This window comes from Phyllopteryx taeniolatus, chromosome 14 (assembly GCF_024500385.1).
Source record: "Phyllopteryx taeniolatus isolate TA_2022b chromosome 14, UOR_Ptae_1.2, whole genome shotgun sequence".
In the NCBI taxonomy this organism is placed as follows: domain Eukaryota; kingdom Metazoa; phylum Chordata; class Actinopteri; order Syngnathiformes; family Syngnathidae; genus Phyllopteryx; species Phyllopteryx taeniolatus.
In genome coordinates this window covers 17,702,457-17,946,249 of record NC_084515.1, presented here as the reverse complement: position 1 = coordinate 17,946,249, position 243,793 = coordinate 17,702,457, and the positions used below count along the sequence as shown (strand labels likewise).

At 44.9% G+C, this 243,793-nt stretch overlaps 14 protein-coding genes and 1 long non-coding RNA gene across 36 annotated transcripts; 6 read left to right on the top strand and 9 right to left on the bottom strand.

Annotated features, from left to right (window-relative positions):
* The first annotated feature begins 692 nt into the window (after nt 1-692).
* On the top strand, nt 693-8,872 carry tada1 (transcriptional adaptor 1). The gene is made up of 8 exons (XM_061796602.1): nt 693-2,783; nt 3,379-3,470; nt 3,558-3,623; nt 3,967-4,061; nt 4,180-4,392; nt 4,785-4,936; nt 5,018-5,174; nt 6,220-8,872. The coding sequence occupies exons 1-8, from the start codon at nt 2,701-2,703 to the stop codon at nt 6,370-6,372; spliced, it is 1,011 nt and encodes a 336-aa protein (XP_061652586.1). The 5' UTR covers nt 693-2,700; the 3' UTR covers nt 6,373-8,872.
* A 253-nt stretch (nt 8,873-9,125) lies between these two features.
* On the bottom strand, nt 9,126-10,798 carry LOC133488582 (transcription factor Jun-like). Its single transcript, XM_061796604.1, has one exon. The coding sequence runs from the start codon at nt 10,461-10,463 to the stop codon at nt 9,570-9,572; it is 894 nt and encodes a 297-aa protein (XP_061652588.1). The 5' UTR covers nt 10,464-10,798; the 3' UTR covers nt 9,126-9,569.
* Nucleotides 10,799-16,076: 5,278 nt separating this feature from the next.
* On the top strand, nt 16,077-21,556 carry blvra (biliverdin reductase A). Its single transcript, XM_061796605.1, has 7 exons — nt 16,077-16,391; nt 16,914-17,034; nt 17,201-17,320; nt 18,654-18,751; nt 19,500-19,607; nt 19,781-19,949; nt 20,859-21,556. The coding sequence occupies exons 2-7, from the start codon at nt 16,916-16,918 to the stop codon at nt 21,112-21,114; spliced, it is 870 nt and encodes a 289-aa protein (XP_061652589.1). The 5' UTR covers nt 16,077-16,391; nt 16,914-16,915; the 3' UTR covers nt 21,115-21,556.
* A 2-nt stretch (nt 21,557-21,558) lies between these two features.
* tgs1 (trimethylguanosine synthase 1) lies at nt 21,559-34,457 on the bottom strand. Of its 4 annotated transcripts, none has more exons than XM_061796588.1 (15): nt 34,136-34,457; nt 33,976-34,043; nt 33,795-33,910; nt 33,592-33,667; nt 32,356-32,463; nt 31,547-32,065; nt 30,734-30,857; nt 29,952-30,038; nt 29,667-29,814; nt 28,907-29,213; nt 26,844-26,990; nt 26,596-26,742; nt 25,224-25,440; nt 24,029-24,107; nt 21,559-23,286 (listed from the first exon to the last, which is right to left on the bottom strand). In XM_061796588.1, the coding sequence occupies exons 1-15, from the start codon at nt 34,309-34,311 to the stop codon at nt 23,152-23,154; spliced, it is 2,454 nt and encodes an 817-aa protein (XP_061652572.1). In that variant the 5' UTR covers nt 34,312-34,457; the 3' UTR covers nt 21,559-23,151. The 4 variants fall into 4 exon arrangements, with proteins under 4 accessions (XP_061652572.1, XP_061652574.1, XP_061652575.1 ...); XM_061796590.1 differs by having other exon boundaries at nt 34,132-34,320; XM_061796591.1 differs by lacking the exon at nt 31,547-32,065.
* Nucleotides 34,458-34,589: 132 nt separating this feature from the next.
* tmem68 (transmembrane protein 68) lies at nt 34,590-50,999 on the top strand. 8 transcript variants are annotated; one of them, XR_009791692.1, is made up of 11 exons: nt 34,590-34,735; nt 35,077-35,215; nt 36,235-36,276; nt 36,363-36,536; nt 38,038-38,137; nt 41,315-41,482; nt 41,848-42,041; nt 42,613-42,682; nt 46,092-46,152; nt 48,913-49,052; nt 49,124-50,999. XR_009791692.1 is itself a non-coding variant. In XM_061796595.1 (10 exons), exons 2-10 carry the CDS (start codon nt 35,156-35,158, stop codon nt 49,226-49,228), a joined length of 1,044 nt encoding a protein of 347 aa, XP_061652579.1. In that variant the 5' UTR covers nt 34,595-34,735; nt 35,077-35,155; the 3' UTR covers nt 49,229-50,999. The 8 variants fall into 8 exon arrangements, 7 of the variants coding, with proteins under 7 accessions (XP_061652579.1, XP_061652582.1, XP_061652584.1 ...); XM_061796595.1 differs by lacking the exon at nt 42,613-42,682 and having other exon boundaries at nt 34,595-34,735; XM_061796596.1 differs by lacking the exon at nt 42,613-42,682 and having other exon boundaries at nt 34,605-34,735; nt 35,030-35,215.
* Nucleotides 51,000-53,009: 2,010 nt separating this feature from the next.
* xkr4 (XK related 4) lies at nt 53,010-70,726 on the bottom strand. Its single transcript, XM_061796592.1, has 4 exons — nt 69,326-70,726; nt 60,827-61,026; nt 59,565-59,919; nt 53,010-58,353 (listed from the first exon to the last, which is right to left on the bottom strand). Exons 1-4 carry the CDS (start codon nt 69,970-69,972, stop codon nt 57,753-57,755), a joined length of 1,803 nt encoding a protein of 600 aa, XP_061652576.1. The 5' UTR covers nt 69,973-70,726; the 3' UTR covers nt 53,010-57,752.
* A 242-nt stretch (nt 70,727-70,968) lies between these two features.
* Nucleotides 70,969-92,815, bottom strand: rnf31 (ring finger protein 31). Of its 4 annotated transcripts, XM_061796583.1 has the most exons (24): nt 92,608-92,801; nt 91,537-91,735; nt 90,053-90,199; nt 89,020-89,175; nt 88,296-88,352; nt 86,487-86,691; nt 85,935-86,115; nt 85,429-85,562; nt 83,442-83,614; nt 82,797-83,030; nt 82,562-82,717; nt 81,627-81,776; nt 81,366-81,551; nt 80,522-80,728; nt 80,222-80,395; nt 79,325-79,423; nt 79,154-79,243; nt 77,428-77,542; nt 76,274-76,386; nt 75,487-75,597; nt 74,976-75,024; nt 74,017-74,113; nt 72,489-72,654; nt 70,969-72,415 (listed from the first exon to the last, which is right to left on the bottom strand). In XM_061796583.1, exons 2-24 carry the CDS (start codon nt 91,732-91,734, stop codon nt 72,365-72,367), a joined length of 3,249 nt encoding a protein of 1,082 aa, XP_061652567.1. In that variant the 5' UTR covers nt 91,735; nt 92,608-92,801; the 3' UTR covers nt 70,969-72,364. The 4 variants fall into 4 exon arrangements, 3 of the variants coding, with proteins under 3 accessions (XP_061652567.1, XP_061652570.1, XP_061652568.1); XM_061796586.1 differs by lacking the exon at nt 91,537-91,735 and having other exon boundaries at nt 89,020-89,244; nt 92,608-92,800; XM_061796584.1 differs by lacking the exon at nt 91,537-91,735 and having other exon boundaries at nt 92,608-92,800.
* A 347-nt stretch (nt 92,816-93,162) lies between these two features.
* LOC133488576 (potassium voltage-gated channel subfamily B member 2-like) lies at nt 93,163-107,288 on the bottom strand. The gene is made up of 3 exons (XM_061796587.1): nt 107,004-107,288; nt 104,707-105,441; nt 93,163-98,545 (listed from the first exon to the last, which is right to left on the bottom strand). The coding sequence occupies exons 2-3, from the start codon at nt 105,295-105,297 to the stop codon at nt 96,617-96,619; spliced, it is 2,520 nt and encodes an 839-aa protein (XP_061652571.1). The 5' UTR covers nt 105,298-105,441; nt 107,004-107,288; the 3' UTR covers nt 93,163-96,616.
* A 1,131-nt stretch (nt 107,289-108,419) lies between these two features.
* dnajb6a (DnaJ heat shock protein family (Hsp40) member B6a) lies at nt 108,420-116,520 on the bottom strand. The gene is made up of 8 exons (XM_061797419.1): nt 116,350-116,520; nt 114,202-114,305; nt 113,276-113,385; nt 113,073-113,138; nt 111,701-111,811; nt 111,473-111,619; nt 111,198-111,402; nt 108,420-109,228 (listed from the first exon to the last, which is right to left on the bottom strand). The coding sequence occupies exons 2-8, from the start codon at nt 114,264-114,266 to the stop codon at nt 109,123-109,125; spliced, it is 810 nt and encodes a 269-aa protein (XP_061653403.1). The 5' UTR covers nt 114,267-114,305; nt 116,350-116,520; the 3' UTR covers nt 108,420-109,122.
* Nucleotides 116,521-117,869: 1,349 nt separating this feature from the next.
* On the bottom strand, nt 117,870-130,499 carry exoc3 (exocyst complex component 3). The gene is made up of 14 exons (XM_061797418.1): nt 130,211-130,499; nt 129,864-130,036; nt 128,902-129,114; nt 126,953-127,131; nt 126,617-126,733; nt 124,881-124,998; nt 124,489-124,614; nt 122,819-122,919; nt 122,547-122,657; nt 122,178-122,319; nt 121,950-122,072; nt 119,310-119,471; nt 119,066-119,187; nt 117,870-118,088 (listed from the first exon to the last, which is right to left on the bottom strand). Exons 1-14 carry the CDS (start codon nt 130,482-130,484, stop codon nt 117,884-117,886), a joined length of 2,166 nt encoding a protein of 721 aa, XP_061653402.1. The 5' UTR covers nt 130,485-130,499; the 3' UTR covers nt 117,870-117,883.
* A 4,326-nt stretch (nt 130,500-134,825) lies between these two features.
* Nucleotides 134,826-143,778, top strand: gad3 (glutamate decarboxylase 3). The gene is made up of 16 exons (XM_061796594.1): nt 134,826-134,988; nt 135,588-135,689; nt 135,771-135,877; nt 135,968-136,103; nt 136,202-136,292; nt 136,571-136,683; nt 136,795-136,910; nt 138,291-138,370; nt 139,545-139,599; nt 139,712-139,828; nt 139,916-139,980; nt 140,282-140,360; nt 140,554-140,703; nt 141,425-141,532; nt 141,619-141,708; nt 141,773-143,778. Exons 1-16 carry the CDS (start codon nt 134,940-134,942, stop codon nt 141,944-141,946), a joined length of 1,632 nt encoding a protein of 543 aa, XP_061652578.1. The 5' UTR covers nt 134,826-134,939; the 3' UTR covers nt 141,947-143,778.
* A 4,391-nt stretch (nt 143,779-148,169) lies between these two features.
* On the bottom strand, nt 148,170-151,125 carry cahz (carbonic anhydrase). Of its 3 annotated transcripts, XM_061798079.1 has the most exons (7): nt 150,974-151,125; nt 150,556-150,753; nt 149,892-150,010; nt 149,524-149,616; nt 149,362-149,424; nt 149,114-149,269; nt 148,170-148,856 (listed from the first exon to the last, which is right to left on the bottom strand). In XM_061798079.1, the coding sequence occupies exons 1-7, from the start codon at nt 151,005-151,007 to the stop codon at nt 148,737-148,739; spliced, it is 783 nt and encodes a 260-aa protein (XP_061654063.1). In that variant the 5' UTR covers nt 151,008-151,125; the 3' UTR covers nt 148,170-148,736. The 3 variants fall into 3 exon arrangements, with proteins under 3 accessions (XP_061654063.1, XP_061654064.1, XP_061654065.1); XM_061798080.1 differs by lacking the exon at nt 149,362-149,424; XM_061798081.1 differs by lacking the exons at nt 149,362-149,424; nt 149,524-149,616.
* A 5,043-nt stretch (nt 151,126-156,168) lies between these two features.
* On the top strand, nt 156,169-209,909 carry dlgap1a (discs, large (Drosophila) homolog-associated protein 1a). Of its 7 annotated transcripts, none has more exons than XM_061797875.1 (16): nt 156,169-156,309; nt 173,179-174,525; nt 183,483-183,697; nt 183,839-184,034; nt 187,018-187,309; nt 190,802-190,926; nt 193,279-193,404; nt 195,030-195,188; nt 195,320-195,402; nt 196,487-196,532; nt 197,242-197,523; nt 198,278-198,410; nt 200,080-200,171; nt 200,502-200,654; nt 202,501-202,515; nt 204,147-209,909. In XM_061797875.1, the coding sequence occupies exons 2-16, from the start codon at nt 173,299-173,301 to the stop codon at nt 204,372-204,374; spliced, it is 3,372 nt and encodes a 1,123-aa protein (XP_061653859.1). In that variant the 5' UTR covers nt 156,169-156,309; nt 173,179-173,298; the 3' UTR covers nt 204,375-209,909. The 7 variants fall into 7 exon arrangements, 6 of the variants coding, with proteins under 6 accessions (XP_061653859.1, XP_061653858.1, XP_061653856.1 ...); XM_061797874.1 differs by having other exon boundaries at nt 173,179-174,672; nt 183,839-183,896; XM_061797872.1 differs by having other exon boundaries at nt 173,179-174,672; nt 202,504-202,515.
* Nucleotides 193,426-195,192, bottom strand: LOC133489116 (uncharacterized). Its single transcript, XR_009791820.1, has 3 exons — nt 195,083-195,192; nt 194,029-194,140; nt 193,426-193,927 (listed from the first exon to the last, which is right to left on the bottom strand). It is a non-coding gene; the product is annotated as an uncharacterized LOC133489116 (long non-coding RNA).
* A 6,530-nt stretch (nt 209,910-216,439) lies between the features above and the next one.
* Nucleotides 216,440-218,037, top strand: ptf1a (pancreas associated transcription factor 1a). The gene is made up of 2 exons (XM_061797765.1): nt 216,440-217,303; nt 217,376-218,037. Exons 1-2 carry the CDS (start codon nt 216,742-216,744, stop codon nt 217,576-217,578), a joined length of 765 nt encoding a protein of 254 aa, XP_061653749.1. The 5' UTR covers nt 216,440-216,741; the 3' UTR covers nt 217,579-218,037.
* The last annotated feature ends 25,756 nt before the right edge of the window (nt 218,038-243,793 follow it).

Sequence of the window (243,793 nt, the reverse complement as noted above, 5' to 3'; positions counted from 1 at the left end):
GGACATGCCGGTTTGTAAACACTCACAACACTATAAAGTCAGCATTATCGCGCAACCGGAGGGCCCAATGGGCCACGATACAACAAATAGGTTTGTGGGAGCTGGAAATTCAATTTCGATGCTTTGCATCAGAGTCACAAAGCTTACTGAAGGCTTCGCCCTGACTTTTCAACTCTTTATTCACCGTAGATCCGGGAGCCGCTTGGGAGAGCGGCAAAAATAACAAAATTGCTCCTTTGTTTGGATTCATAATGTTTCTGAATTCAGTCAATGTAAACATTGACCAAAAACATTTCTGTGTGGGACAATTTTGTAACAAAGCTTCATGCAAATATATTTTATAAAAAAAAAAAAAAAAAATGGAAGCTAGTCATCTTTTTAAAAAAAGCTGCTACAACTGAGTATGTGTACAATTTGGCAAACATTCCCCATCGTGGTAGCACACTGCTGCGGGCATTCCGGGCCTCGAGCGGGACTGAACGACAAGGCGTCCAACGCGCTGTGGGCCAAAGTGGCTAGCGCACTTTGGGTTACGTCGGCCAGCGCTACTGACCCTGAAGATTGACGTGGCAACCCACGGAGGCTGAAATAGGATTGGACACAAAAATCGAACATTCACATACAGACCTGGAAGCAGTGCCGACAATTTCAGAATTTCAGTCATGAATGATGATGGGGGGCAGCGTTGTCATCTTGGAGGGTGGCGAGATTGGCACCAATGATGACGGGACTCATTTTTCAAGTGGCGCAAGGTACCGGAAGAAAAAAATAGTCATATTATGTGTTTGCCTTGGGCAGTGAAGAGCTGGCAGAGGGGTATTCAGTTGTCTGCTCGTCCCATAAATATATTTTCCTTTTCAATAGGACATACGGTATTTCAAAGCGGGGGGAAAAAACAGGTACAATTTCATGACAAGACGCAGTGTTAGCGCACAACACACACATTTTCTGGTGCCATATTGTTGCGATGCAACTACGCATGTTGAACACTTTGTTCCGCAGACACGATTTCATATTTGACAAACCATTTTTATTCCCCCCATTAAAACCAGGCATCAGACGTGTTATGCGGGGGGAGCATCAGGAAGTCATAAATCCTGTTCTGTGGAACACTTTTCACAGTAAAATACAAAAACTATTTGAGCGATAATATAAATAATACATTCCAACAGCTGGACAGAATGGCAGCCAGGAAACCTTCAGGTCTGGAGATTATTAAATGTTTTCTTTGTATTGGAATAAGGTAACTGAGAGCATCACCACCGATATTTATGTTGTGCATCAAGAAGAATTAAATCCAATGTATGTCACTTTTTCGCAGTAAAATATTTACATAAATAACACATTCCAAAAGCAGGAAAGGAGATCGATTCATACATTACATTTAAAACATGCAATCAAATCTATATATGCTCGCCTGAGCTTATGTAGCATATACACATACTAAATTCTTAAAGGCATAGTTTTGTATATCATTTTCAAGCCTCGCTGATGATGAAATAGTGACTGTGGTATTTAAAAGTGCTGTCAGGATAAATAAGATTTACATTGTAGGTAGATAGATAGATAGATAGATAGATAGATAGATAGATAGATAGATAGATAGATAGATAGATAGATAGATAGATAGATAGATAGATAGATAGATAGATAGATAGATAGATAGATAGAGAGAGAGAGAGATAGATAGATAGATAGACAGACAGACAGACAGATAGACAACCGCTTAATTGACATTATGCTCCCATCTAGTGGTTAGTTGTTTTTATACCTTATACGGCTTTTATGTTTTATTTATTTTTATTTTTTTGCTCGTGTATTGTTTTCGACATACAAAAAAAAATAGCGAAACAAACAACAAACGATGTTTCGTTAGTCACGTTCGGTGCTTTTTTTTTTTTTTAAGTCTAGCTTTGCTGCATAATAATTTAATAACAAAAAATGGTGATCCGTATCATTAATGTATTCATTTTAATGGGGGGAAATCTTGTGCCGCCAAGTCGTAAACGTCGTTGTTTGTGAGATTTCATTGTAAAGTTTTGTACAACAGATGTTGCTGTCCCCTTTGGATGTTACCAGAAACATAAATAGATATAAATACAAGGAATTTCGGGGTGGGGGTGAATAAAGTGGAATTAAAAACCAAGTTAGTACATAAGAAACGTATTATAGCTACTTTTTAAAATATACACAGAAGGTGCTCAGAAATGATGGGGGAACGTGGGCGTAGGGGCGTTATTTGGATTCCCACCTAGTTTCTAGGCAGGACACGCCCCACTGCAGCAGGATTGCCTCCTGCGTCGCAGGCTACGCAGTCGTAACGAGATGGCCACCCAAACGTGTATCACAATTGTACGCAATTCCAATCAAAAAAACGGTTGTTGTGGTGAGGTTTAGGACTAGGGTTGGGTCTTAAGGCTGTTTAGGTTGGGTTAAGGGGAGGATTATGGTGGGTGAGGGTTAGTGGGAAGCATATTAACGCCGCCAAATCTCTTCCCGTCTAGAAGTAGTAGGGCGTGTTCTACGGGGATACAGCAGCCAATCAAAGTGCAGCGGCGCGTGTCCTGGAGCCAGTAATATTGCCTACCTGGAAACCATGTGGGAATCCCAAGAAGGCGTTTTAGCGTTGTTGCTTGCAATCCGCCAATAAATAAAAGAAGAAAAAGATGTCGCTGGATATTGACGTCATCGTATGAGGCCATGACCGCCATGGCATCTCATGCTAGCGAGCTTGAAATTGCAAAGAAGAATTTAACTGATGCAATTGGCGATAATGTGAAACAGTAAGTATATACTTGCCGTCTGATGATGTGGGCGTTTACTTGGGTCGATTGAGAAATTCTAAGTCATAATGGCTTTCCTTAGCAGTTTTCAAATTAGCAGGTGGCTAACTTTCACACTGACGTCGGCGGCGGCGTTTCTCGTTTAGCAGTTCAATGGACCACCAGTAGCTTCTTATTTTACTGTGTGTCTATTTTTGCTCGTAAAATGGGTGCAAAGTTTTATTCGATATATCACGCTGTTTGGCTTCATCGTAAGGCTACTTAATTAATTGCTGTTGTACATGCATATCCTGTTCTGGACTGGTAGAAGCAAAAGTGTTCAGTCTGCACTTAATAATCAATCATTTTGTTTTGTTTTTTTCCATTATTAAAGTGATAACACATGACAGCACTTTAGTAAGTCGTTAGACACGCACCTTTCCATGGTGCAGTGGAGTTATACATCCGTGTAAACTGTAACCTCAATAACAAGCCAATGTTTACATTAATATCGGATTGTGTCTTTTAAAAACTAATGTCGTGGCAGGTTGGTATTGTGTGTTGATTGGTTTGGTTTGATTTGATTTACATTATTTTTTTTTTGTCGTCCATGCAGCTACTGGGCAAACCTGAAACTATGGTTCAAGCAGAAGATCAGCAAGGAAGAGTTTGACATTGAGGCACGACGTCTGTTGGCACAGGAAAACGGTTTGTCCATACTGAATCAATATGGCGCTTTCTTGATTTCAAAGCATAGCGGTTCTTTCCATTTATACACTCTTTCTCTTTGAACAGTCCATGTTCACAATGACTTCCTCCTGGCAATTCTGACACGCTGCCAGATCATTGTCTCCACTCCTGGTTGGTTGAATGAATCGTTTCTTTGTCTGTGGCATGTTATGTTGGTGCTATATAATCTCTGCATATATATATATATATATATATATATATATACACATAACTTGCGGTGTAAATTCTCTTAACACCCTTTGTTGAGGCCGGTCCTTCTTTTAGAACAAGTGTAGCAAAAACCAAGATGGCCGTGTGAACACCGCAGTTTGTGTGGATTCATTTGTTGAGAAAACTTGAGTAGAATTCCGAATTGTACATACAGCTTTAATGGCATTTGAACTTCCACTGTGTGGCGTTGGTGCACATGTCTTGTGCCCACATAATGTACACACATTGTGTTTGTGTCCTCCAGAGGGCGCCGGGCCATTACAATGGCAAGGTGGCTCTGCGTCAAAGCCCGGCAAACCGAAAGGAAAGAAGAAATGTTCCTCTCGACAGAAGTTTGACGTATGTGTGCTTAGGCCCTACTTCCCAAAGGCGTGATTTAAGTCCAAATGTGATGAATGTTTGAGTTTCAAAATAACAGCCGATATTGCATCTGTTTTCTTCCGATTTGGTCTCTCAGCATCGTTTCCAGCCTCAGAACCCTCTGAGCGGCGCGCAGCCCTTCAGCCCGCGGGAGGCGGTGGGTGAGGATGACGAGCTGCGACTCAGCGCCCACACTTTGCTGCTGCCCACGCGGGGCCAACTGGAGGCCCGCATGATGGTGACGGCCTTCGAGCTGGGCCTGGATAACGTCACGGAGGAGGCCGTCAGCGCGATGACCTGTGCGGTGGAGGTGAGTCGGAAAGGGACACGAGGAGGATGTATTGCAGCGTCGAGTTTAGCGTGCGTGTTTGTACCGATTGAAATAATTGTTGATAAATTCTAACCTGGGGGCGTTCGTTTGACTGCATTTCTTCGATCAACTCCAAGGAAAATCACAACCGTTACTGGATTCATTTTCGCTTTTTGTATATTAATTCCAGATGAACAATGAGTTTCAATGGTTTGTGTTGGTATTTGAAAATGGTAAGAAATGAAATTGTTGCAATTGAGCAACTTTTCCAGATGTAAATGTTATCGTCACGTTGCATTGTAGCGCCCGTATCGGGTTTGACGAGAGTGCTGACGGGTGTGTTTACGCGGAGGACAGAGCAATGCCTGATCCGGATGTTTGCTTTATTGCAGCACCATTTGAAAGACGTTTTGACTGCTGTGATTTCCCGAAGGAAAGCGTATCGCCTGCGGGACGGCCATTTTCCTTACGCCTTCGGCAGCGATGTCACGCCGCAACCTTATCTGAAGAACAGCCTCGCTGCCTATCGCAGCGTCACCGAATGGTAGGAGCAATGACCGGTGCGCTTAACCGCTCTTTTCTTTAACGTTGTGATTTGATGCATTTGATTATTCCCCCCCTTCAGCCCTCTTCCAAGCGCTTCTCTCCCTGCTGGCCCACCACCGCAGATCTCCCCAGATGAGGCGGAGCAGCAAGCGGTTCACTTGTTGGCTTGTTCTGCCCACAGCCTCCACACGGCCCTCCCACCTGTCACCATGTTTGACCTCCTGGAGGCCTTACAGGTCGGGCTCACGCACCCGTCATAAATTTATCAACCCAAGTTAGTACACTGAGATTATACTTGATTGTACGAGGCAGGGAGGCAGGCTGGCATTCAAAATCCAGATTGATTGAAACGCAAAATGCGGATTTGAGTTGACAAGATCAAGCCCAATGATCGTCAAAAAACAGGATGCGGAATACAAGAATTTTGGCTGATACCGATCAGCCTGATCAAATCGGTGTAGTCTACTGTATTTGCACCTATGCGTTTTCTATACAGTAGCGCTTGTTATCGATAGTTTGGCAGGTGAGCTGGAGCATAGATGCCCAAATGACTTTGGGCGAGAAGTCGAGCGTTGAGCACGTAGAGACAAGCAATTGTTCACATTCACACCGGTGGGTAATTTAGAGAGTTTTCAATTAAGTTGAGAAACACGTTTTTGGAATGCTGGAGTACAGACAGAAAACATGGAAACTGCGCAAAGGAAGGCCCGAGCTGAGATGGGAACCAAGAACCTCTCGACTATTAGGCCAACATGCTAACAACATGTTACACCGTGCCAAAAAGGCCACTTCGTGAAATGATGTTTTTTGCACATGTATGTAAAATGTTCACAATCAAAGAGCCAAAGGAAAGCATCGTTATAGCGTTTTACCAAAGGCAAACTCAGAAGCTGGTTTACAGTAACGCGAGAATGATAATCAAAAAAGGTTAAATGGGCAGTATCCACAGCTCTGGCGTGTACACTTTGCAGTAACAAACAAACGATGCTCTTTGTCTATTGTCAATTCAAATGCACACAATTTTGAATTGGACTCAAACTTTCTCCATAAGGCCACAAATCTGGCATCACCTGTGAAGTCAACGTACATCACCAGACATGACACAAAAGTTACTTAAAAATCGACCTCATCGAGGTTTTTTGATGGTGGAATAGATTCCTTCCTGTTACAAAATAGTTTTGAGTTGCCAACGAATTGGAGGGGGGACCAGCGGAGCTCAGAATTTCTGCTGCGTTCACCTTGCATCGGTCCGAGTTTCGTAGTAATATTTGTCTGCTTCAGGTTCACCACGGAGTGATGCCCTCCCACACCATGTACGCGCTCAACATGGAGCGCATCCTGTCGCGGCTCTGGCACCCCAGCCACGAAGAACTGGAGCAGGACCACGTGCACAGGCAGCGACTTGCTGCCAAAGACGGAGTGCCGATCAGCTGAGATGGACACAATACACGGACACGGTGCGCGTAATGAATAGTTCTCCGGTGCACACGGACGCCACGTAGTGTGTCCAGACGCTGGCCCGCATGTGGGAGCACCGCACTTGTGTTGCACACGCACACACACACACACACACACAGGATCGATGGACCAAGATGAAACAAAGCCATTGGATGGCGGACACGTGACTCTGTGTCAGCCTGGCCTCTCGTTTATCGAGCGTGCAGAAAGGAAGCGAGGGTCTCCCACACATATTGGTGCCAGAGATTGCACCTACATTAACAGTTCGAGGACCATCGCGCACCCAATTCAGCTGTCATCAGAAAAGGATTTCATTCCATCAATTTCCTAATAATCTGCGATCCACATTGCATGGAGGAATGCACAGAATATCTCCGTGGATGTGCGCAATGCGAGCTGCGGCTGAAGACTGCCTGTTCCCAATAATGCTTGCAATACGGCCATCCATAATTGCTTCTCCACTTCCAGTTAAAGATAATTGTCGTCAGTGGGCTGTGGCACGTTTTTTTTTTTTTGGCATTCAGTTTGATGTCAAACCATTTTTTTTTTTATTTAGGAGACTACATCTTTCTCTCATTGATAGAATTAACAACATCAGTTAAATTTTTCCACTGTCCCACGTCATTTTTTCCCCACTGTTGGTAACACCCGCATTAATTGTTCCAAACAGTATTTTTGTATTTTTTTTTTCTGTAACCCATCCATCCATTTTCTGTCGCGCTTCTCCTCACGCGGGTCGCGGGCGTGCCGGAGCCTATCCCAGCTATCAACGGGCAGCAGGCGGGGTACACCCTCAACTGGTTGCCGGCCAATCGCGGGGCACATACAAACAAACAACCAGTCACACCTACGGGCAAATAAGAGTTGCCAATTAACCTAACATGCATGTTTTTGGGATGTGGGAAGAAACCGGAGTGCCCGGAGAAAACCCACGCAGGCACGGGGAGAACATGCAAACGCCACACAGGCGAGGCCGGGGATCGAACCCCGGTCCTCAGAACTGTGAGGCAGACGCTCTGACCAGTCGCCCGCCGTGCCGTCAAATTACAGCTGGGTTGCATTTCCCCTTCTCAGACAAGTTCCTCAATCAATTTGGCTTTTCGCAGAATGAATCTCTTTTTCAGAGCGGAAAGTCAAGACTTGCATTCTTAAAGGGATCGTTGCTACCACATGTGGTCGATTGGAGGCGTTTCTCAATGCAAATGAGGCTAAATGTGCACGTTTGTGGAAGTTAAGACCAGCTGGGATGTTTCAACACACGTCACTTACTGGTGTGTGCGTGCGACAGGTGCCCACACGTTTGACAAATGCAGATTTTGATTTCTACACATGAAATTTCAGTCGGAAAAAATGAACTCCGAAGCTCTTTCTAGGCCCTGTTTTACGACCAGCTTTTTTGCCAGCCAGTTGTCACCTGCAGCTGCAGCTCCGTAGCCAGAATTTAAAGTGTTTGCTTCGAGAATTTAGCGGCAACTCTGAAACTATTTCCGAGGTGGGGCAGTGTTCCTTTGCAGGGTCACGAAGCCGACGACGTGGGCCATTGACGACCCACGAGAGCATTTGAAAGCGGCCAGGCGTACAAATACGACCTCGGGGGAACTGTTTTTAAAAGCCTCAAAATTAACCTACAAATGCTCACACTACATGTTAATAAGCATTTTAATCATGTGCAACCGATTTACATGTTCAAATGAAGTCAATTCAAAGAACTTGGTAGAAAAATAAGTTCTGTGTTTGATCATTTATATTGGTTGCACGATTAAAATATGGTAAACTGACATACTTTTCCCTCTTCTTGCAAACAAAATATACGGCGTTTTACCACATTTTAATCGTGTGCAAGTTACCGATGTAAATGTTCGAATTAAGTAAATTCAAAGGACTTTTTTTCCCCATGTCACGCTGTGAGGAAATCGAAAGATATCAAGTGCTTGAAAACATTGCAAAGCATACTTGGGGGGGAATATTTGGCCAAAGTTTGAGGACTTGTACATAAATTGCAAGTGTCGCGTAAGACTGGTTCAACAAATCCCAACGCCGCCATGTTAACTGAAACACAGGTGCGCCGATGCTTCGAAGTCCTGGCACTCAAACGCAGTCTTAAGAGTGATCGCATGTGGGTGACAAAAGGGACTCTGCTCTGTCCTCAGTGTGTGTTTGACGTTTTCAGAAATATATATATATATATATAAAATACACTTTGATATAAGCGGCCCAGTGTGTGCATTCATCGGCAGTATTTTTTTTATGTTCAGTGCCAGTGCATGTTTTATATATATATAAATGTCTTTTATAAAGCTTTTTTTAATGTACAGTTAAGTTTATATATATATATATATATAAATATGAATTTCTTTTGTAAAGCTTTTCTTTTTAACATACAGAGCCAGTGCCTATTTTTTTTGTTTTTTTTTTACTAAAGCTTTTTTCTTTTGTTTTTTAAATTCCATGTGCAAGGAATAAACAGGTATCGATTTTCGTGTTTAAATGCTTGTTTTCTCTCAAAACAAAGTGAGTTGGTTTCGCTTCAGTTGCTTGCAAATAGCGACAGAAGACACATCCCACTGTGCCGGGGGAGGGGGTGGGGCTACCCAAATATGGCATATCGCCGCCCACTTCCGCCACGCAGACGTCCCACGCTGTATGGGAAGTGACTGGTTTCATCTCAAGCCTCCTCGGGAACGTATTCTTATTAATATTATTATTATTAAGAAGGCACAAAAGCATCGTCGAGTTCAACATTTTATTTTGTCATATGTACAATTGTGAAGTGCTCAAAAACGGCGTAGAAATATTACTCCATGTCTAACATGAGTTACACTTGACCTGTATCCCAAAAATTGCATCAACGTGAGGATTAAGCGAGTAAGTAAGGCAGGTGAAGTCAGTAAACGCGGCACACCTGAGTGCGTGTAAGGTTCGACGTTGTTAGTGTTTTGCTGTACAAGTGCGTGTCATGTGTTATTTATTGCAGTTTGCTTGACATCGTATGGGCGGGCGCTCCCACGTCAGTATAAAAAGAGTAGGGAATGCGTGACGTCACGCGGCGTCATCATCGCTCCTATTCCCAAATCGGCAATGCCGAGTGCGCAAAGTTTCGAGTCGAAAGTGCCTGAGCCGACCGACGACGACGACGACGACGATGTGGTCCCGCGTCCCCGCCGACGGGGACTCTAGAAGGCCTGCAGCTGCTGCGTCAGGATGAGCTGGCAGCCGCTGTTGACGTGCTCCATGACCTTCTGCTTGAGCAGCGCCAGCTCGTCGCGCAGCACGTTGGCAGACGACACCAGCTCGGCGTGCTGGCTCTTCAGGCCCTTCACGCGATCCTCCAGGCGAGAGATGCGCTCCAGCTTCCGTTTCCGGCACTTGGACGCGGCCACCCGGTTCCGCAGGCGCTTCCTCTCGGCCTTGATGCGCTCCTGGTTCTCCATGTCGATGGGGGAGAGCGGCGGCGTCTCGCCGGGCATCTCGGGCACCGTCTGCGGCTCCTCTTTCAGGGAGCGCAGCCTGGAGCGCTCGGCGCGCGCGGCCGGCGGGGGCGCCGGGTAACAGGCGTCGGCGGGCGCGGCCCGGTGGAAGCCGGCCAGGTCGGTGTATTCCGGAGGCTCGGGGCGCACCGTGCAGCTGTACGGGTTGTGGCCGCCGGAGCCGGCGGTCTGCGGCGCGTCGGGGGGGGCGCCGGCGCTCATCTGGTGGTAGTGAAGCTCGGCCAGAGCCTTGGCGAAGCCTTCGGCGAAGCCCTCCTGCTCGTCGCTGATGATCTTGGGGCAGGCGAACTGGGTCGGGGTGGGGGTGGTCAGGCCCGTGCACGACTGGATGATCAAGCGCTCCAGCTCCGGGGAGGCCAGCTTGAGCAGGCCCACGTCGGGCGACGTGAGGACGTCCAGAGCCTTGGAGCCCAGATGAGGCTTGAAGTTGCGCGGCTCGTTCAGGTTCAGGTTGAGGGTGAGGGACTGCTTGAGGGCTTTGGTGCTCAAGCCGTACAGCCTCGCCGCGTCGTGCTGCGGGTTGGACGCGTTCACGGAAACCGCGTCGTCGTAAAACGTCGCCTCCATTTTCCCGGACATGAAGTTCGCGTCGCTTTCGGAAAGCCTTCAAACCAGTGCGGCTCTTTACATATGACTCGCCTTTTTGCTCGAGTTCGAACGGCCCGACGAAACTTTGCTCTCGATCATCGGTTCAAAAAAAAAAAAAAAAAAAAAAAAAGGCGTCGTTTCCCCGCCGCCAGCAACAAAATGTCCGTACAAATATCCTTTCTTGGCGGATCCTCGTCTTCAAACCGGGGGAGAAGGGGGGGAAAAAAACCAACAATCCAGTGCGTGATTTGGGATACTACTTTCTTTCGATCGCTTCCAACGTGGAGACGAACTTTATCCACCTCCGAGCTGTAGCTCCCCTGAAAATAACAATGATGTCATTTGGAAGGGTTGCCATTGGCTGGGGAGGATCGGTCGGGCGGGGCCTATCTATGACATGGCGGTTGCTCTGACAACGGTCCATGCCCCGCCCCCTCCCGCGCGGTGCTTGACGGGATTAGGTCATACGGACGGTGGCGCGACGTACTCTGGGATTACGTACGTGGTTTTGAAGATTTCGGTATTTCGTTCCCCGCTCGATCGTTCTTGACGAACGCAAACGGGCGAATGAATTCGTCCTTCGAGGGTTGGAGCACATTTCCCACCGGAAACGTCTTTATCACCATAGTTGCAAACTGCATTTTTATTTTGGCATAGCAATTCTCAACTGGTGGGTCGGGACCGAAAAGTGGCTCGCCGATTCTTTACGGGTGGGTCGCAGACAGGTAGTCAACAATTACAGGATCTTGGACTCCTATTCCACTCAATGTTTTATATTCACAACATAGACTGTTGAAAGAAAGAATGTACCGTAATATACTTTGACGCGTTCCAATATTTTGTTTCAACTTGTAGGAGCGGAGGTGTGTTGTAAAATGAAAATTCATGTAAAATTCCCGTTCAGCGAACAATTTAACATGCAACCCAGGATTCGAAAATATCATTTCAACAGCCGTGTACGTGAGGTGTAACGCTCCAAGTATTTGTACACGAGACATACTCGCTTTGCTAAAAAGATGTCGTCAATGTGAAGATGCAAATGAAATTTTGTGGCCATGTTATGAACAATTATGGTTCCGCATTTAATATGACTCTATTCCTTTGTGTACACGCAGTTGTAATGCTCATAAATTGCTGTGAAAGATACTTTAGACATGTAAGCACAGTTTAGTGATGGCGATATATGTTTTCAAAGGCTTTTATTGAACAATACATTTTCTTTTTGTGCATCGTGTATATATAAAAGTGTGTCGTGACTCAACCGCAATGGGAACAGGCGGGTGCCGGAACCACGGCCTATAACAGGTACCCCATATACATATGGGAGTATTAACTAGTCTTAAACTGTACAATGAAGACACGGTCATTATTATTTCCCCCACAAATGTATGTATTTTTTTCCTTTATGCCAATACTGGTGAAATAGAAATAGTCCTCAAAAACACATGCAACTTCAAGAACTTGTCGCTTTGCCTGTTATTCAAAAGCCGTATTAGCTCATTTTGAACGGATTCCCTTGGAATTTGTCATTGTTCATCGTCGTGCTATTTTGATTACATTATTTGTCATGGTTTTATGTTCCTTTCACGTTTTTAGCTGAAATTTCATGCTGCTGTCTTGCAAAAGAGACCTCGTTGAAACCACCTGGCTAAATCAAAGTTTCAAGACAAAATAGAACAGTGCTCAGAGGCCAAAAGTGAGCTGTGGAGCATTGTATTTGTCTGCGAGTTACTTTGTGCTTCATGGAGGATGACCAACAGGTGGGGAGCGGCGGGTTCCACTGATGTTATTAGCCGCCCAAAATAATTTCCAGTATCCACACCTGTGACCCTCACCGAAATCCCAAGGGTTGTCTTTGGCCCATGCGCCACTTTTCAACAAAATATTTGGCAATTTTGTTTACTTCTGCTGGCAGTATTTTGTCCTACAGAATAACAAGTTCATTAACAACAAAGGCGGTGGTGGCCTGAAGACGGATTTGCACGGGACAATACGTTGTTCGGTCTCATTCGTTCAAACAGAATGTCATGATTGCTGGAGCTTCCGTGCAGAAGTTGTTCAGTGTTCCACTCAAACCGACAATGAATTAGTTCCCAACAGACTGAACGACATGCTGTAGCTTTCTGGCACGCTGTACTCACGCACATCCAATATTCCCAGTGGGAGTGCAACCACTCCAAAGCAGGGGCGTTAAACTTGTTTTCGTCACGAGGCAGATCTTAGTCATGGTTGCCCGCAGGGGCCTGGTTCCGCCGGTGAAACCGCATAAATGAATAAGTGCTCGGGGTGGAACGGTACGCCAACAATCTGGGTTTGGGGCTTGCGGCGGGAGAAAAAAAGTATGTGAACTTTTTTGGAATTGATTACATTTCTGCATAAGTCATTCATCAAATGTAGTCCGATCTTCATCGGAATCAGAAGGGGGGAAAAAAACACTTCTTAAAACACATACCACACAATTACAGTATGATTTCATTCTTTTAAAAAAAAAAAGCAAAGCTCAGTGAACCCCTGGATTTAATAACAGGTTGACCCTTGACCCTTTGGCATAAGAAATCTCACGCAAACATTTGCTTTTGTTGCAGATCAGATGTACACAACCGTCAGTGATGAATTTTGGACCATTCCGGTTTGCAAAGCTGTCGCAGTTCAGCAAGAGATGAGATGTCTGCTGTGAATCGCGCTCTTGAGGTCATGCCACAACATCTCAATGGGGTTGAGGTCAGGACTTTGACCGGGGGGCCACTCCAGAAGATGGATTTTCTTCTTCTGAAGCCATTCTCTTCTTGATTTGCTTGTGTGTTTTGGATTCTTGTGCTGTTGCAACAAATATCCTCTTTGGAGCTTCAACTGTGGGACAAATGGCCTCAAGTTCTTCTGCACAATATCTTGATGAACTTGTGCGTTCATTTTTCAATTGATGATAGCAAGGTGTCCAGGTCCGGAGGGAGAAAAGCACACCCGTACCCTGATGCTCGCTCCACCGTGCTTCACAGTTGGGATCAGGTTTTGATGTTGGTGTGCTGTGCCATTTTTGCTCTACACATGGCATTGTGTGTTCCTCACAAACAATTCAGCTTTGGTTTCATCTGTTCACAGAATATTTTGCCAGTCGTGCTGTGAACATCCAAGTCCTCTTTCGCAAAATTCAAACGTGCAGCAATGTTGTTGTTTTTTTTCGACAGCAATGGCTTCCACCTCGGTGTTCTCCTATGAACCCTATCCTCGTTTCATGTCCTTCGTATGGTAGTTCTGTCATTGATTGGTTCACCCCTGACTCTGATTAGCCCTTGGAGAATCCATAGCCTAGAGGTTCACTCACTTTTCCCTCCGTGTCATGTTAATATGCATGTTATTTTCCCAAAAATGAAAACATGCTATATAATTGTTTGTGTGGTATGAGGTTAAGCAGACGTTCTTGTGATTTAGGTGAAGGCCAGACTATATTTTATGACCATTTTATGCAGAATTGTACCTTCTTTGTTTTATAGTAAAGGATCAAAATACAAAACAAACTGCTTGTAGTTTGTAAAAACAGAAACAGATTGAATGACATTTGAAGTAAAACTACATCTTACAGCTTTTCGTTTTAGGAAATGAAGAATGCAGACAAGTGCAACTGTTTGAGCAGTCTGAATGTGTCTGCTATAAAAACAAATAATGGCAAATGTTCTTGCTTTGGCTCCACCTGAAGAGCGCCAGAAAGAAAGGCTGATTCAATTCCACTGGAAGTTGCCTCTGTACCACGCTTTGCGATGTGATGGCGTCCGCTTTTTTGTTGACATGTTTGTGTGTGGAAAGCCTATGAGTCACCCCATCATATTACATAAATGCCCCTGCATTTTATTCTTCTCATTTTTACGATGGATAACTAGTTTTGAACAGAAGTCCAGGAAAAAATTGTGGCAAGCTTTCACGGGCCACATAAAATGACGTGACGGGCCAGATCTAGCCCACGGGCCTTGATTTTAACACCTTGGTAATCGCTAGGTAAAATCTGTTTCCTATTTGCTTGTTCTCTCACCTCGTGCATTTGGTGAGCGTTGTACTGTGGCTCGCTCCCAACTCGTCTCCGTTTGTGTCGTTCCGGCACTCCGACGAGTAGCAGCAGTGTTTTGTGTTCTCGCTCAGTTTTTCCCCTCCCGCTGCAGCAGTCTTCAGAAAATAGCATTTTTGAAACTGTTTCCCCCCCCCCCCCGTCCCCTCACCGCCCACGCCAGCTGCTCCCAACGGCACGGAGTTCTCCAATCGCAAGCAAAGACCGAGAGAGAGGCCTTCAAATCAGGCGGTGGGACAGTCCAGGCTCCGCTGGAACAAAAACAGACAAGCCACTATGCACTATGCACGTGGTGTATTTGTTGATGTATCAGCTGAGCAGAGTTTGGATGACTTTTAAGCACTGAGCAAAGGGGTGCACACACGTGCACACACAAACCAAGTAGCGAGACAGACAGATGACATTTCAAACAGTGTCTGTGCTGTTTGTTGAGGACCATCTGTTTCTTCCTGTCTGGCTGCTTGATTTCGCCGTTCACTCGCTCACTTGTTCACCGCTGGTCCGCCGCTTCCTTTGAACGCTAAGAAAAGAACACAATGGAGTTGAGACAGGATGTCGTGAAGAACTCCTCAAATGAAGGAACAGCGACAGTGTCAGGTTAATATTTAGTGTACGCTTTTATTTGGTCTTGGCGGCAGATGATGGTCATTTTCTTTGTCACTTTCCATTGAAGTACTTCATTGAGGACTGACCGTAAGATGTTACCATACCATGCAGACACATGAATGGACAAAGTTTGAAATATGGGCTTCCAAAGCTTTGCAGTAACTTTAATCCTTAAAGATATTGGGGGGGAGTTGACGGATTGAATATTAGTTTAATGCTTCATTAAATATATTTAATACATTACAATCGACTGCGAATGAACAACTCAGTGACGACGTTAAAGTTCAACTCAAATCACAGTCGTTCCTTCGAGACCTCGATTTGAAATTTCGTTTACGTCGCCATCGTCCATCATTCGTACCCGAGCGGCAGGACAAGTAACAACTTCCGGAAACGCGATGATAGGGTGCGCTCCATTCCATCTCCGCGGTGTCCTTTTCGAGTTCAGGAAGGCGGGTACTACTATTGTTCTGTTTACAACAACACTGTACTGTATTATCTTCCTGGCCTCACTTATAGTTCTACGGCGGCAAACGTCTCATATCAACTCAGGGATATTTTACAAGCACTTTCACTTTATCCGGAAATAGATGTGAGGTCTTAAAGTGTACCGACCACCTGTCAGCGATCACGCACAAAACAACCAAGGACGCACGCTACATAGTCGACGAGCAGTACCCACAGCTAGCAAAACTCCGGTTCCCTTGACTTCCGTCGCCAGCAGAATTCAGTCTCGAAAAACTTGACTTGGACGCTCAACGAACAACCTTCGCATACATAATAAGAACACTGGTGACATAATGGTCGAAAGGGCGTTTTTCAACAGAACTCTTATCAATACATTGCAGCCCAAAGTGGGTGCGGGTATGCCAAAGTTGAACTCCACACCAAGACCAAAACACGTTTTTAGAACGTGTGGGGGCTACGGGTAACCTGTTGCCAACCAACATCAAACATTTACAAAAAAAAAAAAACAGGATGCACAGTTGCGAATTGGGATCGTTGCCCACGTTTTCTCTTGTGAATGACGTTAACTAGAGAAGCTCAATGTTTGTACCTACACGGCTTCCATAGCACGTTGCACTTGAGGGGTGGGGCTTCATGACGCGCTAAACCAAACAGCCAGTCAGCTATCGAGCTAGATAGCCGCTGTTGAGTCCAGCAACACACACAGGCGAGCTAGGCGTCTTACCTTGGAGCTGGCATAGCACTACGCGGCAACTTCCACGCGAGGGCCGACGAAGAGTCTCGAGCAGGTCAGGAGCACCACAGCACACCACACCACATGACAACTTGGCATTGTTAAGCGTGGACTGAAAGGGATGACAACAACTAGTGCAAGTGGACTCAGTGGGTCGGATCGTGGATCTTGAGCGGCGTGCTCAACCAACCCCTTAAATAACACGTTCGATAACACATTATGCAAGCTGTTTTTTTGTGTGTGTGTTTTTTTTAAGGAGTTGTAATAATAAAAAATTGAAAACACCACTAATGCCAAGAACATTTAAATCCAATACACAAATAATATCTTTTGTCACCTTTTTGTCTTTGAATACCTTTGAATACATTGTGTAATGCTTCGCCAATTGGCCCGACTTGAATCAATCAACGTCAATTATGTGTATATATATACGTGTATGTATATATATATATAATATACATATATATGTATTTATATATAAAACCAACACAGGCACGCAGAGAACATGCAAACTATAACACAGCGGAGGCGGGATTTGAACCCGGATCCTATATAAATAGTTTATTTTTTTTAACAGGTATGTTTGGAGCTGTGGTGTTGGGCATTGGTACAGCAGGTTGGGTGAGGATCAGAGACATATTAGCTCCTCTGGAGGGCAGTTCTGCTGAGAAACTCGATGTCAAAGGTTTCGTTTCCAGGTGACAGCCAACTGGTGTCTTCTACACATTACACACGTACACCAAAAAGTCTTCCAATGAGACCAGGAACTCAATGTATTGCACAATGTGATCTGGTGTTGCATTATGTCATGGGTCCATGACACTGTCATCATCAATATCCTTCCGCTAATGTTTTTGTCAACAGGAGAAGTCTAGAGAGTCAACAAGGAGTGAGTCAGATTTCAGTCGAAGAGGCCCTGAGCAGAGAAGACATTAATGTGGCGTTCATCTGCACTGAGAATGCATCGCATGAGGACGGTGTAAGGTACGCAAATGAATCTCCACTGCTAAATGTGTGCGTATTTGATCTTTGTACAACATGACATCGATCATTTTTACACTTGAGACAATGTGAGTCCCAGGATGCACATGTCTGGAAACAACGAGTCCCATCCCTGGAACAACGAGTCCCACTTATCATCACGGAGTACAGACACAGTAATCCTCCGCTATACTGTATGACCGTTGTTGCTTCACTGTCCCGCTATGTTGCAGATTTTTAGCTGTACAATATTTTTGTGTTATCCATTGGTCTTGCTCTCTCTCACTGTGTTATGTTTCAGCCTGCCACGAGAGCAAATGTTTTGAAGATATATTTTCCCAAAAACTATCACGATAAATGATAGTATTGATGTTTTTTTTAATGCCACTAATATAGAGCATAATCATTCAAGTATATCCTTTTTATGAACAATTAACTTTCAACTCTAAAGGACATTGAACATTGGCATTGTAATGTAGAACAATAAATAAAATATCTTAAATAAAAAATGTAAATGAATCAAACTCAGTCTGCAAAAATTGCACTTAAGCAAATACCATTTGGCACATACGTATAGAGTCATTAACCCACGAAAGAGGCCCAGAAAACATCTTAAACACACAGTCAATTGACACACAACACTTTGGACATTGACAAAAAACAGTCACTGAGCAATAAAGGGTTGCTAGTTATCTGGTAATACCGGTACTTTAAATTATTTTTTTTTTTGACAATTGTGCAAAAAGATGCAGAGTCCTCTAGCACTTAGAAAGACGAATATATTGCAATAGTCCGGTGCAATGACCATTGTGCAAAGGGCGCCGAGACTTCAAGCGAGTAGTACGATAGTCTGGGACAATGTCGATTGTGCAAATGGAGCAGATGCTACTCTGGCATGAGTGGCCAGTATCGGTCAACAACAGATATGCAAATAGTGCAGCGTGGCGAGAAAAATTGCCAGCATGTTGCAATGGAATTGTAGGTTAGGTGTTTTAAGAAGTTGATTGCAAGACGGAAGAAGCTGTTGGAATGTCTGCTAGTTCTAGTTTGCCTCGATCGGTAGCGCCTACCTGAGGGAAGGAACCGGAAGAGCCGGTGACCGGGATGCGGAGGGTCCGAGAGGATTTTGCACGCTCTTGTCTTAGTTCTGGCAGCGTGCAAATTCTCAAGGGTGGGTAGGGGGGCACCGACAATCTTTGCAGCAGTTTTGATTGTCCGTTGTCAGCACGAAAAAAACCAAGTACAACTGATTTGAAAACTGTTCATCTTTGTACAAGCTTAACTTAACTAACTTTTGCACACTTGACCAGTTCCTGTTCCTTTCCTGTACCATCAGAAACTTTTTGCAGGCAGGTAAACATGTCTGTGTGGAGTATCCCATGGCGCTAAACTACAAAACTGCTGTGGAGCTCTGGAATTTGGCGCAGGAGAAAGGTGATATTTATTCATGTGTGACTGAGTGTACAGGGACAAAAGTCTTGCGGTCCACCTCCCAAAGCACTTATCAATAAATTAGGTGCAGGGTTGGTTACACGTGTACCGACAGTTGGGCCAAATGTGACAATTGTTCCTCACCTACGAGCAAAGTCAGCAAAAGCCAGATCCTCACATGTTTATAAAAGTCAAATATTATCCTGCGATGTGTTAAGAGGGATTTTTCCGCAAGCCAGTCTTTTCCAACCGTTATTGAGTTGCGGTACATATTTTATATTTGGCCACACCACTCATGAAAAATCACAAAAAGTGGATATACAGTTTAATATCTACCTTCTGGAAGCACATTTGATTGTTCTCCCTGTAACTGTACGTCACTGGCATAGATAATTGAACAAAGAAACAGCATTTGGAGAAAATACTTTTCAGACCAACTAAGTCCGCGACCCCAGTGAGCAAAAGCGGTGTGGAAAATGGATGGCTGGTAAGTGAAATTGGATCATTTCCCCCGGCACGCCTGATGATGTCGCACAGCAAAAACTGTGCGACAGAATCAGTGCCTAAGCAATCCTACTGTCATGTCATTTTTCCACTGAGACTATATAATACGACTCTGAATCCAGTCCTCAACGGGTATATTATTTGGCTTTGTGTGACTGTTTTTAGATTATTTATTTCGAAACAAATGTGTCCTCAACTTGGTAGTGAGTCAACTACTTTTCTTGGTGTGTGTTTATGTTCACGTTAGGAGTGATTCTTCATGAGGAGCACATCGAACTTTTTTCAGAAGATTACAAACAGCTGAAGAGAGAGGTCGAAGGGAAAAGCTTGCAGGAAGGAATGCTTCATTTTACAGGTTAAGGTTACTTTTGTACTATTTGTCTGTGTCCTTTTCTGTCTATCGACCATAACGTATTGCAAACCTTTTTTTTTTTTTTAAACTAATGCTCAATATTGTGATGCCAGATGAAATATATTAGCATTCCAGACCGGGCAATGTCTTTTTTTTTTTTTAAATAAATTTTCTAGGTGGCGTTCTGAAGCCTGGGTTCGGCTTCTTGGCATTTAGTGGCATCGCTCGCCTCACCTGGTTGGTTGAGTTGTTTGGGGAGCTCTCCGTCACCACGGCAAAAATGGAACAGGATTTGGGCAGCAACTACAGCAAGATGACTGCAAAGATGCTAACTGCTGACAAAAAGTGAGAGCGAATAATATTTACCTTGGAGCAGTATGCAAATGTCAAAAGTTGATGGAGTATGTTTCTATGGGAAGTTATTGCAGATACACACTGATGATGCAGTATCAGTGCCAACAGTATTTCCACATATTACAGCACAGTATGACCAGACATGAAATACTCTGCCCTAACAAGTTAATACGTCACTGTCATGTAACTAATTGAGGTAACCAAAATGTTAGCACAGGTCTCATTATGTTGCAGTTGTACAATATTGCAAACTACAAACACGATGATGAACGTTGGATTAATGACTTGCTGTGTCAGTCAGAACCGAGCATTGTTGCCTTGCTAGTATAGAATAGAGCTTTATTGTCACTGTTACAGCAACAATTCAAATCAGTTAGGCATTTCCCAACTCGCAGCGTTGAGGGAAACAGAAGTAGACGGGGCACAATGTTGGATTTGACGCAGCTATTGCATTGGAGATATTGAGCGAGTGCTTGGTTGGTACAGTACCGTGTAAAAGTCACAAGTAGCTTTGTGATAATTCACCTTTTTCACTGTACTCAATAGGACTTGGAAAACATCGACTAAGATGACACAACAGGTTTCTAGAAATGATTACAGGAATGGTGCATGAAGGAGCAACCTATGACATTTCAACAACCAATAATTGAATACATCCTTTTTGGTTCATGATCTGCTTCAGGGTGTCTTATCATCATTTTTACTTTTGAATAAACCATGTGAGTCAATGATAACATTGGAAGTGTCCAACCCCTAGAAATCATATTGGCACCCTCCCATCTGTTCCTCCATCCACCATGTTGGTGACCCCTGTCAATTTCATGTATCCTCACTGTATGAGGCGATTTGAGTCATCACGCATGGAAAAACGCAACATTTATTTCATCTCTGCCCCACTAGATCTTTGACATGGATTGAGGAACGAGGACCAGGCCTCCCGAGAGCCAAGAAAATCAACTTTCAATTTGAGTCCGGACCACTAACTCAAATCCCTCCATCACCCAGAGGGCCAGTGGGTCTCTTCATGCAAGATCTGATACAATTCTCCTCCAAGCTGATGGGCCGAGTGAGCCCAGAGGAGCTCCACAAGGAGAAAAACAGGATCCTCCACTGCTCCGAACTGGCAGAGAGAATACAGCAATTTTGCCAGAGTTAAACGGGTTTCTCCAGTTTACAGTAGTCAACTTTCCAAACTAATATTGTGTATTGAGGTAACAGAAAGGAAGGATGCCAGCTGATTGGGCTATTTATACAGTATATCATTTGTAACGGATAAGTGCATACAAAACATGACTACAATGATGATGTTGAAATGTAAAACAAATAAAAACAAGATACTTGTTAAAAAAAAGATTTCTTTGCAAATATTCACTCAATTTGAACTTGATGCCTGCAAACTTGGACATGGGCATGTTTGCCTCCAAGTTCCGGCACCTTTCCATTTAAGGACACGACTACCGCACGCAAGCGTGAGCGTATCCCAGCTGTCGTCGGTTGACAGGTCGGGTACACCCTGGACTGGTCGCCAAGTTTGCATCGTTTCCCAACTTAATGCTAAAGATCGAACAAGTGTAAATATTAAAGATGAGTAAACATCATATTCAGTTTTGAAATGATTTTATTTATTAAGGAAAAAATATATTCAAAGCTGCCTGCCCCCGTGTGGAAAAAGTAAACCTAATAACCGGTTGGGCCATCGTTAGTAGCAACAAGTGGTTTCTATCAGTGGCAATGAGTGTGGAGATATTTAGGTCCACTATTCGTTGCAGAATTGGACAATGGACAATGAGAGGAGCCTACAAGGCCCTTCCCCTTCCCCACCAAGCAGCCTCGGACCACCTCGCTGTCATGCTAATGCTAGCATACAGACCACCGGTTAAAGTCACCCAACCAGTTCGGAAACAGGTACGAGGGTGGCCAGAAGGGTCCCTCGAGGCACTTCAAGTCTGTTTGGCCACCACAGACTGGACCATGCTCAAACAGGCTGCCACCTGACCTTCAGGAATACACAGAGAATGTTACCGCCTACATTAGCAAGTGCATGGATGATGTCACAACCACTAAGTCCATCACTGTTCGTGCTAATCAGAAGCCACGGCTGACGGCAGAGGTCTACAGACTCCTGAAGGTCCGCAACGCTGCTTTTAGATCTGGGAATGAGGAGGGCCTGAGGACAGCTGGGGCAATCTGTCCTGTGGCATCAGGGAGGCCGAGAGGTAGTACTCCTAGAGGATCGCCACCACTTCAGTAACAGCAATGACACCACGAGTCTGTGGCGAGGCATTCAGACCACTGTGGACTACAAATCCTCACCACAGACCTGTGACAGCTCCACCCCCCTGCTGAAAGAGTTAAACAACGTATTTGCTCGCTTTGAGGCACACAAGAGCACACCTGCACACAAGTCTCCAACCCCTCCTGGTGACCAGGTGCTGTCACTGACCCGGGAGTGATAGGATCCCTTGGAAGGATCACCACACGTAAAACCCCGGGCCCGGATAACATACCTGGTCGTGTTCTGAGGTACCGTGCAGCTGAACTCACAGATGTCTTCAACACGTCCTTGAGTCAGGCTGTCAGGCTGTTGTCCCTACGTGCTTCAAAGCCACTACCATCGTCCCGGTCCCAAAGAAGTCGTCTCTCTCTCCTGCCTCAATGACTCACTCCCATCCTGATGAAGTGCTTCGAGCAGCTCGTCGTGCACCAAATCAAGTCCTCCCTCCCCCCCCTTCTTGGATGCCTTCCAGTTTGCACATGGTCCAACGGCTCAACCGATGATGCCATCTCCACCGCCCTCACACACCTGGACTCTAAGGACTCATATGTCAGAACGCTGTTCCTCGACTTCAACTCAGCATTCAATACCACCATCACCTTTAGCAGTAAATTAAAGTCCAGCAGCTCATATGGGGACAAAAATATACAAATGTTTTTTTTTTTTTTTTATAAAAACATTTAATGGCTCTTAAGACAAAGTAGAAAAAAACCTTAAAATAATGCATTGCAAAATGGAAGGTTTTATAAAACAAACAATTAAATGCAGTTAACTACTGTATGTTTACTTGCACTAAACTGACTTCAGATTAAAAATTGACAGCAACAAAAAAACAAAGTTACTGTGGCAGTTTTCTGTATCACTTGATGAATCTGGTTCCAATGGAGAACCACAAATGCTAATCATTTAGTGGGTTGTTTAAAAAATTGACTGCAGCTGTGAGGTGTCTGCCTTGATCAAACTGCCAAAGTAAGCAGTTACGGTCTTCAGTTTGTTGTTGAGAAAATTCTGCTCCACCTCCACTTTTCCTCCTGGGCCTGCCAAGGAGGCAATCTGTGGACAAATTGACACACGCACACACATCATTATATGCCAGCAACTTCCATGCGCACGTTGGTCTGCGCGGCTCGGCATGGTATTTCGACGCACCAACTGCAGCTTATAGGTTAGCAGGGGCGGTGCAAATGCGTGGCATTCAACAAGCATTCCACATTAGTGGCCAAACAGCGGGAAGCAGCAAGGTCGGGCAACAATGGGGACGCTGCCGTTTGGCTTAGCCGCAAGCATAACAACGGTTCCCGCAATTCATCGCAATTATTGCTGTTATTAAGACATTCATTTTTGTTGTTGTCTTTAGCCTTATTTAACGGTCACGTTTATGGTTTATGGCGCACAACTATCTCATTACCATGTGTAAAATGCAGACGTCCCAGTCAATTCAACCACGTAGTCAGCAAAGCCCATGGGCATTGCTTGTTAATAGCAAATACTTCCTAACTAGCGCGTGCGCCGGCTGCGGCAAAGCTATGAGTCGGTAGCAATAAACAACGTTATTTCGGCCATTTTATTTCAGTGACATAAGACTTTTGGTCACAAACCGAAAATGAACTGATGGGCTATTTTCGGTGCATCACTATTATGTAGCCAACGCTGTGGGCGCTCAATATTTTGATTTGCTGGCCAAAGCCTCTGCATGCCTGGATGGCTTTTTCAGGAACCAAAAAGGCACAAAGACAGTTTTCTACTTTTCTCCACCTTATACTTTCACATGTGTTATGACAATGAAGTTTCTGACCTGATCCATGTCCGTGTTGCGAGGCAGGAAGTACACAATGTTATCTGATATTTGTTTGGCCAGATGGAAAATCTGAACTGTGGCTACGGTTAAGGTTAGAAACTTGTACAATATTTCGTAAATGCAACCGTCCTGCCTACTTACGGTCTACACGTGGGAAAAAATACTTTTCGGCTTAGCTCCTTCTTCACCACAACGGACCGATACAAAGTCCGCATCACTGCAGACGCTCGTTCTATTCTTCCCTCACTCGTAAACAAGACCCCGATTTGGAGGTGGCGATTCTCATCCCAGCCGCTTCACACTCGGCTGCGAGTCGCTCCGGTGAGAGTTGGAGCTCACGGCTTGATGAAGCCAACAAAACCACATCATCTGCAAAAAGCAGAGATGCAATACTGAGGCCACCAAACCGGACCCCCTCTCCATAAAGATTATGAACCGAATCGATGACGGCATCCCACACCGCTAGTGTCCACCGACGGGTTCTGGGATTGCCGCCACGACAGGCACCGACTACCTTACGGCCACAGCTCCGGTCGGCCGCGGAGGCGCGGAACATGGTCCACTCGGACTCGATGTCCCCCCGCCTCCCCGGAGACGTGGGTGAAGTTCTGCTGGGGGTGGGAGTTGAAACTCCTTCTGACAGGATTCTGCCATCCGTCATGGACAATCCGTGATGAACACAGAAGTCCAATAACAGGACACCGCTCGAGTTCTGATCGGGGGGGGGGGGGGGGGGGGGGGGCGTTCCTCCCAATCACGCCCTTCCAGGTCTCACTGTCATTGCCCACGTGAGTATTGAAGTCCCCCAGCAGAACCATTGTCAAGGCCTGTTTCATGATTTTGTGTTTAAAACTGTTGAACCACAATTCAGAAGCAATGTCTGCTTTTCATCAGTTAATTTTCATTATTACTTTTGTGAGATTCAAGTTATTTCTGTGACCACTGCGGGTTTTTCTTTCATTAATAACAACAACTATTTTATCCACGCGTATGTTAAGAGTTCAGGGGGAGAATGAAATATTGATTGTACTCATGATTCAAAATAGAATAAGGGGTCTCTTTTGCAATAACAAATTGAAATAGTGATCATGCCGATTGTGGTGGTTGGCAGCACAAATGGACTCTTTCGGGTGCTGGGATGTTATCCGCTCCACTGATAAACGGGTCGAAGTGAGATGACATGAAAGGATATCCATCTGGGTCCATCATGGTTTGAATGTCAAACACCTCAGCAGTCACGTAATCTGGTCCTCCCCAAGGGGGTGACAAGAAGACAACGTCACCGCAGAGCCGAGGCGCCAGCTGAAGGAAGTCCCCGAGCAGGAACTCCATTTGATGTGCAACGCCGTAAACGGCAGCATTGTGGCGCGCCAAGTCCAAACGTACCGGGTCTATATCCACAGCTAGGACTGAGAGGAAAACACAGGGCATGCCAACACGTGTATGCGAGAACATTCTAATTCCTGGACAATCTCTCACAGAAGCAGAAGACAAAAAACACAGAGACAATCAAACCAAAACAGTTTGGCTATATTTTCCAAAGGCTTTTGTGGAGCAGAATTAACTCGAACGCTGGAACAATTCCGGATGTTCTCAATGTTTGATTATTGACTCGATCCCCAAATCAGAATTTAGAACGACATACAATAACAATGCAGTATATTAATTACATTGACGACTTGTATTGTAGACACTGATGGGAACTAACGAAGCGCAAAGATTCGTAAGGCTCGTTACTTTGTTCAAGCGCATGACAACATGATGTAAATAATATCTCATAAGATCTTTGTAGAGATCAATAAAGAGAGGTAAAGTCAACCGCGGTTGAGGTCTTGATTGGCTTATTGAGATCTTGAGGGCTTCTCAGGTAGGAAAAAAAAACAAGGAGAGCAGCGACATGGAGGAATGTGAACCGGGGAGCGTTAACGGCGTTGATGCAAAAGCATCGGAGAGGCAAGATATTCCCCATTAATGCCTTGTTTGATGCGTTGCAGCCTAAAAGTGGCAAGCTTCTGGTGTTTAAAAATCTTATCTGGACAAACCACAGAGAGGAAAGGTGTATTTTTTCAGTTGTTGTCAAATGCAACTGCCTAAATACTGCACACGGGTTTTGTCAGCTCATCGTTTTTTTTTTTTTATTGAATCACTCATGGATTCTGCCCAGCAGTGACAATATATCAAATATGAGTAAATACGGCCACTTTATAGAATAGCACTTTCCTTTGTCCGCACCGGTTATGTGACAAAATGGCCTCCGGTTCAGTTGATGACATCACACCAAGACATGGGAGATGAAAAGGGCAATTCGTTATTTACCGATTGCTCCAAAACAGATTGATGGTTATGGGAAATGAGCGCCAGTTTCATTTTGTTGAACTTGTTCGTGAAATATAGGCCATTGGGTCGCTAGGGTCTTCCAAGTACAGAATGGGAGTACTGCACAGCTAAGACATCTTGGATTCACACATGGCGTCGTTTCGAATCCGTGAGGGTTAAGACAAACCTATTGTGTCACTGTATTGTAATATTCTACGCAGGAATGATAATGGAAGTGATTTTTCTACCTCTTTTCCCAGTGAGTGCAAACTGGATTGCGTTTCCTCCAACTCCACAAAAGGCATCGATAATCAGCTGAGTGTTGGGAAAGCTGGACTCAACTCTGAGGGCGATGTGCTCGGCAATCTTTTCTGGCGTCACAGAAAACCAGCCCTCTGAAACACGCAGCGACGTACATTTTGGGAAGATTCAAGGGTGAAAAAGACCACATGGCAACGAGCGCTGACTCTTTATAGATAGACGCGTCCACACCAACCTCTGTCCAGTTTGATTCCTTCGTCAAAGCGAGAGAAGAGTCTGTAGCGCTGAGCCCAGTATTTGGCCAGGCCCGGTTCTGCTGCCATGTTTGCCGGAACCCGCCGCTTCCTCCGGTGCTTACTCTTCTTCTTTGGCTTCTTTGCCTCTTTCACATTCAAAACAAAGCACACAATCGGATTTGAGTTTCTATAATTACGAATACAGGAAGTCCTCGATTTCCGAACGAGTTCCGTTCCTACGCTGGCGACGTAACACGAATTTCCGCGTAAGTCGAAATTGCGATGGTGACAGCAAGCTCAATGTGTGTGAGTGAGGCGGGACTGCGGAGGAGGAGGAGGAGGGAGTGCGCGAGTGCGCACAGCGGCAAGTGTAGTGACGGCGACCGGGGAAGAGAAGCGAGTAGCGGAGGACCCGTTGACGTCGGATGCGCAGAGGAGCTCGTGAAGCCATTCAAGCAGCAAATCGGTCCTTCGTGCCTTGATTGTTGCCGCCACCCAGCTCACTTGTGCAACGGGAGAAGGGAGTTAACCCCGAGGGGGACCACCTCGGCCGTGGAGAAGCCGTCTCCCCCCCGTCTCCTGACCACGGTCCTGGTTGACACGTCTCTGCAACATCGCACGGACATCGGAGAGAGTGGCTCTGGATCGGCAGACCGGGGTGGTGGTCTTCCTTTTCAAGAAGGCCACCACTCCTCAGCCTCCCTGGTAAGGTCTATTCAGGGGTTCTGGAGCGGAGGCTCCATCAGGAAGTCGAATCTCAGATTCAGGAGACGCAGTGTGGTTTTTGTCCCATCTCTACACCCTCGCCCAACCAGTCTACATGTGTTTTGCAAACTTGGAGAAGGCGTTCCAGCGTGTGCTTCAGGCAGTCCTGTGGAGGGTGCTCCTGGAGTATGGGGTACCGGACCCTCTGACGCAGGCTGGTCGGTCCTTATATGACCGCTGTCAGAATTTGGTCTGCATTACTGGTAGTAAGTCAAATACGTTTCCAGTGAGGGTCGGGCACTGCCAAAGCTGCCCTTTGTCACCGATTCTGTTCATTACCTTCATGGACAGAATTTCTAGGCGTAGCCGAGGAGTTGAAGGGGTCCGGTTTGGCGACATCAGCATTACGTCTCTGATTTTTGCAGATGATTTGGTTCCGATGGCCGCATCACGTCGCAATCGTCAGCTCTCGCAGCGGAGTGTGAAGCAGCCGGGATGAAAATCAGCACCTCCAAATCTGAGACCGTGAGCCTCAGTCAGAAAAGGGTGGCGTGCCATCTCCGGGTTGAGGAAGAGATCCTGCCCCAAGTGGAGGAGTTGAAGTCGCTCATGAGTGAGGGGAGAATGGAGCGGGAGCTCGACAGGCGGATCGGTGCAGCTTCTACTACGGCGACGCCGACTCCGCATCGGTCTGTCGTGGTCAAGAAGGAGCTGAGCCGAAAGGTAAAGCTCTCAATTTAGCGGTCGATCGACGTTCCTCCCCTCACCTATGGTCACGAGCTGCGGGTCGTGACCGAAAGAACAAGATTGCAGATACGAGCGGCCGAAATGAGTTTCCTCCGCAGAGTGTCCGGGCTCTCCCTTAGAGATAGGCTGAGAAGCTCGGTCATCCGGGAGGGGTTCAGAATCTAGCCGCTTCTCCTCCGCATAGAGCGGAGCCAGATAAGGTGGCTCGGGCATCTGGTTAATATGCCCTCTAAATGCCTCCCTGGAGAGGTGTTCTGGGCACGTCCCACCGGGAGAAGACCCTAGGGGACGACCCGGGACACGCTGGAGAGATTATGTCTCTCGGCTGGCGCGGGAACGCCTCGGGATTCCCCTGGAAAAGCTGTACGAAGTGGCTGGGGAGAGGGAAGTCTGGGCTTCCCTCCTTTAGCTGCTGCCCCCGCGACCTGACCTTGGATTAGCGGCAGTAAATGCATGGATGGAAAACAACAACAACAACAACAACAATAATAATAATAATAATAGCCAGGTGTCCAAAGAATTCATTGTCCATACACTGCAGTAAACTTTAGATTTGGGTCTAAAGTTACAATGCAAAATCCAATTTGAAAGTGACACGTTCTGCACTCACCACCATGGCCTGCAAGGCTGTCAGGCAGGAGAAAGTCTGGGATTTCCATACATTCAAGAAGCCTATTGGGCTCCTCCCTCGGACTGGTCTGAGAGAGTTTCTTCTCGGTGTCCATCATAGCGGGACTCTCCTCATCCATGGAGCTACTACTTCCATATGCAAACTTCTCCCGACATGCATGGTTTTTCTCTGTTGAACCTAAAGTGGGAAGCTTCTCCTCAGAGTGCGTGCGTCCTCGTTCGTGCTCTTCTCTCTCATTTAGAGGCATTTGCGCCTCACTCTTAATCTTCTCAAGGAAGTTTTGGACCTGTAAAACAAATCCAGTACTGTATTATTTAGTTATCCTTTTAATCCAAATCCTTAATTTTCAAAATGTTATAGTCGGTGACTTATTTGCACTATATTTCAAACGGTATTCACATATATTTTTTTGTCTTTCAGAATGTTCTAAAAGTAAACTAAACCAACTGGGCGCGGGCACGATCGATTCAACGTGCTGTAGGCTTTGTTCAAAGTCAAATTATGCGTACTTCATTTGACTAATTTGCTCCTTCAACACACGCCATCCGACGTTTGGCTGCGTTCACCCCTTCCAAGGTTTGCATGACGGCGTTCTCACTTGACCAAACGAACCACAGTGGTCACATTATTCCAAAAAAATGTGCTCGTTTTTTTGGGTTTTGCTTTTTTCTAAACACATAATATTCTGTATTTCGACAGGTATATGTTGACTTTCTCTCTGTACTACAGATGCAAATACTTTTCGGAGGGCGGTGCTGCACTGCGGCTGTGTTCCGTCTTCATCCGCCTCAATGAATCTGATGTGTTTGTTCAGGCTGCCGGCGGTCCCCTTAGAGCACCACCGCTTCTGACCCCAAACGTCTTTAAAGTTAAAAACACTGTTGAATCTGAGACACAGGTAAAATGTCATTAGTTTTGCGTGCATATGAGTCATGGATGATATTTAATGCGATGGACTAAAACAAAAGTAGATTAGGAGATATATGGAAAAAAAAAAAAAGAAGCAGGAAGTAAGCGGACGCACAGAGACTCCGGATTGTGCTTGAGTCCAAGTTTGCTCCAGGCTTCATCACACGTTAGATGCGGGTTCTCCTCCGCATCCAATTCATGACTGCGGACAAAATGAAAAGAAGTCAATCAGTCAAGTTATTTCGACACTATACGTTTGTAAAGGATCCAGAAACGTCAAAGAGTTTGGCTCCTGTGAATCGGCGGCTTCGTTGACTTTCAGCCGTGACATTTTTGGGTGGAGACTCTCGGCACATCTGTGAATCCGCAGCAGCTCCATTGTCTCCTTTATTTGTACTTTTCACCCTCTTATTCTTTTCGTGTCGTGACAAATTGCAATACTCCGAGCGCGACAACTGCAACATGGAAGCAACTGGCGCCCCTTTAGCAAAAAGCTCCAATCATCACAGAACATGTAGGATGTGAAACTCCGGACCTCCCGTATGCGCAATGCCAATGTGGCGGGAGCTCTTCTTGTATACTTACAGTGTATGAGAAGAAAAGATGTATTTGTTTCCATTCTTCATATGATTACATGCATTGTGTTTTACGTTCTAGCTTCTGTACAGCACTTTGTTGCTGCTGTGGTTGTTTATTTAAAAGTACTCTATAAATAAAGTTGAGTTGAGAGAAAATTCATATCGATTGCTTTATAATGAGACGCGTGAGATCCATTTTGACTTGAGATACCACATATGGTACCTTGCCCTGTAAAAATGTCTACTGCACTATATTTTTGAGTTTGTTTTGCTTAATGAAGCTGTTTGAGGGAGAAAAGAAAGATCTGTTGAAACTCACCTGCGTTTTACTTTACTGGGTCCTCCTCTGGAGGGATTTTCATCACCATCATCATCTTCCCCATTTGATACCCAATTTGTAGAACCCAAACGTGTGCCAAGGCTGCCACCAGCCCGTTGGGAATCTAAATCAATCAATAAATAACATTGATACACATTGAATTGATATATTTCATTGCGACTGGTGCGAGACATTTGATTAAATTGAACTAAATGATATCAAATCGATCATTGTCAATATTTCGATAAGGCATTTACCTACACAGTGTGGTAAAAATTGTATTGCGAACTCACGGAAATTTCCTTGAGTATGTTCTACCACGTAAAACACCCACAAGTGAAATGTAGCAACGATTGACCCAAATTCTGATCACTGATCATGGAAACGTGAAATGCAGATTGTTTTACAATATATATTCATTTTCTACGTCGCTGGTTCTCATTGGGGCGGGCCGGAACCAATCCTAGCCGACTTTGGGCGAGAGGTCCTCACGCACCGTGGACTGTTGGCCAATCAATCACGGGACCGCCAACCATTCCCACTCACATTCACCTATGGACAATTAAGACTCTTCAAACTTTTCAACTGGCATAAAAGCCAGGGCTGAGATTCAAGCGCCGAACCTGAAGCAGACGCACTAAGCACTATTTCGCCATGCTGCCAACTGGCAAAACCAATTTTTGAAACCATATAGTATGCACTTGGGCTACAAGTCAACCCACATTTTTGTTTGAACCCACTGCAGGATTACGAAAGGATGTGTCTGATGTCACGGTCCAACTTGCATCCCATTTACATCTGCTCAGCTCTTACCTGCGTGTTGCGTTCTGTCCTGCCGTGAGGAAACATCTGGTTTCTTGCCATGATTTCCCCCATCAGAGGGCTCAGAATTACACAAGTCTCCCGCTTGCCGCTCTGCAATATTGACCGCGTCGGAACACCGCGTGGTTGTTTCAGAGTCAGGTGAGATGGCACCTGCCTCTAAAGTGCACTTCTGTTGAAGGAGGTCATTTAAAACTTCAACAGCACCAGTCTTTTCATCCAACCATTCCTCTGAGTGCTTCCCAATGCCTCCATCCATCCCTTCAGCTGCTGTTTCGTCTTCCTGAGTGTTCTTCTCACAAGATGAGTCGGTGGTCCAGCCCTGTGCTGCCCAGTACGAGTAATGCTCCCAATAGTAATAGTACGTGTCTGCAGTGTGTTGATCCCAGGCAGCCTTTGTGTTGGGGTCGTCCCATGGCGCAGTCACACCTTGGGAATCTTCTGAAGACGGCAACTCATCACGACGCTTCTCCACCCAGCTGTTCCACAGAAGCGCTTCAGCTTGTTCAGCTTCAGCAGATGGCGATAAATAAAACAACTTAAAACTAGAATTGAAAGACAATTGTTTTTGCAGGCATAACATAGTGTAAGCCACATTCCATGGCGTGCAATGTCAGACCACTGTAAATGGTGCTAGCTTACTGGGATTTTATTACACGGTTGTGCGAGTAATGTGTACAATTGTCCTTTGGAATGGATCAATCAAATTTGATCCAAAAAGTTGAAACATGCTTTCTTCTTCAATACAACAGAGAGAAAGCCACCATTTGCTGGCTCGTATTTGAGTGTCGTAGTCCTACCCCAGTATGTCTCCCAGCCAGCGTCGTGGGCAGGTGGGGTCTCTAACTCGTCAGCCAGGGTCTCGGTCTTCACTCCTTCCCCCAGAGGATCGCTGATGTCTGTGCAAACTTGGTCAACAATCACAGTGAAATAATAAGGATACATTTTGTGGGATGGATGACGGTTTCGTGGTCTGGGAGGAAGTTCTTAATAATTGGCCCTTGAGACTTGCCCTGTCTGGAATGCTTTTGTTAGACTTGATTTGACGTAATTAATGATTGCGCAACAACCATGCCCAAATGCTAGCATTGTTGTTTACTGTTAGAAAACACAGGTCAAGATACTTACTGCACCTCATGGAGCAGGAAGGCCCTCAACAAAGACTGCAGTGGCGTTTTTAAGCTGCCGCTGTGTGTCTTTGCATTCTGATGGATTTGTATTAAAAATTTCAGTGGTGAGATAAAACAAAGTTTTAAAGTGACAAAAAAAAAAAGGGAGAGACAGTGAAACGATAACTAAATAATACAGGAAGAGAAGACAACAAAAGACAGGACATTAGCCGTAAGAAAAAGGAGGAAAGTAAATTCTTTCTGCCGAGTACAATGACATGTTTTTTTCCTGGCGCACTGGTCTTTTAGCCTGTCAGCCCATGTCGGTACAGTACTTGTTTCAATGTGGATAGTGACACACGGTTATCAGCTTCAGGCAGCAACTTTACAAGGTCTTTTGCTTTTGCTTTTGGATTGATATGCACATTTCGGACCAAAGCACGTTCATCTCTGAGACACAGATCCCGTCTACTTCCTGAGCGCTATGATGGCTGGACATTCTCATGGTGTTAAACTTGCAGACAATTATTTGAAGCGACGCACGTGGCACAGCGAGTCATCTGGAAATTGCACCCAAGGATGAACCAGACTTGTGCGAGACCATAATTGTCTGCCTAATATCTTGGCTGATTTCTTTTGACTTTCCCGTGATGTTACACAAAGAAATTTCGGGTGTGCTCGGTTCAAATATGCCCACAGCTGTCTCTCTAATTAACTCAAATGTTGTCAATGAACCTATCAGAAGCATTCAAAGAAATGACACACATGGGCTTTCCCGAATTCTTTAAAGGCAAAAATCTTACTGTATGCAACAAGAAGTCTTGCCTATGGCTAAGGGAGAGAACAGGGCAGCTCATCAGTGTGCCTCGACTTGCTGGTTTGGGGGGAAAAAAGAATCGAAAAACAAATGATTATCGATGGTACTACCTTTGTTGGTCAGCTGCAAATGTTCCTCAAGCGATTCCGTCTGCTGTGTAACAGGTCGTTTGGTAGCTGTCTTCTCCTGCCACATATCAAAAAATCTCATGAACATTTGGCGTTTGATGCCATTAATATGGTATCAGGAATATCAGGGAGGGACACGATAATTCCCCCTTTACTGTCAATCGGCAAAGAAAAAAAAAAAGTACCTTTTTACGGCGGCCGGAAGAGCTGGCAAACGCAAGAGGCAGACCCATGCTCGCCATCAGCTTAGCCTCTTCATCCAGAAAGTCTTCTTCCTCTTCCTCTTCTTCATGTTCCCCTCCTACAGACAAGGGATGATGTCATCTGAAAGAAAACGCTCAGTGAAGCCGTGTTCTAATCAGTAACCTTGGGTGGCGGCGTCCGCCTGGTCCAACGAAAGAAGTCTATTATCTGAGCGATATAGCTCTCGGTCACTAGGAGGAAGCAGACAAAAAGTCGGTGAACGCCGTGTATACGAGTGTATGCGAGTGTGCTTGTTTGCAAGCTAGTAGAACAGCTCACTGACTGCACGAAGGCTCTGGAGCAGCAGCAATGGATGATTTCTTCGGACGTATGTCTTCTGCTGAAGAATATGTCTGCGACAACTGTCACCGTGCTCCTTTCCAGCATGACGACAGAAATTGGACGACGGCTTGACTTCATTAATCGGTTCAACGACACACTTGAGCGCTGCACAAGCATGCGAAAACACGAGTTCCGTATTTCGAGAGCGTCCCCGACGCTTCCGGCAACAGAATTTCAGAGTAAAAGTTAAGGTTGACGATTGCGATGCTTGTCGTTGGGACTTGATAACCCGGTTGGGAATCTACCAGCTCAATGTTCCTAATGTTTTTAGCATTTAACCGAATACCAAATCATGAGAAGTAAAAAAAACCAAACAAACAAAAACCCCCACTCACATTCGTTTATGTTGAGGTTTGGCTTCCATACAACGGAATAATAAGTTGTTGCTCGGAAACGTTACTTCACCGGAACAATTTCTGTGTTACACTCAAAGACCCGACCCGAGTCACCAAGAGGGCATTTGTCAGTTTAATGGCGTTGATATTGTGCTAAACTGATAGGATTTTATGAAATGTCTCTACAAGCAGAGTATCGAGCTATGGTAATTTTATATTCATTTATTTATGTATTTATGTTTCGCCTTGGTTACGTGAACTTCGTTTCAGAACGTTATGAGTGAGTTAACACGACCGCACGACTGGCCCACCATTTTTTGTTATCGCCAGCAATTTTTTGTCATTCCACATTTTGTCACCCTCGCCCATTACATTTATGAACATTCTGACGAGCTAGCCCCCATGTGAATCATTCAAAACACGTCAAACTGCTATTATCAAATTGTGACATCATAGTAATGACATGATAGTGAAAAGTGATATTTGTTTCTTCCCAACAGATGAACTTCTACTGAGTCGATTGTAATCATTTCCTTCTCTTATGTAGTTTGCTTGGCTATAGCAGTCAATGCTGTCCGAGCGAGTATTTCAAGAGCTCCATCTGCCGCGAATGACAGCAAGGAAGGATGTCAGATGCTGGGAACCAGTCATGTCGGATGCTGGCAGAGGACACCGTCAGCTTCTTGGTAAGACATTTTCATTTTGCTGTTGTGTTATCTATTGGACTACTGTGGACGTTCACAATGGGGCAAGCAGTGTTTCGTCATGTGCTCGTTGGAAGGGAACGAAACCCAACATTTTGGAAAGCGAGAATACATTGCATGAGCCAGCACCCATCAAAACACAGGTATTGGGCTCACCATAAAAGGGGGATTCACGGTTATCGGCTGCACGGCCAAGTGACGTCAGAGCGCCAGTGGAGCGTGACCTGCGACCAGGGCGCCCAAGGATGCATATTTTGTTTTGGGTTTTTTTTGTCTGTGAAAAATGTCACATTTGAACGTGATCAGTTTCATGTCTCAATGGGATACGTTTCATGTTTTAACATAAGTTTCACGTAGAAATGTCGTGGTATGTAAAATCAATTCGACTTTCGGCAAAACAGAACAAAGCAGAGCAATGACTTCTGCTTCAGGTAATTGGCGGAACCCAATGAAGGGAGAGAATGTACGTGTCTTCTTTTGTAGTCCTATAAATGAAATGTTGCTACTTAAGTACTATGCTGATATTATAAAATACTCATAGGGCCAGGTGTTTTAAAAGAAGACTGCTAACCGTAAATCGAATTGATCAGGTTTTAACCTGAGAACTTATCTGGTTAAAACGTGAAATGTATCATGTTCAAATTTGAAACGTAACACGTTTCAAGTTGATATTGAACTTTTTTTTTTTTTCTGGTGAGGCAGCAATACGGTGCATTGTTTAAAGTATTTTTATTTTTCATGTTTTAGAATAAATACTCACATTTAAGTAAGCAGCAGCTGATCAAGAAGATATGCACATTTAAAATACGTTTTCACATCTTGGGTTTAGCTCACCCTTTAAGTTAAGGGGTACCATCCAGGTTTTGTCCAGCTAATGGTCATTATTATAATTTTTTTAAAGATAATTTTGTGAGACCGTGGCAATAAAACAATGCCTCAATTGAAATGGTAAATGTTCAGTAATTGTTTGGACTTCATTGAATTGTGAGTTGTTTTTTCAGATAATTGCATCCTCATGTGTCCGTGCCGATACAGCTATCATTGTAAGAAACTGACGAGCTGCTAAGGTATTTTATTTTGGTGTCGCTAGTAGAAGCTGTACATACTATACCTGCATCTTTGTTCACAGGTGTGCGTCTTTCATGCCTGGGAGGAATGGGTGGGCCTCGGTCAGGTGGAGGACTACCTGAGTTTTTTGGAATACTTATTGTGGGTCTTCACCCCTCTAGCAATTGTCTTTATCCTGCCTTTTCTCATCGTCATCCTCCTTTACCTCTCGATACTTTTTCTTCATGTCTACAAGGTACGCAAAAACAATGTGCTGTCCCGTAGTATTCATTTGTATAGACGTATTTATAAGCAAATCAAAACAAACTTTCAGCAAGCCAAACGTCGCCAGCACAGACAACATTTCAAACGTTCTAAGAAAAAGCACAATTCCAGAAACCAGTTTTATTGTCTGCAAGACTCAAGCTTGCACAAGCAGCTGTTCCAACATTTGAAGTTTCTTCTGTTTCTACCGAAATTATATATAGTTTTCGTGCTTTATTTTTAGACATCTTTTTGAACAAAGCAATTGACCCAGACATTTTCAATTCAGTTCCATCATTATTACAATTATATTTGTCTTGTTTTTTTTGAAACACCTATTCAAATCTTAATAATTCTCTCTGATTTCAAACAGCTTCTGAAAATGATTGTGTACGCCGTCCATTATGGATGCAGTTTTAAATTCTACTAAATGATAAGATTTGAGAGTATTTACACTGATAAATATTGTATTGGTTGGCTCTATGTAGTTTGATTTGATAATAATTCTAGCTCTTTTTTGTAACTTAAAAGTAGGGTGAGTGTTAGTTTTATAGGTGTGACCCCATATCTCCACATAATATGTCATGTCAAAGATGACAAAGTTCATTTGAAATTCAGCAATCATTTATTCATGTCAAACAAGTATTTCCTTATTTTTGTACTGTTTCAGGTTTTTATTAGAGCAGTGGAGAGTTGTCTCATCAGCAAATAAAAGGTTTGAATATTTGAGGGACATTGCAGATATCATTGATGATAATATGAATAGATTAGTTTGTAATACAGACCGTTGGGGAACCGAATTCGTTCGACCTTACAACGTTAAACTGCACTGATTGATATCTGTCATCCAGGTAAGCTTTCATCCGCTTGTATACCAAATTTCTTATACCATATCTCTCTAATTTATTCAATAATAAACTATGCTCAGTAGTAGTAGTAGCTTTTTTACACCAACGCTATATTTTTTATTAGCTGTACTATCCTTACACAAGTTGCGTCAAGTCTTCCCTTTCAACCCTAAAGCCATATTGGTTTCATAAATGTAATTATAATAATAATGATTATTCTAATTATCAATCCATTTTCTGAACTGCTTAAGCGCACAAGCGTCGCGGGTGTGCTGGCGCCCATTTGAACATTCTTTTGGTCTGTAAGGGTGTAAATTGACGTCTGTCGCCATTTCTATAGATTGGAATTACTTTAGCCGTTTGAATTTGGAAAGAGAACATAGCATAGCAGTTTTAAAAGACAGGTTAGAGATGTATGTGAATGGTTGCTTTATGTATCCTTGAATACTTTGGACTTCTACCACATCAATATCAAAGTCATCAGTGGACTTTCCAATTTTATTTGTGAAATCAACCTGGAGTAATCATGGGATTTGGCTTTCGCATGCTGCCTTTTTTTTGGTTGGAGTTTTGTCCCATTACAACTGTTGAAGTTCTTAAAGCGCAGCGCTGTTAACCCATTTTGTATCTTTTATCCCGTAACAGAGGAAGAACCAGTTGAGGGAGGCATATTGCAACAACCTTTGGGACGGAGCCAGAAAGACTCTGGCAACTCTATGGGATGGACATGGATCGATATGGCACGGTAGGATTGAATTGGTGCCCTGCGATTGGCTGGCGACCGGTTCGGGGTGTGCTCCGCCTCTCGGACCCTAGTGAGGATGAAGCGGTACAGAAAATGGATGGATGGATGGATTCAATTGGGTCGTATCCTCCTCAAGTAGACTGTGTCAAAGTTGAATATTTGTTACGCCCATCCTGACATCCTGAGAAGGTATTTGAAAATATCTTCGGAATATCTTGCAATGACCTCCACCAGGTTAGAAAGCGTGAAAGAGAGAATTAGCAGAATTATGGAAAAACTACACTGCTTTCAATAAACCTTTGTGGAGAAATGGCACAGGTACAGATCCATAAATGTTGGTGAGGTTCAGAATAAATGTGCCGCTGCAGGAAATTCTGTTCACTTATGAGCTGCTAGTGTCTACTTCCATTGGGGCCGAGTGGGGCAGTGCCACACCAGACCCCGCAGATGGAACTGTATGTATTGAGTTGCGCTTGACTTCAACAGTGTGGTTTTGTACATCAGGAATTCTGATGCGTTGAGCATTGTTCGACCGCGGTGGAGTTCTGCACTCTCCTGAGTGCTATTCTCCAGCCTGGACTCAAGCATGGTACACATCCCTGGGCCAAACATGGCTCGAAAAGGTTGACTTGAACGGGGGACCCCGCCATTGTGTAGACAGCGAAGCCCCGTATATTTGCAGTGCCGCATTTTCAAATTTGCGTCGTCATAAATATTTGTTTCCTTTCTTTTTTGATTCCTTTATTTGCTGAAAATCTTTTGACTGTTTTTGCGCTCAGGCCAAAGCGATTACTTTAATATTTTGCCGCCAGCTGATGAAATCCTGGTGTTGTTGTTGTTAATGTTAATTCATCGATAGTGCTTTTTTGTTTTTTGTTCGGTATATTGCACATTGTGCATAGTCAAAAGTGAAACTGAAAGTATGTTTACCGATGTAGCGACTAATAACTTCCATAGTCTGCATTGTTGTTACAATTTGTTTGCATTCCCCCAACATTTATGATTGTGTTCATGGCAAATGTTGAGTTCAATGACTTAATACTGTTTGTGTCAAAATTGAATGTGCACATTTGTTTTACATGTGTAATGTCATGTAAGTTTGTGCTAGCATCTTATTTTGGCTAGTATAGTAGCTAATATTGATAGCCCAATGTGAAGGTGGTTTATTTTTGTTGACTAATTTAACTAATGATTGCGTATTTGTGCCCTGCGATTGGCCAGCGACCAGTTCAGGGTGTACCCCGCCTCTTGCCTGAAGTCAGCTGAGAGCCTAGTGAGGATAAGCGGTTCAGAAAATGGATGGATGGATGGATGGATTATGTACATGTTGAGCCTTTATTCTTCTCCATTTTAGGTGCGTTACTGCCATCTTATGGTATCTATACAGAACTACAAACACTTTGGGTGGGACGTCAATTTTCCTCTTTTTATTTTTTGATTTTTCCTCTTTTTTTCGCAGCAGGGCTGATTTGCTGTCCCCCATGAATAGCGGGGGTTTGCTGTAATCATACGAAGGAGTATTAGGGCCAGACGGAAAGCAAATTCAGGAATAAGGTCCTGGACTTATAAGCCGATGAACATATTGGCAGGTCAGAGAGACAGCGGTTGATGGTCTGAGGCTATTGTGTTTACATTTGTGTGGAAAGTTCAACATTAACACTTAATATTCTTGTCACGTTGCAATTTTCTGATTGTCCTTTTTTTTACCCTTTTCTGCATGGCTGTCATATGCCATAATACAATGAACAATAATAATACAAATGATAAAGGGCCTGATTTACGATAGGTGTGCAGGCAAAAACGGGTGCACACTTAATTGCTTGCGCAGGTTTTTTTGGAAGCTGATCTACGAAGCAGTCGCACCCACCCAGGATTGCGTTTGCCAAACGGGTAATAGTTTTGTGTAGTTCATTTCTGTTCTGGGAGGAGTAGATGCAAAAACAGGAAATTAGCACATGCAATGTGAGTCATCAAACCTGAGAGGCGTTGCAGTGGCTCATTTTGCATTTTTAAATATCGTGTCTGAAAGCCTGGTGCAAATCAGCATAGACGGTGGCGCTGGCAAAATGAGAGTCGGCACAACTGTTCTGCAATCATCTAATCATTTATGAAATGCCAGAAACAGTAATGATCACTATATCAATATACAGTGGGTACGGAAAGTATTCAGAATAACAAAGAGTGAAAAATTGAAGGGGGTCTGAATACTTTCCGTACCCACTGTATCTTCTGTTGAGTCACACAATTTGGAGCTTCTGAATGATCTAAGGCTGATTTGGAGACCGCCACAAGGGGTCATGCTATATCCATCCATCCATCCATCCATTTTCTGAGCCGCTTCTCCTCACTAGGGTCGCGGGCGTGCTGGAGCCTATCCCAGCTGTCATCGGGCAGGAGGCGGGGTACACCCGAACTGGTTGCCAGCCAATCGCAGGGCACATCGAAACAAACAACCATTCGCACTCACAGTCATGCCTACGGGCAATTTAGAGTCTCCAATTAACGCATGTTTTTGGGATGTGGGAGGAAACCGGAGTGCCCGGAGAAAACCCACGCAGGCACGGGGAGAACATGCAAACTCCACACAGGCGGGGACGGGGATTGAACCCCGCACCTCAGAACTGTGAGGCTGACGCTCTAACCAGTCGGCCACCGTGCCGCTCATGCTATATCACTGTGACAAAACTTGTTTGACAGTTGGCACTGGCCTCTCGTTGGCACTGAGCAATTTTTCAGGTGTGCCCTCCCTACTAGCAATCTTCCCCAGGATGGGCAGATGTATCCACTTGCCACGCGCTGGCGACGAGTGAAACTAAACATGGATTTTATGCGGTTGCGGCCTTGCTCGAAATTGATTGCTTGATTGTTTGCTAGATAGCTAACTAGCTAGAGAGAGAGAGAGAGAGAGAGTGGCCCAACATACTCTTAAGTGCACTCTAAATCTTTGTCTGGGTGTGTTGAGCGTTCTACTGCAGGCACCAATGCTCGGAGGTAAATAAAGAACCACCAGCTTGATTGTGGTTGATTTTGAATTAAGCCGTCTTTGGAATGCCAATGGAGAGCGGCAAATGATGCTTCTACTTATGGCGTTATAACGAAAGGTGGCGACTGTGGATACGCTCTTTGTTTTCCTCTTCTTCAATAACTTGTGCATTGCTGAATCTTTCCGAACGCCAGGCTACGAGATCCATGGGATGGACAAGATCCCTGACAAAGGAGCAGCGCTGATAGTGTACTATCACGGAGCCATTCCCATAGATTACTACTACTTCTTAGCCAATGTCATTATCCAGAAAGGACGAACCTGCCACTCTGTTGCTGACCACTTCCTTTTCAAAATACCAGGTATGTGCTCTTCCTGACAGATGCAAAGTCAACAAGAGTGCTCCTGACTATATTCAGGTTTTCATTTCAATGCCTTTAACAGAGTTGACAAATGATTTGTCCAATCTCATATGTTTATCATAAGCAACAATTGGGTTAGATTTTGATTATTTGTACTTTTTTTCATTTGACACCCCAATCATTTTAGTTTCAGTGTTTGTGCGGTTTTTTTCTACCTCTGTACAAAAAAATACATACGGGCATAACATAGTGGTTATTAATGTATCCATTAGCTTTGTGTGCTTTTGCTGTAATCCCTTCCATTATTTCATCTCTTCTGGTTTTCCTTACGCTTTGAATTATTCCGTCGTCTTTGGTTCCTTCAGGTTTCAAGTTACTGTTGGAGGTGTTCAGTGTGATGCATGGTCCCCAGGAAGAGTGTGTACAGGCACTGAAGAATGGCCACCTGTTGGGGATCTCTCCCGGAGGCGTGAGGGAGGCTTTGTTCAGTGATGAGACATATCCTCTTCTTTGGGGCAAACGTAAAGGCTTTGCCCAGGTTGCCATCGACTCTAAGGTGGTATGTAATTGTCCCTGAAATCCTCAAAAAGTTTTTCACATATGACGCATTTTGCTTACTTTCGCATTACATCATCTTTGTGCTTGTTGCATTTTGTATACCTTTCACAAGGGTATTAGTAATGAAATGCCCAAGTTGAAAATGTTGATGACAACAGTATTGGGGAAAAAAAAAAAAAAAGACGCTTATTGCTAAAGCAGTACTCATCAAATATGAGGTTTCCTTCATGATTTTGCTTTCAAGTTTTACCATGAACATCTGTTGTAAAGAAACATCTTTACTTACGTGACAAATAATTTGTCACCGTCGTCTGACGCTAGACTAGCAATGTGTGAGCTCATTGTAACAAGCCATTTACCAACCATTCAAAACACTAATACTGGTGACGGAAAAAAATAGGCGTACAGAAAGGGAAGTAGGACATTGTGTGCTGCTAGGCGAAAAATGTGAATGTGAGCGTTTAATGCGTTGAGTCAGAGCGAGAGAGAGCAAAGTTGGGATTTTGTGTGACGCTAGTCATTTCTCCCAAATTATTAGGCACTAATCTTGTACATTTTGGCAACGATTGCAGTGTCTACTCACGACCGTAGATCAGCTGGTCGGTGGGATGGTCTGTCTCAGTCGTCTCAGGAGGCGAGGAGGTAGGTTTGGTTGACGAAAAAGATGCACACAAAAAACAGGCGGAAAAAGGGAAAGAAGAAGTTGTTCTTCACCCGTTCTGTGGGAGATTGCGACGATTCTCTTCCTGCCTTTTCAGGCCCTCGCTAGCAATTTCAGAGCGACCACGCTTGGCTGGGAGCATATCTGGTGTTTTTAGCAGCAACTGCCCTGATCGCCTCGCAGTGCCCCACGTAGGCTAGGAAGCCAAGTCTCCATCCCATGTTCACCTTGACCGAACCGCGCTCGAACAGGGGAAAAGGGGAGGGGCGAGGGGTGGGCGAAGGCCGCCCCGTAGCTGGGGAGCCGATAGCCCAGAGCAGTAGCGAAGCAGGACACAAGAGAGGGCAAGAGGAGGAGGCGGGAGTCAGTGTTCAAACACCCAGGGGGCGTGAATAAGAGGACGGAGGACCGGACAAGACCACGCCCATCGACTCGAATTTAGTTTACGAACTTTGCCATGAAGCTGGTGTCAAAATCATCTTAATATAAAATATTCCCAACTTTGTACTCTTTACTCATAGATCAAGCATATCGAATGATTCTTCATATTTTAGTCTTGGCAAATCAACTGTTTAGGGTTCAATGACATTTCATGCTGTTTGGGGCTTCAAATCAGGACCAAACAGTTCTCAAAGTCTTGCAGCTGCACCGGTAAAGTTGACACACTGACACAGACATCAAGGCATACATTGGGAATATTTCTGCAGAATTCGTGAAATATCAAAACGGGGATTTCATCTTCAGTTCGAAACAACTTTGAATGGAAGTTCACGGGTTGCAGTTCTGTCAGACACCAGTGGGTGGCGCCTTGCATGCACATTTGAATATTAAGTAGGTCGTTCATTGGCGAATTTGTCGATCTGTCCCTTTTGGCTGCTGTCGGTTCAAACGAAGAAAATGACAATTTGATGACCGTAAAGCGAGATTTCGAGGGGACCTGCTAATGACTTGAGGGTCCAGTATGCGTCTTCTCGTGGTTGTCTCGAACAGCAGGGCCGCTTGGAAGAATTTAGCTTATCAAGTTGTGGGGGAAGGTTCTGGCAACTGGGCCAGAGTCACTACACTGTCATTCGTATGAATCTAAAAAATGATGCTTCCATACATTTGATGTACTTCTCTTTGTCAGTCAGCGTGGCCGTGTCCCATACCGCTCGCTTTCAAGTGAGCCTCCGGACCACACTTGGTTGGAAGGGGTATATTAGTTAGCGGACACGATGAGTTTCCAATATTGAACTTTTTCACTGTATTCAAATTTTCTGAGACACTGAATTTTGGATTTTCGTGATCTGTAAGCCATAATCATCCAAATTCCAAAGAAGTTGGGACGTCGTGTATGTAAAATGTAAATTAAAACCGAATACAATGATTTGCAAATCCTTTTGCACCTATATTCTATTCAATACACGACAAAGACATTTCCTGTTCAAAGTGATGAGTATTGTTTTTGTTTTTTGCAAATATTCTCAGGCAATATTCTCTCATTTTGAATTTGATGCCTGCAGCGTGTTCCCCAAAAAGCTGGGACAGGGACCACAAAAGACTGGGAAAGTGGAGGAATGCTAAAAAAAAACCTCTGTTTGGAATATTCTCCCGGTGAACAGAGTAATTGGAAGTAGGTGAGTGCCCTTGGGTAAAAAGGGAGCATCCCCAAAAGACTCAGTTGTTGCATATTGAGTGATGTAACACAGTGGTAAACATGCCCTTGTCCCTGATTTTTTTGGGGAATATGTTCCAGGCTTCAAATTCAAAATGAGTGAATATTTGGTTTGAACAATAAACATCATGTATTTGTAGTGTATTCAATTGAATATAGGTTGAAAGGATTTGCAAACCATTGTATTCTTTTTTTTTTTTTTTGGGAATTGGGGTTTGTAAGAAACAAAGGCTTGAAATATTTGTCTCTGTGTAATGATTCTGTATAATATAGTGTATGAGTTCCACTGTCTGAAATAACTGACACAAATATTGAACAGCTGCTGCCACAGGTACATTTTGTAGTGACAGATGACAGTAGGTAGGTAGCAGTTGGGTCTTTGCTGCGAGTTGCCACTCTCTCGTCTTTACAACGTGGCATCATCTTAATAATAACCGCAGGCTCTATTAAAGCTGTGTTTTTTTTTTTGTAGCGCCCCCTGAATCCACGGCGCCCTTAGCATCTGTTGCATGAACTCCATAACCATACGTACAACACTGCCGCTATACAATGTACAGTACTGTGAATAAGTATTGGCTCCCTTTTCAAATTCTTATATTTTTGCATAATTTCTCCACTTTGGTGTTTAAGATCATCAAACAAAAGTCATGGGAATAATTCCGATATTTTTTTGCAAAAGTAAGACCAGCCTTTATGTTCCTTTTGGTCAGCAGTAGTTTTTGCCTTGGAACTCTGCCACGGATGCCATTTTTTGCCCAGCCTCTTCTTTATTGTTGTGTGATGAACGCTGACCTTAACTGAGGCAAGGGAGGCCTGCAGTTCTTTCGAAGTTGTCCTGAGTTCCTTTGTGGCCTCCTGGATGAGTCACTGCTGTTCTCTTGGCGAAGGCCGGCCACTCCTGGGAAGGTTCTTTTCTGGACGTGAGGACAATGGCTCTCCCTACGGCTCGCTGGAATTCTAAAGCTTTAGAAATGGCTTTTGTAACACTTTCCAGAATGATGTCAATTACTTTTATTTCTTAACTGTTCTGGAATTTCTTTGGATCGTGTTCTTTTGTTGCAGTTTTTTTTAAAAATCAGATTCCGTTTAAGTGATTTCTTGATTGAACATGTCTGGAGGTAATCAGGCTTGGTTGTGATCAGTAAAATTAGCCCCAAAATTGTGATTAACCACAATTAATTCATGATTTAACAATGCGGATCATTTGTTTTTCACACAGGGCCAGGTAACTTTGAATATCATTATTTGAAAACAGCACTTTAAGTTCACTTGTCGGATATTTACATTTGTTTGATGATGTTAAACATTCAAGTGGGGAAACTACAAAAATCTAAGAATTTGAGAAGGGGGCAATACTTTTTCACAGCACCGTATCAGTTAGCAACAGGTGTGTAAAGGAGTGATTTACTAATTGTTATATAAAACACTGCTTTGTGTTGGCAAACATTTGCAAAAATTCCTTCACCCAAATGACGCATTATCTCAGGCGACTACAAATCTCAATGTCATCACGAACTTCAACTTAAAAAGAATATTTTGGCAACATGTAACTACAAACTACTGACTTTACAAACTACTGACTTTCTACGTACATGGTATTCCAAAAGATCTCAACACAATCAAATACAAGTAGGGAGCATGGATGGTGCCTATTAACAAGCTCAAAATTGCACAATAACTATACATATGATCATATTTCAACTTCCACCCATACTGTATTATACATTTTCTTTCAGGCCATTATTCCAATGTTTACTCAAAATGTCCGAGAAGGCTTCAGATCTTTGGGAACACTGAGTAAGTGCTGATTAAACTGTCTGGCTAGAGTTGTTTCTCAATCTTTTTGATCCTTCATCAAATATTTCTTTCACGTCTGTTCACTAGCAGCCATTTGCCTAACAACAGTAGAATGCAAACTTCCATTGGACAATAATGCTAGACTGGGTTTTATGGTGTAATTAATTTTATGTGGATCATAATACTATAGTTTATGTAAAATACTGTAAATAATAAAGTTTAGCACGTATCCACATCGGGCAGCATGGTGGGCGAGTTAGCAAGGTTGCTTAATTAAGTTTGGTGGATATATAACAGTCCCCACCAAAGGTTTTGGAACCGCAAGGTCAATTCCTTTGTTTTTGTTATCTACAGAAGACATTTGGATTTCCGATCAAAAGATGAATATGAGACAAAAGTTCAGAATTCCAGCTTTTATTTCATGGTATTTACCGTACTTTCTCGTGTATAATACGCACCCCCAAAGTTGACCTCAAAATTCTGGAAAACCCTTCTACCTATGTATAATACATTTTTACACTGCATGATTTTGCTTCTACCCATTGATCAAAGCATGAAGTATTATCTATCTATATTTTGTTAGTTTTTTCAAAGAATGATTCTTATGTTAAGCACTTTATTTGAACACGTGCACTTGCTCTTATTTTAAAATCCACAGCCCTAATTTTATTTAGTAAATGAGTAAACACACAGTCGTGCTCATATGTGTCAGAGCTGCTGTTTAAACACAAGTGAACACTGGACCAAAAAGGCGCGACAAGACCCTAGATTGCCGTTGTAAGCGGCTGGTGCGGGTACGTAGGGTTCACGCATTACGTGGGTGAGGGGGGCAGTGGGAGCGGTGGATGCTGCAGCAGGCGGCTGTGCGCAAGGTTGGAGTGAGGCAAATTGATTTTGGAAGGATGTGAGAGCTTGTGAGAAGTCGGGTACCTTTTGAATCAGCAGGGGTGAGGCCTAGGGGAAATGGGCATTATACACAGGAAATTACGGTACATCTTGATGTGTTCAACAACTCAGGATAGAGCACCTTTTGTTTGAAGCCACCCACTTTTCAAGTGAGTATTGGAACATGTGACTGAGAGGTGTTTCTAGTTGCTCAGGTGTTGCCTTTTATAGTGATTGCTTAAAAATTAGATGGTACTTGTTTTTGGCTTTGGGTTTCACCTGTGAAAACTGCATTTGCTGGTAAGCAAACATGAAGACCAGAGAGCTGTGTATGGGAGAAAAGCAAACCATTTTGAAGCTGAGAGGAGAGGGAAAATCAATCAGAGCTTTTGCACAAACATTGGGCATAGCCAATACAACAATTTGGAATGTCCTGAAAAAGAAAGAAACTGAGCAACAGACATCGAACAGGTCGGCCAAGGGTATCAACAGCAGTTGATGACTTTTTTTTGACAGATTTTGCAATGAAGTCCAGAGATGAGCCACAAACGTTTTGGAACAAAGTTTTATGGACTGATGAGACCAAGATTAACCTCTACCAAAGTGATGGAAAGGCCAAAGTGTCATGTCTTTGTGTTAAGACATCCATATTTCATAAGGTTAAAATTAGTAAGTTCATATTTGCTAATAAATATCTTCATTTTGTACTATATATTTCATTGTGTAAACTGTTTGGAGTGAGATTGTCAGAGTGAGACATCTTATCATTGAGGATCGTTTGTGTAGGAGCCTCTTTCTGCTCGTAGAGGATCTTTTGAGGTATTCTTTTATCAGTAGAAGTGAAGCTACTAGTTGTCACAGTCAAAGTGTATTTTTTGTATCAGCACAACAGACCTCCATAAAAACAAGAAAAGAACGCCTTGTGTCCGGAGTTTTCTGTACGAGTTCGCCGGCTGTCTAGCTTCCCACTGGCAACGTGTCGTGAGGACAGCACACAAAGTACGGAGAAAGAAAAGATCTGCTTACGATCCAAAACACACAAGCTCATGTATGAAGCATGATGGAGGTAATGTCACGGCTTGGGCTTGCATGGCTGCTTCTGGAACGGGCTCACTAGTCTTTACTGGCGTAACTCATAATGGTAGCAGCAGAAGGAATTCTGAAGTCTACAAAACCATTTTGTCTGGCAAGTTACAGAAAAATGCATCCAAACTAATCAGGAGAAACTTCATCATGGAACAAGACAATGACCCAAAACACACAGCCAACACAACAAAGGTGGAAAAAGTGGAAGGTCTTAGACTGGCCGAGTCAATCACCGGACCTTAACCCAACAGAGCATGCATTTTACCTCCTGAAGAGGAGACTGAAGGGAGAAACCCCCAGAAACAAACAAGAACTGAAAGAGGCTGCAGTAAAGGCCTGGAAAAGCATTTCAAATGAAGAATGCGACAGTCTGGTGAAGTCAGTGGCTCGCAGGCTTGATGCAGTTTTTGCAAGTCGGGGTTATGCCACCAAATATTCAATGTTATTCACTTTAGGTTTATTTAATAATGTCTGTTCAAATCCTTTTGCTCACTTGAAAAGCGGGCGGCTTCAAACAACAAGTGCTCTGTCTTGAGTTGTTCAACACTCAATCTAGATGCGAATACCATAAAATGAAAGCTGCAAAGCTGGAGCATTTGTCTCATAGTCATCTATTGAGCTGAAACCCAAATGTCTTGAGTATACAACAAAAACGAAGGAATTGACTTTGCTGTTCCAATACCTTTGGAGGGGACTGTGTGTGTGTGTGTGTGTATTATACATTCATTTAATTAGCTGTTTTACATCACAACAGACATCAATGTTTTGATTCTCTGTCTTTCCGGCCAGGATTTTTCCGTTGGCTATATGAGACATTTCGTCTTCCTGTAGCTCCTGTTTATGGTGGATTCCCAGTGAAGTTCCGGACATTCCTCGGCGATCCGATTCCCTATGACCCGAACGTAACAGCTTCAGAGCTGGCAGAAAAAGTATGCTGACGACACATTCTTTTCAGTCCGTCGCTGACTGAGACTACATTTCGATTCCCTTTTCTCTGCAGGTGAACCGGGCCGTCCAGTCCCTCATAGACAAGCACCAGCGGATCCCAGGGAACGTTCTGAGAGCTCTTTTGGAGAGATTCCACACTAAATATAAAGCCGAATAGCAACAGCACATCAACATACACAAACTATCCATCAGATGAGGAGAACAAAAATGGGATATACAAGGTGTGTCCAAAAGACAGACAAGGCCGGGAAAGCGCACTTGACTCCAGGCGGGAAACTCATGTATCGCTTTTGACGTTCCGCAACTTTGCTGATGACCGGTGCCCTCTTCAGACACGTTCTTTGGGTGACAAAGATAATATGGAGTCATTTTGTGCTTGGACTTGCTTTCTACGGGTTCCCAAGGAGAGACAAAAGCTCAAATGGATTTTTTGAAGATGAAACAGTTGAGCAAGAGTTCGATGATCTCGGTCAAGTCAGTAACCGTGCGAACACTTCATATCACAGCTGTTGATTTGAGCGCTCTTAATAGGACTTTGTAAATGTTTACAGCATTAGACAAAAGGCCTAATACATTTAGTTATGACCCATTGACACCTATTGAGGTTGGCCGCACATTTGTTTTTGTTTTTTTTGTGATTGCTATTTTGTTGTGTATTGGGAACAAAGACCTTTAAGTTAACATATTATCATTGAAATATGTTTTTGACAGATTCTGTCTAAATGTGTGTAAACACTATGGAACTCCACCTTTTTTGTGGAATGTTTTCTGGTATGTAAAATGGAATTGGCAAGGCCATCCATTGGAATTGGAGCTGGTTGGAAAATATCAACTACTTCACAATACTACGCGGAAATGCAATTGGCATTATTCATGTATTCATTCATTCTAACCATTTTCCGTAGCACTTATCGTCAGTAGGCTCGCAGCTCGCAGACGTGGTGGAGCCTATCCCAGCCGACGGGTCCGGGCGAGAGGCGGGGTGCCCCCTGAACTGAGCCCATCGCAGGGCACGTACCGACAAACGGCCATTCGCACCTATGGGCAATTTGGAGTGTGGGAAGAAACCGGAGGAACCAGAGAAAAGCTGGTCAGCTTTCCGGCGTTTTGTCACTGTAATTTATTTGAAAATTGCACGTGTTTATGCAAATGTGCTGTTGTCTTGAATGCTTTCAAGTTACAAATTCAAGTCAAGTTCAAGGGAAATCAACCATTTCCATGGGTTCCATGGAGTTTTCAGTCTCCATAGCAACCATATTTTCGAGAAGGGCCAGAAATTCGAATGACCCGATTTCAGGCCTCTCGGCCAAAAAATGTCTGGAACTCAGGATTGCGTGGACGATTTTAATTCATATTTCATGCTTATTGAGGCACCATAGAGACATTAACCATAAACATAGCATTTAGTTTGAGTTTTGGTGCAATTGTAACGGTCGTTCCATGACTCTGGGGAATAGACTTTCACCTTCACTGGCCATAAACCATCAGTGTCCTTGCATAAAACCGAAATATCGAAGGGGCACAAGTGCGCCCTTTGGAAGGTGCATATTGTGCAATAGCAGAATCGAATCTTATTCGTAGCGTTCCTAGATCTCGATTGCTTAGTATTTGTGTATCAGAAGAGATTTAATTGTCCACATCGTGGTTGAGATGCAGTGTCATTTATGACTTTTCTGTGCATGTAAACACATTTATTTGCATGTATGTACTAATGATTCGACTGATGATTTCTTTCACAAAAAAAGCTTTGAAATTGTGCCGCCAACTCAGATTTCTTTTGTTGAATGATGGTAACTCGTTTGAAGTGATTGTTTTATCACTGTGTAATGGCTGCTTTTCATATGTATATGTGTCGTCCATTTACCTGATTTTAAATGAGACGATCGAAATAGGGCTCTTTTAAATTTGAATAAATCTATTTTTTTTAAGACGTTTTATTTGAATTCATTCCTCCATTTGATTGTTAGGGTTCGGGTTGTTCTTTATTTGTTTTCCTCGCTTTTGTGGGTGACATCTTTTTGTACAACTGCACGTTCTTCTGTACTATTTTATTTTTTTTTTACTATTACACATTTTTCTACCAGTTAAAACTTGCCTGGTCTATGTTGTGATCATGCAGCAAAAAGTCTACACACCCCTTTTCAAATTCCAGGTTTAAAAAAAAAAAAAAGAAAATGAGACGAAGATAAATAATTTCGAAACGTGTAATCTATAAATGTATAATGAGGAGACTGTGGTTGCACAAGTGTGCACACCCTCTTATCACCAGGAAAGAGGCTTTGTTCTGAATTCAAGAATCATGTTAAATGGGAGTTAGCACGCACCTTCCACCATTTAAAAGGCCTCTTATGAACCCAAAATAAAGTTCAGATGTTCTAGTAGGGTTTCACTTTTCTATCAGAAGCCTGAAGGCTTTTCGCTAACACTGGCTGGTATTTGGAACTCTTCAGAATTCCCTCCACCTTGACTAAAGCGAAAAACGGCCCCAAAGCACGACGGTGTCACCACCGTGCGTCCCTGCAGATCTGACGTACCAAATAGCTCGCAATTCCGAGCGGTCCATTAATATTGCCGCCCTGACCAATTTACTTCTCATCTTTTCATCTCTTCTCAAAGGACGTCCAGTCCATGGTGATGTCCCTGTTATGCCATAATGACTCGACTTCCATCCATCCATTGTCCATACCACTTTCTCCTCACGCGGGTCGCGGGCGTGCTGGAGCCTATCCCAGCTGCCTTTGGGCGAGAGGCGGGGTACACCCTGAACTGGTCGCCAGCCATTCGCAGGGCACATATAAACAAACAACCATTCGCACCTACGGGCAATTTAGTTTTCAATGAACCTACCACGCGTGTTTTTGGCATGTGGGAGGAAACCGGAGTACCCGGAGAAAACCCACGCAGGCACGAGGAAAACATGCAAACTTCCCACAGGCGAGGCCGGATTTGAACCCGGTCCTCAGAACTGTGAGGCAGATGTGCGAAATCAGTCTCGACTTACGACTTACTACTACTAATTATTAATAATAATAATAATATCCGTCCATTTTCCATAGCACTTATCCTCAGTCGACAACGAGGGCGGCCGTTTCCAGGACAAGGGGAAATCGGAGTCTTTTTTCACTGACATACCAAACAAGGGTTTCTGCCTAATTTGCCAAGACACTGTGGCTGTTTTCAAAGAATTGAACATTAAGAGGCACTACCGGACGAAACATGCTAACTCCGACAAGCTAAGGGCGAAGGAACGCGCCCAAAAACCGAAGCCGCTGCAGGCTGTTTTGATAACACGGCAGCCCGTAACTCAAATGAAAATTCGACAAAGGCGAGCTACGAGTCTCAGTCAATTGATTTTTTTTGTGATGATCAAACCATGATCAAATTTGTCAAATTTCCGTCAGCTGATTTGACTATACTGTAGTATACCGCTCATCAAAGGAAGTTGTCGAAGCCCACGTGCTACGCAACCGTCGAATCAGGTTGGGCCACATCACTCGGTGTGGGGTGGCTTGAAGGTGGACGTTACGCAACAACATAGCAAAAATGTGAGAGACGTGACCACTAAGACACTATTGCACCGAGTAACGCACCGCATCATCCTCCCAAAGTGACAAATAGAAACGCACGAAGACGTCTCAAGCCGACTAGGAGGCAAAAAGGCCGAGAACATTCGTTCAATCGTGGCTGCACTGTCAAGTATGGCTAGTTTTCTGGAGTTGCTTCTTCGATCATTTGTACCATGTCACAGGTTGATGCTTGTGCTGCAATCTTTCTTATTGTTTGCAACTGTTATGCTCAAGCAGTGTATTTCACCTTCACTTGAGTCCACCTGCTTTTCATCTGCTGCTCTCCAACCCCAATGACCCCAAAACACAACTATAAACTCAAGGTGAAAATATCCAAACGATGTTTGAAATACGAATGAATAATAGAATCTATAGAAGCCAAAAAATGACCACAGTGCACTTTATTCAATGAATTTGGGTAGCTTGTTTTGCATTAGATTCCAATAAAAATGTACAAAAAATCCGCCTGTCCCCAAAAAGTTTTGATACTTCTTATCACTCTGGATTTTTTTATTGAATGTATTCTTCATCCATTGAACACATTGTTTCTCCACATTGTAGCACTTCAGACTTTAATCACACAATGCAACTTACCGTTTTTTCATAAACATTTGGATCTTTTTTTTTTTTTTTTTTAAGACACACCACATACACCACATGTATTGTTTTATTCTCTGAAGTACTGTATATTGTCATAGTTACAGCCATCCTATTGGCATCCAACCTCAAAAGACACCCGTCACAGTCAGAAATCAAGAGCGGAATGTTCTATTCTTAAACACGTACACTTTGCATATGTTTATTTACACTTCTAAATTCATCATTTCCCACATTAATCACACGCGGTATCATCCGCCTGTCTACGCAGACATTTGTACAGGACGATCATACGAGCATGTGGCAGCACAAAGAGCCTGATTTCCAGCATTATTCCCTTTACTGCGCGCTAAATGAGCTCAAGTCGATGTCGCCGCACACGTTTCAATGCGCCCGTCCGAACTAAGCCAGTCGTTGACCTCCGCGATGGTTTGGAAAGGACGGGCCGAGAGACGGCAGGCCTACTGCTGTGTCAAGACAGGATAATCATGCTGCAGCTGCTGCGGAATTGTTTTTCATCAATGTGCCGTATGCGTCATTATCTTGAAGTTAGCATTCGCACTCCCATTCACACCAATTTAGCGGGCAATTTAGCGTCTTCAATGAACCTAGCGTGCATGTTTTTGGGATGTGGGAGGAAACCGGAGCGCCCGGAGAAAAGCCACGCAGGCACGGGGAGAGCATGCGGGATTTGAACCCCGGTCCCCAGAACCGCGAGGCAGATGTGCTAACCGGTCGTCCCTAAAATATAGCCATCCAGCAAATATAAATATAATATTGACTTCAATGCAACATCTGTTCATTGTAAGAATCATTTTAGGCTGTGAACTCCTCCCTCTGGACTAACCGAATGAAACTACGTCATGTGATGAGGCAAGGTATACCGTGCCTCTTGCCTCGTCAGTGGATAGGGGCTCCAGTTAGCTGTGGCCCTACAGATGGCTTTGTTATGACATCAGCCATCGAGGAGGTGGACGCATTGTTTTCTTTCAGTGTTTATCGAGCGTTTGAATACTGTAGATCCATTTGATAGCCGATGTCTTATTAGAAAACAGAGATACAGATAAAGGACGATAGATCCCAGAAGATGACGAGATCATTCTGGCGAGACGCTCTCGTCCACCTCAAATCTCGTGTGTATGACTGCTATTTAGTTGATTTCTTTGGGTGATCATTGATCATCATCCGTGGGCTTTTCAGCAAAAGAAGGGGGAAAAACTAGGGGGCTCTGTTGTATTTCCGCTTGTGTTCGTGATGACAGCTGTTGGAATTTTGTAAGATGGCCACTTTGTCATCTTGTCACGTCTTTGCCACTGTATGAAGAGTTTCTCTATATGCTGGCAACTCATTTTAGCACATCCACGGAGACTGGAAAAAAAATGACAACACAGCTATCATCAACCGATTTGGGTTTCACCCAAAAGAACCAGCAAACAAAAACGAACACGTCTAGTCTGGTCTACTCGTCTTTCTGTTTCAAGCTGCTGTTTCTCCTCCTCCGGATCCCGACCGCCAATATGGCGGACAAACAATTAGCGATCACGTCATGGAAAAGTATTGAGGACAAGCGCTGTCGAAAACGGACGATCGCGGATTCTACCTCTGCAATCACGCACACGCGTTGCCCCCCTGACACGATCAAAACTCAACATCATCTTTTCAAGGCAAGACAGCTCTTTTGTTAGATTAGCGTGGCGCAGTCGTAGCTACGCTGGCTGTTTTGAGTATATTTGAACACGAGAGAGACAGGGGAAAGGATAATATATTCCGATAGGATTCCATTTTGTCTTGTCCCTATTCACATTGCCGCGTCTTTTTAATTACGGTTGCTGTTGTGCGACTTGAGTCTCCAACTTTTTAAAGGACATCAGGACACCACAGAGAGGGAATGGAAGATGGATGTCAATGATTGAAATCACTCACTCACTCTATTAACAAAAACCTTATTTTTACCCACGCTAAAGGTGAACCAAAAATATGACACAACACTGAACTGGGCAATCTGGGGTCGCCGTGATGATGACACACACTATTCTCCTAATTGCGTGTTAGTTTAACGTTACATGATCAAAGCAACTCCCCCCCCCCCCCCCCCCCAAAAAAAGGAGCTGAATCGGAGCTTCTGAAGTGAAAAGGAACGCTTGTGCCATCTGGAATCCTGTGTTCATTCACTTTCGTCTGTGTCTAATCTCTTTAGCACCATTTGTTTATTTTAACCAACTCAAACAAAAGCTCAAATGAACAAAAATGAGTCCGTCCCCCTCCTCGGTAGACCCCAACACTGCGGTTCACACGCAAAAAGACACACGAGTCGACTGTGGAAAAAGCAAATCAAATTTGTTTCCACACGCTCGTTTGTTCAAGAGGTTGTAAATCTTCAAAGATTCAAATGATACGAAGTCAATTCCTCGGAACATCTCAGAATTGTCAAACCCAAAATGGTAGCACCAAGAGAACATGTCAGAAAGAAAAATGCAATTGGCATTATTCGGTCATTCATTTCCCGGAGAAAAGCCACGCGGGCACGGCGACAACATGCAAACATGCCGGGTTTGAACCCGAGTCCTCAGAGCTGTGAGGCGGATGTGCTAACCGGTCGGCCGGCCGCCGTCAATTGGCATTATTAGCCGGTAAAATGAAAATCAAAAATACAGCCTTCCTCGTCTTTTTCAGGGGATATAAATCATTTCTTTTTTTTCACCGAGCGCACATATTGAAGTCCAGGATTGGCTTCATAGATCAACAGTATCATTCGGATTACGCAATTGCCTTGGAAAAATCCACTGCACATTACAAACCATTTAAACAAAAACAAAAACCAAAATAACCCTGGATGCGAATTTGTGTAAGCGGTGGATTTGACAAAATGACACCACATTGTGTGATAATGTGCTTGCTTTAACATCCCAGCATTCCCTGAAAGATATATATTTGTTTTAAGGTCAAACTATTTCGACAGCCTGCTCAAGTGGATTGCGGTCGTGCGTCTGAGAATGCGGCGGACATTTGTGGGCTACCGTCTCCCCGTCGCGGAATCCCATTCAATACCACAAGGGGCAGTGGCGAGTTATGACGAATGTACATATCGGAATACAGGAATACGTATTTGCACACGCTATATATCCATACGCCACACATTCATATGCGCGCGAGCGCGCGCACACACACGTACACACGGCATTGCGCAAAATCTTAGGCCACCTTGAGCTTCATTGTTCTCATGCTCGTTGTCATTCTGAGCAGGATTGCCCCAAAATAGCCAAGCAACGTAAAGCGCTTTTGCGCGGACCGAGGAAGAACCTGTTGAGTTTGGGTGGCGAAACTGATCAAAGTGCAGATATGAAGTCACGAGGGTCCTTTGTGTCGACAGTTTGGCCTTGGTTGAGGTCTGCGCTTTACTGACCAACATTGTAGTGTACTACGGCCTATTAGAATTGTCAAAACAACATCTTTAATGGTGACCCAAGACTTTTGCACTAGACCGCACACACACACACAGAAGAAGAAGAAGAAGAATCCCAATGACTTCAGTAGTGGGCTACTGATCTGAAAAAGTAAGAAAATGCCACGTTGTAAATCCTCGGTGGCTTGGATTTGGTGTCGGAGCGCTCTCTCTCTCTTCCTCTTTCTTTTACATTCTTCGCACGTGTCATTTCCTTTCCAATGCCATCTGGCGCAGTCCTCATTTCACCTGCTCCCCTTCACTCCATCAACAGGTGGAACTTCAGCCCAGCCGGGCGCAGGATGCTGCGCTGCTTCTTTTAGGTAGCTTTCTTCTTTGATGGCATTCGGTGAGTTGGAAAGAAATCAAGGCTGTGGATTTGAGTGTCCAACTTTGCGCTCTACCCTTTTTCCCCATCCAGGTTTGACAACTGAGAATAAACGCTACTCTCCAAGTAGTTGACCTTCTTTCTCCCAGTGAGGACCGGAATGATCTAGGATGATGAAAAGTCTTGCGCTTGTGGAGAGACTACCGTCCCATCCCTAAGGCGCTCCGCTTCCTCAATATTTTCCAAGGAAAGGTTTTGGCACGAGGAAAGGGAGCAGATAGTGTTGTCAAATTGAAGTGAGATGTACACAGCGTCAGGTCAACACAACTCTCGAACGGTAAGACAAACAGGACTTTCTCGTTTATTATTCTGATCAGGGATGGAAGTGTCATTTTTTATCTCGTGACCATGGGACGACACGGACATCCTTATGGATTTGCGCTTGATAACCCAACCCGACCCGCCTGGAACAAAACAGTGCCTCGGCCTCTCGGGGGGGTTTGAGTTTCGAAGTTTTTTCCGATAGCGCACAGGCTTTCCCCGCCCGATGAGCCGAAGTAAAAAAAATGATAACAAAAACAAAAAAGCAAAGCGTAGGAACCTCAGGAGACAGACAGCGAATGAGCTTCACCTCCTTGGCAAAATTCTCCTTGGAAGGTCACTGCATTAGCAAAGAAAGGAGGGGGAAAGCTGAAAGTGGTGGTCACATTATTGCCGATTGTGGCTGCTGAGCGGCGCGACGAGAGCGCTATAATGTCGTCTCATACTCCAATCTTTCTTGCACCAGGGCGTCATCTTTATACTGCAGCCGCGGAGGAGTCGGGGAGCAGTCTATGGCCAAAATGGCCTTGCGTATACTACGGTCCAGGACGTGGCGCTCCCAGGCCGGGTAGCGGTTCCTACAAAGATCGATCTTGACGACGGTCCCATGGAGACGCGGCGCACGAGACGACGGCGTGGATGGCGCGGCGGGTCGCACCTGAAACACCGGCACGCAGCCGTCCCTTTCTATGTATTTCGCAGCGTCGCGTTCCAGTGTTGTCGCGGCTCCCCGGTTGGACCGCAGAGAATTGCCGCCGACCTCGGACGGCAGCGTTGAGAATTGAGCGGCGGCGTCCGGGTCGAGGCGCTGGCAGCTTGGCGAGTGTCCAAAGCGTGGCCCGTTAGGATGGAAAAAAGCATAGTACATGAGCAAGAAAACCAGCCCTGTGAGGAAGCTACTGAAGATGACGCAGAGCGCTGGCACAGCAAACGAGTCGGTGGGGTGAGGCGAGCGGTAGATATACCACAACGCGCTGAGAGCCGCATTCTCCACCAGTATTAGCAGGTAGTAGATCAAAAGACGACACCTGCACCAAAGCACAAGATAGACACAAAGAAATCGGATTATTTCACAAGACACCCGATGCTCTCGCTTCTTCTCATTGGATCGAGCGATAGCTTGACTTCCCAAAGTCGTTTCGTGCGTTTAGATTTGGCTTTCAGAATTTCCAACGTCCAATGCCCCCAAAAAGACACAATTGGGCGGTCAACTGTCTCCAATGTCGTACAGCATCATCAACAAACCTCGGGAGACTTTAGACTTTAGACTTTAGACTTAGGCTTATGAACACGGGAAAACACCGTTACAGCTGAGGCCGATTTCAAATCATGGCAACGTGGATCGTTCCCTGAGAGTTTTTGAAATCCGGGAAAAAGATCCATTTCCAAATACCTTTCGCCAGTCGGAAGCGTGGATCGCTCCAGCCACATTTACACTTTGAAGGAGCGTATGGTTTTTTTTCTATTGTTCTATTCTGTGTGAAATCAATCCAATCAAAATCTTTGTTAACAATGAATGCGTGTTTGGAGGTCCAGCAATTTCAAAAGCGGGTGTACCTGCTCGTTCTCGAGCGCAACGGTCCTCGACTTGTTACACAACGGGATCACTTTGACCAAGAGGCATTTTGACGGACAGGCGAACAAACAATGAGGAAATATACAACTAAGCATCGACGTCTATGACGACAAGTGTCGTCGCTGTCCACGCGGCAGCTACAGTACGTGCGCTTTCAAGAAACTCCAAAGGGTCGTCTCTCGACGCCGGGCGCCGGCGTTGACAGGTTTGAAGCCGCTTCTTGGAGTTGGAGGTGACAAAGAGCCTGCTAACAGATATTCTTCGCAAATAAACAGCACAGCTCAAACACTGTTGGACTCCACTCTCAGTGCCTCATTGATTGACTTATTGACAATACATATACATATATATATATATATATATATATATGTTAAATGGTAATAACCATGGAAACAGAATTCAACAAAGCGGTCGCATAGCAACAAATGTCGCAAGGTGAGCTGCCGGATACAATACGGCTAAGAAGAGAATGTATGCCGCCGCCGAGTGTTTGCGTTCATGTTGCCATTCAACTCGCACACGAATCGAGTGTGCCTGTGTCCATCACATGCCAACCGTACAGCGCTTAACTTTTTTTTTAATACTAGTGTCATCAAAGGTTAGGTATTTTTTTACATTTTTTTTTTTTAAAATAGTAATCGATCCAAGTGATTTTCTTCTCACCTTGTCTGTCCCTCCTTCACGTTGAACCAGGAAAAGATGTAAATAATGCCCACCACCATGTCGAACACAATTTCTTCCCACTTGCTGATGCAGAAGTCCGTCTCACAGTGGACGATCCAAAAGGTCATGATGCACCAGTGGAGCACGATGAAGATGCCGAAGTAGAGTTGGAACACAGATGCAAACAGGGCAAAGGTGATGACCCTCGCTGCGATAGTGAAGAAGTGCCAGCAGAATTGAATGATAACAGCTAGGTAGGTGATGGGTTTCTTATCATCCCGAGACTCCCGCAGGGCCTTCTGATAGGAGGCCAGGGCCCAGGCCAAGGAGATGAGGGAGGCTGCCGCCGTCATACCTGAGACACAGAGATTTCACTTCATGGAACTCAGTCGGACGTTGCTTCCGGCCGGGACAGATCGCTTCAGGATGCGTGTGCACAGCGCAAACATTTCAGGCAAGACCGTACTAAGGGGCCCCTCAAGGGATCAATTCCCCATGAAAATGACAACAAAGACCCTTATTTTCATCCGCTGGTGGCATTGAGCTCAAATACAGATTGGATTTTGTTTGCCACAATGCAAGCTTTTGATCAGATGTCAACATTGGGGGGTGCCCATACAGTATCTACTGCAGGATGAATGACGAGCTGTATTTAGCTCAGGCTCGATTTTTGCGCTGAAGAGCAAAAACGTTATTTTTGTGCAAGCGACGACATGTGTGTCCTCCGACATGCCGGTCGGGGCGTCGACAATTTGGTGGTCTAAATTGACGCTTTTGAGATGACATCGAATTTTGCGATTTGAGTGAATTTGATGGGTGCGCAAGCAGACATGCAGTATCTGTGAGGTCCGCGGACATGTGGCGGATGATGATGATGATGATGATGATGATGATGATGACATTCCAAATGTGCAAGCCAATGTCATATTTTCAATTTGCTTACAAATGTAGTTTGTGGTGAGAGCATTGGGAAGTTCAGTTACATCGACCGTGGAGCAACTCATCCAGGCAGCATTTTTCCTTTTTTCCCTAAATTTGACTTCCTGTTCCTTCGAGCTCTCAGTCCAGTGCTCCCGGGTTTTGCTATTCACAAGCCGTTACTGACATTTTTTTTGTATCGGGTAAATAATTACTAGTTGGAGGGAATATGGAACGGCGTACAGTACATCCTAACGCACGCACATGCACACACGCACGCGTATGACAAAAGCACTTTCCGACATCCAAAGCAGTTGACTTAGATGATGCAATGCGTATTTGACCTTGCACAGCCTGAAGTTTGTGCGTCTGTATGATGATGCACAATTGCAGCACCAACTGTGGCGCGCTCTCGAGAAAGGTGGCCAGCAGATGCAGCATGCTGACGTCTGCAAACTCATAGATCATCCTCCAGCGGTAACGCCACCGGTCCTTCTCAGCGCTCCGACGACTCCGAATGCCCAGATAAATCGTGTGGAGGTACCTGGAAGAAAACGGTGCCAAAATTGTGACTAAGCATAGTTGTTAGCACATCGTGTTACATCTATGTAGAACAAATATCAAGCAGACACAAAACATAATGCTAATGCTAAAGTTGGATGATTGTATGCTGCCCCAAGAGTGTATACGTTCGGGTTCACAGTCACAGAGTTACTGTCTTGACTGCTACTGTTAGGCCTGTCGCCATAACTTTGTATCACATTTGATCACGATAAATGCATTTATTGAGAAATAAGGCCCACCCTTATTATTTTTTATATATTTTTTTTTTTTGCTTTTCAATCAGTATTGTTGTTCTAATGATCATTTCCTTTCTTGTTTCCGTATTAAATGTGTGATATGGATCCACCGGGTCTGAAATAAAGAATAAAGAGCTGCGAGACTAGGCAAGTGGATATGCCCCCCTTCTATTACGACTCTAATCGGTTTAGAAGCCCAAACCAAACGAAAATGCGCCATTGGAATAAACGGGCCAAATTTCACAACGGCGGAATGTTCCTTTTGCCAAACCGATCGGGAGTACGTTTTTCGAAATAGAGCGCCGTCTGCGCACCCCGGGTGTCCAAGCCCCTCTCAATACAGGAAACCCGCCACCAAGTGAAATCAGTTGTCAAGGTCCTCCGTGAAAACACCAACAAGAATGCAGCCAGCAGACGGAAAAAAGGCAAAAAGTTCATCTGGACTAAAATAACCCCAAAAGAGATGAGGACGTTAATTAGCATGTTGCTATATATATATATATATATAATGACTTTTAGCACAGGGAGACAATACAATTTTGCATCATGTCCCATAAAAGTTCATGGATTAAACAGTCAAGGTGAGGTGAAATGAAACGATTCAGTGTTTTCTGGAATGATCCCGAAGGAAAACTCGATCAAGATTGGAGAAACATAACTTGGGTCCATGTTGGGATCACAAATACAGCAATATGAGAAAGATGTAACAGTAACATTCGTTAAATGGAGAGAAAATGCTGCATCGTCGTCGTTCTCGAGGTTTCGTTTCATTTGATTCTTTCAATATATTTGTGGCCTGAAATCTCTCTCTCTCTCGTCCTCCGCCTCTTTCTCGTACCATCATCAATATATCGGGTCCTTTGGGAGTCGGCTAAAGGGTCATGAAAGTTCATGAAGTTGCGTTGCCAGTGGATGTAATCCGGCGCGAGGGCACCCAAGTTGCAGCCTGCTCACGTCTCCCGGCGCCCTCTCGTGCGCGTTTGTGTCTGCAGAGACTGCAGCGAGCTCGCTTGCTGAGCCGCCACTCCATCCACATCGTCACTGAAGGTGTCCCGCTTCTGACCGCCTGTCACATCCAGTGAAAAGGAAATTGATGTCTCATTTTCATTTTAGTCTCACACAAAGGTCATCCCCATCAGAGCAATCGCTATTACCATGGCAACATCACTGATTCCAGAAAGAACGCGCTCCCTCGAGTGGCAGCTGCCATTCCTGAAGCATTACGGTACTGCAATTTGAATCGGTGGTCATTTCCTCGTGTCTAACCACCGAGCTGGTCTGTCAGCAAGTACAAGACCAAGCATCCGAAGTAACATTTTATGGATTCTAAGATGCTTTCCCTGAACCAACGTCATACAACGTTGCATTTCTTGTCCTTTCTCCTTCTTGTCACTATTCACCAATGGAAAAAGGTGCCAAAAGTAGGTCCGAGAGGTCCTCGGGTGGCCGGCGGTTTGAATATTCTGGCTCAAAAGAAGCCACTTGTGTTGCATCATTGCTCAGTTACTGCACGCTTAGCAGATGGATTACAATGCACTTCAAACTACAAACGTGTTGTCATTTCGAAGGTAACGTAGGTATGGAGAGCTCTCGTCAAAAGAGATTCAAGATTGAACCGCTCTTCACTGGGGTGGGGTCAACGGGGCAGTAGAGAAGCCCACACTGCCCTTTCCCCAAGCGTTTTCTGGCCAGCCAGTCCAGTCCGGTCTCTTCAGCATATCCTGGGTCTTCACCAGGGCCTCCTCCCGGTGGATCGTTCCCAAAACACCTCACCGGGGAGGCACCCTAACCTTCCGGCTGCTCTCGTCCTCGGAGGACCAAACCGTCCAATTTCTCCCCCCGTCGCTCAGGGACAACCCAGACACCTTATGGAAGAAACTCATTTCGGCCGCTTGTATCCATGATTTGTTTTTTACGTCACCACCCACTGCTCATGACCACAGGGGCGAGAGAGAGAGAGAGAGAGAATGTTGGACGACCGGTAAATGAAGAGCTTCCCTTTTCGACTCACCTCCTTCTTCCCCACGTCAAACCGAGGCCGAGTCTGCATCAGTGCAGACGCCGCACTGATCCGTCAGTCAGTCCGTCTGCTCCATTCTTGACCCCAATTTCTTCAACAATTCCTCCGCTTGGGACATTGTTGACCCACAGAGGCCACACTCCAGCCACCCTTTTCTGACTTGGAGGTGCTCCTTTTGATTGCAACTGCTTCGCATGGCTGCAAACCGCTCCAGTGACAATTGAAGATTGGGGATTCAACCAGATCCTCTACAAAAAGCAGAAATGCAAGACCGAGGTCATCAAACCTCTCAATGCTTCATACTCCCGGAGGACCCCCGAGAGAAGACCCCGATTGACTTGGTCCAACGCCTTCTTTAAGTCTACAAAGAACATAATACTACAACGTACGTGAATCCTTTAGAACGAGCCGTTTTTGTTCAGAAAATAAGAGAACTGTCACAAAACAAAACAAAAACTCCTTTCAAAAGGACACAAATTAATCTCAAGTACTAAATCAATAAATGTACCCATCACAAAACGGGAAAAAGACCTGACAATGATTACTGGGCACAAATGTGCAGAAATACATCTCAAGGACAACGAAACGGTACAGCTTTACAGCTACCGCATAGATCACACATTACGCAATATAGCATGCATCAAATTGGCTCGTCAGAATAAAACATATGCACTCATTGGACCGAAGACGCTCTTTGGCATTGTGCGCCGGCCGGCGCAGCCCTTCGGGGGCCTCGTGGAAAAAGATTTCCTACTCAAACCCGGCGTACGCACCGAAATATCCAGATGTGTGAATTTCTGCGTACGCGGAGGTGAGCGCACACGTTGGAGTCGCCGACCCCTCCCTGTCCACGCCCGCATTTAAATATGCAAATCCGATTTCCTTCGAGGAGAGATTCGCTGACGGGAGGATGTGGCTCACTATGATCACCCCACAAGGTTAATAGCACGGATGTTTAGAACTCATGACAAATGCGTTCATACAGCAACCTGCACTCCGCCCTGTGAGATAAAGGTGAATGTACGGTACTTGTAATACATCTTTGGAATTCAAGTACAGCCCCAATTTGTACTTCGAGCACAGTACGTCATTGTGCTCGTTGTTTGTTACCGTCATCCCGGTTCCCCTCACAATGTTGCTCGTCAGCTGGCAAGTCTTTTGTTATCTTTTTAAGTGTATAAATTGCCGCTGCGCATTGTACGCCGAGAGTGTGTGTGTTTTCTTGCGAAAAGAGAAAGAGTCGTCTCAAGTTATCACAAACGATCACATTTGCAATAGAGACCCAAATTCCAACTGCCACGGTCAGCAGAGTCATTGAAGAACGGCAATGAGTAATACGAGGGACATTTTGAGTCTCAGGTGTCTCGGAAAGAAGTCTCACTCCCTCCAGCCGTTGATTAGCTAACACTTTTGCTATTCAGGGTGTTGCGTATTCTTCTTCACGACACGATCATCCGACGAATTCGGTTGATTCCGAAAGTACTGAGCAACAGTGTGTAGCAAATATAATGACATTTTGATGAGAGAATGAGAAGTAAATGAAAACGTCGAATGTTATGTAAGCTGCTCTTTTCTGTCTCTTGGTCAGAGGGGCCTCCTCCGCAAGATGGATATGAATAATGCAAAAAGCAGGCAGTGAAATATTTAGTGGCGTTGGAGTTTCCTGATGGAGATACTTTACAGCGACTGCTTTGAACAGCTGCCGTTGAACTGCAGCCACACCCCCTCCTTAAATCACCATGACAACTCAAAGTTAGTGTTGCAACAAACCCAATCGGGCCTGGAGTACTGACGTGCTCATTGATGCATTATTCATATCTCAAATACATTCTACATTATTAACGACAGGCTCCATAAAGATGTATTAGATGTTCCTAAATGCATTGTGGCAGCACAAACCCAGCCGCGGTATGTCAATTTGGGACAATATGAGTTCTGTGCAAAGAGAAATGTACAGGGGATGAAATATTGGAGCGTTACAAAATTGGCCATACCCAACACGGTCACTGCATTGAAGTCAGGCAAGTTTCCCGTATAATTACTATCGCTATGAAATGATCTAACAGTACATACAGTCACGTCCCCGAACTCCCCCTACGCCTCAGCGACCTCCAAAGCTGCATTCCGCTTGGCCAGCCGATCCCCATCAGCTGCCTCGGGAGTCCCACTCCAGAACAATGGAGTCCCCAGTAGGAGCGCTTTCCCGCACCCGCCAAAGGACTACAAAAACGGTGGGTACTCCGTCAGGACCCGTCCCTCCGCCTTCGGCTCCGCCGGGGTGAACCCCGACGTACGCACGCCGATCCGGAGGGCCATAAGTATACTCACGCCTGCTCTGTGCCTCTCGCCGTGGGCAACTCCAGAGTGGAAGAGAGTCCAACCCCTCTCGAGAGGACTGGTACCAGAGCCCAAGCTGCGTGTGGAGGGGAGCCCGACTGTGGCCAGTTGGAACTTCTCAAACTCACACACCAGCTCGGGCTCCTTCCCTGCCAGTTGGAACTTCTCAAGCTAGAGCGAGCTTCTGTAGACCACCGAGGTCCCTGCCTTCGGCCACCCCCCGGCTCACACTGCACCCGACCCCTATGGCCCCTTCCACAGGTGGTGTTCTGCCATGGGAATGGAGACCCACGTTGTTACCCTTTCAGGCCAGATGGGTGCAGACCCGGCCACCAGGCGCTTGCCTTTGAGCCCCACCTCCAGGACTGACTCCAGAGGGAGGGCCCAGATTACCCGTATCCGGGCAAGGGAAAACATGATTCCATCACTTCCCTCATCATAGGGGTCTTTCAGCCGTGCTTTGTCGGGTCCCTCACCTAGGACCTGTTTGCCATGAGTGACCCTGCCAGGGGCAGAAAGCCCCAGAAAACTTGGCTCCTAGGATAACTGGGACACACATGCTGGGACCCCCTCCAGCATGATAAGGAGGGGCGTCATTGAAAATGTTAAATCTTTTACCAACATGATGCCTTATGATTGATCTGTTTATATTATTGCTGTAGACTGTCTGATATGTATATCATTGTGGAAATAGTTTGTGCTAGTGTAAAGCATTCCAGAGCTAGAAAAACAAATCTCTCAGCATGATGTGATGCACTTCTACGTCCCTGAAAACTACACCGACAATGTTAAACCGATTTCTCGGAATCACTCTCTGACATTTTCAATCAAAACATATTTGAACGGCAGACTCGCTTTTATGCAGCTCTCGTATTGAATCTCATGACATAGTCCATCCAAGTGGTCACTAACTGACAGGCCTCGGTCCGGGTCCTGAGCCAGAAGCAGTCCCATACGGACCCACCCCAAAGCAACCCCCCCACCCCAAAATAAAAGGGTTGTGCTAAAAATACATAGTGGAAGGCAGATTTGGAGATGGCGGCGCGTGCATACGCTGCGGCTGCTCTCTTCCCAAACAAACGGTGTTTTCGTGGTCTTCGTCCTACGACGTCACTATAGGACGAAGACCACGTCCTATACTGGCGTCTACATGCTCCAAGACGCAGATACAGTCGTAAGCTTCTGGTCGAGAATGGCAGAACTACTTTTACGGAGTTAAACTCTACTCTCACTGAGGAGCTACAGAACTCTGGTCTGCTCCGGGTGCCTACAACAACTGCAACTCGCCTCCTGCATCGCGCCCAGAACGGAGGCACTACGAACGGCGGAGGAGGAAGCAGAAACGGGGCAAGCGCAGAGGTATCCGAGCTAGGCTAGCGGCTAACCCACACAAGCCGGCTATTCCCTCCATGTACGCTCTCTGGATGACATTCGGCTGCTCCCCGCTATCCATAAAAGTGTGGGAGAGTGCTGCGTTTGGGTTTGTGGAAACACGGGTTAACAGCAAGCAGCGTTCCAGACAGCGCCATTCAGGCTCGTCCGGCGAGCGTGCTACCGAGCGGACAGAGCTGTCGCCGGAGGTAAGACTTGCGGCGGCGGACCGTGTTTACACATCAATGTCGCCTGGTGCCGGCATGCTATCTTGGTCAGTCAACACTGCACACCGCTGAGTTTATGGCTCTTAAGGACCGGCCATTTTATTTACCGAGGGAATTCACTGTCATACTGCTCGTGGCAGTCTACTGTATATTCCTCCAAACTCCAGCAATAACACAAGTGAGGCGCTAAACGAGCTCTCCTATCATAACAGTGAACAGCTGCCGGCCCACCCAGATGCTTTCCTCATCCTAGCTGGGGACTTGAACAATGCTGACCCCAGGGCTGTGTTTCCCAAACGCGAATAAAACATTGACTCTCCAACACGGGGGAAATAACACTCTGCACAATGTTTTTACCCCCCTGAGAGGGGCCAACAAGGCCCTTCCCCTCCCCCGCCTCGGCGCCTCAGACCATCTCACTGTTATGCTAATGCCAGCTTCCAGACCACTGGTTAAAGTCCCCCAACCGGTTAGGAAACAGGTACGAGTGTGGCCAGAAGGGTCCCTCGAGGCACTTCAAGTCTGTTTGGCCACCGCAGACTGGACCGTGCTCAAACAGGCTGCCACTTACAACTCCATCACAGACCTTCAGGAGTACACAGAGACTGTTACTGCCTACATCAGCAAGCGCAAGGATGATGTCGCAATCACTAAGTCCGTGCTAATCAGAAGCCACGGCTGTCGGGGGAGGTCTACAGACTACGGAAAGTCCGCAACGCAGCTTTTAGATCTGAGGTGAGGAGGGCCTGAGGACAGCCAGGGCCACTTTGTCCCGTGGCATCAGAGGGAGTACTCCAGGAAGATCACCCACCACCACTCACCACAGACCTGCGACAGCTCCACCTAAATGAGCTAAATGACTTCTTTGCTCGCTTTGAGGCACACAAGACTCCACCCCTTCCTGGTGACCAAGTGCTGACACCGACCCGGACAGAGCGAAAAGATCTCTCAATATGATCGACAGACAGACGAAAAGCCCCGGGCCCAGATAACATATCTGGGCGTGTTCTGAGGGACTGTGCAGCTGAACTCAGATATATATATATACACACACACACACACCTTGAGAAAACCCATAGAAGCACAGGAAGACAATGCAAAGGAGGAGGGCCTGATCTGAATTGCTTTGAAATATACATACAGTGTTTCTATATCTAAATTCCAAGTGAGCAAGGGTTGGCTGTTTCACAGCATTTAGCTCCTTCATAAATGTCCAACTACTGGGCCACATTTAAATGTCACGATCCATCGCAAGGTGCACGACTTGTCGTGAGGTGTGTCGACTTTTGTATCGGAGCTGAAAATGGAAGGTGCAGTACCGTTGACGAAGGCCCCTTCGTGTTAAAATGAAGGAGCGAGAGCATCCGATAACAGTTTCAGGGGTGATGAAGCACCCCTAAAACGAACGCCAGCGCCCCTCCCAAAACTAAAGTTGCAACTGTATGTTGTTTTCGAAGCAGCTAGAAATGTGCGAAGCCCCACCGAGCTCGGCTGTGACCTAATATTTCAACAAGCCAATTAGGGCTCCTAATTGTTTTGTTTGTCACCTGCCCCGAAGTGGGCTCCGCGGGCGCCACTTCCACAGAGCAGTAGGCCGCCTTCCAGTGAGATGGCGGAGGTGCCCGGCTCCAACCGGTATACATTAGGTGGCACATTTCTTAACTTGCACCCCCCCCCCCCACTACCAACACACTATGACTTGTCATGACCAGTCTTTTTTTTTTTTTTTTTTTTTTTGCTCCTGCATTAAATCTCAGGTCACTGTTAATGTTACTATGTAGGATTTTTTTTGTCTTCCCCCCTTTATAGGAAACGATCCAGGTGGTCAGGCCACCGTCCTCGGTTTGAATTGCTACGAGAGAAGCTCGTCGTTGTGCTAATACCGAAGCAAGCCGAGGCGCTACCGACCGGTGCCGGCGCCGCAGCCCTAAAATCAAATCCAAACCCTCGGACCCTCGAATCTGCCTCTGTCCAACAATATCATGTTTTGCTGTGTGAGGGCCAAAGATGGCAGCGGCGCGAGACGGCATTGTGATTCCAAAAGGGCCCAGGCTGTGTCATGTGCTCATTCCGCACCAGCCGTCCTACCTCCATATCTGGCCCAGCTGGAGGATGTGGATGAGGGACTGGCAGAAGCACATGCAGAAGGAGAAGGAGGAGGAGGCGGAGGCGGAGGAGGAGGAGGAGGAGGAGGAGGCCGAGCGTTTCCGAGCGCGGCTGCCCATCGCGGCGGTCGGGGGATGCTGAGCGTTCACGTCGCCGTGCGAGGCCGAGCCGCTCAGCAGCTTCTTGGCGTCCGCGGCCGATTCCGCGCCCAAGTCGTGAACGAACCAGCGGAAGCTGAAGAGCTGCACCGAGAAGGAGCCCAGCACGACGAAGACGAGCGTCAGGCCGAACCACCAGTAGTCCCGGTGCAGGTAGTAGTCGACTGACAGCCACACGTCGGTGCCCACGTCGGCCGCGTACACGGCCACCGCGGCGACGATCCACAGGCAGTCCCACACCGAGTACTTCTGCGGCTCGTCGCCCGAGCGGACGCGCGCCGACTTGGCGCAGCATCGCGAATCTCCGTTCGCGAAGTCCCCGTCCCCGTCCCCGTCCCCGGTGCACGCGGAGTCGGGCCGGCAGCCCGGGTGCAGCCCTTGCGCCGAGCCGCAGTGCTCCGAGTTCTGCAGGGGGGTGAAGGCCACGTCGCTCTTCTTCGTTTTCAGGACCCCGTCCGATTTAGCAGCCATTCTTACGAGTTTCCAATGACACTCGTGGAATATTTCTCCCCCCCGCCTCGGGAGCTTCTCCTCCTCCTCCTCTCCTCCTCCTCCTCCTCCGCCTCCTCCTCCTGCTCTCGCCGTCGACACCCTTCTGCGCGCCTCCTCCTCCTCCTCGTCGTCGTCGTTTCTCGGCAGGAGCAGCTTCGCTACGCTGCCGGCAGATCATAATCCACGATCAACAAAAGGTGCTTCGGTTCGCATCACCATCTCACCGGAAGCATAAGCGGGCGAGATGACGTGATGACGGACGGACAGTGCGAAGAGGAGGGAGGCCGCGGCCACCGGCGCTCTCAATGGCAGCCAGCAAAACCGATGACATCATCGCTCTCCGTCCCTCCCCGCACGCACACTTTCGGTGCTTATTGTTACAAAACACACACGAGTGGAAAAGCCGTAACCATGGCAATCAAATCCCAGGCTCTGTTGTGAACTTTGACCTCAACCATCTTGGATTTTCTGTCACGAGTAGTGCTTTGCGGAAGATATACCTCAAATACTTTCACATCTTCTGTCATACACGACAGCGCCTCGGGCTGCTGATTGACTTGCGGGGGGTCACGGGGGAACCCGATCGCTGGCGTCTTCCACCGGGCGACCTCGGATGCAGGGACACACGAGGAGATACGCGGTTATCGGTTTCTATGCACTCTTTTTCTTTTTTGCACATGATTCTTTTGCGCTCCTTAGCGCTCTATCAACCCTATTTCCAGACATTTGGAATGTTTCCTCAAAATCTTCTTTTGTTGTTGTTGTTGTTCTTCAAACTACTTTCCAATGTTCAAGAGCTCGGAACAATGTGTGAGAAAATGCCACGAGAAGTGCAAAAAGCTTCTCGATGGAAACGAGAAACATTCGCAGGCCGTCGCTGCTGCCAAACTATTCTATTGCCAATATGGCCTTGATCGAAGTAGAAAAAAACGAAATGACTTTGAAGCTCCAATTAAGAGATCCCGATGATACAAGTTTGGGACATTTCCATTTATTTGCAAAGATATTATACAGGTGATGCAAAAAAACGGAGGTGAGCAGGACCGCGGTTTCGGAGAAATGACATCTGACATCCGCGTTGCGTGGACTCAACACGAATGGACATTTTCAAAGCAACAAGTTAGAAACCCGATCAACATGAATCCAACTGCATTGTGGTTGGCATACAGCTTCACATTAATAACGCCGTAAGAGTATCTGGAAAGTAGAAGGCCAAGAATACAATCCAGGTCATAACTCATGAGTGAATTCTGTGCAAATACAGACATGCGATATTCTAATAAGCTGTTTCATATTCTACATTTAAGTCAGTGACAAATGTGGATGGATGTCACAGTGTGACAACGGAATTCAAATCAAGGGCCTGCAGAAATAGCCAGCTTGACAATCTTTCAGTCGACCATACAGAACAGTACAACAATGCAGTGACAATCCCCAAAATCTTTTGAGATTTTTTTTATTTTTCCTATGGATGAAAACATACAGCACGCACACACACACACACACACACACTGTATCGTGCACTATATATTCTGAATCAAAGAGACATTATTTGATCACTTTCTTTCACTTACACTGCTGTTCTGGGTCATGTTATTTTCAAATGTCTTAGCGCAATTACATTTCTAACTTGATGATTTAGCTCACAAATGGACAGTTCAGCTGCTTCATTACTTCTCACTGTGGTTGCAATATATTCTGGATATTGTAGTAAAACAGCGGACCCCCCGCCATCCGCTGAGAGCGAAAATCCACACATAATTGATGCATTGGGGGGAAAACATGATGATTCTGATTTTCAAACCCGGACAATTCTCAAATAAGCGGAGATAAAACGCCACAACATCTTTCCCGAAAAAAACAGGAAAAGGGATTTTTTTTTTTTTTTTTTTTGGTATATCAACAGAATCTGAGGATGGGTGAATCCGGGGGGTTGAATGCGGGGGTCCACTGTAATATCCGCACACTTAGCCAAGGCTCATATCATTACTGTTGGGTGTCCACAAATGATCTATTTGCATCATACTTTTTCACAAATCTCTATTATTTGTCAGTCCCCACGTGAGTCTATAGTTTTGGCTAATTATTGACCAATCTAAAGTGCTGAAAATGGCTTGCACGCTTTGAAAACGCAATAGAAATAGGGCAAGAAACATGCCCCCCAGTTTTTTTCCAGTTTCCTGAAATGTGATGTTTTTGGAGATGTTTCTTTCTTCCAGCGAATGTTTCTTGAAAAAAAATATTTGGCATCCTCTCAGCTAATATGAAAATGACATTAATTTCATTGTTCCGTTGACTCAATAGCACAAAGCTGGGATGAGAAGACGTGAAAACCTTACATAATGTGTCATGGGTTGGATGTGAGAGCGACTTATTTCTTGCGTGGGACCTTGTCACCCAGCGGGACTTCATCCATTAGTTTCTGCAGAGAAATGAGAGAAATATGAGAAGTACGAACACCCATCTCACTCACACACACACACACACACACACACCTCCAGCAGTCTGCTGTAGTAGATGAATCCATCCTCTCCATCCCTGTGGGTGTCATCGACCTTGTACCTCCTGCAGGCCAGCAGCAGTTCATTGGAGCTGTAGAGTCGGGCCGGGTCAATGGAGGAGCTGTTGATCAAGCTGACCAGGTACTCTCGATAATGCTTCCTGGGTAGTACCGCACCGTCACAAAAGCAGACAAAAGCCAATTTAGTTGAGCTCACGGGACAGGGTCAGATTCTGATGGTACCATAAACCTTCAGCAAAAATACCACAACATCAGCGTATTTCAATTTCAGCTCTATAATCGATTATTTTGAAAATGAACACAATTTCATTGATTGATTGATTTAGTTCATTTGCTACATGAATAAACAGGTTCAGGTTGGTAAGGTAAAACAAATAAATAAATGAGTAAATAACACTTACACTCAAAATGCCCCATCAGGGGTGAGCTATTTTTAGAACAGATCTTTGGCCTCCCGTGCCACTTGGGGGCTACCCGGGGGCGCGGTAGTCTCAATGATTCTTTATACTCGCACGGGCGGCGACCGCGCTGACGTCACCGCGGTTTTCCCGCGCGCAGTTTGCCTTTATACTCAAGCGCGCTGTTTTGAAAACGCGCTGCAGCTCTCTTCCAAGTCGCTAGTGTCGCTACAGCTAATATTGGCAAGGACGCCGCAGTTTCCTCTGCGTTTCATGGCCCTTTGCGGGAGCCGATTTGCCTTTCCTTTTCGGAACAAGGAACAAAGCAACACCAATGGCGACCGTGGAACGGTCTCTGCTAGAAGAAATGGACCTTGATGACCAGACGATCCGTTTAAAATCGATCAAGAAGGCGGCGGTGTATGTGGTATGTGGAACACCGAGTACGTCATTACAGCACGTGATGACGAAAACGGACCAATCACGAGACGACGATCTACGCGGCATTCTACACCCAGCAACAATTTTTGCCGTGCGCGCGTCAAGTGCCGGCGGTCACGTGACCCAAGGCGGGCGCTGCCGGCCGCGCGAGTATAAGGAGGCCTTCGCCTCTTAACCCTCTCCGCCTCCGCGTGTGTGCACTACCACCCCTCCCCCCTCCGCTCAACGAGGAAGGAGAAAAGAAAAAAAAAGCTGCTGGGCTCTCTTTAGTCTTGTTTATCGTGACAGCCTGGTCTTTGCAAGTAGCCAATCGTATTGCAGCGTCCCGAATCTCCCACAAAAAAATCTATTTGCCAATCATGGACAGTGAAGCAGTTATTGAAACTTTGACTGGTAACCGGCCCGTGCCTCGACAGAACAGTTTTTTTCACAGCGACAATAAAAAGAGATTTGAGTAAAGACACTGGCTAAAGCGTAGTAGACTATAGCCAGCAGATATACAATAACTTAAATCAAATTTGGTGAGAAATGTTTGCATTTCAGTACAGTATTACTAACTCATGGAGCAAAAAGTGTTGATCAACCAGCACGCCACTTTTCTAGTGACTGTGGGGATTAACCGACGTGCCTTTATCAGCGGAGCTAATAATGTACGTCTCATACTCGCAGAGTCCAGCATGTCCAGTTTGGGTCAGCGCTCCGCAAGCCGAGTCGGGCTGCTGGCCTCCGTCATCCTTCTGCTCAATCACTCCGCACAGTCCTTGCAAAGACAGACAGTGGCGTTGTTAGGCCTATTTTAAGGGGGCTTCAGCCCCCCCTTAATAATTATTATTATTATTACTTTACAATTTTTTTTCTTAACCACAAACAAATATTGACTAAGCGGGGATAAACCGCCCATAAGCCTTCTGGAGATTGAGTCACCTCAAAAAAGAAAAACAAAGAAAAAAATTAAATTAAAAAACAAAAATCAAACATTGGGGAAACATTTTCCATCCATCCATTTTCTGTCGCGCTTCTCCTCACGCGGGTCGCGGGCGTGCCGGAGCCCATCCCAGCTGTCGTCGGGCAGGAGGCGGGGTACACCCTCAACTGGTCGCCGGCCGGCCAATCGCAGGGCACATACAAACAAACAACCATTCGCACTCACATTCACACCTACGGGCAATTTAGAGTCTTCAATTAATCTACCATGCATGTTTTTGGGATGTGAGTGAAAAGCGGAGTGCCCGGAGAAAAGCCACGCGGGCACGGGGAGAACATGCAAACTCCACACGGACGGGGCCGGGGATTGAATCCTTCCTCCCACATCCCAAAAAACACGCATGGTAGGTTGATTGAAGACTCTAAATTGCCCGTAGGCGTGACTGTGAGCGCGACTTGTTGTTTGTTTGTATGTGCCCTGTAATTGGCTGGCAACCAGTTCAGGGTGTGCCCCGCCTCCTGCCCGACGATAGCTAGGATGGGCTCCGGCACTCCCGGGACCCGCGTGAGGAGAAGCGCGACAGAAACTGGATGGATGGAGGGATACACACTCGCACACACGCACACGCGCACACGTGTATATATGTTTCCATTGCACACACATTTGAAAATAGGGTTCATTGAGTGGGGTGACCGACCTGTCTGTGTTCCAGGAGGGGGGTCAGTATTGTATGCAACACCATTGTTCTGTCATTGAAAGAGGAAAGAAGAAACACTAATTCATGGTAGCAACTAACTATTGAAATGGTTCAAATGTTGACATCTTAATCAGTAATTACAGGAGAAGGCAGAAATCTTTTTTGTTTTGACCTTGTGACATCCGCGTGCCGTAACGTGGCTTTTTTTCATTTTAAGGACGGACTTCAAGTGTTACGTTTCTGCTGCCCGCCTTCCTGTTCTGCGCCTCAACAGAATCTTTAGCTTAGGAAGCAGATTTACAAACATATGTCTGTGCAATGTCTATCATGGGACACCCTGTCAATCAAGAATTTCATCCTCATTCTTCCGCGAGTTTGGATATTAAACTGCCACTTTGTCTCTTGCATGATTTGTCACTATTTGCATATACTGTAATACTTTGAGAACATATTGGAAGAGCAGTTGTCTGTCCTAGTGACAAACCCACAAAATATACTCGAAACCGAATACCTCCAATAAGGCCTGAAGTCGAGAAGGTTCCCAGTCTCTCAAATAGAACAGACAGTCCCGGGGGTGATGGGCATGGAGTCCGGATACACTGCATTCATCCACAGCGCAGGTCTTGTAGGAGAAAGACAACATTTGTTGAGATAAGTAATATCAACAAGAATATGCAAGGCCCTACGTTTGGTAGGAATAACTGTCAGGGCTGCTGCCTCGGCACCGTGAAGCACGCCTTGCGTTTGCCGTGCGTCTGTGCGGGCGGGCGGGAGGAGGAGAGTCGGAGCCGGGGCCAGCTGCGACACATCTTCGTCGGCGGGGTACTTAAGCCGGGCCCGAACTCCACCTCGTCGCCGGATGGACTTTAGCGGTCACGCCGTCAGTCGCTTCTCGCTCGGATCACTACTCCCGCATGCCGTACCCTCGTCAGTCTTTTCTTTCCTGATCCAGAATCTCCTTTGCTGAACTCATCACCTGACCCAGAGCTCGCACCGCGAGACATTGCCGACCGCCAGAGTCCCAGTCTCCTCACCCTCCGGCCACTCGTTGAACTTAATAAACTCTCCAAATTCTGACCCGCTCTTGGGTCCCCTCCTGCACCGCCAACCGTAACACATAACGCCAACATTATTATCCGGAGTAGACACGGTAACCAGTCGATCGCCGTGCCGCTGGTTGAAAATATCTCCTTTCAAATCATTTGGGGGTAACAAATGAGCCAATGATTTATTTGAATAAGATCTATAGTACAATTCTCATGAACAAGTGATGAAATCAGGCAATTTAGCAAACTTACCGTATGGAACGGGTTGTTGCAACCACTGCAGAACTGGTAACGACACTGAGAGCAGCAGAAGTGCAAGCAGCCCCCTTTAGAAAGCGCATACTGGAACCGACAGTTCGGACAGGCTGAAAGGGAAAAACGTAAAATCAGATTCAGATTCAGATTCCGAATCTGCTTTATTGCAAGACACACAGGGAATTTGTGTCGTACTTGGAGCCACTCTAGTATGACAACACACAGCCACTATGACGAAATATACATTTAGGACATACAAAACGGATGGCGAGGCCATCGGCAATGAAAGTGTACCACGAGTGCGGTCATACTGTTATAAGGACAATTGTGCAAATTATGCGGAATCCTCAATCAATTTAGATCAGTTCAAAGTGACAATTGTGCAAATGGTGCAGAGAGTTCTCTAACACCAGTGACAAGGAGTCATCAACAACAGGATGCAAATAGTGCAACGTGAGCAAACAAATAACGTGAGTGTACAAATAATGATCAAAAATAGAACGTAGCTAGGGGAAATAGAGAGCAAGGTAATCATTGCAAATAGGAAAAGACCTTGACCTGATGTTCAATTACTCAGTTATTATTATTTTTAATTGCTCGAATGCTCCCAAAAGGCATGTGCTGCAGAAATGACAAGAGAGGCGAGATGTACAGTATATCGTGCTCATTCTGCGCTCCAATCATTCTCGCCCAGTGGCTTTTTCCCCAAAGTCACTAGAGAAGGAAAAACAATCACAATGATGTGAGTAGAAGATTACAGAGAGACGTTTTCTTTAAAATCCTTTACAAATGAACACATCTTTTCTCAAAGCAAGACTGTCTGTGGTATGATCCACACACACAGCTTGCAGGTTACTACTTGCAATTGAGTCACACAGTCGAAAAAGAGCAAAGTCCCCGCCTTTTTTTCCGGCCTCTTGCATCTGTTAGGAAATACAGTGTTGTCTCTGAAGGGCACCTTACCGTCTCTCTCTCTCCTCCTCCTGATGACAAGCTCATATATGCTTGAGACTAAGCTTAAAGCTCTGTTGGCGGATATTTCTTGAAATCAGCCCTTAGCTTTCTACAACCTCACCTCTGATCACTTACATGGATGACGAGGCGACGCATGTGTGTGTGTGTGTGTGTGTGTGTGTGCGCGTCACACGCACTAATGCCGTTGTCTCGCAAGTAGCCAGCCAGGCCCTGTTTCTGATACTCTGGATCATTTTCCCTCTTCCAGGACTGGTATTGCTCACAGGATAAACCAGCATGCTGAGATTCCCACTGCACACATGATACGGAAACAGAAACGTATATCAAGTCGAGGAGCAGTTCGATGAAACAGCAGTTTCCCTGTTCCTGTATGGCAGATTAGTGAAGGCTGAACTGCCTAAGCTCTTATTACAACTGCTTAGTGTCCGATCACTACATACATGTGACTTTGTTTTTGCTCGTCTCACATAGGGACACCTACTCTTCTGCTGTAAGCCCGACAGTCTTTAAAACAATTTGATCAAGCTTAAAGTTTACAGGGTTGGCTCAGGCGTGCGCTGAATCATCCCTTAGTCACGCCGTTAGTGTATAAACTGCGGCGGCCGGGGCTTTTCCCATAATGTACGGAGCTCCTCGGCCTCCTTTGTTCACATTCGTATCTTCCACACCTTTCATCATTTTCAAAAGTAAAGGAGTACAGATTTTAAATTGAGGAACAGAAACAACATACGGTATGTTGTTTCTGTTCATCTCAAATGCGTGGCAATATTGCCAAATTTGTCTCGATTAACATAATTTAGATGCGATAATATGGCTGAACAAAATGACATCTAAAACGGGGGTGTCAAATTCCATCCCACGCGGGGCCAAAACAATGAGGCTGAACAGGACATTGACATGGATGGAATTAAAGAACGCGTCATGATTGAATATCATTTGTTGCGCTGCTCCTTCAGATGCGCCCGCCTTGGACACCGGGAGGCACTATACTACTGCAGTTATGCAGACACAAAGAAGAATAGTACGTATACTCCTTCTACTATTACTATTGTCAGTCAACTACCCAGTAAGATGCTGTGATCGTGGATCATTTTACACTTCAACTATGTGATGCACATGTCATGGAAACAATGAGTCCCAGCCCTGGAACGATGACTCCAACAATTTATCATCACGGAACACCCATGCAGTAATCCTGCGCTACATCGCCGTTCTTGCTTCACGGTCCCGCTATATGGCAGATTTTTATTACAGTTGTTACTCTTTAATCTTTTATACCGTTTGTACACAATTTTCGTTCTCCATTGCTCTTGCTCGGAAAATGGATGGATGGAATTTTGCTTGTTATTTTCCAACCCAGTTCTCATGGTCTATGTCTAAAGTGTTTGTACAGGGGACACACAACAGAATAGGAGAAAAACTAAATGGCTGTGGGTTATGATGGAGAGAGGATTAATAATGTTCACTTTTACACTCTTAATGTTAAGTAACACCCACAGTTGAAACGAGTAATAAAATCAGCGTGTATCATACAGAACCAGGCCAATGCGAATCGAACTCAAATCAGTGGCTTTGCAAAGGTGAGTAGCGGACGGGAATCCACCAGGAGGGGGGCGGGGGGGGGGGGGTGGCATCCAAATGGGCTTAGGTGGGCATTGATCGCAGACACAAAAAAAAAAAAAAAAAATCCAAATGTTCGTTGACGATCAATTTTTGGGGGCATCAAACGCTTTTGTGGAACAACCAATTGTGCTCTATTTGTTTAAGTGGATGAAGCATCTAGTGATTATTGAGGAATTGTGTTTATTACAATTTGAGGAAATAGGGTAGTTGAGGCCGAGAAGTAAAACAAAAAAGATAAGAGTTTAGTGTTCCAAACTTGTGCAAAAGTTGAATACTTACAGGCTTTTTGCACTGAGCACAAAAACTGTTGTGACATTGAAAACAGGTGACTTTAAGCTGGTCCCCATCATAGATGAACCCATACGAACACTGTCAAGAAGAAGAAAGCTTGATCACGTCGATGGCTTCTCGACTTTCGGTGCGGTGCAAAATAACTCCTGAAGAACTTACATGGCAGCACCACAGGAACTTTGGGTCCTTGATTAGGGCCTGCTCTGTCAGCTTCTTGTGGAAGAGCTCATATACTTCGGGTTCCAGACATTCTCTCAGCTGAAATACACATTTAGACCCATCAATGCAGGCTGTAAACATTATACACTGCAAATAAGTAAATACCACTCCGGTTATACATAGCCATGTGCCTAAGGAGTAGGCGGTTTATTTGGAAGGGTGTGTTGCACCTTTAAAGAAATACCAGTTCCTCTTATGGGATGCTGTTTGGGATCCTGACCATTGCTGTATCACTGCACCTGTATTGATTTGTAACTACAGGTGTTTGCTCCAAAGTATTGAGCATGCCACCTTTTCGGTCTGAGGATAAGAAGCTGTCGTGTTGTCCTTTTCATTCGAGGTGAACTGGAACTCGTCTCGTTGGATTTGTTTTTTCTCTAGATAAGCTTCGACGTGGCAGCTAGCTAGCTAGGTGCTCGCGAATGAGCAGCGGTGCGGAGCCAGAGGAGAAGCCACGCGGAGACGGACGGTTATGCCACACCGTTTCCTGTGCAGCAGGGTTTGTCCGAGCACTCTTTCATCCACTTGATACCAAACTTCAATGTGCAATGCCTGTGGTAAAAAAAACAGTGAAGGCGTGGACCAATGTAGCAACAACAATGGCACAACAGGACTGTCCTCAGAACCTGATGCAGAGCCACTCAAAATGTCCTCACCAGTGGTGCCTTCACAATATGACTCAAGTAAAAGTCAAAAGTAGTCATCCAAATATTTACTTACTTGAGTAAGAGGAACAAAGTACTCCATTAAAAAAACTACTCGAGTCAAGAGTAACTTTTTTAATCCTGACATTGAATTTAAAAAATGAAGTGTACAACTGCGTTGATACAAATTTACCTGGATGTCCAAGGTGGAGAAGTAGCTGTTGAGGTCCTCAGGGTCATTGATGTCAGGTTCCCAGCAGACTGGGCACACCATGTCTCTGATATGTTTGTCCCTGACAGCGATGGTGAAATGCTGCTGGAAACAACCACAACACACGGAACACTGGCACGACGTCAGGGACTGCATCTGAAAAGGGGAAAAAATCCATTTGGAAGCGCACTCAGTGAAGCCAATACATCTCTGGCAACATATAATTGAACAGCTTTAAGCATACCGACGGATGGACACATCGACAGAAAAACACAGCATTACCTTACTATGGGGAAAGACAGAAAGGCAGATGGGACATTCTTTGGCCAGGACTCTTTTGATGAACTCCCTGTCATGAGACTCTTGGACGGCCTGCACGACATCCTCCAGGGAGTAGGGGGCATTGTGCTCCCGAAGGAGGGAGAGCGCCAGCTCACAGCGGCCCCAGCTGGGTAGATCATATACTGCCAGTAACCTCCGACATACACGCTGAAAGAGGAAGATCACCAAACGTATCAAGATCTAGGACTGTCACCGTCGTGAAACATCGTCACAGGTAACCTGTGATTTACTGCGGCAAATTTGCATTCGTTAAGCAATAAAGAAAGAACTAGGGATTCAAAATGTCAATACAAATATAAGAAAGAGAACACAAACACAATTTGGCAGCGTCACTTTGCATTTGAGTTATGCACTGTTATGTACAGGTGGCGGAAGCTAGGAGACGGCGAACTTCCCTGCCGCGCTGCCAAGCGTGGCCCGCAGACGGCACCTGCCGACTCCCGAACGCTACCCTCTTGGCTGTGGGGCAGTTTACGGACGAGGCGCCGCCGTTGGGACGCAATTGCGGTGCAAGCTTTGCCCGACAGCGCCGGCGCTTAATCGAGCCTTAACCACGTGTTTGCCCCCAGGGGGCGGGCACTGCTGCAAATTAAGCACTTTTCAAATGCAGCAGTGCCCGCAAAAAAATAAATTGGCATGATGGTCATCAACGAGAGTTTTTAAGATTGATTCTGAAAGGAGAAAAGGTTTTCTGACCAATGGGTTGGCGTGTACTCATTTATGTTACGCAACATACCGTTTTGAGCACCGATGACAAGCAACGACATAATGTGTCTGATCTCACCTGCTTGTCAGGGTGATGGATGTCGACTGCTGGCTCGGGGTTATCGCTCCAAATACGTTCGTGGAAGGGTTCCAGAAGGGGGCGCTGCAGAAAAGCCAGCGCCCCTCTGACCCCGCCCCCGCTTTGCCGCAAAACCTCATGACAATGAGCCTCATCCGTAAAGCCCAACGAGCACAGCATCTTTACCTGGGCGATCGAGTGACAACGGACGTCACATCAGTGTCAGATCAGGGAAGGGTGCAGTGGTTCAAAATGTGTTACTTTGGCGAGTCTGTCTTGCAGCGCTTGTCTGGCAGCCTTCTCCGAGTCGCCTCCTGCTGTCAGCCAGGACTGTTTGGCTTCTGCTCTGGAAAGCTGGACGGCAACAATCACTTTTCCAGAATCCTCAGCGGAGGCCTCGCAAGACCTGATCTGTGTTAAGAGTACAATCGATTCAAGGATTCAAGGTTAGGGGTTAGGGTGTTTCTAAAACTGCCTGTAGCTCTACCTGTTGGCGTATCGTTTAAGGCCTGATTGCAAATTCGGCCATGGTTAACGGGGCGTCCAAAGACTGAGGGATGTTTCGGTTATTGGTAAAAGTTTCACTGTCGTTTTTTATTCGGCTTATTGTGAGATGAATATAAACTACTGTAGTAGTTGTAGAATATATCAATATCCTGTGGTGATTGAGTAAATTTGCCATCGTGACAAGAGATTTTGCTGGTTTTATGCTCAAAATGAGTGCATCTTAGCTGCTGTAGCAGGAACTCTGTTCTTTTGGATCATGTGCTATCAAGTTGTTGTTGAGCATCATAAAGTCGGTCCGTCGGATCTATTGCATATGCCCCCTGTCATTCGTTTGATTTTCATTTCCAATTCACTTTCTCATTTTTGTTGGGAGAAAGAGTATGAAATGATTTTGCTTCTAATTACAGCTTTCCCAGATGTCGTCGGGGAACCATTGATACCGAGAAAATGGTTCCATTCCTTCCTTACAAAAATATCGTCTCTCGTTCTTTCAGGACAGAAGTATTAAAGCGCCAGGCTGGAAAAGGTGTCATGTTGGTTCCAAGTTTGCAGCAGAGAGAAATGAGAGCACGATCGCTGATTATTATTATTATTATTATGGGATGTATTTTGGAAGTACTGTTTTGAGCAGCTGATTTGTCAGAGGTGGGAGAGACAACAATGAGTGAGTGTGTGCTTGTGTCACATACAGACTGATGGGAGAACATTGCTGACAACAGGCTGATCTTGTCCAATTGCTGAGCCAGCTCTGACTTCAACCATCGGCAAGGCAGAATGTTGGTATCTCTCGCAACCTTCATGCATGTGTACACCTCTTCTGGGCTGATGCCATTCTTCTCCCCATCCTGACATGGACAGAAGGCGTAAATACGACACACTAGCATACAAACACGTGAAACTATGCAGCGTATTAGTGGGACTTGCTCGAATCAGCTGTATTAGCTTCAGCCCATCCTCCTTCATTCGCCGCTGCCTACAGGAATTTGGGTCTTCTTGGGTCAGTTCTTTGGGTTTGACTGGCAGAGCAGGGACTCGTCTGACTGGGAAGGGAGGGCGGAGTTTTGATGGCAGAGGTGCAGGCTCTGGACGGGCTAGGTCACACATCTCACACACTGTGGCAGGTGAGTAGTTGAGATATGTGCAGAACTGACACACCCACTGGCCGGAAAGAACGACAAAAAAGGAACACAAAATGGACTACAAATATTGGGCAATTATATGACAATCAATATTTCAAAAGCTGAAACATGTTAAACACATTCCAAATAGAACATTTGGCCTTGTCTGAACATTTTTGTTTCTACCGCACAGACATGGATTAAATACAGCCGACATTCCGATTTCTTCAGAAGCTTGCCATAGATGGCGATAATACGAAAGGTTTAAAAAAATCTCAGCTCATTCACTATTTTGTTGTTTATTCCATATCCACATGATGTGCCCTTTGATGGACTAGCAACCAGTTCAGTATGTATCCCGCCTATCACCCAAAGTCAGCTGGGATAGAGCCGGGCACACCGCGACCCTAACCACGATAAGCGACAGTTCATTGAGCAATAATGAACTCACCTGGCTGTCAGGGTCCCCTGGCATCCCCAGTACAGGTGCTGGTGGTCTGGGTGGGGTGATAGGAGGGTGTGAAGGGGTAACCGGAGGTCGCGTAGCCAAACGAGGTCTTTCGCACACCTCACATAGAATGCTGCTGGCTGCGTTGACCACTGTACAGCTCTTACACTGCCAATCTGTGTTCAAACATGACAACAACAGTTACGTATCCAAAGTCCGATTTGATTCAAGTTGAGCAATTTCAAGTCTCTAGTCATCATCTCTAAAACATCAGCTTTAAAAAGTATATTTTGATGTGGCATATTTTGGCAGTCTGTAATATTGGTGCCGTAAAAGGGTCACCTCTCTCCTTTGCGACAACATCGAAAAGAGAAAATCTTTGATTTCATGATACGCACATATCTCAGACAGGGTCGGTTAGGGTTTATCCCATGTTGTTGCGGTCACATTTTTACATATTGTACACTCATCACGGGCATAATTGTTATATTTGGTTTGGGGCTTTTAATAATATACTTGATTGGTTCTTTTTTCCCCCCACTGTGGAAGGAGTATACTACGTAGGTCAATAATCATTTGTTTAGGACTTCCTCGTCTACATACAGACTCAAATATATACCTACAGCCAGGGGGAATCACTAAGTTTGCACGTTTGGGGTGACTTAAGGCCATGCCACAGCATTTCAATGGAATTCAATTCCGGACTTTGACAAGGCCACTCCAAAACCATTTATTTTTTTAAGCCTTTCTGAAGTTGACTTGCTGGTGTGTTTTGGATCATTGTCCTGCTCTAGAACTGCTCTAGTTCTTCAATAGATCTCTGGAACTGTGCGACGTACCATCCTGTTTCAAACGCTCCACCGTCATCCCAGTCCCCAAGAAACCTGCAATCTCAGGTCTGAATGATTACAGGCCTGTCCCCTTGACATCTGTGGTCATGAAGTCCTTTGAATGCCTCGTGCTGGACCACTTCAAGAGCATCACGGGTCCCCTGCTGCACCGCCTGCAGGTCTGTGGATGATGCAGTCAACATGGGACTGCACTTCATCCTAGAAGACCTCGACAGCCCGGGGACCTACGCAAGGAACCTGTTCGTGGACTTCAGCGTTCAACACCATCATCCCTGAACTCCTGTCCTCCAAGCTTCTCCAGCGCAGCATCTCGCCTGCCTTCTGCCAGTGGGTTTACAGCTTTCTGACGGGCAGGACACAGCAGGTGAGGCTGGGGGAGGCCACCTCATCCACACGCAGCATCAGCACTGGGGCGCCCCGAGGTCGTGTCCTCTCTCCGCACGAACGACTGCATCTCAACGCACCCGGCTGTCAAACTCCTGAAGTTTGCAGATGACACCACTGCCATCGGCCTCATCAAAGACGGCGACGAGGCTGCGTATCGACAGGAAGCGGAGCGGCCGGAGCTGCGGTGCGGCCGACACAACCTGAAGCTGAACACGCTCAAGACTGTAGAGATGATCGTGGACTTCAGGAGACATCCTTCGCCACAGCTGCCCCTCAAGCTCTCCAACTGCCTCGTGTCAACCGTCGAGACCTTCAAGTTCTTGGGAATGACAGTCTCTCAGGACCTGAAGTGGGTGATCAACATCAACTCCGTCCTCAAAAAGGCCCAGCAGAGCATGTACTTCGTGCGGCTTCTGAGAAAGCACGGCCTGCCACGGGAGCTGCTGAGGCGGTTCTACACGGCGGTCATCGAATCGGTCCCGTGTTCTGGTTTGGTGCTGCTACAAAAAAGGACAAACTCCCACTGCAACGGACAATCAAAACTGCTGAAAGGATTGTCGGTACCGCCCACAGTTCTTGAATTTCTTCGGTTCGTGGCCTTTCTATTTTCTATTTCTATTTCTATCGATCTTCAATGCCCCCCGCCATAAAAATAAGTCGGACGCTATTCGCCTACAGTGTACGGTACATTCTAATATGTCAGAAGAAAGCAAAAGAAATAGTATACAGACGCACAGAGCGGCAGAACAGACCTGCGATGGTAGCTGGTGGAGAATCATCTCCAGCAGAGCCGAGTGATTCATAGTGAGGGCACTCACAACCCTCACACAGCACATCCTGGGATGAGTTGACTTTTGTGCACTGAAGGCAATGCCAGGTGGAAGAACTGCAAGCGGAAGGCACAACTCTCATCACTTATAGAGATTAGAAACGTACAACGCATTTACTGATTACTGCGCGTTTTCAACTGTTCAACTGCTACAATGCACATTAACCAACGTTGTACCAATATTTCATTTCACTCGTATACGTATTGTATTCTAATATTGTAACATGGGTAGTGTATGAATAACCCCCAAGGAACAAGAGCCATCTGAGCGCCAGTCAGTGTCTTTCCAGGCCAGCAGTGCTAACACATACCGTTTTCCCTTGAGGCGTTGAGTGAATCTTGGGGTTGAACTATTATATCCTATTAAAAACAAAAACAAAAACAAACTGCGTGTGTGTAACATATATTGTGAAGTGTATTCCGTCTAACCTTTTACTATTCCCGCTTTTAGAAGTTGGGGTGGAAGAAGTCGAGGATGCGACAGCTGTTCGACGGTGCTTGGCCCGTTCGGGGTAGGAATGGTACAGTCTGTCACATTCGAAACACATGCCTCGGAGGCAACTCAGGCAGTGGACAGTGATGCGAAATATTCCACAGATAGTGCAGTTTTCTGAAAAGAATCAAACAATGACATTTCTTTCTGCTGTATAATGTAGCAACCAGCACAGCACAGCACAAAGACCGCACATACTGTTGACTGTTTAGAAAAAAAATGAATCAATCCAGTCGAGTACAGTGTGCACAATCTATTTTTTTCAGAGCATGAGAGAAGTTCTGTGTGCACAATTTGAACTGAAACAAATGTTTCAAACCTATTTTCGTACATAATCAAATAAAACACAATGCCCCATCACTGGCGTGCTATTTTTAGAACTGGCCCCCGGGCTCCACATGTGGCCCATGTTGGTGACCCCTGCTGTATGAAAGTGTGCTCTGAGGCTCAAGGCTAAGAAATAGCGGAAAGAGAAGCTCTCTCCTCACCGGGGTGTTTCTTGAAGGCTGGTAACAGGAGCTGAACGGGCTCGAGACTTTGATGGTCGGGAGAGAGGGAGCAAGCATGGCCGCTCTCCCTCATGGAACGGCGACGGAGCGGGAAGGCGAGTGACTTGGACTGACTGTCCGAATGATTTTTACTACAGCTGAAAGACGAACGGCTGACCACAGCATCGGTATTCAGGCCCACATCCTAAACAAAGAGAAAAGATGGCGTGGTCATTCATGACATTTCCCATTCCATATGTAGTAATAGGCCCTACACTGTTTTTGTGTTTCCACTGTGAACTTTGCAGTTGTTGTCTGGTTCCGCTTGTTTTCACAGAAGGGCGATGACAATTTGTCGTCATGTTTGTTGTCTTTCCACCAATGTCGTTTAGCATCGTTATACACGACAAACCGTCGTACGTTTGTCTGTGCAGCGCATATGGGTCAAATAGGGATTTCATTTATTTAGGAGAAAAGAATAAGCCGGTTACTGCCGGTTTATCATAAATTGAAATTGAATTGGTAAAGTCAAACTAATGTCTGTAGAAACTTTAGGAGAGATGACGACAAACCTTTTTATCAGTCTCGTAATCCGAATGTTGCTTCACTTCACGAAATTTGGAGTTTTAGATTACAGGTTTACTTAAACTCAGAACACACACAAAATACAACCAGGAGTGGAATTTTATATTTTATATTTAATGTCATCTAAGTAAACACAAGGCTATAACTACAAGCCCAATTCCAATGAAGTTGGGACGTTGTGTTAAACAAATAAAAACAGAATACAATGCTTTGCAAATCATGTTCAACCTCTATTTCATTGAATACACTACAAAGATAAGATATTTCATGTTCAAACTGACTTAATTGTTTTTAGCAAATAATCATGAACTTAGAATTGTATGGGTGCAACATGTTCCCAAAAAGCTGGGACAGGTGGCAAAAACGACGGAGAAAGTTGAGGAATGCTCATGGAACACGTGTTTGGAACATCCCACAGGTGAACGGGCCCATTGGGAACGGGCGGCTGCCATGATTGCTTCCCTCAATTGCTCAGTCATTCACGAGCAATGATTCGGCGAGGTTCACCTCTTTGTGAACAAGTGCGTGAGAAAATAGTCCAACAGTTTAAGGACAATGTTCCTCAACGTACCATTGCAATCATCATCTACGGTCCATAATATCATCAAAAGGTTCAGAGAATCTGGAGAAATCGCTGCGTGGAAGCGGCAAGGCCCAAAACCAACATTGAATGCCCGTGACCTTCGACCCCTCACACGGCAGTACATTTGGTGAAGTCCCGCCCCCGCCTGCACACTGGCTGCTTATTTGCCGAAGATTCAGAAGCGAGTGACAGAACAAACAGTACAGCGGTTCCTCCCAGCCGACTCGCTCGCGGTGGCGGCGGCCAAGCTCAAAGAATGAATCATTTCCCAAACTGATTCAGTTTAGTACGTTCACTAAAAAGAGATTCTTTCTTTTGAACGAAACAACACTAGTCACGAGTTGCAGTGGCTAGCTTCGCATGTTGCTTCTGTCTCAGCTCGGTCTGAATGAATGTGAGAGGAGCAGTTAGGCGGATGCGCGCTCCACAATCAGTCGTCAAGCGCAGATCGTCACCGGCAGAAGTGGAGAGGGGAAATATAACACTGCATGCGTAATGTTCGATACAGTGGTCTTGGCTGGGTACAGCACTGTATTGAAGATCCAAGTATTGTTGCCGAGTACTGCACATCTGTGGGACAATTGAAACGGGGAATATTTAACACAACTCAGAATTAGTGATAACCCCCGGCCGGTGCTGACCTTGTGTCTTAGGGTAGGAATGATTCGCTCATAGAATTCTGGATGAGGATGAGTCTCCTGGGATCAAATAGAAGAATACATTATTAACCTTGTATGCTAGAGTATTGTCATTCCCTCTTCAACATTCACAATTCCGCAGAAATGATTATGACTATATTTATATTAATGTCAAACATTAAGCATTGCCGTGCATTGGCTAAAAGTCTCCTATTATCATGATCATATTAATTTACAAGCATTTGCAATAGTATGAAATGTTATGTCAAACACTATGACACTGTCCTACTTCTTAATTAAATGACCCATATTTTGATACTCTTATGTGGAATGAATGACAAGATTGGGGGGAAATCAATGATTCCCCCAACCTCATCCTTGTTCCTAATTTTAACAGGAATCCTGAATCGGGAATGACTGGGAAGGAAAAAAAAACATTATTGTGTTATTGTACTCTTGATCATGCACCATAATAGTATGCATATAGTATTCATACAGATGCAAATACATAGGGCCATACAGTATATAATAGTGCCCCATGAGGGTTTGAAAATCAAGGGCTGTAGTAAAGATAGTGTTTACTGCAAGTTCAAGTTGCCAAAAAAAAAAAAAAAAAAACGCTCCACATTTAAAGGGTTCTTTGGGGAAAAAAATATCTCGCGTACAGAACAATAATAATTCTGCTCAGTAGAAATGCAAAAGATATGCCCGAATGAAAGAGGCACACCTTGATGAGCATTTCGAGCTCCATCCGCAGGCTCATCACCTCCAAAGTTACTGCAGCAACTTTGCCAACGTCAGGATCGGTGACGTCATCAGGGAAGCTGAGCCCATCTGGCTTCTGATTGGAGTAACCATAGAGACAAAGCACTGCCCTTCCTCCCTGGAAGAACAAAGATCATCAAAGGCTCACCACGAGCGTTGTTTGCGGCGGCTTGATTTTGTACACTGCCTGGGAAAAGAAGGCGAGACACATTGTGTTTTCATCAACATGTATTCAAGTGTTGATGTTTTGAAACAGCTATAACCATGTTCATAGTAACACAAGTTTGCTGTATATTAGGCGCTAAATATGTACTTTATAGACAAGATTGGTCAGTCAGTGTTTATGTATAGACCCTGAGACCAGAATTTTATTGTGTGCGCGCCTGTTTTTTTTACTCATCTTTTTTGTATGGTATCATAGTGTGCAGCATTATAGCCTATTAATTGCTCATTTTGAATATGAATTTGTTTATTGATATGTTAAGTTACCGTCGTTGTTCAGGACAAATATCCAGAAATTAAGGCTGCGGCTCAGTCGGTAGGGAGAGTTGTCCAGTGGTCACTGGTTCAAATCCCGGCTACGACTGTCCGCATGTCGAAGTGCTCTTGGGCAAGACACTGAACCCGAATTTGCTCCCAGTGGGCCCGGCAGCGGTCGCCCATTGCTCTATGAATGTGTGCGTGAGTGGGTTTTGTAAATGTGAGGCTTTGTAAAGCGCTTTGGGCACTGTGATGGTGTAGCTAAAGCGCTATATTCTGTAAGTGGACTCCATTTACCATTTCCAATACTTACAGTGCTATCAGTCCACATAACCAATGTGCTTTCACTTTTCCCCTCACTAATGATCTGGAACATTTGCCCCATGATCAACGGTTTAACAAAATATATATCGCGTCCTACAGTACTTGCTGTCATGATATTATTGCTTACAGAGTCCGGTGCAGCAGATCTTTCCCAATAGTCCACCTTTGAGCAGTGCAAGTGTATACGTTACCTGGATCGCATCAACTGTGGCCCTGAACACTGGATTGTTGTGCTTGACAGTTCTCCAATACTTGGGTCTGTTGGGATTTGTGAGGTTACACCCATACTTTTCCAGAATGTTCAGAGCTGTAGATAAGCGCTGCAATGATGCAAGTGTCTGAAGAGAAGCGAAGAGAAAAGTGATACAGTCACTAAATAGATTTGGTAAAGTGAAAAGAAAACTGAAATATATTGCCATTTCTTGTAGCCCTCCTACACCCATAAACCACATGAGGTCTTCCAACTCTGGTCTCCTCTAAATCCCCTGCACCCACCTGCAACGCCACATCCCCATTTCTAAGAGGGTGTGTGCACTCGTGCAACTATAGCGTATATTGGTTTTGGAAAATATGCTGGAAGCGAATGCCTGTGTTTACTTCCGGTTTAATTGCCGTATGTCAATAAGTTGCAATCACACTAGCTTTGATTCAAAGGGCGCACGTCGTCTCTTTTTATATTCATAAACATCAGGAAAAGTGACGAAAACCTCTCATCAATGTCGCTCTTCTGGAAGGTTTGCTACGTGGACAATGAGAGTTCTCGATTACAGCGGTTTCACACACAGGAAGCGGAATTTTCGAGAAACTGTAGTGTCGAAGTGGAAAACTACAGGGAAACAATGCAAAGGGACCGGACCGCAAAGATTACAAGCAAGAACAAAACTGCAATTGGGACGCCATTTTGTCTCATTTGTATACCACAAAAACCTACTATTTGAACAGGGGTGTGTAGATTTTATATCCACTATAGCTTTCCTTCATCTTCTTGCTAATAGTTGTTTCATTGACTGTGTTGATTGTGTTAACAGAAATAATTAATTGAAATATATACTACTATTTTTTCTTCATCGAAAGAATAGTTTTGCAACGGGTGCTCTTTTTCGGGTTCGAGCGCCTGTCTCCCAAAACGTCTGCCCGACTGCGATACAGAAATCAACTCATGTTCAATTCAATCGAGCAATTGAATTTGTCTGACCGTCGCTGCGGGAGGTCGGAGCTCCCGCTACATCGCAACATGTAACACGAAGACACACTTTTGGCAAGAAAATCAGGGGTGTCAAACTCATTTTTGTCGTGGGCCAAATTGTAGCTACAATTGTCCCTCAGAGGGCTATTATGACAGTGAAACCATATAAATGTTGAATCGCCTAATCATACTATTACATGTACGCAACATGTCATTGAGGGATAACTAGTTTGCAAATCAGAAGACAAGGATAACAGTTTGCTCAACTATTCTCGAAGTTAGTGTAAAAAGGGGTTTGCTAGCAAAACATTGCAATACATCAACATTATTGTTTATGATCTACTATGAGAATTTGAAACGTTGGTACAGAATTGAGCAAGAATCATGGAAAGCGACGCTCAAAACGTGCTTTTGCGGATTACAGAAAACGACGTGGCGGGCCGGGTCCGGCCCCCGGGCGACGCAATAGATGTTTCAAATGGTTTTTACCTCTTTTCTGTTGCTGCCAAAGCTGTTTTCTATCACCACGGTTTCTGCAGAAACGTGGTGGTATTTGGAGCACGGCGGCAAAGGGAGATGAGCCATAACCGTCACAGCGGCCCGCACTTCCAGCACCCTGCCACCGGAGTACAAACACACTTCTGCCTGACTGCGGGCCTCCTGCAGCTGCTCCGATAGGGAGGGCATCCTACGGATGGAGCGTGCACACCCAAAGGGCAAAAGGTCAGTGACTGAAAGAGTCAAGTTGATTCCCTGTTATTTTTGTGGACTGTTGCTCAAGCTCTCGTCAAACTTTAAAGGTGACATATTATGGAAATTGCACATTTGAATGATTAAGTCTCTGACGCCGCTGCGGTTCCCTTTGCCCGACTTCCGTGCAGGCAGCGCGGATGCAGTTGTCACTCACTTTTCTGACTCTCGATGCGCTTTGCAAACAAGCAAACCCATCCGGGGTGTGGTCGGCCTTTTGCCCAAAGTCTGCTGGGGTGGGCCCAATTCACTTCTTCATCGCTAATACGTGCACAGTATATAAATAGTTAGCTCTCTTGATCGCTGGCCAACTCGCCGAGTGTAAAATTACACAAATGGAGTCGTTCCTTTCCAAAAATGGGTCCGTCAGCCAGCCGATCCGATTGTGACGTAGCGGGCGACGTGTTGCCAAGCGTCACCCAGCCGCCTCCACGAGTGAAAATATAAGCCATGCTTTTAGTGTACATCTCAACACACATGATTGAAACGCCGCGTTTGGCTTTTGGGCCAAATTCTAGTTCCGATTGGAATTTATACAGCGCTCCCAATTTGTTCGAATGAACGTAATGTATCATTTACTGAGATCACGTGAACACGGGTCATGACTGACAGCGCCTGAAAAGGAGCAGGAATCTTTCATTTCCTATTTCCACAATCCCAAGCGCGGATGAGATGAAATTGTGATTTGATGATTTGCTCGTCGCGGGCGGTCAGAGCGTGTGGACGTGTGTCACACATCGCTAGCGAGCTACTGAGAGAACCGGAACCGCCCGCCCGCTCGGTTTGACAAATGTCAACGCAGCCGCCTACCTCGAATCCACAACGTCAACAAGACGACGAAGAGGAGAACGGAGAGACCCCCTGCTCCTTTAGTTGCTTTCAGAGGGTCGACGAAATCGAAAGCTGGAAGCGACATCGGCGAGCAGCGTGCGTGACGTCATAGGTGCGTGCCGCCGCCGGCGTCCGATCTTGCTGCCGTTTCAACGATGAACGTGAACGTGAACGTGAACGTGAACGTGAACGTGAACGTGAACGTGAGCACCTCCACGTGCGGACGCACGAGCATATCTTTGCACTGCCATCGGAGGACGTTTCAAGCTGAAAGTTTTCGCTTTAATCGCAACCTCATCGACCTTTTGAGACCAAATGTCTCAACTTATCGGCAGGGCGAAGAACTACGCGCTATTGTAAGCACATCCAATGCTGTTTTATTTATATGGAGCAGTTATAAACCCAGTAAAAAAAAAAAAAAAAAAAAGACCATACACATGTGGAGTACAGTAATTAGATGAAGGAAATAAAACATTTGCTTCTATGGGGCTTTCGGAAGTAATACAGTATAAGTCAAATATACACCAGGCAAAATGAGGTGATAGACACATTTATTTATTTTGCATGTATTAGTAACTGAATGAAAAGTCACTATTCACTAGGTATCTGTTGTAATGCACTTGACTAATTATTACATTTCTGTGAAACTAGAAAGATGATGATGAACCTCACAAAATACATTTCCTGTTGGAAATATGGCCTTTAAAAAAAAAAAAAAATGTCTTCCAATATTTAGATGATGATAGCCACACTTACAAATACAGTTTTTTTTGTGAAATGTGGTTGTGTACAAGTTTGTCTTAGACAAGACTAAAGTGTTATAGTTTGAGGTCATCAGTTAATGTTGTGATTTTTTGTTGTTGTAATCCCATAATTAAACTTCTTAACCATATTGGATTTATTTATAGATGCTGCAGTTCAAGGACACCGTATGAGCCGTAGATTTAGATCAAGAGTGGACTTTAAATGTACTGCACTGTCCACGTTGGAATTGCGATGGTGTGCTAAATCTGTTTGAAGCTGATCAAACTCGGAGAAAATCAGAGTGAAGTTGCGGAACACGCTGAGGTTAAAACTGTAGGCGATGTTAGCGGATGAGACGCAATGAGGTCATGCGGAGTACTGTACAATGAAGTTCAAGCAAACGAGACGATTTGCATGTCAACATAATGGGTCCATTAAACAAGAACAAGAGAAAATCTCCCTACTCTTAGTATACTGTTTTTTTCTTCCACCTTCTCATAAATGGTCTATTTATGAAAAGGCACCCATGTTTACATCTATCTAGATGTCAACAACAACAAACATACAGCGCCATTGTCTTATAAAAATGCAGCCAATCACTGTTATTAGACACACACACACACACACACACAAAAGAGATGTGTCAATCTACATAGACTGGCTATGTATTTACAAAAACAATTCATGGTTCATGTTTCATGTGCTCGTAGCAATGCTCCAACGATACACATATCTCTCTCTCTATGACATTTTTGTCCATACAAGTGAATCTGACAGATAATACAGTATGTCAGCCATGCATTAATTCGAACATGCGATGCATCCCCAAAAACATTCCTGAGATGCGAAAATGCCATCATTCGGTTGCCCCTGAGGTGCCTTGAGGGGGGAACTCTTTCCAATGAAAATAACCCCAAAACACACATACTCGCACGTTCACATCATCATACAATAAAAACGTGTGTCGGGGTGTAGCCTTTACGGGACTTCCAGAGAAATTTCGTCTAAACGTGCAATTACTTCCACAAAACATCGGCGCTCCTTTGTTGGGAGTCTGGCTCGATGAGTTTGTAAAAATTGTTTCAAGGCGCACTTGAGAGGAATTCCGACCTTTTGTGACTTGAACTGTCAAACGAATTCAGACTCACGAATGACTGAAGTTATGTTGACAATTAGCAAGGTTGTGTCGTCTAATCAATAGTTTAACCCTTACCCCTCAACTGACACTATGCATTCACTGTGTATTGTAAGAGGCCGAAGCCTTGCTTAGCACCTCGGATAGACTCTGGCATCAGCATTCCACCGTGAGAGAAAATAAGACAATACAACGGACACTATATTTGCATATAATAAGCAAACATTGGGCAGAGCACTGGGCCATTTATTGCTTACGTTTCTTGGCCTACACACCTATTTCAGATGTCACCAACTAAGAGACTAACATAAGACAAACACAAGTCTCATAGAGACCAAATTGTTTAGGCGCATGCACGAGTGCACTTACTTGCAAGTGAGTAAGTGATGGGCTCTGGAATGTGTCAAGGCCCCTTGATTTGTTATGACACTATTTATGACAGGAGCCTCAGAGCTGCGACTCAGGCAGAGTTGAAAGTCGTACTTTTTGTCACGCTATTGATTAAGTCTATGCACTTTGCAATCTATCTTTACTCTTTGGAAACTCTTGCTACTCTGCACTTGTCCCCCCGTGGACAAACGGCAAATCGAATAACTTGCTGTTCCTCATGCGTCCCCGTTACATCACTTATTTTGAGGCGTAAAAATGAAGTACCGTACAAGCATACGAATATACACCATGGCTCAACCAATATATTTGACTATGCTTAGGGCTGCATTTCAAATACAGTACATAAAGCGTGAGAGACTGAGGAGCCATGGAGCAAATGTATTTCATGTATTGCAAAAGATTGTGCAGAATTCTTATGTATGCCATTGGTGTCATAGTCTGAATTGAAACAATAGAAAGGGATGTACAAGTGCATGACAAATTTCCTTTGCATTCACTCGCAGCTTTGTTTATGTTCACGTGCGAGTCATCTGTGGTCAAAAATGATTATGGGTTTCCAAGGGCTCTATTTCCAGAGTCGATGCATCTGTGGCAGGATGCATATCTTGATCTTCTTGCTAGTGTAAGGCTCGCTGTGCGTGTAATGCTAATTTGGCAGACCGGTCTGCACCAAGCTAGTCCTACCGGCGCTACAAGGGTGTGTCCTTGTCCTTGTCTAAACTTTTGCCCGCCGGGACCACAATAGGTAGACTCCTGGTCCAAAGCGATTCTGATCGGGGCGCAGGCAGACAGATTTTGATGAGGTCCGGGGAAATATTGACGTCGCCAGCTCATTCTGTATTTAATAAGGGTGCCCGCTCATGTTATCTGTTGCCACAACAGCCAAGAGCAGTGGCTCCAGCCTCTTCCGCACAGAGATTTCACACGTCTCCGTGCGAGACTGTCATTGCGATGCGTTTAAAGGGAAGGAGAGGCGCTGAATGAAAATCGGCTGTGTTCGCAGACCGCCATTTTTTAAATATGCCATTTTTGTGCGTGTCTGCGAAATCACGAAAACCTGGTCGAACCAGCCTCCGCAGAGATTTGCGCTGCCTGCCACTTCGGATTTACGCCGGTCACAAAAACAGAGCCCTAAGTGCCATCCATCCATGTTCTGTACCGCTTCTCCTCACTAGGGTCCCAGCTATCTTCGGGCGAGAGGCGGGGTACACCCTGAACCGGTCGCCAGCCAATCGCAGGGCACATAGAAACAAACAACCATCCGCACTCACATTCACACCTAAGGGTAATTTAGAGTCTTCAATCAACCTAGCACGCATGTTTTTTGGGACGTGGGAGGAAAGCGGAGTGCCCGGAGAAAACCCACGCGGGCACGGGGAGAAGATGCAAACTCCACACAGGCGGGGCCGGGATATGAACCCCGGTCCTCAGAACTGTGAGGCGGATGTGCTAACCAGTCGTCCACCGTGCCACCGGGCCCTAAGTGTTTATGTAAAAAGAAATCTAATACTTTCTTGTGACCATGTTCTTTAGATTGTACACTGGCAGTATACAGGATTGTCCTACGTCCCTCATATTCAGAGATACAACCGGATCAGGCAATAGTCCATACTGGTAGAGTACTGAGAGGGATATGACAGAAGTTCATCCCTTCCATAGATTGATGGTAACTTTCAGTAAGCCTACCACTTCGGTGAATTAAGCCCTGCACGTTTGGGCTCACATGCTAGTTTCATTGGAGGGTGCCAGTATATGGTTTTCTTGTCTCTCCCCAACCTGAGGTGCCGCCTCCCTTCCCCTTCCGTCCATAGTTACCAGCTCCTGGGAACAGTTGCGCAGGTTGGTCTTCGGCAGAGGGCTCGTGCAGCTTCCTGAGCCGACGGTAGAACTCTTCCCCTGGTGGCTTAAGCCTGTGAGCTGCCCTTCACCCTCTAATCTCTTGGCTGCTGAGCCCTCACCTTCCCCCTGAGAGTTGCTTGGACTAACAGATTGCCCAACCAGGGATGGAGATTGTAGCAGAGCCAGCGGGGATTTAGCGTCTTGTGTTCCAGAGCTGAGCCGTGATGAAAATCTGGAAATCTTGTCGTCTGACAGTCTCTGAGAGAGCTTGGCTGTGCCGGCGGAAGCGGGGGTGGCCAAAGGTGTCATCACTGCCATAAGCGCGTCATCCTGGCTTCCGGTGAGGTCAACCTTGTGGTCTATTGTCTTTTGCAGGCTGCCATAATCTGTGGAAGTGCCGCAGGTGCTGTCTGCAGCTGTGTTCACGTTGGGGGCGGACACAAACCTGTACAGCCCCTCTTTTATAATTGCCACCGGTTGGGCGCCGTCAGTGGTCTTATGTATCTCCGCTGCACTAATCTGACGCAGATCCAAGGGAGGGGGTGCACACAGTTGTCTTGCACTACTTTGACTACCGCCAACACCGGGAATCAGAGAACTTTTTTCTCGTCTTTCCCCTGAAAAATCCTCAGCCATGTTGTTGCATGTCCTCGCACCTCTGGCGGAGGACGTTTCTTGGGTTCGGGGGGGCTGCAACACATTCATGCCCACCTCTTCTTCGATAAGTTTGTCTCGCTTCTCCTGGGAAAGGGTTTTCTTGTCAAAAGCACATTCTACGGTCTTAATGTTGAGGTGTTGAGGGCTGCTGGCTTTGTTTGTCAAGGGCTTGGGACAGTCAGGTGAGCCCACTTCCTGGTAAAGAGACGAGAGATTTGACTGGCCCGGGCTGCCCAAATCTGCATTGGAGTAGCGTTTATGGTAACTCCAGCGGCTAGGTGACAAGTGGTTGTCCACTGGACACTTACTTTCTTCCTTCTTTTCGATCAGCACATCTGTGAGTTCCATGTTACGTGCAAAAGCCTCTTTGGGATTAATAGAAACGATACTTCCGCTTCGTTTGGCTCTTTCGAGAGCTTCCCTCCTCTTGATGGCCTTCTCCTGCCTCTTCTGCTCTCGATAAAACTCAGAGAAGTTGTTGACAATGATTGGGATGGGAAGTGCAATGACCAACACACCGGCTATGCAGCAGAGCCCCCCAACAATCTTCCCCAGCAAGGTTTGTGGGTAGATGTCTCCATAACCGACAGTGGTCATCGTAATTGTAGCCCACCAGAAAGAGGCAGGTATGCTCGTGAATTTGGTGGCATCCTCATCTTTCTCAGCAAAGAACACCAAGCTAGAAAAGATCATAATGCCCATGGCTAGGAAGAGGATCAGGAGACCCAATTCATTGTAGCTCCTCCGCAAAGTGAAGCCCAAAGACTGGAGTCCCGTGGAGTGCCTGGCCAGCTTCAGTATCCTCAGAATCCTCATTATTCTGAAAATTTGGACCACACGGCGCACATTCTGGAACTGCATTACGTTCTTGTTAGATTCGGTGAGGCAGAGTGTCACGTAGTAAGGCAATATAGCCAGCAAATCGATAATATTTAGCGGTGCTTTGATGAAATTCCACTTGTTGGGTGCTGACAGCAGGCGCAACAAGTACTCCATCGTGAACCAGGCGATGCACACCGCTTCCACGTGGGCTAGGCTCGGGTTGTCATTAAACTGGCCAAATTCATCCACAACTTGCAGCTCTGGCAAAGTGTTGAGCGACAACGAAATTGTGGAAATAACGATGAATAGGATGGAGATCATAGCCAGGATCTGCAAGACAAACGGAAGAGAGTGAATGACTTTATGAGCTGTGCAACGCTATGTCTTTGTTTTAATACAGAGTTGCTGGAGCCGCATTTACAGTGGAGGGGAAACAAATCCTAATCACTTATTACGTAAAGTCTGCGACATCGTCTGGTGGGATTGAGATCTCAAATAGTTTGGCCCACGCTCAAAAAAAAAAAATGTCACCGTTATCTAAATAAATTGAATGACAATTCTTGGTGAGGGAGTTAGGAAAATAATATCTTGGCCTGAATGATCAAAATGTCGACATTTTTCAATTGAAAGTATAACAGGGCACTTCCCTGTCATTGACGCTATTGCTATTCCGATTGATTTAAAAACAATAGCAAATAGAGTATACCAGCGGTGGTCGGATACACGTGACTGTAAACATCAATCCATCCATTCTCAACACCGCTTATCCTGTTCGGGGTCGCAGGTCGCCGGAGCCTATCCCAGCTGACTTTGGGCGAAAGGCGGAGTACGCCCTGAACTGGTCGTGACCGTAAACATTGTGGTGAACCCTTACCTAACCGGTGACCTATCCATCCATCCATCCATCCATCCATTCTCAACACCGCTTATCCTGTTCAGGGCCGCGAGGCGCCGGAGCCCATCCCAGCAGACTTCGGGCGAAAGGCGGACTACGCCCTGAACTGGTCGCCTGTCAGCCGCGGGGCACGCGTAGACACGGACAACCGTTCGCACTCACATTCACACCGTCACTGAGTGGCAACTGAACCCACGCCGAAGTCAGTGACTACCAGTGACCGCTTTCATTCAAATACAACGAACTATACTTGACACAGTGTAAGTATGAAGTACGTTGAAATGAACGGCAGGTGGAATGGTGTGGAGCCATAAGCTTGCGTAGTCTCTCACTGCTGCCTTTGCTAGGACATTTCAGGATAATTGTAATAGGATTTTGTTGCTATCTATAGAGCGGATAGAGAGCTGTTAGAACTAGTTAGAACTACTCATTCTTGCGTCCACTGACAGGAAGAATCAAGTACGCGAATACGTTCAATAGCTTTCGAAAGACAACTATTCTTTAAAAAATGGATTCTACTATGAAACAGATTGTATGTATTCAAATGTTGCTGAAAGAGATTGGGGTGCCTCCTGTTATATGTGCGGATTGCTTTGTGAAAGTCTCGTGCGTTCATTTCCACCGGGAGCGATCGATCGATCGTATCAGAGATAGCCGACGATTGTTAGATGCAAAACCCGGAAGAGAGTAAACGACGTAGGAGCGCCACTTGACCTTCAAGTGAAAGGATTCTCAGCATGCATGGTCACCCGACCATGGACTAAGGTATTATAGATTTCACAAGGTCACATAAAGTAGCACAGGATGAAGCATAAAACAGTACGTACGAGCAGTCAAGTATACCTTCATGTACTAACACACAACAGAGTGTCATCGGCGGGTTGCAACAGTGACACAGAGAGACTGGAAGAGTCTCGTGAAACGGGAATATCCCTTGCATGTACAGTGTATATATACACACAGTACGCTCTACTGCCAAAAGTATTCTCTCACGTTTCAACTGAAGTCACATCATATTCTTAATCCAAAGGGTTTAATAAGATGTCGGTCCCTCCTTTGCAGCTATAACAGCTTCAACCCTTCTCGAAAGGCTTTCCATAAGGTCTGCTCCAATTCATCCCGAAGGTGTTCTATTGGGTCGAGGTCAGGAGTCTGTCCAGGCCAGTCAAGTTTATCCACACCGAACACTTTCATCTACACGATGCATTTGTGGACCTTGCGTTGTGCACTGGTGCACAGTCATGTTGGAACATGAAGGGGCCAGCCCCGAACTATTTCCACAATGTTGGGAGCAAGGAATCGTCCAAAATCAGAGGTCCTTTGCTGGAACTGAGGGTCCAATATTTTGGACAATTCCATGCTCCCAACTTTGTGGGAACAGTTTGGGGATGTTCCAACATGAGAAGAGGTCGCAGATAAGCTGGAGCCTGAGGGTGTACCACGTCTCTCGCCCAAAGTCAGTTGGGATAGGCTTCAGCTCAAGCGGTATAGAAAAGGAATGGACGCTATACGTCATTTACTGTGTACGTTATGCGGTGTGCCGACAAATGTTGCGTAAAAGTGTGGTGGTACTACTTCTTCAAGTTTCACACTGCTACACCGGAACTAGGTATCAATATTTGTTTCAGGACAAAAAGGAAAATCAAAGCATTCTTTACAAATCATTTCTGAACTTACTCAAGTAGTCTTGCCGGCACTCTGTACAGTCTATACAGTCTAGTCGCAACATTATGACCAGATTAAGAAACTAATAAGACCATTACAAGAACAGTTTCAAAAAAAAATGCGATTCAGTATGTTAGTGAAGCAAGGCACAACATTATGCGTAGCAGCTGTTACAGCATAGAGAATTGAATAGAAGAGTGTCCAATCAGATTGGCTTGACATCTGTGCAGTTCTTATCGTCTTATGATGCCATCTTTGGACAAAGAGCCACTTCTGCCCGAAAAAAACATCCGCTGTCCACTTACGTGCCAAAACTCTTAAGTAGATCAGCTGAGAACCAACATATCACGTAGCCTCTCTCAGCTGACCAAAAGCGGCGCCTCGGCCCTGAATTGGTAACCAGTCGATCGCAGAGCACATCGCAGAGAAAGACAACCATTCACACGCACTTTCACAGCATCACGGAGCGAAGTCGACCAAAAGTGTGGAATACACGCAGGCTGTCACTAGAAAGGTCCTTCCCCGACCCCCTGCTTCATTTCAGGTATTATTCGGGGGCAGACACGAGGCCGTCGCCATCGGACAGCGTGAGCTTTGTATGCTTTCTAAGCATGTCGTTCCCTTGCTCGTGGCTCGCCAATTGACATCGGAGCTCGGTTGTAAAAAAAAAAAAAATGTCTGCAGCTTGAGAAGCTTTATAGGCATCACATTGCTCAAACACGTAGTACACTTGATGCTATCCGTGGCGAGCTTCCGGAAACAGGATCTGTTTTTGAGCAAACATGCGCAGGAAGGCAGGCTACTACCACCAAACTCTTAAGAGGCGGCGTTTGCGGAAAGACAAGGAAAGTCTATCTGGAAACCCGGCATCAACAAATGCTAGATTGAAGGGACGCTTTGGCGACTGATGAAGATTTACCCGTATCGAGGTTGTTGGAGGGCTTTAAGCGGCGGATTATGATGCTCAACGACCTGAAATCGGTACAATGAACATCTGCTGAATTGCGCTTTTGTTGATGCGGACTTCCAAAGCGGCCCTCCAGTTTCTCCACTTTTCCCAGCCTGGTGCAAATGCCTCCTCGAAGAGTTTGGGATCGTCATCGGAATGATTGCCCCGTGGCAATTTTGCAACAATGCCGCCGATTGCAAGGCGGACGCTTACAAAAATGGCAAAAGCCTAAACTGGGAACTTCTGATGGCCTCACGTCTGTCCGAATGAGACCTGACATGAAAGAGAGAAAAATGAAGCGTTTCGTGACTTTTGAGACGGTCTGTATATGTATAATGCTAATCCATAAATCCAATGGCGATTCTAATGGTGCTCATTTGGCACACGCAGGTGATACAGGGAACCGGATATACCGTCCCACCTGCTCTCAATTAGGATGATAGCAATAAGAGTCCTGTTTAATCAATCAAATCAAATCAAGGAGATTATAACTAAATGTGTTTAAATGTAACATTGTAAAAGCTTTGGCAAATAATTCATGCGAGCGACTCGCGTCAGCAACCCTGAATGGGAGGAGCCGAAAAACAAGTTGCATAAGAAATGCTTTGGTAAGATATTGAAACGGCAAAGTGTTGATAAATGCCATCAAACTAGAATACGATTATGTGCATCGATTTAATATTGGTCATGGGGGAAAATGACAATGAATACAGCGTAGCATAAAACAGTGATATACGTGTGTGTGCGTGTGCGTGTGTTCTACTTAATACTTGTGTCTAATCAGCTGTACTCTATTACGCTCGGAGGAGGATCTGTTATCGGCTACGAGCTGAGCGACACACGGGCAGTGTCATTGCGCGGCGGCCTAAGAAGCTTCCCTCCTGCTGACCCCGCCGTTCTCAAATAGTCACGCAGATCTCTGTTATATTTAGACTTGATGGAGTTCGCTGCTCAACGTACATATGTATGCATGCACGTACGAGCACTTTCCATTGGAGAGAAGAAAGTACCTCTGCTAGGTTCTTGCCTCACTCCAATTGGTTGAGATCGATAGCCACGCTAAACTGAGACGCTGATAACATCAACTCATTTCAAATGAAAACAATAACAACGAATGTTCTTTTGCGCATTTGTTCCCATGGCGTCGGCGCATCAGGGGCCGCCGAGAAGGCCATCGATGAAAGCGGCTCTCCGAGTGAAACTTTTTGAAAACAACAGTTTCGGTGAAAAAGCCGAAACCAACTCGGCTTCTGCTGCAAATCGGAATGCGCGTCGCGTAACGCGTCCGGTCGACACGCTCCGTGGCGACTTTCTTGAGGTCGGCAAATCCATGAGCGGAGGGATCATTTTGACAACGCTCCCGTCGATACTTTTCAAACGCCTCGGGCAAAAGCTTCCGAGTTCTCACTGGGCCCCTGATGAATAAACATTTTATTGGTATTTTGGCAGCGGTTTAGCATCTCTCCAACAACTGGCAGCGGGACTCGAACCTTCAACAGCCCAGGTCCGTACACATGACCTTCCCCCCATCTATCGACTCTACTATTGACTCTTGTTTTGAGCTTCCGGTACACCGAGACCCTTTTCACTCCAGCGGTCTCCGCAGTCTGGACCCGAGTTCCATCCTAACACGGGAGACCGCCACCAGAATTTGGGTGTCGAGTGAATGCTGACCTCGACCCCGCCGAAAGCTCGGGCGTCCTCTTCGCGCTCGAGCGGCCCACACAACCAAGTTGTTGGCTGTTTGTTCCAGGTGAATGAGGAGTGGAATGTGATCTCCCAGCACGGCGTCAGCAGCCTGCCGAGCGGCGTGAGGCGAAGGCGCCGTTGCACTGGATTCTTCCAGCTCCGGCTTTGTTCCGAATAATCATTATCAAACGATTGTGGTGACTGGCAGGACTCCAAACAAGAGAGCTGGTGGCAACAGCAGAATAGGCTAAATGGAGATTGGGCCCATTTTGCAAGGAGTCAGGTGTGCTTCTCGTCCCACAAATTCAAGTTCCTTCCAAATGTGAATTTCCACCGTTTGCGGCTTCGTCTACTGCACACGCAGATGTTGGCGCGCACACGATTGGCTCATCATCTCTGTCCGAGTTGTCAAGATGTTTGACGAGGTGGAAATCAAGGCCGTTGGTGGGCATGTCCGCTTATTCCACACCCAATTGATCAAAGCGCGCCTTGAATCGACTTTCCTTTTTCCGCGCTTTTGTCTCGATACCTCTGTCCGTGCTGTGTTGGGAAAATGACTTTCTCAACGTAATTGAACTCATGACATTGGATTTTGGATTTTGGTTACTTTTCTTAATTTTGAAGGAATGCATCGACGGGACGTTTCCTCTAAAAAAAGCAGATTCCCAAAAAAATCCTAGCTAATTTTGGGGGAATGAACCACATATTTGTTCTTTACACAGAACAATTCATGATAACAACACAATGAAATGTCAATATATACAATAAAACATGTGTTTGTTGCATTATATGTGAACAGCATGTGGAAAAGCACCATACCGTAGCATGTTGACCTAATGACAAATGTGCACAAATGTGCACGTTCAATATGACAACCCGGTAAAGTGAATGTTCCGCAGATGCAAGTGCTCAAAAGGAATAAATGAATGTTCTTTTACAGTATGACAAACTAATAGATTGCACCACAAGGCGGCGCTTCAAGGTCACGTGACGTTCGAGACGAAGCCGAGTGGCACGTGACCAGAGAGAGCCAATTACACGCGCCGGCTTTCGAAGGAGGAAGCGCCAAACAAATGGGAGCTTCTGTGGCGACATTTCCTATCAAATTGGAATGATGGAAATGTCCCCAAAACAAGTGCCATTGAATGAGAGCGGTAATGACTCGCGGTCACGTCACGGCATCGACAATGGCGCACGCGTTGGCAGTTCAACGACGTAATCTAGTTCCACGGAATGAGTGGCTCCCCGACACCGCTGCGAGCCTGCATAAGTGGCGATGAGCGCTGCTGCTACCTTTGCCGCCACGGATGAGCTGGGCTTCTCCAGGAGATCCCAGAGCTTCTGCCTCTGGTCGGGACAGCAGCCCAGCTCCTCCTCCTCCTCCTCCCCTTCCTTGTCTCTCAGAGTCTCCGCCTCCCTCCTCAGCTCCTCGTTCATCTGCTCTTTCTTCTGGTGGTACCGCGCCTGGCAGCACGACTCCAGGTAGATCTCATCGATGCCCCAATAGTCCAGCTCCTGGCCGAAAGACAGGGCGCACATTTCCTCCATCATGTGCAGTTTCCCAGTTCTGTAGAAGTTGAGAATGGAAGAGAAGGCCACAGGATGGCGGTCGAAGAAATACTCGTTCTCGGGGAGGCTGTAGTCGTCGCAGACCTCCAGCAACGACTCGTGGGTGTTGCAGTCTCTTAGCCGTCCCAGGCGGGTTCTGGGTAGGCGGTCCAGCGTTCGCCATAAGACCTCATGCGTTAGACCTCCGACATTGAGCCTGACCCTCCGAGATCGGGCCTTGACGCGGATGATGTCGATGGGTTCGGGGGGCAGCACCGGGACTGGCGGGGGCCGATTGGTGACCTTTGGGGTACTGTACAGCACCTTGTCTGCCATGTTTGTGCGGGGCCAACTCCACTCACGGAGGTGACGTTTCCTGGTCTGGATGACCTGACGGTGGCAGGTGGGCACAAACTGGCTCGGGCCCACAAAGCTCACCCAGCTGGTTTCAGATAGGAGAACTTGGAGTTAGATCCATGGCTAGAGGAGAAAAAGGAAGTACGCCGGTCAGAGCACAGTGCAATATTAGTCGACATGAATTCAGACGCTGTGGGCACAAAATGGTATTCGAACCCTAATTAGTGTTTCACTGCTTGCTGATGGAATAAATTTGCTGGATTTTGCAAATGCAAAACCAATTTCCGCAAAACGATGTGCACCGAGCCGCTGATATAGGAATTTATTTTCACCTTGTGAGTCACTGCGGCCTCGATGGAAACATCCGAGCCCGAGAACATATGCGTGTCAAATATATATGCGGGCCCGCGATGTCATTATATTTGGCCCCCGAGACCATATCCCATGTGGACTCGAGCTGGCCCGCCAGTACATAGAAAACATGCGCCACTAATATTACAAAAAAACCACAATCATTTTCTGCAATTCAAAGTATTTCAGCGAGTCCTCTAGAAAAGTATACGCCCAGCGTTTTCCTGGGAAAACTAGTTTGCGGTGGGACCACAAAGGCTTATTCTGCCATCGGATGTCCTTTGACAGCGGAACCTTTATCTGATTGTATAACGCCGTCCCGCAAATCCTAGCGGGGACATTAGGCATCGTCTGCCCGAGCTCAAGTCTGCCCAAGTTAATTATAGTCTGTCTATCTTCTATCGGGACACGCGACTGCGTCAGCATCCAGAACCACGACGTCACCAAATACTATTCCGTTGCCCAATCCCAAATCGTTTATACTGACAATAAATGTCCGGCATCAGGAATTCAAAATGATTCCGAGTTTTATATGTCAGTTGAACACGCGTTTACATTTTCGATAATCACATGAGCGTAGCAAAGAATGGAAAGCTAATGCTTTTCGTCTTTTCGGGGTTAAATGAAATGGAGGATATTGCTGGAATATGAGAGACGATCAAATAGCCAATAGTCTTCTTGCCGCTATTGTACTCAGGAACTTTTCTTTTTTTCCAAAAACCTACAAACAAAAATAGCAAATTGAAATCAATATATCAATACAACTATATTTGAATCAGAATCCATATGGAAAGCAGGTGGATTTATGGATGTTTTCTTTTCAGGCATCTTAAATGCAGAACGACTCATATTCTTTACCAATGACCTTTTTTCAGAATGTACTGCAGGCCCAAATGTGACCAGCAGACACAGCTACGCGCCTGGAATTTATGTACAGGTAGCTCACAGTCAATCCATCCAATCCAGGCCAAAGCTAATGATAAAGATTTCTAATGCGTGTACAATTTTCCATTACGCTAAAAACTTTTTCCAAGTCAGAAGCAAATTCTTTAGAGCCCAGAATTAAAGTCTAAAGCGAGAGCATTCATTTCCAATTGGTCGTCAGGAGATTAGGCAGACTGCGGCTTATCCTAAGATTATGCACCCGAGTACTGTACCTCCAATTTAAAAAGCACGAAGCATACGGACTGACAATTTCAGGAGAATTCCCAAATATTTTCATTTCTAGAATAATTCCTCCAACTCCCCTTTTCAAAGCTTACTTATACGCCATAAATATTCCTTTATTTCAATGAAAAGGCTGTCTTCAATCAAAGAAACTCAGAAGAGCCTACCTGTATGGATTTTGCTGAATAACTCTTGAAATCGGACTCTGCTCCTTCCAGGAGGTCCCACCATAGCAACCGCCTACTTATCTTAGATTTTCAATACCACGCCGATAGAAGAGATCGATGAAAGACAAGAGAGATGAAACCCACAAGAGATCGACATTTTGGCCATAAAGTTAAGGCGAGCTTGAACAGTGCAGGCGAAGGGACATTCGCGGAAGGTGTCTCTGGAACTGAGCGACACGAGGAAACCTCCACACAATTACAGCGAGAAAAGGGAAGCCCCGTGTAAGAAGGACTAAACGGATCACTGAGAGAGAGAGAGAGAGAGAGAGAGAGAGAGAGAGAGAGAGAGAGAGAGACGGTTCAGCACCAAGGACAGCTCTTCAGTAAGATATATATATATATATATATAAGAATAACTATCTCACGTGAACAAAAGCCAGCACTCCAAAATGATGTTTTAGTATGCTGAAAAATAGCAATTTTCTCAGGGTGTCACGACTTCAAATGATACAAACGCCACATCTTTGCAAGCCTCGTGAACCCAAGCAATCACACACAGTATGTGGCTAAATGTCCCAAAACTGTCGCCAATGATCACCAACGTTTACGTGGACGTCTCTTTTGTGGACGTTACAAGCATTTTCCTTGCCATGTCCCATCAAAGTCCGAGTCTGTCACACAATGCCACCGTGCACCCTGCAGAAACTCCTTTGTCATCTGTAGGAACTCTTTTCAAGCAGCTCAGAGGAATTTGTGATGCGAGCGATACAAAATGGAGCTAACGAATGAAGAAATACGTTCGCAAACACCTCGAGGATGGGGTGCCAGAGACCATCATCCCAGAGGACATGTTTGTCAGGGCTCTCCAGTGGGAGGTGGAGAGCAGAGTGGCCGGCGCGGCAGGAAAAGCACAGGTCCCCGAAGGGTGCCCTGCGGATAAACTGTTTGTTCATGTTTGCCTACGACCTGAGGTTCTCCAGTGGGTTCCAAAAGTGCCTTTCCATCCGGGCGTCAACATGACTCAAATCCTCATTGGCCAAAGGTTCTGGTAGCCCGGGCTCGGGAAGGACATTCAGGAATTTGTCGTCCGTGCCCGCCACCAACCGTCCATCTGGTCTACTGTACGACACTGGGACATTTTGCACAGTTTGAACATGAATAATGTGCTGAATTAGTCAATTCAAATATATCGGACACAAACGTGAAATCGAAATGGTACCAAACTAAATGAAGTGCCAATGTATTGCGCGAAGATTCAATACTGAACTGAGGATAAACGGTACAGAGAACGTATGTACGCATGTACTTCAGAAATCAACGGTCCGGCATTAGGAAAGCGAAGCCCACTAGGCCCACTTTGAACCTTTCATCGTTGCTGGAGAGAACAGACCAAAGTTCAGGAGCCCCAAACCAGAATGAAACTTAGAAGATTTATTGGTTTACAAAGTACACTAAACTTCTGAATTCATATACAGTATCATTTACAGAATGACTGATGTTATTTGCGCATTATAGCGCAGCTTTAACATTAAGACTTAACATCCACAGGTATACATGCATCATTAAATAAACAAAACATACAAAATACATAATACCAGCGTTGGAATTTAAAAAATAAAAGACAACAGTAATTAAGAGCAGGTTGACAAGCAATAAACAAAGAGGGGATGACGCTTTGATTCATTTCTACCGACTTTATATGGTTTTATTTGACACGTTGGTAATATTTACAAGGGAAGAAGAGTTACAATTGGTTGGAATGCAGTGAGCCATCCGACGCGCGCCAAAAAGTGTTGACATAAAATACTGGAATAGGAGTGTCAGGGGTCAGAGAAACAACGTGGTCCCGCACACTGAAGCGTCAATGCCGACCTCAAATTCAAGGTCAGAAGTAGTTCAACAAAATGCATAGTCGTCATCCAAATCCAAATCCACTGATTTCAAGCAGGAGATAGCGTGGTCTGCCAGAAGAGACCACCAAGGGAACTCAACACAACTAAAGTATGTACATCCAAACAAAAAAAGTCACACTATTATTACAATTCTTTGTTGCCATGTTTGAAGTTTCTTTTAAGCTCAAGTTTGTTAGTATGTTTCTGCTGAGGTAACTCTTGGTTCTTTACTTGTGTTCCAGTCGCAGCAGCTGCTCTTTCCCGTTGACGGTTAGCGACCTCAGCTGGCCGTCCTCCTCCACCTCGACCCGCTCTTGACCGTTCTCGATGATCCTGGACAAGGAGAACGTACCAGACAACACATTTTGATTACACACGGCACGGGCAGAACGATCGCTAACCTTTTGTGAAAGAAAGAAAAACCCACAACGACACTGCCATTCATATTGACGAGTAGACGCAACGTTCCTGTGAGGATGGTGCAATGTTGCCGGTAACGCGTTACTACAACAACAACACAATTACAGTTTAGATGTATTTTTGTTATATCGTCATCATGTGTTACTCTTTTAAATATACAGTCCCCTCCAAAAGTATTGGAACGGCAAGGTCAATTCCTTTCTTTTTGTTTTATACTGAAGACATTTGGGTTTCAGCTCAAAAGATGAAGATGAGACAAAAGTTCTGAATTCCAGCTTTCATTTGATGGTATTTACATCTCGATAAGGATGTTAAACAACTCAGGACACGGCACCTTTCTTTCTTTCTCTTTCTTTTTCTTTTTTTTTTTTTGGAAGCCACCCACTTTTAAAGTGAGCAAAGGTATTGGAACAGAAATTTCATATTTCATATTTGGTGGCATAACCCTTCATGCCTGTGACCCATTGACCTCACGAGACTGTTGCATTCTTCATTTGAAATGCTTTACTGCAGCCTCTTTCCGTTATTGCTTGATTTTTTTCCCTTCAGTCAGTTTTTTTCCTCATTAACGTACACGCAGCACCCCATATTGACAGAAAAAAACACAATTGTTGAATTTTTCAGACAAACTGAAATATCACACAGTCCGAAGTATTCAGTCCCTTTGCTGTGACAAAGTGCTGTATTGAACTCAGGCGCTGTCCATTTGTTCTGCTCATCCTTGAGATGGTTCTACACCTTCATTGGAGTCCAGCTGTGTCGGATGATACTGATTGGACTTGATTAGGACAGCCACACACCTGTCTACAGAAGACCTTACAGCTCACAGTGCATGTCAGAGCAAAGGAGGAGGGAGAAAGCTCAAGAAGAACCCAAAGATCACTGTGGCTGAGCTCCACAGATGCATTCGGGAGATGGGAGAAAGTTCTAGAAAGTCAACCATCACCGGAGTCCTCCACCAGTCGAGGGCCTTACGGCAGAGTGGCCCGACGGAAGGAAGCCTCTCCTCAGTGCAAGACACATGAAAGCCTGCATGGAGTTTGCTAAAAAAAAAAAAAACACCTGAAAGACTCCAAGATGGTGAGGAATACGATTCTCTGGTCTGATGAGACCAAGATAGAACTTTTTGGCCTCAATTCTAAGCGGCATGTGTGGAGAAAAGCAGGCAGTGCTCATCATCTGTCCAATACAGTCCCAACAGTGAAGCATCGACCGGTTGCAATCGTAGGAAAGATGAATGCGCCCAAGTACGGGGATATCCTGGATGAAAACCTTCTGCAGAGTGCTCAGGACCTCAGACTGGGCCGAAGGTTCACCTTCCAACAAGACAATGACCCTAAGCGCACAGCTAAAATACAGAAGGAGTGGCTTCAGAACAACTCTGTGACTGGTTTTGTAATGACCCAGCCAGAGCCCTGACTTCAACCCAATTGAGCATCTCTGGAAAGACCTGAAAATGGCTGCCCACCAACGTTCACCATCCAAGCTGACAGAATTGGAGAGGATCTGCAAGGGTGAATGGCAGATGATCCCAAATCCAGGTGTGAAAAATCCCCCAAAAGACTCATGGCTGGAGTAGCTCAAAAGGAGGCTTCGACTAAATACTGAGCAAAGGGTCTGAATACTTATTTATGGCTGTGTGATATTTCAGTTTTTCCTTTTTAATAAATCTGCCAAAATGTTTGGAATTTCGTTTTTTTTCTGTCAATAGGGGATGCTGTGTGTACATTAATGAGGGGAAAAAATGAACTTCAATGATTTGAGCAAATTGCTGCAATATAACAAAGAGTGACAATTTTAAGGGTGTCTGAATACTTTCTGCACCCACTGTATATTTCAAAACTAATAGCATTTCACTGGATTGAATTGAATGAGCGTTTACCTTTTAGTAGTGATCTTCCTGCCATTGATGATCTTGGTGGAAGTAGACACAGAACGAAAGTTCCCCATGCCTCCTCCTCCATTTCCCCCAAAGGAGTTGCTGGAGAAAGAGGTGAAGCCCCCACCTCCTAGACTACCCATTGTTGTCATGTGACCCATATGGCCCATGTGACCCATAGTGCTCATGGTGCCAAATGAACCAAAGCCTAAAACAAACAAACACTACTGTAAACTGCGAACATAGAATTGTATTGCTCCTTATTGTTGGGTGCGTACCTGGATCAAAGGGTGAGAAGCCAGCGCCAAAGGGAGGAAAACCTACAAAGCCCCCCAAAAATGAGCCCCCTGTCCTGCTTCGGCTCGCCCGACTTTGGTGCCGTCGGCCACTGCCAAAAAAAGGATCATCACTAAATGGATCCGCACCTTGACGAATGAGAGACAGTGGTCAAAAGAACATTGAAATGAATATAGGATTTGAGGAAAACCAAAAACAAAAGCACTTACCAAATAAGTCTGCAAACGGGTCCCTGCCTCCAAAGAACTCCCTAAAGACATCTTCGGGGTTCCGGAATGTGAAGGGTTCTTGGAAATGATCGCCATTGTGGAAGTGACTCCCTGAAACAGATTCCAATCATTTGTTCGACACGTTTTCTTTTTTACTGATCATCTAAAAACTACTGTGCGAAAAGTGCTTGACCCAATGAGATATGTCGGCATACATGGAGTTGAAACCAGAATATACATACACTAGATAAAAACACGCATACTTTCCCCCCCGCAGTCTGACAGGAAACACCTTGCTCGCGCATGCCTTTCCAGGTCTGCACATACATTTTTAATTCTCTGCTAGGTTGACTGATTTCTTTTGACGTGACACAAAGCTGAAGCAGTGTGCTTCAGGTGTGCCACGTGTCTCTCACTCAAAAAAAATGAATAATTATCAGACGCTTCAAAAGAAATGACATGTGTGCTGTTGACAAAGTCCGTTAGTTCCATAATTGGCTGCTGTTATTTACTGGCGCCGTGGCGCAATATAGGCTGAGACTGGCAGACACACATTCCGGGTCCTAGATGGCCAATATGACTCCATCCAACTAACAGACATGCCTATGTGCTGGGCACGTTGAATGTGGCAACAGTTTTTTCCCCATTTATTTACAATAACTTTGTACTGTAATGGGCGTGGCGGCACAGTGGCCGACTGGTTAGAGCGTCAGCCTCACAGTTCTGAGGTGCGGGGTTCAATCCCCGGCCCCGTGCCTGCGTGGCTTTTCTCCGGGCACTCCGGTTTCCTCCCACATCCCAAAAACACGCATTCATTGGAGACTCTAAATTGCCCGTAGGCATGACTGTGAGTGCGAATGGTTGTTTGTTTCTATGTGCCCTGCGATTGGCTGGCGACCAGTTCAGGGTGTACCCCGCCTCCTGCCCTATGACAGCTGGGATAGGCTCCAGCACGCACGCGACCCGCGTGAGGAGAAGCGCGACAGAAAATGGATGGATGGATGGCCGCAAACAAGTGCTTCATTGTACCGGACAATTGGCTATAACAGATGACCCCCCCCCGCCCCCCCCTCGCATCTACTAGTCAGTTTTATCGAGGTTCCACTGTATACAATTTCAATTAACACAATGACAGAACCCTCTCTTTCTTTCTGAGACACACGATGAATCGCTGATGCATGACAGCAGTGCAGCGCCAACTACTGGCGAGGAGGACTTTGTCAGATTTTTTTTTTTTTTTTGCCCATCGCTACTTATAATGATAATGATATTTTGTAGTATTATTTTGTATATCTTTAGTGTGGGTTAAAAAAAAAAACATTGCAATATTGTAAAACTACCAAATCACCTCTGTGTAAAGTTATCACATTACCTCGCCCTCGAGCGGTCCCTGTCAGTCCTTCTTTGCCATATAGATCATAAGTGCTCCTCTTGTTAACTGAGGGGAAAAAGAAAAAAAAAAGGTTCACAAATTAAAAAAACAATTATCTGTACAATACACACCAACAGCAAGACCAATGCAAATAAGTCTATCAATGTATACATTGGCAAGTTTCAATTAATGGGGTTACAAACCATCAGATAGGACTTCATAAGCCTCTGACAGCTCCTTGAATTTCTTCTCAGCCTCTTCTTTATTTTCTGGGTTTTTATCAGGATGCCACCTTAGGGCCAGTTTTCTGTACCTATGAGAGGTCAAAGGGAAAATAAGAGTCCTACTTTTACTTGTTTGTTATCAGGATAACATTCCAATTTCAGCTAAAAGTCTTTGAGGGGTCTGGCATAATACGGAAATGATGCAAATTTGCCTTGGATCTGGATAGTGGCTTCAGGAAGTTCTTTACAATGTGTCGACCTACGACGTTTGATAGTTAAAAACGTCGCACAATGAACATATTACTTTTGTCAGTTTCAAGTTCAAGTTATTTCTTCACATACCGCGAAACTTTAGAGCATGATTTGACAGAACGCCGGCATGTTTACATTCAACCGTTAGTGCTAGCACTAGCTTGCTAGGCTACATAACGTTTTGTTGGCTGCTTGTGCGCCGTATCGTATTAAAAGTACGTAGACATACCTCAAGCAGTCCTTGAACGAATGTCTTCTCCCGAGCACCGCTGACCACCACGCGTTTTTCCCTATTTTGTTCTTTTTGACCAACACGATACACGTGCGATCCATTGTTCTTCTTGTGGCCGTGGTAACGAGTGTATCCGGGCATGTTTGATTTGACAAAGTCCAGTGATCGTAAATGACAGCAAAAGACACGCGACAAGGCTAAAAAATAAACTAGCTTTTGGATTCAAAGATACTGTACACGATAGCGACAGGGAGTAAATGTCTTTTGCGGAGCCGCTCAAAGATGTCATTGATCGGCTCGGCAAATTATGACATTAAAGCCGATCGGCATAAAATGCTAATTATCGGCCGATACCAATCAAGCCGATTAGATCGGTGTAAAGTCTACTAGAAATTGAAACTTTTAAAACTTATCGACTGACGATTTCTTTATGTCGTCTCCAGATGCATCTCTCCGTACTCCTAGAATCTGGTAGTAGTCCACCATAGTGAGTGGCCGAAGAGGACGTCAATAGGCCTGAGGAACCTAAAATGGAAAATAAAATGACATATGTCAAGGGGAGGTTGGGGGGGGTCATCACTCAAGGTTTGAATTAAGCGGTCTCACATCACTATGTGCGGGTCAAAATGAGCATTTTCCGCCTCATAAAACACATTGAAAAGCAAAACTCCGAATCACAGATTGTTCGCTCTGCTTGACGGAGGCGACAACGTTGTCACCGAAAAGGTGGAAGTGAAGCAAAGCTTGGTTGCTGGCGCGGGAAGGGTGAAGCTAAATTGGTAAGAAAAATGCAAGAGCAAAAGACAGAAAATGGTGAAAATATGGTGGCATTTCATAGTGAAATATAAGGCGAGCACCCGGGACACGAACGGTTGTAACACGAAACTTTCTCGCCACCGAAGAGGCTGTTTAGGCTCGCATATAGTGTGTTCACGCACCAATTCAGTGCGGCCGCTGCCACCGTTCATGGTTACATAGTAGCTGGTGAATGCGCCAGGTACGTTCGGGGACACTGCGTAAATGGGAGTGAATATGTTCTTTTGTAATATAGTACGTCATTGTCAAAATTGATGCCTTGGGAAATTATTCTTTTCTTTGTGCGCGGTCTTCTTCGTTGGTTTTCGCCACTTCTTCTTCGGGGTAGGCGGACGGTAGGCATCGAAACTGGGAACCGTCATTTTTCAATTTGAACGATTCCGGGAGAACCGGAACGTTAGTCCCGGTTCCAATCGGTTCTCGATGCCCAACCCTAGTAATAACCTGTCAGCAACATATTGAGGGAAGAAAAAATAACTATGAACTAGTTCATTTTTGGAACGGTGAACTTGGTTCAAAATTTTCAATTTTATAAATGAACTATTAACTGAACTAGTTCATTTTTGGAACGTTTTTTTAAACTAGTTTGCGTAGAAAAATAACTTTCCCAACACTGACATTACTTACATACAGGGTGCTTAAAACTTTTCCTCAGTTTAGTCACTGTGTGACATATGGCCAGCATACTACCATCTGATCTGTAAGTGGGTACAATTTGAGTTGTGTAGGTGAAAAACATGGCAATTGTGATCAGAGAGGAAAAATGGGTAAAATGGGTTACATACCCACACAGAAGAAGGTTTCGGACGATACTCTAGTACTAAAACATTTGATAGCTGCGGCAGCCATAAATTCATTAGCTCCATTGAATTGTTGTTTCTTTATTGTTTGATAAAACCACTGCTTTGGGGCCTCGTGTGATAAAGCTGCAAAAACAAAATTAGAAAATTGCTCCTCAAATGAAGAAATTATTAGGAAAGCTGCTCGGCAAAGAAACAAAAACATATTTTGAGGCTTGCAACCCATTGCTGGACACGTACACAGCATTTCGATTGTACGTTGAGATGTATACACCAAATAACATATTGATCAAAACGTCTCAACTGCACTGATGCCAGGTGAATATCTACATATATACTGTTAAATACAGTATACTGTACCTAAAGTCATTTCCATACTTGTGCTAACCAGCCATAACACGAGGTACTTAGTACCTGTATATCAAGAGCTATGTCTTAGTATCAGTCATAGTTTTACCTTGTTTAACATCCTTGCATGTAAACAATTAAATACGTCTTCGCTTTAGAGTTTCGCAGCTCAATTCATTTAGTCAACATATACGTACACCTGTTTCAGATGAAAAATATTATTTAGCACGTGCATAAACACAAAATACTAACATAGGATGCTATTAATAGTGCGATAAGTAAGAGATTTAGCATCAAGGACAGAAAGTCTCCTTTTACTACCGCAAATATTACTCGGAATTGTGAGTGACGTTAGCTTTGTGCGACCGCCTCAACCTGACATAAATAAATCAACAGACGCAGGTCTCTCCTGTTTATATTCCACCTGAGAGATTATTAAATCTGTATTTAGTTATATATATATATATATTTAAAAAATCCAAATGTAATGAGCAATGTGGTCGTGGGCTGGGTTAGCCTCTAAGCTACTTGACGTATGGTCATATCTCGCTTAACACTGTACGGTTGTAAACAATTGCATAAGCGCGCCGTTCTAGTCGTCTTACCTAAAACAGATTCGATGATTGATGTCCGACGATACGTGGAATTGACCCCAAATTTCCACTTAGGCCTTTCTGTATAGCTAAACAGGCTTATTCTTGCCGCAGCGTGCAGTTTCTTGGATAAGTCGCATCGTCCAGCCACTGCTTCTTCTTCTTCTTCTTCTTCTTCTCCTGTATCTGCTTTGCGGCTGCTTTTTTTTCGGCTCACCCAGACACTGTGCCACCAACTGGACACAACGGGTATCGGAGGGACAGCACAGGTATCTTTCCACGCAACATACCGATGCGTCTCAATACATTAGAATACCGTAGGAGAGTTCAGCATTGCAATTCCAAAAGTGAACCTCATTAATTATACAGATTTCATTCACCAAAAGACAACCCTTTTCACAAGGCCAATTCCAACCTCATTTCCATATTAAAATCGTTAGCACTAAGCTAAAATAGAAGCAACCAAATCATAAAATAATGTACTTTGTGTAATGAATTTATTAGATTTACAGAAATAAATGGTTTTCTAATTCGAATTTATTGAGCTGCAGCTGTGTTCCATACCGTTCCCTTTAGAATATACACAATTGGGCTGCAGCTTCTTTTCCAAATTTAAAACTTGTGAACTCATGTGAATGTTGGATAAATTCACTATTGACTACATCCAATCCTCCATTGTTGATACTGCTTGTTCTACAAGTGAGTTGAGCCTATCCCAGTTTACTTGGCAAGAGGCAGGGTGCACGCCTGACTAAATTGTCACCGCCCACTTGGAATCAATTACTGATTTTATTTGAGCAATGAAAAGGCTAGGGTATAATGTTATTTGTGTTGGCCTTAATTACATATTAACAAATTATTGTACGGAGGAAATCATCCATCCATCAACACCGCCGCTTATCCTGGTTAGGGTCACAGGGTGCTGGAACCTATCCCAGCTGACTTCAGGCCAAAGGCGGACTACACCCTGAACTGGTTGCCAGTCAGTCGCAGAGCACATATAGACACAGACAACCGCTCGCACTCACATTCACATTCACATTCACACCGTCACTGAGTGGGAACTGATCCCACGCTGCAAGCACCAAAGTCAGGCGAGTGGACCACTCCACCATCAGTGACATTTTTATATATGATATGATAACCTATAAATACAGATTTGTTTTTTTCCAGCTGAATGTATAAAAAAGACTGTTCCTGTGAAATCCAAAATGACTGACAAAAGCAGACTGTTTGAGAATTGTTTAGTATGGAGTCAGATGAAAAGCAGACTCCTCATATTTACTTGAAAATTGAAAGAAAGAAAAATAAAGAAATGGTAGGAATAGTCTAATCCTCAACGATTCTTACATTTTCAGTTGGATGACACACATTTAGAGACAGTTCATTTTTACAACTATACATTTATCGTTTTTTGAAGCACAAATGGGATCACCATGGCCATTAAACAGCAAATCATTCTTCTTCTCTTAACAAAAGAAAGGTGCAACGAACACAGAACCGAGTATCTTGAGGAGAAAAAGAGGCGGAAATGATAGGATTGGCTTTATTTAAGCAGCTTTGCAGTTGCCATGGAGGTCATGGTAGTCATGGTAGTCATGGTGATAGTGGGCACAGTGATTTCTTTGAAGATGGGCTGTGTGACACCACCATAAGATACTTTGTTCTCGCTGAGCGTTCCGATAATCATCTGGCGCATTTCCCTGCTGGCATCACCACGCACCGCTAGCAGCGCCTGGATATGCTCCTCTCTACAGGGATCGTAAATAATTAACAGCATTCGGTACTTGCATGACATGACTTATGATACAAATAATTGTTGTTCAAAAGGAACTGAGATTTAGAACAAAATTGTAGGAAACAGGAAAAACACACCACAGAGAGAGACTCAAGACAGAGGGAGATGCATAAGCGGCGACACAACGCAAAGGTGAGGAAATAAATGCAGGAAACACATTGATGATGCAAAGGCAGAGTCGAGAGCATGCGAGATTTCATTTCATAGAGCTCAGTCTCTACAAATGAGAAGACACGAGTAGCCCTGGCTACTTGGAAAGCAGTAGGCATGGGCCAGTACTAATACGATGTATCGTGTCTGAGCGATACCGGCCGGTTTCAAGGTATCGGGTACTGGTGAAGGCTACCGATACCAGCCACTGATGCAAAAGGCAAAAAAAAAAATTAAATATCTGACATTGAGTAAGTTCTCCTCACCAGTAGTTGGCCCTGCACTGTAGCAGTTGAAAACATTGGTGAATCATATGCATCAGTAAAAAAGGTGTTTGCTCACAATTATTTGTCATTGTGTTCACTGAAATTTTATGTATCAAAAGTACTCATGGTATTGGCGAGTACTCAAGAGTGAATAGGTATCGGTCTGGAAAAAAAGCGGTATCGAACGTCCCAAGAAAGTAGCAATCGTCGTCAAGGAAATATGCGGGAGCGATACAATACATCTCTACTGAGAGACTAACTATATAACTATATTTGTATAACGAGGAGCCGAGTTTAGCCTGGGTTGTTAGTGCAAGTTATGGAGAGTCTTCGCCGGATGTGAATGTACATGCGCAGCTGACTTGGGATGAGAAGCAGGGTCATACCGTGAACTGGTTCCCGACCAATCACGGGATACATATAGACAAACAACCATTCACACCAAAGGACAATTTAAAGGCTTCAATGAACTGAACATGCTGTTTTTGGAACGAGGGAAACATGTTTTGTGTACCTGATATCGGGGTATTTGGAAACCAGGGTTGTGACTTCCAGGAAGAGCAGTGTCGGGTCAGTCAGCTTGAAGACTTCAGCAATGGCCACAATGGCTCCACAAAGACGATCAGTATCTTCTCCCTACGACACAATAATCTTCATCATCCATAAACCACCTCCTTTCCACAGCAGAGCTTTGAACTAATCAAGGATATTAATAGGTATTTGAAGCATTTCTGGGGCACGGTTCCATGGGTACTCACGCCAGCAAGTTTTCTGAAGAGGAACTTGAACTGATCAGCCTCTTTGATCATTCTCTCAGCTCCTTCCCGCCTCTCGTCAGCATTTCTAAAGGTGATCCTCTTTTGCATCACTGCCTTGATGTAGTCTACCACAACCCTGCGCAGGGCTTCACTCGTCATTTCCTGCACACATGGCACAAGATTATTAAGAATTAAAACTAAGTTTTTACTCATTGACAGTGGAACCAAACATATTCAATGCCCTAAATCAGAGGTGCCGCATGTGGCTCTTTCATCCTTCTGCTGTGGCTCTGTTTTTGCAAAATCAATATTTACATTTAAATTTGACTTTCAGATTTATGGTGATCTTGTCAAAAAACAAACCCAAAACATTTTTTGTCCCTCAAAATATGCATCACAACCGCCAATGTGCGACACTTCGCGCCAAGATTTGGACTATTCGACCCCCGGTAGGTGTTTTTTTTTTTTTTTTTTTGGTGGGAGATGGTCCAAATGGCTCTGAGTATTTAAGGTTGACGACCCCTGCCCTAAATGTTGTACAACTTAGAGGTCAACCAAAATGTTCTGGAAAAACCGCCCCAAAACATGAGGTCGAACCATCATCAAGACTGATAGACTAACTTCACAAGGGTATTTAATTTAATGTTTTATTTGTTGTTTTTGTTTCTTTGACATCAGCATGGTAAGATAGTGATGGCAAAGATGAGAGATACCATGAAGAACATGAAGGTGTGGCGTCGTACACGCTTCTCTGTCCTGGATAAATACTGTGTGACATGCAATATTCTTAGACAACGTGTACACGGAAAAGCATCTACTGTATGTACGTACCATAGATCAGTGATTCCCAACCGGTGTGCCATGACACATTAGTGTGCCGTGAGAACTCTTCAGTTCTGTGCCGCAGTAAATGATCAAATTTCACTTGATTGGTCAGAAAATTATTACTTACAAAAAAAATAATGGATCTTTGCTCATGTATCCATGCCAACGATATCGAGTGACAGACAGAACAAATAAAGACTTTTCTATTAGATCGCAAGAAAGTACATCATTGACAGGTGTATCCCTTTTTTGTAGCCTTTTAGTTTGTAGGTGTGCCGTGAGATTTTTCAAATCTAAAATATGTGCCTTGGCCCAATAAAGGTTGAATATCACAGCCATAGATACCCATATGTGTTCATTAAAACACTACAGCTGAGGCCAGAGCAGTTGCAGAGCTAAGAAATGCAAGGCTACTGATGGCACTGCGTGTGAAAAAGCGTTTGGGAGAATTTGGATTTGAATTCAATGATAACACATTGCCATTGAGTACATGACAGGAATGTGTTTGCAGCTTACAATTCTTTTTTTTTTTTTCAATAAATGTGTCCTATTAAGCACATAAGGCCATATTCCGCACAGTTGCAGCACGGTACACGTGGTTGGGGACCCACTGATTTAAAACATCTTTTATCCATCTATCCATTTTCCATATTAGGGATGTTCGATACCACTTTTTTTTTTTAGACCAATCCCAGTACGAGTATTCCCTCTCGAGCACTCACCGATACAGAGTACCGATACCACTAGTACTTTTGATAGATACAATTTCAAACGAACACAATGACAGATCATTCTGAACAAATACCTACTTCATATATGAGGAGGACTTACTCGCTGACAGATTTGATTGCCTTAAGTATCGCCGACTGTTCTCGGCAGCCTTCACGAGTCCCTGATACCTTGAAATAAAGGGCTCAATACGTGGTATCAGTACTCACCCATCCCATACTGCTTATCCTCATTAGGGTCACATTTGAGCTGGAGCCTATCCCCAGCTAACTTTGGGGCGAGAGGCGGGTACACCCTGGATTAGTTGCTAGTCAATCGCAGGGCACATAGAGACAATCAGTCATTTACACTCGCATTGATAACCAATGACAATTTAGAGCAGTGGTTCTTAACCTTGTTGGAGCTACCGAACACCGCACGTTTCATACGCGCGTTCACGGAACCATTCTTCATCAGAAAAATAAAATGGGCTTTATTTCAATTCTCAGTCATCCAGGTTATGGTAATCCGCAAAGGTTAAATTGAAGAAAAAACAACAACAACAACAACAACAAACAAGAAGAGTCCAGTTGCTTTCATTTAACCTTTGCGGATATACATTTTATTTGTGCACAAAATGAACCACACATCAGCTGCACCCCAAATCACTGTGTTCAAAGAACAAAACCAAGTTTCAAAACCAAAAACATGATTCAATTCAATGGAAATTTACTCTAAGTTAATGTGAATTTTGCTGTTGCCTTTTCACCTTAGCAAGTGCTACTCTCATTTCATTTTCACAACAAAGTGTGCTCCTCTTCTTTGTGTTATTGCTACAATCCTCGAAAAGGGTTCATAGTTAAGAGTGATTCTTTTGGGCTGTTTCCCCCCCCCAAATGTTCTGCATTATTGGCCCAATGCTTTGACACTGACGAAAAAGTAAACCTCATGGAAATCGGTTGTGATCTTTTTATTATTTGTTATTTGTATACATGCATTACCTCTGATGTGAACGTCGGCTTTTGATTCATAGAAATGTACGAAATCCACTACTCTATAATTATGTATTCAAAAAAGATATATCTGCAATAGAAATCTGTTTCTAACCTGATTGAAGGGTTTCTTGATCTTGTTAAAGTCATTGAAATAGTCCTCCACAGTCACACAGATCGTGTCCACAGCATGAGAGCCTGTCAACCACTTTCTGGTTAGAAGCTCATTGAGGTGATGCTGGAAATGACAATTTCATGTTGAAATCGGAGCAATTAGATGCACAGTATCATTCTGAAATCTGAAACAGTGACTTCCCTCACATGAGACTTGTCACCTTCCTACCTCAAGATCTAAGAAGACTTCATCTAAGAGGAACTGACACCCCTCCTTGGCCACCTCGTTGAGTGTCCGTTCTATGGCGGCATCACTGTCAGTGGGCTCAGAGGACTGAGAGTACTTTCTCTTTAGACTGTTGATGGACTCTCTGAAAAACACATTGGACATGTAGCAAGCATTATTAAGCTGACATAACAGATGAATAGGGAAATGAGTCTTGGTTGCAATGCTACTTACATTATTGGCCACAAAATAATGAGGGTGATGCCACTTAAGAGTAGTTTACTAAAGCAGCCAATATCTATTGTTGATGCAAGTACGAGCACAAAAACAATTCAAAGGTAACACGAGTTAGCTTGTAACATAAACACTTACTTGAATGTTTGGCAGTTGTTTATGATGGCGATCATGTATTGCACGTAACACTGAGGCAGCTGTCGATCTCTCAGGTGTTCCTCTTTGTAGGCCACAGACTCTTCTCTGTACCTACAAATAACACACATCTCTCTCAGCATGAAGAAATGGTTAAAGATCAACACTTTCTTCTCTTGAACATATTGAGAATACGTAACTCGAAATAATTCGTATTTATGGGACAACACCCTCTGAGCTAGACAATAGACGACATGGTACAATCATAAAAATACCTAATGAGGAATGAGTTCATCTGTTTCAGGCAGAGTTTGAGAACCTGCTCTTTGAAGTCCCCATCAATCTGTGCAGCCACTTGCAGGTTCTGTTCAAACATCTGATGAAGCATAGAATGATGACACACACAGCAAACAAGTGGGTAGGTCAGACAAATATTACCCTTACTTCACCTCTACTGTATATGCAACAGTTTTTACCATTCAGAAATAGCCATTTTATGTAGAATATGTACATTTTGGACATTTGACATTATTCAAGTGACTGTGGGTGATAATGGTCCATATTTCACTAAGAAGTTGATTTTATGAAACTGGCAGTGATTTCCAATAATATCAATCCATTTGGAAGAAATTACTATTTAACTACCGTAATTGCCTTTGAAGCAACCCTTCTTCGTCGCCAAAATCAGTGGCAGAAGTGGAGGCCCATTTCACTGCATAGCCGGCCGGTATAGAAAAAGGAATGTACTATAGTATCAAGTGGCAGTATAAAATCATATTTTATATATTGTTGCTTTTGGGCAAAATCACCTCAGTTTTCAGAAAAGAAAAAAAAAAAAAGACGTTGGTATTATTGCACTCTAATAGGAACAACAGCTATCTCATACAAAAAACAACTACCGTAATTTCTCGTGTATAATGCGCACCCCCCCCCCCCCCCAAAAAAAATTGTCAAAGGTCAATAGTGCGCATTATACATAGGCATAGGGCAAATGGAAAAAAACCTTCACATTTTATAAATGTATGCCGCCATCTAGTGGTTATAAAAAAGCTGTACACTTTCATTCCAAAACGCCACCGTTTTTATATATATAATATATAATATATTAGTCTATACTTGGATGTAAATCTTTTGCAGCCAATGAGCGCTTGAAATTTGGAGCCCAAGGCTATCTGCAAATTCAAACTTTCCTCCCTGGAGATGCTTGGACATGCCTTCACTGCAGCCACCTACTATTACCTCTAACTTCCTTCACTTTTGTTTTCAATAACTGAAAAGCAAGCTCTTTTGGTTGAAATTCCCAAAATATGACTGGAATCCATTGTGCGGGTGTTTGGATTGGATGTGTGCATGTGACGCATATAACAAAAACACTGACGTGGAATTAGAATAACCTTTATTAGTGCCACGATGGGAAAATATGCTATTTGCATTCTGTGGATGAATAATGTATAAGAAATAAAAACACGTATTTAAATATTTTCTGTTAAAGGGTAACTTTTCCTGACGTAACGCTGATGGGATTCGAACTATGTTTCTTAGAATTGTACATTCTGAATGGCAAATGGGTTTCAGTGTATCTAGCCCCTTCCCATGTTGCATCCTTTAGCTAATAAAGGATGATGATGATGATGATGATCTTATTGATACAATGATGACACACTATTAGGAGGAACTAGGAGTTTACGTTTCCCAGTAACACTTAGGCAGGACTGAAGCTAACCACGAGTTAGTCTTCTGATTACTTGATGGTCAATTCATTCTACAACTCGACTGGATTTACACTGCTGGTCGAAGTGTTCAATATCTATTAATTGTGTCGTATGGGCGGACGCAGGTGTGTGTATGTCACCAAGGTATTCTGCTTAACATATGATTATGATTGAAATTTTGTGGACACTATTTGGCATGCTAATATTTTTGAGGAGTTACTGGATGTGAGTACCTGAAAGACAATGGCAGGCAGTGTGGTTTGGTAGTACCCGTCCTGATCAGCTTCAGGTTCCGTTTCTTTCTGCCAGTCCTTTTTGTCTGTTTCGAGGGCTTTCCTCAGCCAGCCAGTAATATTAGACTGGAGACACAGAGAGTAACACATTTAACGTCACTTAAATATAATGTTTCATCATTGTGTCACACTGAAGATTATAAAAAAACATAGTGTAAAAAGGGTAGAAAGGAAGAAAAATACAAAGATACAAAGTGCTAGCAGAGTGATGATTATTTATTAATTAGTGAAATGTTCCTCCATTAATAAATGAATGGTTCATTTTCCCTGTGGTCAATCACAGAAATTGAGGATCCATCCCTAGTCTGCATGTTGGCGTTTGTGACGCTTACTGTGAAAGTCTGGACGTATTTGCTGAGGAGCTCATCCACCACATCCTGAGGTAGCAATGACTCTAGCTGGTTGATGTCGCACTCAGCAATAAGCTCTGCATGGCCCATCATTTCTACACTAAGAAACACACACAGATGCACAATGTTTGATTGAATCCGTCAGTGCAGTGGTTCTTCTAGCTCGGGCTGTGGACCAACACTGGTTCAAAGTCGCATGATCTCTGGTGAAGCAAGGGGAAAATGAGTGCAGGCATATCGACGTGTTGTTTTTTCCTATTTTCCATCCATCTTCCCTACCGCTTATCCTCACTAGGGTTGCAGAGGCGTGGCCTATCCCGTCTGATTCTGGGCGAGAGGCAGCGTACACCCTGAACTGGTCGCCAGGCAATCGCAGAGCACATATAGACAAACAACCAGTCGCACTCGCATTCACACATATGGGCAATTTAGGGTCATCGATTAACCTACCATGCATGTTTTTGGAATGTGGGAGGAAACCAGAGTACCCAGAGAAAAAAGAGAAGGGCCATTTCAAGGTACAGGCACGCAAACAAATCCTCAGCGTGTGTGTGCGCGTGTGAGACCTTTGGCTTGATTATGCTTCATAAAACCGGTTACCGTAATTTCTCGTGTATAATGTGCAATTTACAATAGACCACAACTTGTCTTTTTTTTTTTAAAAACCATTTACAACTTTTGCCGTGTTTTTTGAAGACTGGAACAGATGAATTGCATTTCTATTCATTTTATTGCTGAAATATGTTTGAGTCTTAAGTCTGAGTGTTTTGAGATAAGCGCATGGTCACAGAACAAATTAAACTCATATCTCAAGGCACCACTGTATGTTTTCAGGCTATGGGCAAATGCCCAGTTTCCATTCTTGTGAAGGATATACATGACACTAAAAGCACTTTTAGATTGTCATGTCGACATCAAAGCATGGATGACACCCAACGGAGAAAGCTGTCGAACCGCTTTTCATCATCTCAAGACCTCGAAATCACTACTTTAATCAGAACTTGGCTTGACTACTCTAACGCTTGAATTTAGGATCAGCAAGGTGCCCTTTGTCGTTTTATAGCCAATTATGTAAACGACTGCTCAATTTTCAACTGGTTCCCGTAAATAAGAACACATTATTGCGAGCCTGGCTTACCTTTATTCGCTACTTGTTCGTCTCTGTGTCCTATTTCAAAATAACTGGCTCTGTTTTTTTTTTTTTTTTTTTTTATCATCTCCATGTTCACCAGATCAAATACATGATGCAAAAGTGATGGTGCCTTCTTATTTGCCACTCTCAAACTGTGGAAGAAACTGCCTCTTTATATGACACTAGACAGCCTGCCTCATCAAAGATTTTTAAATCTCACTTTAAAAGACACTTTTCTTTTCACTTTTCACTTTCAAACTAACCTAACCTTGACTAAACTTTGGCCTTCCACTGCAACTACGACGTCACTGTCACTCAAAGCTCCGCTCACATTTTCTATAGTGCTTTATTACAAATTGTTTGATTTGACTACTTTAATTTTGACAAGCACTTCTAATAGGTAAGGAAAAGGTACAGCTTTTTCATAACCACTAGGTGGCGGCATACATTTATAAAATGTGCACGTTTTTTCCATTTGCCCCGATACCTATGTATAATGGGCACTATGGACAACTAAAGGGTGTCTCATAATGCTACAGTATAAATGTACAGCATATGAGGTATTGCGTGTTTGTACAGACAGTACCTCTTATAGGTATTGAGGACCCAGGTTAACATGGACACTATCTCGTTGGCCTCTAAATCCTCAGATGCCAGTTCTTTGACACGAGTAGAAACAGCATTGTGGTAAAGGCTGAAAAACCTGAAAGAAATATGCATACAAATATGAATACAAGACATGAAATGAATTCAAACTTCAGTCATACAAATGTGCATTTATTTTGTTTACTCTTAATCGTAGCATGGACCCGTGTTTTCAAGTTCCACTTTTCAGTGGGGTAGCCTGGCAGATTTTTCTATTCAGAATTTTAAAAAAGTTACGGAACCGAGCCTGGTTAGGATGAAACTGTTTCTCTGTTACCTGTTGAAGGTGTTGTAATGTGGCGGGAAGCACTGAACCATGAGGTTCTTGACAATAATGAGGTCATCTAAAACGTATTTCCTCATTATCTCCAGAAGACGAACAAGCCACATTTTATCAGCCTCTCTTGTCACTGCCTGGGTGCCCTCAATGCGGGTGCTGACAGTGCACTCTAATACCTGCATTAGAAACCCAAAAGTTTATCACATCGCAATTGCAAATTACATACTTGATAGGCATAAGAACACATTAAAAATAAAGAATCGGATGACAAAAAAAACAGAGGAAATGATATACAGAGGGTACGGAAAGTTTTCAGACCTCCTTCCATTTTTCACTCTTTGTTATATTGCAGCCATTTGTTAAAACCATTTAAGTTCATTTTTTCCCCTCATTGATGTACACACAGCACCCCATGTTGACAGAAAAAAATGTAATTGTTGACATTTTTGCTGATTTGTTAAAAAGGAAAAACTGAAACATCACACAGCCATAAGTATTCAGACCCTTTGCTGTGACACTCATATTTAACTCGGGGGCTGTCCATTTGTTCTGCTCATCCTTGAGATGGTTCCACACCTTGATTATACTGATTGGGATTAGGAAAGCCACACCCCTGTCTAGATAAGACCTTACAGGTCACCGAGCATGTCAGAGCAAATGAGAATCATGAGGTCAAAGGAACTGCTTGAAGAGCTCAGAGACAGAATTGTGGCAAGGCACAGATCTGGCCAAGGTTACAAAAACCTTTCTGCTGCACTTAAGGTTTCTAAGAGCACAGTGGCCTCCATAATCCTTAAATGGAAGACGTTTGGGGCGATCAGAACCCTTCTTAAAGTTGGCCGTCCGGCCAAACTGAGCAATTGGGGGAGAAGAGCCTTGGTGAGACAGATAAAGAAGAACCCAAAGATCACTGTGGCTGAGCTCCAGAGATGCATTCGGGAGATGGGAGAAAGATCTAGAAAGTCAACCATCACGGCAGCCCCTCCACCAGTCGGGGCTTTACGGCAGAGTGGCCCGACGGAAGCCTCTCTTCAGTGCAAGACACATGAAAGCATGCATGGAGTTTTCTAAAAAAAAAAAACACCTGAAAGACTCCAAGATGGTGAGGAATACGATTCTCTGGTCTGATGAGACCAAGATATAACTTTTTGGCCTCAATTCTAAGCGGCATGTGTGGAGAAAACCAGGCACTGCTCATCACCTGTCCAATACAGTCCCAACAGTGAAGCATGGTGGTGGCAGCATCGTGCTGTGGGGGTGTTTTTCAGCTGCAGGGACAGGGAGACTTGGTTGCAATCGAAGAAACGATGAATGCGGCCAAGTACGGGGATATCCTGGACCAAAACCTTCTCCGGAGTGCTCAGGACCTCAGACTGGACCGAAGGGTCACCTTCAAAAAGACAATGACCCTAAGCGCACAGCTAAAATACCGAAGGAGTGGCTTCAGAACAACTCCGTGACTTTTTCAATAGCCCAGCCAGAGCCCTGACTTCAACCCAATTGAGCATCTCTGGAAAGACCTGAAAATGGCTGCCCATCAACGTTCACCATCCAAACGTTCATCAGAAATTGAGAGGATCTGCAAGGAGGAATGGCAGAGGATCCCCAAATCCAGGTGTGACAAACTTGTTGCATCCTTCCCAAAAAGACTCATGGCTGTATGAGCTCAAAAGGGTCCTGCTACTAAATACTCAGCAAAGGGTCTGAATACCCTTATGGCTGTGTGATATTTCAGTTTTTCCTTTTTAATAAATCTGCCAAAATTTGGGGAATTTCGTTTTTTTTCTGTCAATATGGGGTGTTGTGTGTACATTAATGTGGAAAAAAATTTACTTAAATGATTTTAGCAAATGGCTTCAATAAAAAAAAAAAAAAAAAAAAAAAAAAAAAAAAAAAGTGAAAAAGGGGGTTTGAATACTTTCCGCACCCACTGCAATTCCAATCACCTCAAACATTCTGTCTTTCCATCTTTTGGGTCGTCCAGGCGGGATGAAGCCTGTCTGTTTTTTACGGTCAACCATGCGCCGGTCGATCTTCTCCTCACGCTCAATGATACGAATCACTGACACCAGCATGGTGGGGTCCCGACGAACCGTAGCCATGGCCCTCTGCAGAACCATCCATAGCTGTTTGGCAAGCTCATCTGATAACCGCTGAACCTGGAAGACAGCAGCAAAAAAATATATATATTTTTTTTGTTACATGGGTACTACTACTGGAACTACAAATACTAACAACAGTAAACATGCATCTGTTAACCAACAAAGACATGGTCCAAAGTAGAGCTGGCCTTCAAAATCGCAGTTTGTTGACTCATTGATTGTTATGAATTCTGTCACCTGCATGTAAATGGCAACTTAAGTGCACAACTAGGCTGTGTGTGTGTCAAAACATCTGCAATTCACTGCACGGTGTTTTCTAAAGTTAGAAGCGAGTTGAAATATCCACGTTTGGGCAGACAGTGCCAGACAAATACGACAATACATGAAAGGTGTTGTTTTTGTTCGTCTAAACGTAAACACGAGTAGCGCGCCGTCGCCTTCATGGCAACGACGACCTTCCCAACACGGTCGGCACATAGGCGCCGCCGTTCAGCCAGGCTGGCTTATCTAGTGTTAACACCAACGCCCAGGAAGCCCAACAGACGACAATGTGTGAGGTCATGTGACTTTGTGTTGTTAGATTGGTGAACTAGATTTAAACGTGGAAGTGTTTTTTCTGCTCTCGTTCACTCCTGTGACAGGCGCAACCTCAGGCCAATGCGCTCCCATATTAGTCCGCCGTGGAGTAATATTCACAATTACATGTGTGTGTGGATGGTGGACGTGTGGAATGGCTCTAGCTGCCAGCGTTGAAGGAGTACGAAACAACCTATGACGACAGCGACCCTGCTTTTGTTCCAACTTACATCTTCAAAGTAGATAGAAATGAGATGCATGTCGCTGGTGTTCTTGCTGTCCATACGGTACTGCTCATACATGAGGTCGTCTCGGGAACTCTCCAGCTCCATCAGCTTTCTGTGGGCCTGAAGCAGCTCTGCCTGCTCTATCAGCTGCTGGGTCTCTTCCACAATCTCTGGGACTGTGTCGAGAGATGTTGAGGTGTTATTTTTTTCACACAAGATGGCATTGTCTCAAACTGTATTCTATTGGGAACTAAATACAAGTCATGTAATCTTTATAGATTAGCAATGCACAGCGTGAGAGCGGGGGATCTCAGAATCAGACTTCAACTGAACACTTATGTCTTACCTACCTGAGAAAATGTTTTTAAGGTTTTCCACAGCAGAGGCCAGCTGACTATGTTGAACTACAGCATCTTTGACATCTTTCAGGTTCTCTATGGTGTTGATGCTTTGCCTCCAGTCTTTGCTCACATCAGCCAGCGAGCTCTGGATGTCCTTTACATCAAGCAAAGCACTGTGCAACTGAGTTAGTCCGGTGCGAACACCATCCAGCTGAGACTGGATGGCTGCCTGAAAAATATTAACATACCAGCCATGAATTATAGGTGACAAAAAAAAAAACATTGTAGGGGGGGTTTGAGGTTATTTTATTTTAACATAAATTAAGCAGGCACGGTAGATGACAGATGACAGTAGAGGTTAGCACATCTGCCTCACAGTTCTGCGGACCGGGGTTCAAATCCGTGCCCGTGCCTGCGTGGGTGTTCTCCGGGCACTCCGGTTTCCTCCCACATCCCAAAAACATGCGTGCTAGGTTAATTGACAACTCTAAATTGCCCGTAGGAGTGAATGTGTGTGCGAATGGTTGTTTGTTTCTATGTGCCACTGCGATTGGCTGGCGACCGGTTCAGGGTGTACCCCGCGTCCCGCCCGAAGATAGCTGGGATAGGCTCCAACTCTCCAGTGTAGCTGAATTAAAACAATTTAAATGGAGCAAAATTCCTTTCCAGCTACAAGAAAGAACTCATTAGAACTTGTAAACTGGTTTAGGGGTAAATTACTTTTTTATATAGAGTCACATTGGTTTGGGTAGCTTTTTCCCCCATAAGAAATGAAAACATCATTTAAAAAACAGCATTTTGGGTTTACTTGGGGTATCTTGTATTAATATTCCTATATTAAAATCTGATGATCTGAAACAGCTAAATCTGACAAATATGCCAAAATGGACTAAATCAGCAAGGGGCCAAACACTTTTGATAACACTGTGATCTAATTGCCTGACATACAGACATGAATTGTTACTACACACAAGAGAGGAAAGGTAATTTGTATTGTATTATTATTATAGACGGTAGGTAGTAGGGGGGGGGGATTTCACATATACTTAATGTTGGCCAGTTTGTATAGTATGGGGGGAGGAAGTATTTAGGCAAGGATATTGTTAGTGATGTAAGGGAAAATAGTTTATAATTTGGGGATAGATATGAAGGGGATGGAAAGCATATAGAGGGTATGGATGAGGGTGAGTAAGGAAGGAGGATGGATTGTAATAAATAAATGGGTATGTGAATATTGGGGGTATTTGGGGGGGAATTTGGGGAAGGATATATTATATTGGTGGGGGGGGATTTATGGTGTAATATTATAGGGGGTGGTAAATTTTGGAGGTTGTGGGGATTGGATGGTTGGGTATGAGATTGAGTAAAATATAGGATAATATGGGGGGATAGGGGAAGGGGGAGTTGTAAGTTTTTTTGAAAATAATGGGGTGGTTTATGTGGGGGTGGGGAAAGTTAGGGGATTTGGGATGAAGTGTTTTGGGTTTGTGGGTTGTGTGGTGGGGGGTTTTGGGGTTGGTGGGTGTTGTTTGGTTGGGGTTTGTGGGTGGGTTGGGGGGTGTGGGTTGGTGTTGGGTGGGTGTTGGGGGGGGTGGTGGGGGGTTTGGGGTTGTTGGGGGTTGGGTTGTGGTTGTTGTGGGTGTGTTTTGGGTGGTGTGGTGTGTGTGTTTTGGGGGTGGGTTTTGGGATGAGGGTGTGGGTTGTTTGTTTTTTTTTGGTTTGGGGTGGTGTGGGGGTGTGGGTTTGGGGTGGGTGGGGGGTTTTGTTGTGGTTGGGGGGTTTTTTGTTGTTTGGGTGTTTTGGGTTTTTTATTTTGTTTTTTTTTTTGTTTGGGGGGGTGTTTGGGTGTGGGTTGGGGGGTGGTTTTTGGTGGGTGGTTGTTTTTTTTGGTTTTGGTTTTTTTTTTTTTTTTTTTTTGGTAAAAAGAGGTATATATAATAATGGAGTGGGTTTGTATTGGGTATTTGTTTTGGTGGTTTTTTTTGTTTGGGTGATGATGAGGGTTGGTGGGATGAGGATGATTGGATTTTAGGTTTTTTGTTAGGTATGTTGAAATTATATTATCGATATGGTGGGGATTTTAGATTAAGAGATGTAAATACTGGAGTTGAAACAGAACATGAATCAAGTGATAAAAAAGCAAAGATATGGATATTCCTGGCGACCGTGAATATGACAGCCAGTTGTTGAGTACAAGAAGCGGATCGTTTCCACAGAAATTCCTCTGTCATTTGGACAAGAACGTAACATTTCCTTTAATTTATTAGACTACAGCTTAGAGAAACCTCTCCGATCAAATGTTCACGCTTATTCACAATATGTATTTGCTAGCGTTGTCACAAATGTTACGTTGTCGTTTATTCCTCCGTCTTTAACGTTGCTCACTGTGGTAGAATTTTAGAATTGAAAAGATGCTAAGCTAACTACCAACGTAAAAGACGGTACATATGTCGTCATATAGACTGCTAGGAATGAGAAAACCAAAAAGACTTACGTCGGGGTCCTAATCATCCAATGCTGACAATAACAAAAAAAAAGAACACACACAAAGTTTCGCATAGAACGTTACTATCACAAATATAGTCCTAGCTTATATTGTTGTATTCCCTTTTACTTCCTCCTTTGGCCCCGCCTACCATTGGTACATCCGGATTCCTTTTCTTCTTCTGTTGGGATTAGCAGGCATTTGACGACAATATTTCTCATTACTGCGACGCGCCGTCTCGGCTCAACTGCAACACTGCAATTTCGTACATTGATCTTACGCAAAGACTTACGTCAACACGTAAGTACAGTATGGTCCTCTGCCATCATGTTCCTTCTCTTATTGTTTTTAATTTTCATTATGTTTTATCCTGGAAAAAAAGACTCTCGTCGTGCTTTACACATAATGCATTTGATATCTTATCTTTTCCTTTGGGTTTGTCCCGCTAGGGGTCGCCACAGCGCGTCATCCTTTTCCATCTCCTGCATCCTCCTCTCGAACACCAACGGCCCTCATGTAACTCCCTCACGACATCCATCAAACTTCTCTTTGGTCTTCCTCTGGCTCTCTTGCCTGGCAGCTCCATCCTCATCAGCCTTCTACCAATACACTCACTCTCTCTCCTCTGGATGTGTCCAAACCTTCGAAGTCTGCTCTCTCTAACTTTGTCTCGAAAACATCTAACCTTGGCTGTCCCTCTGATGAACTCATTTCTAACCCTATCCAACCTGGTCACCCCTAGAGAGAACCCCAACATCTTCATTTCCGCCACCTCTGGCTTTGCTTCCCGTTGTCTCTTCAGTGGCTGGCCTCACCACTGTTTTAAAAACTTTGCCCTTCATCCTAGCAAATACTCTTCTGTCACATAATACACCTGACACCTTCCTCCACCCGTTCATTCTCCTGCTTGGACCTGTGTCTTCACCTCTTTACCACACTCACCATTCTCTGGACTGCTTGACCCCAAGTATTTAAAGGTCCAATATTTTACCAAACCAACTTTTTCTAGTATTTGGGACGTTATATTGGCTCTATGGGGCCTCAGTAAACATGTGAAATATGAATTCAAATCATCCACGCATTCCTGAGGTCCAGACGTTCTTCTGCCGAGGGTTGTGTCTTAAGAATGTGAAATAACACAGGGAAAAAGTATTGAACACATGAAGAAAGGGAGGTGCAAAAAGGCCTGGAAAGCCAAGTCAACACCTCAAATCTATCAATAATCCAACAGCAGTCCAGCCCCTCGTCAGTGCAAATGAAAATCAGCTGCTTCGGGCCTAATGGATGGCCTACAAAAAGGTCTCATTGCTATGATTCGAGACACATCTCATGATGGCTAAGAGCGAAGAGCTGTCTCAAGACCATCGCAAACTAATTGTCGTCCAACATAACGATGGCATTGGTTACCGACGCGTATCTAAGCTTCTGAATGTTCCAGCCATAACACGTAAGTGAAGAGCCAATCATACCGCCATGAATTTCCATTGCTTTGCTTGCATTATTCACTGAGTAACAAAACATGCTAAATTAGCTCATGATGATAACTGAAAAAATACACCTTGTATGCATGTGGTTTTTCAGATCGGATGAGCGGTTTTGAAGCTTGTGCTTTGTGCGGAAGGGAGACTACTCCCTGGATTGGCTCAGTCGGGATGCATACTGTATAAAGACAGACAACCATCCAAATTCACTGAGTGGGGCCTGAACCCACACTGCGTCCACAGAAATCAGGTGAGTGAACCACTACACCATCAGTGACTCACCCCCTCACAATTTCCTGTCGTCTCGAACCGGCCACCTTTCACCTTTCACTTCAAAGACTGACGGACGCACCATCTGCCGCCTAATTATTAACTACCTCAATTAATTTGATGAGTTGAGTTCAATCAGATGAGTTATTGTGAATTATAAAGCACGTGTACATGTTGGTATGACGATTTCCAATCACATACATTTCCCCAAAAAGCTGTCATTCATTCTGTGTGCGTGGAAATCCAGGTACTGTGAGAAGGGATTGAGCAATCCTCGTATCATCACCCGCCCCGCCCCGCCCCGGCCCGCCCCTCCTCCTATTGTTGCTTTCTGCTACTCAGAAGTGGCACAACGCAAACCCCTTAGTCTGACTTTGGTGCTGCCACCTAACAGTGTTTGCCTCAGAAGAAAAACTACAGACGAAGTGCTCATATTAGAGAAGAAAAGGCAGTGTCGTTTTTTTTTTAACATCTCTCTTACGCTGAAGCTTGTGTTTCCTTTATGTCGAAAGCTAACATTGGTACTGATATGGATTTCTTACAGCTGTCGGGTAAGTAGGATTTTATTTTTGATAATTACGTATGTAATATACGTAATTATGTATTTTAGTGGTGATATGCCACTGCATGATTTTAGGGGTTGATTTAAAAATAATATTTGGAATCTATATTCAACAAAGGTACACCTGAAGCTAAATTGCTTACTAATCAGAGAACGCTTAAATGAATACTGTACACATCCAAAAGTCAAAGTATAGAAGAGCAGAACTGGGGAATTGAATGACTGCATATGTCAGTACCAAGCTCTCGAATTGCTGAGAAACAAAAGTATAACTTAACTGAATTGAAGTTGAGAATGAAGTCGGCAGTAAACTTACAGCCAGAAAAAAAGGCTTCGCAATCAAAACCTCGAAGAGCTGTCCCAATGGCTAAATACGGTAGGCAGACCCATCGAGCAATCCAATTAGTACGCTTAAACTTCCTAAAGTATCCCAGTAAGCAGTGCTGTTGTTCACTGGAAGACATTTGAATATTAACCAAATTATTCAGTCAATCCTAACCACTAATGTCCTTGCAGTGTCCTGAAGACGGAAAGCAGGTGGACTTTTATGATATGAAGATTCTTATGTCGAATGTTTTACCTTTTCAGACGGCGTCACGGGTGAATCCACCAAGACGGAAAAACACCCTGTGGAGTCACTCCGAGAAAAGGAACCGACGCTGACTGATTTCAGCAACATTTACTGCAAAGGTGACAGCTGAGCAATTCGATAGCCCTGGTGCATTCAGTCGTTGAATGGCACATTCTGGAAGTGTGTCTCTGTGCAAATAGACCTTCTTCCAACTTTGGGAGGCGAAGGGATGACGAGGGAATTTCTGCAGGAGATCGTCAACCTATTGATAAATTACATCTGCAAGTCCTATCACAGAAATTCCAAGGTACTGCATCTCTTTTTCTTGTTTTATACAAAAAGGCCCCAGTTAAGAAGCAATGAAATGAAAGCAGAGCAATGCCTGTTGTTGTTTCAGGTTTTGGATTTTCACCACCCTCACCAACTCAAAGAAGGACTCGAAGGTTTTAGTCTGGACCTGCCTGAAAGACCAGACACTCTTGAGCAAATATTAGTGGATTGTCGAGACACACTGAAATATGGTGTCAGCACAGGTTTGTGTTTGCCCACTTGCGTACAGAACGGCGACCGTTTACTGTTTGTAACTGTCGCAATTGTGAAAAGTATAACCTCTGACGCTCTCCCTTTCTAGGCCATCCTCGCTTTTTCAACCAACTGTTTGCAGGTCTTGATGTGATTGGTGTGGCTGGCGAATGGCTGACATCGATTGCCAACACTAACATGTGAGACTCTTGGTAGGCAAGCGGTGCCACTAGGCTGAAGCCCCCCTATAAACTTGTAACGTGTCCGTGGTATCCTCCCATGATCTATTCTTGTTTTACTCTTTGTACTGGATGGCAGACATTTCTATACTGTACGGTTTTTCTTCACCCCACTGAGCATTCTTTGCACTGCTCTTGCTGTCATCTTTTTTTTTTTTTTTTTTTTTATATTTGTATTTTTTTTTTATAGGCACTCCTAAGGAGAGTTGTAATGGTGCTGACAATTCTCCTGTTATTAGGTTTACATACGAGGTGTCTCCGGTCTTTACTCTTATGGAGGAAATTCTTCTGAAGAAGATGCAAAGTATTGTGAGATGGTCTGAAGATGAGGGAGATGGTATCTTCTCTCCAGGTAATGTCAGTGATTCTTTTATGTCCCCTAAAGGTGTACTGTTGCAAATTATGTCAACTATAGACTGTGAAAGAAATGAAATAAAAACACATCATATTTCTTTTCCTCAAGGAGGCACAATCTCCAATCTGTACAGTATGCTGGTGGCCAGATATTATTTCTACCCGGAAGTGAAGACAAGAGGAATGGGCGCTGTGCCTCACTTGGCCCTTTTCACTTCCGAACATGTAATCATACTATTTGTACAGTAACTATAATACGTCACAATGTCGATAGGCATTCAAGCGCGCAGTGGCGGTGTTGGCTTGAATGGTTTAGGGAGTTTCCCGTACGTTTCTCCAAAGCATCTCAACAGTGCTTGGGTAGCACACGAACTAGCGCCTTTTTCAGAAACGAGTTGCAATTTCCATATTCTTTCTGTCTGCAGCAGGATTCAAACCTTCTACGCTGTGGTCCAAAGTAGAATCCGTACAGTTGGAGCCACTGCTTTTTGTTATTTGGATTGATGAGTCACTTCATTTTTACATAACAGAAAGCCAAAGAAAGCACATATGTCACGCGGGCCTAATTCAAATGGAAAAAATAAGAAAAACAGTCGTCCAATAAAAATGTACAATACAAAATAGTAACTGCTGCTATAAAGCATGTGCAGAATTATTAGGCAAATAATTTTGACGACATCATCACTTTTAGTCCTATTTCCTAGCTTGCCAACGGGATAAACCTGTATTTGAAGCTTACAGGTGGGAACACAGCTTTATTCTGCCTTTTGCCACCCATCTAATTGTTCTGCCATAGATGGAACAGCAAATATATATTTCTGATTCAGCCATCCATTTTCGGAGCCTATCCCAGCTACCTTCGGGCGGGAGGTGGGGTACACCCCGAACCGGTCGCCAGCCAATCGCAGGGCACATAAAAACAAACAACCATTCGCACTCACATTCACACCTACGGGCAATTTAGAGTCGTCAATTAAGCTACCATGCATGCTTTTTGGGGGGGGGGGGGGATGTGGGAGGAAAGCGGAGTGCCCGGAGAAAAGCCACGCAGGCACGGGGGAACATGCAAACTCCACACGGGCGGGGCCGGGGATCCAACCCCGGTCCTCAGAACTGTGAGGCAGATGTGCTAACCAGTCGGTCACTGTGCCTGCAGTCCCACTCATAATAACGCATTATATGACAAATTCTAAGCTAAAGTAATGATGGACATTTAGGATATTAATGCAGTCATTATCTGTGTCACTTATAAGCATAGACCGAAATTGTGATATTTTTTTTTTTTTTTTCCTAATTGTAATGCTTTCAGTCTGGAGCCAAAATGACGAAGCCTTCTGTACTCCACAAAAGGAATACATCAATGCATGCAATACAATGCTTATAACCATGACTTTTATTTTAAAAAAACAAAAAACCTCAACATTATTGATTTGTGACTTTATAAAGAGGTCTCAAAGAGGCATTATTTCATTTGCTTTTTTGTGTTCCGTTTTTTGCCATTCAGATGCTGAGCGTTCAAACAAACACCCGAACAAAGAAATGTTGTCTTTTGACATATGCTGTGAAGTACAGCATGATGAATGACGCGTGGTTTTGTCTCTACAGAGTCACTATTCAGTCAAGAAGTCTGCTGCAGTGCTGGGTCTGGGCATTGAAAATGTGCTGCTTGTGAAATGCGATGAAAGGTATGTCACACGCACGCACGCACGCACGCACGCACGCAGGTCGCTTTTTAGACTATTCGAGCACAATGACAATACAGTGCACATGTTTGCTCAGCTGTGTGTGCGTGGTTGTGCGCATTCAGTATTATTTGTACAAGTCAGACCTTTTAAAGCAACAATAATAAACATTGTTAAAGTGGTATCAGCATTAATACCTACTTGTATTGACGCAAGTGGTCACACTTTAGTGTAGTGCATGCTTTATGCAAGAAAGATGCAAATGAATGGAAAGGGTTACATCGATGATTTTGGGTTTTCCACTACTCAAGTGGTCATCATATGTTCTATCCATCCAACCCTTTTTTTCTGCTTCTCTGGGATCGGGTTGCGGTGGCAGCAGCTTTAGCGGGGAAGCCCAGACTTCCCCCTACCCGGTTACTACATTTTGTCCAGCTCTTCCAGAGGAGATCTTGAGGCGTATAGTCTCTCAAGCATGTCCTGGGTGGTTCCGGGGGCCGGAGCACCTCACCAGGGAGGCGTCCAGTAGGCACCCCAACCAGATGCCCGAATCTACTCTGAAGCCCTCCCGGATGACTGAGCTTCTCACATTATCTCTAAGGGGGAGCCTTGTGGAGGGGACTCCTTTCGGCTGCTTGTTACCATGAGTTTGTTAGGTGAGGGTTGAAATGTAGAGATCAACTGCTAAATCGTGAGATTAGCCTTTTGGCTCAGCTCCTTCTTCACCATGACCGAGAAGATGCAGACGCCTGTTGATCTCCTGCCGGATTCTTCCCTCACGCACGAACAGGACCCCAACTCCCCCACTTGTGGCAGGATCTCAACCCGGAGAGGGCACGTCACGTCACCCTTTTCCGAGTGGAGTCTGAGACTCCGTGGTCTCAGATTTGGAAATGTTGATTCTCATCCCAACCGCCTCGCGTTCGTCTGCGAACCACTCCGGTGAGATTTGAAGCCAACAGAATTACGTCACCTCCGAAAAGCGCAGATAGAATAATGAGGCCGCAAAACCGGACCCCCTCGACACCCCGGCTGCTTCCAGAAATTCCCTTTACAAAGATTAGGAACAGAATCAGTGAAAAAAGGCCAGCCTTGGCGGAGTATAATATATAATCGGATAATATGTACAGTATTTAGGACATCTACATTATTATTATTATTTTTTTTTTTTTTTCAGGGGGAAAATGATTCCAGAAGAACTTGAGGCTTCCATTCTTGCAGCTGTAGAAAAGGTAACACTGAAACGCAAAATGGTCAAAAAGGTCTCGATGGTTAGGATGATGCTTTCGCACAATGTAGAAAAATATGAAACCTACTTATTAAACATTGAGTTCTTCTCCCCAGAACATGGTTCCATTCTATGTGAACGCAACAGCAGGCACGACCTTGTACGGCGCTTTTGATCCGCTCGATGCCATTGCAGACATCTGTCAGAGACGCGCTTTATGGATGCATGTGGATGTAAGATGCCAACGCAAACGATCACATTTAGAACTTGCACTCCTCCATTTTGTGTGTACCAGCTGTTTTTTTTGTCTCCCCGTCCAGGCATCCTGGGGCGGAGGCTTACTTTTGTCGGACAGACACAGGACGAAACTACAGGGCATTGAAAGGTATGGCATTAGTATTCAGAACATCTCATTCACGTTTATTTCCTCTCCCTCCGATTGGATTTCAGCTCTCTGTGTGTTGCAAACAGTTAGTTAGTTGGTTGGTCCAGCTGGATAAATAGATTTAGTGATCTAGCTAGTCCAAATGGGTAACTTTATTTAGTCCAGTTTCATTCAGTGCGTGTGTGTGTAGATTGAATCGAATCTAAAGTTTGTCCAGGGGTTAATGTTGCGTTAGTAATGGGACTCCTGTTGTTACCAGAGAATATGAAAGCATCTAGTAAGCAAATGAGCTGTTTTCCAGAGCCTGGTCAGTAACATGGAACCCTCACAAGATGATGGGCGTTCCCCTGCAGTGCTCGGCGATACTGATCAAGAAGAAAGTAAGATGCTGACTATTTGCACTTGTTGTAGCTTTGCAAATACTGACAGGATTGTTTTGTGGGCATTGAGCAACAAGAAAAGCTTTTCTTTTTGACTTCCCTTGTAGGAACAGTGAAACCCATCTCCACCATTGGACCAGAATGTCTACAATGTTTATCCACATCGTAATCAATGTTGTGTACTTGTCCACAGGGCCTCTTGCAACAGTGCAACGAATTAGGAGCGCCGTATCTTTTTCAGAAAGACAAATTCTACGACGTGAGCTACGATACCGGAGATAAGAGCATCCAGTGCGGCAGACACGTGGATGTCTTCAAACTTTGGCTCATGTGGAAGGCAAAGGTATTGTGCTGTCTATCGCCCCGCCAGAAGGGGAAACGGTTTTGTTCCACCGGTGATCACCTCTTCGTCCGTTAAGATTTGGACGAGGCTCGCCGTGTGCTGATCATCTGCCCCAGTCTGTTACTCATTCACTCATCAGAGATAATTACGATGAAAGTATTGTACAACTGTATATGCACAGTACATGGGTACCATGGGTACTAAACTAGAAGATCATGGAAAGGTTGATTTATTTTCATAATTCCTTTCAAAAAGTCAAACTTTCATGGATGATAGATTCAGGGCCCACCATTTCAACAATTTCAAGTGTTTGTTTATCTTGACCTAATTTGGGTTTCCAGCTCGTAAAACCCGTGAAATTCGGATTTCAAAAACATTAGCATACTGTGAAGAAATCAACATTTACTTCTCAGTTTTGGTCCCAAAAACAAAAAGAAGAATGAAAACAGGGTACTTTATGGTACCAAACTTCAATACTTGCTTGGGAATCCCCGCCTCGAGGCGCCAGCGGACGCAGCTTCACAATGCTTTTTGTGTCCCCGATCATTTTGGTGCGTGGAGGATGCGGGACAAACATCAAACGAGATCTCGGTTAGTAGCGTATGACCGATGTTTTTCTGTCCTCTCCAGCCATCCATGTCTATTTTTTCCCCATGTTGCCCTCTTTTTTGGGGACGTGTTTGCCTTTTTCCTCTCTCTCTCTCTCTCTCTCCCGCTCCAGGGTACGGAGGGCTTCGGTGCTCAGGTCAACAAGTGCTTGGGAAATGCAGAGTATTTGCACGATCGACTGCAAAAGAGGAAAGACTTTGAATTAGTCTTCCAAAACAAAGTACGTCTGTTTTTGCCGAAAGTTTTTCATACGTCTTTGACAGAGCGGCATCTTCAAAGTACGTTTGTCCTCTGCTTTCGACGTAGCCGGAGCACAGCAATGTGTGTTTCTGGTATATTCCTCCCAGTCTGAGAAGCGTGCCACCTGGCGCCGAGCGAGACGAGAGACTCAGTCAGGTGTGGAGAAATGCTTTCATTGGCAGCAGATTCCGAATGTAATTGATGCGTCCCTTGACTCCAGGTAGCTCCTCAGATCAAAGGAAGGCTGATGGAAAAGGGCTCCGTCCTGATTGGCTATCAGCCTACAAGCACCAAAGTCAATTTCTTCCGATGTGTGTTTGCCAACCCTGCTACGCAGCGGGAGGACATCGACTTCCTACTGGAGGAGATAAACCGTGTGGGCCGTGATTTATGACAGAGCGGTTCAGATTATTATTTGTTTGAATTGAAGATGCTTGGATTCGAACTCGTCATGTTAATCATCTCTCAATGTCATTTTCATTGCATTCTTTCACTCATTCAATCGAAAATGCTGCGGAAAAGCGTTGGCCCCCTTCTCAAAATGGAATGGTTCACATCAAACAAATGGTGCTTTTTATGAAGAAAAAGATAGCGGGCCCTGTGTGGAAAGAGAGTGTGACCTCAAGATGGAGGCCACTTGGGTTCTGCAGCAGGAAAACAAAAGCAGATCAGCAAGTCAACATGTCAATGACTTCAAAAAGGCTTTGGAGTGAGTGGCCGAGTCAAAGACAGGAATTCATTGGGATTGAAATGTTGTAGCGTGACCTTATGAGGCCGTCAAGGCTCGAAAACCTTTCATTGTTGCCGAATGAAAACAAAATATCTCCAAAGAGATATTACTGGCCTTACTTTTTCACACGAGGCCAGGTAGCTTTCAAGCGGTTTTTTTTCCCTTCAATTAAAGCACCATTTAAAGACTGCCTTTTATTGTCTTTGATCATTTGGTGGATGATCTTCTACATTAACGTGGGGAAACTATGCATAAAATCGAATCATTTAAGGGGGCCGATACTTTTTTTTTTTTTTTTTTGATTGATTTTTAGTATGTGACCATTTGTACACTCGTGCTACTGATTGCATTCTGCGGGAGTCCGAATCCAATCTCAGGACAACCAGTTCAATTTTCTTCAATTTGCATTTTCAGTACAGTACATTTCAAAATCAAATCAAGCTGCCAAAATGGGTTAAAGCAGTATTTTTTTGCCCCCCTTAAAGGAGGAGCTGAAAAGTGATTTGTCAGATAATACATTTGAGGTACTTTGAGCATGCTCGGGTGCCTCCATTGCCGAGGCGCCATCCCCGCAGCCCCGCCTCAAGATGCGCAGCGCTCGCTGTTCATGAGACCCTTTCTCTCTAACATCTCCCCTGGCATGCCGGCATAAGTTCGAGATGGTGTGCAACACAAAATATGCAGCAGTGGCGCGGTGGACGACTGGGTAGCGCAGCCGCGCCTCACAGTTCTGAGGACCCGGGTTCAAATCCGGCGTCGTCTGTGTGGAGTTTGCATGTTTGCATGTTTCTCCCCTTGCCCGCGTGGGTTTTCTTCGGTTTCCTCCCACATCCCCAAAACATGCACGGTAGGTAAACTGAAGACTCTAAATTGCCCGTAGGTGCGGATGCGAGTGCGACTGGTTGTTTGTTTGCATGTGCCCTGCGATCGGCAGGCAACCAGTTGAGGGCGTACCCCGCCTCTCTCACAAAGATAGCCGGGATGGGCTCCAGTACGCCCAAGATGCTCGCGAGGATAAGTGGTACGGAATATCAACGAATGAATTCGTGTCGAATGAGTACAATACGCATTTGCATCTTCGAATGGCAACTCCAAATGTTTTGTCTGTCGAGAGCAAAAATAAAGGTATGGCCTCATTGATGGAAAGTCGTTTTTTTTTTATACATTTGTGGAGTTTGATTGTATTTATTGAGAATACCAGTAATTGAAACACGGCCACCGCAATGCAGGACAACCCAGCCTTCCTTTTTGAGTATGTATGTAACCAAAACCAGCTCATGGATTTACTCGTATAATGCCGAAATCAAGTCTGACTCATGCGAGTATTCTTGTCTTGTTATTTTATTGAGTGTGTCTTTGAAGTCAACTTTTGGGAAAAACATGATACAAAATGATCAGTGGTTAAAACTGCAACACTGTCCAAATTGTAATGATGTCAAATACTTTTGAAGCATGAATGAAGCATTTGGATGCAATTAAAATGTGTCTCTCTTTGAGTTTCTTCTCTCAATTGTTTTGCTTCTTGGCAAAACCTTCCTCAAAATCATCCCTTTGTTCAGTTTATGAGAGGCGCACGCAGTTGCCACGGTTACTGATATCACTCAGCCATGGAAAATTGTATGAGGGAATACGGGAGATCGTTATGAGGAAGAGCAAGGGCGGGAAATCATACTTGGAGTTTGGAGTGATTTAGTTATGTACTCTTCTACAGTCTGTCAAAGTCAAAAACACTCGCAATCGCTACCTCGCACTTTCCGAACCGATCTCATCTCTATCGCCGACTCTATCTATTGTGCCTGTCCTCATCTGTCTTCAACCGTGTCCTCATCTATGAGCCGAAGCATTGTGAGTCATCAATGCCCCTTTTATTTGGTGAAAGACACACAAAAGGAGACCGGACATTGTTGGCCAGAATCCTCCACTGCAGAATGGCCAAGTCCTCCGCTCGCTTCGTTAGTCCTCTCAATTGAATTTAGTTTTCATTATGACGTTGCAGCTTAATGAGCGGAGGACCTCGCTAAAAAAAAGTTCCATCGTGCAATACAAAGATTCCTTGATTCAAAACTGTGGCTGGCTATGATTGGGGAGTTTATTTTAATACAACGCCGTGCATATGAATGACCTACAGCGGGGGGTGTCAAACTCATTTTTGTCGCGGGCCACATTGGGGATACGGTTTTCCTCAGAGGGCCATTATGATTGTACAACCATATCAATGTTTAATCGCCTCATCATATTACGCATAGACAACTAATTGATGGATAACTACTTTTGAAATCACAAGTCAAGGAAGATGCTTTGTTCAACTATTGTTCAAGTAACTCTAAAAGGGGTTGGGAGGCAAAACATGCTTACAATAGTTCATGACTATTTATTACATGTGCATATTATACAAACATTTGGAAAAAGAATCATGGAAGTTGACACACATGATTTGCTTTCGCGGGCCACATAAAATGACGTGACGGGCCAGGTCTGGCCCCCGGGCCTTGAGTTTGACACCGGGGTGACCTACAGTATGACCTAATTGGACCAAAAATAACCGAGGACCTTTTGATCTAATAAGATGTTCTTCATTTCGGTACCGTACAGAAAAGTTGATTTGCTTTCCTAAAGATAATTGAAGGGATTCACGAGAAACTTTTGCGTCTCGTCTTTTTGGAATATGAAGACAACTTGTTACAAAATCGCTTCTCGTGTCCATATAGATACAGTATCATTTACAATATTTCAAATTAGACTTGGAAATAATCATAAATAATGTTTTTTCTTTTCTTTTTGTTAAACAGTGAATTTTGATATATATATATATATATATATAAATTCTACATAACGGACATATATATATAAAATGTACATATACAGTACACAAGATGCACACACACACACACACACACACACACACACACACAGTGTAAGAAGTGCACGTCATCTCGGGGCTATCTCTTTTTCGCTGTCTGTGTGAAAAGGTTCTGATAAAGCATACCCTCTCCCGCCGGTCCATGGCTCTCGAGTGATAACAGAGAGTAGACCCCACCCCTTGAGAATGTACAGTACATGTTGAATCGGGAGAGAGGCTGTCATGCAGCTGTCATGTGGATCTGCTTACGGTAACTCCTTCACTGGCAAACATCTTGGCGTTTTTGTCCAGTGACATGACAGTCTAACGTCACTGTTACATATTCCGTGGAGGTTGACCCGTCAGACCTCACTTATAAGTCTCACTTATTTGTGGCGTTGTATTTTGGGTGGCAATAGTCACGTTTTAGTCTCAGTCCACAACCTGGAGCATCAGCCAGAACGCCACTCGAGGCCACGATGACTCAGACAAACGAGAAAGGTTGCGACACTTGCTTTTTCTTTGCGTGCACATTATTCGGGCGGCGTGCATCTGTGGGTTAGGGTGTGGAATTATCAGTGGTGTACAGTCGGGCCTTCGAGGCCCACTCTGCTGGCCTAAACACTATGGAAAGGACTGACCTACATTTACAACTTCATTCAATTATCAATTCATATATATATATATATATATATATATATATATATAATACAATCAAAATAGAGAATAATAATAATATAGATAATCAATCATATGTATGAATTTAATTTTGTCTTCATTTGATAACACGTCTTGGCTGTCCAGCTTCCAGTCATTTACAGTATCTGCACATTGTTTTGTCCAATCAGATTTCAGCTTCTGCTGTATGTGTTGCCATGTATATGTAATCTGCCCAAGGACGCACGGGAGTTCGCCCAAGCAGTCTACATGTGTTTTGTGGCATTTGACCGTGCCCCTCGGGAAGTCCTGTGGGGGGTGTATTAAAGGGAGTATGCGGTACCCGATACGGTCTGTTCGGTCCCTGTACGGCCGGGGTCGCAGTTTGCTCTGTATTGCCGGCAGTAAGTAGGATTCATTTCCAGTGAGAGGTGGACTCCGCCAAGGCCCTTCGTCACCGATTCTGTTTATTACCGTTACGGACAGAATTTCGAGGCGGTCAGGGGGGTGATGAAATCGGTATCGCGTTGTTTCTTTTTGCAGACGATGGGGTTGTGATGGCTTGAAGCCGTGATCTCCGACTCTCGCCGGAACAGTTGGCAGCCCAATGTGAAGCGGCTGGGATGAAAATCAGCACCTCCAAATCTAAGGCCCCGGTCCCCGGTCGGAAAAGGGCGGAGTGCCCTCTCTGGGTCAAGGAGGAGATCCTGCCCCAAGTGGAGGAGTTCTCGTATCTCAAGGTCTTGTTCACGAGTGAGGGAAGAATGGAGCGGCGGATCGGCGCGGCGACTGCAGTGATGCGGACGTGAGCTGTATCGGTCTGTTGCGGCAAAGAAGGAGCTGAGGTGAAAGACAAAGCAGAGTTGAGCCGCTGCTCCTCCGCATCGAGAGGAGCCCGATGAGGTGTCTCGGGCATCTGGTTAGGACGCCTCCCTCCCCCCTCGGGGAGGAGGCCCCGGGGACAATCCAGGACACGCTGGAGAGACTACGTCTCTTGGACGGTCTGGGAACGAGAGCTGGACCAAGTTGCTGGGAAGAGGGAAGTCTGGATGGATGGATGGATGGATGGTTAAAAACAATGCTGTTCTGTTTCGATTTAGCGTCTGACAATTGCCAGTGGAGAGAGGTGCCATATGACATCTCACTTTGGACGCCGCTAGCAAAATGCATGACAACGCATCATTCCTTTTTGAGCATCTGAGAGAGAAGCAGCTCATTGATTTCCGAGTGCAAACATCCGAGGGAGACATGCATCGATGCCTCGTCACCGTATGTATTGTGGATTCGCTCTAGAAGGATTGATTCGACACCAAAGGGCAGGCAGGGCTCAATTACTGTAATAGAATATACCCGAGATGCGGACGAAAGCAGATTAAAGGGCGAACATGCAAAATCCCCACTGAGACGTTTCAATGGAGATTTCACCTTTTTGCTAGTGGGGGCATTGCAGCAAGCGGCATATTATCTCAGCGAAGTGCGCGAACCCCAAAGTGAAGGACAGCAAAACATGGAATATGTGACACGAGATCATAAGGGGCCAACAAAGTCCACACATGAATACAATCCCATCATTTACATTACAGATGCAAGAGTCAAATAAATGACTTCTCTGAGCCCAGTTTTAAAGTGAAATCACTTTTATTGATAAAATAGGTTTCCATTGAGTATGTTCACACTCTACATGATGACAGCACTATCTCCTATTTCATTCAAGCCAAAGTGACGTTAGTTTAGATCATAATATGTCATATGGCAAGAATACCATACTTCAAAGCAGCATTGATTGTTCATCGTCAAAAGTCCAGCATGATGCCCCCTTGTCTTGTCACTTAAATGCACAGAAATGTTGCTAAAAAGCAACAGTAGCAGAGTCTGATTAAGATATGCTGCATCGCAATTGTTTTTTTCCGGCTACTCCCGTTTCATCCCACGTCCCCAAAAAGTACACGGTAGGTTAATTGAAGACTCTAAATTGCGCGTAGGTGTGAATGTGTGTGCGAATGCTTGTTTGTTCCTATGTGCCCTGCGATTGGCTGGCGACCGGTTCAGGGCCTCTCGCCCGAAGATAGCCGGGATCGGGCTCCGGCACGCTCGAGAAGCGGTCCGGGAAATGGATGAATGTATCGCAACTGAAGTTCAATTTAGAGTTACAGTTGGTGAAATGCACTCGAAGGCAACACTTTGAAGTGCATCTCCAGAAATATTGGTGTCTTTATGACAAGAAGGAGCAGTTGAAGCTGCGGCCATTAAGGGGGGGGGGGAAAGTCTATCATTGGAAGTCTGTCAGGTAAAACGATTCATTGTCAATATCAAAAGAAAGCTGGAAACAAAATCAAACTTGGTTGAATGCATTTTTCATCAATATAACAACATAACTGAAATCAAAACGAATTGCAGAAGTGTCATTTATTGACAATCTGTATGTATTGCATAATCGACACCACATGTTATGAAACAATCAATAGGGCAAAAATGCAGAGTAAATCACAGGCGATCGTTTTGTCCCTTGATACATCGAGTTCCCGAGGCTGAATGCGAGTTTGAGCAATTTGAGCAAGTTCGTCATCCCAACAGTTGGTCTGAAAATTCGAGATACGAACGACCAGCCAGTGTTTGTGAATGAAAGGCGAATTGGAGCCACGACGCTAATAAAAGCAAATATATTGTGAAGCGAAAGAAGGCAGAAGAAAGAGAAAATGGATGATCAAGAAGTCAAGAAATGGAAATCAATGCTTGGCATCCTTTCATGAGCCAAGGCACGCCATTTACTTTGAAAGAAAACAAAACAAAACAAAACAAAACACACCGCACAACAATACGGTCACACAAGGCGCTTCATTATCATCTAGCGTGAGATACATTATTTGTAGTCGATAAATCATTCCCGTCCCGATGAAGCGATCATTTCGATGAGCTCTCACGGCGCATCGGGAAACGTTGATGGGAAGAAGGCCGTATTCATCTGAAGGAGGCACGGACCTGCCGACCTTTCAAAGGCTGAGGAGGTCGGTAGTTGTCCGCCATGCGGCACTCGGCCTCTCCTTTTCCACTGAAGCGCAGGCTGCGGAACATTGCCATCTACGAAGGAAGGAAGGAAGGAAGGAAGGACAGAGATGGTTTCTTTTCAATCTGCAGCGGTTGCAATTATATTTCCAGGCGGTAACTAACAATGGACATTTTCCATGTTTTTCAAATGATGTAAAAGGCTCCACAAGAGGGAGGCACAATAAGAGGGCAGGAGAGGTGTCTATTTTATTCCTCCGCTCTCACAAAATGCAATGCACACTGATCAGGCACTGATTTGCCTCTCCGTTTGCTCTCTTTATCGGAAGTACCTGCGCAGGGCTGACGCTTATCGGCGCCTTGAGAACAATCCACGTGACGCTCTCCAAAAGAGGCGGCGTGGTCAGAGAGCCATCGTATGTCCAATAGTCAAGAGAGCCAGGAAGGAGAGTCTCTGGGTCAAAGTTAGCGAAGGTGGTCTGCATTCCCTGTCAAGTGTCACAGAATCAACGATGAGGGGCAAGCCGCCATATTCCCAGACTGCCGTCACGATGGCACGATTTTTCCCCCCCCCCCCCACCTTAGTTTGAATAGCACCCAAGGCCTCCAACACGTTTTGCAGCCTGGGGTTGGCGGCGCCAATCTGGAGGACATCGAGTGTGAACAAAGAAGCCTTTTGGATCTACGGTGAGTGCGACTGACGGATACTCGACCCTATTCCGTTCACGTTGACTCGACCCACCTTGAGGAAGACCCCGACCACAGCCAGTCCGTCTGGTTTGCCGGCAGCCTCTCCAAAGGTGGAATATTGGGTGTTCCAGTGCACCAGGTGAAGCTGACGGGAGCAGCAAAAGTGTCTTTTCGGGCAAGAACTACAACACGAGATCACCGCACAACTCATTTGAAGACACCGGACGACTTCGACTACTCCGCGGCTACCCGGCCTTCGACAATCTGGCAGACGCAAGCTTCAATGGAGTGCTACTCACTCGTCTGTCAGGTACGGATGTCACAATGCATATTTGAGATTTTAGACAGCCACAACTACCATTTTCCAGAAAAGCAAGCTCTCTTGCAACTCCTGTGAAATAGTTTGATATGCTGCAGCACCTCGCAGGGGAACTTGACGCCATCGACGGTGTGCTCGGAGCCTCTTTCGTCGCTGGCTCCCCAGTGGAAATGGAACTGCTTCAGACGGTACGTTCCGGAAATGGGACCTCCGGTGAGGGCTGCGGGGAAACGGCATGTCAACTATGACCATCGGAACATCACAAATGTTAACAATTTGGTTGAAATCAGGTTCTTTCTTTCTTTCTTTCTTTCTAAAATGTCCGTAATTGCGTACTTGAATTGGTAACCCTTTTCAGGATTTTGTCTTTCGGGAGTAAATATAGATTTGGAATTTGGAATGCGTGAATTTAGGAATGTGTTCGACCAGGGCAGACATCGTGACCAGATAGCGACGCCTCATCGGATGTTGTCATCTGCCGCGGTGCACGCGGCAGGGCGGAAGCACGAACAACGCAGCGGCGCAAGGAATCTCGGCCGTCAGTCGCTCGATGCTGAGGAATGACAGTACAGCTCGCGCTCAAGCCAATCGCGGCTAAGGCTCTCGCGACATTCGTTATTTCGTCAAATACTAATATGAATATGAAGCGACGCATCTCAATCACGTCGCTTCTGCTTTGTATTCGGATTTGACAAAATACAACAACAACCCAATCCATCCTATCCGTAAAAGTGCGGTTGTGAAGACTCGGAAGAATCCACTTACTGGAAGAATCCACATCATCCAAATATTCCACCTGGAAGGAGTGGCCATTGTTGAGAATGTTCAGGGAGTTGGACGGCTCGTATTTGAGTCTCAGAGGCTTGAGAGCGGGCGAAAACTTGGCTTCTCTCGGGACGATGTTGATGGGAGACTGTCGGGGCCCGTTGGCGATCGGGAAATCTTCTTCCCATTTGTCAGGACCTGTGAAATATATCGCAAAAGCCAACTTATGATAATATTCAGAATCATAGTATGAAGAAGGATACATGATTATTAGGACTTTGGCTGCACATACGCCTTCAGCTAACGGACGCAACAAAGTGCACTGAAAAAAAACCAAACCTTCAATTCGGCTTGCGGGTCATTTCCCTCATAATCAATTCAAGGGAGTTTTTCTTGCACTCTCGTGCTCACAACTCACCGTTATCCGGTCCGTATCCCCATTTATGAGACATGTCTCAAGTTGTTGTTTCTCCCCCCGCCCCAGAATATAAAACAGAGGCAAAGACGTGGCAGAAGGTTGCGAGACAGCCGCCCGAGCGGCACGCCGGCCGGGCTTTTATACGGGCGCCCCGGGGTGCCCGCCCAGGTGGGTTTGGCCTGTTTCTGCTGCTGCGCCTTCAGTCCCATTACGTGACGCAATCCTCATGAGGGTTCTGCCCTTCTGCTTTTCTGTCATCTCATATATGCTCAAGAAGTACACATTTGTCCGTTCTATGCGTTGAGTCTCCACGGCATGCAGCATCCTCCTGCTTTTGGACACACTGGGAATTGTGTTGCAGGAGCTTTTTTAAAAAAAATTTTTTATGAAGTTATGCTCCACCGGATGTCTTTGCAATATCCTGAATTGGAATTTTCTTTCCGCGTTTGCCAGCGTTCACGGATCAACATTTTCATCCGCGTCAAGTGCATTCTCAACGCGCGCCACAAGTGTGCACAAGACTTGGCATTCTGAAATCAATGCACAACTGGACAACAATCACACACTATCCAGCTAACATTTCAAATGAGGGGAACTTTTGGATTTGGACTCAACATCAAAACGTCTTTGGGGAAAAAAATGAATTTACAGGACTGTACTTCGCTGTAAATGTGATTTTATTGGGTCCTACTGTATAAAGTTGGGACTGCTGGTGTGGTTGTCATTTTGTTGTGTTGGAGATAAACGACTGGATCAACAGCTCTCTATTATAGCTCCACTCCTACTATATATATATATACATATATATATACATATATATATATATATTCAGACAGGTACCTCATTCGACACACATGCAGAATCTTAACTCTTGGTCCTGTTCAAGGTTGAAGAAGATTGAAGATTCTTGCAGGACCTGCTGAATCCCTTGCATGCATTGTTGAAATAATCCTGTTTCATATGAAAAGTGCCTTGAGATAAGAGTTTGTGATCTAACGCACTGCAAACTAAAATGATCATTAATATAGTAATCAAGCGCCTGCTGAGCGCGTCTGCCTCCCAGTTCTGAGGACGAGGGTTCAAATCCCGGCGGCGCCTGCGTGGCGTTTGCCTTCTCCGCGCTCAAGCTGCACGAGTCACATCAGTTTCGTGCGCTTGAGCTGAAAAAGTTCCACAAATGACTGATGACGATGACGATGAGGATGATGAGGATGATGCATGTTGTGCTAACAGACCCCGCGTCATACTCTCGTTGTTTCTTACTTGAAAAAAATAAGACTATTGTGTGTCTAATACAGTGCATAATAAGGGGCAATACTTTGTAATTTACAGTATTCTTGATTTTTAGCTGCGCGTGTGCGCGCGCGCGCGCGAGCGTGTCATTACAGTTGTTATTTGCTGCCACCTTGTGGCTCAATAAGAGATTGACGTTTCAGGTGAGAAAATCATTCGCCTGTCAATATTTCTACCATGTATTGTCCTTGATGCCAAAGAGCAAGATAGAAGTTGGTCCAAAAAAAAACGGAAAAAAAAGGTCTCTGACTTTTCTGAATGAGTGCAGAGCAGAGGCACCATGCTGGCTAGAATCATTAGCCAGATGGCATCCAAGGACATTGGCGGTTGAAGCCCCAAAATACACACAAAGGAGTGTTGCTATTGCTTTTTTCAATATCACAATGCGGAGAAATATCTCCTGTAAATCGGTGCTTCGACATCATCTTAGTACGCGTGTTGAGAAGAATGTGTTGTTGCCGAGACAACCCGATGCCATCCTGAGGGTGATGTAAAAGAACGTGTCCTCTCCTCTCCCCGGCGTGAAATAATTGCAAGGTGATCATTTCAAGAGCAGGTTATTGCAATGACAGACAAAGGTATGTTTGTTTACATTTACCAAAGTCATTGAAGTTTTGGAGTGGAGTCAAAGTATCACTTCCGGTTTTCCCCACGGGAAAAAATGGGAAATGTACTCCAATTGGCTCCGGGGTCAAGATGCGGTCATCAAAAATCTTACAACCGTAACCGTAAAGTAATGTTAATGTCATCCAAGTGGAAAATATTAGCTCGTCTTCAAAGTAGCAGTCCAAAATAAAAGCCTGGAGGAACTCGCATTTTGAGAACAAATATATTTCATGACTTATTTGAACTCCTCCACCGATAATGCGATTCCGTCCGATGACTCCCGATTCGAGTGGGTTAGCGTGCATCGCGCTCACATACAAACCAACAACCAGTCGCGCTCACAATTTAGAGTCTCCAATTCGGGGTTGTTTTGGGGGATGCGGGAGGAAAGCGGAGTGCCCGGAGAAAAGCCACGCAGGCACGGGGAGAACGTGCAGACGCCACACAGGCGGGGCCGGGATTCGAACCCGGCTCCTCAGAACTGTGAGGCAGATGCGCTAGCCACCGTTCCGCTCCATGAAAATACCTGTTTTGCTCAATTCTGAAGATTGTATTGTATTTGGACTACGTTTGGAATGTCCCATGGCCTCAGCATGTTGCAGGTCTTTTCAAAAGGCTCCATCTCAACTCATTTGAATGCACTTTGACACAATATATTGTTTGGTCGACTTATGTCCAAAACGTAAATCTATTCCTATTTTGGATGCAGATTGCTAGGACAAACATGACCTTGCTTTTTTTTTTTTGTGCTTTGTATTATCATGCAGGTTGTCCCAAAAGTAACAATCCGCTTGTTTCTCTTTCATTTGGCCATCAGCATTTCCCAGCTTAGGTGAAGCAGTTTTGAGAAGGACCGCGGAGACCCCCATACTCGCGCGTTGGCGGGCGCCTGCGGGTTCCCCCCATTCGCGGATTTGTTTGAAACATTTTTCCTTTTTTTCTTTTATCCATTGAGTTTGTTTCTTTTTTGGCGGGGAAGCAATCCCGAAAACACTTGCTGTTGTTTTATCCCCGTTTATTCAATAATGTTTTGGGCTTCAAAATATAGACATATTTTTTTCAATGCAATTCTAACGGGTGTCAGTTATTGCAATATTTATTAAACACAGCGGCACACATTATTATTCACTAATGTTTTGGGCTTCAGCGCCTTCATTGGACACACCCACAGCGCCTGACTGAGGTCTCTGTTTTTCATTTTTTGGAGACGCATTTTATATACTTGGCAATTTGTTTTATTCGTTCCCATTTGGCTGGCTTGTTAACAACACTCTAATTTTCACTTGACGGGGACTCTGCCGCCGTTTCGCACACCGGGAACTCACATTTCCGCTTGTTACTCAAGACAAGAAAGAATTGGCAAAGTGACGGCGCCTATTGTCAAGAACTCCAGGCGTCACTGTAATATTCCAAAAAGTACCGCAGTGGCAACGGTGATTCATTCCGGAGACGGTGGGAACCGAATGCAAAAACAGAACCGGCAGGCAACAAAACAGGAACGCGACACTTTTTGCATCCGTACTGTATGGTACGGAGGCCATTTTCATGTTCAGACGTGGCCCGCTGAATTTCCTTGAGCAAATCGATTCATTGCACCGATCTGAGCGTTTGAATTATTGGCAGCGCTTATCCGTCAAAAGGTCTCAATTGTTTCCGAGAAAAACAAAACCGTCGGTTGTCAGAAATGCACTTTCATGAATTGCGAGATGTGTCGCGAAGAGGCCAATCGGGTTGTTGGACGTACGGGATTTCCCTCCTGGCGCTTAGACCGCCTTTTCCATGAAAACGAACACAAATGCAACTCGGTGTCTTCAGAGTTCCTTTTTCCGTCCTCCTTTGTCACTCAAGCTGTCGCGGCTGTCGGAATGCCACTGGAGAGACCCTCATTATGTTGTTACGACGCACCAGAGGGATCTGTTAGAGAAAGTGCCAGGATGTGGCAGACATTTTGCATTCACACAATGCACCCGTGATGCTGCCAAGTGATGAGCAGTGCCTGCTTTTCTCCACACATACGAACAACAATTTCCATCTTGGTCTCGTCAGACCAGAGAATCGTATTTCTCACCATCTTGGACTGCTTCAGGTGTTTTTTTTTAGAAAGCTCCATGCATGCTTTCAGAGGAGAGGCTTCCTTCCGTCGGGCCACTCTGCCGTGAAGCCCCCGACTGGTGGAGGACTGCGCTGATGGTTGACTTTCTAGAACTTTCTCCCATCTCCCGAATGCATCTCTGGAGCTCAGCCACAGTGACCTTTGGGTTCTTCTTGACCTTTCTCACCAAGGCCCTTCTCCTCCAATTGCTCAGTTTGGCCGGACGGCCAAGTTTAAGAAGGGTTCTGATCGCCCCAAACGTCTTCCATTTCAGGATTATGGAGGCCACCGTGCTCTTAGGAACCTTAAGTGCAGCAGAAATTGTTTTCCAACCTTGGCCAGATCTGTGCCTTGCCACAATTCTGTCTCTGAGCTCTTCAGGCAGTTCCTTTGACCCCATGATTCTCATTTGCTCTGACCAGCACTGTGAGCTGTAAGGTCTTCTATAGACAGGGGTGTGGCTTTCCTAATCAGGTCCAAGCAGTGTAATCATCTCAAGGATGAGCAGAAGAAATGGACAGCACCCGACCGAGTTCAATATGTGAGTGTCACAGCAAAGGCTCTGAATACTTATGGCTTTGTGATATTTCAGTTTTTCTTTTTTAATAAACGTGCAAAAATCCTGTCAACGTGGGGTGCTGTGTGTCCATTAATGAGGGGGGAAAAAAATGAACTTAAATGACTTGAACAAATGGCTGCAATATAACAAAGAGTGAACAATTGAAGGGGGTCTGCCAACTTTCCATAGCCACTATATATTAGCACATCTGCCGCACAGTTCTGAGGAGCGGGGTTCAATCCCCGGCCCCCGCCTGTGTGGAGTTTGCATGTTTTCTCCGGGCACTCCGCTTTCCTCACACATCCCAAAAACATGCGCGCTAGGTTCATTGACAACTCTTAAATTGCCCGTAGGTGTGAATGTGAGTGCGAATGGTTGTTTGCTTGTATGTGCCCCGCGATTGGCTGGCGACCGGTCGAGGGTGTACCCCGCCTCCCGGCTGAAGACAGCAGGAATGGGCTCCGGCACGCCCGCGACCCGCGTGAGGAGAAGCAATATGGAAAATGGATGATAATAATAATAATAATTCAATTGAGTTGACAGATCTCCATACAATATGGTGCAATTGTGACTAAGTCGGAGGACACTGGCCTCGACTTTTATTTTGTAAGACAATTCCGGAAGCGCGTGCGGCAAGCGCGCGCCCTGGCCGCAGCTCGCTCGCGCGCGCGCGCTCGCAGGCTTTCGCCACTTGATGCCCACACGTTGACGTCGGCGCATTCCGCCGGTGACCGCTCGCACTTTGGATGCTAAGGTGTTTAGCGACGATGTGAAGACCTGAACGCGGTAAGCTCGTCTTCCAGCTCGCACCGGGACGCCAGGCGCTGTTCGTAACGACGAATGACTCACCTCGCCTCGCCTCGCCTCGCAGCGGGGAGCAGAACCGGGGCTCGCGTGTGTACGACGGCATTCGGCGTCTTCGGCGTCTTCGGCGTCTGTCTTTTCTCCAGCATTGCCGAATGTCTGACGGCGAACAGCGCAATGCCTTCACCTTTGCGAAACGTGCAATTGCAGGATTCACCCAACACTTTGTGTGGGGCTGAGATGTCGGCAAATGATTGGAAGAAGTGAAACAAACACCTCAGTGTCCTTACGTTAAGTCATGTCATGTTCTCGTGCCCCTTTTGCGTCCTGACACTTTGCCACAGCGCAGCGCAGTCGCATTTCGGAAGAAAGCAGAACAACACAAAGTATGGAACAGGTTGTCAATTGTGATGCGGTGCTGGGATTTGGCCGCCTCCGTCGAGAGTTTGAGTCAGATTGCCGCCTGTGGCTGTGGCTGAGAGGGCGAGGGGTCTGCGGGCTTCCCATTCAAGAGGACCGACTGGTGGTGATAAGCGTGCGTGCGTGCGTGCGTGCGTGCGTCAGCTCGGAAAACACGAGTACGGTATTTACGCATTCTACTTCACGAAAATGGACGAAAAGGTCAAACCTATCATTGAAAAAACATTTTCCTCAATCAAATCAAATGTAACAAACTTTTGTGTTTACAAAACTCATTCAATTCATTAGAATTATAGCAAAACTGTCATTTGTTAATGTCTTAATAATTGGGCTTTTCGGTCCATTGCAAATGAGTGTATTTCGTCTTCGTCGGTTTGACGGCAGCTGTACGGTCCCAAGGCGTCAAAGTCATTTTCACCGAGGGCTACGTCAGCATAATGGGCGCCCTCAAAGGCGAGGTGCAACTCTAAGACAGGAGAAATGTGGAGTTTGCATGTCGTGCCTGCGTGGCTTTTCCCGTTTCCTCCCGCATCCCGGAAACATGCACGCTAGGTTCATTGAAGACTCGTCAATTGTCCGTAGGTACGAATGTGAGTGCGAATGCTCGTTTGTTTGTATGGCGACCGGTCCGGGGTGTACCCCGCCTCTCGCCCAGAGTCAGCTGGGATTAGGCTCCAGCACGCCCGCGACCCGCCTCAGGAGAATGGGTGGATGGATGGACATTCTGGTTGTTGCTGCACTACTGGCTAATGATTATTATCCCAAGCTGAAATGTCATTTAAGACTCCAGTGATATCAAGTGTGATGTGGTGCAGTCGGAGATGAAGGAGAGGTGGAAAGTGGGTTCTTAGGCAGAGAGAGACGAGGAAAGCACAGAGCCTAGAACCGAATGTGGGCACTTTGAATGTTGGGACTATGACGGGAAAATCTCGGCAGTCGGTCGACATGATGATTAGGAGAAAGGTTGATATATTGTGTGTCCAGGAGAGCGGGTGGAAAGGCAGTAAGGCGAGCAATTCAGGGGCAGGATTGAAATGGAGTCGGGGTTATTTTAAAAGAAGAGTTGGCTAAGAATGTCTTGGAGGGGAAACGAGTATCAGATCCAGTGATGAGGTTGAAACTTGAAATTGAGGGTGTTATGTATAATGTGATGAGTGGCTATGCCCCACAGGTAGGATGTGACCTAGAGGCGAAAGAGAAATCCTGGAAGGGGCGAGACCAAGTACTTCTGAGCGTCCCAGACAGAGAGCGAGTCGTGATTGGCGCGGATTGTAATGGACATGTTGGTGAAGGAAACAGGGGTGATGAAGAAGTGAGGGGTAAGTACGGCATCCAGGAAAGGAACTTGGAGGGACAGATGCTGGTAGACTTTGCAAAAAGGATGCAAATGGCTGTCGTGAACACTTTTTTTCCAGAAGAAGCAGGAACATAGGGTGACCTCCAAGAGCGGAGGTAGAAGCACGCGGGCGGATTACATCTTGTGCAGACGATGTCATTTGAAGGAGGTTACCGACTGTAAGGTAGTGGTTGGGGAGAGTGTGGCTTGGCAGCATAGAATGGTGGTGTGGAAGGTGACTCTGGTGGTGGGGAGGAGCTTCCAGAAGACTGGACCACTACAGCCATGGCGATTAGAGAGACAGGCAGGTACTTGTTGTATCTTCTGGCAGGAAAGGCGAGAAGGAGACTTGGTGGTGGAAACTCACAGTACAGGAAATCATACAAGGAAAGAGGTTAGCTAAGAAGAAGTGGGACATTGAGAGGACCGAGGAGAGGAGAAAGGAATACATGGAGATACGACGTAGGGCAAAGGTAGAGGTGGCAAAGGCCAAACAAGAGGCATATGATGACATGTATGGTAGGTTGGACACTAAAGAAGGAGAAAAGGTATCTATACAGGCTGTCCAGACAGAGGGAAAGAGAAGGGAAGGATGTGCAGCAGGTTAGGGTGGTTAAGGATAGAGATGGAAATATGTTGACTGGTGCCAGCAGTGTGCTGGCTAGATGGAAAGAATACTTCGAGGAGTTGATGAATGAGGAAAATGAGAGAGAAGGAAGAGGAGAAGAGGCAAGTGTGGGGGACCAGGAAGTAGCAATGATTAGTAAGGGGGAAGTTAGAAAGGCATTAAAGAGGATGAAAAATGGAAAGACAGGTTGTCCTAATGACATAACTGTTGAGGTATGGAAACTTCTAGGAGAGGTGGCTGTGGAGTTTTTGGCCAGCTTGTTCAACAGAATTCTAGCGGGTGAGAAGATGCCTGAGGAATGGAGGAAAGGTCTGCTGGTGCCCATTTTTAAGAACAAGGGTAATGTGCAAAACTGTGGGAACAATAGAGGAATAAAGTTGATGAGCCGCACAACGAAGTTATGGGAAAGAGTCGTGGAGGCTAGACTCAGGACAGAAGTGAGTGTTTGCGAGAAACAGTATGGTTTCATGCCTAGAAAGAGCACCACAGATGCATTATTTGCCTTGAAGATGTTGATGGAAAAGTACAGAGAAGGTCAGAAGGAGCTAGATCTAGAGAAAGCCTTTGACAGAGTACCCAGAGAGGAACTGTGCTACTGCATGCCGAAGTCTGGAGTGGCAGAGAAGTATGTTAGAATAATACAGGACATGTATGAGGGTGGCAGAACAGTGGGGAGGTGTGCCGGATGAGTTTAAGGTGGAGGTGGGACTGCATCAGGGATCAGCCCTGAGCCCCTTCCTGTTTGCAGTGGTGATGGATAGGCTGACAGATGAGGTGAGACTGGAATCCCCGTGGACCGTGATGTTTGCAGATGACGTCGTGATCTGCCGCGAAAGCAGGGAGCAGGTGGAGGAAGAGTTAGAAAGTTCAACAAGTTAACGTAAACATCGACGTTAATAACTCATTTAATATAGTCTACCAGCAGGTGTTAAAATGAACGTGTAGTATGAATTGTGGTTGTAGCTTGATATTGGTATCACTGGATGTCATGTTAAAATGTGGAGAGTTGGAAACTTATTTGTGTTCAATTGTTTGGCCAAAGAGGCTTCACTGTCATTCCAGTTTTCCATGCCACTTTCAAAAAGGCGTGCTGATTGTTTGTCCTGTTTTGCTCCCTTCTTCCATCAAAGCATTGTTCAACTCCTTTCTCATTGTCCCCATGAAGATTGAATGCTGCTTCAAAGGCTTCAAGCGGAAGACTACGATGCTCAACAATCCAGTTGGTGCGTGGAAAGTTTTGAGTTGATCACCTTCCGAAGCATCCGATGAATCAAGTTTTTGTGGATCGTTTGTTCCGGTGCAGCCTTATGGATGTGATTTCTGAAACTGCCGTTAAACTGCTGCTGACAGGAAAAAAAACCTTGCCAATTTTGCAACGCTGCTCCACGGTCAATTGGTGACCTTGTGTACATTGGGGTTCCTCATCAATGCTTCGGCTTTTTGCCTTGTCTGACTCTCACAGTGACGATTACTCGTCTGGGAATAGTAACATGTTAGATTACTCGTTAGTCAAAAATGTGCACATATTAGACTCATGTGTTACTGTCATCACTTCACTTCCTGTCATGGACTGGCAACCAGTCCAGGGTGTACCCTGCCAGCCATCCGAGTCTGCTCCAAAAATCAATTCAATATATAATAAGCTAACAATAACCATCATCCAAACAGGAAAGATGCAATTTGATGGGCAATTGGTGAATGTACAAAATGATTTGTCAAATGGTTCAACCCCAAAATGTACCACCCTTATTCTTGTCCGCTATGTTTCTGTTGACAGCCAGACAAATAAACAAACAAAGGAACAATGAAAACATGGGTCCTTTGCTCAGGTAATAGCATTTATTAAAGGGGAGGAAGGTGTCAATCAAGTTTGAACTTTTCTTCACAAGTGAATATGCATGCGTGAGTGCACTAAAACTCGGCAGGGTCTTTCTCTTTCAAATGTTTGTATTTGTTATTTTTCGGTTGGAGAGCGACTAGCAGATTGAGACTTCCTGCGCCGGCGTTTTGATTGCGAGTCGTCGCGGTCGATCTTGCAACCAAACTACAATCGACTCAAGATCACCACTTGCCGACAGAACTTCCCCCCCATCGAAGTACATCCGTCAAGGGGGCGTGTCGAGCGAAACCATATTTATAGTGCTCGTATCGTACAGTATGTGGTCATACTTGCTCGGGTCCTTTCCGTTGCACATGCATGTAAGACTGTTTTATTAACACAATCAGAATGCAAATGGCTCAAAGTAAGAAAACAAACAAATAGTACGAATTACTATACTTGGATTTGATTGGTCTCGTACCGCTAATTGGGGAGGTAGTACAACCTAATCCAAATGTGTCTCCTTTGGCAATGTACGTCGGTTCCCACTGTTTTTCACTTCAGTCATATTGAAGGCAGCTCCCCAGTGTTCTATTTGTGTCACCGTTGCCCCTTCAAAGTTCACGCCTTGGGTTGGTGTATTTTGGAATCCATCCATCCGTTCTCCTCAAAGGCGCTGGAGCCCACCCCAGCTACCATCGGGCGGGAGGCGGGGGGCGCCCTGAACTGGTTGCCAGCCATTCGCAGGTATTTTGGAGTACCGTAGTCAATTCTATATTAGGCACAGAAGTGCAGTCCAGCACAGGCATTCTTGCATTTTGTGTTTCTGCCACACTGAGAGTGGACTCTGCAACACTCAAGTGTTCCATCTTTCATTTCCCATTCAGCATTCACTGCTCAATTTGTTGTGAGTGAAAGATCACGCGCTTCATGCCCCGTCATCTTCATTTTTCTTTTTTGAACGTGTCCAGCGTGTGAATGCGAGTCCGAGCGCCCCGCTGTTGTCCAACGAGGCCTGTTCTGTGGTGAGCTTGCAGGGGGGCGTTGAGCGGTTCGGTGGCGGTCAGAGGAGGGATCGGGTAGGGTTGCTCTATCTCGGCGGACAGAGAGAGAACAGAGCAAACCAAAACGCAAAAAACAACTGGATGAGTCTACTCTTACCAAATGTGCACCCAACAATTTGGATGTGGTTCTCGAAAGAGCATCAGTGGTTGTTGCCTGGTGCTGACTTTTTTTTTCTTTTTCTCGACCCACCAACCCACCGGATGAGCTTTGAGACTTACGGCCACTCAATCAGCTGATTTGGCTCATTTCTCTACGGCAGCCGTTCCACCTTTTTTGCACCACAAACCACTTTCACGTAAACATGATATGCAAACTCCACACAGGCGGGACCGGGGATTGAACCCCGGTCCTCAGAACTGTGAGGCAGACGCTCTAGCCAGTTGTCCACCGTGCCGCTAGAATTAAGATATGTGATTTTGAACTCCTAGTTTCATTTCTTTTTTTTTTTTTGTTACCTTCCCAGTTTCCGTTGTGTTGAAGCGTCTTTTGGGCAAGGAGACGGACGGACGCCATTCATTGGAAAGTCAGTCACTCAATCATTTTTTTCAAGAATGTTGTTGTTGAGCTAAAGTGGTACGTACACCTGCTCAACCTGGGATCGGTTGACTACGATGCCCATATGACACCAATAAGTGAGCCGTGAAATCATTTCCATTGTCTTTTCTCAATTCGTTACTGTGCTTCTGTTTTTTTTTAAATTGAAAAAGTAGGGCAGAGAAAATCATGGGTACCGCTTAGTCAGATGGAACGACTTAAAGAGGGTGAGCAATGAGGGACTGAGGGAGGGCTTCCCTCTTTGTCAGCCAGTTCTGTGTGGCGCACACTCACCCAAGAGAGTTGAGGACTATCCCGTTTGAAGGGCGTCCTATCACAGTGACAAACGACTAACCCACAAATCGAGCAACTGAATTCAACAACACAAAAGAGAACGGGCCTCTTACACTCATAGCATGATAATTGATACATGATCATAACTATCATGTCCTAAATAAACACGAAAAGGACACTTCTCATCAGCATTTTTCAAGATGGCGCCTGCCCGTGCGGTCACCTCGGTTCCGTGCTCTGTTTTTGTGTTTTTCGTTCGTCTTTGGAGACATGACGCAACTCACTTACACAAGGGAAGACTTGCTAAACGTTAGGCAGTCTGCCCTGGGACTTTCTTTCACCAACTTTCGCAAATGCGCTCAGTTTTTTCTTCGAGTTACTCACCGGTGGGACAGCCGCGGTCTACGGCGCATGGAGGCGAAGGCGACGAAGGGGGGAGCGCGTCGGCATCCGGGTGAAGATCCCTAAGAGAGGTTACAGATTGGCGCTCCCGTCGAGCCACCTCTCCAATCTATGCTCCCTACCCAACAAAATGGATGCATGGATAGAAACAATACATAACAAATACGTGCTAGTTAAGTCCATGTATTTTTGGAAGAGGACAGAGAAGTGAGCCTTGGGCAGTCACAGGAACAATATTTTCATGCATTGGGAAAAAACCGTTTTACAAACTGGAATTGTATTTTTCTGTTTAAATGTTTTAACAAATCAGTCGTTCCTATTTTGCAAGCTATTACACGAACCTATGACATATACATGAACTCATGAGAGATTGTTGTTCTTAGTGGCTAACGCTAAGCTTCAATCCTGGAGGGATGCTCGTTTGCACTCGAACAGAACTTGGGTATTCGTTGTAAACGGAGCGTTTTTTTCCGATAGAAATGACTTTTTGTAAATACAGAAAGCACATATGTGCTTCTGAGAAGATTTCTTCTATTGTCGGTACACCAAGCAACATTTCGAAACATAATGTCACTGTTCATAACAATGCCTATTTATTGAAAGACGGCACAAAGTCCGAGTGCCGAATCTGATCCCTTTGGCGTCTGGTCAACTATTTTCTGTTTGTGAAGAAGACGTCGTTGTTTGTCAGGACACAGAATGCAGCTTTTCCATTTGAGCTGACATTTGGCGCTGCTGCACAAGTCCTGTAGAGTTAGTGCTTGCCTACAGTGTTGACATATCGTGTTGCGTGAAATAGGATTACAGATCTGTGCATGACTGCGAAGAGGCTGTGGAGCGGTTGTTTTACCCGTGCTATTTAATGCCGCGCCACACATCTTGGAGGCTCTCACGAGCTCGATTCACAAAGCCGTAAATACGCCTCCGGTGAAATGCCTCATATAATCTCGGTCTTCCTCTGGCATATGTAAAGTCAGTCATTTTTGCCCCACCTAACAATGTGCTAGTGGCCCTATCTAGCTGTTTTATGGAAGCTATATTATGATATTACATGTTACAAATAATGCCCTTTTTTTAATAGCAGATGGGGTGAGTTTAGCGCTTGCGGTGAAGAATGGATTCGTAGCACTCTGACTGAACGTTTTGGGGCAAAGACTTGTATGCAAATGTGATTTCAAATGGTTACACTTTCCGCGTACAGCAGTACGGTTGTGTTTGTGGCAATACAGTCCAAACGTTGGGAAGGCTGTCAAAATAGCTGAGCTTCCCATGTTCCGCAGAGATGTTGTACAACCGCCCAATTCCAATGAAGTTGGGACGACAGAATACAATGATTTGCAAACCATGTTCAACCTATATTTCATTGAATACACTCATTTTTGTATTTCATGTACTCACGGCACACCCACAAACAAACATGTCACAAAAGTGGATACGTTCATTTCTGTACGTCCTTCCTGCCATCTAACGGAAGCGCATTTATTTGTTCTGTCCGTCACTACGCCTCACTGGCATAAATAGAGGAATAAAGATACATTACTTCTTGGAAAGAAATAATTTCTTGAGTAATGAAGTCAAATTTGAAAATGTCCCGCGGCACACTGGTTGCGAATCACTGATCACGAGAGTATGTGACAAATGACAATGCTCTTACTATTCATGACCCAAATATAAAATTCAGAAAGTATTCATGAAGTACTTATTATTGGAAGACACAACATTACACAGTGAAATGTTTAAGCTGTCTAATTACAAGTATTTGTGTTTTGTAGTGTTTTTATTCAACTCATGGGTGTGAATTTTGTTCCTGCTCCTGGAAAAAAACAATAGTAATAGGACACATAAGGTTAGTTAGGTCAATTAGTTATCATATTGAATTGTGTTTTGTGTATTTGATGTGCATCACAGCTGTAAACACAGAACAAAACCTAACATATCATTATAATATTATTGGTATCATTGGCAAAATATCACAATAATCATATGATAAGATACTCTGCAGTCAACAACCTTAATTAGAGATCCTTGAATTGTATTCTTGTCCTAGTGTCATACATTAAAAATGGGAATTAGACAAAAAAAAAAAATGATAACATGACCATCAAAAACGAAGTCTTTTTTTGTTTGCTGCGTGCACCCGTCTGCCAAGGTTTTGCTGTTATTTTTAACCATGACTGAGGCGGCTATGGAAGGATTTTGTGTTCGTGTTAGTCTACTATTTGCACATCCATGAGATTTAAAAAAAAAAAAAAAAAAAAAAAAAAAGTATCGTGCAGCTGTTGGGTTGAACATTTGATTAATTTAGCGGAGGATCCATCGATATCGTGTTTTCTCACTGTTTTGCGCAAGGTGATCCTTGTTCTTATGTGTCCGTGATTAGCTATTCTTCTTCTTGTTTTCTGTGAAGTTTGAAGTAATTCTGACGATGCGCTTGTTCTCAGTTTGACCCAGAAAATGACCCCATTGAAAAATCTGATAATGGCCTGTTTTATTTGTCTTATGGCCTGTATCTCCTTTTCAACTAATAAGACTAACATACGTGCATTTTTCTACCAGAGTCAAGGTTTCGGTCCAATTTCCAAATGACGGGGGGCGGGGTTGACGGCACATTGTCGCCGAACGCCGACGACACGTTTTAAACGCGTACGTTGGCGGGGAAGCGCCGCCACCCCGAGAATGACACTGTGGCTCGCTACCCTGGTCGCCCGTATCAAGAACCGCCCCCGGCCACAGGCTCGCAGTTGAGCTCAACGAAAGTGAGAACGGAATGGAAGTGATTCCGTTCAGTACGTTCGCGCGCAAAAGATGATTTCGTTTGAAGGAGTTGTTCATGAATGAATGAACACGACTCGAGCCCTATCTGCTGCCGCGCCCCCCCCCCCCCCCAAAAAACAAAGGCTTGGTGTTATGCAAATGCGCACTGGTCCAATCAATTCAGGTGTACCTGCGGCCCCCTTGGTCATGTACAAGTGCTAATATTCAAGCCAAAGTACGACTGAATTGCCGCTTACTGACTGAGTTTTCATTATTCCTTTTCAACTTTCATGAACAAAAAATACATTTTGCTTAAATTTTCCAACTTCTGATTTCATGTTAGAATCAAATCATGATCGTTTAAAAAAATTCTTGATTTTGTTATTGCATTTTATTGATTTTTGTGACCCGTACATCAATCCGGAATCACATTTCATTACTTCAATAGATCACAGACTGACACCGAAACGGAGCTTTAAGTTCTGCATCGTGTGGCTATGACAGATTTCCATCATTTTCAATATCATTAGTAGATTAACACTTACTGTTAATGTTGCTGTTGCAAATTCACGTGGTTGGATATCTTTTTAATATTGTTTCGTTCCACTAACAAGCAATGTGTGTGTAATTAAAATGAGAATTGGAAGCATTTAGTGTCCCGTACTAATAAGGAAATGATGGGAGAAGATAGGTGTCAAATTCCATGATTCACGCTTCTTTCACAGTCATCTGGTCATTTGGGTCCCAAGTCCTTCACACATCCCACCACTGAGCTGTTCCCTTATCTGTCTGTCTATTGTCGGCTTCACAGGGATGCACAAACACAAATTTAATTTCGTGCCCTGCGTACAAGGCATCAAGATTGAGAAAAGCACGGACAGTGAGAGGTATCGAAAGGCAGCGAGAAGGAGAAGCAGGTGCCCACGCACATCTCCTCATCCCTTGCTATAAAGGCTAGGTTGAATCACGTCAGTCAGTGGGCGAGCAGAAGAGGGAAAAAAAACACGCTGATTCTGACAGTGTGCTTTTTTTCCGGGCTGACTGGACTTCTTACAAATGATGGGAAACACTTTCAAGACGGAAGGGCTAAGAGGATGATGTTAATAGACACATTCGTTCTTCATTAGTCAGGCACTTCCTCTCGTACACTATAGAGAGACATTTGTTTGAGTTGTCACCTTTAAAACCTATCATCCATAAAATGTGAAAGTATATTTTGTGACATTCCTTTGTCAAAAAATGTTTTGGAAGCGAGCCATTCAGATTTTGGCCTAACTGTGACCTAACAGTTGGTATCTGGATCTGCACACTACAAACAAAATATGTTTGTGTATTTTGGGTTACTCTAAGAAAAGTCATCGAGGGTAAAAGAAGGACATTGTAGGGGATTTGTATTCCTCTCGAATGTCAATGCCAAACAGTTGTAGCGTATATTGGTTTGGATAAAAGCGTCATTATTTTGGAAAAGGAATGAGTCCAAAAGTAAACGCCTGCATTTACTTCCGGTGTAATTCAACGTACATCAGAAGGTTACAATCAAACTATCTTTGTCTCGTATAGGGCACCACGTGTCTTTACATATTTGTAAATTTTAGGAAAAGTGACGAAAAACCTCGATCAATCTCTGTCATCTAGAAGCCTCACTACATGAATAGAATAATGAGTTCTCGATTTCAGCGGTCAACTGTTGAAACTCAAACACATACAGTACACAACGGGAAGTGGAATTTTAAAGGAAATTTAATGAAAAACACAGGGCAAATGAAAAGGGACTTAACTACGAAAAAGTACGGGTAAACATTCATGAAAAAGGCTGAACTCGTGTCCAGAGTGTAAAATGAGTGTTGAGCGATGCTAAAACTGGGAATATCTGTGATTGTGAGTCTAATCCCAAATTATTATGCACTAATTTGTACTTGGTAATCAGCAAATTGTACTCGCGCAACGAAGATCACGTGAGGCAGGCGGGTCTGTTCTGCCGCTGACTTGACAGGATGTCGACACAAAAAGGGGAAAAAGACAAACAATAGCAGAGTGGCCGAAGTGCCTGGGTGACGTTTTCAACGCGCTTAGGGAGAAATTGCGCACACAAATTCTTCCTGCCTGATTCACCTCGCTGGTGACTCAGCCTCACACAAAGGTGTAGTTGGCAGAATGTCTCTGCGGTCAGCAATTGTTGGAGCGGCAAGGACGATTTGGCCGGGCCTAGCCCGTCTTGGCCCCCCACACACACCTCGTGGTGAGGAGTGGGGCTTTGGCTGGGAGCCAGCGTCTTTGCAAACAAGAGCAAGAAAACCAAAGGAGTCGGTCTTTTGTACTTAGAGGGAGGTGCCCAAAAGACCAGAGCAGGAAGAACAGAGCGCACCTCTGATATTGAATTTCACTCTAAAGTTGTCTGTGGTGAAAATCCAGTGGATCTAAAATAAGAAAATGAAGTCCCAGCTTTTGCATTGTCTCACACACCATGGTTAACATATGCAATGAGGGTTTCAACCTGGTTTGGTGGCTAAGAACACTGAATGTCCGTCATGTAACATTGTGTTGTCTGAGGTAAAACACAATCATCGTATTTGGTTGACAAACAGATTTGACAGCAGACATTTAGGAAAGCATTCATTAGCGACATGGGTATCAAAATATACACTTGGAGCATTCGTGCAGGGTTTGTGAAATATCAAAACAGACATTGAACACGCTAACCTGTAGATAATAATTGTCAGCTTGCAGCGACTCTTGAACGCTAGTGGGCGTCGACCGTACTCCACCAATGATCCCAGATTGTCTTTTGTACTTCATGTGAGTTCCCGCGAAGGTCGGTGAGAAATAATTCCATTGTGGCCTGTCTAACTAATACATTGGCGTCAATTGTCCCAAACTGTCACATTTGAAAAGGGGGTTTTCCAAATTCTTGGTCATGAGGTCAGTCCACAGAAAAAGCTCTTTGTTGGAGAAGCCGTTGAGAATGGCCGGAGGAGGACTCTTGACCAGTTTATGGCTCAGTTTATATAAACCAGGTTTCCTGTGTCAGACCGGCTGGTTGAGGGTCAGGAGGAAGGAATGCAAAGGTCATCAGCTCTTGGGGGGCGGGTCGACAAATGTTACCCAGTACTCACGGTACTCACATTGGCACACCGCATAATAGAGATTGAGCAGTGAATCATTTGCACGAGACAGGACCGGTCCCCCAAAGCCAACTGTTCTCAAGAGATTTATAAAAAGAGGATGAAAAGTGTGCTTCAGTTCTTGACCCTGTGGGTATTTTGACCAGAACATGCCCCAGGTATTTTATCAAGTAAGTCAATTATTCCATCAACAAGCCTACTATATTTTTTGATTTATTTATTTTTTTCTTTCTCCAGAGCCTGCGAAATGTGTAAGCCAGGTAGCCTTTTGATTATTAATATGAATAGTAGTTTCGTCACCACCTGTCGCCTGAAGTCAACTGGGATAGGCTCCAGCAAGGTGTGACCCTGAAGACATATTGAAAATGGATGGATTGAAATAAACCTCCATCCCTCCTCTACTGAATTACAGTAGTGAATGGGCACACCGCAGCGTCAGTGCTCAGGACAATAAATGGTGATTCTTCTTCTTCTTCTTCTACTGATTGGAAGATGGAAGAAAAATATGAATTAGCTACACTTGTTCTCCAAGCTTTTTTTCTTGTAATGCCATGTTGTCGATGTATGTGACATGCCAAAATGGAAAGGAAAAGAGAATGTCCGGAGTCATAAATGAAAGCACTGGAGTCAGCCTCACATTTCACAGAGTCAAGTGCTGTGACTAACTGTTCCAAAGGGTCGAGGTGTCAGACAAATGCTTTGATTGGATTATTAGCAGTTTCAAAGAGTCTTTATGACATTTAGAGCATATGAATTTTGAAGGGATGGCTTCTTCTTCCTCAGACTTCTTAACCTTCTCTTTGCTGAGCGGTGCACTACATCCAGAGTGCACTTTCAATTTAGTCTGTGTTGTTATGGCAACTAATTTGTGAATAAGAGCGGATGTCATGCACTTACTGTTGCTACGAGGTGATACACTTGGTTCCAAATTATTATGCATGTAGGAGTTGAGTCAAATAAGCATTTACGTTTTAGTTTGTCTGGGGAAGTGTTTGCATGTTGTTTCTCCTGTATTTATTCCAGACAGATTCTATCACTGTTTTCCATGTGAGCTTAATTAAAGGATTATGACTTTTTACATGCACAATGGGGCGAAAAGGAGAGACCTCCTGTGGATAAAAAGTGTGGAATTGTCCAATGCCTTTTAAAAGGAATGAAACCACTGGACATTTCAAGAAAATAATGGTACCGTTCAATAATATGTGTGGAATTCAAAGAGAAAATAGGTTCGTTCCAAGAAATGCGGATTAACAACATTTTTGTCAGACAAATGCATCGTATTAAGAGAGTAGCTGTTAAAGAGCCACGGTCCAGGCACGGGGGAACATGCAAACTCCACACAGGCGAAACTCCTTGTAAATATGCACAGCACAAAAACAAATGAGGCAGGTGTAGCTGCACCAGATACATTTAATGATAAAACTTCACTTCTGAGTTGACACAAATGTTGGTAATTTCAATAGACTATACTAGATATGGGAATCATTGCACCCCTAATATTTACACAGAGAAAGAGAGAGAGAGAGAGAGAGAGAGAGAGAGTTTTCTACTGACTTCATTCTTATATTACAAATTAAGGTCAAGTGGGTGATGCATGACACAAAGACACAACGCTGCCTGTGTGACAAAGAAACTGTCTAGAATTGGATACATCTTAACAGACAAGCGAGCAACAAAGATATTTGGAGACATCTCTTCGTCTAAATCAGTCAATCGGTTTTTGTTATTTGTGCTGCCAACATCAATGAGTTGAGGACAATTCTTTAAAGGGGATATCTTATGGGAAACTGACTTTTGAATTGCTTGCATACAAAATGTTGGGTCTCCGGAGTGCCTGTGCGCTGATCAAATGTGGGATTACACAACCATGTGAATCTTCTCACCAAGTAGCCTTTAGTACTCATAGTCACGAAAGGCGTACTCGGCATTGACCGGCAATTAGAGGGCACAGGGTGAGCAGTGGCTTCTTCGCAGTCTTGTTTATGTGTGTCGAGGGGACCGCTGAGGCACTTTGGTACTCTCTAGTGTATAAAGGTCCATTTTTTTCCTCCAGTTCAACCTCTCCTACAACCATGACCCAGGAATAGTGAGCAAAGTTCCTCCTCTGGTTGATATGTTAGAGCTGCCTCTTACGCCCTAGTGACCGCTTGGGAAAGCTGAAGGCCCTGGCTAAATCACATTGGTCATTTTGGGCACATTGTAGATGGCAACCGAACTTGGATCAATACTAGCTGTGATGTCTCTTGTTGTACATACATTCTTTTTGTGGTTTCTGTGTAGGCACGGACAACTACTCTGCCTTTTGACTCTTGTGTTTGACTCTTGTGACAAGCTCACAACCCCCCCCGAATCAGATAGCTCCAGAACACCTAACAGGAGATAAATGCAATGAATTTCTTCAATTAAACCACAACAAAACTGAGAGAATTGTTTTTGGCCATAAAGAAAAGAGGATTGATGTTAGTAAATACCTGGAGTCACTCTCTTTAAAAACCAAAGACCAAGTCCGAAACCTTGCTGTTCTGATAGATTCCGACCTGACTTTCAACAGTCATATCAAATCAATTACTAAAACTGCCTTCTACCATCTGAAGAACAGATCCAGACTGGAGGCTTACATGTCTCCAGCAGACCTGGAGAAGCTCATCCATGCTTTTATCTCAAGTAGACTTGACTATTGTAATGGTCTTCTGACTGGACTCCCCGAAAAGAGCATTAAACAGCTGCAGCTCATTCAGAATGCCGCAGCTCAGGTTCTGACCAGAACGAAGAGGTCAGAGCATATTACTCCAATTCTAAAGTACACAGGCTTCCAGTCAGCTTTAGAATAGATTTTAAAGTTCTGCTACCGGTTTATAAATCACTAAACGGTTTAGGTCCTGAATACATGAAATAAATGCTAATGACTATAAACCCAGTAGGCCTCTGAGATCGACAGACTCAGGTCAAATAGTGGAGCACAGAGTTCAACGCAAACATGGTGAATCAGAATCAGAATCAGAATCATCTTTATTTGCCAAGTAAATGTCCAAAAAACACAAGGAATTTGTCTCCGGTAGTTGGAGGCGCTCTAGTACGACAACAGACACTTTGGAGACAGAAAGACATTGACAAAAAACAGTCACTGGGCAATAAAGGGTTGCTTGTTATCTGGTAATGAAGCAGCATTTAGCTATTATGCTGCACACAAATGGAATACATTGCCAACATGTCCATGTTAAAAACTCTTCTTTTTTCCCTTTTTAGAGCATTTCCACTTTTAAATGATATTTCTTGCACTGTATGCTGTTTTAATTGTACTGGTTTAAATGTTTATAAGATGTTTTTTCCCTTTGTTTTTAAATGCTTTTAATCACGTAAAGCACATTGAGTTACCTTGTGTATGAAATGCGCTATATAAATACATTTGCTTTGCTTTGCTCTGCCCCCTCTCCCATTTCTATCCTCTTGTGTGCTTTCCATATTCCGTACCACTCAGCACAAGCTGGCTTACGCCGAAGGATAGCAATGTAATAGGTGACACCAAACATAAGAGATGCATTTATTCCTGGGGAAATGTAGTGTCTGTGAACGCTACTGCAATATTGCAAAAAACATCTTTGCTACTGAAAAGCTATTTGATATTAAAGACAGCGACTGCTACTGGCCAACAACGTATTCACACATGCATGCACGCGCACGTATAATATATACACAGTATATAGGCTGCATGATATCGAAGCTAAACTAAAGGATTTTTATAACTTCTTAGTCTCGTTTACTTTTTGTGTGATGATCCGCTGTTATGAATGTAAATGTCTCTGGCCCCAGTCCATCTCCAGTGTTGGTATCCAACTACAGGGTGACTCAAAGGATTTTTGTTCACCAGCTTTCATTTAGCCTAAAATAACTTGATCCCAGCCCTATTTTCATTCGTCCTCACGCCTCCACACAGCATCAACCCAGCAGTCTGGTACATTGGTACATGTGGCTCTTAATGGAAGGCTGATGGTAAAAGATAGGTTGGGGGATGTTCAGCTACTGTTTAAATCCTGTTGTTCTTCTTCAGATTCATTTTCTCCAAAGTTACCAAAGACTGACAGAATGACAACAATTGTCATGACAACTGCGCTGTCACTTTTTTTTTTTAAATGAAAGCCACTTTATTCTCACCAACAATTCTTAAAAAAAAACCAAAACATTACTACGCTTTTTATGTTTGTTTGCCATTGTTATTAAACTATTTGTGTGGTGTAATCTAAGCAATATCACAGGATCTGATTGTGACAGCGAGAAAAATGCTGCACTGTATCTATCTGGCGGCACGGTGGCAAATGAAAATTTGTTCTCAGTGGACTTACCTGGATGCATAAAGGTTAAATCAATACCTAACCTCGGCAAATCTCCTTTGTCATTGTTAGCGCGGCTATTTGTAAAGGATCAAACTGTTGGTCATTGATGCAACATGTCTTACCTCCGTTCTTTTCTTCTCTTTCAGAGTCTGAAGCTCTCCTCTCAGGGAAAGTCATCCAAAGCCTTTCTGTGAACACGCAGAAACACGCCTGGCATCGCTCATCCATATCGTTCCTGCTTTGTTTCCACCCTTCTCGCCCACATCATGAAAGGCCTCTCGAGTAGCCGGAGTCACCATCATGTGATGTCCTACGAGCCAATATATGATCCGCTCGGTCAGCATGTTGACCGCAAGCCATACTTGATTAGTCAGATCGACATGCCGCTTCCCATTGCTGTGCCACACCCAACTGAGCTGTCCTACTACAATGCTCAGCGCAGCTCGTACCCATCTGACAGTAACAGCATTGTCCCATACGGAACCTTTCCTCGACGATGCCATTCCACCTCCTCATCTCACCATCCTGAGGTAAAGGATGAGTGTATGGCCATGGTACCGTATGTAGGAGGAGGAGGAGCAGGAGGTGGTGGAGGCTATGGAGGTAAAACGCCCGCCCGGGTACCAGCAAACTTTGCAGACCCATTTGAGCATCAGCCATCATTTTCCAGAGATGGTTACCATACACTGCAATACAAACGAGGAGTGTTGGCCCAGAGTGGGGGCATCGGGTCCAACACCAACAATGACAGCCCAGGGAGGATTCGCCACCTGGTCCACTCAGTCCAGAAACTGTTCACCAAGTCACATTCACTGGAGGGCCCACACCACACACAGTCTGTCAAGGGGGCCAATAATGGGAGTGTTAATGGTGGTGTTGGTGGTGGAGGAGGTGGTGGTGGTGGTTCAAGGGCAAGTCCAGAGGGTGATGCGCCACCGATGGGAGTGCGCCAGAGGAAACGCAGCAAGAGTCGCGAGCGCTGCCGATCGGCGGAGCCCAAACATCGAAGCCACCACCATCATCACCACCAGCTCCACGGCTCAGCATCCGCACCGGGCTCTGGATATTGGAGCTCAGATGATAACCTGGAACGGGAGCTGTGTCTCTACCACCCTCACCACCACCAACCACCACCCTCACCTTCACCGTCCATTTCCCCTTCACCTATAGCAATGACAATGGGTCGGTACCCTGGCAACAACCCTGACAAGTTCCCCCAGTCACAAAAATACTTTATGATGGACCCTTACGGCACAATCAGTGAGCACGCACACACCCATGCACATCATGGCCACTCGCGCCACCATTCCGCACTCAGAGCCTCCCGGAGCAACAACGATGTCAAGTATGCAGCGCCATCCTCCTGTGTGCCAGTTAGTGGTAGCAGCAATAACATCGGTGGCAGTATCGGTGGAGGAAGTGGTCCCTTGCTGTCTCTGGGTCTTGTGGACGTGCCCCTTGTGAAGAAAGGGGCATGGTCGTCGAGCTTAACGGTGAGCAGGGCCCGAGAGGTCTACACCAACAACAGCAGCCACAACCAGCTCCGAGCCAGCGCAGGATCCGGTAACCTAAACCTAGCTAGAGCTCTAGTCAAATCTAAGGGCAGTCAGCGGCAGGAGCGCACTTGCCATTTCCTACAGGTAATAAATTCCACCTCGATTCCAATCCACAGCCAGTCGATTCACCCCTCTCCCTTCTGTTGACCGTCTTCACACGTCCTCGACTTACTCTTCATCGTTGACAATGTTTCCTCTAAGCCGGTGGTATCCAGTCCAGTGTATTGCCCAAATTTAACACTTCACATAGAGAGGGCAAACTAATGGAACATCTAACTGAAGCAATTCAAATGATACCAAGGGGCTCTAACGTAGCTCCTGACTTTCAATCTAATTTCTTCAATTATAATTCTGCAGACATACGACTGGCCAGATAGTTCAGCCACAAGAATATGCCAATATACAAAATATGACAGTGATAATACTGTAAAAATGATGATAATAGGTCATTTTAGCCATGAACCGACTTCTGTTTGAGAAGCATCAACTCCTGGGATAGTGATAAGACCGAAAAACCCCAAAAAGACTTCCATCATAAAAGGCACACAGCGCCACCATTCTGCATGACCATGCAGGTGAACAGGACAAAAACAAAGAAAAAAGCAATAGAGAGATGACAGTTTATTATCATTTCTGTCACGCTACATTACAACAACTGCTCTTAATATGTCCTAACCCAATACATCAAAAAGGAAAGGAGTCGAACAGTGACCACAAACAGTTTGGTGACTGGTTGAGGGAGAGAGGGACATAAGGGGGATTGGAGTGCTGAGAATCCTTATTACGTAACGCAGTGCAGTTAACAATATCTGCTGTAGTAGTAACAATGAACAGTTTTGCCGTTTTTCAAACCGTGATGACATGATGCATCGTTGCTTTGGACTGGTGGCCTCACCACTAGCCGTGGCTAAATGCTCATGCTACACGTGCTGTGCTGTGCTGTGAGCGGCAGGCGGTCCTGAAGCCGCTCGCATTTTTACGCTTTCCACATAATCACTCGGGCGGCACTTCTTCAAATGAATGAACAGGTTTGTTATGTCGTTTTTCGACGGTACCTTGCAGATCGGCTCGTTATTAGCAATGCTCCATGATCGATGGGATCATATAATTGCCCAGCCCTACAGTGTAACCATTTATAAGGTCATAGTTGCACAATCAGCGCAGCTACCAAAACTACCAAAATAGGTTTCGCCCCATCGTAGCATTATTAAGGAATTCATCAGGAAACTGGAAGAGGATTCGTCACCCTGACATCTGGATTCTACTTTTGGAGATTCTGGGAAGCGAAAGTCAGCCTGGCAAGTTGTAATTGTTGACATTTATGCATCTTGAATGACACTTAGATTTAAGATATGCGGCAGTTTTGAACAGTTCATATAGTCGTTTCATGGCAGTATTTGCCGTATTATAGCATCGCATCAAGCGGTTCCATGCTGTCCTCTTAAAGAAAAAAATGTCTTCGCCTCAAATACGCACATCTTCTTTCCCTGCAGAAAATGGAAAGGTTTGTTTGAATTGACAAGGGCACGCTTTGATACTTTCCATTCTGATTTCATTAGCGTTCCCGCTTTGGGTGTGTTGCCAGGATGCGGACAGCTCCATAAGAACTGACACAATAGCCTCAAGACGTCGTGTCATTTGCCACGTAACTCAACAAGAAAAAGGTGGCACAGTGGATTGCTGTGTATCGACATCATCTGTCAACAAACACTAACCTAAGTATCCTCTCTGTCTCAGCCTACATTTTGTGTCTTTGGTCTCGAACAGAAAGTGCTACACTGAATGAGACAGCGCACCTTCTAAGCGCCTCACACACATGCAACTATGACTTTATGACGCTGTTTGGACACGTGCGTCCTCGTACAGTATATATGACTGTACTGGGGAATTTTAAGGGGGGAACATTTAGTTCCACCAACGCCTGCACTAGATTATTGATAGAAACCAATAATAGTCGCACAGGAATAGAAGCTACTGCTGTGAGGAGGCGGTTGCACGTTCCGGTCTCTGTCGGCCAATCAATGGGCATCGGTGTCGAACTCCGACCTTCCACCAGCATTTTAAAATAGGAAAGCTTCCTCTCAAATAGCCAACAAAGAAATCAAATGAATCAATGAACGAAAGATACATTTAACTCATAAATAATAATGACGAAAATTGCTTAATAGTACTCTGAAGTTAAGTATAAGTTACGCATTTGAGGAATTCTCGACTATTTTACAGCCAAGATGACGAGACAGCAGGACTAGAAAAAGTAACTGGAAAAAAACCCAGTTATGTTCTTTGTTTCTGGAGAAATGTGTCTTCTAAAATGCTCGGGCATTTTAAACAGGTTTGACAACAACAATCAATGACAGGCAAAGCTACTAATTTACACCAGGTGAAATATGGAGTTAAAATACAGCAGAATATTTGATGTCTGTAGACACCTTATGCAAACATCGATGCTTAAGCAACATCTTTAAGGGAGAAGGTTCTGGCATTATAACTTTATACAATACCTGTATAAATGGGGAAAGCAGGAACTCGCAAATAGTTTTCAACGATATCACTTGTCAATTGCATATATTGGTGCTACAAAATCCATGCATTTGCGAGATAAATGCCGATTTCAGCCATGTATTGACACTAAAATAACAAAGAATGGTATTTGACTAGCTCCTGCGTCATAAAAGGTGTCACAGATTATTTGGTTTATTTCAATTCTATATTCCCTGCTCCGAACAAAAAAAATCAATTCAGAAAAGACGCGAGCGGAGCTGACGTAATAACTGTTCATCTCTTGTATTTGGATAGCCGTTGTGCCTCCAGCTTTTGAGGGAACATTGCAACCCCGTAGATTCCCCACTGCAACCTTCTCCCTCTTCTCCGTGACTCTCATTCACTCACATTCAGGTGTTTTATGCACCTCACCCCCTAACACCCACCTGCACCTCCTTTAGTTCTTCTTGGTTTGGAGAGCCTCTTTGTTCCTTTTCCTCCTCCTCCTCCTCCTCCTCCTCCTCCTCCTCCTCCTCTTTACACCATTTTAGTTGAATGAAGAAGTAAGTGCAGTCAGTAGCAGCCTTACTCTCTGAATGCTAAGCACGAACATGAACTCATGAATAACAACACCCTTTCTTCTTTGTAAACATAATTTTTCATTTCCGTCCTGCCTTTCAATCAGTTAGCTTTCTTTTTCTTATTGCAATTGTCTTGCATCTGTTCTTGTCCGTTTGCGCTCGAGCTGCTGTTGGGGAGATGTTATGTTTGTTGCCGTGCCTATCGAAGGTTTGGCGGAAACTCCGGAAAAGGGCCATTCAAGGCCGTGCCATTTTCCAAATAACTTTTTTGCTACATTTTGGTCCGTTCATGAACAGACCCCATTTAATTAAAGAGGAAAGAATATCTAAGACTGTGTTATCAACGGCACAACGGAATTCTGTCAAGGCATCCATTGGATTATGAGATCAAATGCTATCATAAAAGTAGCAGGCTTGCATGAATGTATTGTTTACTAGATGGCAACTAATTAATGAATTCACCTTAAACAAATGTAACTACAATACAAAATACTGACAAGTCAAATGCAAGGATGCACTGTACTATATTATGACTGCGGTGCTGTTGAAAATGAATACTCCTCCCCAGCAATTGCTCTTTGTTTGTCTTGTTTGTTGTTGTGTTGAAGTGTAGGTACAATGTACAATGTGAATTGCTTATGTATACCATTTCTTATAGATATGTTGTAACCGGAATAAAGGGTCATTTACTATTTTATACGTGAATTAGAGGAGACGAGAACGCGGGGATATGCGACACATGGCAAAGGTATAGGTGGCAAGGGCCAAGGAGGCGTTTCAGGACTTGTATGCCAGTTTGGATGGTAACCAGGGAGAGAAGGAGCTATACGCGCTGGCTGGGCAAAGAAAATAGAGGTGGGAAGCTTAGGGTGATTCATGATAGAGACGGAAACGTTTAGACCGATTGGTGCTCGTAGTATGTCGGATGGATGGAAAGAACACTTCAAGGAGTTGATAAATGAGCAAGTGTAGAAGGGATCCAGACAGTAGCAATGATTTGTAAAGGGAATGATAGACAGTCACTAAAGAGGACGGAAAATGGACGGGCAGTTGGTCATGATGACTTACCTGTGGAGGTGTGGAAGCATCTAGGAGAGGTGGAAGCGGAGTGTTTGACCAGGTTGTTAATCGAATTTTAGAGTGTGAGAAGATGCCGAGCAATGGAGTAGAAGTGTGCTGGTGCCCATTTATAAGAACAGGGGCGATATGCAGAGTTGTAGTGGAATACATTTCATCAGTCATACAATGAAGTTATGGGAAAGAGAAGTGGCAGAAGTGAGTATTGGTGAGCAGCAGTACGGGTCTTCTAGGGAAAGGTAGCACACATGGATTATTGGCCTTGAGGGTCTTGAGGAAGCAGTACCGAGAAGGTCAGAAGGAGCCGCCTTGTTTTTTTGTCGATGGAGAGAAATCTGGAAAGTCTGGAGTGGCAGAGAAGTATGTTAGAATAATACAGGACATGTATGAGGGTGGCAGAACAGTGGGGAGGTGTGCCAGATGAGTTTAAGGTGGAGGTGGGACTGCATCAGGGATCAGCCCTGAGCCCCTTCCTGTTTGCAGTGGTGGTGAGGGATAGGCTGACAGATGAGGTGAGACCGTGATTGTTCGCAGATGACAGTGAGAGCACAGACCGGGTGGATGAATATCGAGAAAAAGCGGGCGGGATTCACTGGAAATGAGAGAAGAGCCAAAGTAAGAGAATTTATGTACATGAATGGGAGGGGTGGAGGGGCAAAAGTGAGGCTACGAGGATAAGAGAGGACTTTAAATACTAAGGGGGACCATCTTAAATCAGACATGGCGTGTGACATATCTCTGTGCGGAGCTGGGTTAGACCGGCTTTTTTGTTATTTGGCAGACGTGCGCAGTCAGCGTATTTCAGTCTTCGCTGTTGTGGGAATTTACACAGCTGACTTCAGGTGCCACCAATCAAAGCAGCGGCTCTCCTTTGAAGGGCCCATATTGGAGCTCTTTAGACCTTCATAGAGTGACTCTCTAAAAGTGTCCATTTCACTAAAAAAAACAAAAAAACACCTTGGTTTTGGCATACGTGTGTCAAGAGAAGATCTCTCTGACAGCTACTTCTGTTTGACCCAGTTTTGTATCTGCTTTGTCCATATTTGGCTAAGACTGACCCCTTTCCTCTGATTGGTTACCCACTTGTGAGAGCACACGTGTCGGTTATGTTGACAGCGCTGGAGCGGAGATCTTCGCTAGTGACATAGAAGTTCGAATGAGCTAGAATAGAATAGAACCCTTGGGGTCAACAGTCCAGCACAATGGAAAGGGGAAAAAGAAACCTACAAGATGGTTGGAACCGGTGGAGGAGAGTGTCAGGTGTTTTATGTGATAGAATAGTCAAAGGTTTATAAGACAGCCGTGATGTGCGGCGCTGAAGAGATGACAGGAGGCAGAGTGGAGGTGGTGGAGATGAATATCGAGGCGGTGGTGAGTATGTCGGTAGAAGGACGATGAGGATGGAGCTGCCAGACAAGTGAGCATGTAAGAGACCTGAGAGGAGGTTGAGAGATGTCGTGAGGGAGGACACGAGAGCAGTTGGTGTGAGAGGAGATGCGGGGCTCCCATGGAAGAGGCCGATGCGCCACGAGGAGCCCCAATGGCAAAGAAAGACAAGTCCGGCTCATCGTGAGACACGCTCAGATAAGGGCAGGCGCTATAATTGGTTTCTGATCTGTCGGAAAGAATTTACATTTTTATGAATAGACGTGGTAAGTAAAGTCAACCAATTATTCCAATACTAATTTCGAAATATGACATAACTCTCATTTTTATGAGCTTATTAAAAGGTTGTTATTGATGATTTACTTTCTTAGCCTTTTGTTCAAAGTCCGTTTCTGTCTTTCTGTCCCAGCATCTCAAAAACACTGACTCGTACTAATTATTGAAAATGCAGTACGCGTCAATTGGATGTTGTTCCCAAAAATGCCGGCATTGCTATTGTTACCGAAATCCTTTTCTTTTTAGCGGAACAGGACGTACTCGTGACGTACAGGGGTGCTTGCTAAACATCACTTTGCTGTACTGAATTGAAACTCAATCAAATGTCACAACGTTGAAATGTCACTCAGTCTCCAAAAGCTACAACACACGATTGGCTCCTCATATGCTGTACAACATGTCAGCATTTTGACTTGTTATTTCTAAAGCTAGCGACTGCTTTCAGCCATCGCGAGGGCCAATGTGGCCAACGACCCCGCAGGCCATACAGTCGTGCACGACACGCAGTTGATTATTTTGGATGTGTAAATAAAACTGCATTACGTATAAACATGATTGAGTAATCAGCAATCGTCAAAGATTCGCAATGGGATCCATCAGCTTTTCCAGCACAACAAGTGCAGGCTGCAGTGGAAGCGAGGACTGCGTGGGTGAGAGGCACTGCTGATGCTGCTGCTGCTGCTGCTGCTGCTGCTGCTGCTGCAGCTGGTCCTTTCCCCGCATTCGCTTTTTATAGCCAAACTGCTCATTTGTGTCTCTTTTACGTCACACGCTCGCGCGCGCGCGCACACACACACACGCGTATAGAAAGCAGAACCGTTCATCCTCTTTTCCTTTGTGACTCACGTATAATTAGTCAGAGTAGCAGTGAAATGCGCCTGCTGCTTGTCTCCTTTATTGTCTGTCAAATTTACACTACCCAGTACGAAGGCGACAAACACTTTTTTGACACATGCCACTGGCATTACACCCACTGGCCCTAACCTTCCAAAAACTGAAGAGCTGCGGTGGTGACTGGTGACTATTACACACGTCCTGAGATCACACAAACATGATTCTTGAATGAAATAATTGTGATATGCCTGTTCCAATCTTCCGCTTCTGTTTCATAGCCTTCTTGTACAGCTTGACAGCAAGCTACAGAAGAGCTGGTATAAACCAACAACTCTCTGTCTGTCTGTCTTAATCATCATCAGCACATATAGCGTAGCTATACAGCATATAGCACATCTGCCTCACAGTTCTGAGGACCCGGGTTCAAATCCGGCCTCGCCTGGAGTTTGCATGGTCTCCCCGTGGACTCCGGTTTCCTCCCACATCATCCAAAACATGCAGGCCAGGTTGACTGAAGACTCTAAATTGCCCGTAGGTGTGAATGTGAGTGCGAATGGTCGTTTGTTTGTATGTGCCCTGCGATTGGCTGGCAACCGGTTCAGGGTGTAACCCCGCCTCCTGCCCGACGACAGCCGGGATAGGCTCCGGCACGCCCGCGACCCGCGTGAGGAGAAGCGCGACAGAAAATGCATGGATGGATGGATTTGACGTTCGTGTTCATGTGGTGCTCAAAGGCACCGCCATTTTGACTGAGTGCGCTACGCTTCTGCGCATCCCCTTGCAGGCTTGGGCTTGTCCTGTCTTTAGTAGATGCAAAAAACAAAAACAAAAATCCTGCATTGTATAATGACGTCTCCTGCTGCAAAGCCAATTTTGTTGGATCTTCCATCCAACATGCGGAATCCATTTTTTGTTGTGTAGGCGAAACGAACGAGTTTGACAAGTTGAAAAAACGTATGCAAAATATGTGATCAACAATCTGTTTATGTTGCTAATTGCTATGAACTCATGACTTCATGCTATTATGCAAGCACGTGTTGTTGCTTTATTCTAGATAAGAATATGAAACACAGAGACACAAACACCAGCACCACTGTGCTGTTAGTTACACATTGCCGATGCCAGCAGACTTGGCGCAAGTGTCGGCGTGTGATTTACCTGCCAATCAATCACTCGGCACACAAAGACATCGGCGTTGCACCTGTATGTGACGCGTTTGTGCAGGTTGGAGTCAAAACCCGGAGGAGCCGAGTGCAGGGAAGCAGGGAGGCAAAGCCGCAGTGCAGGAATATCATAAAATCTTTTCATCTCCGAAATAGGCTAACAAAGGATCAAGGTTACTCTAAATTACTCTAAAGGTCCAAACATCTAAATAAAAAGTAACAAAGAAACGTGAAAATACTGACCACTAAGAAACATGACGGGATAAGGAAACACGGGCTGAGACAAATGACATTTGGCATCCAACAGTAAAACGACGAGCACGGAACGAAATACAAACACACTGACGAGACAACGAGGAACTCCCTGGACGAGACACGAGTGCCTGGAGGGAGAAGGTAGAGGCTCGACGAGAACAGGTGGACATAATAACTCAATGAGCGCACAAAACGTGAACAACGTGGCACACAGGAAAACATGAAAGAAAACTAAGCAATCTCAAAGTAAAGCGCAGACCATGACACATACGGGCAACGTCGAGTCTTCATAAACGCCAAACGCATGTTTTGGGAGTTGGGGGCGGAGCCAGGCTCCGGCGAGAAAAGCCACGCGACCAAATGCTCCACTGTGCTGCCCTATTATTCTCATGATCGTTGTTGTTATTGTTATGATTATCGCAATTACTCGATCCAATATAAAAGGGTCTTTATGTTGATATTCTTTTCTGCTGCTCTTGCGTGTCTACAGCCAGTGCGTTGGTGAACTCCTGGATAGCAGATGTGTGAATTAGTCTGTGTTAGACCTCCTTGAGACTTACCGTGAGCGCACTCGCACCGTTTCTATGCCGGTAATTAGCCAACAAACGTTACCGTAACAGTGATGAAGCTGAGTGCGTGACTACGGGGGGCAGTGTACAAGAGAAATAGAATATTCTTTGTATCAAGTTTTCTTTTTCAACTTGTAAGTGTATTTTAGATTGCTGCTATTCGCGCCGCATGCTCCCTGTTTTTCATGGAGGACAGCTTAGCGTGTCAGGTCGGGACCAGGAACCCAGGCAGCGGCGATGGTAATTGTTGTTTGACGTGCGCAAACCACCAGGTGCCTCAGGACGAATGGAGCAGTTTCTCTCCTTTGGGGAAGGAGGACGACATTCCCTGCCGAAGGATGAGGAGCGGCAGCTATGTGAAAGCCATGGCTGAGGATGACAGCGGCGACTCAGACGGGAGTCCCAAGCCTTCCCCCAAGGTACAGGCCCGACGCGCCAGCTACTTGAAAGCCACGCAGCCGTCGCTGACTGAGATGACCACTCTGCAGTAAGATTACTTCTTATGAAAGTACACTTTGCATTGAAGCGTATCTAACCTCGTTGTTGTTTGCGTGTTACACAGGCTGAACAGCAGCTTCGAGGAGTTTTGCGTGCCCCAAACTAAACACCGATATTGTCTCCCCCGCAGGATTTCCTCAGAACATTCCCCAAAGCTACAGATCAGGAGCCACAGCTACCTGCGTGCGGTGAGTGAGGTTTCGATCAATAGAAGCCTGGACACCCTGGACCCCAAAACCCTTCTCGACCCCAAATCGTTGCTCTCCTCACCCCAATACCGCTCACGCAATGAAAGCTACATGAGGGCCATGAGCACCATCAGTCAGGTTAGTTGTCAGATGCTGCTGTACAATAAACGTTCGTCATGTACACAGTGCTTCGGAAATGTAAGAAGCTTTTGTCACAGTTGCCTTACATTTACACCGCTGGTAATGACCACCCTTTTCTTGTGGTTAATATACCAGTATTCAGTATTTGTAAAAGATCTTGGACTGAAATGCAAGTATTGATGGCAAAATCAAATAATAGGCTGGCGACCAGTTCAGGGTGTGCCGGCGTGCCCGCGACCCTAGTGAGGATAAGCGGTACAAAAAATAAATAAATGAATGAATTAGCCAAAGTTTTTAGAAATGTATTGTTTCAGAATTTTCTTATTAGCTATTATTTCTTGAGGAAGATGTAAAACAGTAGCTTGTGTACTTTTTTTTTTCTGGTCGAATGGTTGGCTGCATGGTTAGTACACTGGGCCTACTACATTGGTTAAGCACTTGAAATGGCTAAAGAAGTCGTACGTACAATGTACCGGATATGATGTGTTCATACATGAGTACAGCACCAACGTAGCACCTCCACAAAGACAGTGGTGAGAAGGAATGCATTCAAGCGAAATAAGAAGCACAACAAAACAAAAACAAAAACGCATGTCAAATCGATAGAATAGATTGAATCGAAATGGATCTCTAGCATTTTCTAATTTATGGAGATGTACTTCCTTAAACCTTCCGTCGAACGTGTCCTCAATAACCATTACCCCACTGCGTTAGCTGTCTGTTAACTTTTAGAATTGCCTCCGACAATCAAATGTTTGTTTAACACCTTGACACGATAGGGCTTTGTCGTGCACAATTACAATCCACTTTCAATTGACAGTATTTAGAAAACCACGACAGTTGATTGTCATCTAATAGGATGACTCTTGGTGGCTTGCTGCAGCGGGCGTGCTTTTCTTATATGTTCGAGAATATGAAGAGAATTCAATTGAACTGGTACAAAAAGTCAGTGATTTCAGTATTACTTCTTGCCAAAATCACAAAGCCTAATTACAAATAACCAGCATTGGCAAGATTCCACTCCAGCAAGGAGAACCTTCACATAGAAGGGAAGTACAATGCGTTCCGATTTCTGTATTTTCTTAACCCAAAATCCATTATCTGTATCCCATCTCATGGCATGACAATGACGAAGCAAAAACACACATTGGATTTTGTCAAACAATGTGTCAATGCCCCACCCTGAGCTGCGAAATTGACGTCCTTTTATTTCTGTCGATCATCTTTGAGATGTTTTGTTTTGGGTAGAGTGTATTCAATCAAGTTGATTCTGACAGATCGCGCGCAAGATGAGCCCAAAATGCTTGATTCAAGTCAAACGAGCCAATGAATGAGTGAAACCAAATCAGACCTCATCTAAATGAAGATGTTCAACGAAGTATCTACTAAGTGTAAGTGAATGATCAGTTTGCGGAGATGCAGGGCTAACAGAACATAAGCAAACCAAGGACCAAATGGGGGAAGGGAAGGGACGGCAGGGACGTGATCGGTCTCAAGGCTGGCGAGAGAGGGAATGATCTTGCCCCAGGGAACCCAGAGTGCCACAAGCGTCAACAGGCTCACCTCATGAACAACAAAAACAGTGAAAACTGTTGACCTCAGGAGCCATAATATAACCCTCCTTAAAATAGTTTCCCCTTTGCTCTCCACACTAGTTTCTGAAGATATTTTGCTCTAAAACCACAACAAAGGACTGGCTACCAAATAGCATCAGCCACAACATTATTCATATCTTTAATATGTCTAATGTCTAGACTGTAGGACTGGAGGAGAGAGTCCATCCCGTCAGGCAGGGGTTTGTGCTAAATGAAAATGACACCACCAGCACTCACGGAAACCTCCAAATGCTCAAAAGCTCAGATGAGGGCCAATGCGTCCTTCTTAATAACAGAAAAGCTTAGCTGGTAAAAGTGGTTTTTTTTCCATTAACAGACAGGAGCAAAACAAATATGAAGAAAATGAAGGGGTTTGAACCAGGGGGGACATTGGGGGCAAAAGACCCCCACCTCTCCTGACTTTTGGACCTGCCTTGATGTGCCACTTTGCTCCTTTTATCGCAAATGTTTTCCCTTATTCCCTTATTTATTGCACTCTGTGGTGCCTTTCTAAGCAAACAGGGTATGTTGCTCATCCGTCCATCCATTTTCCGAGCCGCTTCTCCGGGCTGCTGGAGCCCACCCCGGCGGGGTACGCCCTCAACTGGTCGCCAGCCAATCGCAGGGCGCATACAAACAAACAAGCATTCGCACTCACATTCACACCTACGGGCAATTTAGATTCTCCAATTCATGCATGTTTTGGTGACGTGGGAGGAAAGCGGAGTGCCCGGAGAAAAGCCACGCGGGCACGCGGAGAACATGCAAATTCCACACAGGCGGGGCCGGGGACTGAACCCGGGTCCTCAGAACTGTGAGGCAGATGCTCTAACTAGCCGTATACTGGAAGTCAGCTCTCACCGTGCCGCTTGTTGCTTATCACTAGCATAATGGTATGTAGCAAGCCATCAAAGTGATGTGTGTTTCATTTCTGAGCATGGTTGCCGTCTTTTCTGGAAGTGCCCCCAACCCACACCTTTTTCCACCACCTCTGCTCTGAATGCACTGCACAGCATATCACGATTGTCTCATTAGCGTGCAATTTTGTTGAGAATGTTGTTATCATGTCATTTGTATTTTGCTGTGCGTTTTTCACAAGTTGGCATAAACAGAAGTAGTTTGACATTCCAGCATAAAATGCAGTACTCGGTTCCAAAATGGGTTACTGAAAATGTATGTTTAAAAAATCAGTGGATTGACTACTGAGCAGTCCAGCGCTAATCCATAATTCGAGTTTTGTTCCGTTGACCTGCATGCCTGCCAGTTCTCTGGCCTACTGAGTAAATGAAAATGAACCAGTGTCCTTTATCCAAATGTTTCTCCCTTTGACTCATTTCTTCTTCTTCTTCCTCTGTCTGGATATGCTTTGGCATCTTTCTGTTCAGTTGAGCGAAGTTGAGGTGAATGGGCAGATTGAGCAGGTATGTGAGCAGGTCTACAGCGAAATGCAGGCCCAGGCCATGGAGGCTGCCATGGACAGGATGGACAGGATGGATACCATGGATACTTTGCCCATGCCAGGATGTTTCCGAATGAGGAGCCACAGCTACGTGAGAGCAATTGATCAGGGCTGTGCTGGGGAGGAAGAGGGAGAAGGAGGAAGACCCCTGCTCCTGCCGCCATCCTCTCCGCCGCGCACATCGGCCACGACTGTCAGGACCATCCAGAGCAGCACAGGTAGGATGCGCTGATACTTGTGATCGTTGGCAATGGGATGCCCCTCCTGGTGCACAACTACCACATTAGATGGCAAGCAAAGGATGGTTTTCTTTTGTTTTTCTTCTTCTTTTTTGTCCTGTTCGGTCAAACACAAAGAAGGATCTGCGTCACTTTCATGCCCGAACAGTTTTACTGTGCCACAGTGGAGCTTTTAAGATGCCACTGTGGTTCTGTATTGTATTCTGATGGATCGACTCATTCTGTTTTTCTTATTGTTTGAGTAAAAAAACAAAAATATTTTGGCCTTATTTTTCCCCGTGTCCTCCCTTTTGCGTAATAATAGTTGCCTGACGTGTGCTTCACTGGCTAATTGTTGCAGGCCACAGGACGTCTGGACTCCGGGAATAGTGTTGCCATCTGTGAGGAATTTCAAACCAACTGTATCTGCTTTCAAGATCAGGAAAGCTTTCAATTAACCCTGCAGCTCATTCTTTTCTCTGCGGTATCTTATTTCTTATACTCATACTGTACCTCTCAATTCTACACATAGAGTCATTGTGCATGTAAAGATTTTAGAATGTGACTTAAACACAAACAATAGTACTCTTGAAAGAAGCTGGCCAGTGGTTTAACAGAGATGAAGTGAAATCTCATCGTGTTACTCCATTTCAACTGCATTTTATTGCCTACGCAAATCGCTTTTTCTGGCCTCGGTCCTTAGATTGCCTGAATTTGAAACACCAAATGAATCTGGCAGAGATTTTGTTCCTTTCCATAAATCATTTGTAACGATATAACTGGACAATGTCAACGCTAGACTGATTTTAAAGTTTGAGGGTTCGCCTGTCACTCCCCAAGTACAAAGAATTGGTCACAGTCCTGCTGTGAAGGCAAAGGAAATCTGACAGGCCTTTCAGGCCATCAAACCCTCATGCACATAAACACAAGATTCCAAAAGGGGAATGATTGTATTATTGCTCAACTACTGCGTATGCTGAACTTTGCTGTAAGCCATTATAATTCATCTTGTAACAAATATATTCATCCATGACATTCAAACAGGAGTGCCACAAGGGACTTTGTGTTGTCTATTTGGAATTGTCTTTATCTTCAGTCTGTTACAGATGACCTACATTTCCTGCTCCACCGGGAATTCATTCGGAGATCCATGTGCAGCCACGTTCACACGTTCACACGTTCACACGTTCTTTAGCAGGCGAACAGCACAGTCGAGACCGAGCTCTGTGTAGATGAATGGACATTTGATTGTAAATGCTGCTCCAACGATCAGTGAACTGAAAGTAAATACCCTTACTACCCTACTGCAAAAGCCAATTATTGCTACAGGACCTTTTTCTCATGATGGTGTATTTTTATATCGATCCATCCATCCATTTTCTTTTACCGCTTCTCCTCACTAGGCTCGCGGGCCGCCGGAGCCTCTCCCAGCTGTCTTCGGGCACCCCGAACCGGTCGCCAGCCAATCGCAGGGCACATAGAAACAAACAAGCATTCACACTCGCATTCACACCTACGGGCAATTTAGAGTCTTCGATCAGCCCACCACGCATGTTCTTGGGATGTGTTAAATACAGTAGAATGTAAGCCCATCTTTCCAAAATAGCCCACTCTTACAATGAACTGAACTCATAATATGATTGAATTTAGAAGAACCAATTTGCATTGATTTATTGTCATAAGGATGAGAACAAACAAATCTGGGGTGAAGCTTTGTCCTATGGCTTAAGAGGCTACTTAACCAATGAGCCACTGCTGCTCCCATATAGCCTTCGATAAACCCCGCATAATTTGGGACTTCTTAGAAAGAAACAAAATCACAGGGGGGAAATATTCTGTATGGAAGGGATTTACCCCGGGAACTTTTGCTCGAGTCAAGTCACTTGAAAACTCCAAAAGAGTTTTCAGTGTTTAAATGGATGATTCTAAGGCTTTGCTAAGCAAGAGGCTATTTCAAGGAGTTCGTTCTCAAAGTTGACTTCGGTGTTCATTGTGCTGATTCATTCAAAAAACAATCGATGCTCTGCCCTGACCTTGTCTCAAAGTCGCTTATTCTGCTGAAACTCTTGAATTGTGACAAGCCCGTTTTGTCCTGGGAGAAGCAGAGTGAGAAGCGAAGCATGTGGAAGAAGAAGGCTTCCAAATTTGCACCAAAACATTCAGCCCTGGGGCCCCCTTACGGCCAACACTCACACATTAGTATCACAGAAGCACAAAACGGAAGAAGCTCAAGACAGACAGTCTTTTATACTGTATATCAATTATGGGTCAGATTAGTACCATGAAAATGTGTTGTTTTTTTTCCACAATGTATGGCTACATACAGTGTATGTCTACACATCCATATCTAGAGCTCTGTACCGCTTCTCCTCGCGCGGGTCGCGGGCGTGCCGGAGCCTATCCCGGCTACCTTCGGGCGAGGAGAAGTGGACGCCCTGAACTGGTTGCCAACCGATCGCACATAGAAACAAACAACATTTGCACTCACATTCACACAAATAGTAAGAGAACGATTAGAAAACTTGTAAAGGTGTCAGCCTACAGCACGTTCACACTCAATTCTCTGCCTTCGGTATGTCATTTTGAACTGAAATATTGAAAATATTGTTTTTTGATGATGACTTTTGATGACTTTATACTATTGCTGGTCTTCCATCAACATAAGATATTTTGAATTGTGGGAGGAAGCCAGTGTAAACACACAGTAAGCACGCAGAGAGAAGCAACTCCAGTCTGAAAGATTCCAACCCAAAATGTTTGTTTTGCGAGGCAACAGTTTTTACCACTCTGCAACTACAGTATAGAAGTATTGAATCATCTGACTACAGGCATGTACAGAACAAACTTATTGTAGCGCATTGCCATTGTAAAATGCAGTGTAAGTCATCAAGGCTACATTCCGTTTACAGCGCCCCGCCCCAGAGACCCCGTACTCTGCTTGCTCATGGGAAGGCGTGTCGGTGGAATTGAGAAGGTCTTCAAAGTATTGTTCCCCACCGACTCACAACAGCACTGCCCCATCCCCACGATACACTGCTTCCCCCTCCTAAGATTCATTTTGAAGTTGACCTGTGTAAAATTCCTTCATTCATTCATCTTCCGTTCCGCTTCTCCTCACAAGGGTCGCGGGCGTGCTGGAGCCCATCCCAGCAATCTTCGGGCGAGAGGCGGGGTACACCCTGAACCGGTCGCCAGCCAATCGCAGAGCATATAGAAACAATCAACCATACGTGCACACGTTCACAACTGAGGGCGATTTTAGAGTCCTCAATCAACCAACCACGCATGTTTTTGGGATGTGGGAGGAAAGCGGAGTGCCCGGAGAAAAGCCACGCGGGCACGGGGAGAATATGCAAACTCCACACAGGCGGGGCCGGGATTTGAACCTCGGTCCTTAGAACTGTGAGGCAGATGTGCTAACCAGTCGGCCACCGTTTTTTTTATTTATTGTCTCCCCTTTTCCTTATTATTTCCTTTTCTTTCTCTATGTAGTTTCATCTTGTATCACAACATATAAGAAAACTCCTCCACCGGTTCCACCACGAACCTCCATCTGCTCGACGGCCTCCAAGCCCTACATCTCCATCACAGCACAGAGCAGCACAGAGTCTGCACAGGTAAGGAGCAGCATTTTCAGTCTAAAATGTCCGTCACCAAACAATCCATGTGGACTTTGAATGGACATAATGTACAACCCCAATTCCAATGAAGTTGGGACGTTGTATTAAACATAAATAAAAACAGAATGCAATGATTTGCTAATCATGTTCAACCTATATTTCATTGAATACACTACAAAGACATTTCATGTTCAAACTGATACATTTGATTGTTTTTAGCAAATAATCATGAACTTCGAATTTTATGGCTGCAACACATTCCAAAAAAGTTGGGACAGCTGGGTGGCAAAAAAGACGGAGAAAGTTGAGGAATGCTCATCAAACATGTGTTTGGAACATCCCACAGGTGAACAGGCTCATTGGGAACAGGTGGGTGCCAGGATTGCTTCCCTCAATTGCTCAGTCATTCACAAGCAAAGATGGGGGAGGTTCACCTCTTTGTGAACAAGTGTGTGAGAAAATAGTCCAACAGTTTAAGGACAATGTTCCTCAGCGTACAATTGCAAGGATTTGAGGGATTTCATCATCTACGGTCCATAATATCATCCAAAGGTTCAGAGAATCTGGAGAAAAGACTGCATGTAAGCGGCAAGGCCGAAAACCAACATTGAATGCCCGTCACCTTCGATCCCTCAGGCGGCACCGCATCAAAAACCGACATCAATGTGTAAAGGATATCACCGCATGGGCTCAGGAACACTCCAGAAAACCAATGTCAGTAAATACAGTTCGGCGCTACATCCGTAAGTGCAACTTGAAACTCTACTATGCAAAGCAAAAGCCATTTCTCAACAACACCCAGAAACGCCGCCGGCTTCTCTGGGCCCGAGCTCATCTAAGATGGACTGACGCAAAGTGGAAAAGTGTTCTGTGGTCCGACGTGTTCTGTGGAAATTGTGGACGTCGTGTCCACCGGGCCAAAGAGGTAAAGAACCATCTGGAGTGTCTTAAATTCAATGTCAAAGTTCAAAAGCCAGCATCTGTGATGGTATGGGGCTGTGTTAGTGCCAATGGCATGGGGAACTTACACATCTGTGAAGGCACCATTAATGCTGAGAGGTACATACAGGTTGTGGAGAAACATCTGCTGCCATCCAAGCAAATTCTTTTTCGCGGACGCCTCTGCTTATTTCAGCAAGACAATGCCAAACCACATTCTGCACGTGTTACAACAGCGTGGCTTCGTAGTAAAAGAGTGCGGGTACTAGACTGGCCTGCCTGCAGTCCAGACCTGTCTCCCATTGAAATTGCGTGGCGCATTATGAAGCGTAAAATACGACAACGGAGACCTCGCTCTGTTGAACAGCTGAAGCTGTACATCAAGCAAGAATGGGAAAGAATTCCACCTACAAAGCTTCAACAGTTAGTGTCCTCAGTTCCCAAACGTTTATTGAATTTTGTTCAAAGAAAAGGCGATGTAACACAGTGGTAAACGTGTTGCAGCCATAAGATTCTAAGTTCATGATTCTTTGATAAAAACAATAAAGTTGATCAGTTTGAACATTAAATATCTTGTCTTTGTAGAGTATTCGATTAAATCTAGGTCGAACATGATTTGCAAATCATTGTATTCCGTTTTTATTTATGTTTAACACAACGTCCCAACTTCATTGGAATTGCGGTTGTAGTTTTGTGTGTATTTTCTTCTTACTCGTGCAGCTTTCGAGGCATACAGTATTTTTCCCACAAATGTTGGTCAAATTCCTTATTTCACGACCTTGGTAATAATCCCTGTATCCATTTTCTGTATTGCTCATTCTGTTCAAGGTTGCAGGGGCCTGTGGAAGCCTATGCCAACTGATTTTTGTCAAAGGGAGATCGCACCATCAATCACAACATGCCGAATCAATATTAACATATTTTCAGAGACACAAGCAGAAGGCGTGCAGTCCAAATGCACATGAGGAAGTGGCTGTGACTAATCTGTTCAAGTTTTAATGTTTAACATTTACATGTAAAATGGCCAAATACATACATACTATATAGTTCTGTTTGTACCCAATCATTGGCGTTTCACTGTGCATGTTTGAATCTCGTGGCTGTGGTTAATTGCCCATGCAAGTATCCTACTGCTGTCGCACATAAATTGATGATGCTGAGGATGATGATGGATTTTGCCAGCATTGTGGGGTAATTTTCACACTGGTGTCAACTGCTGAATTAAATCAATAATTAACGCTCTAAACAAGAAAAAAAAAAAAGTGGCAATGTGGTTTCCTACCGAGCTACGTGTCTGGACTCACTGACAAGGTCAAATACAACTTTCTAAAATGAGAAATGGGATGTTATTTTTGAACGTGATTATGGAATATTTTGGCATAAAAAAACATGTTTTTGAAAACCAACCAGGATGCTTACATGGAAGAAGAGGGACCAAGAGGTGACATGACTATCCAGTCCGGGCTTAGTAACTCAACTGAAAGCATTGACAGCATGAAGGCGTTGACTGCTGCCATTGAGGCTGCAAATGCACAGGTCAGTTGCATGTAACCCATCTATGAGTCATTTTCATGTACCGTCATTTCTCGTATATAATGTGCACCCATGTATAATACGCACCCCCAAAGTTGACCTCAAAAGTCTGGAAAACCCTTCTACCTATGCATAATGCATTTTTACAATGTATGATTTTGCTTCTGGTCAGTCCATACGACAAAAGGAGATACGGTCCCCTCCAGCCAGTGCCACCAATCCTGCAGGGCCCAGACGATGGCCAGCAGCTCACGATTCACTACGTCGTAATTCCATTCAGACGGGGAAAGGCAACTGGAAAAAAAGGCACAGGGATGTAATTTTCGGGATTCGGGGTCCCGCTTGTAGAGAACGGCCCCGGCTCCATAGGTCCCCAGAGTAAGGTTCGGGAGGAGGAACATGAGGTTCTTTGTACGGGAGGGGTATTTTAATGAGGTGGGAGTTGCAGGAGGCGGGAGCGTGAGCAGGTGGGAGAGCCTGACGGCGTGGTCGGGACGGGCAGCAGAGCGGGAGACACGGGAGGACACTGGAGGGGGGGAGCACAAGAGGATAAGAATACTGTGCACACGAGTCACCAAGTAATCTTTTAACAAACGAGAGTAGGACTGCGAGAGTCGGCCTGTGTACCACGTATGAGCGTGAATACTCTGGCGCTGGATCCCTGCATCTGGCACGCTTAAATGCAAGCAATGATGAGTGCTGATTGAGAACAGGTGCGCGGGCGAGGAGGTGATGATTGCTGGAGAGAGAAAAAAAATAAAGGAACTCAGAAGACACTTAGATGAATTTGTGTTAGCTTTCACAAAAAAAGGCATATTCAACAATAGGAGAAAAATCCTACTCATCCCAAAATGTAATGAGCATCTTCAGAAAACAGCAAATCATGAATCTTCATTTCAGACACCTAACGGTAAAAGTCATTTGGCCATTAAAAGTTTGAAAAGTATTACAATTATGATAAATAAATAAACAATGATGACCTTTTGATGGATAACAAGTACCCATCATTCAAATACTCAATAAATATCAGTAAAATGTATTGATTTTCAAAAGGAAATTCAGTGAGCAATGTCTGTTATTGATCAAATTATATGAAAATGACTCCTATACAGTACACACCTATGCTGCGTATATTGGTTTGGATAAAATCATAAGTAATTTGGAAAAGGAACAAGTCGGAAACTAAAGGCCTGCATTTACTTCCGGTGTAATTCAACATACGTCAGAAGGTTACACTCAAAGTATCTTTCTCTCGTATAGGGCACAACGTATCTTTTTATATTTGTTTGGTGGCTAAGAACACTTCATGTCCGTGATGTAACATTGTGTTGCCTGAGGTAAAACCCAATCATCGCATTCGCTTGACAAACAGATTTGACAGCAGAAATTTAGGAAAACAGTCATTAGTGACATGGGTATCAAAATATACACTTGGAGCATTCGTGCAGGTTGGTTGAGGAATGCAAAGGTCATCAGCTCTTGGGGGGTGCCCTTGACAAATGTGCTCCATAGGGCGTATTTGCGACACCTACCAAATGTTTGTTTACAAAGCTTCTTTGTCTTTTGTAGGGATTCTACTATTATAAACTGCAATTTAGTTTCAATGATTTCCCCCCCCCCCCCTGCAGATACACGGACCAGCCAGTCAGCATGTCAGTAACAGCACTGTGACAATCAACACCTCTGCACCCTCAGTCTTGAGCAGAGGTCTGATTGTTGAAGACCACCGTGATGAATACAGGAACAAGGCACTCAGGAAGGGCAATTGTCTCTCCATAGGTATCCAGGTACTAAGGGCACATAGAAGAGACATCATTTTGGAGTGATTTAAGTGATTTCACCAAATTATACGTAACCAGAGATACACCATAGGCACACCGGATTTTGTTTTCTGGGTGGGTTTTGGGGTACTCTGTAGGTGGATGGACCAGAGGAAACTCCGGACCCAGAGGACCCATCTAAGTTCACCTCTGTCGGGGTGCAAGTGGAGGATGACAGACGGTGACTCCTTTTTCTTTATTGCATTACCATTGGTTGCTCATTTCTGAGCATTTTTCTTTGATAAATTTGATGAATGATTTGTCTCAGTCTGAGCAGTCACCTCCTTTCTCATCAGATGAAATGGAAAATGACCAGTTGCAGACATCTTGTTTAAGATTTGAAGTTTTTCTTCTCTCTTTTCCAGCATTTCTGATAGTTTTTCAACATTTTCAACATATTTCTGGTCTTAAATTCAATGTCAAATTTAATTTTATTTACATTTATGGCATTTATATTTTTTTTGAACTTGTTGTTGTTTGTTTTTTCACAATTCACAAGTGTAAAATATTATTAAGAATACTACAATACCGTTTTGTATTTTTACCTTGTGTTGAACACGACAGATAATACTCCTCTCAATCATTGATTTATTGTTTCCTGTAGATTAGACGACATTATATTTGATTCATATACACTACTCAAACAAAGTGAGGCGTATTCGACTTTCAGGTGACATTTCCAGATGAACCTAAAATGAAGTAGAACCTTCACAGGTGAACTTCATTGACCTCTAAAATTTTCTCTCTAACAAGGAGCTGAATGGCAAATTCACGAAAGATGTTTGATGCATGAGTCGACAAATAAATGACCTGCTTCGATTAGAATTGTTATTTAAACAGTCATCATCGCGCTGTTCACCTTTTGACATCAGGGGGACGAGATGCCGTTGCAAGGTTTCAGGTTTCTCAGAGGGCAGGGGCCACGGAGTTTAGTGTCACCAGTAAGTTGGAACAAAGATACAGAGAGACTGAAAGTGTCACAGAAAGGCGTAGGCAAGTGGGCGCTTGGAAATGTTTTGGTTGATTCGTGGATTCAACACTTGTTGTGAATGTTTTGCACGTGCATTCAAAAATGTCGAGGTCAAAATTAGTTAACCTGTAAAAGGTTATTGTGCATTTTAGGTTTGTCCTGAAATTTCACCTGAAAGCCCAACCTTTTGTGAATGGTGTGTAAACATACGTAAGAAAAGGTACTGGTTGTCATTGATACAGAGCCATTATTGCAATGATTAAATGACTGCTGTTTGTTTTTCTCTGCTGGTCAGGTATCGTCGCTTCCAACGCTCCAACAGCGTGACGGCAGCTGTACAAGTAAGATATACTAATATCTTACTTAAATCTTTCATCATGACTCCTTTCTTTGTGACTGTACAGCGGAACCCAGATTTAATGCACCACGATTTAAAGGATATCTGAAGTAACGGACCGTCTGGACTGTACATATGTCCAAAAATAGTTTCCTTGTAGCGCAGTATCGACACTGCATTGACGTGGCGGCCATGATGGCAGGAGTTCGAGCTTTTGTCGAGTTCTGGGTAGAGAGAGCGCACATGGCGGCAGGGTTTTAGAGAAATACGACACAGACGTTTCTGGAGTCTGGAACATGCTATTGTTGGTACAGTAACACTGTTTTTGGCAAGCGGTTCGTCTATGGCATCTAATTACCAGATTTGGAAATAGGAAGCACACTAATTCCTTGTGGCTCATGAAAGTGAACCGCCTCGACATGCCACTAGTCACTAGTCACACCAGCGTGGTAGGTTTAGATAAAATAACCTTGTACTGTACTGGGCATTCTAAGCCATGAAAAAAAAGCTCGAAACAATAATTTTGTACTAAACAGTAATATGGGTGCATATAGCCACAAAAAAGTGCCTCAATATAACGGCTAATCGGCTATAAAGGACGACCCCCGCCCCTCTTGAATGAGAAATACCATTTCAATATTAATGCAAAAAAAACAACAACATTTGACTGCTTGCAATTATTCATGAAATTCTGATTTGTTTGCCTCAATTAGGCAGATTTGGACTTGCCGGGCCTGCTCGACACTCCTCTTGACTCCCCTGACACGGATTTAGAAGTCCTGTCATCTGGTGTCCTTTCTCGTCAATACTCCCGCGATGCTGCCACCTCAACCGTCAGCATCCAGGGCTCAGGGAACCACTACCACGCCTGTGCCTCCGAGGAGTATGAGGATGTGGGCTTTGATCCGTCCATTCTTCCCCCTCCAGACCCTTGGATAGATAGCGTCAGTGATGACTCACCTAATGTCAACTTCAACAGCTCGGCTATCTTAGAAGTAAGTGGAAACTCATTTGTATATTGATATTCATATCGATGAAGGCTATATTATCTCATACTGTAACTTGATTTTCAAATCAATTCTCAGTAAAATTCTCAAGACTATGAAATAATAATAAAATCAATCTAGCCAAGTCAATCTTTATTATATTGTTAATTCACAACAGACATTATCATAAGAAACTTGACATTTGGTAAAAGGTCGAGAAAAGCCTCCTCACACGTGAAGGAAAGCCAGTGAAACCCAACATGAGCGAGCACTATGGTAACAGAGGCGAGGGGGAAAAACCTCAAGACTCAAGACTCAAGACTCGGTATGAAGCCATCGCCATGGCTCATGTCCAGTTTGAAAAGAAAAGAAAAACACTAAATACACCGACAGTGCACATAATAACAGGTGTAACTGTGATATAATTGTAAGCCTTTGAGATGTATTTCTGCAGACTATGAAAGAGAACAAATTCACTTACTAGGTTGTTGTCTATGGCACTGGAAGCTACTACAGGGGGAGATCAAATGTGAGGTTAGTGGCATACTTGGACAGCAAGTGAATGTGAACATATGGAGCGAGTGGAAGAGAGAGGCTTCACTGTGTATGGACCCATAGCTGAGGGCTGACCCAGGACGTGCCTGAGTCAGCCCTGACCATAAACATGACTTTGTGTTCACAAAAATATAGTGTGGCATGAAGTGGGTTTTGGCACAGATAGTGGACAGATGACCTTGTGGCACTCAGAAGTTACGTCTGGCAGGTAGTGCAGAGGACGGTGTGTCAGCGAGATGGCCGTTGGTTCCTGAAGCTGCTACAGGCTGAGACCGATCGCATGGAGGGCTGGTGTCGACAGATGGAGATGGACCAACAACATAATGACCTTCCGGAGGATGGTATGTCTTTTTAAGAGGGCTACTAGTCTGCATTTCTGATGCAGCAGATATTTAGGCATGAAGTTCAGAAAGGAATTTATACCAAAAAAAAAAAGGGGTTTTGTACAATTGTTCCTCCATTTCTTTTCGACCACACTTATTAGCAGGATGCCCTAGCAGATACCACATTCAAACTGATAAACGAAAGGTCACGTGGTGGTGGGGTTCGTCTTGATGGGGTGCAGTGAAAAGGGAGGAGGATCCAAGCAAAGGCAGGGCGGGTATGCATAGGCGATCACCACAGATGACGGGCGACGACACGCAGCGTATGAACACACAGAGTGCCACTGGTGGAAAGATCAGTGGATGGAGAGAGGGAGTTGGCTGGCAGGAGAAAATGCAGAAACTGACAAGACCAGATGGAGGACAAAATATGGCAAGCAGGCAGGAAAGCCTTGAACTAGAGACGCAGACAATCAATCACCAGATTACCCAAAATAAAGATCCATAACAAAATCCATAAACGAAACAGAAACAATCTTTTTCCAGAAAAAGAAAGAAAGGGATGGATTCCAGATGTCCCAAAAACAAACAAACAAACAAAAAACTGTCCAAAAAAGGGGGGGGGGGGGTGGAACGGGCCCTAGAGGCGGGCAGCAGCGCCAGAGTATAGGGCAGTTCGGGTGGACTGCCAGCATGAAGCGAACGAGGCCCGTCGGGCAGAAGGCCAGTACGCCAGGGCCGACAGTGCGGCGCTTGAGCTAATTATACGGGGGGTGTCCACAGGGCGAAAGCTTGAAGCCCCCCAGTCGGTAGATGGACGGGTGACCAGCGCAGCTCCTGCCACCCTGTCCGAACAAGGACAGGGGACTGTTACGGCGGCTCCTGACAATTGGAATACTCCAGTTTACTGTTTGTCACATTTTGTGTTGGGATTTGAAATGAGAACATTGGTGGGGTTTTTTTTTTTGGAATGATCGGGTCTTGATTTTCGGGATATATGGTGGTTTCCTGTGTCCCCTATCCGCTCAGCGTGTCTGTCTCTCCGCCTGGTCTCGTCAGTCTCTGCTCCTGCCGTGTCCGCCAAATATGCTCTCTCCGTTCTCTTGCGTCCAGGTGCGCCTCGTTGTATTTAGCTTTGTTGCTGCTGATCACCTCTGCACTCCTGCCCTACCTTCCCTGCACTTGCGTCCGCATAACTTCATTCTAAAAGAAGAGTTGGCTAAGAATGTCAAGAGTGAACAAGGGAAGCGAGGAACAGTATATCATACTTGACATAAGGTGGTAGCGTGGTAGCGCTAGGAGAGGCTGCGATGCTTCGGCGAGGATTTCCGGGAGCAGGTGGGCTTAAATACTCCGGTGGTGATGAGGCACAGCGCCCTCCCGGCTCCAATGATGGAACTGCAGGGCGGTATATGACAGCTTGAGGATCGTTATGAATAATAATATTATAATAATTGCATTTACCTGGCTTCCAACTAATATTATTATGAAATGTATCATTCTACCCCTCATTTAACTTGTTTCACACAATTCAGAATTTTCCCTTCCTTGTAATTAATCCTATCCTATTTTGTGCTTATCCTGATTAGAGCCAGCATTTTATACTGTTTTATAGTATTTTACAATTGATATTCCTTTATAGTTTTATTGATTTATCGGTCGTGTACTGTGGTTTCTGCGGTTGTAGTTCTGGGGAAGATGAGGAGTGCCATGGGAAGTGCTCAGCTGTTGATGTCCCAAAAGTTTCAACAGTTCAGAGAACTGTGTGAGGAGAACTTGGTGAGTGATCATCTTCATGTATGCTTCGGACATAGACACTCGTGGCTCTAAACTGTAAGGGTGCAAATTTAAGTCAATAATATTATTGCTGTCTCAGCAATAACTCTAAAAGACAAAAATCTCATGAAGTGACAATGAAAGCAGGATGGTCTTGGGCATATAGCGCTGTGCCTTTATACTCTTCAGAAAGAGTATACAAAGATAAAACATGGAAGGGAATTAAGAATATTGACAACTGCCAAATGTTTTCTATAGCGCTTATCGTCATGAGGGTATCGCTCTCTTAATTCCTTCTTCTTTGTCCTTCAATTCCTTCTCTACCGCTGGTAGAACCCCCGTGCCCACCCTCGGCCTGCAGCCTCCGACCTGGCTGGTTTTTGGGACATGCTTCAGTTGTCCATTGAGAACATTAGCCTCAAGTTTGATGAGCTTCACCAACTCAGAGCCAACAATTGGAGACCCCTCGACCCGCCTGAGAGAAAGGTACTGAAACACCCAAAACAAAGACACCAGGATATGTGTCTTACTGTATATAATAGTGTCGAAGGGAAAAAAAGGATGTGGACTACAAGGGCCAGCCACAAGCTTATTATGAGCACTTACACAATGAAATCACGAGCTCCAAGACAACATCCACCAAATTGTGCCTTTACAAAGATAACCAGAAATGCTCGGTTTCCGAGTGTGGGCATGAAGACCTTCGGTGTTTAGTATGAGTCCTACCTACTTTGAAACCTGACACCCCAGCACCAGCTGCCAGTAGCTGACTCAAGTCTTGCTGGAGGTCTTTTCCAGGCATTGGACCAATGGAATCGGACGGCAGCAGTTAATTAAGTTGTGAACGCGTACCCCGTCTCGTCGCAATTCGATTCTCTCTAGTTCACCTCCTCTCAGATTTTTGGGGCACAACCCATTCTTCAGTATTCACTGAAAAACTTCCCTCTCCTTTGTTTTTGTGGAAATGCCCTAAAATGCCACAAGATGGTGCCAAAGCCTCGTCTACTAGAAATGTGGCATCGCTAGGCAATTTATGTGACGTTTATTGAGACTATAATAATAGTAGGGTCTCAAGTCCTAATAGGCCTCTGTTTTAGCTCATCAGCAGCTTGCACCGACTGACCCCCCCATCTACCCGAGGTGGGTGGGCAGGCAGCTAAAGCCAAAACACAACTGAAGGATGATCTCGCAAGCATCTCGCTCTGACGCTGGAACAGCGAATAATTGACCATTACCTGTGACAAGGTGCGAGATCACCGTGTTTGTGCATCTTCTATTCCGGAAGCCATCCGGACCATCAACACCATTTAAACTATAACAATAACAATAATGGTTTTTTGTTTGGTTGTTGTTTTTTTCTCAATTTGCAGTAGGGCTTGGCTCCCTGCAAATAACGGGGTATAACAAAAATCAACATGATTCATGACACGGAAAGTCTGCTTGGATTCCAAAAAGGCAGTCGTAGCAGGCAAACCCAAGAAATGAGTGAAATGGAGACAATTATTCAGAATATGTATCTCGCTACGCATCATACAACCCCAATTCCAATCAAGTTGGGACGTTGTGTTAAACCTCAATAAAAACAGAATACGATGATTTGCAAATCATGTTCAACCAATATTTAATTGAATACACTACAAAGACAACAGTCGTTCAACTTTATTGTTTTTATCAAATAATCATGAACTTCGAATTTGATGGCTGCAACACGTTCCAAAAAAGCTGGGACAGGCTCATGTTTGCCACTGTGTTACATCACCTTTTCTTCGAACAACATTCAATAAACGTTTGGGAACTGAGGACACCAATTGTTGAAGCTTTGTACGTGGAATTCTTTCCCATTCTTGCTCGATGTACAAGCTTCAGCTGTTCAACAGTCCGGGGTCTCTTGTCGTATTTTACGACTTCGCTATCGTACATTTAAAGTGAACAGTTTGAAAAATGTGTGGTGTTGAACTATTTAAGTTGTGTTTTGTTGGTCCATTGCAAATGATTTTAAGTTTGTAGACTTTGCATATAAATACAATTTACAATGGGGGTTGAATCATTTTGATTGCAACTGTATTTTGCTTGAGAGTATACCCAATAAATATCGGATTACCATCTCTACATGAACGTACGTAGGCATGCTTTCGTGTCACTCACCGTGCGAACACTCATCGTCCACAATGATAACTGGTCTCCGAGCTGCTGGTTATCAGATCCCACATCTCGTGTGTTCTTAGCCAAGCCGTGACACTTTCTGCTTCTTTCTGGGATATGTTGTTTTTCTATCAAATATGTGTTGAAATATGTTTTGTGTGCGTGTGTGTGCGTGTGTTTTTTTTCTAAGCAGCATATGATACAGGTACAAAACAATGTACACATGATTCATTGTGGCTGTGTTCAAGTAAATGTGACTACTGACCTAGATACATTTTGCATTTCATAGCTTTTCAGTGATTTTGGGCACTTTAGACTTGAATTTGTGTTGACAGCTATGTTCCATGAGCACAACTATATATATATATATATATATATATATATATATATATTTAGTTTTGTTTTTTGTTTTTTTGTACTTTCATCAGGCATTTAGGGTTCGTTTTCGTCGTGGCTTTGACATCATTGCACTCTGTTTCTTTTTTTTTGGATCTGTTGCAGTATCTGATGTGGCTTTTCATCTTGCCCACTTTTGACTCTAATGGCTTCCTCATTTGCTCTCATGGCCTTTTTTTGTTTGTTTCTTGTGCTTCTTTGTGTTGACAGTGAAGGCGCTTGCAAACAGCCACGCATCAATCACCACAAGAAACACCACAAGGCCTTAACAAGCTCTGTGGGCCTACCTTGATCCATCATCTGTCCATCCGTCCATCAACCCACAATTCTCTCTTGCCTTCCTTCCTTTCTTCTGACACCTGCTGTTGCCTCACCATGTGTGGCTTTCTGTTCTGTGCGTTTTGGCAGTTAATGTCAAGGTCAATGGATACAGGAGGGTTTGGCTATTATTTTTTTCATCGGTGCATTTTGCAGTCAAGGAATAATAATATTACAAAATTACAATTTCAGTCAAATAAGTCACTGTCCTAATGAAGCACCTGGCCTTTATATATATATACACACATGTATATATATAAACAAATGTCATAAACATACTTTACTTGACACCAAATAAACAAATACGGAATTCTACAAGGACCACCATTGTGACTCACATTCAAATTCAGTAGCATAGTAAGCCCAAGTGTTAACCAAATAGTATAGTTGTATATTAAAGCCAGTAATATGATGCACAGTTTGAACATTAACACTGTGCACAAGAAACAATAAAATGGTACTTAAATAAATGTATTACACATAAACTAAATACAAATTCCACCTAAATGACTTACAAACAAAGTAAGATAAAATGCAAATGTATCCATCCGTCTAAAAGTTAAATAGAACTGAACTGCACTTAGGCTGTGATTCTTTTGCAAACCACTAGAGGGAGCCCACTTACCACTAATACGAGTAACACACTAAGAATAAATGCTCTAAATGGTTTGAAAAGTCTACTCTTACTTTTACCATGGCTGACTATAGATGTGTAAGGCAGAAAAACGTTTTAGAGCATTATGGTTAGTGTTATTGTATTTTTTATCTTAAAATCATCACGGAAAAACGAAAGAAAAAATGTTTAAAAACAAATTGGCTCATGAAAAAAAATTGGCAACAATATTGGCCAAAATTCTGCTTTCGTTTAAAAATATACTATGAGTTGACATTATATTTGGATTCCTAAATTCTAGGCAAAGATTCAGGTCGGAACATGTTGGCTATAAGGCAGAACGAAATCCTATGGAAATTGTATTACTCGTTGGTCAAATGAATCCCCCAAAAAACGACTGCCGATTGTCAAGGCGATAGTATGTTTTCGGCAGCCATCACGTGTAGTCCTTGTGTATTTCTTCAAACGTTCTTCCCTCCCCTCCCCTCCCTACCGCCCTCTCCCACCAGGAGAGACGGCTTCCGCCTCCGGTACCCAAAAAGCCACCCAAGGCCCCGCACCACCACCACCCGCCTCTGGCCAGAGATCGCTCGCTGGAGAGTTCTGAGAAACAGCGACAGGAGGCCAGGAAGCGCCTGCTGGCCGCCAAGAGAGCCGCGTCCGTGCGACAAAACTCTGCTACGGAGAGCGCCGACAGCATTGAGATCTACATCCCCGAGGCGCAGACGAGGCTATGAGGACATTACTCAGCAGTACAGTACCACATCACATGTTGTTCGCATCTAAATATAGAGGCAGCAGTTTGTTGTTAGACATGTCCTAACTTCAACTTCATGCTACTTCTCCAAGGCCATAAGTGTCATTCTTGTTTCTTTAGTTTTTTGTTTTTATGAAGCCGTGACAGATATGCTACGCCGGACCGGTGCGTTACTTTTTCACTTCTTCACGGATGAAATGCACTCCAGAATTTGGATAGTCATTGTGGTTTAGTTCCACTGCCGGAAGGGCCGTACCGACATCGGCTCTCATTCAGCAACAACAAAAAAAGCTTACTTTTGGTAACATCCTTTCCATTGGCCTCTGAGCTTATCAGCCAAGAAGAAGAAGAAATCTTACCGACACTCTCCAACATTCTTACAGACCTTTGAGTGCCAATATGGTTGAGCAAAATGGTTTCCAATTGCCTCTCCTGTTATTCGACACTGTATGCTTGAAAAGAATGATGGATGTTGACGTGATAGGTAACCGTGACATCCATTTTCAGTGCCACTTAGCCTGTTCAGGTTAGCTAGCAGCCTGGCTCGACCGCAGTACTATTTTTCCTCCTAAAAATAGTACTGCGGGAAACTGCAAAATGAATGCCACCTTGACGGTAAGCAGAGCTGCTTTGAATGCTACGTTGTCGCCGAACGCCAGCTATTGTAAATGCGGACGTCGGCGGGCGGCGGGCCGTTCGTAAATCCCCTCGACGCTATATTTTCTGACACTTAACCAGAAACTCTTGTTTAGCGCTGTGCTTATGCAGGAACGCCTTATGCGACAAACTCCACAAGCCAGTAGGCCAAAACATCGATAGAATTCATTTCTCCACGACATGTTATGCATAAGCGGCGCGGTGGACGACTGCTTGGCACATCTGCCTCGCAGTTCTGAGGAGCGGGGTTCAAATCCCGGCCTCTCCTGTCGCATGTTCTACCCGCGTCTGTGTCGGTTTACTCCGGTTTCCTCCCGCATCCCAAAAACATGCGTGGTAGGTTGATTGAAGACTGAAAATTGCCCGTAGCTGTTGCGAATGGTCGTTTGTTTCTATGTGCCCTACGATTGGCTGGCGACCAGTTCAGGGTGCGCCCCGCCTCTCGCCCAAAAATAGTTGGGATGGGGAAGCGGCACAGAAAATGGATGGATGCATAACATGCATATTTTATTAGAAACAATCCCCGGTTGTGTTAATAACATCCATCAATCAGCCTGTTTTGAGGGGTCGGTCATGTCATAAATACCCCCCTCTCCGTGTCGTCAACTTTAGCAAACAGTCCAGGATGTCACATCAATCAGAAGCTAACGCTAATTCGAGCATCATCTGTTTCCCTTTTGGATTTGACAGCTAGCGAAATCCGGCCGCTACTTGAAGGCGGAGGCTTTTTTGCCAAGCCGAGCGGAGAGGCCGCGGACGGAGCAACTCGGTGTGGGAGCGCCATTGTGTAAAGGAGCTGTGCGGTCAAAATTCCAAACGGCTTGATTTCGTTTGAAGAAATGGGCCGCCTCCAAGAGATTCCCAGATTCATTTCACGCTTGATAGGTGGGCGGAGACCCAACAATTTGGAGACAAGCAATTCACAATTTGTCCCCTTTATGTTTTGGCGGGAAAAGAAAAAAATATATTTCTATATAATTATTATTGCTATAGTTATTATAAGGTTGTCATAAAATCCTACAAAATACAAGGTGGACTACAAGCAGTATTATGAGATGAAAGAGCTCAGAAATACTCGATGTTAGCATCCTTCGAGCTTGGAGTTTGAATATCGGAGCGAGAGAGATGGAAGGAAATGAAACGGCACGTGCACTTGAATCAATTATTATTATTATTATTATTATTATTATTCTATCATTATCGTCAGTATAACCTTTGAAAGCCAGTCATAAAAAATGTTGACCCGCGACCTAAAAATGGGGATTTGATCTGGCATGGCTGTAGCATCGCGGCCGCTGGTGAATCGTGCAGCTTTATCGATATCTCTCTACGATTCTTTCATATTGCACATTTGTTTATTTCTCTGTTAGTTGATTCTTTAGCCAAATAGCCTAACTTCACACAACTTTGGGTCGGTAATTGAATAGTTACTGTTGACTCGATGAACTTCTAGTTTATTTATTTACATGAATCAGTCACCAAGAGATTCTCCAGCGCATTTCATCGAGTTGAATTCATTTAAGCGCTTTGTAAGTCCCAATTTCAGCAAGCGATCTTTGTGAAAATGACAAACGGTTCTGAGTCCTTCTACAACACACTTCAGATGTGTGTGTGTGTGTGCGTGTGTTACTGCTCGCGTTACGCGTGTGGTGTGAGGGACAAGGCGGAGGGATCGTTATGCGTGTGGAGCGAGTGCTTCCAAATATACATCAAAATTCTTGTTTGACAAATGTGTTCAAATGTGACGCGTGTGTACAAAAACCTTTCATTGTATATCCCATCAAGCTGCTCTCGGAATAACGGGAGCGTTTTCGTTTTGGGCAAAGAGGCCAATGCCTTTATTCTCGCTGTAGACCGAAACCAGAAAAAACGGGTTTGACATCACCGATGAATATGAAACGAGATCAAGAGCTCAGCTTCCGACGGATATACACGCGTACGGTCTTGCCACGACTTGAAAGATCGGCCGATTGAAAACGAAACGCCAACGTTTGAGTTGAGCAAACGATTTGGAACGTCGGGAGTTCAAATGGTTCAAAGCGAGTACAAATGAACATTGAGTTGAACTTCCGGAAGTGTGCGACGCAGCGCAATCGCCTGACTTTTGAATTCTTCTCGGAGCTTTTCCAGGCTTTCGCCGCAGCTTCGTTCATTTGTGGATTGTTTTGGGGGTTCCTCCCGAGATGCATGCTTTACCAGGTTGAAGTCTGAGGATGGACTCGGCCGGTCGAAAACCTTCCGCTTCTTTCCACTGATGAACTGGAAGTCCTTTGTTATTTTGGCAGCGTATTGTGGGTCATGAAGGTACGGTACGATGAAGAACGCATGGGATCACGTCGGTGGCATCTTTCTTTAAACGTTTTGTGCAGACTTCCTGCGCTGCCGTCATGTGTCGCATCAATGAAGATCAATGAGAAGATCCATCCGAGCCCGAGCCTTGGCATTACCTCCGCTCGCTTCCAATGAGCAACTCGTATGTTTGGGATCTTGAGCAGATGCTTTCTTTCATGAAGCTCACTTTGATCCGTTGCTGTGTTTTGTCATCGCAGTTCACAAACCTTCTCCAATCCTTTTTTTTTAGGCTTTTCTGTGCACTTTTGGGCAAATTCCAGCCTGACCTCCCAATTTGTATTGTTAATGAGAGTTAGGGTTAAACAGCAGATTGTTTATATTTTCTCTCGTGGGCTCTGAAGGTTGTCACGGACAGCTTTTTTTTTTTTTTTGCTGGGTGGGGTCTTCTTCTGGACATCGCTCATGTTTCCGTCATTGACAGGTTCTGGTTTCCTTGATCTACCCGTTCGGTGGTTGTTAATGCAGCAGTGGTTTCGGGACGTTCCGGATGGATGCGTTGGCTGTAGCCGGTCAGGACCAGCCAAACAAAAGTTTCCATCTTCTAAATTGTGTGTCAGCTCCAGATGTAAAAGCTTGACGAAAGAAAGAAACAAATGTTCATCTCTTATCTCATTATTTATCGTTTAATGTCAAACCCAAATGTTTTTTGTCTAAGCTAAGACAAAGGAATTGGCCTTACAGTTCTGATCTGAAGAAGCGTGAACTACGACGGGTTCATATTTGGATCTTTTTTGCACTATACTGTGTGTTTTTCTAGAAGATTTCAAAGAGACTGTGATTTGACAATACTTAGTTTTTTTCTGTTGTGGTTTTTTCCCCCACCCCATGAAATGCCTTTCTACAAAAGACTGTACGGCTGCGCCCCGTTGTAGAATTCACACCATCTCATGAAACAATCCCATATTTGCCCCTAGTCGAGCATCGCCACACGTCAACGTTACGTCCGCCGAAGTGAATGCAAACACCAAAACGAGCGAGGTTTGTTGAAGTGTGTGCACACTGACGCTTTCAATCACGAACACACAGTCTTCGGAGCTGAATTCGGTTGTCACCTGACTTGGCCTTTTGATAGTTACGCCAAAAGAATTCCTCATCTGTGTTGCAACATAACGATACTCTCTATGGTCTGCGATGACGCTATTCACGGCTACGCTAACGCGTATCCTAACTCTCCCAGGGCGGACTTCTGGCGATCAACGGTATAGCTGCAGTGTTAGATACTCTACTCTACTACAGATTCTTGTATGACCATGGTGTTCATCTGTGATTTTTAATGAAAGTATACTGTATTTATTTTTGAATTTGTCAAAATGTCCGATATGTTAGGAGCGGGGTTAATTTTGTACAGCATCTAATTACCTCTGTGTTGAAATGACAATGACGGTGAGCCATATTCAATGTGAAATATACACTTGTCAAAAGAAAGGGCCGTATAAATGCGAGTACGTTTTGGTCGCTGTTGTCGTCGTCTTTGGTTTGTTTGCTGCTGCTTTTCGAGCAAATCTGTCTGAAGCGTTCCAGTAGCAAGTTCTGTCTGAGGAAATGTGGCCTATCGATGAATGCTGGAAATGGATGGAGTGTGCATTTTTAGTGTTTTAACTGAAAAAGTAGAAAGACAGACCTGAGCCATTTATGGAATACTTCATCAAACGGGAAGTATTCTGACTGCCCGATGAGTGCCATATAACATTAAATGAAAAGAATTGTATTTCTCAGCAACTTCAGTGAAATTAAAGGGAATGGAAACCGATTTGGGGTTTTCTCTCTGTCAGTGGATACTATAAACAGTATATATATTTTTATGTCGATTTTTTTTCTTAACTTTTCCAAAAAAAAAAAAAAAAAAAGTCAAAACGTGGCAGACTTTTAATGTCTGCCACGTTTACTGTTGCTGCTGCAAACCCTTCATTCCTGCCAATGGTTTGTGTGAACAAGCTCAATGACTTTCTCCTCAGGAAGAGCTGTAAGATTTGATTCCGAGTTATGAAGGTCTGTTCCTCAAACACCGTGTGTGTGTGTGTGTGTGTGTGTGTGTGTGTTATGAAGAAGTGTGATTGCGTTCCATTCATACATAGATCCGGAATATGTGTAAGATTGAGCGTCTGTGTGTGAAAGTGATTTCTATAAAGTGCTTCCCGAGTCACTCGTCTTCTGTGTCAGGCCTTTCTTCAGTGGTCCGGTAGCCCCCATCATCACGGTTGAGATGAACGCCACTCGTACTTGCGACCAACCTCGTGTGTTTGTACAGAAACATGGTTGAGGCTGATTCATAACGCATGCAGATACAATATTAGTACTTATTAGTACTGAATACAATTTGAAAACATGTATTGGTTTACTCATGCTCTAATTTATTTATATACATATATATATATATATGTATTTATTTTTAACTATGCGGTTTTGTTCAGTGATCTGTCATGCTCTTCTGATCCTATGTTATATTGTAAAGAGATTATTACATGTCTATAACTATTAATGAAACTAATAAAATTATTGATGAGGTCTCGTGCCTTGATTGAGCTATTTACCATTATCTATTGTTGCCATAATACTAAAAAAAAAAAAAAAAAAAAAAAGGTTGCTTGACTTTTACAGCATTTATAAATGAGAATATTTGACTATCAATTCCGAGTGGTGGCCGGAGCGCTGCGTGAGCTCCCCCGTGTCTGGAACTCACTTCTCACATTCAAGTCAAACTTGATTTGTACAGCACCTTCCATACATAAAAATGCAACACAAAGCGCTCCCCCCCCAAAAAATAAAACAAATCACAGTGATACAACAGATGGGAAAAGACCGGCCCCCCCCCCGACACCCGTGGCAGAGACGCAAACACCCGCGCGCGCATACATACAAACGCACACAAATGCATACAAACTACCTGCGAGCACTTGCGAGGCTCGGTCGGGTGCGGAAAGGCCAGCTCAGGGAAGATGCAGGGAGACCGCCCCGACCCCGACAGACCGGGGCAGACCCTAACCCATTGTGCGGAGCTCCCCTGCCCCTAGCCCCCTGCTCAAGTTTAAAAGCTTAAAAAGAAAGGAGAGAAAAAAGAGGGGACCCATAGCCCAAATGATTCAGAGAATTCAGAAACACAGTAGTATGTTTTTTTACTTACTGTGTGTATTTATTTTGTCAACACCATCAACATAGTCAATAATACTATTAACTATTAACAACGGCGGTGAGGGGAGGGTACCGTGGATATAAAAAGTCAACACACCCCGGTTCAAATTACAGTTTTTTGAAGGACAAGAAGGGTGGCGAGGCAAGTGCATATGTATCATTCTTCCAAGGACTCCAATAAATGCACGTCACATTTCAAGAATTGACAGATAGGACATCTATAAATATATATATATATATACAACCCCAAGTCCAGTGAAGTTGGGACGTTGTGTTCAACATAAATAAAAGCAGAATACAATGATTTGCAAATCTTGTACATTACACAATATAGAAATACCCTCTTTAAATCGAAGCATAGTTTTCGACAGGTTTGCTGTGTTATGGTAAATCTTTTCAGTCCAGCGACTGATGCCTGTACATAGCAGCATTTCAAATGTTTCACCACAAGATGGCAGTAATTCACCAACAGCTGATATAGAACGTTGATGTGTAGAGCAACTAAGAAAAAAACAAATGGAAGTCAGCTGGTCAGGTTGGGGCTGAGGGTTGTCTGTTTCTGGTCTCATTGTGTGTGTGTGTGTGTGTGTGTGTGTTTTTAAATATAGAGAAATAAATCAACTATCCTTGGATGTTCAGTGGCCGGTGGTTTCTTAACGTAAACCCAGTAAAAACAGGCCCTATTTTTTTCCACTCATTGAAAACCAAGTCATGACAGCAAGAGAAAGATGCAAGAAGCAGCCGAACGCGACTGCGATGACGGCCTCACAGCGGTTGGGGTTGGGGTTGGGGTTAGGCTCTCGGTCTCCGCAGGGTCAGGGTTAGGGTTAGGGTTAAGGTTAGGCTCTCGGTCTCCGCAGGTGCGCCTTGACGTTGATCTGTGTGTGACCGCCACCGTCGTCGTTGCTGTCGCGTTTGGACTGTCGCTGTTGTTGATGCAGCAGCAGTTGTGCCTATTGTTCTCTTATGCCTCCACTGTTTTCTCTGTCTCTCCACCTCAGACCGACCAGTCCAGGGGCAGAGAGCCTGGATTCTGGTGGACATTTCCTCCTCGGAAGGACTTTTTCTTTGCCTCTGTCGCTAAACGCTTGCTCATGTGTTGTTGTATTTTTTGGGGGGCGTATGCTGTACATACATGCAGTTTCTAAGGTATGAGACGTGTGGTTCTTGACCTTTATATTGCGTTAAGTGCCTTGAAATAACGTCTGTCGTTAATTGCCACTTTCTAAACAAAAGTGCCTTGACTCGACTCACACGTCTTTTCAAAGCCGTGACTGGACTGAATGGACTCGGTTTAGCAGACGAACAGTGAACGCTCGAGAACTCTCTCGTCCATCCAGCCCTGAGGCGGAGTCGGACTCTCTCCGGTCTCCCCGTATAGAAGCCGAACTCTTAGACTAGATCCATCAGATTAACGCCCAAATCAATTACAGCCAGCAACAGATGAGTTAATTAACGCCCCCCAAAGCCCCCCAAAGCCCCCCATATACACATGCACAGTCTCAGGGAAAGAACGCCCCAACACCCTCATCCCACCTCGTGGGCTTGGGGAGGATTATCTTACAACTCAATACTGTGGCATTGGTGTCTTTTTCAGACTGGAGTGTAAATTGTCAACTTTTGAACAACATGGTTTTCATGTTCAACCAGGAAGTAGCCTGCTAACTAACAAACCTCAAATGCAAAGCTCTCCAAATTCTTTTTTGCATTTATTCATAATTCATCCACGGTGGAGGTCTGCACTCTACTTAGCGGCATTTGAGGTTTTACGATCATGACGGCATTGCTAAAACCCCCCAAAAATATGGAATGGCGGCCTGACTTCTGCAAAGTACCGTATAAAAATGCAAATTGTTTAGAAACACGTTAATGACGACATTGCAGACTCTTTGTAAAGCCGAGCGAAAACATGAATTCCCCATTCGGGATCCTAATCTGTTTGATAATATTTCTTCAAATAAAACCAAAACAATGAATGAATATCTGAGCGTGTCAATGCAAACGGTGTATTGTTATCTTTGTTGCGTTTGTTTCTCATTCGAATGGTCTCAAGCGAGCGTATTTGTGTGCGCACGTTCAGAATCCGCAGAGCCTTGTTCTTACGTTATTTTTACGTTGTTCTTACGTTGTTCTTATGTTGTTCTTACGTTGTTCTTACGTTGTTCTTATGTTGTTCTTACGTTGTTCTTACGTTGTTCTTATGTTGTTCTTACGTTGTTCTTACGTTGTTCTTATGTTGTTCTTACGTTGTTCTTACGTTGTTCTTATGTTGTTCTTACGTTGTTCTTACGTTGTTCTTATGTTGTTCTTACGTTGTTCTTACGTTGTTCTTACGTTGTTCTTATGTTGTTCTTACGTTGTTCTTATGTTGTTCTTACGTTGTTCTTACGTTGTTCTTACGTTGTTCTTATGTTGTTCTTACGTTGTTCTTACGTTGTTCTTACGTTGTTCTTATGTTGTTCTTACGTTGTTCTTACGTTGTTCTTACGTTGTTCTTATGTTGTTCTTACGTTGTTCTTACGTTGTTCTTATGTTGTTCTTACGTTGTTCTTACGTTGTTCTTATGTTGTTCTTACGTTGTTCTTACGTTGTTCTTACGTTGTTCTTACGTTGTTCTTACGTTGTTCTTACGTTGTTCTTACGTTGTTCTTATGTTGTTCTTACGTTGTTCTTACGTTGTTCTTACGTTGTTCTTACGTTGTTCTTATGTTGTTCTTACGTTGTTCTTACGTTGTTCTTATGTTGTTCTTACGTTGTTCTTACGTTGTTCTTACGTTGTTCTTACGTTGTTCTTACGTTGCTCCTCGGTGTCCACGCGTCCGGAGAGCGAACGGCCGCTTCCTCCCGCCATGTGCGCACGCGTCTGTCTGTCTATCTGCGCCGAGTGGAAGATTTCCCAAGCCTCGCTGGTGCTGTCGCACAGTCTTGCTCCACTTCGGCCCAACTGTGACCTGCTTTCAACAGTGTGTGCGTGTGTGTGTGTGTGTGTGAGAGAGGGGTGGGGGGGGGGGGGGGGGGGGGGGCTCGAGACAGACCCAGGTGATGGATCTACATTAGAATGAATATCCATTGCTGTGGCTATTCATTTCAGCGCAATCAGTTATCTGATAAGCGCAGGCAGTCTATTGTCATCTCTCTCGTGCGGGGCAGCCGACTACAAAATAACAAGAGAGAGCGCATGAAATATGTATCCGGAGCAAATGAAGCTCCATGAAAGTTCTTTCAAATACGTGGGATTCATTTGGAGTTCCAGGCAGTCGGAGACAAGGCAGCAAAAGTTACAGGGAAGGTTTCAAATACATCTCATCCAATTGTTTCGCTACGTGTTGTTCAAATCTCCTCCATTTGTTATCTCGGCACCCAGATGGATAATCCCGGGATTATGTAGGGATTAGCGTCCAATGACTGTGTGGGATTATCATCAGATGTAATTCCCCACGTTAGTCTGCTGTCGTTCACTTTCTGGATTTCCTTCATTTTCCGGGACACGGCGCTCACGAACATTGTGGCAGCGTCTCTTTGGAAAAACGTCGACGTGACGTGACGTGACGTGACGAGGCTTTCTGAACATGCGTGTTCAGTGTTTGCATATTGATTTTGGGGGGGGGTTTTTTCCCTTCATTTCGGCGCACATTCCCACTGTACTTGTGTCATGCCGCGCAACAGGTGCACAAGAGCACGTGAGGAAAACAACATATAGGCTCGTCCCGAAGACCACGTTGAATAGTATCATATCATTATTAGATTCGATTTCATAATCATGAGTGCAATGAATCCAAAGATGGGCACATGGAATGATGTCGACGAAGCATCCGCTCATAATCGTGATGGATTTTGCTGACATTTATCCTCGTCGTGTTGTTTTGCGCACTTTCCATTCGATGGATTCCCACACGGTGCGTTTGTATGAAGTGTGTGTTTTGTTTTGTTTTGTCTTGTTTTTAAATTCAGCGCACACGCAGCAACTCATTAGTAAGCTCAATTCGTCAATGCGTGTGTGAGCGCGCTCACCCGCCGCGACGTCAATCTCGACGCATGCTGCAGAGCGAGGGGCTGCCTGGGAACCGCAACACTTGTTGTGTTCGAGCAGGTCTGCTCCGTCAGAATGGCGGCACGCTCTTCAATGAAGCTGCGTGGAGCGCTCGGTCACGCCGCGTTACAAACTTGCACGGTTCAAATGATCTGCACGTCCACGCGCGGCCATCGCAACGGCCCGACGTGACGCTACTGCAAACGACTTCTTTGACTTGTCATCATCAAGTCGAAACCATCCCATCCCATCCCACCGTGTGTGTGTGTGTGTGTGTGTGTGTATATATATATATATATTTTTTTTTTTAAATTGGCTCGGGAATATTGTACAGTGCGACATAATTGTGTCCTAACTTTTTTTATTTTTTTTTAACATGTGTATGTAAATCATATAGAACCGGCGGACTTGTCTGACGTGTTCAAATCATCCATTTGACAAAATCATCCAAATTGTCTTTTGTCACGCTTGGCAAATTCAAAAATCCGATTGTCCCCACAGCCAAAGTTCAACTTTCGAATGATATTACAGTACATATGTGAATTAGTGTACATAGCAATTTGTACAAATGGTGTCGGTTTTACAGAAACGATTCGCGTTAAAGGTTAACAATGAAAAGTAGATTTTCGTTGCATCTTTAAGCGAGACTTTCAATCATTCTGGACACAATTTGCGGTTGTCAAGGCAATGGCTCGATGACAAATGACAACGCGATGCGCGTCGTGGGCTTGTCCCGGTGGTGGTCGGCACCTGTTCGGTTGTGTGTGTGTGTGTGTGTGTGTGTTTGGAGGCTCGCGCAACAGCTTCATCATCGAAGTCTCATTGATGACGCGACATGTTGGCGCAAGTGGCCTTCTTCCCACGGCCGCTGCCCGCCTGCCTGGGGTTGCGCCATTCAAGCACACAACCAATACGCGTGGGGCGCGCGCGCACACACACACACACACACACACATCCTGCATCAAAGGTTCTATTTTGTTTTTATTCTCCCTGGAACAAAGTGACTCTTTTTATTGAATGGCCTCAATAGAGGAGTACTTCCACAAGCAAACCGGTGGGCAGTGTTCTGTCGGTGTACCGGGGAGCATTAATTTGTTGCGCGAGGTGTCAGGGAGGCGCGCGCCCCCGGGCCCGGGGCCACCGCTGGGCTTTTATTTCTCGACCACTTCTCCCGATCCAAAAAATACAAACAAGAAAGTGGCACATCCACCACTCCGCTCGTGCGAGCTGAGGCCTCTTGAGGCGGCGGGTGGAGGCGCCGGAGGCGCCGGAGGTCCGTTCTGGCGACGCTCCACGCTGGAAAACCACAACATTTATATCGACTAACGATGGATGCCGTCAAGAGTAATCGTCGTCATCGTAATTATCATCATATACGTGGGCGAGAAAAATGCGTGAATTATTTTAGCTTCAGTGCCTTTTTGAATCGCTCCATTATTTTCATAAAGCGATAACAATAATATATCCGGGGGGGGAAAGGTGTTCTTCCATTGCGGTTCTCCATTTTGTTACAACGAATTGAATAAGGCGGCTTAAAAAAAAAAAAAAAAAAAAAAATGAACCCCCCTTGGGACGAACGTGGATTATTTTCAAGGGAAGGCGAGGACAATGACGTCACTTCGCCACATTTTAATCACGTCAACAACAACAACAACAAAAAACAAGCACGGAAAAATGAGCAATTTGAATACATTTCCTTGGAACACATGAATGACTAAAACGCGTGAACTGAGCATTCATTATTTTCAACGAAATGACGTCAGTCGCGAACGTTTTCATCTTGTGCCACCAAATGAGCCCAAAAGTCCTTTGAGTGGACTTCATTCAAGCACGTGGATCGGTCGTGCAACGAGTTCAAGTACGATCGACGCATAAGGACTTGTTCCACTTCGCGGGTGCCGCCTTTTATTTTGGTTGGTTTTGTTGCGTTGAAATGTAAACGCTACCAGTCCACTTCCAACAGCACTTTTGTTCGGTTTGGTTTTGTCGGGACGCACGCTGAGCCGCGGCGCGTGGGCGTGGCCTCGCAGGGGTCCATCGCGCGGACCGCCCTGCGATTGGTCGGCGCCGTGAGCGAGCGGCACGCGACTGCGGCTGTCGCTATAAAGGGGCCTCGCGTGCGTGCGTGCGTCCCCGGAAAAGTCAAGCGCGTCCAGCAAAGAGACACAAGACGACAAACATGGACGCCGTGTTGGACCCGTTCTCGGCCCTCGACTCGTTCTCCTCCCCTCCTTACTTCAACGATGACGACTTTTTCACCGACCAGTCCTCGAGGGACGCAAACCTGGAGCCGGACGACTTCTTAGACGATGACGTGGATTTGTTCGGCAAGCATTTCCAAGACTTTTACGCCGGCAAGGGGAGCGGCCAGTACGACGCGGGCGACCTGTCCTTGTCGTCCTTGTCGTCCTCGTCGTCCACGTTCTCCTACAGCGTCCCGGAGCTGTCGAAGAGGCGGCGGAGGGCGAGGTCTGACGCGGAGATGCAGCAGCTGAGGCAGGCGGCCAATATCCGGGAGCGGCGCCGGATGCAGTCGATCAACGACGCCTTCGAGGGGCTGCGCACGCACATCCCCACCTTGCCCTACGAGAAGAGGCTCTCCAAAGTGGACACGCTGCGCTTGGCCATCGGCTACATCAACTTCCTCGCCGAACTGCTGCGCTCGGACCTGCCCGTCCGGAACCCCGGCGGCGACGCGCACGCGCAGCCCAAGAAGGTCATCATCTGCCACCGGGGGGCAAGTACGTTCCGTTCGCGACGCTTTCAACATTTCCGACGTCGACGCGATCGCTTATTGACGTCGTTGTCCGCAGGGTCCCCCTCCCCGAGCGACCCCGACTTCGGTCTGCCCCCCCTGGCCGGCCACTCGCTGTCCTGGTCGGATGAGAAGCAGCTCCGGGACCAAAACGTCATCCGCACGGCCAAGGTGTGGACCCCGGAGGACCCCCGAAAAGTGCACAGCAAGTCGCCCCTGGCGGATATCGAGAACGAGCCCCCTTTCGGCCTGCTGGTCTAGACTGAGCAAATGCTCGGCGAGGACGCGATTCTGCCGATGCCGCGGAAACACCATACTGTACATTGTCATTCACTGGCTTTATTATTATTATTATTATTATTATTATTATTATTTTGTTTTTATTTGTCAATTGAGGCTGCTGGCAATCGTGTATTTAACGTTGGTAATAATATATGTTGTCATTTAATGGCAGAGAATGAGATATTTATTTTTTTTTACACCGACGATGACGTATTCTTTTCTATCCAATCTACAAATCAATTCAAATGGACAATAACGAAGCGGCGAGTGTTCCCGTTGTGGGCGAATGGGCGACAGAAAGCACAACACGACACGTCATCAATTTGCGACCGCGGTGGTATTCGAGCACTGGTGCAGACGCACGGACGCGGAGGGACGCGGAGGCCCCAAAGCAAACCCTGCGCGTCGACTTCCGTGATTTTTGCTCAACTCAAATTGTCAGAATCATAATAAAGAATAATGTGGAGATATTGCCTTTTTCTGTGCCCAAAGCCTTCTTCTACAGTAACAGTAACTTCAGCAACAAACTCCCATCGTCGTCTTCCGAGAGCTGGCGTGCACATCCATTGGAACGGGACTGCAGCTGCGACGCGAGGCCGCACGGTGGCCGCGCGCCGGAGGCCTCCCGATCGGAGCGGTTGGACATTGCGCGCCGGAAGGCAGCTGGCTTTTTCGCAGACTTTGTCCTGCACGTTTGGAGTTTCCCTCGGTCATGCGGATGGGCCGTCCTTAAACGCATCTTGTCATTAGCAGCGCGACGGGAGCATGTCATCGGATTACAGATAATGAGAAAGTCAACCTGTTAGCGAGTCCAAGATGGGCAACTTGACGTGTTCGTTCGGCAGGGGGGGGGGGGGGGGGGGGGGGGGGCTGTTGCGCCTTCGGGCTTTGCATTTCCTCGCACCTTAAGGCCGCTTCGAGGCCATCTCGTCGAGGGCCGTTGAAGCGGCTGACGGCTTTGATTTCCTTCAATGGACGCCAAGCGGCCATTTGCTCGAGGAAAGTTCCGTGCAAGTTCCGCGCCGATTCGCCGGAAGGAGGACGCAGCCCAGAGAATCGATTGTCGAACGAATCTCGACGGGTGCTGGGGTGCGCGCGCGAGACGCTTCCATTTGGAAATGCAGCAACATTTGCAAAGTTTCGCATTTTTAAAAAAAACAATGCACTTTTTTTACATTTCTTAACACAGGCAAAGCAACGAAATATCATATATATGTATCATATTTATATAAACTGTTCCAACTTGCACATCATGGTTCAGTGACCTGTAATGACATTATTTGGATGACCACGTAGACCTACTACGCTATTGTATTTGAATATGGTGGCGCCTGAAACGCATCCGAGTATTTGTTGAGTTTCAGGGAAAAACAGACAAATAAAGACACGCGCAGTGTTTCCGAGATTCGTATTACATTCAAATTGCGCTCAATTGAAATCAAACAATCCCCTTTTTTTATTTTTTTATTTTTGCCCCAATGTAATTTCCATCCCATCCGAAAACTGGAAGAAAAAAAAAAATCTCCTTTAAGAATAAGTACATCGATCGCACAGCACATGTCAAAAACATTTGATGACTGGCGAGGAAAAATGAAAAACAAAGAAAGAAAAAAGCGTCAGTTGCAAAAACCAAAGACTGTACGATTTGTTTTCGTGTTGAAATTGCTCACTTGTCCTCCGGAACTATACGCAAATGACAATTGAATATATTTGCGCGATATGTCGAATCGCTAACGTTTGTTCTTCTGACATTTTGACGAGTTTTTGCGTCGCCCGATTTCCCTGAATCCCAGTTTCCTATCCAGCCGAGCGGCCGCTCTGTGATTGGAGGAGGGAGGCGTGAAGCTTTTGCCCAACATGTTTCCTCAAGACTGTTTTGGGACCTGCATACGGAATACTCGCTGGATGCGCGGATGAAAGCGCCCCTCGAGGACATGAATGTTTCCTTTCTTTCCGGTGCCAAGGCGTCATCTTAAATCTCGATGGCCAGAAGGTTTGTAGTGGGCAAAAGACAAGAGAGGCGAGGGTGGGGGGGCGCGGTGGAGAGCATCACCTTCCCCTCGCCGCGCGCTCTTTTCTTCTCAACTTGACCTTTCAATTTCAATTGCATCTTTATGAGCGCTCACCCCGACGAAGCGGATCTCGGCCGTGTTCTTGGAGGATGCACCTGGTAGTCGCAACTTTTTTTTTTGTGTTGTGTTGTGTTTTTTTTGTGTGTTTTTTTCTTTTCTTTCTCCTTTCTCCACGTCTTTGCGCCCGAGCGTGTGGAGAGCAGCTGCCCTAAAAACAAGCAAAGAGTCCACGAGACGGGTTGGCACCGTTTTCCGCGTCTTTAATGTTCCATTAGCCTTTGTGCGGGAGACAATATGGCGAGTGTAAAGCTTGACGTTTTGCGATAATAAAACAGGGTTTCAATGACGGGCCTCAATGGCGGGCTCAAAGCGCAAGCGGCAGCGCACGCAGGCCAGCCAGACTCAAGCCGGCTTTCGGTTTGTGTTGTGCGCCCCCAATTAACAGCAAGACAATTCAATTTATGCGTGCCATTTTGTCAAGGGGAGAAAGGAGGAGGATTCGCTGTATTTTCTTGCCATCACCTGGCGCCCCCCCCCCGCACAACGGAGCAAACTGTCTTCTGCGGCGCCCCCGCGACCGCGCCCGCGCCCGCGCCCGCGACCGCGCGGCTGTCCCCGTGCCGCCCGCGCCATTGTCTGCGGGGCTTTCGCTGTTGTTTTGTGTCATATTCGGATCCACAACATTCAGCAGATGCCGCAATTGTCGAATGCAAAGTGTAGAGCTACTCAAGACTGAAAGAGAGTTGCGAGCAAGACAGCCACGGGCCCATCTTCACACGAATAAAACATATTGGAGCCATAAACAGACTTGAGCCTTTGTGTTGTTTGGGCATCCTTCGTGTTAATAGGGACACGTTTGTATACTTTGAATGCGGGAGCACAGGTGCGCAGTGGCAGGATTTTTGCCAAAGCTCGAGGGCTCTTGTCCGGGGTCTTCAAGCCGATGGCAAATATTCGGTCGGAGGCCTTACTTTCACCGGGAACAAAGCCGGCTGATGAAAAGCTCGATGACGGCGGCCGCGGAAACAAAGAGGCAATGGCCAACTTGCACGCCTTTCTGTCCGGCTGCGCAAGTGCTTGGTCCGACGCCGTGCAACTTTGAAAAGGCTGCGCTGTCGTCTTTCGGAAGCCCTTCGGACACGAACTGGCCTTCTTTCTGCAATATTGCACTTGGCAAGTGGCGCAATCGCGAAGAACCGGAAAAGCGGCACGGTTGGATGACGTCATTTTTCTGTCCAATGGAAAGAACAACAATTGGCAAAGCACAACCGCGTGGCTTTTAGTTTTGTGCGCGCACAAGCAAGACTCGCGGTGCACGTGCACTGCGCTCCTTTCAGATGCTCGTTAATAACAGAATATTTTTAACACCTCGCTTGTAGGTGGCAGATGTTTTGTGTTTTTCTCCTGCAAAACTACAAATGTAAAATGTGAAATGTAACAAAAGTGTTAAGAAACTGACGTCAGCAGCATGTTGAGGTGGAACAAGTGGCCGAGGACCGCGCGCTTTCCTTGCAGATAGCAGCGAGCCCTGCCGGTCGCTGCTCGACAGGTGGAAACATAAGCAATGGCTTTCCGCGTGGCCTTTGAAAGCAGCCGGAGCGCGTCCCACGCGGGACGCAACACGGTGGCTTGACCTCCACCCGAGCGAGCGCGAGAGAGAAGCGCTACGATCTTTGTTGCGCCTGACGTGAGAGGCATTGTGCGCCGCTTTTGCGCGCCCCATCGTGAAATATTACAGTGTGTTCACAAAGCAAGTCCGCTATGAAAAGATATGGAAATGAAGCAGACCGGATTGATCTGGGGGGGGGGGATCAATCGGCCCCTAAAGAAAGGAATCAATAGGTCCAAAGGAGCGAGCAGAAACCAGCGTTTTGCTGCAGCTCCTCTTGCCTCGGTCGGTGCATGCGCAACTTGTATGACAAATGCTCGCGTTTCCCAGAATATTGCAACCAAAAGTGATGCAAATTTCAGTCACACTGGCGCACAAGAGGACACTCCAGCTTTTCGGGCTCTTTTGTTCTCTCCAGCTCTGACTTCGGGCTCGACGGGAACGCATTTTTGGTTTTTTTTGCAAGAGTTTGAGGCCTCCACCGCCCCCTCGCTATCGAATGTGTTAAAGCTGGCATCATTTTTCACCAGCTCTCCGTTTTGCAGGCTCTAAGGAATTGCTTGAACTTCGCTCATGTCCGGCTGCTCCCTTTTCCTCGTCTCAACGCGGCGCAGCGGGGATGGATTTGCAAGACAAATGCGACAGTGTGTGCTGGAGGGAGTCAAGTGGCATAAAAAGACCGTTTGGGATGGAGAAAGTCAGCATTATGCGCCCGTCAAATCAATCAAAAACAAAAGCCTGCATGGATAATATACAGTCTCTATCCCGGTCAAATGGCAACCTGCTAAATACGTTTGTTCGGCGCTGTGTTTGAATTTGAAGTTCGGTGGGGGAGGACACGTTCCAGAAAAAAAACAACAACAACAACTTTCCTCTTCCAGCCTGGGAAGTATCAAACTACTCTACATAAATGGCTCATTTTCATTTCATACAAAGTCTTCAATAACGACAGACACTTATAAATATATATATATATATATCATTTTTTAAAATTGTCTTGGGTTTACATGGGTAAATGTCTTCCATGCTGACACAGCAATGCTCCATTTTCTTCCGCTTGTCCGAGGTCGGGTCGCGGGGGCGCTAGGCTTTAGCAGGGACGCCCAGACTTCCCTCTCCCCAGCCACTTCATCCAACTTTTCCGGGGGGGGGGGGGGGATCCCGAGGTGTTCCTACGCCAGCCGGGAGACGTAGTCTCTCCGGCGTGTCCCGGGTGGTCCGCGGGGTCTCCTCCCGGCGGGACGTGCCCGGAACACCTCACCGGGCAGGCGTCCGGGAGGCGAGGTCCCCGCCTTCGGCCGCCGCCCGGCTCACACGACACACGAACCCTCTGGCCCCTCCCACAAGGTGTGAGCCCGTGGAAAGGGGAACTCACGTGACCCTTGGGTGGGTGGGTCCTATATTTTGATCCATCATGTAGGTCCCGTGAGGCGTACGTTGTCCGGTCCCTCGCCTAGGACCTGTTTGCCATGGGTGACCCTACCAGGGGCATAATGCCCAAACGCTGGTGTATTGCGACAACATAACGAGGCTGTGTCCAGTGGAGTAAAATGGGAAGACAGCTTGAGCGGCAAAGAAGGAACCCCAAATAACGAACGAAGACCTTGGTTACTGATGAAAAAGGCCTGAACAGCAATGCAAATGGAATTAGCAGCTGCAAATCACCAAAGTTCATTTCAGACACTCAACGCTCAAAACATTGTGCCGTTCGAAGTTGCAAAATATGACTTTGGAAGATTTTTTTACTGAGAAACAATGATGACCTTTGATGGGTAGCAACTGCCAATAATTCCAATTCATTGATTTTCAAGGGGGAAATTCATCTTGCCACGTCTTCACTGTTATTGATCGAATTGTATCGAAATGACGCGGGCTCCTTCATTTGAAGTTTAAGAATTTCGTGTAACCCTGCAGTCAAACATTTTGAAAGCAGTGAATGAACCATATCACGATGTCCGAGTCATCTCCGTTGTTACTCCACCGATGGTCACGCGCTGCGGGTGGCGGCCAAAAGAACAAGATCGCTGAAATGAGTTTCCGGGCTCTCCCTTCGAGATAGGGTGAGGAGCCAGATGAGGTGGCTCGGGCATCTGGTGAGGACGCCTCCCTGGTGAGGCGATCCGGGCACGTCCCAGCGGGAAGAGGAGCACCCAGGACGCACCAGAGACACTCCGTCTCCCGGCCCCTCAGGATCCCCCAGAAGAGCTGGATGAAGTGACTGGTGAGAGCATAAGTAGAAGAAAATAATGGAGGGCTGGATTTATGTCAAGCGCTTCTTGAGTAGATTTTCCTTTTTTTGTTGGATTATCTCTGCGCAACGAAATCATCTGACACTTCTTTTATCCTTCCTCTGCGGTTGTGCAGCCTCAAGCTTCTCCAAGTGGCCGGCGGCCAGTAACGACTCGGAAATCATCCGGCCACAAGCGCGGCGATTAACCCGGGAGCGGTCACACTCGGCGGGAAACCCTCTGCAACCGGCCACGCTTTTGAACCACTTTCCAATCAAAAAACGAGTCATTTACAGCAAGCCGCTTCGCCGTCACGCTAGGTGTTGTTCGAACAAACCAAGAGAACACGGCTGCAAAAGGAAGTAGCAGGCATCGAGTCGGAAACCCTCCCGAGCTGCGTCAACAGGCTGTAAAATATACCAGGCCAGTTTCCGTGGAGACTCACACTCGTGGAAGAGCAACTTGAAGGCCACACAAAGTCCTTTGTAAAGCAGGTACAGTACAAAGTATCATTGACGCTTTTTACCCTTTGTAAGTTGTATTTTCAAGGTTCTTGACTTTTGCTGAGACTTTCAGTTTGTACCTTTTCCTAAAGCAATTTTAAACTGTGCTATGCATGAATAGCAAGAGAAATGATTACGTATCACAGATAAGGCAAACATATGAATGAACAGAGAGTGATGGACTGAGGCAAAGTGGAAAACTGTGCTGGGCTCTGACGAGTCCACATTTCACATTGTTTTTGGAAATCATGGACGTCGTGTCCTGCGGGCCAAAGAGGAAAAGGACCATCAGGATTGTTAGCAGTGCAAAATTCAAAAGCCAGCATCTGGGATGGTATGGGGGTATGTTAGTGCCCATGGCATGGGTAACTTGCACATCTGTGAAGGGACCATTCATGCTGAAAAGGTACATCCAGGTTTTGGAGAAACATACGCTGCCATCCAAGCAATGTCGTTTTCAGGGACATCCGTGCTTACTTCAGCAAGACAATGCACAGCCACATTCCGCAAGTGTTACAACATTGTGGCTTTGTAGTAAAAGAGTGCAAGTACTCGACTGGCCTGCAAGCAGACCAGACCGACCTGTCTCCCATTGAAAATGTGAGGCGCAAAATACAAATGCTGTTATCAAATTACTGCTTGTCAGTTATGTTGTAAATAGAGCGGCAAGGCTGCAGGCTCAACGAACAGAACAGTCATATCCCAATTGCTGGTGGGCTAATTGACAGGCCCATGAAGGGAGAGCACCTAATTGATTATAGGCTTGTCCTATTCCAAAATACTGCGGGACTGACAGGGGTGTTTGTGTGCTTGCGTGTCAATGAGTTTTTTGTAGAGCTAGTTCCTTCTTTTCCATGTACATAGTTTTGAGGGAGTTTCAAACCAAAGAGGATTTTTTTTTGGGGGTGATGTGGAAAAGCCCACCTACTCATTGGGGAATCAATGAGTAGGTGCAAAGGTGTGTTGCTGCCTGGGGCACACAATGGTAGCGATGCCCATCACGGAAAATCGTCAACAAGGGCTGGGGATTGCTGACGGAAAATTTTTCCCAAACAAAATACATTCTCGGACGGTAGGTGGGGCGGCAGTGGGGATGGTTTGAATCCCCACCACAACAAGACCCCCTGCCATTACAGTGTATTCTTACTTTTTAAGGAACATAAAGACCTAACGCAGAGCTCCCACCAAATTGTAGCATCAGCGCCAACAAGAGAAGAGCAAGCATTTCCCACCTGTTCCTTCTACACACAAAGCAGACTATTGCTGCATCCTTGAAAGCGTTCACACACGGCAGCTTGCGTCTGTAAATTTGTAAACAATTTATAACCAAACACTACCTAGATTGTATTCAATTGTGATTATATTGCCCCAATGACACACATATTGATTTGAAATACCTCAAGCAATTTTGAAAATGTGAGAAACCTTACAAGGTACATTGTGCTGGAGTTATCGTTGGCATGTTTGTGGTGTACTTGAGATGACCAACACAGAAACCCCCACACCGACCTCTCCGATAATAATCAAGAGATCTGAAACCCAAAGCAGAAGTCTTGGTCTGAAGTCTGAGCAGGGACTGCTCAGGATTTCTGCACGTAAATCTTGAACACGTTTGTTTGAGCAGATCTGGGAGAGAGAGAGAAAAAAAACATTCTTCACACTTACATCAACAGATGAGATTTAGCGCTTTCAGACCATCCGACTCGAGCGGGTTTTGGTTGGAAAGGGGAATTAGCCTTAAATGTATCTTTATGTGCATATAGGGCTTCGGAAGGTATTCATGAAAGCATTGGCATGACGACGTAAACCACAGTTACAAGGTTCTGCCTTTAGCTTTGTTATTTTGGATCGGTGTCTTTTACATGGGACTTTTTCCCTTTCCTATGTCACTTCTAAATCAAATATACGGATATATCGATATACTCAACCCCCAAAAAATCACTATAACTTGACATTTTGCCAGGGTGTGAATAATCTCGTATTATTGAATTCCCTGAATTCTTAAAATAATACCTTTTTTTTTTTTTTTACAAACAACACATAAACTAATTCACATTGAATTTACTATTATCAGTTCTCATTTGGCTAAAAAAAAAAAAAAAAAGAAGTCAATTGAAGTCAAATGTACAGTACTGCCACTCTGTAAGGCTTTGTTATAAATGGTCAATTTCTGATCGTCGGTTCGATCCCATCCCGAGCCATTTTTTGTTACCTATCAAAGTGAATGTTGGGTCCACCCCGTGGGAGGGGCGACATGACATTTCCACGGCATCTTCTAAACAGGTCAACCAAGCGAACCATGGAGTCCAAAGCGGTGGGAGGGGTACACTTTCAAGCAAAACCGTGTAACTGAATCTAAACTAAGCAGTTAAAGCTATTGAGCAGTGGTGGAATGGGGAGCCCTCTTACAATGCAATACTATTCATAGGATAACACAAGCAGAGGAATGACAAGGGAGGGGTTTAATCAGGCAGAAAGGCTGTTAGCCATAAAGCCAGCCAGCCAGCCAGCCAGTCAGCTTCACAGACCAAACATAAAGCGCGCATCTCCACATCGACGGCCGTGTCTCGGTGTTTGTTTTGGTCGATGTGATGCTTCACTCCCATTCTTACGGAGAACAGGAATAAGAAAAATGTTCAGTTGGCAGCGGCTGCAAGATGTGACAAAGTGAAAGGGGGATTTTTGAGGTGGGGGGGGGGGGTGCTTGAGGAGATGGAAAATGGGGTCTGCCCTCAACCTGACCTGCAGCTTTCAGAGTGCTTGAGCACATCAGAAATCCTATTGTGGGAGGTGATTAATTGAGAGTGATAACTTACCATGAACGCAGATTGTTATAGGCTTTAATGCGGTAGGCCTGGCTTTTTAAATGCTGCTTTCACATTTCTTTATATTGTAGCATATGGGCCCAGACGTATTCAGTGACAAAAGACCCACTGAAATTTATCACACTTGTATGTCCTGCTAACAACATGTCCTGTTTTTTTTCTCCCTCGTCCTGTTTTTGGTTTTGTTTTGTTTTTTGTTTTTTTTGCATTTCGACATACCTTAAGGTTTACTCATGTTTTTGAACGTCAATTGTATTATGTTAGATATATTTAAAAAAAAAACAGAGCTCACATTTTTTGTGGTAAAAATGAGGCCATCGTTCAAATATTTCGGAATGCAAAACTTTCAGTATTGTAGCCTCATTGCAAAATGACTTGAAGTAACAACGGTTAAAACTGACAAATCTAACTGGAATAGATAAGCTACGCCAAACAAATAAAAAAGATATACAAATGTAACAGAGAATACATTGAAGTCTAAGAATTGTCAGCTTCTAAAAAAAAAAAACCCCAAAAATACACTGCTACGGGAAATATCTAACTCTCTCAGTGGAACGTCAGCACTGAAGGAACAACGGGTGGATGTGGCCCCGAGCTCCGACCGAAGAGCAAACTGAGCAAGAGAGTAACAAGGGAAGCATGTAGACCGGTGGCAGCGGAGCCAAACAGGTTGTGTGGTGACACGCAATGTTTGCTCTTGGCTTTTCAACGGTGTCAAGACCCCAGGGCCTGGACCGCTGGCCCTTATCTATCCTAGCTCAATTACCGATGTGTCAGCAGTGATCTATGAGCTCGGAGCCTCACGGTTTATCCTTGGATGAGCGCCGGGCGGGGGTGGGGTGGGGTGGGGTGGGCGTTGGTGTTGGGGTCAGAGAGGGAGACTGAGCAAAGGATGAAAAGGCCGGGGCACGGCCGGAGGTGGCCCGGGACCACACGGTCAGCCCGTGTGGGATTTAGCATACCCGTGACTGGTGTTGTGCATGAAGGAGGGAGGAGGCGGGGTCAATGGTTTGCAGTTGCATGGGGTCACGTTCCGTTTCCAGGATGTGAGCGGAGGCAGGTAGCTTTTCCATGGGCCGCTGCCCTCGAGCATGCTCCCTGTCAGGCCTCTTGACTTCTCCTTGACTGCGCGACTCCACGGCACAAAGCGGACCCTCAGAGCTCCGATGGATGCAGCGGTAGACGCATGATTAATCGTGCGGACACAAGGAGGTAGTATTTGTTGAACAATCAAAGACCCAAGGGATACTGCCAACTCAGTCCAAAATGTATGCTCATTTAGAACCTTTTCACAGAACAGAAGGAAATCACATCACAGCACAATGTACTTCAATTTTGTCAACTTTCAAAACTTCATTTCCTACTGAGCTCAGTTATAGTTCAAATAATTCCCCGTAGAGTTCAAAGTATTGTCCGAACTGGTGCGAACTCGGTGAGCTTTAACAGAAGAGCACACGCTAAAATGAAAGGAAGGGTTTCGAGAATGGCAGTTATAACCGCCATGGTGTATGATTTGGGCATGGCAGCAAGGACTTGCTGCTTTAATCATGGAACATACACAAAAGAATTGAGAAAAATAGGACAACATCCGTCCACTTTCCGTACCGAATATGCTCACAAGGGTCGCGGGCGTGCTGGAGCCTATCCCGGCTGTCTTCGGGCGAGAGGCGGGGTACACCCTCAACTGGTCGCCTGCCAATCGCAGGGCACATATCATAATTTGTCTGCTGGCAAGGTGCCTCAGATGACCGTTTATCACGGTGACATCTGAGAGAGAGGAATTACCTTTCCCAGATTCAAATTCATAGAATAAGTCAATGAGGTGGACGTGTCTGTGGTCACATTCTTAAGACACTTCCACACAGGTGAGCAGACATAAACCAAGTTCCTTCTGGGATTCGCCAATGGTTTCATGGTGATCCTTTTGTTGTTACTTGAAGCGCCCTTTTTGAGCAACCAAGACGGAATCTGCTCTGATGAATAGGCTGGCTTCTGTGCATCTGATAGCGCTTTCTGCGCCGTGAGCTCGCATGTTGACAAAGGGGCGAGCCTCTACCCCCGAGCCCCAGACTTAGTCATGACAGCTAAGCTCATTAAGGCTGCAGCCAATTATCTCGAAGTCAATATCAGGCCAGCAGATTATTGACGTGGTTAGTGCAAGTCTCAGTTTCCTCAGCAGGAGATTGAGCAGGAAGCCCAGCTGTGATCTTTGCTCTTTTCTCACTTCATCACAACAAGGATAACACCGTGTGGTACCAGTCCTACCTGGAAGTTTACGTAGACATCACAAAGATTTACAAGTGAAGCTCAAAGTAGATTTGAACAATGATTTAGGGACGCAAAATACTGATCCATCAAAACTATTTGATTTCTCAATCTAAATTATACAAGATAAACTTTGCTCTCCGGTCTAATCAATATTGTTGTTGTCGTCACTCCCCTTCATAGAATTACAGTACTTCACGAAACTTACTCTAAGAAGAAAAACAAAAAGTACATGATCCTGCCATCCACTTTCTGTTCCGCTTGGCTCATTGGGGTTGCCGTTGCACTGGAGCCTATCCTCAATTGGTTGCGAGTCTATCGCGGGGCACAGCCTGTTAATCAGGGACCTTAGCCTGTGACCTTCTCCTCACTAGGGTCACAGGCTGCCGGAGCCTATCCCGGCTATCTTCGAGCGAGAGGCGGGGTGCACCCTCAACTGGTCGCCAGCCAATCGCAGGGCACGTCGAGTAGAAACCAACAACCATTTGCACTCACATTCACACCTACGGGCAATTTAGAGTCTCCAATGAATGCATGATTTTGGGATGTGGGAGGAAAGCGGAGCGCCCGGAGAAAAGCCACGCGGGCACGGCGGGGACATGCAAACTCCACACAGGCGAGGCCGGATTTGAACCCGTGAGGCAGATGTGCTAAGCAGTCTCCCGCTCTGCCGGCCTATTATTATTATGATTATGATTATTAGGATTATTATTATTGATTGATGACTTAGTTTGAGGTCCACATCATTAAACAATCCATTTCATGTCCATTTATTTTCTTTTTAGACAGTGGATTAGGACTACATAATATGAGAGAAATCAATTCCTTTAATTTATGTGCGTTTGTGTGCACGCGTGAATATATTTGCTTCCAAGTGGCTGAGGCGACAAATTCAAGTCTTAATGAAGGCTGGACACAGCAGTATGAATATTCATTGGCTGTGTGAAAAGCTGGTTGAGATGAGTAGGGTTTAGCGGGAGCTGCACCTGGTCAAACTTCAATTGCAAACAAGTAACAAAAATGAATTCAAAATGTGTTTGTGCGTGTCTGTGTGTGGGTGTGCGTGTGCGTGTCTCTTCTGGATCCACGTCGGCCGATGATACTACGTCCCAGGGGCGGCTGCTTTTTTTTGTCTCTGCAGTGAAATGTCTATTGTTACTTCAACCTCGATGGAAACAAAGTCTGCACTTCTGATTTCTCCAAGGATGCCCTCTCTCACAACAAACAGCATGGAGTCAAAGAGTTCCTTTCTTTCTTCTTGAGTGTTCTCTGAAACTCAGCGGCAGAGGCAGAGGTGCTCATGTACAACCCAATTCCAATGAAGTTGCAACGTTGTGTTAAACATAAATAAAACAGAATACAATGATTCAGCAAATCATCTTCAACCTATATTTCATTGAATGCACTACAAGACAAGATATTTAATTTAATTTTAGCTAATAATCATGAACTTAGAATTTGATGGCTGCAACACATTCCAAAACAGCTGGGACAGGTGAGGAATGCTCATCAAACACGTGTTTGGAACATCCCACAGGTGAACGGGCTCATTGGGAACAGGCGGGTGCCGTGATTGGCTAGAAAAGGAGCTTCCCTCAATTGCTCAGCCGTTCACAAGCAAAGATGGGGCGCACTTGTTCACCTCTTTGTCAACAAGTGCGGGAGAAAATAGTCCAACAGTTGAAGGACAATGTTCCTCAACGTACAATGGCAAGGAATTTCGTGCATTTCATCATCTACGGTCCATATCATCATCATCAAAAGGTGCAGAGAATCTGGAGAAAACACTGCATGTAAGCGGCAAGGCCCAAAACCAACATGGAATGTTTTTGGCAAACTATTCATTGTGCCTGCATCAAAGTGACATGAAATGTAAATGTTTCCAAACATGGCTAGTGGCAGCGCATTTTCCACGTGTCCAATGTGTTCATGCTTCTGTGCTTTTTCTGAAAAGTGTTTTAAATCAGCCATGTCTGTATGAACCCTACTGGGTCAGATCCTGATGTTTGAAGAAAGAAGCAGGGAAAGCACAATAAAGCATTAGCTTCGCTATTTGCAGTCAGCCAAGCCGTGTAACTAAACCAGGCCCTGGTAAAAGACCAGCTGCATATCAGGTCCACGCTCTTTCACGTCGACCGTCTCATGATAGGTTCTCCTCTCCAAATGTCACTTCATTGAATTGTTTCATTTCCCTTTCTAGGTTTTCCATCTCTAGCCAATGATACCCAACTGTCAGCAAGCCGCACTATTTGACACATGGCTCTGACGTCGGCCCCGACATTAGCCCGATGGTATGTAAGTGCTTCAGCGGACACCCTGAGCCAGCCTACAGGGAGGAAGTCTGGCATTAAGGCAATGGTGTGAAATCAAAAACCTGGACCTGAATACAGCCAAGATGAAGGATATGACCATGGACTTCAGGAAATCCAAGACCACTGAGCACACCGCCCTCTATATCGATAGAGCGGAGGTGTAGAGTGGAATGGTTCAATTCCTCTGCGTCCACATCTTGGCATACCTTACCTGGTCCACCAACACGTCCCATCAGGTGGAGCAAGCACGTCAAAGATAGTACTTCCTCAGGAAACTACGGCAATCCCGGCTTCCCCAACACCTGCTGATAAACTTCTACAGATCCACCACGGAGAGCCTCCTGGGCTACTGTTGCACGATCCGGTTCAGCAGCCGTACTGCAAAGGACGGGAAGGACCCGCAGCGGGTGGTGAAAGTAGCAACGTGGATGATTGGCTGTAGAGCACACGACCCATACTCAGGGACACCTACACTGGCAGACTGCAGCGCAAAGCCAGTGGAATCATGATGGAGCCCCCATATGGACATTCTCTCCAATGTGAGTAACTACAGGTCCTTGTAAATATTTGAAGATATTAAAACATAGTAAAACACTAAACCAAAAAACTACCCAAGGCAGCAAATGGGTAACAGAAAATCTCCGCAGTACTTAAAAGCAAACCGCAGACACAACGTAGCTACTGGAAGACAAATAAGACGGATGAGAGTAGCCAAATGCTGAGGCAATGGAGATTAGCAGGGAACAATACCTTCGCATCTTCTGTCCATTTCTCCTGCATCTAAATAACATGCTGATGACAAATTGACTCCGCCCATCATTTTCCACTGCAACAGAAAGGAAAAAGCAAGCAAAATAGCAACAAAACTTCGAAAAATACATGCAGTATCCGTGTATATATTGAAATATTTAGATTTTGTGATTGAATTTGTATTTCCTATTTGATGTCTTAGTCAAGATAATGGGGTGAGTAGCAGTGGGGTGCCAACCTAGTGCTCTGTCCTACGATTTGCGATTCAATGGAACAATGGAAAACAATGTTTATCTGCTTAACTTCCTGCAAATTGACATCAATGCTGAAGTATCATTACATTTCAAGCACTTATATCCTATCCATACACGTGATATGGTTTGCATATGAACCCGATGTACACCATAGTTGGAGGTGACACCTATGACTGTCATGTGCAAGAGGAAGTATGTATTGACATACATGAACAAACGTCCCTTTTGCAACACAGATCAAGAGACTCAATTCAGACATCGCTCAGGTGAAGATGAGCTTGTGATTACGGAGGCGTTAACACACACGTTTCTTGATGGTCCTCTCTGATAATGGCCATTTTGGGGGGTTTAGCGCTCGCTGTGCCGAGTCGCTGCGTCCGCAAAAAGACTCAGCCCGGTCCTTTCTCATGGCCCGTGGTCCTTCATTGTGAAAGGCTGCGCTGGCCTTTCTTCAGGACCTCTGGCCACCACTGAGAATGGGCTGTTTCAAGCATGTGGTCAGAGAAGCGGGTGAAGGTCAGGGCAGTAGAGGTCAACACCGTAACACCCGATTTACTCAACTTCAATATGCCTGCAGTCACGTAGATGGAGTTGTAATGAGCGGTCCATCCGTATGCAGTGGACCGGGGCGGCCAGGACACTGTCACGCAGAAGACATGATCTTGCGCTCTCGGAGGGGGCAATGTTGTGTAAGGGGGGGGGGGGGGGGGGTGCTTGTCAAAAAGGGTGCTGGGTGAACTTACAATACGTGGCTGCTGCTGAAGGATCACTGGATCATGGCTCATCCAGTGTGGAACATGTTGGATGAAGCAGAGTGAGCAAAATGTTGATGATGATGTTCTTCACTATCACTTTGCTTCAATATTTGTCTTTCTTTCTTTGGAAATACAGCGGGTACGGAAAGTATTCAGACCCCCTTCAATTTGTCACTCTTTGTTATATTGCAGCCATTTGCTAAAATCATTGAAGGGAATTTTTTCCCCTTATTAATGGACACACAGCACCCCATATTGACGGAATTGTTCCAATATTTGCATAGTTATGAAAAAAGAAAAAGTGAAATATCACACAGCCGTAATAAGTATTCAGACTTTGCTGTGACCCGCGCATGGTGAGCTGTGCAATTCTTCTGCTCATCCTTGAGATGCTGCTGCTGCACCTTCATCGGAGTCCGGCTGTTTGATTACACTGAGTGGACTTGATTAGTGACGTGACGAGCCACCTTACAGCTCACAGCGTCCGGTCACATTTTCTACTGGAGTGAAAGCATGTGTTCAGAAAAGAAGCCACTGAACTGTTTGCGAGGGTTACTGCCACCCCATTTGTGAATGCATACAGCGGGAGTGAGTGAGCGAGCTTAATGAATCATTGTAATTACAGACCTTTTTCTGGGTTTTTCTCTGCCTGGCAGAGTTTTGCCCCTCGTTCGCTTTTCCCTCTTTCTGAGGATAGAAAGAAGAAAGGATGGAGAATTGAGACAAGCAGGAGCTGATGGCCTTTGTGTATTGACACGAGACAGTCAATGTGTGGGTGTTTGTCACCGACAAAAGGCTGCAAACGCCAGCGCGCTCCTGCTCAGATACTAACCAGCAGCTGCCACATTTGAATCTCCATGAATCTTATTAGGATTATCTTTACGTGTCACATTTATGTCATCCATATATATACTTGTGACAATTATTACTAGAATATAGGATTATATATTGTAATGTTAGAAGTATTTTCATGCAATGTGCTCGCGGGCCACATTGATTTTGGCCAGCATGGACACTCGGACACTACATTAACAAGAAGAATATATATATATATATAAATCTGCAGGTGGCACGTTGACCGACTGGTTAGCACATCCGCCTCACAGTTCTGAGGGCCGGGGTTCAAATCCCGGCCGCCCCGCCTGTGCGGAGTTTGCACGTTCTCCCCCCGTGCCCGCGCGGCTTTTCTCCGGGTACTCCGCTTTCCTCCCGCATCCCAAAAACATCCCCAAATCGGAGACTCTAAATTGCCCGTAGGTGTGAATGTGAGTGCGGCCGGTTGTTTGTTTGTATGCGCCCTGCGATTGGCTGCTTCAATGCCGAGTGAGCGGCCGATGACAAGAAAAATGCAAAAAAATTGACATCAGACTTACAAATAGATTTGAGCCACTTTTACAAGACCCTGGCCAAGAATGCTCATCCCCCACCGCCCCTGAAAGGTCCGAAACGGAATCATACAAAAAACGGCACCCCAAATGTTAATAGATGGTGATGGCGCTGTCAAGTGAGAAGAACACTGTACTGTGTTTTAACCGATGCCATTTTGTCTGATAATAGTGGAGCACAGAGTCCAAAGCAAACATGGCGAAGCAACATTTCGATATTACGCTGCACCCAAATGGAACAAGTTGCCAACACAAGTGACGTCAGCCCCAAGTGCTTTTTAGAGCCTTTCCACATTTCAATGATATTTCTTGCACTGTATGCGGTTTTAATTGTATTTTTTATTTGTGTTCTCTCTTTGTTTGAAATGTGTATAAGCTGTTTTTTCTCTTTGTTTTTTAATTATGTAGAACACATTGAGTTCCCTTGTGTAGGAAATAAATACATTTGCTTTGCTTTCCTTGAGCAAATGGCTGCAATATAACAAAGAGTGAAAAATTGAAGGGGATCTGAATCAGAATACCTTCTGTACCCACTGTATGTATATATATATATATATATATATATATATATATATATATATATATATACATATATATATATATATGTATATATATATATATATATATATATATATATACATATATATATATATATATATATATATATATATATATATATATATATATATATATATATATATGTATATCTAAATGTTAAATATATATATATAAAACTTACATTTCAATTTTTAATATAAATCTTCCAACTCAATTTTAAATCACGGCACAGTGACCGACTGGTTAGAGCGACAGCCTCACAGTATCTTCGGGCAAGAGGCGGGGTACACCCAGAACTGGCCGCCAGCCAATCGCAGGGCACATAGAAACAAACATCCATTCGCGCACACATTCACACCGAAGGGCAATTTAGAGTCTCCAATGCATGCGTGTTTTTGGGACGTGGGAGGAAAGCGGAGTGCCCGGAGAAAAGCCGCGCAGGCACGGGGGAGAACGTGCAAACTCCGCACTTTTATGAAGAAGTGCCTCTGCGCCACAGCTCTGCAATGGCCGGGTGTCGCTTCCGGATCTCTTCGTTGGCTCTGACCTCGGCCTCCTTTCTCTAGCTGGCTAACACAACCACCGGCATCTGCCTCAGGGCCTCTGCCATCGGCCGCCGTCCACCTTCAGCCACCTTCAGCCACCTTTTATCGAGAACCGAAGCAGAAAGCGGCCATTCGTAAGGAGGGAAGGAGGGACCTGTGCAGCTTGTGGGTTATAATATCTGGATATTTTGGTGGCTCATCCCAATTCAAAATACCGCGCGTGAAATTCATTCGCGATCATAAATAAAAGGCATAAAAGGCAGGGATTTCAAAACTATTCTAAGAAGGAGTTTTAGCAGCATATGGACACATTCCTGATGTTGTTGCTAAATGCTGATTGGAAAAAGCCAATGAATGAACTTCATTGTTGACTCTGCTGAACCGGTAGTTGCACATTAACCCAAAAAATCGGTATAGGTGTGAAGCAGCCAGGTTTTTTTCTTCTTTTTCTGATAGCACTAATGTAGCAACCAAATCTCGTGAGGTGTTGTTGATCAAGCATTTTAAGATACGGAGAGACTTGAACCTGCCTGTCAGGAGGGCACAGGTGACGGCGGATTGCTGCCATGGCATCAACACTGTAACTGCCAGTCTCCTCTTCAGGAGCAAAATACATATTCCTTCACCTAGATCAAATACATGCATTACAATGCCAACAAATAGAAAGAGTTTTGAGGATTGATTAATCAATGAATTATTGAGTTCCTACGGAAGCTGCGAAAGCGCCAGAGGTTTCCCTGCTGCCCACAGACGCGCACACGGTGGCTTTTCGAGCACCTGGGATCGCAGCTGTGATTGCAACGCTGTTAATCTCTTCTCCATCTGCGCTTATTCATCAAACGAAACACTGAATGAGATCATCTAGTTTGCATTTACCAAACAAAAATGCATACACGGTATATCTTCATATATATGTATCATCATTTATATATACAGTGCCATGAAAAAGTATCTGTCCCCTTCTCGAATTTTTCTTTTCTTGTATTGTTTCCCCACTTTAATGTTTAAGCTCATCAAAAGAAAATGTAAATATTAGAGAGAGATAACCCAAGTAAACCTAAAATGCCGTTTTTATTGGGGGATGTTATTTATTAAGGAAAATAAAAAGAAATCTGCAGGCGACTGGTTAGCACATCCGCCTCACAGTCCTGAGGACCGGGGTTCAATCCCCGGCTCCGCCTGTGCGCAGTTGGCTTTTCTCCGGGCACTCCGCTTTCCTCCCACGTCCCAAAAACATGCACGGTAAGTTGATTGAAGATTCTAAATGGGCCTCAGGTGTGAATGTGACTGCCAATGGTTGTTTGCTCCTATGTGCCCTGCGATTGGCTGGCAACCAGTTGAGGGTGTTCAAGCGTGCCCGCAACCCGCGTGAGGAGAAGCGGAACGGAAGACGAATGAATAAATCTGCAAAAATGTCAGCAATTCAGTTTTTTTCCCCCTGTCAATATGGGGTGCTATGTGTGTACATTAATGGGGGGGGGGGGAATCAACTGAAATGATTTTAGCAAATGGCAGCAATATAAAAAAAAAAGCGAAAAACTTAAGGGGGTCTGAGTACTTTTCGTACCCACTGTACTTTTTCACGTGGGGCCAGGTCGCTTTGTTCAATTCATAAACAAAATCACCATTTAAGTGGGGAAGCTGCAGAAAAATTCCGAATTTGAGAAGGGGGCAAATACATACATACATGAAAACATTGACTCCACCAATAAAATACTCACGTGTTGTCACCAGTTCGTAATTGTTGGTTGGTTGTTGTTGTTTTTTTTTTTTTAATTTTTGATTGGAGATGATTTCGTCACGTTCTCAATATTACTCACCTGCTTCATTGTGCTCATGAGTTGTGAAAACACTCATTTGGTTTCAGGCACGGCAATTGTGCCGGCTAACAAAAGGAGACCATTCGCATCCGGCGAGGGGCCCTTGCCATCGTGAACCCTCGAGCCGAAGGCCGGCAGAGACTGACCGCTTCTTCGAATATGGCGCCTATTAGCAAAGCTACATTGTCCTCACAAGGATGATGAGTGGCCAAAGAGATCTCGAGGCTTGTGAATGTTTACTTCCAATACACTTCAGGAAGAGCCACTCAAGTCAACTACAAAAAAAGAAGTTTTCGATTGAAACTGAGCGAAAGGAAGGCAGGGGAGTGATTTTTGAATACATGTGCTCTTGTCGGAAGTGTAATGCTGTCACTAGGTTGTCGATGGATAGATTTGTTTGCACTCTGGGACTGAGAGGCCCACCATTAGGACACAAAGGTCGAACATAATACTCTGGTTCAAAGGCTGCACCTGCTTGTCTATCTACCCCTTACAAGAAACGAGTAACACGTCACCATTTTTCTCATTAAACATGTTTCTGAAGGTACTATTGACTGCAAAGTTCGCCAGATGTTGGGAACGGGCAGCGAGTTAGCACATCTGAGGACCTGCTGTGAGTTGGCACGTTCTCCCCGTCCCTGCGTGGCTTTTCTCCGGGCACTCCGGCTTCCTCCCTCATCCCAAAAACATGCGTGCTCGGCGGATGAAGACTCGAAATTGTCCGTAGGTGTGAATGCGAGTGCGAGCGGTTGTGCCATGCGATTGGCTGGCGACCGGTTCAGGGTGGACCCCGCCTCTCGCCCGATGACAGCTGGGATAGGCTCCCGCGGGCCCGCGACCCTTGTGAGCATAAGGATGGACGGATGTTGGGAACAACCCAGCTAATCCAAACATAGAAAGGAAGTCAAACAAAATACCCTACATGTATCTGTACATAAGCTTTGTATCTGGGATTTGTTTTATTTCAGGGCGTACAACGCCTCACGCCCGAAGATAGCTGGGATAGGCTCCACCCCGCCCGCGACCCTACTGAGGAGCAGCGGTGGAGAAAAGGGAGCGATGGATAATAATAATAAGAAGAAGAAATCAAATTATGAGAACAGGATGACAGTGGTGAGACAGTGTCGCTACTGAAGACTCCAAGGTGGAGGTGGGACTGGATCCGCAATCGTCTCTGAGCCGTTTCTTGTTTGCTGAGGAGAATAGGGAGCAGGTGGAAGAGAACCTGCAGAAGTGGAGATATGAAGCGCCACAATTGCGCACAGCTAAAAAAAAACGAAACTGAAGTGAAATGTGTTATTATTTCTTTAGGGCGAAGACGGAGACACCAATGCGTGATTTGGTTTGCAGTCGAATTGACTATTGAAATGGCCTGCTTTACGGTCGTCCCAAAACACATCAGCCTTGCAATTACTACAGAACTCAGCAGCACGTGTCCTGATGAAGACCAGAAGACGGGAACACATGACACCAATTTGCAAATCACCTAGCATGCGTGTTTGTGGGATGCGGGAGGAAACCGGAGTACTCACGCAGGCACGGGGAGAGCATGCAAACTCCACACAGGCGAGGCCGGATTTGAACCCGGGTCAACCCGGATTGGAACTGTGAGGCAGATGTGCTGACCGGTCGCCCGCCCGCCGTTCCACCGCCCGGACATCCAGTCCAATTAGACAATGAGAACGTAGGGCGCCAGGGCCGTCCGGTGTCATTTCTGATGGTTGAAAATGTGTTTGCACATGTGCTTCTGTGTGAATGATTCATCAATCCGTGACAGCCATGCTGTACGCTGGCTGGTCTTATTAGCGGCTCTCCAGCAGCCCTTGAGGAAGCCAGCCAAGTTGCATCAGCATGTTGAACAGAAGTCAAACATTTGTGCTAGATAAAGAAGCCCTTGAGAGCTGTTAATCCACCTGTATTTTGTTTATCTTCTCTCAAAGGGCTCCCACAGTTCGTCTGACAACGCTCAAATAAAACACTTGAGTAGAGACTGATGAGTCTTTTATAAATTGCTCTGAGTATGAAGCTTTTACTTATTTGTACTATAATAGGCACAGATAGCAAATGGCTCAAAACAGAGAAGTAATTCATTCCCCTTGGGTGAATGGAGGCAATTGTAGCATTTATTGAAACAATTCCATATCAGATCCAAAACTCTCACAGAGAATGAAAACTAGATTATGCACTTCCGACTGTTATCGTATCCTTTTAGGGATAGTCGTAACTTGCATTCCTCGCAAGACCAACAAGCTATGTCGATCAATGTTCCATTCACAAAGATACAGAAAACAACTTTTGGATGTAAGTGCGTTGGGTGCGCTGTACGCGGCAAAGGAAAGAAGTGGAACTTGCTTATCGGGAAAGTCACTTTAAGCAACAGCACTGAAGATATCCATGCTTTTAGCGTCTTCTCAATATGAGTATTGGAAATAAGCCTTTTACCGTGTGTGCGTTTGTTATTAGAGAGAGTGAGCGAGTGTGTGTGTGTGTGTGTGTGTGTCCACTTCTCCCGAACCTCCCACAGTTTTGAGCTTGACTTCATTCACTCAGAAGTCCATCAACAGTGTTTTGCAAGTAGAGATCATATTTCAGTAAAGGGAAGAAAACAAATGCTCTGAACTGAAAGGGCTTTTCTGTCTCCTCTGGAAGGAGTCCAGCTTACTTTCAATACAGCAAAGGAGACAAAGGCCGTCGTGACACCGACTTTCATTCAGGTTAGTCAAATACAAAGATGGACAGAAATAGGGACATAAAAAGGAAAGGAGGAAAAATCATTTCAGTCAGAGTCAGAAGTCACACTCATTAGGTTCCGAGTGTTGAATGCTGCCAACCGTCCGAAGCGTGACGAAGCCTCTTGCGCAAAACAATAACGCACGAGGGTTGTGTTATGTGCCATGCATCTGCTTTCCGTTTGTGCCAGAGGTAGTTGTTCGTCGGTCGGCCTCTTGCTGGCTGACTGGCCGGCCGTGGCTAATTGCCGGTGTGTTTCACGTGTACGGGCCGTGAGCCGTTCGCGTCGGCACGGACGGATGACCTCGGCGATGTGACGATGTTATAATCGAGCCTTTTTGTACTTGACTACGACGCCGAGTTGATCCTGGTGCGCCGCAGCCAAGAAGAAAAATTACAACACCTCCGTTGTCTCTTTTATTTGTCCTTTAAACCCACTTATTCTTTTTGTATCATGCTAAAACGTTCGTACTCTTACAGCATTTTAGCCATGATAATCCGTCTGTTAGAAAAGTGCAGTTGTTTGTTTCTTCTGTCTGCCAAATGCTTTTCTTGTATAGTTCATTAGAAATGAATATTTGGAGCCGCTCTAGTACGACAACAGGCAGTCAGTCAATTGACAGAGAACGCTTTGGAGACAGAAAGACATTGGCAAAATGAGCAATATCTGGGAATGCCGGTCCATTTATTATTATTATTTTTTTTTGACAATGTGCAAAGAGATGCAGAGTCCTCTAGCAATTAGATCGGTTCGAAATGACTAATAGAACAATAGTCCGGTGTAATGACCATTGTGCAAAGGGCTCAATGTGGCTCTGTTTATTCCAATCAGCCAACAGAGGAAAATATTCCTCAGTTAATCAGTTAAATCCTTCCAATTTTTGAAAAATTGTCATCCCAAGTTGTTAATGCTTACTGCGCTGAACTAAATCCGTACTTTCCCAAGTAGCACTGTCATCAAACTTCCTCAGAGTTGAAAAGACCCCTTTTGAGCTGCCAATGGAGTTGAACAATTTGAAATGATGTCACATCTTCAAATTTGGTTGATGTTTTACATGGATAACTTTACAAATCCAAATTCCCCTACAGCCCCTCCTTGAGCCGTCACCTTATCGTGGTGGAGGGGTTTGCAATGGTCACCCATGGCAAACAGGTCCGAGGTGAGGGCCCAGACGAAGTACAGCTCCAAAAAGCCCGAAGAAGATCACAAAAGTCAGGAAGGCATTTTCCCTTGCCCGGACGCGGCACAGCCCGAATACACGTATATATATATATATTTAATTGAATTACATTGAATCAATTCATTTATTTTTAGGTGGCACGGTGGACGACCGGTTAGAGCGTCCGTCTCACAGTTCTGAGGACCCGGGTTCGAGCCCCGGCCCCCGCCTGTGTGGAGTTGGCACGTTCTCCCCGTGCCTGCGTGGCTTTTCTCCGGGCACTCCGCTTTCCTCTAAGAAGGTTTAACTAACTTGGCTTTTTTTGTGTTACGATCAGCGACAGAACTTAATTGTCACTCCAATATGCGTTGTGACAGAGCGAGACGGCACTTGACTCGACTCGGGACTTTCTCGAGTTGACTGGACTCGCTCACACGTGGCTTCCTCCCACCTCTGCCGATGTGACTCCTTTCCGTGGCCTCGGGCCCGTCCTTTCAACTGGCTCACCATAGAGATTTCTGAGCTCTGTGTGGGGATGAATGGAGGCCACAGTGTCTGGAACTGGCCGCTACTAGCCTGCCAATCAATTTGTTTAACTCCCCAGGCGAGGGCAGCGATTGGTGGACCCTGCACACACACTCCCTTCCTGACAACAAAGCAGTCCATATGCGCTCCCAGCGGGGATCGGCCTTGATATGGGGGCCCGTGCATTTAGAGACCTAGTTATAGGAATTTGGAGCTAATAGGATGAAAGGACTACCATCAGTGAATTGAAGCACAGAACAAATCAAGTGGAATGCACATTCAGGGTGTCAGTCATCATCCCAGCTTTGCCTGCAGTCAGCCAGCCTGCAGCGTCACCAACTAAAGACTTTTCAATCGCATGAAGGTTAATATAATTCCACAATAATAACATGAATTAACAAGCCTAATCCTATTTTCACTCTTGTTAACAAGTGTTGGCCATGACCAAGCAGCGCTGGAATGATATGGGCTATTTGTAATTTACAGTAAATACGGATTTAAAAAACATATCAGAAAATCGGCATTCCAATTGCGCCTGGTTGGGTATCGGGAGTGTGAGACTTGACGAGAGCCTCATAGCAGATACCGTAAAGTTACACGGATAATACCGTGGCCTAGCAAAGCAAAGCAAATTTATATTGCACAAGGTAACTCCGTGTGGTTTACAAAGCATTTAAAAACAAATGCAAGAAAAAGGTTACGAACATTTAAAACAGAGAAAACATTTCATTTCAATTACAACCACAATTCCAATGAAGGTGGGACATTGTGTTGAACATAAATAAAAACTGATTGCAAATCATCTTCAACCTATATTTAATTGAATACACTGCAAAGACAAGACATTTCATGTTCAAATGAATAAACTTTGTAATTTAGACTTTTACGTTCCAAAAAAGCTGGGACAGGTGGCAAAAAAGATGGAGAAAGTTGAGGAATGCTCACCAAAACACCTGTTTGGAACATCTCACGGGTGAACAGGATAATTGCGAACAGGTGGGTGCCATGATTGGGTAGAAAATGTGCTTCCCCGAACTGCTCAGTCATGCACAAGCAAAGATGGGGCGAGGTCCACCTCTTTTGTGAACAGGTGCGCGAGAAAATAGTCCAACAGTTTAAGGACAATGTTCCTCAACGTACGATTGCAAGGAATTGAGGGATTTCATCCTCTACGGTCCAGAATATCATCCAAAGGTTCAGAGAATCTGGAGAAATCACTGCATGTAAGCGGCTAGGCCCAAAACCCACATTGAATGCCCGTGACCTTCGATGCCTCAGGCGGCACTGCATCAAAAACCGACATCAATGTGTAAAGGATATCACCGCATGGGCTCAGGAACACTTCAGAAAACCAAAGTCAGTCAATACAGTTGGGCGCTACATCCGTAAGTGCAACTTGAAACTCTACTATGCAAAGCAAAAGCCATTTATACACAACACCCAGAAATGCCGCCGGCTTCTCTGGGCCAGAGTTAATCTAAGATGGACTGATGAAAAGCGGAAAAGTGTTCTGTGGTCCGACGAGTCCACATTTCAAATTGTTTTTGGAAATTTTGGACGTCGTGTCCTCCGGGACAAAGAGGAAAAGAACCATCGGGACTGTTATGGACACAAAGTTCAAAAGCCAGCATCTGTGATGGTATGGGGCTGTGTTGGTTCCAATGGCATGGGTAACTTACACATCTGTGAAGGCACCATTCATGCTGAAAGGTACATACAGGTTTTGGAGAAACATATGCTGCCATCCAAGCAACGTCTTTTTCATGGACGCCCCTGCTTATTTCAGCAAGACAATGCCAAACCACTTTCTGCACGTGTTACAACAGCGTGGCTTTGTAGTAAAAGAGTGCGGCTACTAGACTGGCCTACCTGCAGTCCTGACCTGTCTCCCATTAAAA

Bases quoted from the DNA above. Each gene is read 5' to 3' on its own strand.
- tada1 (XM_061796602.1), top strand. From the start codon at position 2,701: ATGACCGCCATGGCATCTCATGCTAGCGAGCTTGAAATTGCAAAGAAG. The intron at 3,471-3,557 runs GTTTGTCCATAC...CTCTTTGAACAG, and splicing joins TCTGTTGGCACAGGAAAACG to TCCATGTTCACAATGACTTC. The intron at 4,393-4,784 runs GTGAGTCGGAAA...GCTTTATTGCAG, and splicing joins CGATGACCTGTGCGGTGGAG to CACCATTTGAAAGACGTTTT.
- LOC133488582 (XM_061796604.1), bottom strand. From the start codon at position 10,463: ATGTCCGGGAAAATGGAGGCGACGTTTTACGACGACGCGGTTTCCGTG.
- blvra (XM_061796605.1), top strand. From the start codon at position 16,916: ATGTTTGGAGCTGTGGTGTTGGGCATTGGTACAGCAGGTTGGGTGAGG. The intron at 17,035-17,200 runs GTGACAGCCAAC...TTTTGTCAACAG, and splicing joins GTCAAAGGTTTCGTTTCCAG to GAGAAGTCTAGAGAGTCAAC. The intron at 19,950-20,858 runs GTGAGAGCGAAT...CTGCCCCACTAG, and splicing joins ATGCTAACTGCTGACAAAAA to ATCTTTGACATGGATTGAGG.
- tgs1 (XM_061796588.1), bottom strand. From the start codon at position 34,311: ATGCTTGTGCAGCGCTCAAGTGTGTCGTTGAACCGATTAATGAAGTCA. The intron at 33,668-33,794 runs GTACTTTTTTTT...GATATGTGGCAG, and splicing joins CTTCCGGCCGCCGTAAAAAG to GAGAAGACAGCTACCAAACG. The intron at 30,039-30,733 runs GTGAGTTTCAAC...TTTTGTCCGCAG, and splicing joins CCCAGTAAAGTAAAACGCAG to TCATGAATTGGATGCGGAGG.
- tmem68 (XM_061796595.1), top strand. From the start codon at position 35,156: ATGTCAGATGCTGGGAACCAGTCATGTCGGATGCTGGCAGAGGACACC. The intron at 36,537-38,037 runs GTACGCAAAAAC...ATCCCGTAACAG, and splicing joins TTTTTCTTCATGTCTACAAG to AGGAAGAACCAGTTGAGGGA. The intron at 49,053-49,123 runs GTATGCTGACGA...TTTTCTCTGCAG, and splicing joins CTTCAGAGCTGGCAGAAAAA to GTGAACCGGGCCGTCCAGTC.
- xkr4 (XM_061796592.1), bottom strand. From the start codon at position 69,972: ATGGCTGCTAAATCGGACGGGGTCCTGAAAACGAAGAAGAGCGACGTG. The intron at 59,920-60,826 runs GTCAAATACGCA...TCTGTGTCTCAG, and splicing joins CAAACTTCAGGCTGTGCAAG to GTATGACGGCGGCAGCCTCC. The intron at 58,354-59,564 runs GTGAGAAGAAAA...GCTTTGGTGCAG, and splicing joins GTGAAGGAGGGACAGACAAG to GTGTCGTCTTTTGATCTACT.
- rnf31 (XM_061796583.1), bottom strand. From the start codon at position 91,734: ATGCCCTCCCTATCGGAGCAGCTGCAGGAGGCCCGCAGTCAGGCAGAA. The intron at 90,200-91,536 runs GTAAAAACCATT...GCTTCTCTTCAG, and splicing joins TTGGCAGCAACAGAAAAGAG to ACACTTGCATCATTGCAGCG. The intron at 79,244-79,324 runs GTAAGTTCTTCA...TCTTCTTGACAG, and splicing joins AGTTCCTGTGGTGCTGCCAT to TGTTCGTATGGGTTCATCTA.
- LOC133488576 (XM_061796587.1), bottom strand. From the start codon at position 105,297: ATGGCAGACAAGGTGCTGTACAGTACCCCAAAGGTCACCAATCGGCCC. The intron at 98,546-104,706 runs GTAGCAGCAGCG...TTTGTCTTGCAG, and splicing joins GCTCATCCGTGGCGGCAAAG to ATCCTGGCTATGATCTCCAT.
- dnajb6a (XM_061797419.1), bottom strand. From the start codon at position 114,266: ATGGTGGACTACTACCAGATTCTAGGAGTACGGAGAGATGCATCTGGA. The intron at 113,386-114,201 runs GTCAGTCGATAA...GACCTCTCATAG, and splicing joins GGAGACGACATAAAGAAATC to GTACAGAAAACTGGCCCTAA. The intron at 113,139-113,275 runs GTTTGTAACCCC...TTTTCCCCTCAG, and splicing joins TTATGAAGTCCTATCTGATG to TTAACAAGAGGAGCACTTAT.
- exoc3 (XM_061797418.1), bottom strand. From the start codon at position 130,484: ATGTTTTTTTTTTTGTCACCTATAATTCATGGCTGGTATGTTAATATT. The intron at 124,615-124,880 runs GTAAGCGTCACA...CTGTGTCTCCAG, and splicing joins AATACGTCCAGACTTTCACA to TCTAATATTACTGGCTGGCT. The intron at 119,188-119,309 runs GTGAGTACCCAT...ATTGTGTCGTAG, and splicing joins TCTTCAGAAAACTTGCTGGC to GGAGAAGATACTGATCGTCT.
- gad3 (XM_061796594.1), top strand. From the start codon at position 134,940: ATGTCGAAAGCTAACATTGGTACTGATATGGATTTCTTACAGCTGTCG. The intron at 138,371-139,544 runs GTATGTCACACG...TTTTTTTTTCAG, and splicing joins CTTGTGAAATGCGATGAAAG to GGGGAAAATGATTCCAGAAG. The intron at 141,709-141,772 runs GTGTGGAGAAAT...CCTTGACTCCAG, and splicing joins GAGACGAGAGACTCAGTCAG to GTAGCTCCTCAGATCAAAGG.
- cahz (XM_061798079.1), bottom strand. From the start codon at position 151,007: ATGTCTCATAAATGGGGATACGGACCGGATAACG. The intron at 150,011-150,555 runs GTAAGTGGATTC...GTTTCCCCGCAG, and splicing joins GGATGATGTGGATTCTTCCA to CCCTCACCGGAGGTCCCATT. The intron at 149,617-149,891 runs GTGCTGCAGCAT...TGCTCCCGTCAG, and splicing joins GCGTCAAGTTCCCCTGCGAG to CTTCACCTGGTGCACTGGAA.
- dlgap1a (XM_061797871.1), top strand. From the start codon at position 173,299: ATGAAAGGCCTCTCGAGTAGCCGGAGTCACCATCATGTGATGTCCTAC. The intron at 196,533-197,241 runs GTAAGATATACT...TGCCTCAATTAG, and splicing joins GCGTGACGGCAGCTGTACAA to GCAGATTTGGACTTGCCGGG. The intron at 200,172-200,501 runs GTGAGTGATCAT...TACCGCTGGTAG, and splicing joins AACTGTGTGAGGAGAACTTG to AACCCCCGTGCCCACCCTCG.
- ptf1a (XM_061797765.1), top strand. From the start codon at position 216,742: ATGGACGCCGTGTTGGACCCGTTCTCGGCCCTCGACTCGTTCTCCTCC. The intron at 217,304-217,375 runs GTACGTTCCGTT...CGTTGTCCGCAG, and splicing joins CATCTGCCACCGGGGGGCAA to GGTCCCCCTCCCCGAGCGAC.